This window comes from Gorilla gorilla, chromosome 12, assembly GCF_029281585.2.
Source record: "Gorilla gorilla gorilla isolate KB3781 chromosome 12, NHGRI_mGorGor1-v2.1_pri, whole genome shotgun sequence".
In the NCBI taxonomy this organism is placed as follows: domain Eukaryota; kingdom Metazoa; phylum Chordata; class Mammalia; order Primates; family Hominidae; genus Gorilla; species Gorilla gorilla.
Genome location: NC_073236.2, coordinates 97,410,221 through 97,698,578, shown reverse-complemented (window position 1 = coordinate 97,698,578; position 288,358 = coordinate 97,410,221). Strand labels below are relative to the sequence as shown.

The 288,358-nt window shown below is 40.7% G+C and overlaps 2 protein-coding genes and 1 long non-coding RNA gene across 6 annotated transcripts; 1 reads left to right on the top strand and 2 right to left on the bottom strand.

The window, feature by feature from the left end:
* Nucleotides 1-61,590: 61,590 nt before the first annotated feature.
* Nucleotides 61,591-89,489, bottom strand: LOC109025746 (uncharacterized). The gene is made up of 4 exons (XR_002004695.3): nt 89,102-89,489; nt 69,082-69,179; nt 66,805-66,994; nt 61,591-62,500 (listed from the first exon to the last, which is right to left on the bottom strand). It is a non-coding gene; the product is annotated as an uncharacterized lncRNA (long non-coding RNA).
* On the top strand, nt 88,470-256,246 carry EML4 (EMAP like 4). 4 transcript variants are annotated; one of them, XR_010129993.1, is made up of 24 exons: nt 88,472-88,768; nt 165,793-165,975; nt 178,642-178,771; nt 183,245-183,418; nt 185,303-185,431; nt 186,820-186,845; nt 202,956-203,079; nt 204,939-205,088; nt 206,747-206,816; nt 208,373-208,483; nt 210,331-210,426; nt 217,228-217,362; nt 217,484-217,619; nt 223,329-223,480; nt 225,207-225,332; nt 225,418-225,549; nt 226,590-226,657; nt 238,052-238,140; nt 239,519-239,616; nt 249,176-249,263; nt 249,848-249,946; nt 252,583-252,713; nt 253,431-255,045; nt 255,291-256,246. XR_010129993.1 is itself a non-coding variant. In XM_055377782.2 (24 exons), the coding sequence occupies exons 4-24, from the start codon at nt 178,671-178,673 to the stop codon at nt 253,902-253,904; spliced, it is 2,709 nt and encodes a 902-aa protein (XP_055233757.2). In that variant the 5' UTR covers nt 88,473-88,768; nt 106,384-106,477; nt 165,793-165,975; nt 178,642-178,670; the 3' UTR covers nt 253,905-256,246. The 4 variants fall into 4 exon arrangements, 3 of the variants coding, with proteins under 3 accessions (XP_030863073.2, XP_030863083.2, XP_055233757.2); XM_055377782.2 differs by adding an exon at nt 106,384-106,477 and having other exon boundaries at nt 88,473-88,768; nt 253,431-256,246; XM_031007213.3 differs by having other exon boundaries at nt 88,470-88,768; nt 253,431-256,246.
* Nucleotides 256,247-274,419: 18,173 nt separating this feature from the next.
* Nucleotides 274,420-285,817, bottom strand: COX7A2L (cytochrome c oxidase subunit 7A2 like). The gene is made up of 3 exons (XM_019021169.4): nt 285,059-285,817; nt 277,138-277,269; nt 274,420-275,286 (listed from the first exon to the last, which is right to left on the bottom strand). Exons 1-3 carry the CDS (start codon nt 285,128-285,130, stop codon nt 275,146-275,148), a joined length of 345 nt encoding a protein of 114 aa, XP_018876714.1. The 5' UTR covers nt 285,131-285,817; the 3' UTR covers nt 274,420-275,145.
* Between the last annotated feature and the right edge of the window lie 2,541 nt (nt 285,818-288,358).

Below are 288,358 nucleotides of genomic sequence, written 5' to 3'. Positions count from 1 at the left end.
GATAATTCTTGAATATGTTTTAAAAAAAATTCAACAATACCAAAGCATATACAGTCAAAAAACTAGTAGCTCCCTCTGGCTCCTAACCTAAGCATCTGACTCTGTTCTCCAGAGGCAGACACTGTCCCCTTGCCAGCATATATGGAGAGGCTGAGATGGGGTACACTCCACACCCTGTTCTCCTCCTTGCTTTTTTTTTTTTTTTTTTTTGAGACAATCTTGCTCTGTTGCCCAGACTGGAGTGCAATGGTATAATCTCGGCTCACTGCAACCTCCGCCTCCCAGGTTCAAGCGATTCTCCCACATCAGCCTCCCAAGTAACTGGGACTACAGGCATGTGCCAACATACCCAGTTAATTTTTGTATTTTTAGTGGAGATGGGGTTTCACCATGTTGGTCAGACTAGTCTCAAACTCCTGACCTCAAATGATTCACCCACCTCGGCCTCCCAAAGTGCTGGGATTACAGGCGTGAGCCACTGCGCCAAGCCTCCCTCCTTGCCTTTTTCACCTAACAATATATCTTAGAGGTTACTCATAGCATGCATACAGATCAGCCTTATTCTTCATATCAGCTTTAGGAACTGTAATCTGTACATCAGGTCCCCTAGTGATGGACACTTAGCTTGTTTCTAGTCTTTTGCTATTACAAACATGCTACAATAAATATATCTGTTAGAAATATAGATATTTTTGTACATCTGTTATAAAAATGTTAGAAATGAAATTTCTAGGTTAAAGCAAATTTGTATTTAAAATCTTGACCAGCCTGGGCAACATAGCGAGACATCCCAGGAGTTAGAGGATTCAGTGAGATATGATCATACCACAGGACTCCAGCCTGGGCAACAGAGCAAAACCCCGTCTCTTAGAATAAATAAAATAAAATCTTGATAAATATTGCCAAATTGCCCTACAAAATGGTGTTCCAGTTCACTTGTACCAACAATATGTGAGTCTTGGTTTCCTCAACAGTTTTATCAACATTCCACCAAACATTTTGCTTTTTGCCAATGTGATTTTTATAAAGAATGGTGTTTTGGTGTAGTTTTATTTTTAATTCTTTTCTTTCTTTCTTTGGGATTTTTGTTTTGTTTTGGATTTATGTTTGAGTCAGGGTTTCATTTTGTCACTGATGCTGGAGTTCAGCAGCGCAATCACTGCTCACTGCAGCTTCAGCTTCCTAAGTAGCTGGTACTACAGGCGTGCGCCACCACGCCCAGCTATTTTTTTTTATTTTTTGTAGAGACAAGATCTCCGTATGTTGCTCAAGCTAGTCTTGAACTACTGGCCTCAAGCAATCCTTGCCTCCCAAAGTGCTGGGATTACAGGCACGAGTCACCGCACCTGTCCTGGATGTCTTGTAGAATAGATGAGTGTGAACAGGAAGTGCTTGAGAGAACAAACTGGTTGGTCCCTGGGCTCAAATCCCTACCCAACTGCTTATTAGTTGAGTGACTTTGGGCAATGCACTTAACTTCTCTATGGTTTTGGTTCCTTATCAGTAAAATGATATCAGAAGAATAACATTTTTCATATAGTTATTGTGAAAATTAAATGTATAAACAAAAATAAAGCTCTATATAAGTGTTATTATTTTTTCATATGTTTAATGACCATTTGCATTTTTTCCTGTGAACTGTCTATTCATATCCTTTGACCATTTTTCCATTAGCTGTTATTTTTTCTTTCTGCAATATAAAAGCTCTTTATATATTTAGGAAATTAATCCTCTGTCATTTGTGTAGCAAATGTTTTCCCCAATCTGTCCTTGTCTTTTGACTTCATTTAAAGCACTTTGCCATGTAGAAATTTTTAATTCTTACGTAATTAAATATATCAAACTTTCCTTTTGTGACTTTTGAACTTTGTGCTTTAGAAACCTCACTTCTTGAGGTATGAATGAAGAGAAACCAGAACTACTTCCTGTTTTCACTCCCTGCCTTTCCTTCCCTGGCTTTCTCCCCATCCTGTGGATGAGTCAAGGTTACCTCCCAATCCCACCTCAGTGGTTTTTCCACACTGGATCTCTCCCCACCTCCATCTCAGGCCCCTCAAGAGTAGCACCAATGAGGCCACTTCCCTGCTCAAGAATGTTCAATAACTCCCCATCACCTACTGGACTAAGAACAAGCTTCTCATTAGAGGCATCTTCCTAGATGACACCAACTTACTTTGCAGGCTGGTGATTCCCCTAAATGTCCCCTGTCCTCCAGTCCAACTCTACTTTTCAATGTTCGCCTCATCTTTCCCACCTCCCTGACCTTCATCACACTGTTTCATCTACCTGCAAAGGCTCCTGCCCATGTCTGCCCATTAAAATTCTCATCTTTGAAGACTCATCCCAAATAGCCCTTTTCCATGAAGCATCCACTGGTCCCCACCAATCAGATATGAGCTCTTCTTTCCTTGCATCTTCAAAAAAACCTTGTTTGTTCTTTTCCCGAGACATGCAACTCAATCTGCCTTAAATAATAGGCTATGGTGTGTCCCCGCTGCTTACAAGAACTCCATGAAAAATGTGAGCTGTGTTTCAGTTACCTCTGCATCTGTCACAGCACCATATCCTTTTGGTGAAGTATAGTAGACACAGGCCATCAGTCAAATGGGAGAGGGGAATATGAGGGAGTTACTGTTCTTTTACTAAACCATCACATCCAGACAGCTGGGCTGGAGGCTGCAGGAGATGCCTACTGAGCCAGTTTCTTCTGCTATGTCAGACAGTGGATATTGGTTACCCTTCTTTCAGTTACAAGTGAAAGAATACCCAATCCTTAAATAAAGGAAGATTTGGGCGGATTCTGGGGCTCCAATGTTGTCACCTGGAGCTGGTCTCTCTCCAGCCTTTGGCTTCACTTCCTGTGTATTGGTATTGGTTTTGTTGTCAGACACGCTCTCCCACGCAGGCAGATGGCAGCAACAGCTCTAGCAGTCATTCATCCTTCCACATCATCCCCAATTCCAGTCCAGCGAGAAAGAACATTTCCCTCTCTCCCAGCAGCCCCAGCAAAGGTTTTTCCGCCTTTTGCAAGCTTTTATTGGGTTAGATATCCAACCTTTACTAAGATCACAGGAATGTACTGTTCTGATTGGTCAGGCCTGAGCCCAGATCCAAGAGTTGAGTAGACTCTGTAAGCACATGGGTGCAGTGTGCAACCTGGAATAATTCCACAAAAGGAAATTGATGTAATGTTAGCAAAAGAAGGAAGAACAGATGCTTGTTAACCAAAAACACCAAATATCTACCGCACAAAATGGAGAACATTGCTGCCCTCCTGAAAGACGGAGATGGGCCTGAAGCACCAACTCTGAGCTATATTGCTCCTTCCTGCTGCTCTCCTCTGCCCTGGAAGCAATGCTTCTAGCTTCCAAACACAACATGGTCCCCCAAGGTTTGTGGCTCAGCCACAGGACCAGTGGGAACAGATCCTAACCAAACCCCAGACCAGGCGATGGCTGGTGTGGTCCAGCTGACTCCAAGTTGTTAGAACCAGGAGTCCCAGCCCGAGTCCCAAGAGTTGCAGGATTGTTTATCTTTGTTGGGGAAAAACTGTAGCCAGAGCCATAAATCACTGCCCAGCTGGATGGCCTCACTGAAATGTTTGTTTAAACAATGAAATCTCCTGACGGACTGAAAATATAGGATGGATCACCCTGTCCTTCTCAGGCCCAGTCTTGCAGGCTGGAGCCCAGGGCATGGAGAGTGACTCAGAATTGGCTCCCCTCCCCCACTCTCCATCCCTCCCACCCCCAATATCAGCCCCAAAGAATGAAGCCACGGCATAGCTAATCCGAAACAGCAGATAATGTGAAAGCCATGTCTATCAATCTTTGAAATGCAGTCTCTGGAATGGTTCGCATTGGACGTGCCTTCCTGATGGAAGTAGCATTGCTTGGCTAATATGAACAAGAGGATGTGGAAGGGGCAGCCTCTGAAAGAACACTGCATGGAGCACCGTGGGGAGATCTGGCTCTGCCCTGACCACTGTCGGGTGTGGGCAAGTGACTTCCGCTCTCTGGGCCTTGGTTTCCTCCCTTGTTACATGAAGGAGTTAGACTTGGTCTTTGTGCTTCCTTTCAGCCCTTGCCTGCTAAGTGAGGTGGCTGTGCTTTTATATGCCCCAAAGAAAGACCAGATAAACAGGAGCAGGCAGGGGAAGAAGATGGGGAAGAAGAATAAGGAGGAGGGTTGTTGAATTAGATGAATTCCCACTTAGGGAGGCCAAGGCAGGCAGATCGCTTGAGGTTAGCAGTTTGAGACTAGCCTGGCCAACATGGTGAAACCTCGTCTCTACTAAAAATACAAAAATGAGCCAGGCATGGTGGCAGGCACCTGTAATCCCAGCTACTCGATAGGCTGAGGCTCGAGAATTCTCTTGAACGCAGGAAACAGAGGTTGCAGTGAGCTGAGATTGCGTCACTGCACTGCAGCCTGTGTGACAGAGTGAGACTCTGTCTAAAAAAACAAACAAACAAAAAAAGAATTAGATGATGCCCTTGCAGTCTCTTCCTGCCCTAGGATGTCTTCTTCTGAGTTCTCTGGCCCTTCAGAGAAGGAGAGAGGGGAAGCTGCTTACTAAAGGCCCCATTGGCAGGCCCATAATCAGAAGCCTGGTACACTCCAAGGAGGTCACAAAGAGTGACCACTGATTCTGGGATGGGGGTGACATGGACCAAGTCAGACCTCAGGACGGGCCACTGCCCAGGCAGGACCTAGCTTCTGGGAGCCTATCTAGGCTGATGGAGCTCGATGAGGGGAAAGGAGGATCCGGAGGTACCCAATCTTCTTCTCAGGAATTTCCTACAGGAAAAAGGGCAGCAGAGACCTGACCCTTTCCAGTGTGGGGGCTGTGACCTTGGCTGTGCCATAGGAGCCATGACAGGCCTGAGATAGAGTATGTGAGCTGGGGTATTGACAGGTCCTGTCATTGGTTTGCCAAGTATTTTCAAGAACATATGACCTGTCACGTACAGTGGGAGGCACTGGGAATGCAAAGGTGAATAAGACCAGGGTTCTGTGAGAGTTTGCAATGGGATATTCCAATGGGGCGAGCCATGGGATTTGCAACAGGGATTGCAGAGGAGATTGGGAAAGGATTGTAAAGGCATTTGTTAAAAGTTCCAGGAATGAGGTGTGAAGGATGGCATGTGGTCTTTAATTAAGACCTGCAGTGGAGTCTATGATGGGATTGCCTGTTGGGGATATAATGGGATGTTTTGGGGTTGGTCCAGCAGCCGTAAAATAGGAATATAATGGGAGTGTATTGGTAGATATAACAAAGTATGTGTGGGGTGGGGGTCTATAGGATAATCCACTGACAGGGCAGCCTTTCCTGACAGCTCAGATGAGATCAGATTCTTCCTGCTGATAGGGTCTCATAGTATCATATTTATCATCTATTACACTTCCCACAATTGAAATGAGTCCATTGTTTTGTACTTATTTGCTTAACATCTATCTCCTTTACTAGGCTGTAAAAGCTGTTGGGGTTGTTGCCATGGAGGGAGGCATGGGTGTTGCTCACTACTGTACCCCATTCTCCTCCCCGCCCCAACACACAGCCCAGGACTGGGCACATAGGAAGCTCTCAATAATCACTCATGGAAAGAATGGATGGAGACAGGATCTAGAACTAGCTTAGCTCCATGATCATCAAGGTGGTCAAGCCCCCTCCCCAAATCCAGACCCAAATCCTGCAGGGTTGCTCAATGTCCTCAGAATAAGTAACGGTTTTGTTATTGAATCTGGAGCCTTTGGTTTCATTTGAAGGGAGGTGTTGCCATCTGGTGCCAAATTGGAGAAATACACTGAGAGAAAGTTCCATCTGCTCCAGTTCTAGCAGCCTCCACTGACTACCCGCCCAGTGACCGTCAGCCAGCCTTCAGCCCCAGCTGCACAGAAATCAGTCCCATCTTCTCCCACTGCCTCGGGAAGTCAGGCAGCAAGAGTTCAGAAAACAGAGACCATGCAGGCCCTGTGCTGGACTACCCCTTCATCAGTCCCTCCAGTCGGCTCTCAGGTCCCTGCTCATTATGGGCACACCCTCACTCCTTCCTAACTTTGAACCCAAATGCTCATCCTGAAAAGCAGCAGCCCAGTGTGGGGGCAGGAGCCACAAATGAAGCTTTTGTGGCTTCATGGAAGCCACAAATGGAAGCTTTGATTCCACAATTAACATATGAGAAATTTCTCATCATCCGAGATTTTATTTTGGTCAATCCAGTTGACCCACTCTGGATGGTGGGCACTGATGGAGATTTTGGAGACAAAAGACTTGTTTCTATATCATATCCTGTCATTGGCAGATGAGTATATTCCCCAGAAGTTAACCTTTTCCTCCTCTTTCTCTCCTCTGTCCTTCCCTTGAAACCAAACACCGCTTGGCTCACTCGACAATGGGGCCCAGACTTTTTTCAAGTCCAACATTGAAATCAAGCTTACAAAACAGAGAAAATGGAGATTTAATCTGCAATATAAAAGGATGAATTGCTTTACAGTGTGAGTCACTACAGTTTCACTGATTCAAAACAAATATTTGTTATGCTCCTACTGTGTGCCAGGCATCTTTCTAGCCACAAGGAAATCAGCAGTGAATAAAACTCCAGCCCAGAGGGGTCTACATTCCAATGGAGCATCTCTCACCATGGAGCTCCTTATCCTGTGTCCTCTCCTGAAAGCAGTAGCAGCATCAGCACCCTCCTCACTACCTCACCTAGCAATATGCATATGACATCTTAACAAGAGGACTGAACATTGGAAGGACAGCTTCACAGGAACACGGCTGCTCTATAAATTGAGAGTATATTTAAATTGTCTTTATATTTTATGGAACATGTTTTATTTGCATTATGTCACTTGGGTGGGGGACAGTGGCAGTGCCCCAAGGCCATCCCATAGAAGCATGCCAGCTGAGTACAAACACTGCATTCACTAAGCAAACCCAGATGCATGGCAGCTGCCTTGTTACTCCCCAGTCAGACCCCTAACACATTTTTTTAACTTATTGTCAAAAGAAAAACTTTTGACAAATTAAATTTAACAGAACTTATTTTAGCAAAGAACAATTCATTAATCAGGCAGCACTCAGAACCAGAAGAGGTTCAGAGAGCTCCCTTTGTAATGTGGGCAGTGAGTACTTTAGAACAGGGAAGTAACTTAAAAAAATAGCTTGATTAATTACAGCTAGGCATTTGCCTTATTTGGACATGGTCTGGTCAGCTGTCAACCTATGATAGGCTGAAGTTCAGCTGCTTGTGACTCGCTGAAACCCAGCTATCTGTTAGAAAAAGTATAGTAGTTAGGTTTCAGTACATACTAAGTTAGGTCACAGATTATTACATAGAAACTCAATGTACAAAGACAGGGTCCAGGGCCGGGCACGTGGCTCACGCCTGTAATCCCAGCACTTTGGGAGGCCAATGTGGGCGGATCGCTTGAGGTCAGGAGTTAGAAACCAGCCTGGCCAACATAGCAAAACCCTGTCTCTACTAACAATACAAAAATTAGCCAAGCATGGTGGCACGCACCTGTAATTCCATAAAAATACAAAAATTAGCTGGGCATGGTGGTGTGCACCTGTAGTCTTGGCTACTTGGGAGGCTGAAGCGCGAGAATTGTTTGAACCCGGGAGACGGAGGTTGCAGTGAACTGAGATCGCGCCACTGCATACTACAGCCTGGGTGATGGAGTGAGACTCCGTCTCAAAAAAAAAAAGAAGAAAAAAAAAAGACAGGCTCTAGGCCAAACTTAATTTAACACTATCGAATTAGAAAATATGTTTTTGCCTATGATACTAGTCACAACCAGAGATATTAGGAGAGATCAGCACTCCTTATGTATTGCTGCTAGCACTGAAAATTGTTAGAACTACTAAAAATCAATCTGACAATATATTTTAAAAACCTTGAAAAATATTTATACATACGGATTTAGTAGTTCTGAAGACATCTACACTACAAAATAATCTTAAAGATTTATGCACAAAGATTTTCATTTTAGCATAATTTACAATAGCAAAAAAATGGAATCCACAAACATTCAACAGAGAATTATGTTATATTGGTATGATGTAAAAGTAGGCAGTCATTAATAATAATGTCACAGGCCGGGTGCGGTGGCTTATGCCTTGTAATCCAAGCGCTTTGGGAAGCCGAGGCGGGTGGATCACCTGAGGTCAGGAGTTCAAGACCAGCCTGGCCAACACAGTGAAACCCTGTCTCTACTAAAAATAAAAAAAATTAGCTGAGCATGGTGGCCCACACCTGTAGTCCCAGCTACTCAGGAGGCCGAGGCAGAAGAGTCGCTTGAACCCAGGAGGCAGAGGTTGCAGTGAGCCGAGATCATGCCACTGCACTCCAGCCTCAGCAGCAGAGTGAGATTCTGTCTCAAAGAAAAAAAAAAAGTCACAAATAATTTTTTGTGACATGGGGGAAAATATGTATCAAAAGTAGAACGCAAAATCTTATACATAATAAATTCATACCTATTTATTTAGAAAAAAAAAGGTAAAAAAAAAAAAACTAGAAGGAAATCACCAAAACATTGAAAGTAGTTAACTGTTGCTGGCCCCTAACCCATTCTATCTGGGAATTCTGAGGTAGTCATGGCCAGGGGGTATGTCATGGGCCATGTATGAGTTGTCATGGCCAGATGCTCCAGGGTGGAGCATCTCTGGGTGTTCTTCAGCAGAATGCTGCCCCCTAGTGGGCGGCCCACATCCTGGGCAGCTCAGGAGTCACTGGATTTCCTCGCGCTCCCGCGCCACCACTCTACTGTCACCCAGCGCGGCGCAAGTCAGCACTGCCACCAACGCCCGCCGCGGTCGGGAAAAGGCACCCCTTAGCATTTATGGCTCTATTAATTTTCCAAAGGGTGGCCCGATTCTTTTAATTTCACTAGAGCCCTTTCTCTTCAATGACTTTTAAAATCTTCCCCCCGGGGCAAAGTTGAAGGATATAGAATACTACCCACTCATTCCACCTTAAAAGCATCTTCTGGAGCACCTTCAACTGGTACCCAGCATCTTGATCCTTCCCTACCTCAGGGTTAACTGCTCCCCCACCGGAGCAGTTAATGCCAAGAGAGACTGTCCACAACGTCATTCTCCACCTTTCTCAGTCAATTGGGTCCTCACCATCGATCTCAAATTTTTGGTCACTGTTCCTCCCAGAAGACCTACAATATTTCATCCTTGTATCCCGCAATTCTTACCATGGGTGATAACAGTCAGCTTCCCTAGGGAACACTTACTGTAAATAGGCCAGATATGTGGAAAGATCTTAAGTTATTAATACCAATAAATAAAATAAATCACAGCAAAAGAAAAATTGGTCGATTAATAAAATAACTCTGCTGTGTTGAAACACACACATACTCACCGCCCTTTCTCTAATAAAAAACAACTAAAAACATAAAAGTGAATGTCACGTGTCTGTTTTAAGGTGACGAAGCTAATACCATTGACAGAGAAAGCACTTTAAGGACCAAAATAGAAGGGAAGAAGCTCATCAAACAATCCCAGCTGAAGGGCTGTGGGCGAGGAACCTTCAGGTCCGGCCATGGAGGCAGGCCTCAGGCACAGACATTCTCATATGTGTGCGTAACAGAAAGGAGATAACTGCATTTCTCAGCACTCCTTCCAAGGAGCAGAATGAGCCATGGAAAGAACACTCCGAGAAGCTGGTTGGGCAGAGGTATGGGTGGGTGGTTGAGGCACACTGCTGAGGATAACAACAGATGCTCAAGTGACACAGGATAGGGTCCAGCTATGCTCTAAGGAGAGAAGCTGTTGTTTAACTGGATGGAGGGCACATTTAGGGCCAGAGGATGACTGCTCAGAACTGTAGAGCGAGGAGGCTAAGATTACAAGGAGGAAGGCCAGGGAAGGAGGAGACACTGGGAGGAGTGCAGGAGAAAAGGGGAAAGGCCCAAGGTCTAGCAGGTAGAGACTTGAAGGAGAGCAGAAGTATCTAATGGAGATTAGCTCTTCCGCCTAGGATGTAGAAAACTGGGAAGAGCATTGTTCCAACCTTAATGACAAGAGAAAAATGGATAATCTACAAGATTCTTGACTTTTCTTGAGTCTATCAGGAGCTGAGGTTGCAATGCAACTGAACAGCCTGAAATCTAAGGAAAGACGGGAGCCTCCAGGGAGAGATGGGTGCAAGCATGAGCTCCCCTGTGGCAGAGCAAAGGAGGAAGAAACTCAAGCACCACAGAAGTGGGGTGTCAGGTCATTGAGCTACTTACAGAGAAGCTAAATGGTTGTGAGGCTTGTTTCTGTGCTTTGTTGGGGTGGTTCTAGAGCAGTGTTCTAAATTGGGTGTGATTTTGTCCCCACCTCAACCCTGGGGATATTGTCAATTTCTGGAGATATTTTTGGTTGTCACAATTAGGAGCATGCTACTGGTATCTAATGGATAGAAATCAGTGACGCTGTTAAACATTCTACAATGCACAGGAAAGCCCTCTACAACAAATAATTTTTCAAACACACACACACACACACAAATATAAATAGTACCAAGGTTGAGAAACCCTGATCTAGAGTACCTTCGCCCAGTTAGTTTTACTCTACCTTCACCCAGGCCAGTTTTACTCTATGTAATGGACTGAATGGTTGTGTCCTCCCAAAATTTACATGTTGACATCTTAACTCCCAAAGTGATGGTGTTAGGAAGTGGGGCTTTGGGGACATAATTAGGCTATGAAGGTGGAGCCCTGACGAATGGGATTAGTGCCCTTATAAAAGGGACCCCAGAGAGCTATTTTGCTGTCTTTCTGCAATATGAGGATACAAGAAGTTAGCTGTCTGCAGCCAGAATGGGCCCTCAGCGGAACCCAACCATGCTGGCACCCTGATCTCAGACTTCCACCCTCCAGAACTATGAGAAATAAATTTCTATTGCTTATAAGCCACAATTTCTATTGTTTATATCCCAGCTTGTGACACTTTGTTATAGCAGCCAAAACTAAGATATCTTACTACTAAGATCTCTACTAAATGCTCCAAATATGCAACAATGTCTCTCCACACTCCACTCTGGCTAGTTGAAACTTGCACATCTTCCAATCTGATGAGATGTGAGCTCTGGAAATTGTTCAGCTTATGGCTTCCCGGTAGCTGTGTTGCTAAAAGCTGTTCACCTGGCTTAGCGGAGTCTTATCCCACACACGCACAGCTTACTGTTTTGCCAAAATTCAAGGAAACCCCATGCAGATTGCTGGAGCTCCTTCTCTGCATACCTCCCTTCTCTCCAGTACTCTGTCCACAAATTCCAGCTGCCTCAGCCTAGCGGACCTCCAATCTCAACACATCAACTAAATGAGGACTCCCAACTCTGTTAGGTTCCCCTCTCCTGTGCTTGCTCTGAAAAGTGCCTCCAGGCAGAAAGCCTGAGTGATCAAAGGGTTCTCCACGTGTCTCTCCCATTTCTGCATATCTTACAAGCCAAGGCACTAACCACCTCTGTTCCTATCTTTTCAAGAATGTTTGTACAGTAAACAGCTGTGAAAGATAGAGATTATGTCTCCCTGTGGAGGGAAGGGTAGGTTTGTGTATTGTCCACTGCTAGAAAGATATTGTCTCCCCTCAGGACGAAGTTCAAGTAGGCAAAGTGCCCATTTTGAATGCTCGTGGTTCCCTAAGCTCAGGGTTCCTCTTCTGTAATGCAGCCCTCTACGTGGGCACATGCTACTCAGACTTCTTCATTACTCACAGAAACAGCAGTAGCCAAAGTACAAACATTTGCCCTGGTTCTTTGAGTCTCAGGAAGTTGCACAGGAACCAGGGCAAATGTTTGTACTCTGGCCGCTGCTGATGCTGTGAATAATAAAGCCCTTTGTCTCTGACCTAGAAGTCTTTTGTCTTCTGCCAGCATCCGTGAAATGGTAGCAAGCTAACTTGTTAACTTGCAAATACAGTAAATTTCAGACTCCTTCACAATTCTTGACATACCTACTATGTGTGAGGCTCTGATTGTAAGAGGGGTACCCTACAAAACATAGATTATAAACTGCTCTTCTGCAGACAACAATCTAGTATGAGACAAAGATTTTAAAAGACAAACATATCATTTTTAAGTGGCAGCAAGTATCAAGAAAGAAATTAGGAAATTGCAACAGAGAATGACATGGGGGACAATTTTAGATTAAGTAGTTAGGGGAGGCTTCTCTGGACAGGAGACATTTAAACTGAGTCTTAGAGATAAGAACAAGCAGACATACGGCAAGCAAAGGCAAGAGCCTTCCAGGCAGAAGGAATCACATCTACAAAGGTCCAGAGGCAGCAAAGAGCTTGGCACATTTTGAGGAATTAAGAAATCAACATGGTTAAAGCATGGTGACCGTGTGGGTGCTAGGTAAGCATGGAGTTAATAGGCAAGGTCTAAATCAGGGACCTCAATCCTGGCTGTACTTTAGAATCTACCACAGGAATATATCAAAAATATCAGTGCCCCAGGTCCATCCCAGAGTAATTAAATCAGAATGTTTAGGTGTGAAACTCAACCTCTGATAATCTTTGAAATAGTCCTAGGTGATTCTAATATGCAGCAAGGGTTGAAGACCACTGATCCTGAGGCCGCCAGAGCCTCGTAGGAGTCTGAGTTTTATTGAGGAGTTCAGATTTGAGTTAAAGTGTAATAAAAAGCCATTGAGGCCAGGTGCAGGTGGCTTCTGCCTGTAATCCCAGCACTCTGGGAGGCTGAGGCAGGTGGATCACCCAACGTCAGGAGTTCAAGACCAGCCTGACCAAACATAGTGAAACCCTATCTCTATTAAAAATACAAAATTAGCCAGGTGTGGTGGTGCATGCCTGTAATCCCAGCTACTTGGGAGGCTAAAGCAGGAGAATCGCTTCAACTCAGGAGGCAGAGGTTGCAGTGAGCTGAGATCGCACCATTGCACTCCAGCCTGGGCAACAAAAGCAAAACTCTATCTCGAAAAAAAAAAAAAAGCCATTGAAGGGATTTAAGCACAGAAGAGATACCATGTTTTAAAAGGATCTCTCTTGGCTGTTGTGAGCAGAATGGATTGGAGGAGTTCTGTGGTGGAAGCAAAGAGATGAGCTGGGAAGTTAATCAACTTGTCTAGACAACGGGTGACAATGGAGGCTTGGACTAGGGTGTGGCTATAAGAAGAATACTAGGAAACATGATTGGATGAGTAGAGCGGGGCCAGATCACAAATACTTCAGAATATCAGATTGAGGAAATTAGGCTTTGTCCTCTGGGTATCAGGAAAAGTGGGATATTTAAGTATCACGAGTTAGGATTACATCCAGATGCAAGTCATAGAAAACAACTTGCAGTGGCTTAAACAAAGGTTTATTTTTCTTACATAAACAAGGAATCTAGAAGTAGTATCATTTGTTCAGTTGCTCAAGGTCAAGAGCAGCATCTTGGTTATTTCCTGATGGTTGCAAAATGGCTGCTGCAGCTCCTCTGTAAACAAATACATGACAGTAAGGAAGGAGAACAGGTGGCACCAGCCACCTCATCAGATTGGAAGATACACAAGTTTCTTTTAACAGGCAATGGCACGTGTTTCTAGAGACCACATCCACCATTTTCACTGGTTGTGAATATGGCTCCCTTTCCTAAAGGGAGAGCAGACAAGAAAAGATTTAGCTTTTTCTAGACACTATCATGCAGGGCAGCAAAAACTGCTAGAATTCTGAGCTGAGGAATAACATCCTCAAAGAGGTGTTTTAGGAGGGTACAGCCCAGGGGATAATAGAAAAAGTGGAAAGAGAAGAACTAGCAACCAAGCACATTAAGAGGCAATTGATGAAGTAAATAGGATGAAGATCTGAATTGAAATGAAGACAGCAGAAATTAAAAAGGGCTTAGCTGAAGGGATGTGTCTACTCACAGCTATAGGCATAGAGATGTTTTTCTGTGCTTTCTTGTAAATGTGTATAACTTTTGCAAAGATAGAGAAATGTATATAAGTAGATGTGCATTTCTGTAAATTCATGTTCCTCTGTGTCCATAACTGTGTCATTTATTTAGCAAATATTTATTGAGCCCCTCCCTTTGTACAAGGCAGCATGCCAGGCACTATGGGGGAACACTAAAATGGGTCAACCACAAATTCTACCCTCAAGGAGATTACAGACCAGAAAAGGAGAAAACACGCATCCCCAAAGAGCCAAAATGCAAGTTAGTAAAATGACAAATATCATAAAGTTATGAAAGTTCAGAAGAGAAAGTCATTCCCTTAGCTGGTAGAAGGTTCATGTGAGTTGCTACAGGCTTGCACCTGCAGAAGGTGGCATCTGAGCTAGGTCTTCTTTTGTTTTGTTTTATTTTGTTTTTGAGAAGGAGTCTCGCTCTGTTGTCCAGACTGGAGTGCAATGGCGTAATCTCAGCTCACTGCAACCTCCGCCTCCCAGGTTCAAGTGATTTTCTCCTGCTTCAGCCTCCAGAGTAGCTGGGATTACAGGTCCCCGCCACCAGGCCCAGCTAATTTTTGTATTTTTAGTGGAGACAGGGTTTCACCATGTTGGTCAGGCGGATCTTGAGCTCCTGACCTCAGATGATCCACCCACCTCGGCCTCCCAAAGTGCTGGGATTACAGGTGTGAGCTACCGCGCCCAGCCTGAGCTAGGTCTTAAAGAATTAATAGGCCAGGTGCAGTGGCTCATGCCTGTAATCCCAGCATTTTAGGAGCCCGAGACAGGCAGATGGCTTGAGTCCAGGAGTTTGAGACCAGCCTGGGCAACATGGTGAAACTCCATGTCTACAAAAAAAAAATTAGCCAGGCATGCTGGCATGCACCTGTGGTCCCAGCTACTCAAGAGGCTGAGATGGGAGGATTACTTGAGCCTGGGAGGCGGAGATTGCAGTGAGCCTTGATCGCACCACTGCACTCCAGTCTGGGCGACAGAGTGAGACCCTGTCTCAAAATAAATAACTAAATAAAAATAAAAAGAATTAATAGAACGGAGGGGGGAGGAATGCAGGAAGGGGGCAAGTGACAACACAGCATTCTTGTCTAATTGGCTAGAAAGGGTGGTGAAAAATAAGCCTGGAAGAAGTAGATCCAAAGAACTGCATCTTCTTTTACAGACTAGCAAGTATTTATTGGACTCCTACTAAGGTGGAGGTACTATGCTGGAGCCTACATTTCTACATTTGTGTTTCTATGTTTTCACATATGTGTGCCTGTTTGTGAACAAGTATATGTTTCACTCTGTGTACACAGCTGTGTCTCCCTTTGTATGTTTTAGTTGGCATCTTAATGTGTACATTTACACAAAACTTTGTGTGTATGTGCCTACATATGCCCAGCAGGTGGCGCCCAAAATCATAACTAGCAAGGAAAACTTTACAATTGTATTCCCATACCCAGCACCATCTCTAACAAATTGAAGATAATAAATATGTATAGAATGAGTTGATGAAATGCTAACATGCCCCATGGAAGAAATGGGGGAAGGAGAGAAGTTCAGAGAGGCTGACCCGTCAGCAAAGACCCCCACAAGGGGTCTGTTGGATTCATGGTCACACTCATAGAAGTCACAGAGGGGTCAGCAGGGGGATGTATGATAAAACAATAAAACGTATTGTTTGCTATCACCCCTAAGGCTTCTCCTCCTCATAATGGGGCATCTAACCCTGATCCTTTCCTTCAGCTCACTTTTATTTAGTGCCTAGTGAGTACTAGGACCTATGGGAAACACCACCTCTGCCCTGTAGGAGTTTACAATCTACGAAGAGAAATAAAGCTTATTAAGAAAATAATAATAATAACAGAGCTGGGCACAGTGGCTCACACCTGTAATCCCAGCACTTTGGGAGGCCAAGGAAGGAGGATCACTTGAGCTTAGGAGTTCAAGGCCGGCCTGGGCAAATGGCAAAATCCCATCTCTATAAAAAATTTAAAAATTACCCGGGTGTGGTGGCACACGCCTGTAGTCCCAGCTACTAGGGAGGCTGAGGTGGGGGGATCACTTGAGCGTGGGAGGTAGACGCTGCAGTGAGCCATGAGCGAGCCACTGCACCCCAGCCTGGGCAACAGAGTGAGACCCTGTCTCAAATAAATAAATAACAACCAATACAACCCTCTCTGCCTACTGCTGAGGAAGTTCCATCGCACCCCGTATGAGAAGTGCTCTGTTAAGGACAGAGCCATGGAGCCAGAGGAGGGTCCAATTGGTCTTCTCAAGGACCTTTTGATCCAGAGGTCTCTGCCCAGTGCACATCTGGCCCTGGCACCTCCTCCCTAACCCTTTCCCACCCTGGCTCCTCCTCCCTAACCCTTCCCCACCCTGGCTCCTTCCTAACCCCTCCCCACCCTGGCACTCTTCCATAGCCTGTCCAGGAGCAAGAAGGCCTCTGATTGCCCATAGTGACTCCTGCTCTGGTCATTTCACACAGGAACATAGATACCACCATCAATATTCTTTTTGCTCACTTCATAGGGGAACTGAAACTTAGTTTTGTAGCAAAAACCTTGAACGAACAAAGAACTAGTAAATGGGACCAATTTCAGGTCGCTGCGCACTATGAGGGCTGGCAGTGCCAAACATGCTAAAAGGCTGAGTTGTCATCATGGCTGGGTTTGGCTGCTCAGTCCTCCCCATTGCCTCAGTCCTTTCTCCGAGCTTCCAGCAGCACTTGGTGACGGATATATGATGCCACTGCCGGTCAAGGCTTCCCCCATGAACCTCTGAGGAAATCCACATACCTCAGTCTGGCACTCAGGGCTCTCTGCAAAGTGGACCTCACCTCCTGCTCCAGCCACTTCTCCCATTATTCCTCTGTACCCACCTGCACCCCACACTCTCAGCTCCCCAGATATACTCACACTTTCTCTCCCCTGCACCTTTGCTGAGGCGGCTCCTTTTCCCTGGAAGGTCCTCCTTTCCCATCTCCACCTGACAAATGACCACCGCCTTTCAAGGCCCACTTCAAATGCCACCTCCTTCCTCATGCCTTTCATGCTCCACCCCAACCCAGTGTAGCCTCTCCCTCCTCTCTTGGCAATTGTCATCCTCAGCTTCATTATTTTAATGTTTATTATTCAAATACCAGATCCTTCTATTAGACGCTAAGCACTGCAAGGGAAAAATCTGTTTCTTATTCACCCAGCATCCAGCAACCCATCTGACATGGAGTAGATGCTCAAAACATGCAGAGCAGCCAGGCGCAGTGGCTCACGCCTGTAATCCCAGCACTTTGGGAGTCCAAAGCCAGCGGACCACCTGAGGTCAGGAGTTTGAGACCAGCCTGGCCAACATAGTGAAACCCTATCTTTACTGAAAATAAAAAAATTAGCCAGTCATGGTGGCAGGCACCTGTAATCCCAGCTACTCAGGAGGCTGAGGCAGGAGAATCGCATGAACCTGGGAGGCAGAGGTTACAGTGAGCTGAGATCACGCCACTTCACTCCAGCCTGGGTGACAGAATGAGACTCCATCTCAAAAAACAAAAAACAAAAATAAAAACAAAACAAAAACAACTTTCAGAGGTGCTACAGCTAAGTCTGCTGTGAATGTGGACAGCTGTACTTCAATGCTACAAGACACAGGAGCAATGAACCGTGAGCTTCAAAGGGTCCACACACTGATGCTCTTTCCATGACAAGATAAAAATAAGGCCACACTGAGACCTACCAGGTGCCAGGTACCTCCTGGCCCCAACTCCCCCCACCCCCACCAGGCTCCTGGCCTCCTCAGTCCTCAAGGACTGACCACCTAGAAAATCTCTCTCCTTCCCTTCCCTCTCCTCTGCCATGCCTTTCCTTCCCCTTCTCTTCTTTCCTCTGCTGTTCCTTAAAGCCCTGGGGCTTCTGCCCCCAGAACCCTAAGGGGAAAGTCAAAGGGCTGAGGGAGCCCACCCGCTTCTGAGCAGTGCAATGAGGAAGTGATGATCAGAGGTCACTGTCTTGGTCAGTTCCTGTTTCTGAAGCAAAGATGCCAAAATCCGTTCCTTTTTCTTGTGAAAAAATATTGGGGTTTTGACTTTCAAAATTCCTGGAACCAATGCTGTCACTGTGAGTTGGCTGCGTTTCTGTCTGCCTGTGTCTGTGTGAAAGGTCTGCCAGGGCCTCCTAGGCCTGCTCCTTGTGGAGGAGTGTCCAGAGGCAATGTTGGAAGTGACATCTCATTCCCTGACGCTCCTGAGTCCCACAGACGCCTACCAGGCCGGTCTGAGGAGGGGCGAGTGCATCAGGACAGACCTGGCTCGGGTCTCCTATTTCCTCCCAGGGCCTGGCAGAGGACTTGCTCTGAAGGGAGCCCCTCCCCAGGCCTAGATCGGGCTACTTGGAAGTCCCTGAAGTGATGGAAACTTCAGCAGGCCACTCGGGCTCAGGTGATGTGGGCTAAGTTGGGAAACTCCATCCCTGTTCTGCTTCCGAGCTTGAAGCCATCCTACCCTGGAGGCAGGCAGACAAAGCCACCACCATGCTTGCCCCCAGCCTTGGGCCAGGGCATACCTCCCAAGCCCTGGTTTGATTTGAAATGGCTGGACAACACCACTTCATGTAGAGATCATGGATCCATCCACCTTGTGGAGCCCTGAGAAATGAGGTGCACCAGCATGGGGAGCAGAGGTGGGGGGATGGTGGGCTACGGAAACAGGCGCAAAGCAACTAAGCCAAACTCAGAGCCTCAAGCCAGGGTAAGAAAGAGAGAGAGAGTGGGGGTTGGCATTGAAGTTAGTATCAAGGTATGCAGTTCAGAGTGGTCTTGGGGAAGTGGTGGTGCTAGACCCTCTGGACTGGGCCCACCTTGGAATGGCAGGTAAGAAAGGGCAGGGCAGGGTCTGGGTAGCAAGTTCTCTGTGTATGCAAGAAGCAAAGATGAGAGCTTTCTAGCAAGTTTCACATCTGGCCTGTGTTTCCTCTGGTCTCTGCTTTCATTTATACTGTCCCCACCCAATTCCTTCCTCTTTCTCTCATTCATTCAACAAACAGGTGGTGCATTTACTGTAAGGCAAGCATAATTCTAGACAGCAGGTTTGGATGTGTATCCCCTCTAAATCTCATAATGAATCGTAATCCCCATTGTTGGAGGTGGGAAGGTGTCTGGGTCATGGGGGTGGGTCCTGCATGGCTTGGTGCTCTCCTCACCATAGTGAGTTCTCACGAGATCTGGTCGTTTAAAAGTATGTGGCACCTCTCCCCCCATGCTCTCTCTTGCTCCTCCTCTGGCCATGTGAGATGACAGCTTCCTCCTTTGCCCTCCACCATGATTGAAAGCTCCCTGAGCCTTCACCAGAAGCTGAGCAGATGACAGCACCATGTTTCCTGTAAAGCCTGCAGAACCATGAGCCAATTAAACCTCTCTTCTTTATAAATTGCTTAGTCTCGGGTATTTCCTTATAGCAATGGGAAAATGGCCTAAGACAGTAGGTCCACAAAGTTAATATAAGATTTAGCCAATCTCTGCCCTTATAGAGCTATTGTCAAGCTGGGGAGATAAGTTTACAAGCAAATATTCATGATCCAGTGTGAAAAGTGCGATCACGTGGCCGTGGAAGCAGATGGAAGGAGTAGAAGTTGTGGGGGTCAAGGAATAATTCATAGAGAATAGACGCCATTGGAGCTGGAAACCAGAGAAGGGCAGGAGTGTGTCAGCACAGCAGTCTGCAGCGGGAAGGGTTTAGGGGTGCAGGGCAGATGGTAACGCCTCTCAAACGCCACTCTTGACTGGATCTGACATCCTAGTGGAGACCGATGGAGGAAAGAGATCATGGATCCATCAATCAGTCCCTGTTCCAAGTGCCAGGGGCCACCTTCCTAGCAGATGTTATAGGGGACCCAATCTAAGACCCTCAATTCACCTTCCCCTCTTCCAATTCCCCAGCCAAATCATGTTTTTGCTTGTGTCCGGGGGAAGCTGGGAGCTTTCTCAAGCTAACCCAATCCTCAGGTTTTCCATCTTCTCATGCCTCCACTCCCCAGTATAGTGTAAAGCAGCCTCCTCACTCAGGCCCAGGTCAAGACTGACCTCAGTGCCATCCTCCCGGCTCTGCCTCTAAACTTCACCCACCACAACGCAGGCAACAATCTCACGAGGGGCCGGCCTCTCTCTCACGGCAAGCCTCATCCCCTAGAAGCCGACTCCGCCTGGCCCACCATGCCTGCAGTAGAAAGGCCCGAGGCTGGGCCTAGAACACTGAGGACGTCAGTGGCCAGGACTTTCCAAGGCTGAAACTGGGACCTGCGGAGGCCTCACTGTCCGGAGCAGAGTCCAGGTCCTCAGCATCCTCTTCGCTGGGCCCCACGCGTGTCATGCGCCACCCCAGAAGGCAGGGCCTGATTCGGATCAGCAGGGGCTGTAGGGCCGCTCTGCAGGTGGGTGACTCAGGCTCCTCTTGAACCCTTAGGCCTGAGGCAGAGACTGGGCAGGAGGCTGGGCGTGGCCGGGGAGCCCCTTCACGTGCTCCCCTTCTCGAAGGTTCACGGGGCTCTGGAGGCCCAGATGCTGGCAAAGTGGCGGGAGCGCTCCAGGGACGAGGACCCAGGTCGGGGCGCCCCCGCCAGCGCCAGGATCCCCGCTCACCCTCCGCCGTGCCCCGCCCCCGCCCCGACACACTGGAGGAGCCCCGCCCTCCCCGAGGCCCGCGCGGCGCCGCAGGAGGAATCCCAGCCATTTCCTCCACGCCGCGCGGTATGTGGCCTGCCCGCCGCCGACCGCAGCGCGAGCCGGTCCCCAGCCGCGCCTGGCAGCTGCCCCGGCTCCGCCGTGCTGCTCGGGATTCCGGGAAGGCCGCCCCTCGTCCCGGGCCACCAGGCCGGCCTTTCCAGCAGCTCCAGGCCCGTGCAGTGCCCCCGGACGCCGGCTACACCACGCGCCGCTGCTGGAACCTCTCCCAGCCCCGCGTGTCCGCCCCCGGCCCAGGCACCCCCTCCCCAGAACGGCCCCGACGGCCCCTCGCGTCCGAGCTGGAAACTGAAGTTGACGCTTGCTCCGTCACCCTGGGGCAAATTGCTTTGCCTAAGCCTCAGTTTCTCCATCTGTGAAATGGGGACGTTGGCAGGAGTGCCTGTCTCGTTGTGCTGCCCGAGGGGTGAATGAGAAAAGGAAAGCGTTGGACTACTGTCAACGCGATTTTCATTTCCCTAGGTACCACGAGGGTCCTGGCTTTTCGCACAGGATCTTAGCGCCCACCCTGCCCTCGCCTCTCCTCCAGCCCACTTGCCGGTGGAGCAAGCAGGCCGGGCTTTGCGAGTGGGCAGAGGAGAGGGCTGGGGCCTGCCCAAGACTGCGCCCTGCACAGATTAAACAATGCCTGAAGGTCCCACGACACAGCCTTCCTCGAGATTCACCGTTGCCCTCTCCTCAATCACTAGGTTCTTGAAAGGCCCAGAGGACAGTTATTTACATTTTTTAAAAATGATATCATCGCAGTCTGAGAGCAGCCAGACACGTAGTGATCAGGGGAAGTCGAAAGTGCAGATGGGTTCGCAAACGTGGACTCTCTAGTTTTGGGTCTGCAGATGGGGCCGGCCACCACGTGCTCTCTGAGTTCTCTTTCCAAATACAGATCCCTCCGGAGACGGAACATTTTTCCGTCTTTAATTCTTCCCAGGAGCTGCGGAGGAAGGCGTGAGAGCCGGAGCCCCGGGTGACTTGCGGGGGAGGGGATCACTTCCCCGTCGCCCACACCTGCCTAACCCAGGCCCACGGCGGCCGCAAAGGCTACACCGCGTGAATCTGGAAAGCCCCGAGTTTCACCAGGCCCAACCATCGGCGGCTTTGCAGGCGCAGCACCAAGTGCTGCTCTGCCTGTGTTCCCCCAGACAGCCCCTGGTTGTGGTTTGTCGTTTCCAGTCCAGCTAGAGTCCCAAGGCCAAGAACTAGACCCTTGCAGCGAGATCCGCCCCCGCCTCCCCTCATTCTCCACAGGCGCCACAGCCACAGGCCGCATAAATAAATCCAGGTGGAGGCAGACCCAGAAACCCAGGTGCTATAAATATCCCAGCCCAGCCGGGAGACTGAGCTCCCAGGCAGCCCCTCGCCCCCACCCGCCCGAGACCAGCACTTCCGGCCACCACAGCGCTGAGGGCGGATCTCCCCGCGGTGGGAGGAGCGGGCTCCACCAGGATGCAGGCCTGGCTTCCCTTTCTTCTCCTCCGAGCCTCTGGCGGCCCAACCTGAGGGCTTGCCCTCTTCTCTGGAACCACCTCCCTAACTCCCAATCGCATACCTCTCCCTCCCTCCCCCTGGTATTTTTAGAGAGGCCTTCTCTCAGGGACCCCATACTGCGACCAGACTTCAAGAAATGCTGACTTCTCTTTCTAGATGAATAAGCATAGTTGGAAGGCAACAACCTCAATCAGAGTTTACAATTTAAAATTTGATTCTAAACTTGTTCTTTTTGAAACAGAGCCTTGCTCTGTCACCCAGGCTGGAGTGCAGTGGCGTGATCATGGCTCACTGCAGCTTTGACCTCCCAGGTTCAAGCGATCCTCCCATCTCAGCCTCCCTAGTAGTTGGGACTACAGGCGCCGTGCCACCATGCCCGCCTGGCTCATTTTGTGTTTGTTTGTTTGTTTGTTTGAGACGGGGTTTCACTATGTTGCCCAGGCTGGTCTCGAACTCCTGGGCTCAAGCGATCTGCCCACCTCAGCCTCCGAACGTGCTGGGATTACAGGTTTGAGCCACTCTGTCCAGCCCTTGATTCTACATTTTTAATAGCATTTTTTATGTGATTAAAACACAGGCTGGAGGCAGAGTAGACCTAAAAGAGGGGAAAGAAGAAGCTGAAGGCATATGCAAAGAAGAGATAGAGCCACACTAGAAAAGAAAGTTGCTCTACCAGAAGGCTGGTACCTAGGAACTCAGTGGGACTTTCTGAGCCCAGTCTCCTGGGTCTGGGACTTGGTGTGGTGCAGTTCAATAAATCCCTATTGTTGGGGGGGTAGAAAAGATGTGAGATACCTTTCCTCACCCTTCATAAGGGTCATTGCTATAGCAAAAGACTGATTAACAAGAGAAAAGCATAACAAATTTACCGAATCAAAGTTTTATGGGACACAGGAGCCTTCAGAAATGAAAACCCAGTGACCCAGGGAAAACTGTCTATTTTTATGCTTAGGTAGAAATACACACTGTCCATTCTTCGTTGAACCTAAGCATAAAAATAGACAAAAGGATACGATCTAATGGTAATAGACTGAGGGGAGAAACCCAGCAAGGCCTGTCTGTTCAGATTCTTCTTGGCCTCTCTGAGCAGCATTCCTTCCTCCTGGGTGTGGGGCAGGGGCTTTCTGGAGCACGGGTCTTATAACACAGTCAGAGGTAGATCAGAGAATCTCTTCATGGCCAGTGCCTACACAGAAAGGCAGGGGGAACTTAGAGTAACAGTTCTAGATTTTATGGCTTGCTTTGGGGGAAAGGGATTCTAGTTATTATGACCTGCCGTAGGGAAGAGGAATTCTAGTTTCTATGAATTCAGGGAGAAGAAGGGGTGGGAAATAGGGCAAGAGAAGTTCAGAGAGAGATTTTACTTCTGAGACTGCTTCTAAGGCCTTCCAATCTCCTTTAGTTCAAAGTACTCAGCATGCCAAGGCATTATACATTATCATTTTCTGAGCCCCAGCAAAATTTAAAACATAGTGAGTCTTCCAAACATGAAGTCACACCCCATTTCTGATGTAGAAGCTTACACTTTAGGAACTGCTACGGAAGCACTTTGCAAGCGCCATCTCACTGAATACTACTTAGAAGGAACTATTAACTCCCCGTTTTACAGATTAAAAAACTGAGGTTAGAGAGGCTAATTAACTTGCCCGAGGACACCCAGCTAATAGGGGAGAAGTTTGAACCCACGGATCTGATTCCAGAGGTCACGTGTTAAACCTGTGCCGTACAATAAACTCTGTCAGTGTCTCTGATCAGAGATGGAAAAGACTCTATTGCAGTCTTCAGCCATCCTTCACAGTGAGGAAGACCTTCCTGTTACACTCACCTGCCTTTAGTCGACCTGAGTGATTGCATTCACATTGAATTCGATGGCTTTCCTGAGGGACCCAGGCAACCTATACTGAGGAAGAAACTATCCATAGGAACCGGATTCCAAACGAACTAGATGCAAGTCACCAAGGCCAGAGTCAGTCCTGGGCCAGCCTTTCCAGTATGATTGCAGGACCACAGGGCAGCGCCACCAGCATTTTTGCCAAAAATCAACCATAAAAGAACCATTGTGCTTAACACCAAACACATTTAATCCAAAAATGTGCTTCCATTTATACATGTCACTGCTACCTCACCTTGGTCCATGGTCCAAGGTGACTCAAATATGTATTTTATCTGGTTCACCTAGCGTTTTTTTAAAAACTTGAATTAATTACCAAAAATTTTAAATTGGAAGATTATACCGAAATATCTGGATTTGTAAACAGTTTCCCCAAAACTAAAAATCTGGCCACACTGACCTGTATTCCGCAGTCTACCACAGGCTCCACCATCCCATCCTGTCTCTTTCTCCCACCAACTGCTTGGCCCACCCCTCCTCTCACACCAACATGCAAATATTCCCTAAAAAGGTAACTATTGAATCTAACTAGTCACATCCCAGCATGGAGATCTTATTCTGAGAGCTGGTTAAGGGAAATTAATTGAGGTAAATTACGGAGAGAAAGCATTGCTCCGCCAGACAGCGTCAGGCCATGGCCACAGCACAGCAGAAAAGATTTCTACAGTTCTATAAAACCACAAGACGAGAAGTTGGTGTTTAAACAGCTGTTATGAAACTAGGGTGTGTGACAGAAACATCACCTGTTTCCCAAGAGCTCATCCTCTCACTTAATTCAGCAAACACCAAGCTTTTCTTAGCATCCTGGGCCCCCTTCCCTGCAACTCTTCTTTGGCAGTGCCTTGGGTGATAGTCAGAGGCAAAGTCTGGAGGTGATTAGATGGCTGCCGACTTAGGCTATAAGCGAGTCCAAAGGAATGGATCTGGCTTTTGATCAGGACAAAGCTACGTCCAGAGGAGAAGCTGAGTGAAGAGGAGGCACCAGTGATAAACTTGGGTTTGAGCAGCCAGGATGGAAGCACGATCTCATTCACCAAGATGGTGAGCAGCTGTGTTCTCTGAAACACAGACCACGTGAGCAAAAATTGTCTTCCCCCAATTTGGAGGCTCCTCCTGCCAAAGCAGTTTAATGCGCAGGCAGAGAAGAGGCAGAGTGAGGGAAGGTTTTGTATGGAAATGTGGGAATGAATGAAAAGGCCTTACTTAAAAGGATCTATCTGATAGCCCTTGGGACAGCCCCAACCATCCCCAAATGCCTCTCTGGGGGGTGGGGAGGCGTTCAGCTCTGTGGATATTTGAACTCCGACTGTTTTTGAAAGTCGCCCATGTGACAAGTGTGTCAACAGAGCCCCGGATGTGCCCTCTGGGGTGGGGAGGAGGGTGGATGTGATCAAGTACATTTCAGGCTTTCAGAGAAACAGGAAATTCAGTAGTCAGAGAGCAAAAAATCTATTCAATCTCTTTTAAAGCCAGTGAATAATGTAGCAGAGTCAGAATTGTCACAACCGCTGGGTGCAGCTTTGGAAAAGATGAAAGATGAGAAAATAGGAGAGGAGGAGGAGAGGCCCCTGCAGCTGGGATCACTCAGAGACACTCCCCTAACCTTCCCCTTCTCCATCTGGTGGGAAGAAGGAGCCCCTGAAACTTCTCCTCGACCCCAACACTCACCGCCTCGCCACCATCATCTGCCTTGCATCCAAAGAAGCTCATCTCATCGTGCCTTTGCCCCTATTGACATCAGTCCTAAGAGCTGCTTGGTTCCCAGCTCACCTAATCTCAGCCCACGAATCCCCAGGAGGCTACGTATTTTCCCTATCCCGGGGCTTTCTTCCACCCTCCCCAACTCCTGAAACTCATCCTCCATGCCCTCTGGAGTCCATGATCCATGATTAGCAAAATCTGTTTTATCCTCAATCTATTCTCTCAACATCTGCCTCACTTCTTTCCCTAAGGGGCACCTAATTGTCCCCTGAGCTCACTGCTTTTTCCAACACCTTCTCAAGCAGGGGCTATTTTGTTCTCTCACAGCCTTCTCACTGAGAGGTGACATAGGTGTCCTTCTTACTCCTCATGGTCACTTTCAGAAATATCTCCCTGCTCCTCTGCAAACCCTTGCACCCCACATTGAATTTTATATCTTCAGATTACATAAATCACTACTGTCTTATCCTGATGCCCAGAGGTCATTTTTCAATTATTTTAGGGCCTGGTTAACTGTTTCTCTAATATGTACTGTCTTAATGCTTGGTGATTACAATGTACATGTAGATAACCCTTTCAACACCTGAGCCTCTCAGTGCCTTGAACTCCTTTCCTCCAATGATCTTTCCTCTACTCAACCCATAATTGTGATTACTTACAACTGCAACCTCTCCGTAATCTCAGTTTCATGCACTCCACTCTCTGACTGCAACCTCCTATCTTTCCAGTTCATCTCACGCATCCCAGCCATCCTTTGACCCCATCCGAGCCAATACACTGTTGCCTACCCTGTGATGTTCCTACTCCCCTCCTGACCCAGTGTCAATTTCATGGTTCAGCCATTATCATCATTGCCCCTTCTGTATACCTTCAGCTCTTTGCTTCTCTTTTCCTTTGTCACATTCACCTAGCCTGACGCAGACTTAGTCAAATCCAACTCTGCACCTACTTCATACCTCCACATCTGCTGCTGAACGTGGCTGGAGAACAACACATAGCCACACTGCTTGATTCACTTTAAATTCATAATGATGAAACTCCATGGGCCCTTAATGCTAATCAGGTCATCTTCCCTGATCCATTCATTCACTTTTCCTCCTAGACAGCAGTTTCATACCTTCTTTTCTCTTCTCAAACCCTTAGCATTTCCTTCCCACCCTTACTTTCAGCTGATAATTGTATTCTTTCTCCACTGGGAAAATAGAAGCAACCAGGAAAGAACTCTGCAGATTCCCACTACCACATTTATCCCCTGACCAGAAGTTGCATCTTCACACTTTCCACCTATTACCTGCCCATCAAAGCACATTCCTCGACTTGTGCACACAATCCTGTCCCTTTCACCTACTCAAGGACATTACTCCAGCAATGCTTCCCTTTCTCTCTTCCACCAAATTCTCTCTCTCTCTGTCTCTGTCTCTACTGGATCCTTTCCATCAGTACACAAGCATGCTATTATTTCTCATATCTTAAAAAACAACAAAGTCTTTTAATGACTACTTCCATCAGCAGCGTCTGCCCTATTTACTCCTCTTTAGAGCAAAAAAGAATCATTTATACTTGCTATGTCCAATTCCTCTCCTCCAGTTCTCTCTCAAATAAACTTCAAATCAGGCTTACGTCCCCATTAGCCTACAGAGATTGTTCCTGTCAAAGTTATCATGACTTTCATGTTACTAAATACAAGGGTCAATTCTCAGCTCTCATCTTATTGATTAATAGCATCTGATATAACTGACCACTTCCTCTTCCTTCATACAGTCTCTTCACTGAGGTTCACGCCAGGGCATCTTACTCGCTTGGTTTTTTCCTGGTACCTCACTCCTTCAAACCTTCTTCGTCTTTTTTCTTGGTTCCTCCTCTTTTCCCTGACCCCTAAATGTTGAAATGCCCAGGGCTCAGACCTCAGTTCTCTGCTTTTCCTTATCCACCTCTTTCGATGGTCTCATACAAATATTAATACATGATTTCCAATACTATCAATATGCCCATGATATCTATCAATATGCCCATATATCTCTAGCTCCAGATCTCTTCCCTGAACTCTGGACTCGCATATCCAACTGTCTGCTCCACATCTCCAAATTCAACATGTCCAAAACTGAACTCTTGATCTGCTCCCCCAAACTTGACCTACCCACAGCCTTCCCATCACAACTGATGGCAACTCTATTCTTCCAGTTGCTTAGGCCAGAAACTTAGAGTCATCCCTGACACCTGTTGTCCTTTCACACACACATCAGATCTGGCATCTGGCAACTATTAATACGACCTTCAAAATACATCCAGAATCCAACCACTTCTTGCCTCCTTTATTGCCTCCATCTAGTTGCGCCGCCATCATCTCTCACCTAGTAGATTCTCGCCTGAATCTACTCTTGCTCTCAACGCAGCAGCCACAGTGATCCCTTTTGAATGCACCCGAGAGGCCAGGCACAGTGGCTGATGCCTGTAACCCCTGATGCCTGCACTTTGAGAGACCAAGGAGGGAGGATCCCTTGAGCCCAGGAATTCAAGACCAGCCTGGGCAACATGGCGAAACCTTGTCTCTATAAAAAATACAAAAATGATCCAGGTGTGGTGGCATGTGCCTGTAAACCCAGCTGATCTGGAGGCTGAAGTGGGAGGATTGCTTGAGTCCAGGAAGCTGTGGTTGCAATAAGCTGAGACGGGGCCACTGAACTCCAGCCTGGGCTACAGAATGAGACCCTGTCTCAAAAACAAACAAAAAAAAAAGTAGTTTAGATCATATCCCTTCTCTAATCAAAATTCTTCAGTATCGCTGCCCCCCATTTCTCTTAAGGTAACACTTCAATAACTCCCATTTCTCTCAAAACTAAAGTCCTAGGTTGGGCACAGTGGCTCATGCCTGTAATCTCAGCCATTTGGGAGGCCAAGGAGGGAGGATCACTTTAGCCCAAGAGTTCAAGACCACCCTGACCCTATGAAAGAATCAAAAAATTAGCTGGGCATGGTGGTGCATGGCTGTAGTCCCAGCTTCTCAGGAGGCAGAGGTGGGAAGATATCTTGAGCCAGGGATGATCGTGCCACTGCACTCCAGCCTGGGCAATAGAGAAAGACCCTGTCTAAAAAAAAAAAAAAAGCTAAAAAAAGAAAGTGTTTACAAAGCCAAAATTGTTCTACATTATCTGCCTACTGCACCTCTCTATCTTCTTCTCTGACACTCTTCCTCACTCATTTTAGTCTCCTTGTTGTTCCTTAAACACATTAGGCATGCACTTACCTTTGTGTCCTTGCTCTAGCTGTAACCTCTACCTGAATACACTTGCCCCAGATATCTACTTGATGAACTTTCTCATTCCTGCAATGTTCAAATCTCACCCTCTCAGTGAGGCCCACCCTGACCACCTACCCTTCCCCCTACTCCCTGACACTCCTGATCACCCTTAACCTGTATAATCTTGTTCTTTTTTGTCCTCATGGACAAAAGTCTAACAAAAGTTAGACTTAAGAAGTCTAACATACTTTGTAATTTATATATTTGTTATGTGTATTGCTGATTATCTTTCTTCCCCCTCCCTGCAGGGATCTTTATCTATTTTGTTCACAAACCTATCCTAAATGACCAGAACAGTGTCTGGCGCATCATAGGCAGATAATAAAAACTTTTTGAATGAGTGAAAAGAATCCAGTCAGAGTGAGTTATTTCTTCAGTCATGGGAAGTGGCTGGGACAAGGGCAAAGGCGAAAACAGAACTAGAAAGAGCAACTAGAACCGATAATAAATGCATGGTTAGGGAGTAAAGTTAGGCAGAGTTGAAATGAACAACCGAATCAGGTATGTGTAATTAACCTGAGGGAGAGAGAGAGCGAGAGAGAGATGAGATGAGATTTCCCATATGGTAGGTAATAGAGCGACTTTATTTAGCACATATAAGGTAGATAAAGGCCTGGGCGAGTGACACTGGCTTACCCAGTTCCCATCACAGACAGTTGCTTTTTAGCTTCTCTACCAGCCTTTAGTGAGCTAATGACACAGTTCAACAGAGAGGCACCAGAGAGAACAAAGTCTAAAGAAGAAGACCCCAACAGTGAGTTCTTTGAAAAAGAAACTCCTCTCTTCTCCTATTCCCCCAAATGCCTTCTCAGTAGAAGATTCTGCAATAGCAGATATTTTGGGCAGCCCCCAGGCCCATTTCATCGGAGCCCTGTGATCACTGGACGCAGATGAGTTAACAGTGCTGCTTGCCTGGCCCCCAGCATAGCACTGTAACACCGGCCTGCCTTCATTTCTCACAGGGATTGCAACCTCCAGGCTGACTGCCAACATATCTTTCTTCCAAGATGCCAATGCTGTGCAAGGAGCCTCTGCACTCAGCACAAACCGAGTTAAAGGAGCTCCTAAAGCCCCCTAGACATTTTGGTTACAGACCTGCAGTGTTAGCTGTGTTGCTGCCCCGAGGGCTTGAGGCCAGAGCAGGGTCTGGGCCAGGAGGCCTTACTCGTCCTAGGGAAATAGAATCCCAGAGCCTTTTCAGTCTGGAGGCTTCACCTCACAACACACCCAACCAGCCCCAGGCATCTCTTAGTTGCCACAGGACTCCTGGCAGAAGTTCCAGCAGGTCCCTCTTGACTAGACCCCAGCTCATAAGAAGGACTCAAACCAAATCGCACTGCCTTTTGCCAAAACGGACTCAAACCAAATCAGCTATGCTTTTCATTTACGGTGTGCCTTTTCATTTAAAGCTGTGCCTTTCATTTCATGTAAGGAATATACGTGCATCACTGGCGATCACCTAGGGCTGAGAGAGCAGCCAATAAGCCTTGAACTGGGGTAAGCCCGTATCATTTTCTCCATAAAATGGATAAGTTGATTCATGAGAAAGGCATTCATATTTGTGCAAACCAGGCATGACAGAGAGCCCTATATGGTTCAGTGCAAGCAAAAAACACAGTAAAAGAAACAGCAGTCCTGCAGAAAAAATGTAATTTAAATCCATTAAGATATTTACCCAGTCTCGCGGGGCATGGTGGCTCACGCCTGTAATACCAACACTTTGGGAGGCTGAAGTGGACGGATCACAAGGTCAGGAGTTCGAGACCAGCCTGGCCAATATGGTGAAACCCCGTCTCTACTAAAATTACAAAAATTAGCTGGGCATGGTGGCGCTCACCTGTAATCCCAGCTACTCAGGAGGCTGAGGCAGGAGAATCGCTTGAACCTGGGAGGCAGAGGTTGCAGTGAGCCGAAATCTCACCACTGCACTCCAGCCTGGGCAACAGAGTGAGACACTGTCTCTCATATGTGTGTGTGTATATATAAGTGTGTGTGTGTGTGTGTGTGTGTGTATGTATATATGTGTGTGTGTATATATACGTATATATATGTGTATATATATACGTATATATATGTGTATATATATACGTATATATATGTGTATATATATACGTATATATATATGTGTGTGTGTGTATATATATATACGTATATATATTTACCCAGTTTCAAGAGAAAAAAGTCAAAGGGGTAAGAGTATTCTTCATACACAGTCTAACATCTCTTTCTTCCACTCACAGCTGTCTTATTTTGTTCCTCTTCACTCTCCCAAAACTCAGCCCATGTTCCCCAGCTCCCCTCTGCACCTGCATCTGCCACACACGTACATACATACACACACTTCACATACATGCACGCATATATACAAACACACACACATATGCGCACACACACACACACACACTCTCTCTCTCTCCAGCCATTGATGCTTTCCCCCTCTCTCTTCCTCCTGGACCTTTTCTTTGCTCTATTCCCAACACACAGATCCCTGGTCTGTCTCTGGCTCCTTCCAAGCCTTGGCTCTTCTTAGGTATTATCCCCAGCAGCACAGCAACAGACCAGCTGACCTGGACTATTTCTTAGGCAGTAGTCAGGTAAGCTGTACCTACTCATATGGAGATATTGTTTGATCCTGAGCCTCTCCTGATGTCTCTTTTTAGCCCCCAGGGGGAGGTTTTAATATCCACATCCACCAGCATCTTCTCCCTAGGGGAGAAGGGAGTGAGATGGGGAGAAGAAAGTGAGAGGAATCGAAACATGTCTAAGGAAACTAAGAAGCAGAGGTTATTTCGATCTGCTCTTTATAATCATCTCAGATGCCTGCCCTGGGCAATGTCTAGGATATTACTGAATTCTGGGGACATTCCCATATTAGCCCAATGACTAATCAAAAAAAGCAAGCTGACCATAGTCAACTAGAGGGTAAGGAACCAAGTGAAAATAGAGAGAGTTCTCCGGACCTCTGAATCTCGGTACAATCATTCAGTATGAAGATAGGAGCTAGGAGAAGAGAGAAAACATGGAATTGTATTTTGATTGACTTTTTTCTGATTACAAAAGTAATATATGTTCAGTGTAGAAAACCAGGAAGATACTGAAAAATACAAGAAGGTGTTAAAAAAAAAAAACACTTATGACCCCACCACCTAGATTTAATCAAGATTAACATGTTAGTTTACCTTTCCAGTGTGGTTTTCAATGCATATTATTTTTAAAATCAAGTTAGAAACATAGTGTATATGCTATTTTAGAAATTCTTTCTCAGCTGGGCGTGGTGGCTCATGCCTGTAATCCCAGCACTTTAGGAGGCCAAGGCAGGTGTATCACCTGAGGTCAGGAGTTCAAGACCAGCCTGGCCAACATGGTGAAACCCCATCTCTACCAAAAATACAAAAATTAGCTGGGCGTGATGGCACACACCTGTAAATCTCAGCTATTCTGGAGGCTGAGGCAGGAGAATTGCTTGAACTTGAGAGGTGGAGGTTGCAGTGAGCCAAGATCGCACCACTGCACTCCACTCCAGCCTGGGCAACAGAGAGAGACTCTGTCTCAAAAAATAAAAAAGAAAGAAAAGAAAGAAATTCTTTCTCATACATTACATCATAAATCTTTTCCCAAATCATTAAATATTCTTCTGCAATATGATTTGTTAAAGCTATATATGATTTTGTGCAATAGATATGCTATAATAGTCTTACCCAATTTTATATGGAAGAGCACTTAGGCTGTTTCCAGGCATAGAATTCTAAATATGGCAAGGTTATCTGCACAACTCCTGTTTTCAGGCATGCTGACCTCCATTCCTTACAAGCAGATAATGATCCCTTTAAAGTTCTCTGCTCAAGAGAACCGTGCCATAGCAGAAGTAATTCTTCCCCAAGCATTCAGCTGTCCTGTGTTCTCCAGGGAAAGCCTAGCATTGGGCATTGGGCATGCTTGCCTCTAAATGGGAAGGCCAGTTCATTCTTAAGCAAATGGAGAGAAAGCATTTGTCATTCTAAATCCGGGAAGTAGCTCAATTCAATTCAATTGCATAATTCTTAAAAACATATTTTGCGCCACTCCTGAAAATGGTATTACAGAAGAAAAGTATGGTTTCTACCTTTAAGAAGATTGCTGACCAGGCTGGGCGCAGTGGCTCATGCCTGTAATCCCAGAACTTTGGGAGGCCGAGGCAGGCAGATCCCCTGAGGTCAGGAGTTAGAGGCTAGCCCGACCAACATGGCAAAACCCCGTCTCTACTAAAAATATAAAAATTAGCTGGGCATGGTGGTGCACGCCTGTAGCCCCAGCTACTCAGGAGGCTCAGGCATGAAAATCACTTGAACCCGAGACACGGAGGTGGTGGTGAGCTGAAATTGCGCCACTGCATTCCAGCCTGGGCGACAGAGCAAGACTCTATCTCAAAAAAAAAAAAAAAAGAAGAAGAAGAAGATTGCTGGCGGGGTGTTGTGGCTCATACTTGTAATCCTAGCACTTTGGGAGGCCAAGGAAGGAGGATCACTTGAGCCAATGAAGTCAAGGCTGCAGTGAGCTGTGATCACACCACTCCATGCCAGCCTGGGTGACAGAGTGAAACCCTGTCTCAAAAAGAAAAAAGAAAAGATTGCCATCTTCCTGGGGTGACAAACATAATTTTAAAAGAGTCAGGTAGAAACATAGGACTGTATTTATGATGAAACAACTATGACTAAATGCTATGTTTTTCAGATTACACGTGCCTTAGGAAGTGAGAAAAGTATAAGTGCAATGTGGAATTGGGTGGTTGAGAAAACTCCAGAGAGGACCTGGTAGAGCTTGGAGGCAAGGTGGGCAAGGAATATTTCAAGAGGAGGGGACACTACAGCTGAGGCACAGAGGTGAGAAAGCACAGGAAGCAAGAAGGAGGCTCATCTGGCTGCAGCAGAGGGAGAAATAGTAAATTAGATCAGATAACTCATATATTGGGCACGTGTGCAGAGGGCCAAAAAGATGTTTGGCCTTAATTCTATAGGTATTCCCCTTTGCCATAGATGTTACACCAAGAAAGAACACATTGAATCAAGCAAATTTAAGCTGGGTTTTTGTTTTTGTTTTTTGGTGGTGGGGGGGGGATGATTTATAAGCAGGACTTCTCAAAGCTTTTAATATGCTTATATATGTGGCAGTGTTGAGAGGGGAAGATTTGATATTCCAAGTATTTTTGGCCACAGAACTCTTTTTATCATGGAACATTTCCAGTGTTCCATGAGACACAATTAGGGGCTAGTGAGCCACTGACTTCTGAGTTGGAAAGTGACACATGGGGAAAACAAAGTTTTGGAAGATTGATCTCACGGCAGAATATAAGGTGAACAGGAGAGAAAAGAGCCTGGATTCAGGCAACACAATCAGATGATTGGATAAAGGCTCAAGATTAGGGGGTGGGTTGCACTACACTGGAGCAGAGAATGGAGAGCAAAAGCATTGATTGAATGCACAGTCTTCTGTTGGATCCTGGGATGATACAGAAGTGTCAGAGTTCCTGGGTCTTGTAGGAGTTCAAATGAGCATCAATCAGAAGTTTGATTGTGAGGCACAGAAATCAACTTGGACCAGCTAAAGCAAAAAGACCATTTTTAGGGAAATAGGGATGTGTCACAAAGAACTGCATCTAGGTACTGGAAATCAACAAAAAGTTCCCCATCTGATCTCAGCTTCTCTGTGTGTCTACTACATACACTATCTTTCTCCTCTTTTCTTTCCTCTCTACCCCCTACCTCCCTCCTCTCTTTTTTTTTTTTTTTTTTGTTTTTTGGTTTTTTTATGTTTGTTTGTTTGTTTGTTTTTGGAGACAGAGTCTCCCTCTGTCACCCAGGCTGGAGTTCAGTGGCTTAATTACTGCAGCCTCAATCTCCTGGGCTCAAGTGACTCTCCCACCTCAGCCTCCTGAATAGTTGGGACCACAGGTGCAAGCCACAGTGCTCAGCTAATTAAAAAAAAAAATTGTTTTCAGAAATGGGGTCTCACTATGTTGTCCAGGCTGGTCTCAAACTCCTAGGCTCAAGCAGTCCTCCCGTTTCAGCCTCAAAAAGTGCTGGGATTACAGGTGTGAGCCATCGCACTCCACCTTCTCTATAGTTACTGAGTTTGCATGTTACACTGAGTTTACATCTTACATTTCTAGTCATATCAGAAACGACCTCTGCACCTCTCTTTCCCAATTTGAGATTTCTAATAGAAAGAATCTTGTTCACCCAGCTTGGGACTCATTGAGTTATGACCAGTGGGATAGATTTTAGAAGATAAACATGTCTATAGGGACTTACCCTGTGAATTAGTGGGGGAGCCGCTTACCAGGCAAAGGGGTCTGCTGTAAAGTGATACTGTGACTTTAAATTGAAAGTAAGCTTCTAGAAGAGTTGAAGAGGAGTGGATTATTGTTGAATGGATGTATAACTAATGAAGCTTTAAAGGAAGTTTATTAGAAGTCCATGTCCTTGTCTCTTTCCCAAACTCCTTTCGTTCCCAAGTCCTGAAAGAATCTATGGATAAGGGAAGCCGAATACTATAGTGGTTAAGAGCACATGCTCTGAGGTTAAACTGTCTGTATTTTGGATCCTGGCCTTGAGGACTTGGGCAAGTTACATGACCTGCCTGAGCCTCAGTTTCCTCCCCTGTAATATGGGTATCACAAGGAATAAATAAGGTAATATGTGTAAAGTGCTTGGCACAATGCTCTTGATAATGTTAGCAACATAATTTGGTAATGAAAATTAACTGATGGGGCTGAAATGTGCATCAGCAGATCCAAATATCCTTGATAAACTGGCCAAAAGAAAGATGAATTGGCATAGAGGCAAGTGTTCATCTCAGTTCTCCAGATATCCCTGCAAATGTGGCCTCTGGAGTAGAAGATTTAGGGAGAAAAATAAGCCATGAAGCTCTTCTGGCACCAACATGAACTTCAGGGATCATGGGACATTTGGGCCAGTAACATTCCTATTTGTTCCTAGAGATTTAATATCTACCTACCTACTAAATGGCCTTGATTTGGAGGAGAGAAGACAAGAAGAGGAATTGCTTTCAGCTGGTCCTTGCCTTTAACTAACCAGGGGTACAAAAATTTTAAAACACAAAGGAGACCATGTGTAAAACATTAGTTAAGTTCAGATATAAATCTAGTCTTTGACCAGTCCAGAGCTAATCAATATGCTTTTCTACTCTCTTTGAACTTTTGAGTTTTCTGGCAACAACAAAAATCCCAAACCTCATCCAAAACCGTAGTCCAGACAGCCCAGTTTCTGCACTCCCTTCCTTGTGTCACATATTGTTGACAGAACTACTCCCGTTACCACATTCATTCCAGTGGTGATTCAAATTCTTCTGCAGAAATGGACTTGAAAGACAGAAAACTGCTCCTGTAATCACTTAATAAGGAATCTTGGACGAGGAATACAGAGCTATGAATATGGATTTACTCTTAGCCTTTATGGATGCCTTTTTCTCAGTTATCTTCACTGAAAATCATGATGAACTAATTTAAATATCAAGGTAAACTGAGATGGAAAATTACCGATAATAAGAGTTTTCTGAAAATATAGATTGGCCTCTTTTAAGCACATCAAGTTTGTTTTGTTTAAATTACAAATTCACAAATATTTGAAATGTGTTTAAATGTGTCAGTTTTAGGCAAAACTAAACTATTTGATTCCTTTCCAAAAATCAGGAATTTGCTTTGGAAAAAAACCATGCAGTTTGATTTACAAAGCAGAGGGGGAAGTAAGTAGTGGGTGAGAAAGACCCACCCAAAGGCTGCGGCCAGCTTCCCCAGGAAGATTCATAACCATGCCACAATACTGTCCTTCAATTCGTTCCAACAGATTTTACTATAACTCTAAATCATTAGAAGCAACTGCTGCTATTACTAGTGCTATCTTTGCCTCAAAAAGGGGAAAAATCAGGACATACAATATAATCCCCTCAGGATCTAGGAGAGAAATCAGCCCATTTGTCATAAGAACTGAAAACCTCAGCTAAATAGTATATGAAACATTGGTATTTCATACCTTGATATTATATATTTTTGAAAATAAAGTAAGCATACACACAAGAAGTGGCTAGATGCAGCAGTTATAAAGTGGCTTAAGTTGGCTTAACTAAATATAACCTAGAAAAACCATCCTATCTATTGCAAATTATTTCCAGAAAAAGGTAAGAAAAATCCAACCAACACTTTTTAAACATCCTGAGCTATTCACAGCAAGTGAATCTTTACCCTTACCAGATGTATAAACATTTACATAAGGCAGGAGGTTCATCACTTGGAGAGTATAATCAAGGCAGTACTAACGCAGTGCTCCTCTCTTTGACTTGAATGACTTCCTCCCCATTAGGGTCATTATTGTTTTGCAGTGTCCCAGGGATGAAAGGACTTTGAAAAGTCATGTGTCTTGTGATCCAACTAGCAGCATCAGCATCACTGGGGAGAAACTCAAGCAGAAGCTTGAGTCTACTCCACTCTTGCTGACACCAAATCTGCATTTTGACAGGATCCTTGGGTGAGTCACACACATATTCAAGGTTAAAATATGCCACCCTAGGTCATTCTCCTGCTTCTGAGCAAAACGGCACAAGGGACAAACTAGTTTCCTTCAGCCACTTTCAAGTCCTTTATAGAGTGTACTGTGTGAGTCACTGAGAGCAAAGAGGAAATAATACTTATTTAGGGAAGTCTTGCATAACTTAACAAAGTTAGTAACTTCTTCAATACACTCAAGTACCTATTTTTGGAAGCCCTACAGGTTAGGTCAAAGTAAAGAGAAGCAAAAAATGGAGTGAGTTCAAGTAAAAAACTCTGACAAAATAAGGGAAGTGCAGAAGCTGAGTCTATGAGGGATGAGAGAAGCAATTTACCAAATTATCAGATCCAAAATCATCTCTGCACTGTAGATGATTTATAGCCCTGGAAGCTTAGAGGCTTGAGTCTGTTGCTGTATTTCATTTCAAATTAGTAATTTTTATCTAGGGCTTCCCTATGGCTTAAAGTGAAGGCCCTGGAATTTCTGAAGTGAAATTATCTGATGATTTGTATGTATGGTCATTCTGTAGTTATCCTGTAAGTTTCATATTTGTAACAAGACTGGAATCCGAACAATAGAAAACTCTGTGGCAGTAAGCCAAAATCTGATGGACTTAGGAGAGTTACGTATGTGTGTTTCAGCGGTCCTCAAATTTAGCTGCCCATTAGAATCACCTGGACTTTGAAAAAAAAAGCTTTCTTGAGGTATAACTGACAAATAATAAGACAAACATATTTTAGTATACAATTGGATGAGTTTTGACATGTTATATTCTTGTGAAACCATCACCACAATCAAGCTATTCACCCCCCAAACTTTTCGTGCCCCTTTGTTGTCCCACCCTTCTTTCTGCAACCACTGATCTGCTTTCTATCACTATGGATTAATTTGTATTTTCTAGAAGCTTAAATAAGTGAAACCATAGGGAGTGCATGTTTTGCAGGGAGAGGGCAGGGAGAGCTGGTTTCTTTCACTCGATGTAATTGTTCTGAGGGTCATCCGTGTTTGCATGTGATAATAGTTTATTCTTTTTATCGGTAAGTAGTATCCCATTGTGTGGATGTACCACATGTTGTCTAACCATTCACAACTAAAGGATACTTGGGTTGTTTCTCATTTGGGGCAATTGAAAATAAGCAGTATAAACTGCTATAAACAGTCATGTACAGATATAAGCAGGTATGTTTCCATTTTTCAAGGTAAATACCTAGAAGTGGGTATGGTAAGTGTATGTTTAACTTGAAAAGAAACTACCAAAATGTTTCCAAAGTGGTTGTACCATTTTGCTTACCTACCAGAAATGTGTAAGAGTTCTAGTTACTCCATATCCTTCCTAGCAGTTGATATTCTCAGTTTTTTTTTTTTATTTTAACCGTTCTAATAGCTGTGTAATGGTATTCCATTATGGTACTAATTTAAATTTCCCTAATAACTACTGAGGTTGAAAAAATCTTTCATGGGCATGTTTGCCATCCTTATATCTTCTCTGGTGATGAATCCTTCATGCCTTCTGCTTATATTTTAACCTGGGTTTGGTTTTGCTTTTTCTTAATTGTTGAGTTTTAAGAGTCTATATATACTGCAAACAACTCCTTGGTAAGATATATGATTGGCAAATCCTTTCTCCTAATCTTTTTATTTCCTTAACAATGGCTTTCAAGAACAGAAATTCTTAATTTGATGCAATGCAATTTATTAGTTTTCTTTTTTCTTTTTTTTTCTTTTTTGAGACAAAGTTTCACTCTGTCACCCAGGCTAGAGTGCAGTGGCGCAACCTCAGCTCACTGTAACCTCTGCCTCCCTGGTTCAAACGATTCTCCTGCCTCAGCCTCCTGAATAGCTGGGACTACAGGCGCACACCACCACGCCTGGCTAATTTTTGTATTTTTAGTAGAGATGGGGTTTCACCATGTTGGCCAGGCTGCTCTCAAACTCCTGACCTCAGGTGATCCACCCGCCTCAGCCTCCCAAAGTGCTGGGATTACAGGCGTGAGCCACCGTGCCCAGCCTATTAATTTTCTTGCATGGATGGTGCATTTGGTGATCTGAGAAATCTTTACCTAACCCAAGGTCACAGAGATTTTCTTCTGTTTGCTTCCAAAATTTTTATATGTTTAGATTTTATATTTAAGTCTATTTTGAGTTAATTTTTGTATATAATGCAAAGTTTAGAATGATGTTTAGTTTTTTGTCTATAATCTATGAATATCCAATAGTTCTAGCACCATTTATTGAAAAGACTGATCTTTATCTACTGAAGTGCCTTTGCACTTTTGTTGAAAGTCAATTGACAATTGACCATATATTTCTGGGTCTATTCTGGATTCTCTATTCTGTTACATTGATCTATTTTTCTATCTCAATACAAATATCAAATTGGGTATTTGTATTAAGACAAATATAATTTGTCTGGGTATTTGTCAAGACAAATAAAAATTGTCTTGATTACTGTAGCTTTATTGCAAGTCTTGAAATCCAACTTTATTCTTTTTCTAAGAAAAATATGAATTCTAGATTAAGCTTGAATTTTAGAATAAGTTTGCCAATTTCTGAGAGGGGAAAGCCTACTGGAATTTTGATGAGGATTGCATTGAATCTACAGATCTATTAGGGGAAAACTGACATCTTAACAATATTGAGTCTTTCAATCCATGAGCACAAAGTCTTTTTTCATTTTTCTCAGCAACATTTTCTTAGTTTACAGATCTTACAGCTCTTTTGTAAGGTTTTTATCTAAATATTTAATTATTTTGTACTATTATAAGTGTTATTATTTATATAATTTTAATTTCCAAGTATTTATTGAAACCATTTAGAAATAGTTGATTTTTTATATTGATCTTTTATCCTGCAGGCTTGTTAAACTCATTTATTAGTTCTGTAGCTTTTTTATAGAGTCCATCAAATTTTCTACATAGAGAGTCATGTTATCTGAGAATAAAAACAGTTTTGCTTCTTCTGCTCCAATCTTAATTCATTTTATATTTTTTTCTTGACTTATTGCACTGGCTACAACCAGTACAATGCTGAATAAATATAGTGACAGTGGACAGCCTTTCTTTGTTCATGGTCTTAAAGGAAAAGCATTCAGTCTTTCCCATTAAGTATGATGTTAGCTTTAGGTTTTTCATAGATGCCCTTTCTCAAATTGAAGAAGTTTCCTACTTTACTGAGAGTTGCTTTATTTAAAATCAGAAATGAGGCCAGTCACAGTGACTCACACCTGTAATCCCAGCACTTTGGGAGGCCAGGGTGGGAAGATTACCTGAAGTCAGGAGTTCGAGACCAGCCTGGATAACATGGTAAAACCCCGTCTCTACTAAAAATACAAAAATTAGCTGGGAGTAGTGGTGCATGCCTGTAGTCCCAGTTATTTGGGAGGCCGATACAGGAGAATTGCTTGAACCTGGGAGGCAGAGGTTGCAGTGAGCCAAGACTACACCACTGCACTCCAGCCTGGGCAACAGAATGAGAAAAAAAAAAGAGAGAGAGAGAGAGAAGGAAAGAAAGACAGAAAGGCCAAAAGAAAGAAAAAAAGAAAGAGAGAGAAAAAGAGAGAAAGAAAGAAAGAAAGAAAGAAAGAAAGAAAGAAAGAAAGAAAGAGAAAGAAAGAAAGAGAAAGAAAGAGATTGGATTTTGTCAGATTCTTTTTCTGCATCTATTGAGATATTCATATGGTTTTCCTTTTTGGCCTGTTACTGCGGTGAATTATACTGAGTGACTTTCAAATATTAAACTAACCTTGCATTCCTGGGCTATGGCTATAATGTAGTATCCTTTTATATATTGTTATATTCTATTTGCTATATTTTCCTAAAAATTTTTGCATTTATACTCATGAAGGATATTAGTCTGCAGTTCTGCTTTCTTGTTATATATTTGTCTGGGTTTGATATCAGAGATCAGAGTAATATCAGTATTGTAGGTACCAGTAAATATTTCCTTATAATGCTTTTTATTTTTATTTTTTAAATTTTTTTATTTTTGAGACAGTGTTTTGTTCTTGTTGCCTGGGCTGGAGTACAATGGCACGATCTCAGCTCATTGCAACCTCTGCCTCCTGGGTTCAAGCGATTCTCCTGCCTCAGCCTCCCAAGTAGCTGGGATTACAGACACACGCCACCACACCTAGCTAATTTTGTATTTTTAGTAGAGATGGGGTTTCACCATGTTGGTCAGGCTGGTCTTGAACTCCTGACCTCAGGTGATCTGCCTGCCTTGGCCTCCCAAAGTGCCGGGATTACAGGTGTGAGCCACCATGCCCAGCCTACAATGCTTTTTTTTTTTTGAGACAGAGTCTCACCCAGGCAGAAGTGCAGTGGCATGATCTTGGCTCACTGCAACCTTTGCCTCCTGGGTTCAAGCAATTCTCCTGCCTCAGCCTCCCCAGTAGCTTGGACTACAGGCACACGCCACCACACCCAGCTAATTTTTTGTATTTTTAGTAGAGATGGGGTTTCACCATGTTGGCCAGGCTAGTCTCGAACTCCTGACCTCAGGTAATCTGCCCACCTCAGCCTCCCAAAGTGCTGGGATTACAGGTGTGAGCCACTGCCCCCGACCATGGCTGGGATTTAAACCCAGGCTTCCTAAGTCAAAGTTTATTGCTATATATATATATATGGTTTTTTTTCTTTTTTCTTTTTTTTCTTTTTTTGAGGCAGAGTTTCGCTCTTTTTGCCCAGACTGGAATGCAATGGCATGATCTCGGCTCAACACAACCTCTGCCTCCTGGGTTCAAGTGATTCTCCTGCCTCAGCCTCCCAAGTAGCTGGGATTACAGGCATGCGCCACTGCACCCAGCTAATTTTGTATTTTTAGTAGAGATGGGGTTTCTTCATGTTGGTCAGTCTGGTCTCGAACTCCCGACCTCAGATGATCTGCCCGCCTCAGCCTCCCAAAGTGCTGGGATTACAGGCATGAGCCACTGCGCCTGGCCAGTTTATTGCTATTTTTTTAGCATATCATAGCTACTTATATTTTGTTCTGTGACATGTGTTTATTGACTTGGATTCTGTCTGCATTTCTCTTTTGTCCCCTGAATACACTGTTTTGGGTTGTGGGCAGGAGTCCCATCTAACCCAAACCTTATAATTTTCACTGGACCTACCGCACTGTCTGTACCCAGAAGACGATTCTAGGGTTTTTCTTTTTCCTTTTGAGAGATCTAAGTATCTGGATTTATCTGACCACATAGTATTCATCAGTCTGCCTTTTTCATGGTCCCTCCGCAATCTAAGATTTAAATCAGGCTGTAATTAACTCTAGCGCACAGGCTATTCTACAAAAACCTTCCCAGGCTGCACTGTCAGCCTGCTTCTCTCCATTAATGCATGCCATTGGCAGCCAGAAACCAGATTTTGCCCCGAGCTACCCACACAAGTTTGAGGCAAGATTATGGGTGAAGAAAAGCTTGGGGTGGATGCATCTCCTATATGTAAAGGCTGTTTTGTTTGAGTGATTCCAAGTGCTGGTACACTATGATTAATTAACTTGGCTAAGGATTAATTCTTAAAAATCAGGAATGATTTGAATCATTCCTCCAAGTGAGTTGCTCAGCTGCCTCCAGGGAGAGGATCAGTTGAAAAAAGTGGACAATTAATGTCTTAGAGATGACATTATCTCTTTGACATTCCAAAGAGATAAAGAGAAAGGCTAATGAGGCATCTTTTTGACACACACTTTCTCTCTCTGTTTTTATTTATTTATTTATTTTTGGTTCACAGGTATCCTCAGCCCTAACATAGACTAATAAATCTATGTAAGCCTGTAAGCCTGTGAGTTTGTTTCTTTTCATAAATATTCAACAATGCAAATCCTACCCCCAAAACTGCCTTCTTTGACCCATTTCCTGTATTCCTGTATCTGTTATCTTCAGATCTCTCCACCTGACTGTCCTCATTATTGAAACGTCATATTTTGACCTCAACACTTCATAGTTGCTGATGTGACTTCCTCTATGTTTGAAATGTTTTCTCAGTTACTGCCCTAAGTAAAAAGCAAACACAACAAGTTATGGCTTGGCTATCCTTTTCTTTTTTTTTTTTCCAAAAAAGAGCTATTTATTACTAAGACAAGTCTACAACAACACTAAAAGTATTCAAAAAGAAAAACATCAGTCATATTTCTGCCACTTACCACAACCACTTTCTTTTCTCCCAGATTTTCTTCCAGTCTTCAGTCAGATATAGAAATATTTTATGTAAGCATAATTATAATGTTCACGTAATTTTTGTGTTCCACTTTTTGTTTAACATCACTTAATAAACACTTTCTTGTCCTTACATAGTCTTCCTAATGATCTTTTTTTGTGGCCTCGTGGTTTCCCATGGATATGCTATAACTTGTTTAATCATTTCCCCTGCTGCTACGCATTAAGTTATTTCCAGTTTTTAACTATTATAAATGGTTCTTTTTTTATTTTTAATTTTTTGAGATGGAGTCTCACTCTGTCACCAGGCTGGAGTGCATGGCATGATCTCGGCTCACTGCAACCTCCATCTCCCTGGTTCAGGCGATTCTCCTGTCTCAGCCTCCCGAGTAGCTGGGACTACAGGCAGGCGCCACCCGACCCAGCTAATTTTTGTATTTTTAGTAGAGACAGGGTTTCACCATGTCGGCCAGGATGGTCTTAATCTCCTGACCTCATGATCTGCCCACCTTGGCCTCCCAAAGTTCTGGAATTATGGGCGTGAGCCGGCCATAACTATTATAAGTGGTTCTTCTATAAACATCTAGTGCATGCAAAGATTTCTTTTCTTCTTTTTAATTATTTCCTTTGTAGAGATGTCCAGGAGGGCTGTTGCCATGTTGAAGGGTTTGAATGATTTTCAGGGATGATGAGCTCTTAAAAAGGCAGTACCACAGAAGTTCATAACACATGTTATATCTTGATTTATAAAACTAATGGTGGGGCCTGGCACAGTGACTCACGCCTGTAATCCCAGCACTTTGGGAGGCTGAGGCGGGTAGATTGCTTGAGGTCAGGAGTTTCAGATCAGCCTGGCCAACATGGTGAAACCCCGTCTCTACTAAAAATACAAAAATTAGCCAGGCATGGTGGCAGGTGACTGTAATCTCAGCTACTCGGGAGGCTGAGGCAGAAGAATCACTTCAATCCAGGAGGCGGAGGTTGCAGTGAGCTGATATTGCGCCACTGCACTCCAGTTTGGGTGACAGAGCTAGACTCTGTCTCAAAAATAAATAAATAAATATGAATAAATAAATAAAAATAAAACTAATGATGATACAGAAGGGCCAAGAAACTTCATAAAGCATCACTAACTGTCCATTCTCATACTCCAGAGCAGTCCAAGCAATTCAAAATATATCTACATCGTCTTATTCTTTATTCTACTGAAGCCCATTAAAAGAAAATTAGCCAATTTTTTCCTGTATTTTAAGTGACGAGCTTTTGGAATAAGTTTCAAGAAACTCAAGAGCAAAGCCATGAGCTAACCAAAGATCCACTTTCTGAGATAAATCTTGTCTTAGAAAGGAAATGAAGGCATACAATGTGTGTGGCAGGAGGGGCCATGGGGAGGGGGCTCAGGTCAGATATGATCGGAACGCTAGTGTCACAGTTGTCTCCTGTAAACTGGTCTCTGGGAGCTGGGTCAAGGCAGAGGAGTTGAAAGCCAAACACAGACAGCAGCTGTTGAGGATGTAAAGTCTCTGGACAGAGTGGATAGGGAGCTGGGTGTGGTCACCCAGAAGCCAATTTCCACCCCACCCTTACAGACCTAGTGACTGGGGCTAAGAAGAACTTCCCGTGTTGCATTCCAGCCCTTCTGATTGGGCTTAGTAAGACTGCCAAAGACTGGCTGCAAGCTGCCTGATTGCACTGCATACACCTCCCTCAATGGTGTCCCGGCTGGAAAACACTGAGGCTTTTAAGCATACCATGTCCAGATGGCCAGGATGCAGGACTGACCTGCAATTGCCACACTGGGCACCAGGTACAAGTAGATCTCACTAAAGTCCTCGAGGGACTGAGTGAAACTGCAGCGGTATGCGGGTCTTTCCCATGTTGCACAAATCAGTGCTGAGCTGCATAGGTGACACTGATCACTTCCACAATTTCCCAGAACATTTGTCAAGAGCCTGAAAGGGCTGCATCACTGAGCAGGGAATCTTCATTATTCATTTCAACATCACTTTTCTTGGAAACCTTGACTACTCCGCTCTCCAGAAATAATCCATCAAACTTTTCTCTTCGTTGAAGTCATACTGCAAAAACTCCCATAATCAAATTCCCCACATTAGGATCCCTGTTTATTATGTAACAACAGAGTCAAGAGGGAAAAGAGTGGATCAGACATTGACATTTTTTTTTCTCTCTCTCTCTTTTAACTTTTTGTCATGAAAATTTTCAAACACACACAAAGTGAGAGAAACGTAAAAATGAACCCACATGTACCCACCATCCAGCTTGGATAATCTCAACATACACCAATCTTGTTTCATCTATTGCCCCTCACCCCCACAACTATGTACACTATTCTTTTTTTTTTTTTTTTTTTGCTGGAATTTTAAAAAGAGAATCCCAGACACAGCATCACTTCACTAATACATACTTCAGCACGCATCTCTAACTAATAAGGACTTTCCTTTTTTTTTTTTTTCTTGAGATGGAGTTTCATTCTTGCTGCCCAGGCTGGAGTGCAATGGCGCAATCTTGGCTCACTGCAAATTCTGCCTCCGGGGTTAAAGCGATCCTCCTGCCTCTGCCTCCTGAGTAGCTGCGATTACAGGCACCCGCCACCACGCCCGGCTAATTTTCTGTATTTTTAGTAGAGACGGGGTTTCACTGTGTTGACCAGGCTGGTCTCAAACTCCTGACCTCAGGCGATCTGCACACCTTGGCCTTCCAAAGTGCTGGGATTACAGGCATGAACCACCGAACCCGGCCAGGACTTTCGTTTTTAACATAAGCTCTGTAGACACTAGTATTTATTTATTTAGTATCTATTGGTATCTATTTAGCATTTAGTATTAGTGGGAGCCATTACAGTAAGACTCTTTACACTGTTTATTTCATAAAATCTCAGCTCAGCAAAGAGACACCCTGGAAATTCACAAACTCCCCAGGAGAAAGAAAGAAATGCCCGGGCCCTAACAACCTTGCTATTTGCATTTTACTCATGAGGAAAGGTGCTTAGCCAACTCGAGGTAAGCTGTGGAAAGGCTGCAGTCCAAGAGCCTTCAGAACTTGAAACAAGAGGCATGTCAGAGCCTGACTTTGCTCCATCCCCCCTGAGTAGTCAAGGTATTAAAAGAGCATTACTTCCTCATTTGAAAACCACCTTTTTTTTTTTTCAAAAAAACCACTTTACACCTATCATTTGAAGTTATATTGTCAAGATAGAAACACACTTCTCAGGCAGATAGTACCTTGAAAATAGAAACCATTCAGCAAAAAAGTTTTTGAAAAATCCAATGTACATTTCCACTAATCAGGCTTGTCTGTGAATGGAGCAGAGGGAAAATGCTGCTTCACACAAAAGCAATCTCAGTATAAATATTTCTGTTTGCTGTGCACTCTAACTTTGTCTTCTCTGTCCTTTATACATGAAAGCTCAGGAGATTTAGGCACAGCAGCTACGTTGGGTCGACTTACCGAATAAAGGTGGGGACTACACAAACATGGAAGTTGGAGTGAGCCTTTGCCTCAAGGACAGACTGATAAATCCATCCTGAGTCACAAAGATGCCACACAGGCTTTGGGCTGCTACCTTATGGCTGGACATTCTAACCCCAGGCTCCTAGATGCAAAACCCAAGTCAGCCCCCATACATAGTCACAACATGCTGTTGATTTTCCCTTCAAAAACTCTTATGCCTTCTTGCTGTTGCCCTCCTCCAGGTTCTCATCACTTTATGCAAGATTATGCCAGGGACTGGGATGTGTTACACCAAGGAGTTGCCAGGAGCTGCAGTGTGGGTGAGGGCTATGCCTAACAAGAGGAACGGATGTTGAGATCTGGGCCAGCACTGCACAGAGCACTCACTAAAACTGAGCTGTTGCATATGCTTTGGTGGATGTTCCCTCTGCCTGGAGCACTCTGTAGATGCCTGTTTGACTTGCCCCTCAGCCCTTTCTGCTTCTTTCAGGTCTCTGCACAAGTATCCCATTCTTGAGGGGGCCATCCCTGGCCACACTATGTCAGACAGCACACCCACTGCTACTCTTGAGCCCTTTATTCTGCCTTATTTGCCTCTATCCTCCTTATCACAACCAGATACAACAGATTTATTATTTGTTTTGTGTTTTGGTCACTACTGTATCCCCTGCATCTAGAACAGTGCCAGGCATATGGCAAGGATTCAACACATTTTTGCAGAATAAGTGATCTCCTTAAAAACGAGATCTTGTCCTCTTCTCCTACCACACATGACTGATCTAAGCAGGCGCTAATTATGGAATGCCCCAATTTGGAGGAGGGGCTCCTCAGGAAATTCACAGGGAGATACAAACGGGTTTTCCAGAGCCAGCACTCACCCCAAAAATCTAACTGTTCTAAAAGTAATGTAGATTTCTTAAATCTGCATCGTCTGTGACTGCTCCAGAGTTTGTGACTACCAGCTCCTAACCATGCATTCTGTTCCTATCCTTTGTTCCTGACCTTCAGGATCTTTGTGAAGCTTCCCGATGGCCTGATGCTAACAAACTCTCAAGCACATACACTTTAAGAATAATATATCCCTCTCAGAGCTACACCACTGAAAGGTGTTGCTTCAACAACAGAAAGATTTATTACTTTCTTCCCTCACAGAAAAACCGCAGGAATATTTCCTTCTTGACTGCAGCAGTGAGTTCCAAGTTTCATTAAAGAACCGGCCAGATGCTTCCTCCTAGCTTGCGTGGGAAGAAGTTAAGATAAAGAGCATTTGAAACTCTACCTCTGCACACCTGCCCCATACCTTATTCCCTTTTGACAGTTCTTCTTCCCGTTTCCCCAGGGTTGGGGATATAGAGCCATGTGACCCGCCTCCCCGGACAGCTGGGGCCCTGGAACCTCCCTGGCCCCTCACCCTCTGGTATTAATAATAGATGGCTCTTAGTGAGTTGCACATCTGCCATAAAGCAGGCACTACGCTTTTCAAATTGTCTCAAATTCTTAACACCCAAACCGGAAAAGAGCTGTAATCTGAGTGTCTGCTGCTTGGACAGCCCTTGTAGTCATAGCAGCAGAATCTATCCTTCTGCCTCTGTCACTGAAAAGCATCTTCCTCCAGTATATCTGCACCCAGGGAGTAAGTTTCTTATTCCCAAAGCCAGTCCACACGGCAGCCTGTCCCTCTGCTCTTACCTGTCCCTAAACTCCACACTCAGCTGGGACCTCTGCTCACAGCACTGTGGGTCCTGCCCCAGGACTCAGGGCTGCCCTCTTCCCTTGACATGACACTGATGGTGGCCTCAGGGGTGTAGTAGGCAGAATAATGATCCCCAAAAATGTCCACATTCTGGAACCTGTGAATATCTTACCTTACATGGACTTTGTAGGTGTGATTAAGTTAAAGACCTTGAGATGGAGAGATGATCCTGGCTTATCCAGGTAAGCATGATGTAATCACAAGGATCCTCATGAGGGACAGAAGGAGGCAGGAGAGTCAGAATCAGAGAAAATGAGAGGATGGAAGCATAGGTCAGAGTGATGTGAGGCGGGAACCGAGGAACGCAGGCAAACTTCAAAAACTGAAAAGGGCAAGAAAACTCCTTCTCCCCCAAAGCCTCGGGAATGAACGCAGCCCTGCCAACACCTGGATTTTAGGTCTTCTACCTCCAGATCAGGACAATAATGAATGTGTGGTTTTAAGTCACTAAATTTGTGGTAATTTGTTACACCAGCAATGAGGAACTGATACAAGAGGTGACACAGGGATGACACATTGTTCTAGGTGCTAGAATAGAGTGGTAAACACAAATGACAAAAATCCAAGCCCTCACAGTGCTTACATTTTAATGGAACCCTCTTTTATGATATTCCCACTCAAAAGGGTTCACAATCTCTACCCCTCTTCCCCAAATAGGCTAATCTGTAATATATGGATAATCCACAGCAATACATTTTTCACAGTCTGAGTTACTCAGATAGGAATCATGCCACATAGTTAGATGATTCCCAAAATAGTCCATAGTAGGCTTCATTTCTCAATCTTTTCAGGGTTCTTCCGCCAGCTTGAGGTCAAAATATTCCTCCTCACTCTTCCTATGGTTTTCTGATCTCCTATGAGTAACTCTTAGATCTCTCTCTCTCTCTCGTTCTGTCTCTCTCTCACACACACACACACACATGCACACACCCCAAAGACAATCATTCTCAACCTAATTCTGTATCAGTGAGGAGGTCTTTCTAAAGGCAACATATTCCGTCCAACTAAATTAAAATATGCCTTTGCTTTTGTTATTCAGAGTGGCTCCAGTCCCCTTTTTTTGGCCCCCCACCACCACTTGTAGACTATGCCCTGGGCCTACCTGGCACTGGAAATGCTGCCCATCACTGTGCCTTTTTTTTTTTTTTTTGAGACGGAGTTTCGCTCTTGTTGCCCAGGCTGGAGTGCAATGGCACCATCTCGGCTCACCGCAACCTCTGCCTCCCAGGTTCTCCTGCCTCAGCCTCCCGAGTAGCTGGGATTATAGGCATGCGCCACCACGTCTGGCTAATTTTGTATTTTTAATAGAGATGGGGTTTCTCCATGTTGGTCAGGCTGGTCTCAAACTCCCGACCTCAGGTGATCTGCCCGCCTCGCCTTCCAAAGTGCTGGGATTACAGGCGTGAGCCACTGGGCCCGGCCCATCACTGTGCCTTTCTAAACAGAAGGCCTCCACTTGTGAGCATCACCCTGGCTATCCAGAGAACTGATAGAAGCTGAGTGGATGTGCTTTTTCGATACACTGAGCCACAGCAAATTCCTACCCAGGGCTTCCTCTCTACTAACAGTCCCTGCTAGAAGTGAATGAGAACTCCCTTTTCCCCATCTATAGCAAGCCCTCTAGTGTCATGGGATTTTTCTTCTTTTAGTTACAGACAAGAATCCCCAAGTATAGGTAGCTCCTTTTAATCATTTATAAACGATCCTCTCCTCCTCCTCTCTCATGGTCTTTTCCTAACAAAAAATGAGGACAATTCCAATTAAGCACAGGCACTTCAAGTGAATACTTTTGATTAAAACAAACTTTAACTCGGGCACAGAGGAATTTCAGAAGGAAGAATTGTTGCTGTAGACTCTGATTAAATTTGCCAAAAATAATAATGCTTGTTGTAGAGTAATTATTGTGATATAAAGAATAATACATTTCTTATATGTTGCCTAAGTACTAGGGACATGTGCTGAATATTTTACTTGTATTAGCTCATTTAATCCTCACCAATGAACTTAGGACTATTATTATTCACATTTTACATATGAAAAGATTGAGCTGTGAAGAGCTAAGAAAATTACTCCAAGATGACACTACTATTTAGTGGCAGAGCCAGGACTCATTACCTGACAGCCAGACCCTAACCACCCTGCCATTCTGCTGTGGAATGCTTTTCCAGCTAGAAGCCTATCCAGGGTGGCACCTTCCATCTCTGTTTCCATTTTAAAGTGAAAATGCTGAAAGAGGAATGGAGGAAAAAAAGACAGGTTCATGACCAAAATTTGACCACTATAAGAATTATGGATAGATAAGAAGAAACCTGAAAAGCCATGAACAACAACAACAAACTTTAAAAATCACATCGAATTGAGCAATGGTAAATGCAGAAATTTGGGATTTATGGTCGAAATTGTGTAGGGACTGGTGGCAACATTTATTTGCAAAGCGTCAAGGACTGCCACCTCCATTTAGATGCATTTAATACATGAAAGTCTAAAATACTCTAAAGAGAATCCCAGGAGAGGCTACGAGCCAAGAATCTTTGGCTTACAAAATAGTGGGGGCTGCTTCTTCCCAAGTTACCATGCACAGAAGCAAAACTTGGCAGTATCTGAAACAGAGGATTTTGATCCTGTTCCTACCATTGCTTCCAGAGAAGGAAGCAAAACAAACCACTGAGTTCTATCTACTCCGGCTCCTGAGCACCAAGACCCTGCTTGGAAGAGAATCTCACCTTGCCGTCTGCTCAGGAAAATCAGCCCCTCTAGAGGAAGCACCAAAAGACCTAAGTGCAGGGCTGGAGTTTCCTACCCCTTCTTATTTTCTGCAGAGTTCTGTTTCTTGAGGAAACTTTCCCCAAATAATCTAGCTGCCACTCTGACACCATTTTCATTGAGTAATTCATGGTGATGTCACACCAACCAGGCACTAAGGGAAGCCCTGCTTTTATGGGTTGGCTCTTCATTTAGGAATTTTTATTTTTCTGACTTCCATCCCTTTTTCGCTGGACTCCACTTTTTTTGAGGCAAGATGCCTGAGTGGTGAAGTGTTGCTTGCTTTTGAGAAAAGGAATTCCTTCTGGTTGAGAGGCAAATGGTTGAGTGAAGGCAAGATGCATGTCCTGTAATAGTACATCTTAATTGGAGAGCTGGCAAGAGAGGAAGGAGGTGTGGGCCTGCTACGGGCTCTGTTATTCCTAATAGGGTTCATTGAGCTAAGCACAGAAGATGGGCTGGGGGCACTAGGACTAACAGCCACCCCCTGAAGACACAATCACGCATGCCTGGGGAGCTGACCACCTCCTTTTGACACCCGGACAGCCACATCTAACCCACATCCCCACATTCCCGCCTTGCCTCTCAGCTGCTCTGTGCAGCAAGACGGCAAAGGCAAGTTTGGCAAAGCTTGCCTGTAAAAGCCTAATCCAAACAGCATGTCCGCTGAGCTCAGCCGGGTGACTCATGTGCAGTGATGTGTGAGGCCAGCGAGCAGAGATTAGGATCTGGCCCGCCCGCCAGCCTACCCTGCACTTCCTTTGATCAACTCTGATGGTTTTTAATTCTGCAGAAGCAGCTTCCTGCCAGCAGCAAGCAGCTCTCAGTGGCGGCTGGAGCTGCGTCTGTGCTGACCTACTTGTCAGTGGGGAGGGAGGCATGTGCTAATGGCACTGGGACATCCCGGGCTCACAGGCTGCACGGAGCGAGAGGGCAGCCTCTTTTGCTGAGGTGCCCATGGTGACATCAGAAGCTTGCTCCTCAGCCAACACCAGCAAGGCCATGCGTGTGAGCAGCCTGGGCTCTGAACCTGCTGCTGGTATTGGTTAGAATCACTGGGTAATAAAGAAAAATGGGACTCTCCCTGGGGGACTTTTTTTTGGTAAACTGGGGCATCTCTAAGGACGCCATCTGGCACAAAATGAAGCACTCTCTGGGTTCTTCAGAAGTACTCTTTTACATCTGTTTTGCTTGAAATGGAACACATTCGGAGTATATTACTTTTTTGAACCGCTCTTTCCCTGCTTGGTTGGAATGCGTTTGCCTCTTGATTCTTCCAAATCCCCTCGATTACCACTGCCAAGCAGAGCACCTGAAATCTGGTCTCATGCTTTCTCATTCCCTCTCTTCCACGTCTCTCCTTTCTCTCTCTTTTCTCAGGAAGGATAGCAGTGATTCTAATCTTGGCTGCGTGTTAGCACCACCCTGGGAAGGGGGTGTGGTTAAAAAAAAATTCCCCAGTCCCAGGCTCTGCCCCAGATTAATTCAATCAGAGTCCTGAGGGTAGGACCAGGCATTAGTACTGCTTAAAGCTCCTATTGTGGCCAGGCGCGGTGGCTCATGCCTGTAATCCCAGCACTTTGGGAGGCTGTGGCGGGCGGATTGCCTGATCTCAGGAGTTCGTGACCAGCCTGGGCAACACCGTGAAACCCCATCTCTACTAAAATACAAAAAATTAGCGGGGCATGGCAGCACGCGCCTGTAGTCCCAGCTACTTGGGAGGCTGAGCCAGGAGAATCGCTTGAACCCGGGAGGCAGAAGTTGCAGTGAGCTAAGATTGCGCCATTGCACTCCAGCCTAGGCGACACAGAGCGAGACTCCGTCTCCGAAAAAAAAAAAAAAAGAAAAGAAAAAAGAAAAGCTCCCATTGTGCAGCCAAATTTAGAAGTCATTGGGATCTTGGGGTTGTAGGCCATCAGCCAAAAGCCCTAACAATGGTTCTTATCTGTCCTCCCACCACCATTCAGAAGGGTCTAAGAAGTGACGTGTACTTTAACCAGTTAAGGCAAAATATTATCTGGATGGGATAACTAGCCTACATATTAAGAAGAATTTCTTCTTCCGATTAAAAGTATTTACCGGCTAGGTGCAGTGGCTCATGCCTATAATCCCAGAATTTTGGGAGGCCAAGGCAGGAGGACCGCTTGAGCCTAGGAATTCAAGACCAGCCTGGGCAACATAGTGAGACCCTTGTCTCTACAAAAAATAAAATAAAAAATTAGCCCAAGCATGGTGATGTGTGCCTGTGGTCTCAGCTACTCAGGAGGCTGAGGTGGGAGGATAGGATCACTTGACTCTGGGAGGCGGAGGTTGCAGTGAGCCGAGATCACACCACTGCACTCCAGCCTGGGCCACAGAGGGACACTCCGTCTCAAAAAAAAAAAAAAAAAGTATTTACCATCCCACTGAGACTTAGCACAGACAATGAATATGCGTGACTGAAATACAAAATAGATGAGTCTTAATAGACTAGTAGCGAATGATTCAGTACACAGAGCATGATCAACTGAATGGAAATTTCTGGAAAGCAGGTTTGTCTGTGGTGATGAAGGGTTGTGGGTAGGGCAATGAATAAAATAAAGACCCCTAGTTAGATTTTAATTTCAGCTATAGAAAAATAATGCAATATTTGGGATATATTTATAATAAAAAAATTCATTGTCTGAAATTCAAATTTGACGGGATGATCTGTGTTTTGTTTTGTTTTGTGTTTTTGCTAAATCTGGAAATCCTAGTTTGGGTGGCAGGCTAGAGAGGAGAACCTCAGGCATTTGAGGGAGTGGTGGGTCTCATCTGTGTGGAACTGTCCCCCAGGGGCTGCAAGGAAAGCATACAGGCATTTGGGGTTGTCCCAAAAATTAGGGGTTGCTAGTGGCATTTGGCAGATGAGGATCAAGATGCTAAATATAGTACATTAGGTATAGTTCCAATGAAGTTTTGTTCTAATGAAGAATTGTCCCATCTAAAACACCAATAGCACCTAGACCAGTGCCACCTGCTGTACCATTTTACTGAGGACTGACTCTATCAGCCTCACATAGTTGATTCCCAGAAAGCAGTGCACCAGCTAGTCAGAGAGCTTCAGAACCTGCCCTCAAGGAAAGAGACAACCAACATCCCAGGTATTTGCCCCAAAGCCTCCTATGGTCCAAACCAAGGCATATAGCTGGTCCACTGAAATGAACCCCTGAAACAAACTCCAAGCCTTCAAAGCTTACTCTGAGTACCACCTCCTTCAGGAAGCTTTCTTTTGACTGCTCCAATTTTCACTAATCTGTCTGCTCAATCCCTAAAACTCTTTTTCTTCTAATTTAACATTTGAACATATTCTGCTAATAGTTCCCTGTGTGCTAGCCTGTGAGTTTTTCTCTCCAACTAGCCTGGGTACTCAGGAAAGTGAGATCAACTTCTGGGTGGCCTTGGGTGTAGCTGACATGTGCAAATAGGGGAGACAGTTGACATACAGATGAAAGGGGAGATGGGAAGCCATACAGAGGAAGGAGAAGATCAGGAACCAGAGATAAGATAATTCTGTAAATGGATACTAAATTGAAGTCTGGGCTTCCTGACAGCTCAATCAAAAAGTGAAACGCAATTGGTTACATCACTCTTACTGTCTGAAAAAAGGAAGCAATATCAGCTCATGAGGAAATGTAATCTTTTCCCTCATGCTAAATTGTAAGTGAAATTTATTACATAGATCCTAAAAGACAGGATTCTGAGAAACAGAATGAGCAATGTCTCCAATTGAGTTTTCAGAATATACAAAAAGGGTTTGTTTGTTTGTTTGTTTGTTTTTCTGTGATTACCCTCTAAGAAAGTCAGAACTGGTGGGAAGCGGTGGCTCACACCTGTAATCCCAGCACTTTGGGAGGCCAAGGTGCGCAAATGGCTTGAGCTCAGGAGTTCGAGACCAGCCTGGGCAACATGGTGAAACCCCGTCTCTACTAAAAATACAAAAAAAAAAAAAAAATTAGCCAGGCATCATTGTCATCCCAGCTACTCGGGAGGCTGAGGTAGGAGGATCACTTGTGCCCAGGAGGCAGAGGTGGAGGTTACAGTGAGCCGAGATGGCACCACTGCACTCCAGCCTAGGTGACAGAGCGAGAGACCCTGTCCCAAAAAAAAAAAAAAAAAAAGAAGTCAGAACTCCAGTATTGAACCTTGGCTCAAGGCAAAAATTTTTATAAGGAATTAAGCTAATGTATTCTAAATATATTGGTTTCTAGTGATTTTTATTAATAAACGGGTACTCAGAAGTTTTCAACAGCCCAGAGCTGTTATGAAGGCTTCATATGTGGCTCCCTCAGGAGCTTCTGACAGCCTTAAGGAAAGAGTGGGGGTGGAAGCTAAGTTTGTGGTTAGGAGTAGAGGAAAGAATGGGAACAGACACACTCTACTTGTCACCCTACCCTCCTCTCCCCAAGCTAGAATCAGACAGTGGGAATTATGCACCCTGCCAAGAAGGCACTTCCCAGCCACATCCCCAGTAAAGGAATAGAGGAAAACAGGATGTCACCAAGGGCCCACCCCAGGATAGGATCGTGAGAATGACTTGAGAGACTCCCTGATGGTATGGATCACCTTCTAATGAGGGCTACATTTTGGGTTAGTTTGCCTCTCTTCCAAAGGCAGGGAACAAATAATTAGATGACTCAAAACAGAGTTTCCATTTTTTTGTTTGTTTTATTTGAAGCCCAGGGGCTGTGGGTTGTTGATTAACACACATGTCCCTCTCCGTGCCCACCCATCCCCATCTCAGGTAACACCCCTAGGGCTTGGTGGCTAGCTGTGGCAAAATCATGATGAGTCTGTAGGTTATCAAAAATCTAAGCAGCAGGCCTGGGATGAGAGGTCAAGGCCAAAGGTACAAACCTCTGGCACGGGCTTTTGTGTTTTGTTTTTTCAATGGCAGTAGCTTCAATTTCCTTCCTGCTGGTGTGAAAAGGATGACTGGAGCAGGCAGGACTGATCCAGGTGCAGGTGGGGAGGATCAAACAGCCTGCCCACTGCTCCCTCTCCTCTCGTCACTGGGGCTGAGGGAGTCTCCTGTGGGAGAGAGGGGGCCATCTTTCCTTCGTCCCCGAGGAGAGGTCAACCTGATTGTGCTGCCCTTGCTTGCCTAGGGCAGTTGCTTCTCGGGTTGGTAGATACTGGGCTTAGCGCTGGAATGTGGATACTGGACTCGTTTCTGATTTTCTGACTCTTCAGCGATGTTGACCCAGGCCCTCCCCATCACATGGGGTTAGAGGAAGGAGGTTTAGGTAGAGTCATTTGTGGCTACTCAGCATCTGAACTCCCTTCACATGTTTAGGACATTTACCTTTTTATGAATCTTGGTGTCCTAAGAAAGAGCCCTAAGGACCAGATACTCTCTTATTTTATTTTATCTTATTTTATTTGAGACGGAGTCTTGCTTTGTCACCTAGGCTGGAGTACAGTGGGGTGATCTCAGCTCACTGCAACCTCCACCTCCTGGGTTCAAGCAATTCTCCTGTCTCAGCCTCCTGAGTAGCTAGGGCTACAGGTGCCCACCATCACATCTGACTGATTTTTATATTTTTGGTAGAGATATGGTTTCACCATATTGGTCAGGCTGGTCTCGAACTCCTGACTTTAGGTGATCCACCCACCTTGGCTTCCCAAAGTGCTGGGATTACAGGCGTGAGCCACCACGCCTGGCCCAGATACTCTCCTTTCTAGTCTCTTTTAAAGGTAGGATATGGACACACAACCGAGACTTGGCCAACAGGTGCAGCTGCTCCAGAAGGAATCAGAAATTACTGGCACCAACAAATACGGATCCCTTTTCACAGGAAACTGCAGGGCAGCAAAAATATACAAGCTCCCAGTGCAGTGGTGCTCATGGTGGTATCCAGTGTCTGCAGCTGAAGATGGTGACAATGTAAGTTGTGGTCCAGCACTGGGCAGTGGCAACTGTGGTATCATCATCTTAGGCCCTGTGCTGTGATTGTACCTATAGCCTTGGCTGTGATCCTGAATTTCTGGTTCCTGAGTTTTTTAAGCCTATTTCTCTAGGCTTCCCAGTTTTTCTATGAGTTGCCCAATAGCATTTCAACAAATTATTTTTCTGTTTAAATCAATCAGAGTTGGTTTCTGTTGCTTGCAACTGAGAACCCTGATTCTGTCTAACTACAACTGGCTTTGGTCAGTCATTTGCAGATGCTTTTTCTCTTTCGCTGCCTGCATTCTTCATGCCTCTGCTCTCCTGGCAATTCCTCAAGTAATCCAGAAAAGGAGGAAAGAGCATGCAGAGAATTTGACCACAGCTGGGAAGTGAGCCAAGAGAACACTGAAGAACTTGACTATTAGATCTCCTACTTTGTTAGGTGGGGTGAATGCAATATTAATGAGACAGAAGGCTGTGAGCTGTCTGTCATTTTATTTTTTTTATCTCTAACTTGGTTATACAATGATACAATTATTACCTATGGTACTTAAAGGCCTATGAAGGCATGGACCAAGTCTCCCTTGTTTGCCCCAGTATCTAGGTCATACTAGGTACTCAGTAAGTAGTAGTAGGGGATGATGATGGAAGTTTGAGAAACAGAATTCAGGGAAGAGAAGCTTAATATATCCTTAACGTCTTTAAAAAAAGAATTGTCTCATCTATGTGGGAGCTAAAGATTAAGGTCTGCGAGTCGAGCCAACACTGCAAATATGTGGTGGTGTTGATTGAGGAGCAAGAGCCTGGAGCTTTAGCCATCAGACATTCAAAAGTAGAGATGACATTCTCCCAGGCAGACAGAGCCTAACTTGGGTCTAGCCCAGACAGAATGCCGGTCCATTTCTTCTTGGAAGGGGGCCCCAAGAATGCCTGCAAGCTGAATTGAGATGGATCTCCAAAAAGCATTTTGAATCAGTTTCAAATGCATTGGCAGTCTGGGAGAGTCAATGTGAGTCTAGATAACCAAGGGCAGGGTTTCAGCTCTCTTAAGCCGAAAATAGCTTCAATGCATCTCTTTTTTTTTCTTTTTTTCTTTTTTTCTTTTTTTGTTTTTCAGACAGAGTCTCACTCTTTCTCCCAGGCTGGAGTGCAGTGGTGCAATCTCAGCTCACTGCAATCTCCGCCTCCCGGGTTCAAGCCATTCTCCTGCCTCAGCCTCCCAAGTAGGTGGGACTGCAGGCACCCGCCACCACGCCTGGCTAATTGCATCTCTTGTAGTAAGCTTAGTTTTGAGTAACACTCTCACCTGTCTCATCTGGATTTGGGTCCTTGAGGATGCATAGTTCCAAACTGACTCAGGTGCTAATTCTTGTTCATGGGATTAACTAATGAACCCTTACCTTAGGCAGGCCTCTTAATTAAGTTAAGTTCTCATTTCCCAATTTTAAAATCCCTGGTTTCAAAATATAGGGTTTGAATTACTGTGCTCACCAATTTCTTATCTAAAATGTGACAATTCCTATTACTTCCCTTAAGGACAAGAGTATAGGCATGAGCCACCGCACCCGGCCTAGCAGTGGTAAATTTAAAAAAGGGAAAATAGGTCGAGTGCAGTGGCTCATGCCTGTAATCCTACCATTTTGGGAAGCCAAGGTGGGCAGATCACTTGAGCCCAGGAGGTCGAGGCTGCCATGAGCCGAGATCACACCACTGCACTCCAGCCTAGGTGACAAAGTGAGATCCTGTCTCAAAAAAAAAAAAAAAAAAGACGGGAGGATGCCAACATCCTGTGACTTGTAAATACAATCTGACCTGGCACAATGGCTCACACCTCTAATCCCAGCACTTTGGGAGGCCGAGGCAGGCAGATCACATGAGGTCAGGAGTTCAAGACCAGCCTGCCAACATGGTGGAACCACGTCTCTACTAAAAATACAAAAACTAGCCAGGCATGCTGGTGTGTGCCTGTAGTCCCAGCTACTTGGGAGGCTGAGACATGAGAATCACTTGAACCCAAGAGGCAGAGGTTGCAGTGAGCCGAGACTGTGCCACTGCACTCCAGGCTGGGCAACAGAGCAAGACTCCATCTCAAAAAATAATAATTAAATTAAATAAACAAATAAATACAATCTATAACCAGTTGCAGAAACTGTAAACTGCTTTTTATGCTCAGCTTTCTTTGTTGCTGGAGCTGGATTGCCAGGGAAGCTACTTCTAGCCCAGGCTTATCTTTAGATTCATATTGAACAGGAGAATATGGTAAAGGGTAACATGCCTCATACTGCCTGAGGCTGTTGGAGCAGACAGCTGTGAGATGGAACACACAGGCATATATTTTATTTTAATTTTTTATGTATTTATTTATTTATTTTGAGATGGAGTCTCGCTGTGTCGCCAGGCTGGAGTGCAGTGGTGGGATCTCAGCTCACTGCAACCTCCACCTCCCCAGTTCGAGCAATTCTCCTGCCTCAGCCTCCCAAGTAACTGGGACTATAGGAGCACGCCACCACGCCCAGCTAATTTTTGTATTTTTAGTAGAGACGGGGTTTTACCATGTTGGCCAGGATGGTCTCAATCTCTTGACCTTGTGATCTGCTCGCCTTGGCCTCCCAAAGTGCTGGGATTACAGGCATGAGCCACCACGCCCAGCCACACAGGCATATATTTTAACTGTGCTGTCCAACTGGGTTTTAAGATGTAGAATCTATGGCAAGTTGCTTTTGCTCAGTAAGGGTGCTGTGACTCTTTTTGTCCTGGGATTCAAGTGATAAGCAGATATGAAGGTCATAAGTGACAGCAGACAGGATGGTCATCTTATTTCCTCCGCTTTCTCCCTGGAGAGGGGCCAGAGGACTCCAAAGAAAAGAGAGATGGGAATGGAAACAAACGAAACCCAGCAGGGGAGCAGGGAGGAGAGACGAAATGGCAGCCGACTTGAGAGCTCAGCTGCCAGCCAAAATCTGATGCCCTGCATTGCTCTGCATAAAGGAGCCCAGGCTTCCCAAATCCAGGCTCCCCAACATGATTGCAAAAGCCACACCCATCAGCCCACAGAAAGCCAACACTGCTGCAGAACCAGTGAGACACCTTGGGAGGCTGCCCGAGTTTCTGGAGATATCTCTGTAAAAGCTGCTTTTCTCCCTGGTGGATGCTTGAACCCCAGCAAGTGGTGGCGGACGGGACCCAGAGCTGCCATATCAAGATGGAAAAAAAATTTTTTAAGGAAAAGTTAATTTCAGGAATTATGTTCTCAGTTTTGTTGTAGGGCTAGTTGCCAATTCCTTTTCCCACTGGCAGCAGGCAGGGCTGACTGAGCCAGCACACAGAGGCTTCTCAATGAGCTTTGATGTCAACAAAGGTAGGCAGGGCAGGCCCCGGTGGAAAAATTGTGAAGTCAGCAGAGTTATCTCCGGCACTCCTCCCTTCCCCTTGCTTCCCCTTTCTCCACCCATTTCCCCCTCTCTCGGCTTCCAGCTTCTCATTTCCCAGGGGACCCTGTAATGTACGAAAACCCGCTGTCATAAGATACGAGGGGCCGGCTTGTGGCTCCAGCTATCAAAGTCTGCTTTTTCTTCCCAAGTCTAAAACAAACAAAGGCATGCATTCCATACATTTCCTAAGAAAAGAGAGGGCACACAGAAACGTTGTCCTTCATGTTCTCTCAGTTAAACCCCAAGAGTTTGGAGCCTCAAGTTTAAAGCTGTCCTCTTGCCTCCTGGGGTTTTAAGAAGATTCAAAAGTGCTTCAAACCAATAGAGCTGCTTGGTTTATGGCTCAAATTTAAACCACAAATTATAAAATGATAAATTGCTGCTCAAGTCTCTTCCAGGAAAGACTATGTTTTCAGATTAAGTTACAACCTCATGGACGTATGAGTGAGTCTAGCTGCTGACTAACTCTCACACTCATTTTCCCGCTGGAGATTTTTTTTTTTTTCTTCATGAACATTCACTGTTTCTAAATGCTTTAAGCAAAGAAAATGACCGAAGGCAGGAAAAACATCAGGGACTTCTTAACCCATGGAGCTTTGTGCTTTATTATGTAATGGCTATTTTTATTTTATGAGAATCAAAGGAAGTTTAAGAAATATCTTTGTTCTTGAGCACTTACAGTAAGAAAGGGCTTCATGGGGGCGGCTACAAGCACTTCAAACACTAGCTGGCATGTGAAGTGTGGAGTAAGTCAAAGATGTTTTAGGGAATTTGGATGTTAAAGGATCTGTTCAGTGATTTGGGCAGGATTGCAACATCAATTACTGCATTTTGTTCCCATAAAAATAAATTCTTTGGAATTCTCTTATAGGGTCTGGTCCAGCAACAGAGAAGTATGACAGGTAATTAGGGTGCATGCATGCTTTGTTGTAATGACTTCCCTGCCAGAGCTTTGGCAGGCAGGAGGTTAGGAGGAGAGATGAAATATGGACTTGTTTGAGGCAGCTATCTTGCCTCGCTGCAGGCTCTGTCACACAGATCTCATTTTGATCACCTGTGGCTGCAGGAAGCCGCTCCATGGTCCATCCTGCAGAGTACCTTGGTTATACAACTATGACCTGGTTTCCCCAAGGCCACTCCAGCCTTGAGGACCATGAGGCTGTGAGTCATAATCACCGTAGCATTTACTCCTAAAATCAACTCCTGCTTACTTTCCTCCTTGACTTTCCGTCCTCCCTTTCTTGGGCTACTCAGGTCCTTTTCTGATGTCATTTCACACCATAGAGGCCCCCTGTAGCCACTGCAGGCCCCGCCATGGCTGCTCCTCTCTGCTTGTCTTGAAGTCTGTCCTCATTGCTGCTGCTTTTTCTGGGATACTTCAAATTGTGGAGAGAGTTCTTTTCCTGTGATTATAGCTCTTTCTTCCAATTTTGACTAGTCTGGCGTCTCTGTGATTATAGCTCATTAGGACTCCCAAGGCTAGAGAGGGCACTTAAAAAAAGCAGTTGCCTTGTTTTTATTTTTTAAGATAACATTTATTATAATTTACTTTTGCAGAGCACTATGAAAGAGAAAGTAATAATGGTCATTAATCCCACAGTCCAGATAACCCCTAACAGTATTTTTAAAAATAAAAGTAATACATACACAGGGGAAGAAAATTAAAACAGTAAAAAAAGGTATAAAAGGAAAAATAAAAGCTCCCTCTTCTGCCCTGAGTTTCTCCCCTAAAATATAACCAGTGTTACTATTTTTTGTGTGTGCATCCTTATTATGACATATTTATGTATGTCCTTTAACAAAACTTTCCATGAGGGAGATCTTACTGTATTAATCATTCTGCAACTCATTATTTTCACCTTAAACGCCATCTCGGAGATCTTTCAAACACGAGCTGCAGATATACTGTCTCTTTTTTTTTTTTTTTTTTTGAGACAGTCTCTGTCGCCCAGGCTAGAGTGCAGTGGTGCGATCTCGGCTCTGCAACCTCTACCTCTCGGGTTCAAGCAGTTCTCTGCCTCAGCCTCCTGAGTAGCTGGGATTACAGGTGCCTGTCACCACGCCCAGCTAATTTTTGTATTTTTAGTAGAGACGGGGTTTCACCATCTTGGCCAGGCTCTTGAACTCCTGACCTCGTGATCCACCCACCTCAGCTTCCCAAAGTGCTGGGATTATAGGCGTGAGCCACAGTGCCCAGCCATACTCTCTACGTTTAATGTCTGCACAATCTTTGTTAGGAGAGAATGTGCCTTCCAAGTGAAAGGCACTCAGCTAACGTCATTCGTGGCCCCTTTCTGTCCCTTTACTTCCACCACCCCTTGAGTGCAGAGTGATTTATCTGATTATATAAATTGAACCTTTCAGGTTCAATTCTGCCCTTTTCTTCTTAGGATGGAGTTGCCTACCACTCCCCCAGAAGTGGGCAGAACTGGAGAATGTCTATCCAATTCGGGGTTTCCATAGTAGGAAGCCTATTTGTCTCTCAGTATGAGATAACACATGGTGCAGCATGTAAATTAGCCTTTATCAGAGAGATTTCTGCCTTCATCTGCCGTTTTCTCAGTTTGTTCACATTCTGAACAGGGAAGAAGGCTGCTATGTATTGGGCCTTTTCAGAGTCCTCACATGTTATTCCTTATTTGTATGTATCAAAATGTATTTAATCAGTTTCCTTTTTTTTTTTTTTTTTTTGAGGCAAGGTCTTGCTTTGTCGCCCAGGCTGGAGTGCAATGGCACAGTCTTGGCTCACTGCAGCCTCGACTTCCCAGGCTCAAATGATCCTCCCACCTCAGCCTCCCAAGTAGCTGGGACTACAGGCACATGTCACCCTACTCGGCTAATTTTTTTTTGCCCAGGCTGGTCTTGAACTCCTGGGCTCAAGTGATCTGCCTGTCTCATCCTCCCAAAGTGCTGAGACTACAGGAGTGAGCCACCACACCCAACCAATCAGTTTCCTAATGATGGATGTTTAGGTGGTTTCCAGTTCATTGCTAGAACAAATAACACCTCAGTGAATATCTTTAAACGTATATCTTGGTAAACTTTTTGCAATCACATCAAAAAGTAGATTCCTGACCCGGCACAGTGGCTTACGCCTGTAATCCCAGCACTGTGGGAGGCTGAGGCTGGTAGATCACAAGGTCAGGAGTTCAAGACCAGCCTGGCCTAAATGGTGAAACCCTGTCTCTACTAAAAATAAATAAATAAATAAAAAATAAAAAGTAGATTCCTTACAGATATTGCTAGACCAAAGATGTGTCTTAGTGTCCCAAATAAAGATGGGAGAAAAAGATTACCCTCAATCTTAATAAAAGTTGAAAAGGGGGTGCCTAGATAATACACTAATAATTATAATGGCAATAATTAACATTGATTTATTTCTTACTGTATGCCAGGTTCTGTGCTAAGCACTTTATGTATACTAATATTTTTAAATCCTCATAACAGCCTTATGAGAGTGACTATTATTATCTCAGGTGTTGTTTTTTTTTTTCTTTTTTTTTTTTTTTGAGACAGAGTCTTGCTCTGGCCCCCAGGCTAGAGTGCAGTGGTGCAATCTCGGCTCACTGCAAGCTCCACCTCCTGGGTTCATGCCATTCTCCTGTCTCAGCCTCCCGAGTAGCTGGGACTACAGGCGCCCGCCACCACGCCCAGCTAACTTTTTGTATTTTTAGTAGAGACGGGGTTTCACCGTGTTAGCCAGGATGGTCTCGATCCCCTGACCTCGTGATCCACTCGCCTCAGCCTCCCAAAGTGCTGGGATTACAGGCGTGAGCCGCTGCGCCTGGCCTATTATCTCAGTTTTTTATAGTTGAGGATGCAGAGATCAAAATTGTCAAATAACTAGCCCAAGATCACACAGCTAGTAACTAGCAGAGATGGAATTCAAGTCCATGTTTGTGTAATTTGAGAATTTATACCTCTAAGCACCAGACTAAAGGGTGTTCCCCATGGCACAGGGTGGTTGGTAGTCTGGTCTAGAATTTGAAAATGTGTGAAGACCATTGGCTCAGATCTCAGCTCCCACATGCGTGTGTGTGTGTTTGTGTGTGTGTGTGTGTGTGTGTCTGTGTGTGTGTAATCATGATTAAGAACACAGAATCTGCAGTCAGACTATATGGGTTCAAATCCCACCTTTGTCTCTTACCAACTGTGGAATGACTACCTTAGTTTCCTCATCTGCAAAATGGAGACTTTTAAGAAGATTAGGTTATTTAATATTTGTAAAACACTAAGGAACACTGCCTGACATCAAGTAAATTTTTCATAAGTGTTTGTTATTCATTTATTTTACAATTATTTTTAATTCTAAAAGCGATATACAAATTCATATTTGTATAATACTCAATAATTCAAACAATATTCAGATATATATAATAATAAATGAAAGTCCCCCTCACCTTAATCTTCTGCCACCACCTGACGCCACTGATTCCCGTTCTTCCCTTTATAGATTAATGGTTAGTGTCTATGCCTTCAGACCTTGTTGTTTTTAACATGCATTTTTCTTTATACATATGTAGTTTTATTTGTACACAACTGAGATTATTCTACTGGGAGAGTAGCTTAGCATAGTGATTAATAAATGGACACTGGAGCAACTTTGTCTGAATTCAAGTCCCAGCTCATCTATCTACCCACTGTGTGACCTTAGACAAGTACCCTAACCTCTGAGACTCAGTTTTCTCATTAATTTCCACAATGAGAAATGACAAGTACCTGACTTATTATGGAGATTAAATGAGTTAATATATGTAGAGCTCTTAAAACAGTGCCTGACACAAAAAATATTCAGTAAATGTTAGTTCTTATAATTACTCCTACATGTGCTGTACTGGGACTTGCTCTGTCTCTTTAACAATATATCTTACAGGTTATCCCACAACAGCATATATAAAAATGCCTCATTTAAAAGCGGCTATAGGACAGGCAGGGTGGCTCATGCCTGTAATCCCAGAACTTTGGGAGGCTGAGGTGGGTGGACTGCTTTGAGCTCAGGAGTTCAAGACCAGCCTAGGCAACATGGTGAAACCTTGTCTCTCAAAAAAAATAAATAAATAAACAAAGAAACAAAAAAATTAGCCAGGCATGGTGGCACACACTGTAATCCCAGCTACTTGGGAGGCTGAGGCTGGAGAATCACTTAAACCCGGGAGGTGGAGGTTGCAGTGAGCCAAGATGGTGCCATGCACTCCAGCCTGAGTGACCCAGTAAGACCCTGTCTCAAGATTTAAAAAAAAAAAAAAAGTGGCTGCATAGTGTTTCATAGTACAACCATATTGTAGTTTATTTAGATTTGCCCCAATTTGGGTTGTTTCTAGCATTTGTATTCTTTCTCATGCGAGAATGTAGAATTCTAGAGTGAATACCAGTCATCAGAATATTCCACTTTATTTAACAAACATATATGTCACTTACTACATGTCAATTTCCTAATCATCTTACTCATTTAATACTTATATTAACTCTATTAAAGTAGGGGCTATTTAATCCCTATATAACAGATGGGGAAATTGAGGCACCGGGTAGTTAAGTAACCTGCCCAGGATAGCATGGCCAGGAAGTTGGGGACTGGGATTCCAACCCAGGCAGTCTGGCTCCTGAGTCCATGCTCTTCACCACCACACTCAGAACCTCTCTTCTGTGTTCTAAAATCTGTGGCCTGCACTTCATTAGAACCCCGAGCCTCATCTCATCACAGTTTGCACCTATACTGTGGATGGGAATTCACTGTCTTTGGAATACACTTAGGAATATACAAGTAATGTAAGGATTAACATGATTGCTAAACCAACCCGACTCTTTGAACTACCAGAAGCGAGCCTGTCTAAGGACTGCTCCTGACAACAGCCAGCCAGCATTGAGAAAGCTCTTCAGCAATGATACCAGCACGTTCCTCCAGAGGCCCCGGGTCTGGTCTCTCAGCTATGCTTCTGTGCCACGCTGGCCCACTGAGCAAACTCACAATGCAGGGCAGCAGACAGCCTTAAAATAAACAAACATGTTTTTGTTGTGCCTGGTTAGGGAACAGTATCTATCCAATTAGGTAGTAGAAAACTCATGTAAATAATCTGTCCTTTTTTTTCAATTCCTGCTATGTGGGAGTCTTTCACAACTGACTTGGCCAACTCAAATTCCTAAAATGCTAAGGTTCAGAAAGTCTGGTCAAAATTTCCTAGTAAAATATGAAACTCTGTCTTCTCTGTCCTCTATCCCCCACCCCTACCCTCAAGCTACTTTAGCTTTCAAACATGTATGAAATGCTTTTTTCTCTAAAGATATGGGTGAGCTATTTCTTTTGGAGTACGTCCAGACCATCTGGCAAATGCACACTTGGCATTAGCCACAGGGAAGCACATTAAAAAAAAATATCAGAGGAGCAACAAATAAAATTAGGGCAGACTATGGGCCTACCCTTCTTACAAATCAGAATATCTTTCCAAATGGAAAACTTCATGAAACTCAGTGGGTTTAATTTCTTTTTTCTTTTGCTTTGTTAATGGAAAAATATACATTCACAGACACATGTAATTTAATATTCTGGAAAGTTCTGACATTAATGATGAGTTTACATTTTAATTTCAAATATTATTGCTCATTCTAACATATTAAAACCTGCATTTTTCCTTTTATAAATATACTTCTATCTCTGGGTTGTGTCCTTATGAAAAGAAGTACTGAAAGCCAGTCTTTCACTCATCCCAAAGCTTAACTTTTGGCTCAAGGAGCTTCCTATCCTGTTCCAGCTGTGACATGTTGAAAGTAGACCTGGAAATTGTGGACAATTTGCTATACTCTATGAATCTTTGCTGTGGTTCTACTCCTTTGCATTTTAGGAAATAAGGTAGGAGACAGGGAGTTGTATCAGGTCATTCTTGCATTGCTATAAAGAAATACCTGAGACTGGGTAACTTATAAAGAAAACAGGTTTAATTAGCTCATGGTTCTGCAGGCTTTAAAGGAAACATCATGCTGGCATCTGCTGGGCTTCTGGTAAAGTCTCAGGGAGCTTTCAATCATGGCAGAAGACAAAGCGAGAGCAGGCACTTCACATGGCAAAAGCAGGAGGAAGAGAGAAAGAGAGTGGGAGGGTGGTGCCACACACTTTTACATAACCAGATCTCACAAGAACTCACTATCAGGAAGACAGCATCAGGCTATGAGGGATCCACCCTCATGATCCAAACACCTCCCACCAGGTACTACCTCCAGCATTGGGGATTACAATTTAATATAAGATTTGGGTGGGACAAATATCCAAAACTGTATCAAGAGGGAATCATGGGGAGAGGCTCTGATAGGAACAGGGAATGGGTCCTGTTCAGGGACTCCTTTCTACTTTTACTGTTCACATCATCCAAAGGGACAAACTGCCTTTACAACATATGTTTAATCCAACTCCTCTCACAGAGAGATAGTTGAGCAAGGTGTAGACTGGTTTGGGATGGAACAATAGGCTAGTCTTACCCTTGATCACAGCACATAAAGCTGGATATCGAATACAGGAAAAGATATCGCAGCAGATTATTAAGACCAAAGACAGGCCAGGCATGGTGGCTCACACCTGTAATCCCAGCACTTTGGGAGGCGGAGACAGGCGGATCACCTGAGGTCAGGAGTTCAAGACCAGCCTGGACAACATGGTGAAACCGTCTCTACAAAAAATAAAAAAATTAGCCAGACGCAGTGGCACTTGCCTGTAGTCCCAGCTACTCGGGAGGCTGAGGCAGGAGAATCACTTGAACCTGGGAGGCAGAGGTTGCAGAGAGCCAAGATAGCGCCACAGCCTCGGCAACAGAGTAAGACTGTCCCCCACACCCTCCCCCCTACAAAAAAAACCCAAAGACCAAAGACAGAGGTTGATTGCAAAAGAGTTGATCCATTTTTTTTAAATTAAAATATCAATCAATCGGCCAAGCATGATGGCTCACGCCTGTAATCCCAGCACTTTGGGAGGCCGAGGCAGGTGGATCACCTGAGGTCAGGAGTTTGAGACCGGCCTGAAACAACATATAGTGAAACTCCATCTCTACTAAAAAATACAAAAATTACCTGAGTGTGGTGGCACATACCTGTAGTCCCAGCTATTTGGGACACTGAGGCAGGAGAATCGCTTGAACCCGGGAGGCAGAGGTTGCAGTAAGCCGAGATCACTCCACTCTACTCTAGCCTGAGCGACAGAGCAAAATTCCGTCTCTCAAAAATACAAAACAAAACAAAATATCAATCAATCACACACACAAAAAATCAATCACCATGCCCTCCTGGCCCCTGTTAAAGAAGTAGACTCAGCAGCCATGTTTTGTACCATGAGATCTAGCTCTCTGGACACATGAATGATTGGATCGGGGTAGGCACCTGATTTAAGAGCAAACAAACCATAGATTGGCTAGATTCCCATGACCTGTAATCAGATATGAAAAGATACATTGGACCCATAAGAGCTTCTCTCTCAGAAGAATGGCATGAAAGTAGAGAAATTACCAGTTCATAGCAGGACAGAAATGAGTATGGCTGAACTATAGCTATACTGATGAAATACAGTGAAGACTTACAAATTTGTAATTGGTAAAGTGTACAGCCACCTCAAATTGAGAACTAGCTTTTAGCACTAGTTTCTCTGAAGCTAGCCCTTTATGGTTTTTGTTCTTGGGTTTCCAAAAGCTTCCATTATCTTATCATGTATTTTTCTGAATGTTCTTATACTTGAGCTAACTGGAATGAGTATCTGATACTTGCAGCCAAAATAAAGCCAGACTAAAGCATTATCAAATAGGCAAGCAAAAATGGAGCCAAAATAAAGGAGACTGAGGAATCAGGAAAGTCTAAACCAGAAGTAATACAAGTGGGTGACTTTGTTAAGGCTCATGAGGTTGCAAATAATGTTACTGAAATCAATTCAAGTCGATGAAAGAAGAAGGAAAAAAGGAATTCATATATTCATGTGGAGGATACTGAAGTAGCTCAAGGACAGCCAGGACTCTTAAACATTAGTTCCATACAGTTCCTCAAACTGTTACTCATAAAGTTATTACCATATGACCCAGCAATTCCACTCGTATGAAAACATATGTGCACACAAAATGTACACCAATGTTCATGGCAGCATCACTCATGATAGGCAAAAGGTAGAAACAACGCAAATTCCCACAAAGTGATAACCAGATAAACAAAATGTGGTATGTCCATATGATGGAATATTATTTGGTTATAAAAAGAAATGAAGTTCTGATACATACTACAAAATGGGTTAACCTTGAAAAACTTAATGCTAAGTGAAAGAACCCAGACACAGAGGGCCACATATTGTATGATTGATTCCATTTATATGAAATGTCCAGAATAAACAAATCCGTATAGACAGAAAGTAGATTAATGATTGCCAGGGGCTGGGTAGAATGGGGAATGGTGGGCAGTGACTGCTAGTGAGCTCAGAGTTTCTTGTGGAGGGATGAAAATGTTCTAGAATTAGATCGTGGTGATGCATAACTCTATACTAAAACCCACGGAACTGTACACTTTGAAAGGTTGAATTTTATGTCATGTGAATTATATTTCAATAAAGCTGTTATTATAAAAATTAATATATATATAATTTTTATAATTATATATACATATATAACAAAACAAACAAAAAAAGAATGTCACAAAGTGGAAAGCCAGGAAGAAACCACACAAGACTTTCTCACACTCTCTCTCCTCTCTGTGTCCCTGTGGACACCTGTTTCATTCTTGTCACTCTACAAATCTTAGCTTTTACATGCACATGGTAGACAGATGATGGCTACCCCACCATTCAAAATTTACATGTTGTGATAGAGACTGACTAGATGGTCACCTACCCATTTTCTTTTCTTTCTGGGCATACAACTGGACTGTGTTTCCCAGCATCCCTTCCTGTCAGGTAGGGCCATGCGATGAACTGTGGCCAGTAGAATGGGGGCATGATGCATACTATTTCCAGGTCTAACCCATTTAAAAAATCTCCTGTGCACCTCTTCAGCCTCTCCCTCTTCCCTTGACTAAGGTCTTAGAAAATAGTGAAGCCACTAGATGGAAGGAACCTGGGCACTTAGTAAAATTTATGGAGCATAGCATTTCCCTCGTCTCCATCCTCCATTGGTCTACATTAAAGCATTATATGGTTGAGAAATAAACTGAAGCCGTTGAGATTTGGAGATTGTTTGTTATAGCAGTTAAATTTCTCTGACCAATACATATGTATCCTCTGTATAGGAGACTAACTCAGATTGACTGGGTTAATCTCAATTCTAATTTGAAATCCTCAAGTGAGAAAATCATATTATCTCAAACTGTGTCAGATGGTTTCCTAGTTCAGTCAACTGACATCAGGGAATGAGGTTACAGGGCATAGATACAGTCTCCTAGGGGCCTATCCATGTAAGTCAACAGCATTTCTTAGAGGAAAGATGTCTACTATAGTGGTCAAATATTAGGGGTCATTATGAATTAGAGAGATGAAGGTACAATGCCTAGTGCGCGCACACACACACACACACACACACACACACACACACACATGCTCTAGTTCCTAATTCTAAAGTTCCTTGTAGGCAATTTGAAAAATACAAAAAAAAATTGTCACCATTTGTTAGCACTTCCTTTCCTCCTTAATTCCCATTTTTTTCCTTCCTCCCATCTTTCGAGGCAATAAAGTGTAGTAGATAAGAGAGGCTAAATCCCTGGAATGACATGACCTGGTGTATGTTTGTTTCCACACTGCTATAAATAAATACCCAAGACTGGGTAAATTATAAAGGAAAGGGGTTTAATTAACATATAGTTCCACATGGCTGGGGAGGCCTCAGAAAACTTACAATCATGGTGAAAGGAGAAGGGGAAGCAAGGACCTTCTTCACTTGGAGGCAGGAGAGAGAAGTGTGAGGAGTGAAGGGGGAAGAACCCCTTATAAAACCATCAGATCTCATGAGAGCTCACTCACTATCATGAGAACAGCATGGGGAAACTGCCCCCATGATCCAATCACTTTCCACTGGGCCCCTCCCTTGACACATGTGGATTATGGGAATTACATTTCAAGAAGAGATTTGGGTGCGGACACTGCCAAACCACATTACCTGGATATAGCCTACCTTTACCATTTTTCTGGATCTGTGGCTTTGGGGAAAAGTACTGAATTGCTCTCTGTCTTAATTTTTTCATCCATATCGTTAATGATAGCACTTACCAGAGGGTTCTCATGAAGATTAAGTGAGTTAATACATGTCCAGGGCTTAGTATAGTGCCTGGTTCATAGTAAGTACTTACTTACTGTTAGCTGTTATTATGTATCTGAAACTGCATTCCAGTGTTTCTGCATCCTTTCTTGAATATTCTAAGAATGGAAGATTACTTTGTCTTTAGGGTAAACTCTTTTTATTTTATTAATTTTTTTTTTTTAGACAGTGTCTCGCTCTTTCGCCCAGGCTGGAGTGCAGTAGTGCCATCTCTGCTCACTGCAACCTCTGCCTCCCGGGTTCAAGCTATTCTCCTGCCTCAGCCTCCTGAGTAGCTGGGATTACAGGCGGGTGCCACCACACCCAGCTAATTTTTGTATTTTTAGTAGAGACAGGGTTTCACCATGCTGGTCAGGATGGTCTCGAACTCCTGACCTCATGATCTGCCCACCTCGGCCTCCCAAAGTGCTGGGATTACAGGTGTGAGCCACCGCGCCTGGCCTATTCTATTCTATTCTATTCTATTATTTATTTATTTTTGAGACACAGTCTCACTCTGTCACCCAGGCTGGAGTGCAGTGGTACAATCTTGGCTCACTGCAACCTCCGCCTCCTGGGCTTAAGTAATTCTCCTGTCTCAGCCTTCCTAGTAGCTGAGACTATAGGCACGTGTCACCATGCCTGGCTAATTTTTATATTTTTAGTAGAGACAGGGTTTCACCATGTTGGCCAAGTTGGTCTTGAACTCTTGTCCTCAAATGATCCACCATCCTAGGCCTCCCAAAGTGCCGGGATTACAGCTGTAAGCCACTGCTCCAGGCCAGGGGCAACTCTTTTTAAATTCTTGAGGACCCAAAGGAAATAACAAACAACTGTGCTTGGAATGCCCTGAACCAGTGGAGTAATCCAAATGCAAATGTTTTAGATGAAGACACTGAGGTTTCCGTTTAACAATGCAAAAAGCCATTTTTATGGGGAGCAGGTATAGCTGTCCAGACTATCGAGTTTCCTCTGCTGATGGTCAGAAACAAGAACTCCTATTGAGTCAATAGGAGGAGATGCCCTCTGGGAGGGTGAGGCAAACCTTTGCACAACTGTGGCAGGCTGAAAACAAAGGAGTGGACCTGTGGTGGAGAGTCCCTGGAAAGAGGCTTACGGGGAAATTTAGGAGCAAATGATATCTAATGTTCAGTGTTAAAGTTTTTTTCTGCACTGTAATTCTCTATGCAATCCTTGAGACTTTGTAAGGTTTGTTAAAATTGTAGCCAGATGATAAAGAATGACAGTCAGCTGGAAAAGCCATTTTGAGACATGTGAGAAGTGAGTGGGGAAGGAGGCTGGGGCAACGCTGTGGAGTGCATGGGGATCAGGTAACAGGATGAGTTGGGGAATATGCAGACATGTGTTGGAGGGTCTCAGAAATACCCAGAGAGGGGACTGGACTGCTGTGACCATAGAGAATGAAGAGAAGTTACAGCATATGAAAGTACATAAATCCAGTGAGGCTGGGAAAGCTGGAGGATCTCTCTCTCTCTCTCTCTCTCTCTCTCTCTCTCTCTCTCCATACATGAATTTTGTGTTTGTGTATATGTGTAGAATATATATCGACATTGGGTTTATAGGATATGTAGATAGTTTTTCACCTTGTTTTTCACTTAACTTTATATCACGAGCCTTTCTTAATTTTTTTTTTTTTTTTTTTTTTTTGAGACGCAGTCTGGCTCTGTCGCCCAGGCTGGAGGGCAGTGGCGCGATCTCAGCTCACTGCAACCTCCGCCTCCCGGGTTCACGCCATTCTCCTGCCTCAGCCTCCCGAGTAGCTGGGACTATAGGCACGCACTACCATGCCCAGCTAATTTTTGTATTTTTAGTAGAGACGGGGTTTCACCATGTTGGCCAGCATGGTCTCGATCTCTTGACCTTGTGATCTGCCTACCTCGGCTTCCCAAAGTGCTGGGATTACAGGCATGAGCCACCACGCCCGGCTCTTAATATTCTTTAATATTGTTCAAGTATATAATGAATAATGGCCTCAATAACCTATTGTATGATTATGCTATAATTTATTTAGCTGATGTCAATTATGGGACATTTAGATTTTTTGCAGTTTTTCACTTTTATAAATAATACTTGCAGTGAATATTCCTACCTATTCTTTGCATATTAAATAACTCATTTTTTGAGTTCTCAGAAGTGTATATTCTACGGCAAATGGTATGAACAATTTTAAGGCTTTTGGTAGATTAACAAATTGCTGGCTAGAAAGATCATACCTAGGGCCAGGCATACGCCTGTAATTCCAGCACTTTGGGAGGCTGAGGCCTGTGGATCACCTACGCTCAGGAGTTCAAGAGCAGCCTGGGCAACAACATGGTGAAACCCCATCTCTACCAAAAAAAAAAAAAATAGCCAGGAGTGGTGGTGTGCACCTGTGGTCCTTGCTGCTCTGGAGGATAAAGTGGGAGGATCGCTTGAGCCTGGGAGGCAGAGGTTGCAGTAAGCCGAGATTGTGCCACTGCACTCCAACCTGGATGACAGAGTGAGACCCCATATAAAAAAAAAAAAAAAAGAAAGATCATACCCTTGAAGGACTCCATAAGTACCCCCAGCCTCCCACCCTGAAATTATATAGGCATACATTTCATCATATCATGGGGTTACTTGCAGATTTTGGGGGATGAAGTGTGCTCATTTAAAGAAAATGAACATAGTCTGGCATGCTGGTGCCTGTCTGCAGTTCCAGCTACTCAAGAGGCTGAGGTGGGAGGATCGCTTGAGCCCAGGAATTCGAGGCTGCAGTGAGCCATGATCACACCACTGCACTTGAGCCTTGGTGATACGGGAGAGACCTTGTATCCAAAGAGAGAGGGAGAGAGAGAGAAAGGCTGAATATGATGGACACAGGAAGGCATTTGCTTAGTTACCAAGAGGTTTCACTAACAAAATATACCTCAGTTTTCATGTCAGAAGAACTGCTTTTATTTACTTGCACAATAGTCTCTCTTTAGCAGTTTTGGCAGCAGAGAAACATCAGTATTTCTTTTTTTTTTTTTTTTTGAAACGGAGTCTCGCTCTGTCGCCCAGGCTGGAGTGCAGTGGCGCGATCTCGGCTCACTGCCAGCTCCGCTTCCCGGGTTCACGCCATTCTCCTGCCTCAGCCTCCCAAGTAGCTAGGACTACAGGCGCCTGCCACCACGCCCAGCTAATTTTTTTGTACTTTTAGTAGAGACGGGGTTTCACCATGTTAGCCAGGATGGTCTCGATCTCCTGACCTCGTGATCCACCCGCCTTGGCCTCCCAAAGTGCTGGGATTACAGGCTTGAACCACCACGCCCGGCCATCAGTATTTCTTATAAAGAGAGCTCTCTAGCTTTCCTCACAGGGAGCTAATTCTTAATTCTACCTTTTCTACTTTGGAGGCGAGGTGAAATAATCCATTCTTTGGTGTCATGATTGAGGGAAAACCTTCTCTCCAACTCTCAAATTTACCCCTACAAGTAGGTATCCTGGCTCAAGCTAAATGCCTACTAGGCTTACATAACATATTATAGTGACCATGACCTTATGTTAAATGCAATGGAATTGAAACCCAGAACTAGTGTTCTCACTAATAGTTTCTACCTTAGAGTAAATGTCATCATGGAAATATCAAAGGGGAAATGTGATGGGGGCAGGGAGACCATTTATAGGACTGAGCTGACATGGAATGATGTCCACTAGAACATGAAGGGTTTCAAGGCCGAGTGGATGTCACAGCCATGAGATGAATGTTGCAAGTGATATGTTCATACTCACACCAGCTGTCCTGGCTCTCCCTTAAGTGCATATCTCAGTTCAGGGATAACCATGAGCAGCTCAGAACCCTCAGCACCCCAGGTGGGCAGGAATGTGTAGGGCACGGGCCACTTTGAAACTTCTACCCTGTTCCTGACCCTATTCCCACATGGGGAAAGTATAGGTCAGGGAAAGCATCTATGCAACCTGTTCAATGAGCATGATTTAGGTGTAGCAGTTTTTCTCTGACTTCATTAATTCATGGGAAGTAATTCTCTAGAAGTACATTAGAGCTCTTTTACTTGTTATAAACAACACTGTTGCTGACTACCAAAGTAATGCAGTACAGTGTAGAAATAGAAAAAGGAATAAAAGTCATCCACAATCCCAGAACCCAGAGATAACCACCATTAACATTTTAGTAAATGTTTTTATTCATTTATCCATAGATCTATAGACACATGGTCATCTCTTTTGTAATTCTGAGATCATACAGTAGTACTATTTTGTAATCTCCTCTTTTCATTTAACAAAATGTCAACATTTTCCCACATCATTAACCATTTTTACAATATGTGGTTTTTTTTTTTTGTTTGTTTGTTTTTTTGAGACGGAGTCTCTCTCTGTCACCCAGGCTGGAGTGCAGTGGTGCAGTCTCGACTCACTGCAACCTCCACCTGCCAGGTTTAAGTGATTCTTCTGCCTCAGCCTCCTAAGTAGCTGGGATTACAGGCATGAGCCACCACGCCCGGCCTACACTATGATTTTTACAGCTGCATAGTATACTAACCTATGGATGTAGCATTAATTATTTAATCATGACCATCTGAGTGTACCTGTAAGTTGTTTATGTTATTGCACCATTAAAAATAATATTGTAAGAAGACTTACTGTTAGACAAATCTTTGAATATAGCTCTGATTATTTCCTTTGGGCTAATTCCTTAGTGTGAAATTGCCTAGTTAAGAGTAGTCACATTTTGGAGCTTTCGATAAACAGTACTAACTTGCTCTCCAGAAATGTTGACTATTTCACACACCTGTATATGAGAGTACCTGTTTAACTGTCTTCTCATCTATGCTAAAGAATTTTTTCTTTGTTTGTTTGTTTCGAGACAAAATCTCGCTCTGTCGCCGAGGCTGGAGGGCAGTGGCACGATCTCGGTTCACTACAACCTCCGCCTCCTGGGTTCAAGCGATTCAGCTGCTTCAGCTTCCCGAGTAGCTGGGACTACAGGCACATGTCACCACGCTCAGCTAATTATTATTATTATTATTATTATTATTATTATTATTGGTATTTTTAGTACAGACGGGGTTTCACCATTTTACCCAGGATGGTCTCAATCTCCTGACCTCGTGATCTGCCCGCCTTGGCCTCCCAAAGCGCTAGGATTATAGGAGTGAGCCACCGTGCCTGGCCAAGAATTTTTTTAAAAAACACCTTTTACCAGGCACAAAAAGACAAACTGCATGTTCTCACTTATTTGTGGAATCTAAAAATAAAAACAATTGAACTCATGGAGATAGAGAGTAGAAGGATGGTTACCAGAGATTGGGAAGGGTAGTGGGAGAGGTAAGGGTGAGGTGCGGATGGTTAATGAGTACAAAAAAAAAAAAAACCAGAATGAATAAGACCTAGTATGTTATACCACAAGGTGACTATAGTGACTAATAACTTAATTGTACATTTTTATATAACTAAAAGATTACCGCCTGTAATCCCAGCACTTTGGGAGGCCGAGGCAGGCAGATCACGAGGTCAGGAGATTGAGACCATCCTGGCTAACACGGTGAAACCCCGTCTCTACTAAAAACACAAAAAATTAGCCGGGCGTGGTGGTGGGCGCCTATAATCCCAGCTACTTGGGAGGCTGAGGCAGGAGAATGGTGTGAACCCAGGAGGTGGAGCTCGCAGTGAGCCAAGATCGTGCCACTGCCCTCCAGCCTGGGTGACAGAGCGAGGTCTCAAAAAAAAAAAAAAGGATAATAATTGGATTGTTTATAACACTAAGGATGGATAACACACTAAGGATGGATACCCCATTTTACATGATATGATTATTGTGCATTGCATGCCTGTATCAAAGATCTCATGTACCCCATAAATATATACACCTACTATGTAGCCACAAAAATTAAAATTATAAGTTAGAAAAAGCCCAACTTTTCAAATTTGATTTCCATCAGATGTTATCTCCTCATTTTAGTTTTTACTGCTTTCTTTCTTTTTGAGACTTTATTCATTTAGAGACAGGGTCTCACTCTGTTGCCCAGGTTGGAGTTCAGTGGCACAATCAGGGCTCACTGAAGCCTCAACCTCCCAGGCTCAAGTGATCCTCCCACCTCAGCACCTCATCACCTGAGTAACAGGGACTACAGGCATGCGCCACCATGCCTGGCTAATTTAGACTTTGTTTTTTGAGACGGAGTCTCGCTCTGTCACCCAGGCTGGAGTGCAGTGGCACGATCTTGGCTCACTGCAACCTCCGCCTCCCAAGTTCGATACTACTGCCTCAAGCCTCCTGAGTAGCTGGGACTATAGGCACCCACAATGATGCCCGGCTAATTTTTGTATTTTTAGTAGAGACAGGGTGTTTTGGCCAGGCTGGTCTCAAACTCCTGACCTCACGTGATCCGCCCACCTCAGCCTCCCAAAGTGCTGGGATTATAGGCGTAAGCCAACACGCCTGGCCATAATATTTGTATTTTTAGTAGAGACAGGTTTCACCATGTTGTCCAGGATGGTCTTGAACTTCTGATCTCGGGTGATCCACTGGCCTCAGCCTCCCAAGGTGCTGGGATTACAGGCATGAGCCACAGTGCCCGGCCAAATTCAGACGTTTTTAGAGCAGTTTTAGGTTCACAGCAATATTGACAGGAAAGTACAGAGATATCTCATATGCCCTCTGCCCTACACATCCATAGACTCCCATTATCAACATCCTGCAACAGAGGGGTTCATTTGTTACAATCAATGAACGTACCTTGACACATCATTATCACCCAAAGTCCATAGTTTACATAAGGGTTCACTCTTAGTGTTGTGCATTCTATGGGTGTGGATAAATATGTAATGACATGTATCCACCATTATATCATCACAAAGAGTATTTTCACTGACCTAAAAAGCCTCTGTGCCTATTCATTCCCCCCTCCCCACTTACCTCTGGCAACCACTGACATTTTTACTGTCTTCTTAGCTTTGCCTTTTCCAGAGTGTCATATAGTGGAATTATACAATATGTAGCCTTAGTAATATGCATTTAAGTTTCCTCTGAGTCTCTTCATGGCTTGATAGCACATTTCTTTTTAGCACTGCATATTTCATTGTTTGGATACACCACAGCTTATTTACTCATTTACCTACTGAAGGACATCTCAGTTGCTTCCAAGTTTTATCAATTATGAACAAAGCTGCTATAAATATGTAGAGATTTTTGTGTGGATGTACTGATTTTTAAATATTCTTGTTCTTATATACACTTACCAGTGATTTGTATTTCTTCTTTTATGAAATGCCTGCTCACATCCTTTTTCAAGCCTACATTTTTTTTCTTTTTTTTGTTTTTGAGATGGAGTCTCGCTCTGTCGCCTAGGCTGGAGTGCAGTGGCACGATCTCAGCTCACTGCAAGCTCCACCTCCCCAGTTCAAGCCATTCTCCTGCCTCAGCCTCCCGAGTAGCTGCGATTACAGGCGCGTGCCACCACATCTGGCTAATTTTTTGTATTTTTAGTAGAGACGGGGTTTCACTGTGTTAGCCAAGATGGTCTCGAACTCCTGACCTCGGGTGATCCACCCACCTTGGCCTCCCAAAGTGCTGGGATTACAGGCGTGAGCCACCGTGCCCGGCCTTGCCTACATTTATTGACCTGCGGTCTGGCCAACTTGATAAGCCTGGTTGCATGCAGGATATTGGATAACTGAGACCAGCAACTGCTGGCAATAACGGGAAGATGCTTCCCCCACAATTTTGGCCCTGGGAGGAACTTGGGCTCTTCCACGGGAATGTCTTCTCACTTTTGGGTAAGGACAGCCCATTTCACATGAAGGACTCTCTGAACCTGGGTCATGGCTCACCTCATGGGCTGATGCAAAAATGCCACCATGGCTGGGCATGGTGGCTCACACTGGTAATACCAAAACTCTGGGATGCTGAGGTGGAAAGATTGCTTGAGGCCAGGGTTTGAGACCAGCCCTGGCAACATATCGAGACCCCATCTCTACAACAACAACAAAGTCACATTTTGGAATTGAATTCAGGTTTCAGTTCTGAGGTAACCTTGTACTCATTTTAGTTTTATAACAGATCCTCTAGAAACTTCAATCATCACAGTTTAAATGGAAGGGAAGCCTCATCTGAAAATGTCATTCAGCTAAGTGCAAGTCTCCCAGGTACTCAAGAAGGAAAAGTCCCTATTCTGACTGGGAGGACTTTGGTGATGAGCATCATTGGCTTTATGCAACTAGACATGCTCTGTTATTACAGACCATTCACATCTTGATCAAACACTCAGTTTGGGCCAAGCAAAGTTTTAGCCTAAGAAGAGAGAGAGGAATGATACAAAAAGCTTTTTGACCATGTATCTGGAGACACACTCATGTATGTGCACACATGTGCCTTCTGTTTGCACGTATAAGCACATATAATTATTCTAAAAGAAACTAAAGGGAATAATATGCACAAAAGCAATTATGCATTTTTTATTTTTTTTCCTATTTCTTTTCTCCCCAAAATTGCAGACTGCCTAGATGCAAATTAATACAGTAACACCAAAAGAACCCTAAAATCACAGCTGATTTCTCTGATGAACCTATGACAGGCACTAGAAGATTGCTTACTAAAGTCTGCAAGCAAAATAAAGAAACAATTTCTTACACCCATTGTAAAGGCTCTGTGTGCTTTAATTACATCCACCAAAGACCACAAACTCAGGGTGGGAAACTTCCAGGTCTTTAATCTTAATTGTTGTAGTCCAAGTATTTCATTGCACTTGAAAACCACTTATGACTTCTTACATTTCTAGTTAAAATTTATTTTTTAAATGCATGGTTTTTGTTTTTGTTTTTTTACTCACAGACTTCTAAGTAAAAGTCCATAGACTTGGAAACAGAAGGGTTTAAAGTAAAACAAAATAAATCTTAGGTTTTATTGTTATTATTACTTAAGTCAGAGGCAATTTTAACTTTTTGTCTTTATATAGCTTCTTTACAATGTTTTGATACTGCATTTGATCGTTTGGTTATCGGATATAAAGTTTGCGTTGTAAAGGACCGCAAACTAATGATATTTTTAAAATGTGCAATTGAGATGTCATCTAATGATACACCTGTTTCTGGTTAATCAGAATGTTTTATCAAATCCTTAAAAGCTTACTGAGGTTCAACTGTGGTTTGGGATAAAATATACATAGATGAGGAATATTTGACTTATTTTTGTGTGGAACATGAAGTAGTATAAGAAATAGACTTTTCAAAGAAGAATAAGACATGATGAATAAGAAACTGTTATCCAGGAAATTGGTACTATATTAGCCTACAGTACAGACAAACTGAATAATGGAGTAATGAGGATAGCATATGGGTGAGGAAAGAGCATCCAGTAGATAACTCAAGAAAAGCCTAGGAAATCAGGTTCTTTGGCCTATGGAGATGGGAGAGAGAACTTGGTAACCCTTGTTTGCAAGCATACTGAGGTACTCTCAATTCTAAAAATTTGCCTCTTTAGGCTGGGCATGGTGGCTCATGCCTGTAATCCAATCCCTTTGGAAGGCTGAGGCAGGAGGATTGCTTGAGCCCAGGAGTTCAAGACCAGCCAGGGCAACATGGCAAAATCCCATCTCTACCAAAAACAAAATAAAACAAAACCACACACACACACAAAAAAATTAGCCGTGTGTGGTGGTGTGCACCTGTAGTCCCAGCAACTCAGAAAGCTGAGGCATGAGGATCGCTTCAGCCCAGGAGGTTGAGGCTGCAGTGAGCCAAGATCATAATGCTGTACTCCATTCTGGGTGACAGAGTGAGACCCTGTCTCAAATAAAATAAAATAAAATAAAATAAAATAAAATAAAATAAAATAAAATAAAATATTCCTCTTCATCACACTTCAGCTCAATTTTCTGTTTCTGATCTTCTTTATTCATTCATTTAACAAATATTTATTGAACACCTACCATGTGCCAGGTGCTCTTCTAGGAGCTGGGAATTCAGCAGTGAACAAAACAGACAAAATCCTGCCAAATTCCTTTAAACTGTAGCCTGCATTTTTTCTTTCCACTTTCAGACCCCCCTTTCAGTCTTTAATCCCCTGCAACTTGATTTTTTCCTCCACCATCAAGATAAACAACTCTCTAAAGACCAGTGATCTCGTAATCACTAAATCTAGTATCTGTTTCTCACTTCTCATCTTCCTTGGACTCTGTAGCATTTAACAGCTTCCAACTTCCATCATTAAAAAAAAACAAAAACAAAAACAAAAACAAAAACAACCTTTTGGCTCCTTTTGGTTCTGTGATAGGGCACTAGCAGGATTTGCCTTCTATTGCTGTTATTGTTTCTTCTCTGACACCTTCTCTTGCCTCCTAAATATTGGAGGTCCCTCAAGTTCTACATTCTGCTCATTTCCATTTTTTCCCTTAAATCTTTTTCCTCTAAGATTTCTCATAGCTTAAACCATCGGCTCTATTGAGAAGTCTCCTGCGTGTATATTCCCAGACCCAACCCTCTCCTAAACCACAGTCCACATTTCAAACTGTGTGCTGGAGGCTTCCATCTGGACATCTGGTTATGACGCCAAGCACAATCTGTTTAAAACTGAACGCAGCACTTGTACCACTCAGAGTTCTCTATTGCAAACAACAGAAACCCACTCTGGCTGACTCAAGCAGAAAACAAATTCACTGGGAGGATATCAGGTAGCTCCTTCAGTCGATGGGAAGATCAGAGGGCCAGGCACAGAAAATGGGCAGAAACCCAGGCAGTGTAGGGCACAGAGAGCATGGGCAAGTTTACTCTTTAGGAGTCTAGTGAGGACGCTGCCCTGGAGTGGACTGCCCTACTTCCTACCTCTGCACACCATCACTGTTGCTCTTCAATTTCTCAACCATCTTCAAGCATGGTCTCTGACTGCTAGTTTTTGTATCACTGCCCCCCAACTCATCCCTGCCATTAAAAGACCTGGCTTGAGGCATTCACTTGGCCTAGGTCATGTGCCTGGGCCCCAGCTGTCAAAGATGACCTCTGATTCCCTTCAGCTTCCCACAAAGGTTAATTCATCACTGTATTTTCTTTTCTCCAGTCACATCATTTCTTTAAGTTCCCATTTTAATATAATGCTGCCATTATTCTCTCCATCACTGGGAGCTGAACCTGGATAACCTGTTTTACTCCCTCCTCTTCCTTAGCTTCTGAGGCAATCAGTCCACCCAGCTCTGCGAGGGTTTTGTTTGTTGTTAATTCATTTTCCTTCACACGATTTTTTTTTTCTTGGCGCTTTCTGCAGCTACTGCTTCACTGCAAGTCTCCTAATTGGATTCCCCACTTCCAGTGCCTCTTCCAATGTGTCCACCCGGTTTAATCTTCCTAAAGCAATGCTTTGATCATATCACTTTGCTGCTAAAACTGCATTGTTGATAGGCGTCTCAGTCTATGTTCAAGGATCTCCACAACAGAATCCCATTGAGACCAAAAGGCAAACTGGTGCAGCGAAGAGTTTGATTTTCAGATGTAGATGGATATGGGTTCAAAACTTGGTTTTCCCATTTTATAGTTTTATACTCTTGAGGCTCATTTTCCCTGTCTGAAAAATGGGGATAATGAAACCTACCACTTAAGGACATTCATAAGTCAGAACTTTGAAAGTTGAAATGGTATTATATGTTGTATTTAGGTTGCAACATCAACCCACAGATGCTTATAACAGGCAATATTCAATTTCAGACCTGTCTGGTTCAAAACCTTAAGTAAGGCTGTCATCAGTGTGGTTTAACGCAGGCAGGTTAGGATCAGCATGCTACATGTTTTTGGGGCTAAGTGGCAATCTAACCACCAATTATGGCACTGTTCCTAATTTCAAACTGCTGACTTACAAATGACCTTTTGGAAATATTTTATTTGCAAGTAGAGAACTTCCTGTGTTATTAATTTTGAGAATTGAATTTCCTTGATTGGCTGCTTTCCACTCTAATATTTCTATTTAAAAGTATTTCCCTGCAGAATATCAGTTTTGTAAGGGGTTGCTATGAACTCTTCATGGAGAAAAATTTTACATTTATGATGGACACATGAAAATTATTAGCTATTATCTCTAAGGCTTGCCCAACATCCAGTAAATGTAGTAAAGCTATAACACATAAAAAGAAACTTTAAAGTTGGTTCCACAATCTCAACAAGTTCAAATCTCATTTCATGGCATAAATTCTGAATTAGCATTGGGAAAACTTAGCTCTGCAGGCAAGGCTAGTTGTCTTCTTTCTGCTAGTCATGGATGGCACCATGAGAACTGCCAAAATTAACCTCAATAGGCATTCGTTCACTCACTCATGCATCTATGCAGCAGGTCCTCCAAGTGAGGTATGGCTTGTGATCCCCACAGGATAGATTTCAGTCTCATAAGTTCTCACCAAGAATTTACAGCACTACTAATTGCTTGATTCTTTTCTGAAGTCAGCAAGTCTGGAAAGTCTTACAAGAGAGATAACCATCATGCCAAGATTGGTAAAACAGTTATTTAATAAGTATGATATTTTAAACCAGTCTCTACAGACACAGTTTATGAGTGTCTGAATATGCAGTGAAATATATTTTTTGTTTTTGCATTTTAATGTTTTCAAAAAATGAACACTTCTATGATTAAAATAAAATAAAAGTGAAATCCCCCATATCTCTCCTCTACCCTTTCCTTCTTCCACTTAATTTCATTTCTCAGAGGCAGCTACTTTTGACACTTTGGGGTATCTCCTCTCAAACTCCTTTTATTTCTCTTGCAATAATTTTGAAGTTCTCCCTAGGCATTCTTTATGGTTAGAAGCTAGAACAACATTGCCATTTAGCTTCTTATAGATTTTGGAATTCTTTTACACACTGCTTACATTAAACATATCATAAAAATGAAGAATCCCTTTTTTCCCCCACTCAGGTATTAACTCTGATTTTTTTCTATCATATTTGTGCTTACATGGACTACAGGTTTATACAATCTATATAGTTCCATGACTATAGGGTTTCATTTTTTAAATAACATTCAAATAATGAAATAAAAGGAACTGAAGACCCGGCATACTTAAAAAAACCCCTTAATTTTCCTTGACATTTATTTTAAAATGTCTGCGGGAGAGAAAAGCAAGCAGACAAAAACAGTTTATAGTTACTTTTCAAGATCATCTAGCTAGTGAGAGTAAAACAAAGAAATTGAATAGGAATCGTATTTTTCTTCAAACGTTAGGTCAAGACTTTGACAATGTACCTTCACAAGTATTCTGAAACTCCTCCCACAACATACTTATCTTGACATAGAGGGGAAGGTAAGTATGCAGAGTCAAGATTCGATGTATAAAGAGAATGTTCTGGCCAGGCATGGTGGCTGAAGCCTGTAATCCCAGCACTTTAGGAGGCCAAGGCTAGGCGAATCACTTGAGGTGAGGAGTTCAAGACCAGCCTGGGCAACATGGCCAAACCCTGTCTCTACTAAAAATACAAAAATTAGCTGGGCGTGGTGGTGCACACCTGTAATCCCAGCTACTTGGGAGGCTGAGGCATGCTAATTGCTTGAACCCGGGAAGCGGAGGTTGCCGTGAGCTGAGATCGTGCCACTGCACTCCAGTCTGGGCAACAGAGTGAGACCCTGTTTCAAAAACCAAAACCATAAAGGGAATGTTCTAAGTTTTTATTATTTGATATGGCTATATTTAGCCTTTTCCAATAACTGGGATCCTGAAAAACGGCACATATTTTGCATTTGCCTGAATTAAGTTATACTTAAGGAGCTCAAAGGGGCAATGGAACTCCACATTGAAAATAATCTAAAGATAAATCCTTTGTTAAGGTGAATAACCAAAATAACCCTCCAGTAATTCGTAACTGTTTAGAACCTTTGTATTTGTGTGTGTGTTTGATGATAATGTTCAGCTATGGTTTCACTTTTGAAAGATGTATGTTAAATTTTATTTTATCATAGTAGTATTAGAGGCTTAGATTGCAAGATCTACTTTGATAAATATAAAACAAAAATTCTGGCTGCTTTAAAACACTCAGGCACTGGTTGTTGAAACAATGTATTCAGATTGACTAGTTTTCAGAATTCTTCTATGTTTGTTCATTATTCAATAAATATTTATCAAAAAGCTGTTCTGTAATATGCACTAAGTATATAATAGAGAGCAAAAACAGGTACAAAATAAGAGCAGCTAATACCTACTGAGCACTTATAACATATTGTGCCCTGTTTTAAGTGCTTTACATATATTACCTCATAACATCCTCTCAAAAACTCTAAGAAGTAGAAGTGTTATCATCTCCATTTTGCAGTCAATAAAATGGAGGCACAGAGAGGTTAGGTAATTTGTCCAGTGTTTCATAGCTAGTACATGATGAGTTGGGATGTGAATCTGGGCAGCATGATTCCAGAGTCTGCGCTCTTAACTGCTGGGATGTACTAACTCTCCTATATTTTAACAGCTTTCCTTGTAGTACACAGTATAATGAATGAGATGCTTATTGAATAAATCATTCAAGCGAATGAAAAATTTTAACTCTGATGAATGCCACGAAGGGGAGTGTGGCAGAAACCAGGGAGCTGTTACCAAAATATGTCTCTTTTCCTTCTGGATACACAGACTACATTCCTAGCCTCCCTTGCAGTCATGTGACCAAGTTCTGGCCAGTGGAATGTGGACAAAAGGGAGGTACACACTTCCAGGTCTGGACCATAAAACATATGTATACCAATATGCCAAGTTCTTATTCTTTTAATCGACCTAAGGCAGAGAGTGTGGCCTGAAGACACAAAGGAACAGCTGTCAGAATTGAGAACTTCTCAAACATTTACTTAGGCTTAATAGAAACTTACGCATATGAAAATGCCCATAGCAGAAGGAACATTGGGTAAATCATTTAAGCTTGAAGAGAAGGAAATTTTAGACACCGTTTAGTCTGTAACCTGAATTTATCTTGGCTGCATTATGGCCAGTCTCCATATAGTATGGTATTCAGAAGAAATACAGGTCTTATATCCAAATAAGAAATGCAAAGTAATTTACATTTTTAGGGAAGATTTTTAAAGAGGCAACAAAGGGAGACGTATACCCCAAGAAGGTTTAACAATCCTTTCAATCATTTAATTCCTCTAAGTCTCTCTCATCATTACATATTTCTTGTCTCCCTTCTTGTTTGTCCCTCTCTCCTGCAACTCTGTGTAGTAGGACTCTGTTTTCCCCTAACTCAGCTTTTTATTATGTATTTATCAATTTATTATGTATAGATCAATTCAGTTCTTCAGTACCTTACAGCTCTTCTCCCTCTTACTCTAATCTGCACAACTGAGCCCCGGGAGGGACTTGACAAACCATGAGAAAGTCTTTAGAAGTATGGGAAATCGTGTTGGGGAAGGGAGGAAGACTATGAACGCTATGTATATTTACATGTTTTGGTTACATGTCCAGACAACCAATTTGGAAATGAATAAAGTGAGGCCTAAATAAATTAGGTGATTTGACACTCTTGAGTCATACGGAGTTGGGCCTAGAACTCAGTGTTACTTCATTTGAAATAACTCTTATTATGGTTCCCTAGCAGGCCATCCTATAGCATGCCATATATGGTCGTTTTGCACCCCTAGAAGACAGAACGCTAGGGAGAGTAAGGAAGGCTGAGTATTTGCTTCTACTAGGTTCGATGACCTTGGGCAGGTTGTCCTCTCTAAGGCTCTGTGTTTTTCTTCATAAGAAGGGTTGGACAAGATGAACTTTTGGGTCATGTCCAGCACTAAAATTCCTTGCTTCTGATCTGTCCCGGGCCCTGCGGCTGTGGCAGTGGTGGTATCGAGCTAGTCAAGAAGCTTCGCCCCTATTTGTCCCCCACCCTATTGGGGGAGAGGGAGAACCTCTCCCTCTTGGTTGCTTCTTTAGTGTCCTTGTAGGACCCACGTGGTGGTCATCTCCCGTCAGGGGTGTCCAGACTTGGCTCTGCGGGCTTCCCAGGGGCCACATAGGGAGAGGATCCTTCATGCATCAGAGTATCGCAGGCCAGAGTCTATGCCTTATCCCCACCAGTTTGGAACCAGCTTCCAAACCGTGGTCCCCAGCCTTCAGCAGGCCTACCGCGCAGGCGCAACCACCAGCCTGGCGCGAGGCGGACAAACGCCGAGGCAGAGGCAAGGTGAGAGGGCGGGGCTGGCAAGACCCCGCCTCCGTGGCGTCACATGGGAGGCGGAGTCGGAAGTGTGACGGCGTGCGCGGGGCGGGGCTACTGCTGCGCGCGGGCGCGGGGGCGGGGCGCGGCGCGGCGCGGCGCTCGCGGCTGCTGCCTGGGAGGGAGGCCGGGCAGGCGGCTGAGCCGCGCGGCTCTCAACCTGACGGGGAAGTGGTTCGGGCGGCCGCGGCTTACTACCCCAGGGCGAACGGACGGACGACGGAGGCGGGAGCCGGTAGCCGAGCCGGGCGACCTAGAGAGCGAGCGGGTCAGGCTCAGCGTCGGCCACTCTGTCGGTCCGCTGAATGAAGTGCCCGCCCCTCTGAGCCCGGAGCCCGGCGCTTTCCCCGCAAGATGGACGGTTTCGCCGGCAGTCTCGGTGAGTACGGCTGGGGAGTCCTGCCTCTTCTGCGAAGGGTAGGAACTTTTTTCCTTCCGCACACAGCCCAGGCCCTGCCCTCCCGCCTGCCCCTCGGGGTGGCAGCGGCTCCACTGCACATGTTCCCTTCGAGGCTGCCGCCCCTCCGCGGACTCCGGTGGACTGAGGGCCCCTCCCCCATGTCCAACTCTCCTCTGTGCCAGACCCTCCTTTCCTCCCGGAGCCCCTTTCAGTGCGGGGCCCTCGTTCCCCCAAAGTGGGAACCCCTTCCTTCTCAGGCCCCCCAATAGCTGGCACACCCCTCCCCGTACACTCACGGCTCCCTCCACTTACCCCCCTTCAGAGTTGGGACACTTCTTCAAATCCAGGCTCCTCTTCAGGGTACAACGTTCCACCACCTTTCCACATACACGCCTCTCTTTCAGGGTGGGGATCGCCTTCACCCGAACAGAGGCTCCTTTTTAGGGGAGGGACCCTCATTCCCTCTTCAGGAAGGGGGCATCCCCCGCCCCCAAGTCTTCACTTTAGATTTGAAGGCGACTTTCCAGTATCCTTCAGAGTAGTAGGCAACTTCCTTTTCAATCCCTCCACTTCTCTGAGCGTTTTGCAGTGGTGGAGAGACCTAGAAGCATCGGAGCATCATTTGCTTAATGCAGGAAAGGAAGAGGTGCATCTGTGTTGGGGGACCCTCTTTAAGAGTGAAAGCAGAAGTGTTTTCTGGCTCTGCATACGTGCTGGGGAGAAGTGATTCTGCCCAATGAATCAATAGGAAAGGGGGCCTCTATCAGGGAAGGAAAGGATTCTCCATTTTTGGAAGATGTTGTCTTTGTGGAATGGAGAAAGGGAAGAGGTTATTAAATAGGCTGAAGTGCCTTTTCAGTGTTCCTTTCACCAGATGAAGGTAATCTTCTGGCTAGGAAAATCAAAACTCCAGGCTAGTATTCGCTGCCCTAGAAGCTGAATCTGGAATTACTATTCTTCGAGGCCATTTAAATCTAGTGAAAGATTAAGTTAAACTGTTAGAATGGTGAGAGAAACAGTTTCAGCTTTGGCTGATAACGCAGTTATGTGATACCTACTGCTGGAACTGTATTTTGAGTTTTTTTATGTGCAGGTAGCTTGTATTCAGACGCCTTTCTTTTACATTTCTTGATAATAAGTCTCTACTTGGTTAATGTTCACTGATCAGTGAGCAATCTGGCCATAGGCCGTACTATATCCAGATAATATCGAGATGAGATGGATTTTTAAAATCTAAAGTAAAAAAGTAAGTCAAAGAGCAATGGGCCTATTATAGATATTAAATAGTAAAACCTATAATTTTGGCCTTCCCTTTTTCTTGGGCAGAAAAAAATTGTCGTTATATTGCTTTCAGAGTGGAAATCCTAAAATAGGAGGCAATTGAGTGTTGTGTTACTCTTTCCTCTTCAAAGGCACCTGTTGTCCATTATCTAACCTTTGATGTCTTGTAATTCCTTACTTAGGTTGGGCTCTTTTTAGAGAGACATCCATTTTTCCCTGGTTCTTTTTTAGCTCCATGCGTTGGTTTATTCACAGTAAATGTTGGACCGAAAAACTTGTCCTATATGTCCGCTGAAGGGCTGATCATATACTAAAGTAAAAATTGAGTGTCTTTTTAGGGGATGTTGTGGAGAGCTGTGCTATCTTTATACTGTATTGGGTCCTCATCCTGTAGGAATGGTGAGATCACTTTAACTTCTTTCGTGTTGGCGCTAAAGATTTCTGGAGGGCTTGTTAAAGCTTCATCTTCTGTAAGTGTTTAGGAGGAGTCTTTCTCACCAGTTGGGGCACTTAATGTTTATTTTCAAACATTGATTATGCTTTGTAATAGCTTTCTTCTTTCTTAACCAGTTTATGAGGCAAGTGATACAAAAGACCGAGAGATGAAGATGAATTGCAGTTGGGGCTCACACTTTTCATAAAGAGCGTCATTGTTGACCCTAATGTTGGATTTAAAAAATTCATTTGATGCCATGCTTTGGGTGGTATGTGATGAGACTTTTCTTTAGATATGGTGTTAATCAGGAGCAGAGGAGATATGCCTATCAGAGGAACCTGCATCTGCAGAGAGGGAAGGAAATGGTTCCTGGCAGTATTTCTGGAGCTGCTCTTGATGAAGATACTTCTCAGTGGGAGCTCTGTGCTTTCTCTTTCTGTCCCCCTTGCAAGAGTAAAACTAGGCCCCATCTTAATTGAAACCTTAAAGGGGTGGGGGAGGAGTAGTGCTGGTATATTTTACTGGTAGTCTTTAAGCGGAGCTTTGCTCAGCTCTTGCCAAATTGCTTGTTTCTGTTCTCTGCAGTTAATTAGCCTAGAGCTTAGAGTTACATTGATCTTTATTTTATCATCAGGAGAGCCATGAATATAAAGGCAAGCACTTCTACTCTAGTAGATGTTTAAAAACTTTTTTTTTTTTTTAAACAAACGAAGTCAAAACGTGAAGTTCTTCTGGGGTTACAAGTATTGAAAGGATTTATTCTCAGAGAAGTATGTGTGTATTTCCTTTTACATATTAGATAGATTCTTGAAAAATGGTGAAAAAACTACATTTTTATAAGCAGAAAAATTGAGTACTTTATAAACAGAATAATTTTAGAGAAGAGATTATTTAAGAGAATCCTATAGTGACTCATTTTGTGAAGTGAAAACTTAAAATTCAAACTGTACCCTTGATTGTTGCATGTTTAGATAAGAAATCCACTGTGTTATGTGCATTTTATAAGATGTCTAATGGCAAATAAGACTAGGTAGTGGTTTTTTAAATCATAGGAATGATAGGTGATTGGCCATTTTATAAATGCCACATTGAAGTTACATGGTACTGGTTATATTATCTTTGTTTTACATAAAAAACAAGTGAAGAATTCTTTTAATCTCCGCAGCTGATGAATTTCAGGCAAGTTGGCTGGCAGGTGCTTGTACTCTGGAATTTCCCTTAGGTATTATTAATGTATCTTTTAATCCACGAATTATGGTAACTTAAGGCAGCACTTTAGAAACCTTTTTTTTTTTTTAAACTTAGGAGAGAAAAGTACTCAATTACCTTGATGTCTTGCCTCTAAATCACTGCATATAGATACCCATGTGCAAAATGTATATACTGTATATATTTTAAATCTCAGGTCTATGTGCGAAAGTGGGAAACTATTCATACAGCTTTTACCGATTTTTTATAAGGCAGGGATTGGGTGCATTTCATGCTTAATCTTTTTAGAATCTCTTTCATAATAGAGGTTTAATTTTAAGACTTTTATCTTGGAATTAACCTAGAGATTAGTCTGTTTTCACTTGAAAGAAACCTTATACCTAACCAGTCAGCTTTAAATTTTTCTGCCTCAAAAGTTGAACAACAAAACTTAAAATCTTCTTCCCCCTAAGAAAAATCATAGTGAATGAAATTGTTGGATTAGGATCTATAAGAAACAACATTCTGGGTACAGGTTGTAAATGTGAACAAGTCTAGCAGTATGCTTCAACTTACGGACTATTCAGAAATTAGTCTTTTTAACATCACATGGTTAGAACTGTGATTTCTCATCACAGATAATAGTCTTGCTTTCTTAAAGGAACAATGCTGTATATGATTTTCACATATTAATCTAAAGCATTCCTTATTTACATGAAAATGTTTTTCATGTAATATTTGGAGAGGTTTTTTTTTAAAACTTTTTTTATTGGTTGCCTCTTGAAGGGTTCAAGATAGACTTAAGTTGTGTAACCGGACATGAGTAGTAACTCTTAAATGGTTAGTAGAGCATCTTCAACATGAGTTAGCTAGAGTGTTTTTCAACATATGTATGGATTAACATCGAACATGGGCTAGCACTGTGCTTGGTGGTTCTTATGGGAAAGACAAGTAAAAGACATGCTTTTTGCCCTTTAGGAGCTTACTGCCTGGTTTTTAAGTAAGTACCATGACCAGGTGCAGTGGCTCAGGCCTGTAGTCCCAGCACTTTGGGAGGCTGAGGTGGAAGGATCGATTGAGCCCAGTAGTTTGAGACCAGCCTGGGCAACATAGCAAGACCCTGTCTCTGCAAAAAAACAAAAATAGGCATAGTGGCATGTGCCTGCAACCCCAGCTACTTGGGAGGCTGAGGCAGGAGGATCACTTGAGCACAGGAGTTCAAGGTTGCAGTGAGCTATGATTGTACCACTGCACTCCACTGGGCCACAGAGCAAGCCTCTGCCTCTAAAAAATAAATAAATAAATAATGTATGTACTGTATGTAGAGATATTTATTATTAAGCCTAAGTACCAGAAATGGGGATGAAGGGAGGAAGCACCATTTAGAATGCTGTGCTATGTTTCAAGCAAGTAACTTCTGAGAGAACATTTGTTGATTGCTAGATTTATTTCTGCAGAGCTTGGCTTTTTAAAACAATGAAATAATTTAGCAGTTTAAATTCTAGGGAGTCTTTTTCTGTCTTATGTGTGAGTTGGAATAACATGTAGCAAAATACTGTATTTTGTATGTGGGAGTCCATTTCTGTAACATGTAAAACTTAAATATTCATAAGAAATTTTAGAAAAATATTTTGATTTTTAAAATAGATTTTAATACTTGTAAAAAGTTTAGGGAAAGAATCTACTTCATCTAGTATTACCTCAGTGTGGAAGATTCCCACATCTATAGTATATTTCTTTTTGTGTGTGTGTCTGACAGAGTCTTGCTCTGTCTCCCAGGCTGGAGTACAATGGCACGATCTCAGCTCACTGCAACCTCTGCCTCGTGGGTTCAAGTGATTCTCCAGCCTCAGCCTCCTGAGTAGCTGGGATTACAGTTGTGTACCACCACACCTGGCTAATTTTTGTATTTTTAGTAGAGACAGGTTTTCACTATGTTGGCCAGGCTGGTCTCAAACCCCTGACCTCGGGTGATGGCCACTCACCTTGGCCTCCCCAAGTTCTGGGATTACAGGTGTGAGCCACTGTGCCTGACCCTATAGTATATTTGTATGTCTGTGTATGATCTCTTGTCCTTTAGCTGTCTTAGGCTTTTATAATGCCTTAGTTTTGCATGCTGTATATGATTTTTAAATATTATTTTAAAGCATTCCTTGTTTACAATTTACAAAGAGCTTTTATCTCATTTAATTTGCATACTAACCTTGGGAGATAAATTGTTATACTTTAATAGGTGAAAAAGGTCTAGAGAGTGGTTTTTTTTTTTTTTTTTTTTTTTTTTTGAGACAGAGTCTTGCTCTGTTGCCCAGGCTGGAGTGCAGTGGCGCAATCTCGGCTCACTGCAGCCTCTGCCTCCCGGATTTAGGCAGTTATCTGCCTCAGCCTCCCTAGTAGCTGGGATTACAGGTTCCCGCCAGCATGTCCGGCTAATTTTTGTATTTTTAGTAGAGACGGGGTTTCACCATCTTGGCCAGGTTGGTCTTGAACTCCTGATCTTGTGTGATCCACCCACCTTGGCCTCCCTTACAGGTGTGAGCCACCGTGCCTGGCCGTGTTTTTGTTTGTTTGTTTTTCTTTGTTTGTTTGTTTTTGAGACGGAGTCTTGCTCTATTGCCCAGGCTGGAGTGCAGTGGCACCATGTTGGCTCACTGCAGCCTCTGCCTCCCGTGTTCAAGCTATTCTCCTGCCTCAAGCCTCCCGAGTAGCTGGGACTACAGGCACCCGCCACCACACCTGGCTAATTTTTTGTATTTTTAGTAGAGATGGGGTTTCACTGTGTTAGCCAGGATGGTTGTGATTGCCTGACCTTGTTATTTGCCTGCCTCGGCCTTCCAAAGTGCTGGGATTACAGACGTGAGCCACCGCACCTGGCCAAGAGTGTGTTATTTTTTTAAAAGGTTAAGTCCAGGTTTTTTCTTTTTTTGTATGGTTGGGAGTGTTTGTATCTATATTATTTTTATTTTATTTTGTTTTGTTTTTTTGAGACAGTTTCTGTCGCCCCAGGCTGGAGTACAGTGGCACAGTCTTGGCTCACTGCAACTTCTGCCTCCTGGATTCAAGCGATTCTTGTGCCTCAGCCTCCCGAGTAGCTGAGATGACAGGTGTGCACCACCGCACCCAGCTAATTTTTGTATTTTTAATAGGGATGAGGTTTTGCCATATTGGCCAAGCTGGTCTTGAACTGCTGTCCTCAAGTGATCCATCCACCTCAGCCTCCCAAAGTGCTGGGATTAGAGGTGTGAGTCACCATGCCCAGCATCATATTATTTTTAAATAAAACACCATACAAAGGAAAAAAGAATAGAAAAATAAATTATCTTTAGCCCATTTGTATGCAGCTGATGTTAACATGTTGATGTACTTGTTCTTAGTCTTTTCCTATGCTTAGTTTTTTAATAGTTAAAATCATACTGCAGACATAATTTTGCATTCTGTTTTTTTCGTTGGATCCTAACCTTTTTTTTTTTTTTTTTCCACTTGAACTCAGATTTTTCTGATGGAGTCCAGTGGTCTTTTCTCTACTCCAATACTGACTCTTTATAACCGTCAGGTACATACCTGAATCTGAACTTCTCTCCTGAATCAGCTTCTTTTCCTTATTTCCCACTGACTGTATCACCCAGTTTGAAATTTCAGAATCATGTTTTGATTCTTTGCCATTTTTGCCTAGGGCATTAGAATCTCTTCTAAGACTTGTCAATTCTTGTCACCTTTTCTCATCCCTTTTCTTTTCCACCGCTATAGTTCAGGTACTTATTATTCGATGCATGGATTATTGCATGGCGTCGAGAATCTCCACCTGTCCAGTTTATTTTGTACAGGGCCCTCAGATTAATCTTCCTAAAGCCATGCTTTGATTGTGCCATTCACCCTCTCAGATTGCTTCATTGCTTTAATGACTACATTCAAACATCTTAGCCTCTTAACATCTTCTCAAGTCCTCTGTCATCTCTTTCTACTGTCTTACCATGTTCTGACCAAAATGACCTATTTCTTATTCCTCACATTTTCATCTTTTCATCCTGATGACTATTCTCAATACCCTTCAAGGCTCAACTCAAATATTATTTCCTTTCTAAAAACGTTTACTTCTTTTCATTCCCAGCCCAAAGTATTCTTCCTTGAACACTTGATAGGACCACTCTTGGGGTACTTATTGCAGAATGTTTATTCCAATAGTTATAAGGTGAAAGTAATTATTACAGATCTTAAAATTGTTATGTCTTATTTCCCTGAGCCAAATTGGTTTTATTTTTATTTATTTATTTTTTTATGAGACAGAGTTTTGCTTTGTCGCCCAGGCTGGAGTGCAGTGGTATGATCTCAGCTCACTGCAACCTCTGCCTCCTGGGTTCAAGGAATTCTCCTGCCTCAGCCTTCTGACTAGGTGATGTTACAGGTGTATGCCACCACACCCAGCTAATTTTTGTATTTTTAGTAGAGACGGGTTTCACCATGTTGGCCAGGCCTGTCTCGAACTCCTGACCTCAAGTGATCTGCCCGCTGAGGCCTCCCAGAGTGCTGGGGGATTGCAGGTACCATGCCTAAGCCAAATTATAAACCTCTTGAAGGCTGTGTTGAAGGTTTTATTGAAGGCTGAAACTCTCATGTGTCTTTGAAGTCTTGCAGTGGAGATTTCATGATCCAGTAAAATGTGGAGGAAATAAATTAGGGACTAGTATATAGTTGACAACTTAACAACCTTCACTTTCATACCTCTTTTTTTTTTTAAAAGAAATGACATTTGAAGACCAAAAGATTGTAATACACAATCTCAGAATAAAAAATTGTAAAATTACTTTAAAAATTAAATATGGCTCACGCCTGTAATCGCAACAGTTTGGGGGGCTGAGGTGGGCGGCTCACTTTAGCTCAGGAGTTTGAGACCAGCCTGGGCAACATGGTGAGACCCCGTCTCTACCAAAAGTACAAAAAAATTAGCCAGGCATGGTGGTGCACGACTGTGGTCCCAGATACTCGAGAGGCTGAGGTGGAAGGATTGCTGGAGCCTGGGAGGTGGAGGTTGCAGTGAGCTCAGATCACACTACTGGGCTCCAACCTGGGTGACACAGCGAGACCCCGTCTCAAACAAGCAAACAAACAAACAAAAACTCGTTATGTTCTTATTTCTCATTTCACCTGAAATAAGTGAAATGTTCTAGACTTTATTGGGAATGTGATAAAGAATTCTGTGCCAGATTCTAAGGTATTTTCAAGTACAAGTCATGTGCATGACCTATTAATGGTTTTTGAAATCAGTTTAGTAGTGGTCAGGACCAACATTAGAAAAATGAGGAGAAAAAGGAAGAGATAATGTAAAATATCGGTACTTCGTGTGATATTGCTTCATGGAACATTTAATTTCAGTTACATATATTTGTCTTAGATTTCAGTGTAAAATTTCTGTTGGTCACAATCAGATGAAAAATACATTTTTAGTGGCTAATCCCTATCTTTGAGAGAATAGGTGGAAAGGTTGACATACATGAAAAGGTGGATGAACAATCAGAAGTAATCATTGCGGGCTATGTCTTTGACAAGTTTTTAGAGTCTGAATATAATTAGAATATGTTTAACAGCAGCAGCAGCAGAAAGATATTTATTAGTTCTAGAATCAGTGTAATTCAGGCAAACTCAGTATGTAAAGAAGTGATTTTATAAAACTGGTAGGGCTAGGGTATGTTTACCTTGCAAATCAATTCTTTACTTTGAAAGAGAATTTTCAGGCCAGGTGGTATAGCTCACACCTATAATCCTAGCACTTTGGGAGGCCAGGGTAGGAATATCACTTGAGGCCTGGAGTTCAAGACCAGTCTGGGCCACATAGTGAGACCCTGTCTCTACCAAAAAAAAAAAAAACACAAAAATTAGCTGAACGTGGTGGTGCATGCCCAGCTCCTTGAGAGGCTGAGGTGAGAGGATCGCTTGAGCCCAGGAGGTGGAGGCTGCAGTGAGCTATGATCATGCCACTGCACTCCAGCCTGGGCAGCAGAGCGAGCAGCGAGACCCTGTCTCAAATAAGAAAGAGGATTTTCCTTGTTTGTAGTGTGGTGAGTATCCCCCGTGTGATGCCTGTCACGTGAGAGATCCCTGGGAGCCAAAAACAACAACTGCAAAAAAGAGGATTTACCATATTGCTATATTTTATTTTTAAGCTGATCTGATGGAGTTGTCTGTGTCTTGACTGGTTCCCCGCTTATTTGCTGAAATAGATTTTTTCCCCAGGAAGCTGTCCCTAATTGGTACACTCAAACCATTGCACTATAGCGCTTCTAAAGTGGAGGGGGCTGAGCACTTACACCTAAGGGATCTGGGAGTATAGGCAAAAGTTGAAATCTATTTAACTTTAAAATTTATATGATTGTTTTGCAGCCATTATAATAAAGATTTGTTTAGACAGGAATCATCAATAGGTGCTAAATCTAGGGGGATATTTTGGTGAGAAGCAGGATGTCTGCATGGTCTTAAATTTCTCCCCATATAATGCTTATTACTTGTAAGGGGGGGAAACAGTAACTCAATATGGTGGTGAAATCAGACAACACCTTGTGTGCATGATCAAAATAAATATCACCAATGGATTTGTGTGTCTCTGCATGTGATACCCTGAAAAGAGCACATCAGTTACAGTGTTTTTCAGCCATGAATTCATAGCCTGAATCTAATCATGAGGAAATTTTAAACTCCAGATGGGGAACATCCTATTTTTTAAAACGTCGGGGAGCTGGGTTTTTTTTTTTTTTTAATATTATAAAGACAAAGTCTGTGGAAACATTCCAGACTAAAGAAGACTTAAGAGATGTGGTAACTAAATGAACTACCTGATTTTAGACTGGATCTTGTATAGAGGGGAAAATACAATAAAGGATATTATTGGATCACTTGGCAAAATTGGAATGTGGATGGTGGTAAGTATTGCATTAATGTTTATTGAACTTGGTAACTGTCTTCAGGTTATGTAAGAGAATATTTTTATTCTTAGGAAATACATAACAAAGTTTTTATGGAGAATGGTCCATGATGTTTATAGCTTATATTCAAATGGTTTAGGAAACAAAGGTAATACATATATGGGGGTTTTTTGTTTTGTTTTGAGATGGGGTCTTGCTCTGTCGCCCAGGCTGGGGTGCGGTGGCATGATCTTGGCTCACTGCACCCTCTGCCTCCCGGGTTCAAGCAGTTATCCTGCCTCAGCCTCCCGAGTAACTGGGATTACAGGCACATGCCACCATGCCCGGCTAGTTTTGTATTTTTAGTAGAGATGGAGTTTCACTATGTTGGTCAGGCTGATCTGGAACTCTTGACCCCAAGTGATCTACCCACCTAGCCTCCCAAAGTGCTGGGATTACAGGCATGAGCCACCACACCCGGCCATATGTGTTTTATATATACACACAGATACGTGTACATATAGAGGGAGGGAGGGACAGAGCATGCATGTGTGCATGTGTGTAAATAAAGCCAACGGGTAAAATGTTAATAATAGGTTAATTTGGTGAAAGCTATGTGGATATTCTTTGTACTGTTTTTGTTCTTACAGCTTTTCTGTGAGTTTGGAATCATTTTCAAATGAAAAGTTTAAAAAAATTGTATGAACTTTGCATTATACTTCATAGTATAGCATTAAAAAAAATTGGAACTATCCTGTCTTCCAGAAAATTACAGGCAAACCCTTGAGATAAAACTGCGGCTCCAAGAATATGTTCCGTGTATATATCATGTGGCTTCCTTTTATCCCTAAGCCTCAGTTTGAGAAACATGTCTCTGGACCAGAGGTAGCTGTGGTTCAGATTTAGCCAACAGACATATTTTGTTTGGCCCTTTTGAGTGTTTTAAAAATAGGGAGATTTCACATAACAATGTGGATGTTTGGTTTCTATTGAAAAATAGGGTGATCTTGTCACTCTGGACTTGTATTCCATTCCAGATGGTCTGTATATTCGCTAAGTGGTGTGCCAGGTGCCCTCAGTCCCTACCTTACATGCAGCTTGTTTTAGTCATTTCTTTCCTGGCCTCTATAGACCTGTCTTTGCAACCTTTACCTAGCCCAAGAGGTGATGAAAGTGCCTGTCTTCTTTATACTATAACAATTTGAGAATTAAATTGCTAAATGGATGCCCTATCACCCTCTAACATTTTAGTGTTTATTTCCTGTAAGTAAGGCTTTCTCCTACACAACCGTATTACAACCAACAAAATCAGGAAGTGTTGATACATTACTAATTCTCAGACCTATTCTAGTTTCACTAATTGTCTCAATAATGTCTTTTATAGCAAAAAGGTCTAGTTCACAATTACATGTTGAATTTAGTTTTCATGTCTCTTTAGTCTCTTTGATATGGAACAGTTCCTTAGTCTTCCTTGGGTTTTGTCACCTTGACACTTTGGAAAGTTGCCCTCCAGTTGTTTTGTAGACTGTCCCTAAATTTGATGTTTCATCCTGATTAGATTCAAATTATGCAATTTTGGGAGAAATGCCACAGAAGTGAAGCTGTGTTTGTCTCATTGCATCCTATTAGGTGGCACACAATTTTTATTTATCCCATTACTGATGATGTCCATTCTGATCACTTGGTGTCTGCTAGACTTGCCCACAATTTTACAATTTTAATAATTGCAAAATTATTTTTCTTGTTTTACTTGTTTTAGCTGGTAGTTAATAGCTATTTCGTAAAATGTGCTTTGAAACTATGTAAATATTCAGTTCTTCATCAGATCTTCAGTTTATTGGTTTATATCTGTATGGACTCAGGTTTCTTATTTTTTTATTTTTATTTTATTTTGTATTTTAGACAGGGTCTCACTCTGTTGCCCAGACTGGAGTGCAGTGGTGCGATCACGGCTCACCGCATCCTCCACCTCCCGGACTCAAGCGATTCTCCTGCCTCAGCCTCCTGAGTAGCTGGGTTTACAGGCACACGCCACTACCACTTGGCTAATTTTTGTATTTTTAGTAGGGATGGGGTTTCACCATGTTGGCCTGGCTGGTCTCAAACTCCTGACCTCAAATGACCTACCTCAGCCTCCCAAAGTGCTGGGATTACAGGTGTGAGCCACCGTGCCTGGCCAGGTTTCATATTTTTTTGATGGGTTATAATCCATTACTATTTATTTTGATGCTTAAATTGACCCTGTTTTGGCAAGTAGATACCCCTGTAAACTGTCTTCTTTGTTCTTTTGCCATGTTCTCATCATTCTTTGAAGACTTTCTTGTTTTGTGACACAATAAGATGATCCAGGTTCATCTTGTGCTCTTTTTGCTCCAGCCCTAGAATCAGCCATTTTTGCCAAGGAGCCCTACTTCTTTTATGGAGAAAGGTATTTAGAAACCAAGCTCTATGTGCTAGTTGTGTTCAATGCTGCTGGAGTCCTCGTCACAGTAGTTAAAATTAAGGAATATATTTATGTACATATGTGTGTGGCAATATATAGATATAATTACAGCTATATTTTTACAACAGCGTAGGGTTAATTTTAGTTTCCTCCTTTTACATATAGTTACTTCCCCAACAGAAACCTGGCTTCCATTATGCTTAACGTATTTATTTATTTGATGAGTCCTCCCCTACATAATCAATCTCCTGTCTCCACTGGTTTCTTTTTTTTTTTTTTTTTATGTAGAAAAATTCTTCTTTTTTTTTTATTATACTTTAAGTTTTAGGGTACATGTGCACATTGTGCAGGTTAGTTACATATGTATACATGTGCCATGCTGGTGCGCTGCACCCACTAACTCATCATCTAGCATTAGGTGTATCTCCCAATGCTATCCCTCCCCCCTCCCCCCTCCACTGGTTTCTACTTCCTTGCTTGTTCAGGTTCTGATTGAACCTGTGCTGGGCTGCCCCCTCATCTTGTGCCGACATTGTCATCCCACCAGGGCTCCAGAATCCTGTGCCAGACTGCCTTTCTCATCCACCCGGTTGTGGATACCCTGCACTAAACTGACACCCCATACTGTGCTGCTCCTCTGCCAGAATGACCTCCTTACACACTTGCCTTGCACTGGCTGCCTTGATAGCTTTAGGACTGAACTATGGGGGAAGGGGAGATGCCTAATCATTTTTAGAGAAAACAATAGCTTTAATGAAAAAATTGAAAGCTATAGCTTTTCCACCAAATATCACAAATATTTATTTTATATCACTTCCCAAATCTTGTTTATATGTCTATTAGTCTGCTAGAGCTACCATACAAAATTACTACAGACTGGGTGGTTTAAACAACAGAAACATATTTTCTCACAGTTCTGGAAGCTAGAGGTCAGAAATCAATGTTTCATCAGGTTTGATTTCTTATAACACCTTCCTGCCTAGCTTGTAGGTTGCCATCTTCTGTGTCCTCATGTGGCCTTTTTGTGTGCACATATCACTGGTGTCTGTGTGTCCAGATTTCCTCTTCTTATAAGGATACCAGTTGTATTGGATGAGGCCCCCCCACACCCCACTGCCTGTCTCCACCAAAAGTACAAAAAATTAGCCAGGCATGGTGGTGCACGCCTGTGATACTAGGTACTCAGGAGGCTGAGGTGGGGAGATTGCTTGAGCCTGGGAGGTGGAGGTTGCAGTGAACTGAGATCACACCACTGTGCTCCAACGTGGGTGATGGAGTGGTGACTGAAACTAATTATAGCTCCCAGAATGGAAATCTAATGATTTAACTAATATTTATTAAGTAAATACTACATGCCAGGCATTGTTTTCATACTGGGAATATGTCAGTGAACAAAACAAAAATCCCTGCTCTCATGAAGCTTGTATTATTGTGAGGGAAGATAGACAATAAAGAGTTTTAATTAAATTATTCACTGTTAGGAGGTCAGTGGCTTCTGTATAAACAATTGATGTGTACATTGTCGGTTATAAGCACATGATCCTTTTTTCTTAGATGGTGGTGATATAACCTGTGTGGGATATGGTTATGTCAGATTATACAGAAAAGTAATCTTGGGGATACAAAACAGGTAGTTACAACATTGATAGCTGTCCTAGGACTACTTTGTTATCATACATCTTAGTCACTGTATCTGATTTTGATAGGTTTTTGGTATATGTATATGTATGTATAAAATACACATATGCTTTTTGCAGGCTTCCATTCTCAGTTCCTTTTTTTAAAATCGTTTATATTTAAGGTATAAATATAGTACTGTGTATACAAGTATAAATAATATACTATGCTACCTTTATGGTTGGACATATATTTCTTTCTATTTTTAGTATTTTTTTCTTATTAAATAATCTGGCTGTATTTCAATAACATCTTTTTTTTCAGGTTAATTATTATAGGTCACTGTTTATCAATCTGGATTCAGGACCTATATCCAGTCACTAGAGAATTCTCAGGATGCTGGGGAGGTCTTAAAACAGCTGTTTGTGGGTGGTTGTGTTGGTAGAGGCAAAATGTGGGTTGTACGACCAGGATGAGGTCACCTCTTTCACCTTCTGGCCCTCTTTCTTTCCGGACTTTAACACCTACTTTGGTACTTAAAGCAATTTGGGCTATTTGCTGTGCTCTGAAGAGTTGTTTAGTAGTAGCACCTATAAGATGGTGTTAAATGTTTTTTGAATGAGTCTATGTCACAGCAACAAAGAAAGAGTTGTTTTCAGTAGTTTGAAAACCACTGATACGGTTTTTATCTCACTCTATTCTTACTTAACCTGTATATGGCCACCAGGTTATTCATTCTAACACACTGTTTTCTTTATTATTATTATTATTATATTTTAAGTTTTAGGGTACATGTGCACAACGTGCAGGTTTGTTACATATGCATACATGTGCCATGTTTGTGTGCTGCACCCATTAGCTCGTCATTTAACATTAGGTATATCTCCTAATGCTATCCCTCCCCCCCTCCCCCCACCCCACAACAGGCCCCGGTGCTAACACACCATTTTCGTTGTCACTCCCTGGTTTAAGAACTTTCATCTCAAGTTTCTATGAGATAAACTCTAGTATGGTGTCCAAGTTGTCCTGCCACCTGGCTCTCACCTACTTTTCCAGCTTCACCCCTTACTGCGCCCCCTACATGGATTCCCTCTGTATCCCTTTTCTTGCTTAGTTTTTTGTGAACTGCTTTCTTCTTATACCGTTATTTATTTAATATCTCTCCTTTCTCTTACTAATTCCTGTTTATCCAAAGTAGTTTAAGTCCATCTCTTCTTTTGACCACTTTAATCCACAGGGATTTTCTGTCCTATTTTCTGAAATCTAGCACATTTGATTTTCCTTACAGAGATCAATCATATATTTGCCTTATGTTCTTAAGTCATATGTAGCCCTTTAAGTATTTCATGTTTATCTTGTCTCTTCAATTAGGAAATACATTTCTTAAGGACAAGAATGTGCCTTATACTAGGTTGAATGTATTGCCTTTTGAGTGGTAACTGCTCTCATATCCAGTGCCTAACCGCTTTGGCCGATGGGAAAACCATAGGATCAGTGGATTGATACAATTCTCTTTAACTTTTTGTTTTTATGTAATCTGATTTTCTCTCCTTTGTGCAATGATACATCTGTGACATATTGGCAAAATCATTGGTCCTGGAATAATATAATAGCTGAGCATATATTGATTTTTTTTTTTTCATTTTATAAAGAAACTGAGTTGAAGAGAGGGAAAATAATTTGCTCAGGATTAGGGGTTGACAGACTACCACCTTCTGGCCAGCCTGGTCTCTTTTTCTTTCTGTCTGAGAAAATGGTTTGTACGTTTTTAAGTAGTTGAAAAATAAAAATATTGGGACACGTGAAAATTATATGAAATTCAGATTTCAATATCCATAAATAAAATTGTATTGGAACACAGCCGTACTCATTTACTTAGGGATTGTCAGTAACTGCTGTCACGTGACACTGGCAGCATAGAGAGTAGTAGTAACAGAGACCAAATGGCCTGCAGAGCCTAAAAATCTCTGCTGTCTGGTTTTTTATAGAAAAAAGTTTTCAACCCTTGCTTAAGGTTGAAACTTGTTGAGCCATGATTTACTTCTAGGCAGTTAGAGAGACTTACTTAACTATACTCTCCTGAACATAGCATGGGGTCTTTGGGGAACTGCTAAGTAAATATTAATAATTGAGTATAGAGATGAGAGATGAAGGCAGGAGAGGACCATATCACTGATTATCTTCAGCGTCATGCTGAAGAGTTTGGCTTTGGGCCTGAAGGTGATGGGGGAAACCACTAAAGGACATGTAATCAAGTTTGGATTTTAGAAAGTTTAGTCTGCTGGTACTGGGGAGAATGAATTGGAGCAGACAATATTGAAAATAGGAATATCAGTGTGGAGTTTTTGCAGTAATCTAGGAGAGACATGAAGGGCCTGAAACAGGTCTTCCCTCTGGTTTTCTTCAGTAGTGGGATAGGAGATACAGACAGATTAAAAATTAGAGGAAAAATCTACAAGAGTCTGTTATGAATCAGGCACTTTATGCATATGATTTTAAGTGTTCATAGTAACTCTGAAATATCATTATTTTATAATACCAATTAAAAAGTCCCCAAAAAACTGTAAGTGGGATAACTGGAGTTTGATCTTTAAAAAGTCTATGCTTTTTTACTGAACTTTGTTGTGTCTGTTTTTACCTGGGAATAATGCTACCTACCTACTTTGGATTGAATCAGTTTTCCTATTTTCCAAATAGCTTATAATTGCCACAGAAAAATACATAGCCAAAATAAGGAGATCCTGAACTACGTTACTATGCACTTTTATTTCCCTGTGTTAAGCACAGGTTTGTTCGTTCTGGATCCACAATGAATTTGATTTTTGACTTTTTGAAAGTCTTTATACTTGAAAAAAAAATCTTTTTACTGTAAGGTAAATATTTTTAATGCCTTTAACTTGACAAACTTGCTGTATACCCTAGGGTAGATTATGGAATTTGAAAAACAACAGATAAGATAAAGACACATTCCTAAGAAATGTATGAGAAAGTGTTTTTAGAGCAAGCTTTTGAGAATCATTTTCTTTTCTTTGCTTATTAATCTCTTCCTACCTCACATCACTGACATTTTGTTTTAACCCTGGATAAGGCAGTTAGCTATTTGTGTCAGACTTCATTGGACTTATTTAAAACTGGGTATACTCTGCTCCTTTGGGGATTTGTCTGGCATTTTCATTATCAAATGCATTCTCGATAGCAAATTCTCACAGTCCTTTGTTTTAAAACAACATTAGAGCATTTCATATCTTGGTTTTAGTGAAAGAGTAGAACTATAGAGTAGTTTTCAGACTTCAAAATTTTTAAATCAGCTTTATTGAGCTGTCCTTTACATATAATAAAATGACAATTTTAGGAGTACAATGGGTCTTTAAAAAATTTATATCATTGTGTATTCACTACTACAATGAAGATACAGAACATTTTCATTACCAAAAAAATTCTCTCATGCCTCTTTGTAGTCAGTCCCTTCCCTCTACATAGACTCCAATTCTTGGCAACTGCTGATCTGCTTTTTTCCATTATATTTTGTCTTTTTTTTCTTCTTCTTTTTTTGGGGGGGCGGGGGGGACAGGGTCTTGCTCTGTTGCCCAGGCTGGAGTGCAGTGGCAGGATCTCATTTTACTGTAACGTCCAATTCCTGGGCTCAAGTGATCCTCTCACTTCAGCCTCCCAAGTAGCTGGGACTATAGGCACACACCACCGTGCCCGGCTAATTTTTTTTATTTTTTATTTTTTGTAGAAATGGGGTTTTGCCATGTTGCCCAGGCTGGTCTTGAACTCTGGGCTCAAGTGATCTGCCTGCTTCAGCTTCCCAAAATTCTGGGATTACAGGGGTAAGCCACCACATCCAGCGTATTTTGTCTTTTCTAGAATTTCACGTGACTGGGATCTTATAATCTGTGGTCTTTTTTGTGCTTTTTACGTAGCATATTGCTTTAGAGATTCATCCATGTTGTTTGTTTCACTAGTTCATTCCTTTTCATTGCTGAGTAATATTTTTTTGTATGAATATACCACACTTAGTTTATTGACTAGATGATGGACATTTCAGTTGCTATTAGTTTTGGCTGTTACGAATAAAGCTGCAGTGAACATTTGAGTATACATCTTCTTTCAGGCCCTAGCAACCATGAATCTGTTTTCTTTCTCTATGAATTTGCCGATTTGGTGCTCATTTTTTTTTAAAAAAATTGGTTGCCTTAAGTTTTGAGAGTATTTTATATGCTTTGGATACAAGTCCTATATAAAAAATGTGGTTTGCAAATATTTTCTCCCAGTCTGTGGCTTGCCTTTTCATAAACTAACAGTCTTTAGAAGAGTGAAAGTTTAGTTTGATGAAATCCATTTATCAGTTTATTTTGATGTTCAACTTATTTTTTTCTTTTGTAGTTTATACTTTTTGTGTCCTACTTAAGGAATTTTTGCCTAACCCAGGATCACAAAGATTCTTATTATTTCTTAGTTTTTGCTCTTATTTTTAGGTCGATGATCTCTTTAGAGTTAATTTTTGTATAGGGTACAAAGTCAAGTTTCGTTTATTTGCACACTGATGATTTTTGTTCCAGCACAATTGAACTAATCGGAAAGATTAGCCTTTTTCCATTGAATTACCTTGGCACCTTTGCTGAAAATCAACAGACCACATATGTGTAGATGGAGTTCTGCACTCTGTATTCTGTTATGTCAATCTCTGTTTGTCACTAAGCAAATACCACATTGTCTTAATTACGATAGCTGCATAGTAAAGGTTTCAATTAAAATTTTTATATATTTGAAAAATAATGTAGAGGAAATGAAAAATAATGTAGAGGACCTCCTGGGCTCAGGTGATCCTCCCACTCACCTCACGGAGTAGCTGGGACTACAGCTGCACACCACCATGCCTGGCTAATTTTTGTATTTTTTGTGTTGAGAAGGGTTTTTGCCATGTTGCCCAGGCTGGTCTCAAACTCCTGGGCTCAAGTGATCCGCCAGTCTCAGCCTCTCAAAGTGCTGGGATTACAGGCCGTGAACCACTGCTCCTGGGTACTTATATTTTAGAGTTTACTTTTAAAATTACTTTTTTTTTGAGACAGAGTCTTGCTTTGTCACCCAGGCTGGAGTGCAGTGGTGCGATCTTGGCTCACTGCAGCCTCTGCCTCCTGTGTTAGCCTCCCGAGTAGCAGGGATTACAGGCACCTGCACCATGCCTGGCTAATTTTTGTGTTTTTAGTAGAGATGGAGTTTCACCATGTTGGCCAGGTTGGTCTCGAACTACTGACCTCAGGTGATCTGCCCACCTTGGCTTCCCATAGGGCTGGGATTACAGGCGTGAACCGCCATGCCCAGCCTACTTTTAAAATTACTTTCAAGGGCCAAGCATGGTGGCTTACACCTGTAATCCCAGCGCTTTGGGAGTCCAAGGCAGGAGGATCGCTTGAGCCCAGGTAGGCAGCATTATTCCCAGGTAAAAATAGACATAGCAAAATCAGTAAAAAGAGCATAGACTTTTTAAAGTTCAAACTCCAGTTATCCCACTTACAGCTTTTCTGAGCCTTTTTGTTTAAGTTTTTTAAGAGGTGGGATTTCACTTTGTGGCCTAGGCTGGTCTCAAATTCCTGGGCTCAAGCAGTCCTCCCTACTCGGCTTCCCAAAGTGCTGGGATTACAGGCATGAGCCACCATGACCAACCATGAGCCTTATTTTTAAAACAGTGATAATATTTCAGAGTTACTGTGGGGAGCACCTGAAATTATATTCATGAAGTGCCTGATTCATAAGAGAGTCTTGTTGATTTTTCCTCTTTAATTTTAAATCTGTCCATGTCTTCTATCCCACTACCAAGAGAAAAGAGGAGGAGACCTGTTTCAGGCCCTTATCATGTCTCTCCTAGATTGAGTTCAAGACCAGCCTGGGCTACATAGCAAGACCATGTCTCTACTAGAGAGAAAATAAGTGAGCCAGGTGTGGTAGTGCGTATCTGCAGTCCCTGTTACTTGGGAGGCCAAGACAAGAGGATTGCATGAGACCCGGAGTTCAAGGTGGCAATGAGCTATGATCTTGCTACTGCACTCCAGGTTCTGTGACAGGGCGAGAACCTGTCTCAAATAAATGATAATAAAATTACTTTCAAAAACATGATCTCCTTAATTCACTAACAATCTTAGGAATTAGAACAGACATTAATATCCGTATTTTATAAAAGAGGAAACTATAAGGTTTAAGAGGGCTGGTTTGATATCATGCAGTTAGTGTGATAAAGCACTGAAGCCCAAGTCATGCCTTTCAAAATACGGTGCTTTCCACTATACGATACTTTTTTCGTTTGCTGTTGTTCTCTTGTGTTGAATATTGAAGAAAGAGTGTTTTATGAATAATTCAATCACAAAATTTTATTTAATTATATAGCTATATGAAGACAGCTAATCAATTTCCTTGGTTACTAACATCATGAGACATATTACGAAGTCAAAATTCCCAATCTGAAATGCAAAGAGGAAAAAAAAAGTCATCAAAATTGGGCTCTTTTTTTTTTAGGTGATGGTGTTTTACAAACAGAGGAGGTGCTTATAATTTGATTTTAAATTTAGAAATGCAGGGAAGAGGCAAGATTTGTTAAAATAAAGCAGAAATATTCCTTGAAAAAATTATTTTAAGAATTAAAGATGTTCTTGTCAGGATGATAGAACTTAAGCTTTAGACTATTTGAGTGTGTATGTGTTATCTATATTCTCTTTTGTTGCCAGACCTTCTATTCTTTGCAACCTTAAGTCTCTTCCCTCCCATTCCCTCCTCCTGCTGAGTCCCCCCACAATGTCAGGTCATAGTTAGGAGGTTCTTGCAGGAGTAGTGATGAAAGATAATGGTGACTAGAGTTTGAGTAGTGATGGCAAAAGAAACGGTAGGGTTTGGGATATATTTTGAGGGGCCTATGGATGTGCTTGATGAATGCATGTAAGGGATGAAGAAAACGAATGAATCACGGATAACTCCTAGTTTTTCAGCTTGAACAACTTGGTAGTACTATTTAGTGATGTGGGGAAGACTTAGATGAATTAGATGAGCTATACAGTGAATGATGGGAAATCAGATAGAAGCTTTTTTTTAAGTTTTGTTTTCATAAAAAGTAATATCACATCTCAGACATTGGAAAGGTAGAGACTAGATGAAATTACTTATGATCCTGACTTCCTGACACAATAATTTTAAGTGTTTTGGTGTGTATCTTTATAGTCTTGTATAGGGGTTGGCAACCTTTCTGTAAAGGCAGCTTCTTAACTCTGTTGTAGCATGAAAGCAGCCATAAACAATATGTAAACAAATGAGCGTGCTTGTGTTCCAGTGAAGCTTTATTTATGGACACTGAAATTTGAACTTAATGTAACTTTCACATATCGCAAAAAATTCTTTTACTCATTTTTTTCCCCAAACATTGAAAAATGCAAAAACCATTCTTTGTGTGCAGGCCACACAAAAACAGTTGACAGGCCAGATTTGGCTGTGTAGCCAGTTTGCAGGCCCCTGGTCTTGTGCATTTGTTTTATGGTTATAGTCATATCTTACATTGAATTTTATTACCTACCTTTTCTACTTTATATATGTGCATACCTTTAAAATTGAAAGACAAAGTGATTGCATTTGTTGAATAGTAAGCCCTGATAAACTTAGTTTACAAAGTGCCTTTATGTTCATTATTTTTTTTTAATTCTTAGAATAACCATGGGAAGTGTGTGTCATGCTTAATATAAAGTAAAATATGTATTATGTACATAATTGAGGGTAAGTTATACATTATCATTAGAACTCTGTCTCTTCCATTTCTCTCTATATGTTGGCTTTATTCTCTGAAATGATCTTCCCCCAGCAGCAGTGGTCATGGCTACCAGTAGCTCTGGAACAACATCCTCAAAGTTTCCCTCCCTCAACACTAGTTTGAGAAATTCTAAGGCAGGACTTTGGTCCTGTTACATCAAAATTTCATCCCCCTGTTAATCATTATGTGTTGAAAGGGCAGGGTCATGTAGGAAGATAAGAGTTCTCATTTACAACCAATGTTTAGAAAAATAGGAGGGAGAGTGGATAGTTTCTCAAATGAAGGATAGGGTAATGCAGACATGGCCACCTGGGGGAATTATGAATTAGCCACCCCAAATTGTGTCTGTTGACATTGTTTAATATTGATTTAAAATTACTTAATTTTATGCTCTTTTCATTTACCTATTTGTATTATGCTCAGTTCTCTTTGCCGTTGCCACTTTATGTTTTATCACCACCTCAAACTGAATTTTAAAAATCCCTAGTTTTGCCGGGCGTGGTGGCTCACGCCTATAGTCCCAACACTTTGGGAGGCCGAGGCCGGCAGATCACCTGAGGTCAATAAGAAACCTGGCCGGGCACGGTGGCTCACACCCATAATCCCAGCTCTTTGGGAGGCTGAGGTAGGTCATTTGAGGTCAGGAGTTTGAGACCAGCCAGGCCAACACGGTGAAACTCCATCCCTACTAAAAATACAAAATTAACCAGGCATGGTGGCACATGCCTGTAATCCCAGCTACTCGGGAGGCTGAGGCAGGAGAATCCCTTGAACCTGGGAGGCGAGGTTGCAGTGAGCCGAGATCAGGCCATTGCAATAAGAGGGAAACTGTCTCAAAAAAAAAAAATCCCTAGTTTTGAATGTCATTTCCCCAAGAGTCTGGGTCTTATACCTCAGTGAAAGTTACTCTTTTCTTTGCTTTTGTTTGTTTTTTTTGTTTTGTTTTGTTTTGTTTTTTGAGGTGTAGTCTTGCTCCTCTGTTGCCCGTGCTGGAGTACAGTGGCACAATCTCGGTGCTTAACTGCAACCTCTGCCTGCTGGCTTCAAGAGATTCTCCCGCCTCAGCCTCCTGAGTAGCTGGGATTGCAGGCACCCACCACCATGCCTGGGTAATTTTTATATTTTTAGTAAAGACAGGGTTTCACCACGTTGGCCGGACTGGTCTTAAACTCCTGACCTCAAGTGATCCACCTGCCTCAGCCTCCCGAAGTACTGGGATTACAGGCATCAGCCACCGTGCCCAGCCTACTGTTTTCTTTTTAAAAGACCATATTCTGACCACTCCAGTCCCTCAAATACTAGAGTCCTTTTATGAAAAAAATCTTGGTCATCTCTTGCCTCTTTGATTGCAATATGAAGAGTTAGATGAGAAATAGGTGAGCATCATTTGGAAACCCCAGACATTAAAGCATGAAGGATTTTGCTAGAATAACTGGCTCCCACTAGGATTCAAAAACCCAGAAAAACAGTGATAAATGAAGCAGTTGCTCTTCTCTGAGTCTTCAGAGCAACTGATTCCAGTATCATGATTTTCACTTTTCTGTGGTCCTTATCTAGAGACCCTGGGATTCTTGGTGCATCTGCAGAAAGCATTTAGGGTTTTGCTAATCTGGAGGAGTGATTGGTGAAACTCAACAGTCATGAAACTGCTTTGCAGACTCTGAGGTAGTATAGGGTATGTCAGGGAGGCGGTGGAAACTGACATGTTTGGCTGGTTGGCTCCGGTTAGCCAAACCTTAGTCTTTAGCTGCAGTACAATATGTTTCATAGTAAAGAACAGTCATATACCACATATGAGGGTATTTCCATAAGATTTTAATACTGTATTTTACTGTACCTTTTCTGTGCTTACATACCATTGTGTTACCATTGCCTACAGTATTCAGTGCAGTAGTATTCTGTACAAGTTTATAGCCTAGGAGCAATAGGTTATACCGTATAGCCTAGGTCTGTAGTAGGCTATACCATCTAGGTTTGTGTAAGTACATCCTGTGATTTTGCACAGTGAAATTGCCTGTGATGCGTTTCTCAGAACTGACACATGTCTGTACTGCAAAACGTGCATGCAGTTTATTCTGCTGAAGGAAAAATTAGTAGAAGCTGGTTTTCAGATGAACAATAAAAAGAGGAAAAGCATTTAGAATGGTGTCTGCTGTGTGATTGTTTAGACTGACAGTGGAAAATTTCTTAGCAAAGAAGTTGCTGTTGCAATTTTGTTTCTTAGGGCCAAACCCAATCTGATGCTATAATGAGAACTAAAATGATTTAAATTCCTTTAAGTTTTGACCTTTTTCATTTCTGAGATTTCTTAAAGGGACATTGTTGATATATTTTGCTTTTAAGTTTTCACTTTCATCATCTATCTATTGAGTCATTATAGGCGTTCTTTTTTTTTCCTTTTTTTAATGAAGTGGGGTCTTGGTATGTCACCTACGCTGTTGTGCAGCAGCACAATCATGGCTCACTGCAGCCTTGACCTCCTGGTCTCAAGCAGTCTTCCTGCTTCAGACTCCTGGGTAGCTGGGACTACAGGCATGCACCACCATACCCAGCTAGTATCTTTATGTTTTGTAGAGACAGGATCTCACTATGTTGCCTGTACTGTCTGGAACTCCTTGGCTCAAGTGATCCTCTCACTTTGGCCTCCCAGAGTGCTGGGATTACAGGCCTGAAACACTGTGCCTGACCTGCAGTCTTATTTTAAAATGTGTTAACATTACTTTATTGTGAAATAGTTGTAGAATTTCCCCTTTACCATTTTTAGGGTAATTCATGTTTGCTCATTTTAAATTTTATTAATCATTGTTTTTACAGCCTATATAAATATACTCAAAAAGATAGTCATCATAAATTTTTAATGTGTAATGTTAATGGCTTATTTGAAATGGGATATCCTGTGGTGTTTGGTTAAGGAAATCAAGTCCTTTTAAATAAGATTAGGCAAAGTATATTTGTGTATTTTTCAATTATTTTCTTTATATTTCTTTTTTTTGTATCTAGTCCTGAATCCTAATCCAGATCTGTATTTTTCACTTCTCTCTCTCTCTTTTTTTTTTTTTTTTTTTTTTGCACTGGATAATTTATATCATTGTTGACTTGTACTATGGAAACAAATTTTTTGTCAGAAAATATTTTGTGAATATTTTCCCCTACATTGTGGCTTGCCTGGTTACTTTTTTAGTGATATCTTTTGATTGAGTAGGACTTTTAAATTTACCTTTTTTATTTCTTTTTTTTTTTAGACAAGGTCTTGCCCTGTTGCCCAGGCTAGAGTGCAGTAGCTCATGTGATGCCCAACCTCCACCTCTTGGGCTCAAGCGATCCTCTCACCTCAGCCTCCCAAGTAGCTGGGACTACTGATGTGCACCACCATGTCCAGCTTATTTTTGTATTTTTTGTAGAGACGGTATTTTTACCATGTTGCCCAGTCTGGTCTCGAACTCCTGGGCTCAAGTGATCCACTTGTCTCAGCTCCTAAAGTGCTGGGATTACAGGAGTGAGCCACTGCTTGGCAGGGATCTTTAATCTTGATGGTCTGATTTATCATTTGTTCCTTAGGGCTTTGGCTTTTAGGTCTATGTTCTACCCTAGATGAATTTCTGTGTATGGTGTAAGATAAGAGTTAAAAGTTAATTTTTTTCTTACAAATATGCTTATAAACGCTAACAAACAACATTGTTTGGCAAAGACTTTGCTTTATTTCCAAATCAGGTAATCAGTATTATATTATAAAATTATTAGTTCTTTCAAAGTAGTTGCATGGTTAGCTAGCTCATTGATTACAGAAGCTGTATTTTTTAGGTCAGAATTATGGGTTTATACCTTCAGGATCCAGTTAACTTGGCCTTGTTTTGTGGCCATGGAATGTATTTCTCCTAACTTGCTTTAGTCATTTGTTAGATTTGTTTCATTGCAAGTAAGAGGGTATATGATAACTTCATCATGCTGCCAGATAAAACATTAGAGCATATGCCTTACACGACTATTAACTAATTTTATTTTGTGTGAAAGAGATTACATTATTACATTTTAAGGATACAGGATTCATAGTATTATAATGTTTAATGTATCATACTCAGTTTTTATGCCATACTAAAATAAGCAAAAATAAATTGATTTTAGTAAACATTAGAAGTAATTTTTCAGAGTTTTGTGTAGAATGGGAAATGTAGATCTGACACTGTGAAATCCGTTTGTTAGGTTTTGTGGGTAAATAATGCTAAGTATAAAAATACAAGACATAGAAAAATTTAAAATGTACGTTTGCATATGCTTGTGCCAATATATAGACCAGTCCATAAACCCAATCATTGGCTTGCATTTCTGAGATACCAGCATTAAACATGAGTTATCTTTTAAGGGGCTGAATTTGAATTATATTACTCTGTTAGGATTTGTGCCAGCTTTTGGTTAATCATTATCTTGTTGATTATATTTGGTTCAAGATGACTCATTTTTCAAGGAGCTTTATTGCAACACTACATATTTACTACAGGAAGCCTGGATGGAAATGGAGCATCAGGTTATTGGAGATTTTTTCCTCCAATCTTTATTGTACCAAGTGTTATTAAAGTTAATTATTTTTCAATAACTGAATTCCCTGTGGAACCTAGTACTTCATTAACCAACTGTAGGAGGATCAGTTACTCCTTTTTCATGGCAGACAAATATATCTTTGATGATTGTTTAAATATTGGTCATACTTCTATACTATACATTGACCAGACTTAGATGTAGTATTTTATTCTCATCAAATTGAGTATGGTCATTAACTGAGAATTTTGGAATCAGAGAGATTTGAGATTGAACCTTGTTTGTAAAATTTACTAGCTTTGGAAGCTTGTGCAAATACTTCTCTGAACCCTAGCATTCATTCAGTCATTAATGAGTGAACTAATATATTCAGTCATTAATGAGTGAATTAATACATTCATTTATTAATGAATTTGGATAAAAATATTTACCTTGCAAGATCAGATTAAAAGGACATATAAAAGTATTAGCACTTAATATGTGCTTAATGATGATCACCATCTGTTGACACTTGCTTATGGTATATATTGAGGTTAGGAGTGCCAATCATTTAGCCCTTCTGTCTCCAGGTTCTAAGAGATAAATAATGGACACAGCATCTGTTTCTAAAATTTAGACTGTCTGATAACAGCAGAATTTGAGACCATAACATGGATCTAAGGATAAATTGAGAGTCTGCTGCAATCACCAACAAATCTAGACTGTGAGACTATGGTAAGAGTTCAGTCTGCCATGTCTACTCTGACTACACTTAATCTGGCAGCTGGCGAGAAGATTAGAGGCTTACTTTATGTATCTAGTTATCAGCCTAACAAAGAGCTGGAGTGAGAAAGGGAAAGATGGCCTTGTTTTCTATGCAGTAACCTAATTTCCTTCTGTTAAAAATAAGGTCCAAGGAAAGCTAAATCTAACCCACCAAATTAGTAACTTCCATTCCCCCTCTGCCCATGCAGGAGTTTGTGGCTTGAGTTTGTGGAAGAGAGACTGGGAGAGTTTTCTGTAATACCTAATACAGTAACCACCCCTCTACTGTGGGAAAGAGAAGGGAAGTCTCATTCTTTATAATAGGAGATTAGTGTAAGAGTGCCCCCTACTTTGAAAAAGTAAATTTCACTTATGTTCAGTGTTTTTGTAGGCCCATAGAATAAATACAGTAGAAGAGCCCTGCAGAAATGAAAAGCCATGCTAGGAATCAAAGTAAATGTTGGTTTAAGGAAGTAAATTGTGTCTTTATTTATTTTTTGAGACAGGGTCGCACTCTGTCACCCAGGCTGAAGTGCAGTGGTGAGATCACTGCAGCCTTGACCTCCCAGGATCAGGTGATACCCCCATCTCAGATTCCCGAGTGGCTGGCACCACAGGCACGCACCACCACTCCTGGCTAATTTTCGTATTGTTTTGTAGAGATGGGGTTTTGCCATATTCCCAGGCTTGTCTCCAACTGTGAGGGCTCAAGTGATCCGCTTGCCTCAGCCTCCCAAAATACTGGGTTTACACGCATGAGCCACCACGCCCCATCTTTTAAACTTGTTAATAGAAAAATTGATGTTGGTAAAGAAAAAGAACCCCCCAAAAAGATAGATATAGGCAATAAAAATCACAAGTCATCTACTGGCAGGAGGTGATAAGAGTTCTGTTTGCAAAGATATATTTAAGACACCTGCTTAAATACTAGAATTTTTTTTTAAATGAAAATATCAGTAAATCCAAAACAATAGTCTTCGAAAAAAAAAACAAAATGGTGTAAACTCAACATAAATTGTGAATCTGTTCTACAAATGAGTAATTTTAAATATCTATGAAATATATATTGGTAGTGAATATTTTATCTTAAAAAGCAAAAATTTGAGAATGATCATTTATTGGCACTTCAGAAGAAACCAGTAAACGAGTAGCAAAATAGTGAATAAATGTCAGTTAAGCCAGTAAGTGTGTCATTAGCTATTGACAAAGATTACAGTTTTGGAAATAACTCCAGATGTGCTCCACCTCACACCTTGTGTACTCCTTTAGCCAGGATTTATAAAATAGAATTAGAAGCATAATATATATGTTTGTAATTTGAAGCATAGGGTGGTGGTTAAGAATCTGGGCTCCAGAGTCACAGTGCCTACGTGTACATCCTGGCACCTGCAATTACTAGTTTGTATCCTTGGGCAAGTTATTTAATCTTTCTGTGTGCCCCATGTGTAAAGTGGTACTAATACAAGTAGCTAGTTGATAGGGTTGCTTATCAGTGACTTTACTGGCATTATAGAGACCAGTTTGCTACAGGTTAGGTAGTAATGGAAAAAGAGAATGTCCAAACACCTGTAGCTTGCTCCTACCAGAACTTCTTAAGGGAGATAGAGGGAGTCTGACTTAAAATTGAATTTTTTTTTCTTTTTTGGTTGGTAGAGATGTGAATATATATTTATCCTGAGGGAAAATGACCAGTGGATAGATCAGATGTGAGAGAGAATGGGCATGTATGATTGACGTAATGTCTCTAAAGATGGTAATAGAGGAGACACTCTAAAGCACTGGGGGAAGGCTTGGTGTTTAACTCAAGAGGCACCTGTTTTAATGAGTTGGGAGGGGCTGGGTGTGGTGGCTAACACCTGTAATCCCAGCACTTTGGGAGGCCAAGGTGGGAGGATTGCTTGAGACCAGGAGTTCAAGCCTGGTGTTAGGGGCAACATAGTGAGACTTCCATCTCTACAAAAAAAGAAGAAAAATTTTAAAAGGAAAAGGTGGTAAGGATGCTAATTTGGGGAGGAATATTTCTACCTGAAGTCTGCTATTTTCTCTTTGAAAGAGGAAGTGAGGACACATTCTGAAAAGTATGAGGTGGAGGTGGTGGAATTGAAAGCTGGAAGAGAGTTGTGAGGATTTGGAATAGTTATTGAGGCAATGGGAGTTGGAGTTCACTTGGAAAATGTAGAGAGACCAAGATGGGTTTGATGACCATGGGTTTTTGTGGTGGTTTCTGTTGTGTGTATATATTCTCATTCCTTCCCTGTGTCTCTCTCTGCAGTACCCAGCAGCCATTGTGTAGAAACAGAAAAGCTGGGCAGTCAAAATGTTCTGGTATTGGTGGAGGCAGGACTTGACAAAGGAGAGTGGTTTGGGAAGACCCAGGGGCCAAAAGTTGAAAGTATTGCAGTGAGAGTGGTTGAAGTCATGTATCTTGGGGGTTTAGGCTGGAGAGGGAACACATTGAAGCCAAGACAAGGCTGATAGGTGGGGAGAAAGTGGAAGAACATTAACACCGAAAGTTTCCATGAAGCTAAAGGGTGAAGTGTGATGGGGAATAGGAGTGAAAGAGACAAAGGATAAGGGCTTGGGGTTATGGGCCAAGATAATGAGTTTTAAGATTTCAGATGAGTAATTGTTGTGGGTAATAAAGCAAGTGGTTATAGAGGTGGATTATTCAATTGGGTAGTGGCTATCTCTTCACTCCTTAAGGAGGAGAGCAGCTAGGATGTTCACATGGATCTGGAATTTGCCCAGGCTAATGGTGGCTGTAAAGGTAAATTAGATAGTAAGATCAAAACTTATATGTAATTTGGAGAGTGACTGAGAAGTTGATTGATGATAATGATGAATAATTAGGTTAGTTGTTAGATCCTAGTTATAAGTAAAGGAGGAAGGTTTTGCAGGAGACTTTTGGAGTAATCATATGTGTGCTGCAATAGAAAGAAGACAGGACAATGCTGTTATCTCCCTGTTTTCTGTTGAGAGGTATAAGAGAAAGAATAGTTGCCGTTTTGACTCAGCTGGAATGGAAGTGGTGTCGTGTGGGAAAGTTGGTTTCAATTAGAGCCAAAAGGTAGACTGAGGTTCTGTAAAGGATCTAGAGAAGTTTATTTGAAAATAAGAAGCATTGCAAATGGCAGTAGTGAAAAAGGTTGGAAAAGAGGATAACCTTTTGGGAGAGTGAACGGGTAAGCAAGAGAAGGAACCCAAGCGTCACAGAAATCCGAGGCCGTAATTTACTAGTCAGATGGTAAATGTATCAGGGAAGTGAAAGTCATCTGTGGGTTATTGTGGAATCATGGAAAGAGACCATTTGCTTTAAAGGATAAGTATATGGGGTATCATTTATGCCAGTCTTAAAAAACAATTTTGACATTGGATCATTCCTTAATGAGATGAACAGTGGCCGGGTAAATAAGGTTGCTGAGATTTAGAATAGAAATACCGGCCAGGCGTGGTGGCTGACGCTTGTAATCCCAGCACTTTGGGAGGCCAAGGCGGGCAGATCGCGAAGTCAGGAGATTGAGACCATCCTGACTAACATGGTGAAACCCCGTCTCTACTAAAAATACAAAAAAAAAAAAAAAAAAAAAATTAGCTGGGCATGGTGGTGGGCGCCCGTAGTCCCAGCTACTCGGGAGGCTGAGGCAGGAGAATGGTGTGAACCCGGGAGGCGGAGCTTGCAGTGAGCCGAGATTGGGCCACTGCACTCCAGCCTGGGCGACAGAACAAGACTACGCCTCAAAAAAAAAGGAATATCAGCACTGTGTAGACAAGGGGAAAAAGAAAGAATTTCAACAAAAATTATGGCCTTTGCTGTACATGTGACCTGTAAGCTGTAGAGAGCAGTCTTTTTTGAATTTGGCATAAATGCTTTTATGGATAAATGTTAATTTGAGGTTGTCAGGTATTGTGGTTGTCAGGCATATTTAATTCAACAAATGCTGATTTCTTATTTGCTGGTCACTGAGATCAAAAGCTCTCTTTTTGGCTTGAACTCCCTTTCTCCAGTTGAAAAGATAGTTTCAGAAATTCTGGCACTAATTCAGACTTACAGACTTTCTTTGTAGAGACAGTAATCCTCAAGTTCAGCAGTTTGACTCTAAATATCATAACAATTCTAAATTCATATCTAGAGGAATGTTTTAAATCTTTTTTGGCATTTTTAAAGAGTTTTTGCAGACACTCATAATCTTGGCATGCCTTCTATTGAATCTTTGGTGGGAGAAAGAATGTAAAGTAAAGGACTGAAATTTCCAGCGCTTTGCAGGGGACAGTAGGGGAAATGAGGGCCCACTTAGAATGCAGTTTATTCCAAGTCTTTTCCACTTCCCCTGTACTCCATGGGCTGCCTGCTGTATTCTCCTAAGGATGACCCTAAGGAATTAAGTGAATTGTATCCTCTAATTGTTGTCTATAGCAGTAATATGACAGAAGTATAGTACTTTTGAGTTCTTTTAAGTGAAGGATACCTGTATTCTAATTTCCATCAATCAAGTCGAATTTCTGAAGATTTTGTCAACTGTGCTAATTTTCAAAATGTTTTTGTTGGCTGCATGCTAGCTGGAAATTATAACTCTGAAAGCATTACCATCAAAATCTAGCTATTAAGTAAATATATAAAACTAATTTATCAGGCATCACTCTGTATCAGAATCTGTTTGATGTACTTTATGTGTATTGGCTCATTTAATCCTCATAGTAAGCTATGAAGGAGTTAGCATTATTATCCCCATTTTTCAGAGGTGGAAACTAAGGGATGAGTTAATTAACTTGCCCAAGAGCGCACAGCTAGGCTTAATGTATGCAGATTTTTAGCTTGATTTAGGAAGTTGAACATAAGTCTAATAGAACTTTAAAAAGTTAAAAGTATAACGCTTTCTGTGATGAAGCAGTCCCACTTCTGAGTATATATCCAAAGGAATTGAAACCATTATATTGAAGAGATGCCTGCACTCTCATGTTCATTGGAGCATTTTTCAAAATAGCAAGGATATGGAAACCATGGAAGTGCCCATCAATAGATGAACAGATAAGAAAAACGTACTCAGCCTTGGAAAGGGGGAAAGCCTGTCATTTGCACAACATGGATGAACCTAGAAGACATTCTGCTAAGTGAAATAAGCCAGGCACATAGAGACACATAACCAAATAACACATGATTTCACTTATATGTGGAAACTGAAAAAAATTCAAACTCAGAAAATAGGCCGGGCATGGTGGCTCAGGCCTGTAATCCCAGCACTTTAGGAGGCTGAGGTAGGCAGATCACTTGAGGCCAGGAGTTCAAGACCAGCCTGGCCAACATGGTGAAACCCCATCTCTACTAAAAATACAAAAAATTAGCCGGGTGTGGTGCTGCGCACCTGTAATCCCAGCTCCTCAGGAGGCTGAGGCAGGAGACTCGCTTGAACTCGGGAGGCAGAGGTTGCAGTCAGCTGAGATTGCACCACTGCACTCCAGCCTGGGTGACAGAGTGAGACTCTGTCTCAAAAAAAAAAAAAAAAGAAGAAGTAGAAAGTAGAATGACAGTTGCCGGGGGCTTGGAGGGGTGTAGACAGGGAAAGGAGAGGCGTTGGTCAAATAGTACAAAGTTTCATTTAGACAAGAGAAATAGATCCTGGTGATCTATTGCACAGTATGATGTCTGTAGTTAGTAATAAGGTATTGTAGGCCAGGTGCAGTGGCTCACACCTATAATCTCAGTGCTTTGGGAGGCCAAGGAATATTGACTCACATGATCACAAAGTGAGGTTTCACAATAGGCCATCTCCACACTGAGGAGCAAGGAAGCCAGTCTGAGTCCCAAAGCTGAAGAACTTGGAGTCTGATGTTTGAGGGCAGGAAACATCCAGCACAGGAGAAAGATGGAGGCCAGAAGACTATATCAGTCTAGTCTTTCCATGTTCTTTTGTCTGCTTTTATTCTGGCTATGCTGGCAGCTGATTAGATTGTGCCCACCCCTATTGAGGGTAGGTCTGCCTTTCCCAATCCATTGACTCAAATGTTAATCTCCTTTGGCAACACACTTCAATCCAATCAAGTTGACACTCAGCATTAACCATCACACCTGGGCAACGTAGCAAGACCCCATCTCTACAAAAAATAAAAAAATTAGCCTGGTGGGGTGGTGTATGCCTGTAGTCCTAGTTGCTTAGGAGGCTAAGGCCTGAGGATTCCTTGAGCCCAGAAGTTTGAGGCTGCATTGAGCCATGATTGTACCAGTGTACTCCAGCCTGGGTGACAAGAGTGGGACCCTAACTCTAATAATAATAAGAGGAAGAATATATTACATATTTCAAAATAGAATAGAATAGTGGATTTTAAATGTTCTCATCATAAAGAAGTAAGTATTTGAGGTTTGGTGGATATGTTAGTTGGCCTGATTTGGCCATTCTATAACGTATGCATATATTGAAACATCACATTGTGTCCCATAAATACATATAATTATTATTTACCAGTTAAAAGAAAACTTAACCTAACATTTTCCATAAGTGTATGAAGGTAAGTTTGGTTTTTTCCCCTCATGATCCAGTAGACATAGTTTATCTTTCCATCTGTGGTAGCCGTTTTTTGTTTATCAGAAGATCTGAAATAAAAACATTTTGAATCCATGTTGAATACACTATGATAGAGTTTTTCTGAACTTGAATAAATTTGGTTTGTCATTTTTAAGCAAAGTATATTGACATAGCTGTAATTAAAGTTATTAATATAACAAATTTCACATGAACTTTATATAGATTTTATTTGTAGTACAGTGGACGGCATCATTACCTATGGAAGCAGTTATACAAGATGGCTAGTCTGGAATCACAGATTAATACTAACAGCCGTTTATATACTTATTTTTTCAGACTTTAGAGCCACCCTTTTTTTTTTTTTGTAGAAGTTCCCTCCCCCCCGTGTTTTGGTGTGAATTGCAGTTGCCTGAACATAAAGAGGGGGAAAAAAAACAGAGAGGATTAATTGATAATATACTTTTATGCCACATGTATAGGCACAAAAAGGCCTGGACCTCAACAGTTTGATAGGGAAAGAGTCCCTTGTAACTATAGTAACTATAGTGGTAATAATAATGAAAATATAGTGCTTACTATAAGGTATAGTGCTAAGCACTCTGTATTTACTCCTTTATACGATACTATTATCTTTCTTTTTCCCCCAAAGAGATGGAGTCTCGCCCTTTTGCCCAGGCTGGGGTGCAGTGACACAATCATAGTGCACTGCACCTTGAACTCCTGGGTTCAAGGGATCCTCCCACCTCAGCCCTCCGAATAGCTAGGACTACAGCCAACATGCCACTACACCGGGCTAATTTTTAAATTTTTTAATAGAGATGGGTCTCACTTTGTTGCCCAGGCTGGTCTCAAACTCCTGGGCTCAAGTGATCCTCCTGCCTTGGCCTCCCAAAGTGCTGTAATTACAGGTATAAGCCACCATACCTGGCCTATCTTTCTTTAAAAAAAATTAGAAGTTTTAGTTTTAGAACCATTAGATGACTTTCGACAAGCTATATAAGCAGTTAGTGGCAAAGACAGGTTTTGAACCCAGGTTGGTCTGATTTCAGTACCTACAGCTTAATCTCTTGTCTGCTGTGGTTTATGGCAGGGGCTGGCAAACTTTTTCTGGAAAGGGCCAGATAATAAATATTTTAGGCTTTGTGGGCCACACATCTGCAGTGGAACTATTCCTCTCTGCTGTTTTTGTAAAATAGCCATTGACACTACCCAAAAGAATGTGCCAGGGCTATGTTCTAACAAAATTTTATTTATCAACACTGAATTTCATGTAATGTTTATGTGTCTCGAATAGCTGTTGTTCCTTGAATTGTTTTTCAGCTATTTAAAAATGTAAAAAATCATTCTTAGTTCTCTTACCATACAACTAAGGGATGGTGATGGGATCAGATTTGGCTTGTGGGCGGTAGTGTGCCAACGACTACTGAATGGCTTGCTGTATTTGTTTTTTCTCCCTACTAGGATAAACAGAAATGGATGATTCTTCTAACAGTTTTTCAGAATAAAGAAAAACTGTTACAGCTAGAGTTAGACCTAGTTAACTAGTTAACCTAGTTAGGTAGGTAGAGTTACAAGCTAGTAATGAATCTGTGTAAATGTTCTTTGCCTCAGATATTCATGAATGCTAAGATTATGGGGTCCCTTTAATATTACAGTTCTTCCTATTACTATACCATATGGTTTTAGAAATCATAAATATTCATCTCTTAATCATTTGCAATACATTGCCATTTTGTTCTATAATCATCCAAAGAACTTTGATTCGAGGTCTTTTTGTATATTAGGTGTTGAGGTAATTTGATTCTTTTATTAAGAGAAAAATTTATTGGAAATAAAATGAAGGGTTCTCAACAAAGATGATTCATGCAGACTTTACAAAGTTTGCCTCTTAGATTACAATTTGACATTTATAAACTTGACCTTGTAGAATTTTAGTATAAGTTGGCTTATGTGCAACAAAAAACACTTCCAGATGTGATCACTGATACAATTCTGAATTAAAATGCTTAATGAAAACTTCTAGTGTTGACAAATCAACACTAATCAAATAATCTGTCCTTACACATAGTGAAGTTTATCAGCAAAAGTTGACATTTTTATATTTGGTAGGGAAAAGAGATATACTCTAAAAGTAAACTAATTTCAGCTTGCCCAATAATAATAATAATAATAATAGGTGTAGGTGGTGTTGAATTAAATGCCCCTGCCCTCAGTCAGCTTCCCTGGCTTACGTAACTCACAGTAAGCAGTCAATAAATGTTTGCTCTTAGAAGTTGTGTGGTGTGGCCTGAATCAGTAGGCACTTAAATGAAGGAAGTGGAAGATCTGTTAGTGCAAAAGGAAAGGGTTTTTGTTGTTGTTGTTGTTGTTGTTTGTTTAAGGAAGTATCAACTTAGATTTTAGACAGAAATGGATAAATTGTTTGTTACACTAATACTATGTCAGAATTATTTAGTGGTTGGCTATAGCTTATGGTATGAAATCCTATTTTCTTTGGGTTAGAATTCCCTAATTTGGCCCCAGCCTTCCTTTCTAGTCTTATTTTTACTCTCCTGTGTTAACAGACGATATAGTCAGTTTCCATTACTCAGTCATTTATCCACAAATATTCTGCCACTTTGGAATTTTCTTCTTTCTCTCCTCTACCTAGCCGGTTTCTGCTTAGATTTCAAGACCCAATTTTTTTTCTTTCCCTAGGACCACTCTTGCTAATCATGATCATTTTTGCCTCTGAATTTCTAGCACTTACTGCATTTATCACTCATTTGACAATTACTCTTGTTGTGCTTTGTGACATTTCTTATAAAAGTAAGTAAACGTTTGTACGATATTTTTAAATCTGTAGACCTTATTCAAGTTTCACAAATTTGTTCCATATAGCATTCCCCCCCTCTGGTCCAATCCAGAATCAGGCATTACATTTAGTTTTTAATTTTAATTAATATATTTTTTAGAGACAGGGTCTCACTCTGTCACCCAGGATGGAGTGCAGTGGCATAATTGTAGCTTAGTGTAGCCTCACATTCCTGGGCTCAAGTGATCCTCCCACCTCAGCCTCCTAAGTAGCTGGGACTATAAGTGTACTCCACTGTATCCAGCTGAATTTTGAATTTCTGGGGGAGAAATGGGATTTCACTGTCTTGCCCAGGCAGGTCCCAAACTCCTGGCCTCAAGAGTCCTCCTGCCATGACCTCCCAAAGTGTTGGGATTATAGACGTGGGCACTGCACCCAGCCTGCATTTAGTTTTTATGCCTAGTTTTATGTCTAGTCGTCTTGCCTACTTTAATCTGGAACTGAACTGTTCGTGAGCCTTTTTTGTTCCTTTTGTGACATAGACAGTTTTGAAGATTACTAGCCATTTATTTTGTAGGCTGTCTCTCAATTTAGTTTTGTCTGATATTTCTTCATGATCAGATTTAGGGTATGCGTTTTTGGCACGTGTAATACATAAGTGATGTGTTCTCAGTGCATCATGTATATTATTTTTGGTAAATAGTAAAATTTAAATCATCACAGTGAATTACAATAATTGCTGGTTAGTTTGAATAACACAGTAATCAAGACAGTCCTGGGTTCAAATTCTGACCTTACCATTTGTTGATCATGTAATCTTGGGTGTTACCTCTCTTTAGCTAATTTCTACATCTGTAATTGTAGATAATTTAAATACCTTTTGGTTGGTCAAAAATAGTTGCATATTGGCAGTTTTATAGGGATCTATTTAATATTTATAGATTTGTGAGATGAAATGAGACAATGCAGCTGTCACTGAATATGTGTTCAGTACACTGTAGTAATAGATTACTTTTCAATATAGTTCTGTAGAAATATGTCAGCGTGATTATTGGTTACATTCTAAAATAAAGTTATTTTTAAGTTGGATGTATAACACCTCCTCTATTTGATATTATCAGTTATCATTTGTAGTTCTATAAAAGTAATTTTTAAATACAACCAAAACTTTTATAAATGTATATCTTTTACTAAAATATATCTATGTATACACATACAACCTTCAAATATATATTAATATAATACTAGATATAACTAGTTTTCACATAAGTAATTTAAAGAATGTAACTAGTACCTTAAGGGTAATTGAAGTGTCTTAGGGTTGTTTGCCTCTGCACTGTATGACCTAGGACCTTATACCTTTTCACTTATTGGTATCTTTTTAAAAATATGATTTTCTCATTGATGGATGAGTTGTCAGTTTCTTGCTTACCTTAGCAGCTCTACCTGAACCACTTTTTAATTTGTTGCTTTTTATTTGCTGTGAATTGGAAAGCCAGATTTTTTTGGTTCCTACCCAGTTCTAATAAATTTAGTTAACAGGCAACTTATGAGGGCCAGAGGAACTTTCCTGAACGTAAGTGGTCTTTATACTTATGGTTTTAGTTTGGATTGTTTGGGGGTCTTTTTCTGCTTACTTTTTGGTCTTCACTCAGTTCTGATTGGTTGAAGTTGAAAAATAAGTGACTTGTCTCTGAGTTTGGCATAATATAAAATGCGAATTTATAATATTAAATGCGAATTCACCTTTGCTTCACTGATGAATAATTGATTTCCTAATTGTTCTGTGTTTTAGACAATCATATTTGAGCTATAGTTACATTATCTTATTTATAGGAAGTTTTTCCTTAAATGTTGCAGTGAAGATTGGTAATTGAGAGTCCTGAAAATGGCAGTATTTGGATATGAGTACGCTACAGTATTGACACTTTCTGAAAGTCGGACATCAGTATGTGAGAGCGTACTTCGTGATAGCAGCTCACACTTTCTATTTCATCTCTTCTTTGGTGGACAGGTACAAATTACATTTGTTTACTACCTTTTCAACTCATGTTTCTGCATTTATTCGTTTATTCTTCCTGGCCACTCTGGGAGGGAGGTCTTATGTCTTCTGAATAGAGGACAGTGGCCATAAGGTGAGTAGATGCAGAGTGAGTATTCAAATTTTGAGATAAATTTTCATTCTCAAACCTACTTTGAATCTGAGTAATTTTGCCTTACATCATTTAGAACCAGATTTTTTTAAAGTTCTGATTTTGTATATGTAAGCAAAGAACTAAAATTTATATTTAAAAATTTTTATTTTATGTTAAATGTTTTCTTTACAATAGATTTATTTTGGAAACCTACTCCTTTAATTTTTTTTCTTTTCTTTTCTTTTTTTTTTTTTTTTTGAGACAGAATCTCTGTCGCCCAGGCTGGAGTGCAGTGGTGCAATCTTGGCTCATTGCAACCTCCGCCCTCTGAGTTCAAGCGATTCTCCTGCCTCAGCCTCCAAGTAGCTGAGATTACAGGCACCTGCCACCGCACCCGGCTAATTTTTTATGTTTTTAGTAGAGACGGGGTTTCACCATCTTGGCCAGGCTGGTCTTCAACTCCTGACCTCATGATCCACCCTCCTTGGCCTCCCAAAGTGCTAGGATTACAGGCGTGAGCCACTGCACCTGGCCCGGAAGCCTACTCCTTTTATTTATTTTTTTACTTTTTTGAGACAGGGTCTCGTTCTGTCTGGCGTTTTTTGTTTTTTGTTTTTTTTTTGTTTTGTTTTTTGTTTTTTTTCAGACACAGAAAGCCCCATAGAACAAATTTGAAGCTTGGTAAATTATTATGAAATGGACATCCTTGTAACCACAGTCTAGAACAAGAAATAGAAGTTAGTCAGTTCAGAAGTCCCTATAGGTACCCCTCCCATTTACAGTCTCTTTCCTCCCAAATTGTCTACTCCTAGCTTTTGTAGTAATCACTTCCTGTTTCCTTATGGTTTTATCCCCTAAGAGTCCATCGCTAGACACTAGAGTTTAGTCTTCCCTTTTTAAAATAAAGTATTTAGACTGCATCTTTATAATCTAATTGTAAAGGAATGAGAAATTACAGTATATTAAAAAATCACTAATATGATACTAAAAACAGTTATTTGGAAACTCAAGGCCCTACATAGCTAAAAACATGGTTTCAAAACATGAAATAATTTTTAGACAATTATGTTCACTTTTCTGGTTTTTTTCCTTTTATACAAATACCACAAAGCAGAAGGGTACTTTAACTTTCTTTCAATACCCATCTTTTTTCCAAGATAATATGTTGTATTTCTTCTTATGTCGATTATCATTTGTGAAGGGCTTTTTCAGTTTCTAAAACAGATATTCATGATCTGATTTAATCCTCACAGCAGTCTTGTAGGCATATTCTTCTTTCCATTTTATAGATGAGGAAATGATAATGTAACTAGTAGGTGGTGAAGCTTTGATTGGACCTTTGATTAAAAAGGATTTCCTCATAAATGTTTTTCAAACTTTAGTTATCTGAGTACTGCCTTCATGATTTTCCCAGTCCCTTAAAACTATTACTATTTTACTTAATAATTTTATTTAAAATGACTTTTAAAAAACTGATAAGATTGGCCAGACACGGTGGCTCACGCCTGCAATCCCAGTGGGAGGCTGAGGCCTGTTGATCACCTGAGGTCAGGAGTTCAAGACCAGCCTGACCAACACGGAGAAACCCGGTTTCTATTAAAAATACAAAATTAGCCGGGCATAGCAACGAGTGCCTGTAATCCCAGCTGCTTGGGAGGCTGAGGCAGGAGAATTGCTTGAACCCAGGAGGCGGAGATTGCAGGGAGCCAAGATCATGCCATTGCACTCCAGCCTGGGCAACAAGGGCAAAACTCCATCTCAAAACCAAAAAAAAAACCAAAAAAAAAAAAAACCCAATAGACTTCATTTAGAACAGTTTTACATTTGCAGAAAAATCGAGTAGATCATACAGAGTTTCCACACACACCCCCCATTCCCTTATTATTAATATCTTATATTAGTATGGTACGTTATAATTTAAAACCCAATAACACATTGTATTAACTAAAATCCATAGTTTATTAAGATTTACTTAGTTTTTACCTAGTGCCTGTTTTCTCTTCCAGGGTCCCATCCAGTTGTCATATCTCCTTAGGCTCTTGGCTATGACCATTTTTTCAGGTTTTTCTTGTTTTTGATACCTCGACAGTTTTAAGAGCAGTATTGGTATATTGTAGCAGCATTGGTATATCAGATATATTGTAGAATGTCCCTCTTTTGGAATTTGTCTGATGTTTTGGGGAGGAAGACCACAGAGGGAAAGTACCATCCTCATCACATCAAAAGAAGTATATGTGAGCAACATGACATCATTGATGTTGTTGAACTTGATCACTTGACTGAGGTACTGTTTGTTAGGTTTCTCCTTTGTAAAATTACTTTTCCCAACCCCTTTCTGTACTGTACTCTTTGGAAGGAAGTCACTATGCACAGCCCACACTTAAGAAGTGGGTGTGGAGTTATGCTTCACTTCTTGAAGACAGTATATTTACATTTATTTAGAATTCTTCTGTTCCCTTAGATAATTTTTTCAGTCATTTATTTATTTCAGTATGGACTCATGGATATTTTGTACTTTGGGTTAAGATCCAATACTATTTTATTTATTTTGTTATTCAAATTGTTCCAGCTTTGGCCATAGGTTGGCTCCTATGTTCCTTTGACATACTCCCACCTTTTTAAAAATAAAAACTTTTTTGAGAACTTCCTTACTTTCTGGCACTATAGAATAATTTAGTTTTTAGAGATTTATTTTAAGATTAATTTTATACCACTCAGTAGATAGAAAATCAGTTTATGGAAAATACTTGTGTTTACGTTAAAGATTGGTTATGTTTAAATACTAGCAAAATGTTAGAGAGGTATTAGGAACTGAGACTTTCTTCTCAAAGTAATCAGAAGGTCCATGTAATCTTCTGTCTCTTACACACTTCACTGGAGCATCCTGTCTCCTTTGCAACTATAACTCTTTTTAGTATTTGCTTTAACATTGATTGAAATACCTATAATGTGCTTGGGGTACCTACCACAGTAGATAGTGTGGAACATATAAAAGTATGAAATATGGTCTCCCATCATGAAGGGGCATACAGTTGGACTTTGTTAAGTCTGTAAGCATGGCTGAAAAAAATCACATACTCCTGTGTGTTGTACAAAATGGTATGGGTGTGAGGCTTATATGAGTTTATGAAAGGAAGGGTTCTGTGTTGAATAGAATAAAAGGAAGAACTTCTTAGAGGTTAAACCCATAGTAGATCCTGAAGGTAGGATATTGGGTAGAGGGGCGAAGTCATTTCTGATCAGAGACTGAATGAACATTATGTACAGAACAATGAATGAGGAAATTGGCTTGGGTGGAATCTTGTGTTGCTATAAACTGGAGTAGTCGGAAATTGTCTGAACCTGTGGATTAGTCCCCTCTGTAGTTAACAAGTGTGATATGCCTAAAGTGGTCAGTTCTAATTATGAAAGGACTTGGATGTTTTAAACCTGCAGATAAAATGTCGTTAGAGAGGTTGAAAACTTTATCCTTCCCGGAAGGTTTCATACTTTCTTATTGAAACAGTGACATTTAAGTTGGGTAACTTTGTTCCTGTTACTGCATCGTGAGTTGCCAATGTTCTCAGTAGGGTAAAATTTACCCCTTGTCTTGGTGGGTAATGTAAACTTAGCCTGGCAGCAAACGTAGTATTTTCTTCCCAGACACAAAATAACCCACTTTCTTTTTCTTTCTTTTTTTTTTTTCTTTCTTTTTTTATTTTTCGAGACAGTTTCACTCTGTCGCCCAGGTTGGAGTGCAGTTGCGCAATTTTGGCTCACTGCAACCTCTCCCTCCTGGGTTCAAACGATTCTCGTGCGTCAGCCTCCCAAGTAGCTAGGACTACAGGTTCATGCCACCACGCCCAGCTAATTATTTGTATTTTTAGTAGAGATGGGGTTTTGCCATGTTGACCAGGCTGGTCTTGAGCTCCTGACCTCAGGTGATCCGCCTGCCTCAGCCCTCTAAAGTGTTGGGATTACAGGTGTGAGCTACCGTGCCTGATCCCCGCTTTCAAATTGTATGTAAATATATGTAATGGCTTTCTTTAAGCCTTGTGGTACTCAGCTATTGTGGAGACTTTCTGATCATCTGTTAAGATAAAAATGTTTTTGTTGATGGTTTTTAATTTCCTAATGAAAAATTTCTAATTTACTTTGTATTTTACTTTCAAAGTAATGCATGCTATTTGAAATTTGAACTAGTGTATATTTAATATCACCTTTAATGAATTAAATATTATACTTCCATATTTTAATAGCCATTTAAAAGTTTTTACTTAATTCCTTCAGCGTTTTAAAGAAAAGGACAGGAAATACATTAAAAGCAAACTCGGCAGTAGATTTTTTTTTTTTAGCAATACATGTTTCATTGCATGAAATAGAATATTTTGTTAATGTTTGAGACCATTTAAAAAACCTTCCCTTCCTCAGCTAGTCGCTACTGAAATTCTTTCTTAATTTCTTTTAATTTAGATCTCTTTTCTATCCAATTAACAGATAAAATGGCATGACACCCACAGATACACTTACTGTGTGTCCACATTATTCACTGCTACAGTAAGGCAGATAGTCCCCTTCATGCATTTCTATATCTTTATCACATTTTCCAGTGTTTCTCCCAGGGCACCATAGTACCATTTATTGGGTAGGGCATGAGAATATAAAAGTATACCTGTGGATATTTTAAAAGTAACTACTGGAGAAAGAGGAATTGGCAGTATTGTGTAGTGATAAAGCACTTGACTAAGAGTCTGAAAACCTGCATTCCAGTCCTGGCTCTGCCCTGTGTTCTGTAATCTTGGAAGCCAGTTTTTGCATTCTCATTTGGCTTATGTGATCTCTAAGTCACTTTCCAAAATTATATCATTTGTGCCATGGTTCTGCAAACAAATGAGCATATTAGTGTAACATAGTATCAATAATGAAATATTGGAATACCTCTGCTTCAGTTGTAAAAATGTTAGAATCTTACAGCTTTGCCCCCACTTTTTAAAAATGTAAACTTTTAATTGAAGTCTACCTTAACGTGCAGAAAAAGTACACTCATGATAACATAAAACGCAGATCACAAAACATAACCAGAATCCCAGAAGCTGCTTGGTGATGCCTTCTGGTCACTACTACTCCCCCTCCCACATCTAAGGATGACCACTCTCTTGACTTCTAACACCATAGGTTAGTTTTGGCTGTTTTTGGAATCACACAGTATGGCTTCTTGTGTCTGGCTTCTTTTGCTCAGTATTATGTTTGTACGATTTGTGTAGTTACATTTCCATAGCTATGTGGAGTTTTGTGAATATATCATAGTCCATTTACCCAGTCTCCTGTTGGACTAACCATAAAGAAAAAATAAAATAAAATGAACTACATTAGGGTTAAGAAATTCTGGTAGTTTAAAAATACTTAATGATTGAATCTTTCCATTGCATACTTTTATGTACTATTTAAATAAGCATTCAGATTGCAGATGTATGCTTCAACTTTGTTAGTCTGTTTTCTCCCTTTTTCTTTTTCCCAGCAGCCATATGAATCTTTCCTTGCTTCCTTGACTAGAAAACAGAAATAATTTTCTAATGGTTTTAAAAGCATGGAAAAAAGGGCAATAATTTAATATTTAAAATTTTTAGGTCTAGGAAAGATACAAGAACAGTTTACATTTATATTTTACAACTGGTTAGAAAGTACTTTTGTGTTTTCTTAAAACATATAAAATTAAGGATATTGATGACTTGTTTAGATACATCAATTTAAGTTTCTTTTATGCAGTTATAATTTGTAAGCTGAATGTATAGGATTTTAAAATTAATGCCATCAACAGTTACTGAGTACCTATTATGTGTGTAGTCAGAGAACTTTGTCTTATTGTGTATATCAAATATTATGGTAAACGGTGGGTAACACATATGTTTTGTGATCCCCCGATTTTTCCTAACATGTCAATGAAAACCAAAATGTAGAAGTTTAAAACATTTTACTGTTTTAAATTCAGTCATTTCTCTGTTAACTCTTTATTAAAATAGACAACAGCTTGGGCGGGAGTCACAGATCACTGACAAGATGTCAGATAGTGATTTCGGTATGAACTTAAATAGAAAAAAATTTATGTCTAGTACATTTACTCATATAAATATCATCCAAAGTATAAAAAATTAATGGTTTTAAAAAATGGACTGTTATTTGATGCTTACCTGAGTTTTCATTATAAGGGGTTTGTATATTTGAATAGGCTAGGCAGTTATTCCCAACTATGTAGCTTTTTCCTTTACCTTGTTTTCCTCACCTACTTAGCCTAGAGTTTACAGCGGATTTTTTTTTTTTCCCATTTTTTAATTCATTGAAAATGAATGAATTGCTAAAAATGAAGGATTTGGGCTAAATATTTAGTGATTAATATACCGTTATTGATCTATTCTGGTTAAAAAAACAAGCACCTAATACTTAGTGGATTAAAACAACAATTTTGTTGTTATATCCAGCATTATTGTGGGTCAGGAATTTGGGCAGGGCTTGGCTAGGCAATTCTTTTCCACTAAGGTCACGTGGTGATATGCAGCTGGAGGGTCGTACCTTTTCCATGTCTGGTGCGTTAGCCGGGATGGCTGGAAGGCTAGGCTTAGCTGGGACTGTCAAACCAAGTATGTATCTATGGCCTCTGGTATGGTGGCTCAGAGTAGTTGGACTTCTTAAAGGGCAGCTCAGTTCTCCTGGAGAAAGTATTCCAGGAAAACAGTCTTAGATTCTGCAAGACTTATTCATATCTAGTCTTGGAAGTTACACAACTTCTGTTGGTAAAAAAGCAAGTCACAAGGCCAGCCTAGATTCAAAGGAGAGAACTACATAAGAGCATGACTACTGGTAGGCGTGTTTCATTGGGAGTTCATCTGTGGAGACTAGCTATACTACAAGATCTATAACTCTGCGTGGTAGATGTAAAACTTTTTTTTGAGACAGGGCCTCTTTGTGTCACCCAGGTTGGAATGCAGTGGCGTGATTGTGGCTCACTGCAGCTTCAACCTCTCAGTCTCAAGTGATCCTCACACTGCAGCCCCCTAAGTAGCTGGGACTACCGATGCACACCACCACGCCTGGCTAACTTTTATATTTTTTGTTGAGATGAGGTTTTGCCATATTGCTCAGGCTGGTCTTAAACTCCTGGGATCAAGCCTGCCTCAGCCTCCCAAAGTGCTGGGATTATAGGCATGTGCCACCATGCCCAGCCATAAAACCACTTTTTAACAGAATGGTATTCAAATCTTATAATCCAAGCTGATTTTCATAAAATCCAACTACTTTAATATTTTATGTACCTATAAAAGCTTCCAGGGTACTCTGCAAATTTATTTCATTTTCTCTTGAAGTGTGTTGGCCTCAGACTAGATTTTTTTTCTGTTTTATTATAAAAAATGTTTAAGAAGCAAAAAAAAAATTTTTTTTGCAGTGAATACCTAATTATCTACCACTTAGATTCTGTAATTAACATTTTGCTATACTTGGGTTACCATATATCTATCTATCTGTTATCAACCTGTTTTCTGGTGAATTTAAAAGTAAGTTGCGGGTACTCAGATACAGTTAAATTACTTTTTTCTTCCAATCCAAACCTTAAAGGACGGTTAGAAAATATAAAGAATCTTTATTGCTATACCTTCTCCCTTTGAGAACTTATTTCCTCAGAACTTTTAAATCTGCCTTATCGCATACCCAGCCAAACTTTGGTTTAGTTTTCCACAACTCTTGCTCCTGATAGTATCACTGAGATCTTTGGAAGAAAAGGAGAAACTCATTTATCTTTTTTTTTCTTTTTTTTTGAAACGGAGTCTAGCTCTGTCACCCAGGGTAGAGTGCAGTGGCACGATCTCAGTTCACTGCAACCTCCACCTTCTGGGTTGAAGCAATTCTGCTGTCTCAGCCTCTTAAGTAGCTGAGACTACAGGCACCCAACACCATGCCTAGCTAATTTTTGTATTTTTATTAGAGACACGGTTTCACCATATTGGTCAGGCTGGTCTCAAACTCCTGACCTCAGGTGATCTGCCTGCCTCGGCCTCCCAAACCAAAGTGCTGGGATTACAAGCGTGAGCTACCACACCCGGCCCACTTCTTTTTTTTTTTTTTTGAGATGGAGTCTTGCTCTGTCACCCAGGCTGGAGTGCAGTGGCGCGATCTTGGCTCACTGCAACCTCTGCTGCCCGGGTTCAAGCGATTCTCCTGCCTCAGCCTCCTGAGTAGCTGGGATTACAGGTGTGTGCCACCACACCTGGCTAATTTTTGTGTTTTTAGTAGAGACGGGGTTTCAGCATCTTGGCCAGGCTGGTCTTGAACTCCTGACGTCGTGATCCACCTATCTCGGCCTCCCAAAGTGCTGGGATTACAGGCGTGAGCCACCAGGCCCGGCCCATTTCTTTTTTAATTATAAAAACAATCATCCACAATCCTAGTATGAGTACAGCTACTCTCATTAATATGTTACCTGTTCTTTTTCCATTTCATACCTCTACAGTTGTTGCTAGTGTATGTAATTAAAACATGTTTTGAATGTGTGACATTTTAAAGATTATTATAGCCAAACAATTAGTGCTTGCTATTTCACTGAATGGCTGGACTACTATTTTTAACCATGCCACAACAATTGAGTTGATTTCTTTGCAATGGAGGAAAGCTGTTGAACCAAATTAAATACTGCTTATTGTCTAAAATTGGTTATATCCAAAGTTTATCCTACCCCTCTGACTCACACCCTTAAGTAAGAGTTGAAAGTGATGAAATGGCAGAGAAACAAAGTAGTTGGAAGGAATAAAGATCTACTTGGTTCCTGGTTGATTTTGAAACTGCAAAAGCAACAACCAAGGAAGTTAGAAAAAAAATATGCAATTTTCAACTGTAATAAAACATTTTTGTTAAGTAAATTTTCATTTTTTTAACCAATATTCTGACAGTTAATATTCTCACAGTTGGACTAAGTAAATTTTTTATTTAAAGTTTACCTGCAGATTTAAGCATATTAGCAACCTTTGGTGTCAAGCTCAAGAGCTATGAGATATGTATATTTACTGTGAATTTTATTTGTTTTTGTGGTGGAACTTATTTTTGAACTCTAGACAAACAAATTGTAATCTTAGGGATACAGTCCTCCTGTACTGAACAGGATTATACTTAACCCATCAAGGCAGTTGAGTCTCTTAAGTTTTTTTTCAGAGAAAGCAATTCTTGATTGTGAAGATTCGTTCTTCCCAGAATTAACCTTTACTGTAAAAAAAATTCTTACATAACCCACATTCTTCATGTTATAGATTCAGTACATTTCTTGTTTGGCCCTCTGTGGAAACAGATGGTTACTGTTTTTCATTTAGTAACTTTAGATACTTGAAACCTAATATTTGTCTTTTAGGCTTTGCTGTGTTTGAATTATGTTATTTACATAATGCAGACTTAAACGTAGAGTTTTCTTTGTGGAATACTGTACCCATGAAAAAGATGCTTTCTGAGGATTCTTAAAATATGCTTCTGGACTACATTTGGTCATGTTTGTGTGTCCACATATTCGTTGTCTTAATGGGTAGTTAGGTAATTTGAACTACATTGCTTGATTGCTGAACTGTAGTTTTTAGAGGATATGTCCAAATATCAGATCTGTCAACCAATATTATAACCAAACTCACTAGCAAAAATGGTCTGAATTTGATCTCCTTTTAAATATGTAGATTTACTTTGGGGAAGACATGGGGAATTTGATCTGGGTGCTGATCATCTCACTTCTGGAACATCCATAGGGTATTGGATTGATCCTGTGATTAATTTATGGGTCTCCGTCAGATATGGGGTGATCCTAGAAGTTTGTGTAGTCTGTAATGTAGTGGGCTGTAGAACAGAGGTCCCCAACCCCCTGGGCCACAGACTGGTAGGAACTGGGTCACACAGCAGGAGGTGAGCAGTGGGTGAGTGAGCAAAGCTTCATCTGTATTTGCAGCCGCTCCTCATCACTCTCATTACCACCTATGCTTTGCCTTCTGTCAGATCAGTGGCATTAGATTTTCATAGGAATGCAAACCCTGTTGGGAACTGTGCATGCAAGGGATCTCGGTTGCTCACTCCTTATGAGAATCTAATGCCTGATCTGTCACTGTTTTCCATCACTTCCAGATGGGACCATCTAGTTGGAGGAAAACAAGTTCAGGGCTCCCACTGATTCTACATTATAGTGAGCCATATAATTATTTTATTATATATTACAATGTAATAATAATATAAAGTGCATGATAAGTGTAATGTGTTTGAATGATCCCAGCCCTCCCCCGCTGCCCCTAGTCTGTGGAAACATTGCCTTCCACGAAACCTGTCCCTGGTATCAAAAAGTTGTACACTGCTGCCCTAGAGTATTCCAGATATTCTGTACTTGAGAATTACTACTTGGATCTCTCACATATATGCATCTTCCTGAGCCTGTCTGAAGAGAATACAGTAGTGGAGGAAAGGAGAATTAAATTTGCCCTATCATAGTTAGTTCAGTGTCAGCCTTTCCTACTCGATTCCTATCCATACAGCACAATACAATTCCATACTAAAGTACAAGAGTCCTCCTTTAAGTACTGAAGATGCTTTACTTTGGCCACAAGAATATTTGAATTTTGGATTTTAACCAGTAGTATGGTAGTGGCTTCTTTTCAAAATCAGTGAAATTTCTTTTTTTAATTTTAAAGAGAGGGGGTCTTGCTGTGTTGTCCAGCCTAGATGTGAACTCCTGGGCTCAAGCAATCTTCCCATCTCAGCCTCGCAAGCAGCTAGGACTACAAACATGCACTGCAGCACTTGACTTAGTAAAAACTTTTAATGTAAGGTATAATGCAGTTAACTAATGCTTGTTATGCGTTTACTCCAAAATTTAACTGAAACACATTTGCTTTTTTCATCAGTGACATCATTTACACACCAATGACTCTTGGCTATGAAGAACCCACAGTGAACATAGAAAGTTTAGTTGTAGACCTTTAATTGATTAATTGTAGCAGAAACGGCATCAAATAAGGAAGAGCCCCCTTCATAAGGAAATACAGTTGACCCTTGAACAACACCAGTTCGAACTGGGCAGGTCCACTGATAATGTGGATTTTTTCAACCAAACGTGGATTGAAAAATACAGTATTCCAGGGATGCCAAACCTGTGTATACAGAGGCCTGAGTTTTTGTATATGTGGGTTGTGCAGGGCTGACTATGGGACTTGAGTATGCCCGGACTTGGTATATGTAGGAGTACTGTAACCACCCTCCTGCATGTCTGAGGGATGACTGTAGATGTCTTTGAAAAGGTCTACCTGAAGTTCTGTAAATCTTAAGCTTGCTTTAGTTTCTACATTTAATTTTTCTTTTAGATTTTCATAGATTAGAAAATGACATTTTGTATTTAACAAAATTTTAAAAAATCGAAAGGTTTATGTATGTGGTTTTGTTTTGGTTTTGGTGCAGGACAATGCATTGAAAACCCCTTTCTGGCCGGGTGCGGTGGCTCACGCCTGTAATCCCAGGATTTTGGGAGGCCGAGGTGGGCAGATTACTTGACGTCAGGACTTCAAGACCAGCCTGGCCAACATGGTGAAACCCCATCTCTACTAAAAACACACAAAAAAATTATTAGCCGGGCGTAAGGGGCGCATGTCTGTAATCCCAGCTACTTGGGAGGCTGAGGCAGGAGAATCAATTGAACCTGGGAGGTGGGGGTTGCAGTGAGCCAAGATCGTGCTACTGCAATCCAGCCTGGGCGACAGAAGGAGACTCCATCTAAAAAAAAAAAGGAAAACTCTTTTTTGCCAGGAATAGCTGCTTTGAAAATTTCTGTATAGGAAGGGCTTAAGGGGTGGCAGTTTGGGTAGGGGAGTATGTCTTGAAGATTTATTTTGTTGCTGCACATTATTTTCACTCATAGTGTATGTCATAGATCATTGGAAACAGCAAAATTCTCAAAAAATTGTTTTACTTATCTATAATACGTGTATAACACATAATTGAAAAAATACCAATTATCCATATCAAATTCAGGCATACTTTGTTTTATTGTGCTTCATACTCTTGCACTTTGCAGATACTGTATTTTTTTTTTTTTTTTTTTTACAAATTGAAGGTTTTTGGCAACCCTGCATTGAGCAAGTGTATTGGCCCCGTTTTTCCAACAGCATGTGTACCCACTTCATCTGTGTCACGTTTTGGTAGTTCTCACAGTATTTCAAACTTTTTCACTATTATTATATCTCTTACGGTGACATGTGATCCGTTATCTTTGATGTTACTGTTGTAATTGTTTTGGAGTGCCATGAGTGACACCCATTTAAGATAGCCTACTTAATGAATGTTGTGTGTGTTCTGACTGCTCCACACACTGGCTGTTCCTCTGTCTCTCTCCCTCTCCTCAGGCCTCCCTATTCCCTGAGATAACAATATTGAAATGAGGCCAGTTAATAATCCTACAATGGTCCTTAAGTGTTCAAGTGAAAGGAAGAGTGCACGTTTCTCACTTTAAATCAAAAGCTAGAAATGATGAAGCTTAGATGAAGAAGGCATGTCAAAAGCTGAGATAGGCTGAAAGCTAGGCTTCTCATACCAAACAGCCAGTTGTGAATGCAGAGAAAAAGTTTTTGAAGAGTGCTACTCCAGTGAACATATGAATGATAAAGTTAAACAGCCTTATTGCGGATACGGAGAATGTTTGCATGTTCTGAATATAAAGTCAGACCAGACACAACATTCCCTTAAGCCAAAGCCTAATCCAGAGCAAGGCTCTAACTCTCTTCATTTCTATGAAAGCTGAGAGACGTGAGGAAGCTGCAGAAGTTTGAAGCTAGCAGAGATTAGTTCATGAGGTTTAAGGAAAGAAGCCATCTCCATACATAAAAGTGCAAGGTGAAGCAGCAGGTTCTGATGTGGCTGCAGCAGGTTATCTAGAAGATTTAGCTAAGATCATTGATGAAGGTGGCTGCACTAAACAACAGATTATCAGTGTAGACAACACTGTTTTATATTAGAAAAAGATGTTACCTAGTACTTTCATAGCTAGAGAAGAGAAGCCAATGCCTGGCTTCGAAGGACAAGCTGACTGTTGAGGGGGTATTGTAGCTGATGACTTTAAGTTGAAGCCAGTGCTCATTTACCATGCTGAAAATCCTAGGGCCTTGGGATTATTCTACCCTGCGCATGTGTATGCTCTAGAAATGGAACAACAAAGCGTAGATGACAGCACATTGTTTACAACGTGGTTTACTTTTTTTTTCTTTTTTTGAGACAGGACCTTGCTTTGTCACCCAGGCTAGAGCGCAGTAGTGCTATCATGGCTCACTGCAGCCTCAATGTCCCGGGCCCAAGCAGTCCTCCCACCTGAGCCTCCTGAGTAGCTGGGACTGTAAGCACACCCAACTATGCCTGACTGATTTTTGTGGTTTTTTTTGGGTTTGGTTTTGTTTTGTTTTGTTTTAGATGGAGTTTCACTCTTGTTGCCCAAGCTGGAATGCAGTGGCGTGATCTCGGCTCATCACAGCCTCCACCTCCTGGGTTCAAGGGATTCTCCTGCCTCAGCCTCCTCGGTAGCTGGGATTATAGGTGCCCGCTACCACACCCAGCTAATTTTTGTATTTTTGGTAGAGACAAGGTTTCGTCGTGTTGGCCAGGCTGGTCTTGAACTCCTGACCTCAGGTGATCCACCCACCTCGGCCTCCCAAAGTGCTGGGATTACAGGCATGAGCCACCACGCCAAGCCTAATAAATTTTTTGTAGAGACAGTGTTTCATCATGTTGCCCAGGGTGGTCTCGAACTCCTGGGCTCAAGCGACTTGCTTGCCTGGTCCCAAAGTGCTGGGATTACAGGTGTGAGCCTCTGCACCTGGCCTAAAGTTGTCTTCTTCTCTCCTTAGTCGTCTCTCTCTGTAGCCGTGGAGAAGGTGAGTCATGTTAATTAACACACCAGTGATTTCTGATTATGGAGAAGATAATTTCTCAGGCCTATTAATAAAAATTACATTTTCATTTGAGAGGAGATAGTTTTTAAAATTATTTTATATATTTTAAAATCAAATGGCATATTTGCTTATTTTAACAAATTTTTTGCAAGATAACCCCTGTTAACAGTTTAATTTGTGTCTTTCCATATCAGGTTGACAAACTTTAGCACTTTATGGCAAAATTCACTGTTTTGTATCCTGTGAGCCAAAAATGGTTTTTATATTTTTAAATGGTTGGAAAAAATCAAAAGAATATTTCGTGAGTCATTAAAGTTATATGAATTCTAATTTCATTGTCCATAAATAAAGCTTTACTGGAACATAGCCATACACATTTGTATAGTTAATGTCTATAGTTGCTTTTGTGCTGCCACAGCAGAGTCCAGTAATTGGGACAAAGACCTTTTGTCCTACAAAGCCTAAAATGTTTACTATCTGGTCCTTAACAGAAAAAGTTTGCCAACCCCTGTTCTTCATGTACACCTGTTTTCTTGTTTGCTTTTTCAAAAACAGGACATAAACTGTACTGTGTAAACAGTGAATATGCATTATCTTTTGCTTGCTGGAAACTAAGTTAAAATATATATCCATTGATCATGCATAGCCTTCCACATTGATATATAGAAATATAACGGTTTTTTTGTTTGTTTTGTTTTTGAGATGGAGTCTCGCTTTGTCGCCTAGGCTGGAGTGCAATGGTGCAATCTCGGCTCACTGCAAGCTCCGCCTCCCGGGTTCACGCCATTCTCCTGCCTCAGCCTCCTGAGTAGCTGGGACTGCAGGCATCTGCCACCACACCCGGTTAATTTTTTTGTATTTTTAGTAGAGATGGGGTGTCACTGTGTTAGTCAGGATGGTCTCGATCTCCTGACCTCGTGATCCGCCCTCCACCCCTTCGGCCTCCCAAAGTGCTGGGGTTACAGACATGAGCCACTGTGCCTGGCCAATATAATGTATTTTTAATAGCTGCACAGATTCCATATTTAGATAACATATTTCATTCACTTGATCCCATTTTGATAGGTCTGATAGGTTTATAGTTCCCTCTCTCCCTGCTACATACATTGTTGTGTCAAAGCATGTGTATTTTTCATTTTTGTAGTGATTACAGATTACCGTTCAGAACTGAGATTTGTAGCAGTTCACAAATGCACCAGTACAAATGTCCTAACTTCGTAGCCATTATTTGCTATCATTTTTTTGTTTGCTCATAAGATCAGTAAAAATTATTTTTATTTGCAAGACCCTGTCAAGTAATGAAGCTAAATCATTTGAACCTGTAAAGACATGCTTTGAAGTAGCTGAAGTTTAACGATTATCTCTGTTTTGTTTGGTTTCTTGTTTTTTAAGAGCTCTTAAATGTCAGTAGTTACAAATTACAAATTTTACTGTAGCAAGTCATATTTCTTCTCCTTGCTTACAAGGAAGTAACCATTTTTTAGTCTTTCCCCATCACAAGAGTACAATGTGAGAAATTTTGCTCTGCTTAGCCCAGATCTCTAATGTATATTGAAAACATCCCCATGAAAACACATCTAGATACTGTAAGAAACATCTTTGTTTACAAAGACCATTACATTTTCACTAATCTTTGGACAATTTGAATAAATATGCATAATAGTCTCTTAAGAAATGCTGGCTCTAGGCTATATTATGAAGAAGTTGAAGTTGCCCTTACTATTCCAGACTCTTTTTACCCCTTCATTTGTGCCCTCATGTAGGTGATTATTCTGGCCTTTTCACGTACTGATAATACCACTACGGGTTCTCCTTCCTTTACCCTTGGGAAAATTTAAATTCTATTTATACCTTCTGAGGGAATTTACAGTTTAAATTATGAAAGTTTTTCTTGCTTATTGAATGAGGGTTTTTTTATTGTTTTTGTAACAGCTGTTTTGAGATACAATTCACATGCCATATGAATCACCCATTTAAAACATATACTTCAGTGGTTTTTAATATATTCACAGAGTTGTGCACAATCCATTTTAGAATATTTTTACCACAATAAGAAGAAATCCTGTATCCTTTAGCAGTCACTTCCTGTTTCTCCCAATCCCTATAGTTTTTAGGCAGCTGCTAATCTACTTTATCTTACAGGTTTGCCTATTCAGGACATTATGTAAATTGAATCATACAGTATGTAGTCTTTTGTCACTAGCTTCTTTCACTAAGTATGTTTTCAAGATTTCATCCATGTTGCAGCATGTATCACTGTTTCGTTCTTTTTTATTGGAGTAATATTCTGTCATATGGGTATAACCGTGTGAGCAAATAACTTCAACATTTGATGGACATTTGCGTTATTTCTACTTTTTGGCTCTTATGAACAATGCTGCTATAAACAGTCATGGGCAAGTTTTTATGTGGTCATCTGTCTTTATTTCCCTTAGGTATATACTTTAGGAGTGGCATTGCTGGATTATATGGTGCCTCTGTTTAACCTTTTGAAGAACTGCCAGATTGTTTTCCAAAGTGGCTGTACTGTTTACATTCCCACTAGCAGTATATGAGGGTTTCAGTTTCCCCTTATCCTCACCAACACTTTATGTCATTTTGATTATAGCCATCCTGATGGTGTGAAGTGGCATCTCATTATCATTTTTTATTGTTATAAAATACACATAAAATTTATCATTTTAATCATTTTTAACTTTACAGTTCAGTGTTATTAAGCACATTCACAGTGTTGTGCAACCATCACCAGTATGTTTTCAGAACTTTTTCATCATATTGGTGACTCCTCATTGACCTCTTCTTTCAGTCCCCAGTAACCTCTATTCTCTCTTCTGTTTCAATGAATTTGCCTATTCTAGGTACCTGGTATAAGTGGAAACATACAACATTTGTCCTTCTGTGTCTGGTTTATTTTACTTAGCATAATGTTTTCAAAGGTCACTCATGTTGTAGCATGTGTCAGAGTATCATTTCTTTTTAAGGCTGAATAATATTCCATTTTATGTATATGCCACATTTTGTTTATCCATTAATGTGTTTATGGACATTTGGGTGCTTTCCACCCCTTGGCTGTTGTTAATAATACTGCTATGAACATTGGTGTATAAAAGTATCTGAGTCCACACTTTCAATTCTGTTGGATTATATCTGTAAGTGGAGTTGCTTTGTCATATGGTAATCCTGTTTAATTTTTTGAGGAACTGCCCGCTGTTTTCTTTGGTGGCTAAACAGGTTTACATTCCTACCAGCAATGCACAAGAGTTCTAATTTCTCCATGTATTTTCATGTGCTTATTGCTAATTTGTATATCTTCTTTAGAGAAATGCCTATTTAATTTTTTTGCCTACTTCTGGATTGCTAGATTGTAGGCCAAGTATATTTTCACATTTAGTAAGTCTTGCTGAATTATTCTCCAGAAGAGTTTGTCAATATATACTTCCCTTCAGAATGTATAAAAGTTCTGATGCTCTAAACCCAACTAACATTGCCAGACTTTATTTACATTTTTTGTTTATCCAAGGATGTGTGAAATAGTATTTTGTGATTTTAATTGGCATGTGCCTAATTACTAGTGAGCTTGATCCACCCTTCTTCCCTCCCTGCAGATAGAAGTTTGCCTAGTCATGTCTTTTTTGCATTTTTCTATTGGATTGATGTCTTTTTTTGTTGCATTATAGGCAATATTGACATATTTCTTACATATGTTAATTTTCTCAATTTTTCAGAAATTTAAAAACTTTTGTTTTTTGAAGTGAGAAGAAAGCAAGTTGAATTTATGTCCTTGGGATTTAACATAGTTCCTGGCAAATTAGTCACTCAATAAATATAAAATGTATAAATATTTTACAAACATCTAAAAATTTGTTTTATTTTTAAGGAAATAATGCTACCCAAATTAAATAACAAATGAGCTCTAATTGTGCAAAAAATGTGTTACTCATACCTTTATGGTAAAATAATGTATTGGATCTTCCATTGTTCATGCTGTAGACACATTTGTAAGTGGATTAGAAAAATAGTTACCAGTCTTTTCTTGGTATGATAGTCATTTATAGTAGATTGAATCTATTAGATCTTCCAGATACACTTAAATTCTGAGATAAAAATATACATACTCACGTAATTCTTAGCCATGACACTGAAGGGACAGGGATTGGGGAGATGTTGGCCAGAAGACACAAAATTTCAGTTAGATGGGAGGAATAAGTTGAAGAGATCTATTGTAAATCATAGTTTTTACAGTTAATAAAAAAATAAATTATGGGCCGGGCGTGGTGGCTCATGGCTGTAAACCCAGCACTTTGGGAGGCCGAGGCGGGCGGATCATGAGGTCAGGAGATCGAGACCATCCTGGCCAACATGGTGAAACCCTGTCTCTACTAAAAATACAAAATTACTTGGGTGTGATGGTGCATTCCCGTAATCCCAGCCACTCGGGAGCCTGAGGCAGGAGAATCACTTGAACCTGGGAGGCGGAAGTTGCTGTGAGCTGAGATCATGCCATTGCACTCCAGCCTGGGCAACAGAGTAAGACTCTGTCTCAAAACAAAATAAAATAAAATAAATAAAATAAATTACATACTTGAAAACTGCTAAGAGAGTAGATTTTTAAATGTTCTTTCTCCTCATAGAAAAATGCTACGTGAGATAATGCATATGTTAAGTAGTCTGACTTAGCCATTCCACAGTATTTACATGCATCACAGTATCATGTTATACACCATAAATATATACAACTTTTACTTGTCAATTAAAAAGTAAATTTAAAAATGTGAAATGAGGAGATTAAAAAAATAAAAGAACTGCTTACTTCTAGAAATATATATATAAATTTTGATTATAGTAGCAGTATCCCACAAAATTTCCATGAAATTCAACAAAGGGAATCCTCTCAAAAGGAAAGCAAGATTTTGTTGAGCCTTGTACTGAACTTGTTTAATCCAGACTTTTTTCCACTTTCAGTTTTATGTGCATGTGAAATGATGTTCATTCTTTTTCTTTTTTTTTCCCCTTGAGGTAAGATCTCGCTCTGTTGCCCAGCTGGAGTGCAGTGGCACAGTTGTGGCTCACTGCAGCCTTGACCTCCCAGATTCAAGAGATCCTTCCACCCCAGCCCCCACAGCCTGCCCCAAGTAGCTGGCTGAGACTACTGGCATACACCTGGTTTTTTTAATTTTTAATTTTGTACAGATGGGGTTCTCACTGTGTTGCTCATGCTGGTCTCAAGCAATGCTCCCACCTCAGCCCCACAAAGTGCTGGGATTACTGGCATGAACCACTGTGCCCAGCCTCCATTCTTATTTTTTTAAAGAATTACATCCTACCTGCTTTCAAAATTAATATGAGCCTGTTAAGGCTTTTTTTTTTTTTTTTTAAACCACTCCTCTTCCACAAAGAAAAACTTTAAATTTGCTTCTGGTCCAGCAACTCAATTTTGTGTGACATATTGCAATATATATGCCCTTCAAATACAGTTGACCCTTGAACAACACAGGTTTGAACTGTGTGGGTCCACTTATGTAAGGATTTTCTTCTGCCTCTGCCACCCCTAAGGCAGCAAGAACAACCCCGCCCACTTCCTCCTCTGCCTATGCAGCATGCAAACAGCAAAGCTGAAGACTTTTATGAACATCCATTTTCACTTAATGAATAGTGAATATATTTTCTCATGATTTTTTTAACATATCACTTTATAAAACTATAGTATATAATATATATAACATACAAAATATGTGTTAATCAACTGTTTGTTATCAGTAAGGCTTCCGGTCAACCGCAGGCTATTAATAGTTAAGTTTGTAGGGAGTCAAAAATTATACATAGGCCGGGGCACACCTGTAATCCCAACACTTTGGGAGGCCGAGGCGGGCGGATTACTTGAGGTCAGGAGTACAGAAGCAGCCTGGCCAACATGGTGAAACCCCATCTCTACAAAAAATACAAAAAATTAGCTGGACATGGTGTCACGCACCTATAATCCCAGCTACTCAGGAGGCTGAGGCATGAGAATTGCTTGAGCCTGGGAGGACAAAGTTGCAGTGAGCCAAGATTATGCCACTGCACTCCAGCCTGGGTGACAGGGAGAGACTCCGTCTCAAAAAAAAAAAAAAAAAAAAAAAGTATACATGGATTTATATACTTGAAAATTGCTAAGAGAGTAGAAAGAATTCTCCTCATAGAAAAATGAGTGGGTGGTCAGCACCCCTAACCCCTACATTGCTCAAGGATCGACATAGTTTTAGGAATGAAGTTGATGAGTTTTGCTGATACAGCTTGTGGTTGATTGATAGATTTCCTCTGGGTCTTTCTCTGCCTTCTTTTTTATTTGAAATAGGCTAAATCATCATGTTCTTAGAGCTTGTCATTTAAAATTTAGTATTCAATACTTATATCATTTGGAATATAGCTGTAGTCTTATAATTTAGAAGGTATAGCTTTGCTTATAATGTTTTATAGGCCTGCATAGTGAGCTCTTAAAATGGCACTGCTTTAAAAAATTTCTCATCAGTATTTTTCTTTTAACAGAGAAATAACTTGCTCCAGAGACCAGGCTTTCATTCTTTTCTCTTCTGGTAAAAATTGACTGACTTTCTGTGAGCTCTACAATTTTCTGTATATATCTGTCAGGACAAGTGTTGTATTGTACTTTATTTTATTTATTTATTTACCTTCTTCTCTCCCCCACAATGCTTGCTAGGGTTAGGAAACAGTCTTATTTAAATCCTAACAATGCGTGGTATGTATTAATAATTAGAAGGTCACTTAATGTTAAAAATGATTATCAAATAAATAACATATATCTTTGTGTTGTTTTCAGTGTCTCCTGCTAATTCCAATTTAGTCCATTTTTAATTTTCTGATGATTAAATGAAATTTAGTGAGTAAACAAATCAGTAAAATATAGTATCTCTTTCTGCTAATGTATTAGAAACTAAGTTTTAGTAAAACTTTGATTGTGTACCCTAGGTACCTGACTGCAAATGTTACTCATCCTTAAGGATTAAGGTGATCTAGGTGTGGGTTTAGCAGACCTTTGTATTGGAATCTTATGATGATTATAGTAGTAGCTAACATTTATAAAAAGGAAAATTTCACTATTTGTCATTTTTACATGCTGTTTAATTTATCTAATTTAATTTTCTATAACTTTATATGTTAGATGTTCTTAGCTTCATTTTAAAGATGGAGAATCTGAGGCATGAAGAAGTTAAGAAACTTGCCTGGGTATATAGTTACTAAATGATGAAGCCAGTTTTTAAATCCCAGACAGTCTAAATCCAGCACTGTGCTCTTAAGCACCATATGCATATTAAGTAAGTTTTTAGCTTACACATGAACTTTGTATTCCAGGAACAGTTATGTTAGTAAAATATCAAATGGTAGAGAATTTTTTCATAAAGCAAAAGAGTCACCCATTCACCACGAGAGAGAAAAATAAAAGAAATGTGAGTGAGTGAGTTTAGGGCTAAATACATGCAAATACTGAGTTTGTCAGAGGAATCAGGGAGGGAAGTAAAGTAGATTTTTTTTCTTGGATAAGAAGTAAAAGCATTTAGCTCATTTGCTTATAAAAAATAATAAGAGGAAAACTCTAGCAAAATAAATCTAGAGTCTTGGTTGAGGCCCACTAATGCGAGAACATCTAACCTCTTGGTTGGGCTAAATCTCTAAAACTGATAGGAATAACAAAAATATACTTCATTTTGGTCATATCCTGGCAGAGGGGAAAGGAGGGCAGGAAGATAGATAGCCTCAAAATCCAGGTACAAGAAACGAAAGGGGGATATTCAGAGAAAGAAAAAAACCATAAAAAGGAAGAAATACTAGATGGTGAGGGAAGAGGAGAGAGATAACGATCTTTTCTATCATGCAATTATTGGCTAAATTTGCTTCTTCCAGATTTCCCCTCAGCTACACGAAACTTCTAATAAAGGAGGTTCTTATCTTCTAAAGCAACCCCTAGTCCTATGCATGTCACGAAACTAATAAGTGTCTTTTTTTCATTCCCTGTTTTATCCTGTCTTTGCTGCTTATTCTGAAGTACAACCACAACAAATCAACCACTGTTTGGAGAGTTATTGCAATGTGTGATGCTTTGCAGGTGTAGAGGAAAATGAAAAATAGCTTCTTCCCCAGAGGGTTTTACAATCTAGTTAGGAATTTTAAATGTAACTTTATTAAAAGATAATTAACAATATCCTGCAATATTATGAGTTGTGTGGTATATACAATTCCACACTTACCTATTAGCTCAACCTCTTATTTTTTATTTTATTTATTTATTTTTTTGAGACAGAGTCTTTTACTGTTGCACAGGCTAGAGTACAGTGTTGCAATCTTGGCTCACTGTAACCTCCGCCTCCCAGGTTCAAGTGATTCTCCTGCCTCAGCCTCCCAAGTAGCTGGGATTACAGGTGAGTGCCACCATCCCCAGCTAATTTTTTATTTTTAGTAGAGATGGGGTTTTGTCATGTTGGCCAGGCTGGTCTCAAACTCCTGACCTCAGGCGATCCCTCCACCTCAGCCTCCGAAAGTGCTGGGATTACAGGCATGAGCCACCGTGCCCAGCCAGCTCAAGCTCTTTACCAGCTCTTCTCAGCAGGGCACTGTGTCTCCTGCTTTACAGAAAAGTTAGGTAGACAAATATCTTCCTCCTCTCATCATCTTCCCTTCATTCTTAGATAAAGGTATCTCTTCTCAGAAAAGGCTCATTCTTTGTCTTGTTTTTTCTATTTTAGCCCTTCACATCTCTAACGCTGGAGCTCTGCTGCATGTCCTTACGTGTTAGTATAAATAACTCTGTTGGTTCCTTCCCTCAACCCTGTAAATCTATTACTCTTACATTTAAATAAAAACACCACTGTCAGCTTTGCAGACACTCTCTTCACCCCCATCCGGTTAAACCCTTTCCATCTTCAATCAAATTCCTTAAAAGACTGCCTTACCTCCCAGCCTCACTTCAGTGCATTGCAGTTATGCTTCTGTTCCCATGACTCCACTGAAACTTCTCTGGTAAAGATTCCTTAATACTGGCCAAATCAGGTGGACCATTTTTAGTCATTGTCTTTTGATATCTTTGCAGTCTAACATTATGTCTCCTTTCCTGAACCTATGACTAGCTTTCTGACAGTTTTTATTCTGTCTTCTCTGCTGGATAACTTTGGCCCTATTCCTTTCTCACTCCAACTCATCAATTCTCACAACTCCAGTTATCAGATATGTCCTAATAAAGCTCTGAAATGTAATCTCTAATTCAGGCCTCAATCTTTTTTTTTTTTTTTATACTTTAAGTTTTAGGGTACATGTGCACATTGTGCAGGTTAGTTACATATGTATACATGTGCCATGCTGGTGCACTGCATCCACTAACTCGTCATCTAGCATTAGGTATATCTCCCAATGCTATCCCTCCCCCCACCCCACAACAGTCCCCAGAGTGTGATATTCCCCTTCCTGTGTCCATGTGATCTCATTGTTCAATTCCCACCTATGAGTGAGAATATGCGGTGTTTGGTTTTTTGTTCTTGCAATAGTTTACTGAGAATGATGATTTCCAATTTCATCCATGTCCCTACAAAGGACATGAACTCATCATTTTTTATGGCTGCATAGTATTCCATGGTGTATATGTGCCACATTTTCTTAATCCAGTCTATCATTGTTGGACATTTGGGTTGGTTCCAAGTCTTTGCTATTGTGAATAATGCCGCAATAAACATACGTGTGCATGTGTCTTTATAGCAGAATGATTTATAGTCCTTTGGGTATATACCCAGTAATGGGATGGCTGGGTCAAATGGTATTTCCAGTTCTAGATCCCTGAGGAATCGCCACACTGACTTCCACAATGGTTGAACTAGTTTACAGTCCCACCAACAGTGTAAAAGTGTTGCTATTTCTCCACATCCTCTCCAGCACCTGTTGTTTCCTGACTTTTTAATGATCGCCATTCTAACTGGTGTGAGATGGTATGTCATTGTGGTTTTGATTTGCATTTCTCTGATGGCCAGTGATGGTGCGCATTTTTTCATGTGTTTTTTTGGCTGCATAAATGTCTTCTTTTGAGAAGTGTCTGTTCGTGTCCTTTGCCCACTTTTTGATGGGGTTGTTTGTTTTTTTCTTGTAAATTTGTTTGAGTTCATTGTAGATTCTGGATATTAGCCCTTTGTCAGATGAGTAGGTTGCGAAAATTTTCTCCCATTTTGTAGGTTGCCTGTTCACTCCGATGGTAGTTTCTTTTGCTGTGCAGAAGCTCTTTAGTTTAATTAGATCCCATTTGTCAATTTTGTCTTTTGTTGCCATTGCTTTTGGTGTTTTAGACATGAAGTCCTTGCCCATGCCTATGTCCTGAATGGTAATGCCTAGGTTTTCTTCTAGGGTTTTTATGGTTTTAGGTCTAACGTTTAAGTCTTTAATCCATCTTGAATTGATTTTTGTATAAGGTGTAAGGAAGGGATCCAGTTTCAGCTTTCTACATATGGCTAGCCAGTTTTCCCAGCACCATTTATTAAATAGGGAATCCTTTCCCCATTGCTTGTTTTTCTCAGGTTTGTCAAAGATCAGATAGTTGTAGATATGCGGCGTTATTTGTGAGGGCTCTGTTCTGTTCCATTGATCTATATCTCTGTTTTGGTACCAGTACCATGCTGTTTTAGTTACTGTAGTCAGGCCTCTATCTTAAGCCCAAGACCTAGTTATACTTTTGTTATAATGACCTCAAACTCAGCAGATCCAAAACCACACATCTTTCTTCTCCCTCATTCCCCACCCTGTTTTTTTTTCCTTTGTTCTCTATCAGTGAATGTTATAGAACCATTTATTCAGTCATCCAAATAGAAAAACAGGGATCTTCCTGTACTTTTTATCCCCTTATGTAATCAATGACCATATTCCATCAATTCTGTCTTGAGTATCATCTGTTAAAATTATCCCTTTATGGCTGGGCACTGTGGCTCACACCTGTAGTCCCAGCACTTTGGGAGGCCAAGGTGGATGGATCACAAGGTCAGGAGATCGAGACCATCCTGGCTAATATGGTGAAACCCCGTCTCTACTAGATATACAGAAAATTAGCCAGGCGTCGTGGCGGGCACCTGTAGTCCCAGCTACTCAGGAGGCTGAGGTGGGAGAATGGCGTGAACCCGGGAGGCAGAGCTTGCAGTGAGCCGAGATCAAGCCACTGCATTCCAGCCTGGGCAACAGAGTGAGACTCCGTCTCAAAAAAAAAAAAATTATTTATTTCTAATTTCTGGTAGATAAATTTCTGGCAGTAATTTTTTTTTTAATTCTCAGCACTTTGAAAATTTTTTATATACAGTAGTACTCAAATATTTGGATGAATAGGAGTTTTGAAAAAGATTTGACTGTAACAGAAAAGAGAGAAGATGATTCTTAATCATAGAAACAGCTGAGACTGGGTCTCACAAGCTTTTTCCCTGAAATTAGGTTTCGATTTGAGAAGAAAGAAATGGCCAGGGTACATAATATTAGTAATGCACTGCACAAATGGGAGGTGGTGGGAAAAAAAGCCCTATATACTTTGATGTGCAAGAGGACCTTTTTTGTTATATGCTAATTAGAAAGCACTTTGTTACAGAACTTTTTGGCAGCCCTTCTAACCTTAGGAACCTCTAAGCAATCATTTAATTTGGGTCCATTTATTGTAAAGAAGAGTATGGTTGACACCTGAATTATAAAACTACAGCCTTACATTTGTCTGGTGATTAAAGTATAACGGCATACAATCTGCTTTCAAGCCTCTCACCAGTCAATAGCAAGAATTTGAATTCCTTCCTAGCCTGTAATGTTTCAAACACATTATATATTCCCCAACCCACCTCACTCCTGTTAATCTTTCAAGTAACTCCTATACTTTGATGAATCTGTACCAGGTATTAATCAAAAGAGAAGTGCTTTCCTGAGTCTTACTTGTAGAAACACTCTTTTGATGGCTTCTACTTTTCTGTAAAGGCCTTTTTGTTTTGTTTTTGTTTTTGTTTTTTTGAGACGGAGTCTGGCTGTGTCACCCAGGCTGGAGTGCAGTGGCACGATTTCGGCTCACTGCAAGCTCCGCCTACCGAGTTCACGCCATTCTCCTGCCTCAGCCTCCCTAGTAGCTGGGACTACAGGTGCCCGCCACCACGTGCGGCTAATTTTTTTTATTTTTTAGTAGAGATGGGATTTCACCGTGTTAGCCAGGATGGTCTCCATCTGACCTCGTGATCCCCCTGCCTCACCCTCCCAAAGTGCTGGGATTACAGGTGTGAGCCGCTGTGCCTGGCCTGTGAAGGCCTTTTGTAAGTATTAATCTGGATCATTTTGCCTCATTCCAATGTCTTTTATCAGCTTTTGCTGTTAGTTTATCCTTAGCTCAATCTCTTCATGTTCACAGCTCCTCACATTTAGTTTGGTTTAGGTTTCATCCTTTCACAGCAGTTTTTGGTGCATGTGTGTTTATAGCTGTTATGTTGTTAATGTTTTATTTTGAGTTAGTTTAAATTTATAAAGTGCAAATGTAAAGCTTAAAAACAACAAAAAGAGATAAATTGTTTGTTGTTATAGGTTTCTTTTTTTTTTTTTTTTTTTTAATGGAGTCTCACTCTGTCGCCCAGGCTGGAGTGCAGTGGCGCGATCTCAGCTCCCTGCAAGCTCTGCCTCCCAGGTTCACACCATTCTCCTGCCTCAGCCTCCCCAGTAGCTGGGACTATAGGCACCCGCCACCATGCCCAGCCAATTTTTTTTTTATTTTTAGTAGAGATGGGGTTTCACCGTGTTAGCCAGGATGGTCTCAATCTCCTGACCTCATGATCCGCCTGCCTCAGCCTCCCAAAGTGCTGAGATTACAGGCTTGAGCCACCACGCCCAGCCCCTATTATAGGTTTCTTAATACTAGTACTGCAGTTAATATTTTCAAACAACTTGGAAACTTAGTTAAGAAAAATGATTCTCATTGTTAATTATATTCATTAACTTAGCAAAATGTTTATAATAAATCTTAATATCTTAATATTTTGGTTTTAAAAATCAATGAAAGGTGATAATTCCTTTAGTTTTGTTACAATTCATGTGGATTTCATTGTATTTTAAATAAAACAAAAGGAAAAAGGAAATATGACTTGCTACTTTGTATACACATTGTTTATTTTATTTCCTACTAGGAAAAATACTTACTTTGGGGACTTTAAGCTCTAAGCAATAGCACCTTATTGTTAACCAGTTTAAAGAAGATCCGAAAAGTAGTGCCAAAGGGCAACCAAATAATTGTAGTGAATATTTGCGTAGTGCATTAATTCAAGCTTTTCTGCTGCCTAGGGTTTAGCCACTCCTCAAAGCAGCCCAGGTTTTTTGTCTGTATCCTGCCTGCTTTTGCCTGTGTGTTGTGTGCTCACTGTCCTTCAGTTTGTCCCCTTTTATAAAATAGAACACTTTCTTTAGTTCAGAGAGCAAAAGGGCAGGAGAAGAACTATCTTAAGTTTTGCTTGTGCCAACATAGAAGTAGTTTGTGTGGTAGGCCATCTGGACTGAGAGGATTTCCTCAGAATGTAAAGTATGTTGTGAGATTTAGAGAGCTGAGATTTGCTTTGGAACTATCTGGGAAGGTGGTAGGAAAGGTAGACAGAACTGGTTTATATTGCTTACAACATTGGTGGTGGGAATGGAAGACAGCTTGCCTGGTCTCGCTTCAGTGTGGGGTTCCTCTACACTTAAGAATTTCTGACCAGGTAACCTCTCTCTCCATTCTTGTGAGTTCAGACCTGTCTCACAAACTTGTGACAACAGAAGTCTGAGGACTTGGGAATGAATCTAGATTACTTGCTCCCTCCATTAGCCCCCTTCTCCCTGTAAATATGTGTGTCAGTAATGTGATAAACATTTGCCTACACACTTGTATAAAGTACTTAAAACTACTTACTTTATAAACAAATATATTCCTGTTGAGAGGACAGAGTGGGTTTTGCTCAGCTTGTTCTTGTTCTCCGTGAAAAAAGATGGTCATGTATATAAAACAGCAGCTTTTAATGGAAAATAATTTAAAAGTGCCTGTCTTAATAATACATCAGAAATTGTATAATTAAGCTTGACTTTGACTTTTGTGAACTCTAACCAAAAAACGTCATCAAAAACAATTATCTAGGCCGGGCACTGTGGCTCATGCCTTGTAATCCCAACACTTTGGGAGGCCAGGGCGGGTGGATCACTGGAGGCCAGGAGTTCAAGGCCAGCCTGGCCAACGTGGCGAAACCCCATCTCTACTAAAAATACAAAAATTGTGGGTCAGGCATGGTGGCTCATGCCTGTAATCCCAGCACTTTGGGAGGCTGAGGTGGGTGTATCACCTGAGGTCAGCAGTTTGAGACAAGCCTGGCCAACATGGTGAGATCCCGTCTCTATTAAAAGTACAGAAATTAGCCGGGTGTGCTTGCAGGTGCTTGTAATCCCAGCTACTCGGGAGGCTAATGCAGGAGAATTGCTTGAACCCGGGAGGCAGAGGTTGCAGTGAGCCGAGATCGCACCACCGCACTCAGTCTGGGTGACAAGAGCGAAACTCCATCTCAAAAAAAAAAAAAAAAAAGTAGCAGAGCATGGTGGCGTGCACCTGTAATCCCAGCTACTCAGGAGGCTGAGGCGCGAGAATTACTTGAGCCTGGGAGGCAGAGGTTGCAGTGAGCTGAGATCATGCCACCGTACTCCAGCCTGGGCAACAGAGCCAGACTGTGTCTCAAAACAAACAAAACAAAAACACTATACACAGTGTGTGGTATTGTTACTAGTTTCTCATGGTCTTCACTCAACGTTAGCTTCTCTAATCTAACCTAATCTTCTGCCATTACCATTCTAACCTATAAGGGCTGCCCAGTATCTCAGCATAAGTGCTTTAAGAAGGGGAGATCAGAGACTATTTCAAATTTTTTAACAACTTATTTGTTCTTGGGATGATATTATATCTCATATCATGTAACTTTTTGAAATGAAGGACTGTTTTTTTCCTTAGGTTTGTAGATAACTAATCTTAGAGTCATACTATTAGGCCTCAAAACTGTCATAAAGACCATCTAGTATAGTTGTTTTTATGCCACAAAACCCCAGGGTTCTTAGAAATACAACTTCATTTTTGTTTTGGAACTTAATTCACAAAAAATGGATTCATTGTTCTCCAAAGAATAAAGTGAATAAATCAGTTATGTAGACCAGTTATCATATCCCCCATCTACTTTTACAGAAGAGAAACATCACTGAACTTCCCTCCCCCTCCCTAAAAAGTTATACGTGTTTTAATCACGTAGATGTTCCATTATGTGTGAGTGTCTCCCTGTCCTATCCTCTGTCATACAACCATCAGAAGTAACTATTGTCATAAATTTTGTGTATATCATTCCCTTGGTTTTTCAGTAGTTTTATTCTAAACATTGTATTATTTACTTTTGTATGTTTTTGAACTTTATATAAATTTCACCTGACTTGCTCTTTACATTCATTATGTTCCTGAGATTCAAAATGATGTTGCACATCGCCATAGTTTACTTTTACTATTCTGGTATTCTGTTGATTGTTTACCCATTTTACAATTGATAGATATTTAGGTTGTTTCCAATTTGTTTTTATGATGAACTATGCTGCTGTGAATATTCTTGGACATGTCTTTTGATGTATGTATGTCTGCAGGAGTTTCTCTAGAACAGAGACTGGGAGACTGCCTGGGAGGCCACCTGTTTTATAAATGAAGTTTTATTGGAACATAGCCACACCCATTCATATACATATTTCTAGCTGTTTTTGTGTTACAGAGGCGCATCTGAGTAGTTTGCTGCACAGACTGTGTGGTCTGCAAAGCCTAAAATATTTAACTATTTTCCCCTTTACAGAAAAGTTTGTTGACTCCTACTTTAGGTTAGGGTAACACAGTGGAATTGCTGGGTCGTAGGATGTGTGTGTCTTCAGTTTTACTAGATATTGCCAAGGTTGTTTTTCCCCCTAAAGTCATTGAAACAGGTCACTTTCTACCAGTGATGTTTGAGAGCTTGTATCCCTCCATATCTTTGGGAACACTGTATGTTGTCACACTTTACGTTTTTGGCCAGTCTGGTACGCATAAGGTAGTATTTTGGATGGTTTCAATTTTCCTTTCCAAGATTATTAATGAGGTGCTTGAGTCTCATTTTATGTTTGTTGACCATTTATGTTTCCTTTTCTATGAGGTGTTTAGAAAGACTGGCAAAAGCTTTGACTAACTATAGAATTGTTTGTAGTCTCAACCTCCCTGGTCTCAGGTCTTCCTCCCACCTCAGCCTCCTAAGTAGCTGGGACTACAGGTGTGTGCCACCATGTCTGGCTAATTTTTGTATTTTTTGTAGAGACAGGGATGCCGTGTTGCCCAGGCTGGTCTCGAACTCCTGAACTCAAGCAGTCCTCCTCCCTCGGCCTCCTAAAGTGCTGGGATTGTGGGCATGAGCTACCATGCCCAGTCTGGATACTAATTTTTATCATTTATTATGTGTTACAGCTATCTTTTCCATGTTTATGGATTACTTTCTCTCTTTATTATGTCTTTTGGAGACCAAACATCTGAATTCCATTGTAGTTAAGTATCAGTATTTTATGGTTCTTTTTGTATCTTTTTTAGGACCTTCCTGTTTGTAGGATATGAAGACATTTGCAGTTATTTTCTAAAGATTTTATGATTTTGCCTTTAATTCTTTAATCTTCTTGGATTTTATTTTTGTGTGTGGTGGAGATATGGACTTTAATATATGGTTCACCCTTGAATAACATGGGGGTTTGGGGTGCCAACTCCCTCCCTCTCCCGCTCAGTCGAAAATCCACGTATACTTTTGCTTCCCCAAAAACCTGACTACTGGTAGCCTACTATTGACCAGAAGCTTTACTGGTAACAAGTTGATTCACATATTTTTGTGTATTACATATATTATATGCTGTACTCTTGTAATAAAGTAAGCTAGAGAAAAGAAAATGTTATTAAGAAAGTCATAAGGAAAATTCATTTACTATTCATTAAATCAAAATGGATCATCATAAGACCTTCCTCTTTGTCATCTCAGCTACTCAACATGAGTTGAGTAGGTTAAGGAGGAAGAGGAGAGGTTGGCTTGCATTTTCCTGTTAAGTACTTAAGTATGAATAAGTTTTAAAAAGTGATTACTTATTGGTAGCATATAAGTTCAGAGTCAGGAATGATGGTTGTGCCAAAAAACAACCAGTTGTCCACATGGGTGTCTGAGATAGTGACACCTTTGTTTTCTGATAGTTCAGTATACACTTTATTTCATGCACAAAATTATTTTTTAAATACTGTATAAAATTACCTTCGGGACATGTATGTAAGATGTAAGTGAAACATAAATGAATTTTGTAGTTAGACTTGGATCCCCTCCACAAGATATCTCATTATGTATATGCAGGTATTCCAAAATCTGAAAAATTTGAGACCTGAAACACTTCTGGTACCAAGCAATTCAGATAAGGGATACTCAACCTGTAATATGTTTTTAAAATAGAAGAGGTCCTCATTTTAGAGACTTCTCATATAAACAGTTCAAAAAGCTTAGTTATTCAATGTCCCATAATATAGGAAATTAGATTGGAAAGGGAGCATTGCTATGGATAGGCATAGCTAATCCCAACTGCAAAGAGGTAAGGAGAAAAGTAGAAAGAAAGATTAGAAAACCAAAAATGTGGTCTGGTGCAGTGGCTCATGCCTGTAATTCCAGCACTTTGGGAGGCTGAGAGGGGAGGATTGCTTGAGGATGGGAATTCAAGACCAGCTTGGGCAATATTGTGAAACCCATCTCTACAAAAAAGAAAATTAAAAATGTAATTTTTTTTTATTTTTTAATTTTTTATTTTTTGGCAATAGGGTCTTACTCTTTTGCCCAGGGTGGAGTGCAAGGATGCAGTTATAGCTCACTGCAGCCTTGAACTGGGCTCAGACAATTCTACTGCCTCAGCCCCTCAATTACAAGCATGTGCCACCACACCTGGCTAACTTTTAAAAAATTGTTATTTATTTATTTTAAAGACAGGGTCTTGCTCTGTCACGCAGACTTGAGTGCAGTGGCACAATCATGCCTTACTGCAGCCGTGACCTCTTAGGCTCAAGTGATCCTCCTGCCTCAGGACTGGGACTATAGGTGTGTGCTGCCACCCCCTGGCTAATTTTTTTTGTAGAGACAGGGTCACCCTAGGTTGCCCAGGCTGGTCTTGAACTCCTCGGCTCACGCAATCATCCTGCCTCAACGTCTCAAAAGTGCTGAATTATAGGCCTGAGCCATGGTTCTCAATTATTTAATTAGAAGTATAATAGCCTCTAGGGCATCATTTCACCACAGTGCTTGCAGCGTAGTAATTAATATTCTAAATGAAGACTGAGTCACCAAGAAGTGGTTACATTATGATTGTATACCCCCACTAAGAAAACAAGACAGTAAGTATTCTGTTTTAGAAAGATATAAAATCGGTAAAAATCCAAAGGTACTAGAATGTGTAGGCATGTCTTACTCTGATATGATACTGGATTGCCAACTTTTGGATATTTATAATGAAACACAATATACTTACCTTTGCAAAGGTGACACATTTCTCCACATTTCAGAAAAAAATTAACTGTGATTCAGTGTAATAAAAGCATAATGAATAGCTATCATTGTATTCCTTAAACTGTAATATTTCAAACTTGATAAAGTTTACGAAGTCACATGTAAATTTCCTTGTAATTCTAAAAAGAGACTGACTCATGCCGGTAAATAGATTAGACTGACAGTAAGAGGTTTGTGGATCTCCGTTTTCTCTTCATTCTTTACTTTTTTTCTTAACGAGTTCAAAAATGCTTGAGAATTCATTTGTATTTCATATTTTAACCTTCAAAGCTAGAAACTATTTTGAGAAGGGGCAACGATTTTTAAAAACCAGGGGGCAATTACCAAAAAATGTTTAAAGGGAGGGGATTACCATTTTTAGCTTATACTCCTAATCTATAAAAAGGCGGGGGGGTGGGGTGTAAGGAAAATGATCTGATCTACTTGATCAAGAAAAGGGAATGTTAATAGCCCTCAGAAAATATATTCATTTACTGAACAGTTATATCCCTTAGTTTATTGTGAATGAGAATGGGGGCATCTTAGAGATTGGGAGGGAAAAAAAATAAGAGCAAAGTTTTCAAAATGGAAAGAACAAGAGCAATGGATAATATAGTCATCAGAGGAAGGAACTCTGACTCGTTTGCTGTGTGGCCATGGGTAACTCACCTGATGTCTCAGAGTCTTAGTTTACTTATTTATAAAACGATGAGATGGGTTGTTGGACTTCAAGATAGTGTCTGTTCTTGTTTCAGTAATCTGTGATAGAAATTTAAGTTATTTGCGTTCTCCTTTGCTATGTTCCTTATAACACTGGAACACTGTAACTGGAGGAAACTTGTTTTAAGAAGTTAAGCTTCAGAAGCAATGCATTTTACCTTAAAGGGCATAAATTAATACACATTTTTATTGTGAAATTCGAATAATACAGGAATACATACACTAAAAAGCAAAAATTTCTCTGTATTTCCTCTTTTCTAATCTCACCTTCCTAGCCAGAGGTAACCCAGTTACCAGTTTGATGTGTGTACTTCACAACTTCTTTCTGTGTACATTATATATACATATGTGTGTGTGTATATATGTGTTTTTTGTGTTAATTTTTAAAAGTGTGTTTTGGTGTGTGTCTATAAATTATTCAGTACATATTGTTTTGCAGTTTGCTTATTCCACTTAAGTCATCTTGTAGATTTTTCAAATTTTTAGCTTATGCTCTTACTCTGTTATTTTAAATTATTCCATGATATTCTATGGTATGGACATATTACAGCTTATTTAACCTCATCCTTAGACTTTAGGTCATTTCTAATTTTGTGGCAATAATAAACAGTGCAATAAAGAACATCACTATAGGATAGTAACTTACTGAAACCACCCTGTGTTGCCATGCCATGCATTATTTCATCTAATCATCCCAAGCCTGATGTAAGTACCAGTTCACATGAGTAAATTACACTTGAAGAAAGCAGTCACAGAGTTGGTAAATAGCAAACAGATGGCCAGGCGTGGTGGCTCACACCTGTAATCCCAGCACTTTGGGAGGCCAAGGCAGGCAGATAGATCCCTTGAGGTCAGGAGTTTGAGACCAGCCTGACCAACATGGCAAAACTCCATATCTACAAAAAAATAATAATAAAAGTTAGCTGGATGTGGTGGCATGCGCCTCTGTAATCTCCCAGCTACTCCGAGCCTCGGCTAATAGAATCTGAGGCAGGAGAATCTCTTGAACCCATGAGGCGGAGGTTGCAGTGAGATTGCACCACTGCACTCCAGCCTGGTCGACAGAGTGAGTCTCAAAAAAGAAAAAAAAAAAGCAAACAGATAGATGTATTTAGTCAGTGTAATACCAGAGTTAATGCACTATTCTACCACAGCTTTTATTGAATTCTCAAAGAAATTCATGCCCCTGAAAGGGTTAAGAGCCAGGATTTTAGACAGGAAGGAATTAGAGCTATGAGGAACTCTGGTGATCAACTACTATGCTCTGTTACGTTGCCATTGCTTGTTGCCTTGGCTATAGTGACCCTGTAATTGATCATCCAAGTCAGGGAACTTGAGAGTGAAAGAGGGGGCATTATGATAATATTTATAGTGAGATAGGAGACATACTTGTTCTGGAGAAACTGAGATACTTGAACATCTTAACCCTAACATAGGCCATCATCACCTTTCACATGGGTTACTGCAATAGCCTCCTGTCTGTTCTTGTGTTTACTCTTACCCTGTTCCAATCTGTTTCCACACAGCGACCAAAATGATCTTCCTGAAACAAAAAACTGATTAAATCACTCAGTAGTTTAAGCCCCTTGCGTGGCTTTGTGAAAGGATGTATTTGTTTGGTCCTCATGTGATTATTGTTAGAATGCAGCATGGAATAAAATAAAAGGCACGTAAGGTGAGAGTCAAAAGACTTGTCTGTGAGTCTGAGATACCTAGATTAGTTTGGTGACCTTGAGCAAGTTATTTAGTTTGAGCTATTTCCTCCAGTATAAAATATAGATTGTGTGTGTATGTGTGTGTGTTGGGGGGGAGCTGAGGTAATAAATTTGAAAGGCACAATATAAATGCAGGCAATTGTTAACTGTGTATATGTTATGCCCTTTGAAAAATTGTTCTTGTGTCTCACAGTGTCTATCAGGGTTTGGTAGGAATTTTACAAGCTGAACCACCTTTCTTGTCACTATCCAAGTTTCACACAACTTAAACACCTTAGTCATTTTTTAAAAAATCAAAGTTTGTAAAAGTTTGCTGAAGGTAAAAGTTACCAAGCTGGTACTAAAACCTAGCACCCTAACCTTGGCATTATAGCCTGATGATGTAGTAGTTCAGCTGCCTTCCCAGAATAATTAAGCAGGTTATATGTTTACAAAAATCATATAAGCATTTTATCTGTGGTCATAATATAAAGATATAGCTCATCTTTCATGAATTGAGAACATTTTAGAAAAATATATCCATATAGTTTACTGACTTAATCACGGCCTTTGGTTTACAAATAATGGCTTGCAAAAAGTGAATTTATTAGGTTACGTAATTAGCTGGGAGGAATATTGGAGCAGCTCTCAGAATTGAAGGGCCAAGGCTTCAGAGACTATAACTGGAACACAAGGTAGTTAGAACCACCTTTATTTTTGACAGTCCTAGGGTGACATCCTGGTAGCTGGAGAACCCAGGTGGATGGGCTATAACTATCTCTGGGAAATTCAAGAGGGCTTCATTTGGCCTATCCGATATCTCATGACTACTACTCCTGTGGTAGTATTAGATTGAGCCATATTAACTAACTCACTTCCTTCCTCCCTCCCTCTCTCCTTTCCTCCCTCCCTTCCTTCCCTTTTTTCTCTTTTCTTTTCTTTCCTTTTCTTTTCTCTTCTCTTCTCGTCTTGTCTCTTCTCTTCTTTTTTTCTCTTTTCTTTTTTCTTTTCTTTCTGATAGGGTCTTCCGCTGTCACCCAGGTTTAAGTGCAGTGGTGTAATTAAAACTCACTGCATCCTTGAATTAAACCCATCTTTGACTGGGTTTAAGTGAGCCTCCCATTTCACTTTTCTGAGTAGCTGGGACTACAAACACATGCCACCATGCCCGGCTAATTTTTTCCATTTTTGTAGACATGGGTTCTCATTACGTTGCCCAGGCTGGTCTCGAACTCCTGGGATCAAGCGATCCGCCCACCTTTGCCTCCCTAAGTGCTAGGATTACAGTCGTGAGCTGCCTTGTCCAGCTGAAATTTCTAATAGTAATATTTATACAACTGAAAAGGTCATTTTATATGGTTCAGTCTCATAGTATGGGGCGCAGAGGGTAAAGTGAAGCATCATAGATTGACAGCTCTACTAGGACCAAGAAATATGGTGGAGTTTCACAAAAGACAAGAGTGGCTATTCTTCCTGTGAGAAGAAGGAGAATAGGAAAGAATTCTGGGTAGAAAGAATAGTGACCATAGTCTAACATACTTACAAAGAATATAGATCAGCTAGAATTCAGCTAGACCACCGTGGAAGTGAAAAATACTTAAAATATAAAAATTTCTAAGGCGAGAGACTGAATTGTTCTTATCATTCCTTAAGCATCTCAGAGTTGGACACATCTGCATTTAAGTAACAAATGTGCTCAAAGTTTTCAAATTCTAACTTCTGTACTTTGTACATATCCTAGGCACACCCTCCTTAAAACAATCCTATTTAAAGGTGAAGAAATTAATGCTCAAAGAACTTGCCTAAGATTATGTAACTAGTTAATATGGAACCAGAATTTGAAGTCTAGATTAAAGATGAAACCCAACTTTTCCTTCAATATCTACTTCTCAAAGATAAGACTGTCAGTGAAATACCAGTAAAGACAGAAGAGAGTACATGTGTATGCATGGGAGATCTGGTGGTGTATATGATCTTAAATATGAAATATGAATATTGTTTACTGTTCCATAATGTAATGGTGATAGCTTTGGTTTTTAAATGTTGTGGTGGTGGTTTTAAACTTTGAATTAAATTAAGTTCCATAGCATATTATCTCAGTATGGGAAAAAAACAGTACATTCTGCCTTATTGTCTGAATGACTGAAACAGTCATTTAAATGATCTCAGTGTGGTCCAAACAGCTCTTACATTAGAGTCTAAAACCTGCCCTCAGTGTAAGCCAAGGGTGTTTTTAACAGTTATTTCCCTGAATTTTCCTGCTTATACTGAATGAACCAATAGCAATTAATGTTTCTTTTTTTTTTTTTTTTTTTTTTTTTTGAGACGGGGTCTTGCTCTGTTGCCAGGCTGGAGTGCAGTGGCGTGATCTCGGCTCACTGCAACCTTTGCCTCCTGGGTTCAAGCAATTCTCCTGCCTCAGCCTCCCAAGTAGCTGGGACTACAGGCACACGCCACCATGCCCGGCTAATTTTTTGTATTTTAATAGAGACGGGGTTTCACCTTGTTGGCCAGGATGGTCTCGATCTCCTGACCTCATGATCTGCCCGCCTCAGCCTCCCAAAGTGCTGGGATTACAGGCATGAGCCACCGTGCCCAGCCAGCAATTGATGTTTCTATATGTTTGGATTCTTACTGACCCAACAAATACAGTAGTATAGTCTAAAGTTACATAACTTTGCAAGTCCTTTGTAATTGCTGTGGTATAGCTAAGCCTTATTTGAATAGTCTTTCTCTTGTTGCTGTTACATACCTAAGGCAAATATTAAGTATGTACTTCATAAAAACCTTTTTTTAAGAGAGGTTGTGGTGTTAGGTGGAGAGAAGGAGCAGCAAAAGGTCTTTTGTTAATTACATAGCAATACTGACTTCTGTGGGGTGTGGGAGAGTATGATAGTAAAAAGTAAAGTAGTAAAGATGCTTCCTCATCATTGTTGGTTAAGGTGACAGACTGCCTATCTGATACATAAAACCAAACAGGTGATTTATATGCCTTTTCTGTTTTCATAGAGAACTGTGATAATAATGTAATTAAGAAAGGTTAATGCTGTCTTGGAAGTTTCCTGATGTCTACAAGATGATGTATTTAGGGAGCCTTTTTGTGAGAAAACCAATTAAGATGATGTTGTAAAAATAGGGGAAATTTGACCATGGGGACAATTGTTACCATTTTAATGATTTGTGAAGTTTATTAACTTATTTTAAATTCAGATAGCTATAAAAGTCTTTATAGAAGTTAATATGTGTCAACATGATGAGATGTTATGGAGTTTTTTGTTTTGAAATTTTCTTTCTTTTTTTTTTTTTTTTTTTTTTTTTTGAGGCAGACTCTTGCTCTGTTGCCCAGACTAGAGTGCAGTGGTGCAATCTCAGCTCACTGCACCCTCCACCTCCGGGGTTCACGTGATTCTTGTGCCTCAGCCTCCCAGATAGCTGGAATTACAGGAGCGCATCATCATGCCTGGCTAATTTTTTGTGTTGTTAGTAGAGACGGGGTTTCACCATGTCGGCCATGCTGGTCTCCAACTCCTGACCTCAGGTGATCTGCCCGTCTTGGCCCCTCCAAGTGCTGGAAGTACAGGCACGAGCCACTTCACCTAGCCAGAATTTTTCTCATCTTTTGTTAAGTCTTATCTGGGATGGTTTTTCTTATCAGAAATTACTTCTCAAGCAGTTTACTTAAAAATATTCTATATTTTATTTTATTTTATAGATGATAGTATTTCTGCTGCAAGTACTTCTGATGTTCAAGATCGCCTGTCAGCTCTTGAGTCACGAGTTCAGCAACAAGAAGATGAAATCACTGTGCTAAAGGCGGCTTTGGCTGATGTTTTGAGGCGTCTTGCAATCTCTGAAGATCATGTGGCCTCAGTGAAAAAATCAGTCTCAAGTAAAGGTAATTGTGTTGTAAAGTTAAAAAGAGTCTTGCTTTTTACAATATTTTCTTTGAAAGTTGAAGTTGGAAATATAAAACTAGTTTCTTATGTGGATTACTTGTGATTATAGTTTGTTTTCCATTTCGTTTTTTTTAATTCCCAAAAAGTTCTGAAAGTTTATTCTTTATTATTTAAAATAAAGAATTTTTGTGTAATCCACTGATTATACTTACAGGTTTTTTATGTTACAGTATTTGTGTGAAGTTAGTATCTTCCAACTAGATGATAAGTTTACTGAGGGCAGGAACTGAATCATCGTTTTGTGTGTCTCATTTCATATTGAACATAGGTGATAGGCACTCATGTGTTCTTAAAATTCTGTTGTCAATACAGAAACATAATTAAAATCATCATAGTTTAAATAGCTTTATTCTGAACCCTCTGTGGTTGTTAGCAGAAACCTGAAAAAATTAATTTAAGCTCTGAAGCTTACGAGCCCAGTATAATGGGACTTCTAACTTTCCAGTATTGGGAGTTTTCAAGGTTGAGACAAACAGTCATCAAGACCCTGTTGTTCTGAGTTTGGAGCAGATGTAGTGTACCTTTTCCCTTACTTCAACCACCAAGAAAGAATTTATTATTCTTTCACATGAATCAAGATTTGAACATATCATTTGATGTCTCTTACTGATTTATTGGTAGAGTATATGGGGATAGGCATGATTATGCCCATTTTGGCAGTGGGAAAAGTGAGGACATTTATTGGCTTGCCTTCCTACTTCGATAAGTCAATGTAAATTATTAACCTAGGGAGGAGTTTTATATAACTCCCAAATTCTAGCTGAGTAGGAGATAGCCAACCAGCAAATGAGAAGCAGATATAGAAGAAAGATTGTGAATTCAGTTTCTGAATGTTGTTTAGGGTGTATATGGTATGTAGAGTTACATATTGGTAGCTGAATTACATGTGGATCTAGTGCTCATGTTAGTCTTGGCTAGCAGTAAGAATTTGGGAATGTTCCTCTTATGGATGATAGTTGAAGCCATAGAGGATGTAAAATGAGAAGGCAGTCCAGCATAGTTCCACTGGGAGCTCCAACATTTCAGCATAGCACAAAAAGTGATGCACATTGCCAGCTGCTTACAGAGATGTCAAATAAAACAAAGACTGAGAGATGACCATTGGATTTGGCATTTACAGCAATATTAGAAACCTCTCCAAAAGCAATTTTAAGGGAGTAATAGAACTGCAAATCAAATACCAGTATTTTGAGAAGCAGCAATTAAGAGGAATTGTAGAATTGAGAGCAACAAATATAGCCACTCTCAAAAAATTCACTTGAGTGGAAGACGGTGGTAATAGCTAGGAGAGGATGCTATGTTGAAGGCCAGTTTTAATTACTTTTTAAAATTTGTCAAAAATATGTGATAGACTTGAACACAAAGATAGGTTGAGGACAAAAAGGCAGCAGAGAGGAAGACCAATACGGGGAAATGGGGTGGTAATTGATGAGGCAAGTATCCTGAGAATTTGAGAAGGGATCTTTGAGAACCACAACTTCTAGCCCTGATAACTGTGAATATATATCGAGACAATGATAACCTTTAGGTGCAAAGATAGGTCATCAGTGGTAGAAAAAAAGAGAATGCATGTTTGAAATGGTTAAAGCAGAGAATGGAAGACCGTAGACATTTGAAAGAGATGCTGAGAGACCCTGAGGGTATGGAGGCGGGAAACTTATTGTGGAGGAAAGGTGAGTATCATTCTGCCCGGTTTTGTGATTCCCACTCTTTTCCCTCTGAGCCTCATGTACTCTGGGTCTGTGTATTTACAGTGGAGAGTTAGATGGAAGAAAGGATTGATCTTTTTCGTTAGTGACAGTGAGATAAATATGTCAATGACAAAGGATAAGGGACCTGAGGGTTTGGCAAAAGACTTGATAGAAACCACTTTGACTAATAAAGTGTTATATTATGCTTGCTTGCTTGCTTGATTTATTTATTTATTTATTTAGAGAGTCAACTTTGAGGACCGCCAAGATCAAGCCAGAAAAAAATTTTGTTTGGTTATGAATTGATTTTTATAGGAGGATTTTGGATTTTTAGAGTAGGATAAGGAGCTAGATCTGTTAATGTATGTGGGCTTTATAGGGAATATAAGCTTTGTATAGAGAGGGAAGAACAAATCTCCTATATATAATATACAGACTCAGAACCCGAGGGTACATATAAGTATTTTAAAACCTATAATAGAAAATGATAACGATGTTTGATTGCTATTCACATTTTTAAAAGCTTATTTTAAATAGTTTATATTAGTTTTTTTAAACTTTTTTAGGAGACACGGTCTTACTCTGTCACCCAGGCTCACTGTAACCTCAAACTGCTGGGCACAAGTGGTCCTCATTCCTCAGCCTCTGGAGTAGCTAGGACTACAGGTGTACACCACCATGCCCTGCTAAAACCTTTTCTTTTTTTTGTACAGGCGGAATCTCTCTATGTTGCCCAGGCTGGTCTCAAACTCCTGGGCTCAAGTGATCTACCTTGGTCTCCAAAGTCTTTTTAATATGCTGAAAAAACAGTACATTGTAATTTTATGTAAATTGAGAAAAATTTTAAAGATATTTTCTCTCATATTGTATCTACTAAGGTATTTCAGTAAAGAAAATTCTGAAATATTTTAAAGAAATTTAAAAATTGCTTTTTTCCCAGCATATACACAGTATTTTATATGACACATGAGTTATTTAGCACCTACTTGTCAATGTCATGAAATATAAATACAGTTAACTAGCTATAATTACTATTCCCCAGGAACTTATTTTCTGTAAGTTGTCCTTTCTGGTCCTTTTCTAATTATCCTTAGTCATAATTCCTATGTCTCTAAAGTGAGTCTAGGATCAGTTTTGTTAATGGCTCTTTTTCTGGAGCCACAGAACCATCTCTGTGGAACTTTTTCTTTTCACATAACACTAACTCTTAATTCTTTTTAATAACCTTATTAATTAGAGATTTTTTTCCAACTGATTTTTAAATTATACTTCATAATTAACTTTGCTATTTTATAATATGCTAAGATGGTTCATTCTTTGAGTTACTCTGTTACCTGGAACACAGGCAGTCTATGAAATGGATTGATGGGGGTATTGATTATATAATAATTTGAGAAAATAATTATTTCATAGATGAGCATAATTCATGTTAATTACTGTATTTTCCTTTAATGGAAAAATATGTCCAACTAATTATGTTTCCAATAGTGATATTAAGACACTGAGAGAAATACATATGTAAAGTTTCATAATGTTATTGGCAACTCTGAACAGCTTTATCTTGGAGTTTATGTATAGCATATCATTGAAAGCAATTGGAATTGAAGTGACTCTTCACTATTGACATTTGTGTACAGCCTAAAATAGATCATCTCAGTTTTGATATTAAACAGGATTAATAAATTAGTGGTAAGAAAATTTGGAATAAACATTTTAAGCAAAGTATTTTCAAATAAATGAAGTTTTTCATAACATTAAAAATGAAATTATCTTGTAGGGATTTGTATTTTTTCTTTAATTAAAAAGTAAAGTCATTTTTTATACTATAGACAGTTTTATGTGTGATTTTTTTTTTAGCCCCTGTGAAATTAGAATTTATAGTATCGAGTATCACATAATTTATTGACAGGAAAATGATCATTATCATCTTAAGGTGTTTACATTTTCTAGAGGGGTTTTCTTTTTTTTTTTTTCATGGGAGTGCCTTTAATTAATGTTGAATAAGTGGATAAAATAAGATTATAATATTCTACAGTATCATTTATTTTTCATTTTTTTTTATTCTTCCTTTTTTTTATTTTATTTTTATTTTTTATTGATCATTCTTGGGTGTTTCTCGCAGAGGGGGATTTGGCAGGGTCACAGGACAATAGTGGAGGGAAGGTCAGCAGATAAACAAGTGAACAAAGTTCTCTGGTTTTCCTAGGCAGAGGACCCTGCGGCCTTCCGCAGTGTTTGTGTCCCTGGGTACTTGAGATTAGGGAGTGGTGATGACTCTTAACGAGCATGCTGCCTTCAAGCATCTGTTTAACAAAGCACATCTTGCACCGCCCTTAATCCATTCAACCCTGAGTGGATACAGCACATGTTTCAGAGAGCACAGGGTTGGGGGTAAGGTCACAGATCAACAGGATCCCAAGGCAGAAGAATTTTTCTTAGTACAGAACAAAGTGAAAAGTCTCCCCTGTCTACCTCTTTCTACACAGACATGGCAACCATCCGATTTCTCAGTCTTTTCCCCACCTTTCCCCCCTTTCTATTCCACAAAACCGCCATTGTCATCATGGCCCGTTCTCAATGAGCTGTTGGGTACACCTCCCAGACGGGGTGGTGGCCAGGCAGAGGGGCTCCTCACTTCCCAGTAGGGGCAGCCGGGCAGAGGCGCCCCTCACCTCCCGGACGGGGCGGCTGGCCGGGCGGGGGGCTGACCCCCCCACCTCCCTCCCGGATGGGGCGGCTGGCCGGGCGGGGGGCTGACCCCCCCACCTCCCTCCCGGATGGGGCGGCTGGCCGGGCAGAGGGGCTCCTCACTTCCCAGTAGGGGCGGCCGGGCAGAGGCGCCCCTCACCTCCCGGACAGGGCGGCTGGCCGGGCGGGGGGCTGATCCCCCAACCTCCCTCCCGGATGGGGCGGCTGGCCGGGCGGGGGGCTGACCCCCCCACCTCCCTCCCAGACGAGGTGGCTGCCGGGCGGAGACGCTCCTCACTTCCCAGACGGGGTGGCTGCTGGGCAGAGGGGCTCCTCACTTCTCAGACGGGGCAGTTGCCAGGCAGAGGGTCTCCTCACTTCTCAGACGGGGCGGCCGGGCAGAGACGCTCCTCACATCCCGGACGGGGCGGCGGGGCAGAGGTGCTCCCCACATCTCAGACGATGGGCAGCCGGGCAGAGACGCTCCTCACTTCCCAGATGTGATGGCGGCTGGGAAGAGGCGCTCCTCACTTCCTAGATGGGATGGCGGCCGGGCAGAGGCGCTCCTCACTTCCCAGACTGGGCAGCCGGGCAGAGGGGCTCCTCACATCCCAGACGATGGGCGGCCAGGCGGAGACGCTCCTCACTTCCCAGACGGGGTGGCGGCCAGGCAAAGGCTGCAATCTTGGCACTTCGGGAGGCCAAGGCAGGCGGCTGGGAGGCGGAGGTTGTAGCAAGCCGAGATCACGCCACTGCACTCCAGCCTGGGCACCATTGAGCACTGAGTGAACGAGACTCCGTCTGCAATCCTGGCACCTCGGGAGGTCGAGGCTGGCAGATCACTCGCGGTTAGGAGCTGGAGACCAGCCCAGCCAACACAGCGAAACCCCGTCTCCACCAAAAAAATACGAAAATCAGTCGGGCGTGGCGGCGCGCGCCTGCAATCGCAGGCACTCGGCAGGCTGAGGCAGGAGAATCAGGCAGGGAGGTTGCAGTGAGCTGAGATGGCAGCAGTACCGTCCAGCTTCGGCTCGGCATCAGAGGGAGACCGTGGAAAGAGAGGGAGAGGGAGACCGTGGGGAGAGGGAGAGGGAGAGGCTTCATTCTTCAGGATTTTTCTTTAGAGGTCAAATTAAATTCCTATGGATAAATAGGGTAGAATCCTTTTATGAAGCTGTGGTTCAAAGGACAAGTCAACTTCCCTATTACTGAAGAGAGCTATTTTATGGTTTTGCTAGATGGTGGTGATATGGGAAGGACATAAGTTGTCATCAGATATGACCAAAAGTAAATGCTAATGATGTGTGTGCTAAGGGCTTAATGAAATTCTGCTACGTTGCTTCATAGTAGTATTGCCATTCAGTAAATACCAAAATCAGAAACACACCTAACCTTTAAATATATTTCGTTGTCTTAGTTTATCTTCTCCAGTGTGCCAGCAGTATTTAAAGCTAAGCCCCATTTTTTTCTTGAGTAAATTATGCAGGACACTTGACTGAGGTAGAAAATTTTCCCATGAGTTTTTAAGGTGGCCAGTCACTTAAATTTTTCATATACCTTCTCCTCTGTCAGAGAATTCTTTCCTTTTGACGGCATGTGTTCATAATATATGCACCAGTTGCAGCTGAATCCTTGCCAAAAGAAAAAAATATTACCTGTACTTCGGAGCAAAAGGGAAGGCCCAGAGAACACTGGAAGTTTTAGCTGCCAAGAAGATGAATTATGTCACAGCTGGTGCCTGGGAAACTCATTAGGACCTCTTGAGGTGACCAAATGAATGTAATTTGAGAATACAGCCCAGTGGCATTATGTGAAGACAAACTGTTAGTACACAATGATGCGGAAGTTAAAAAGTTAAATTTATCTGAAGTTGGCAGTCAGTCATGTAAACCAGGAAACTGCTGGTTAAGCCAAAGTGTGAAGCATTGTAATTGCCACTTGAGAAATGAAAGAACCCACAGGCAAAATTGAAATATAGGGGTCAGTTCTCCAAAAGAAACATTGCTAATTATGTAAAATCTGGGATACTTTAAAGGCACAGATTTGTATCATTCAGCTCCTGGTCCAAATAACATTTGGGAGGATTTGGGGATTATCATAGGTTTGCTGTAAATGTTATTGATAAGCACATTACCTCCATCAGCTTAGGAAGGTATGAATTGCCTTGGTGGGACCCTTACACTAAAATGACTAGTAATTGTGGAAGGGGATGATGGAGTGTCTCATTATTTTGTGTGTAGAAGTATAGTCATGCATCACTTAACAGGGATACTTTCTGAGAAATGCATCATTGGGCATTTTTTTCCTTGTTTGAGCATTATAGGCTGTACTTGCACAAACCTAGATGGTATAGCCTAGTATGCATCTAGGCTGTATGGCATAGCCCAGTGGTCACCAACTTTTTTGGCACTAGGGACTGGTTTCATGGAAGACCATTGTTCTTCAGACTGGGGTGGGTGGGGGGAGGTGTTGGGATCATTCAAACATACTACATTTGTTGTTCTATTCGTATTGCATAGTAATATATAATGAAATAATTACACAACTCACCGTAATGTAGAGTCGGTGGGAGCGCTGAGTTTGTTTTCCTGCAACTAGATGGTCCCATCTGGGGGTGTTGGGAGACAGTGACAGATCATCAGGCATTAGATTCTCATAGGAGTATGCAACCTAGATCCCTCACATGCACAGTTCACAATAGGATTTGTGCTCCTATGAGAATCTAATACTGCCACTAATCTGACAGGAGGCTGAGCTCAGGTGGTAATGCAAGTGATAGGGAGTGGTTGTAAATACAGATGAAGCTTCACTCTCTGGCTTCTCACCTCCTGCTGTCTGGCCTGGTTTCTAACAGGCCACAAAGGTACCAGTCTGTGGCCCAGGGGTTGGGGACCCCTGGTATAGTCTATTGCTCCTAGGTTACATAGGCAGTTGTAACACAATGGTAAGTATATGTATATCTAACAAACCTAAACATAGAAAAGATACGGTAAAAATAGGGTATTAGAATCTTCTTGGACCACTGTCGTATATGCAGTCCGTCGTGGAACAAGACATTATGCAGTGCATGACTGTATATTGGCAGGTGTTGCCTCAGACCAGGTAACAGTTACTGTTTACAGAGTGCCATTTCTATATGAGAGTCAAATGCTTCTTTGTCACTTCCACTCAAAATATACTTTTAAGTAGTGGCCCCAAGTGGAAAGGCCTAAGGGTACATCTTCCTGTGAGATAAGAGGAAGGTAGAAGTATACAGATAAAATTCCAAATGGAGAAGATAGAATTTGATGGAGTACATGTAGTCCTCAATCTTCTCAAAGAATGAAGCAAGAGTAATCAGCCAATTGAGAAAAGTGACGAAGAGCTTGAAAATGAGGAGTGGAAGAAGTATGTATACAGTTGGAGCCATGAGGCATGTGATGGAGAATTCAAGATAAATAGAAGATTTGGAATATCAACTAGACTGTCTCTACCCTTCTGATCAAAACTGTAACCATCTTAAAGGCCTCAGAAATTACTTCCTGAAAATGATCTATTTTTTGGCACGTTTTGGAATTATTTTAAATTTTTGTTTGTACATCTCTTTTGGCAATATATATTTGTTGCTCCCACTAGATGATACACTATTTGAAAGCAGGGACAGTCACTAACATAGTCATCCCAAGGCTAGCTGAGAAACAATTTCAATTTACAAATCAATAAATTGTTTGTAAATTGAATGCCAGAAGAAGTTAGTTATAGAAACAGGAAGTTGTGATAAAATTACAGTTTTAGAGAGACAGATTGGGATAGATGCAAGAATAAGAAGATAATACGTACCGGAGTAGCAAGAAGGATTTCAGATTTTGAGCTTTGGAATATGCAGCAGTTCTTAGTGATAACTTTACTGTGTTAGTCTACAGTACACTGAAATTTATTTGTATTTAGGAACTGTCAGGCTAAGATGTCAGTAAGGTCGTCTACTTGAGTCTGTCATTAAGGAGTGTAAACTATAGTGAATAGCATTCTTTTGTCATGATCAAGTGTAAAAGTTTTTATTGACCTTCATCCTGGCATTATGATGGTTTCCACCGTGATTCTTAAAACTTCCTTCACTTTTTCATTCACGCTACATAGCTCTTGGTCCCCACCATCTTATTCTCAGACCACTGACCTGAAGTCAGTTCTTCACATGGCTACTAGAGGGTATTCTCTAAAATGTAAATTGAACTCTGTTTTTCAGCTTAAAACCCTTTAGTGGTTCTTTATTCTGTATAGATAAAGTCTGCATCATCTGAATGCTACTTAACTGCTCTCTCTGAACTATCCCCTCTTTTGTTCTACGTGCTGGCCACATCAAGGAGCTTTTTGTCTCCCCACCACCACCCACTCAATGCCGCAAATACATACACTCTCTTTGCTGTTAGAGTGTTTCTGTTCCCTTACACATACTGCAATAGGATCCCAGTGTCTTATCACCGCCCTTTCAGCTGTCTATTTCTTTCTTATTCTTTAAGACCTTATTCTGTGTTTTTTCAAGGAAGCCTTTCTTGAGCTCTGTGTCCCTAATCCTTACAGAATTATGTGTCCTTTCTTTGCACTTCCATGATACTCCATTGATATCTCTCTGTTACTGTACTTACCACATGTTTTCATTGCCAGTGTGATTCTCCTTGAAGATTTTGAATTCCTTGATGTCAGTAACTGCCTTATATATGTTTGTAAACATAAGACTAGGATTATAATTGGTCCTGAGTAAATATTTGATTGGTGCATGGATGATGAATACATTACAGTTTAGGCAAGCAGAGGTGACTAGCATATGCTGGAGAGAAGGATCATCCAGGTGCAAAAGTGCAGAAGAGTAAAAAGTACTTAGTTTAGGAATTCAGAATAAACTGAAGCATAGGGTGTAAGATTGGGAGTTTCAAGAAATGAACCTAGACTGGTAGGGCCCATAGTAGAAGCTTTTCTTACACCTTGTTAAGGAATTTAGTTTTCATCCTGAAGGTAGTGGAGAGCCACTAAAGAATCTTAAGCTGAGGACTGACAGGCAGATTTATAGTAATTGGTCCAAGATGCCTATATTTTTGACATTTTAACGTCTCTGAAATTACGATGCATATTACAATTGATAGTGTCTTATAGTTCTAATAGGAAATACTTCTTTCTAATGGTACTTCAAATAATGGGGCATATTACAGTTAGTGGCATTAAATTTAAAGATACATAGCATGTGGTAGGTCATTCTGGCACAGTGTAGCGATGCCATAGTGTAGGGTAAAACTGCAAGAAGAGAGACTCGAGATAAACTCAACATAATCCAAAAGAGAAATTTGGTAGTGAAGATGCATCCATTTAGTTGTTTTGATATTAAGTACTTTTTGTGTGCTAGGCAGAGTGCTCAAGAGTTATTTCAACCCTAATTCGAGTTATTAAAGTCATATGCCGGGGAAGAAAAAGACAAAAAACAAAAATACCTTGACTCTCACCTCACGCCATAAACAAAAATTAAGCAAGATGGATCATAGACCTCAATGTAAGGGCTAAAACTTATGTAAGAAAGATCTTAGTGACCTTGAGTTTGACAAAGATTTCATAAGTAGCACACAAACAAGCACAAGCTATAAGAGAAAAATCAATTAATTGAATTTCATCAAAATTTAAAAATCTTGTTCTTTCAAAAACTGTTTTGAAAATAAAAGGGCAAGAAGCTATAGAATAAGAGAAAATATTTGCCAGACATGTATTTGTCAGAGGACTTTTATGTAGAATATTTGAAGAACTCATATGCCTCAGTTATTAAGAAGAAAGCCCATTCTTAAAGTGGGCAAAATGTTTGAGCAATTGAAGTTGTTATGCCATTTGAGGCATTGGTAAAAGAATGGTAAAAATGCCTGTAATTGGTGGTCGGGCACAGTGGCTCACGCTTATAATCTCAGCACTTTGGGAGGCAGAGGCAGGTGGATTGCTTGAACCTAAGAGTTAGAGACCAGCCTGGGCAATGTGGCAAAACCCTGTCTCTACGAAAAAAATATAAAAATTAGCCAGGCATGGTGGTGTGCACCTGTAGTCACAGCTGCTCAGGAGGCTGAGGTAGACAGATGGATTGAGCCCCGGGAGGCCGTGGCAGCAGTGAGCCATGATTGTGACATGGCACTCCAGCCTGGGCAACAGAGCAAGACCCTGTCTCAAAAAAAAAAAAAGACTAGGAAAGAAGAAAAAACTAAATCCAAGGCTTGGCAGAGGGAAGGAAATAAAGATTAGAGCAAAATAAAGGAAGTAGGGAATAGAAAAACAGTAGAATCAGTGAAACCAAAACTTATGAGGTAACACTTAATACCCTCTTGAGTTTTTTTTTTTTTTTAACCTGAAAATAACAAGTGTTGGCAAGAATATGGTGACATTGGAATCCTCGTACATTGCTAGTGAAATTGTAAAATGGCGCAGCCACTGTGTTTGGCAGTTCCTCAATAAGTTGAACATAAAACAACCGTGACTCAGCAGTTCTGCTCCTAGGTATATACTCAAAATAATTGAAAACAGGTGTTTATATGAAAAATTTTACACAAATGTTTATGGCAGCCCTTTTCCCATTAGCCAAAAGGTGGAAACAATCCAGATGATCATCAACAGATGAATGGAAAAACAAAATATATCTATACAGTGGAATATTTTTCTGTCATAAAGAATGAAATATACGTGCTACAACATGGTGAACCTTGAAAACATTGTACTATATAAAAGAAGCCAAACAAGGTATGGCTTCTTTGGAGGGTAGGGTACAGGGAGTGACTGCTTAATGGATACGCGGTTTTTGTTTTTTTTTTCTTTTCCTTTTTTTTTTTTTTTTTTTTGAGACGGAGTCTTGCTCTGTCGCCCAGGCTGGAGTGCAGTGGTGCGATCCCCACTAACTGCAAGCTCCGCCTCCCAAGTTCCTGCCATTCTCCTGCCTCAGCCTCCCAAGTAGCTGGGACTACAGGCGCCCGCCACCACGCCTGGCTAATTTTTTGTATTTTTAGTAGAGACAGGGTTTCAACATGTTAGCCAGGATGGTCTCGATCTCCTGACCTCGTGATCCGCCCACCTCAGCCTCCCAAAGTGCTGGGATTACAGGCTGAGCCACCGCGCCCAGCCAATGGATACATGGTTTCTATTTGGGGTGATGAAAATGTTTTGGAACTTGGTAGTGGTGATGGTTGCACAACATTGTGAATATACTAATTGTCACTGAATTCTACATTTTTAAATGGTTAAAATGATAAATTTTAGGACAGTTTTACCACAGTTTTTAAAAAGCTACTGATATAACAATAAGTAACTTGTTTGACGTACTAGAACTAAATCTGATGACCAGTGATATTTGCATAATTTGAGGATTAATGTAGCTTATATGTAAAAAAAAATTTGTTAAGAGGTTTCAAAAAATAAATGCAGCAGGTCTCCTGCTTCCTGTCTTCTAATTCATTCAATCTAATGTAGGACTTACGAATCTATATTAAGGAAGCAGGTTAGGTGATTATGACACAAATGACCTCCAACATCTTATTCTTGACAAAAATGCAGTGTTATACCACCATGTGTGGAACTTCCTAAGGTACTAGATATTACTTGTGTGCACGTGAGAAAACTGAGTCCAAAAATTAAAAAATAAAAATGTTCTCTATTCCCAAATCTTTACTTGACTCTTAGTATAGATAGGACTGTTTTATCTTGTGATGTTGTGTCTTCTGACCACACTAATATACCAGTCACACATTTATTCCACTCCTTGTACTGTGTAAGTTAAAGGAGAGGTTAACTTTATATACTTATGCTTTATTTATATGGAGTAACAGTCTAGAATTTAATATTTATGGTTTCTAGGATTTAAAATTTATGATTTTAACAAGCTGTTTTTGAAGACTGATGGCATGGGATTTATGGATTACTTGAGGCACACATTTGAATCATGTGTTATAAGGCTGCTGTGTGTGGTAAAGCAAACCATTTAGCTAAGAGAACTAGCCCAACTGTGTTTTAGTAAATTAGTATGGCTTTCCTATAGGTCTGTTTTGATGGGATTAAGTCTTGAGACAATATCATGTGCTGCATACCATGGGGGCATTCTGCTCAAGAGTTATTAACAATAATATACTTAATTTTTTTTCTACCACCCCCTCCTTCCAAATGGACTTAATTTTAAAATTTAGATCTTTAAGGAATATATTCAAATTTGATATAATTTTTTTCCTTAATTATCTTTAGGCCAACCAAGCCCTCGAGCAGCTATTCCCATGTCCTGTATAACCAATGGAAGTGGTGCAAACAGAAAACCAAGTCATACCAGTGCTCTCTCAATTGCAGGAAAAGAAACTCTTTCATCTGCTGCTAAAAGGTACCCATTTATGAAAGGGGGAAAAACTAACATTGCAGAATTGTCTGAATGTGGTAGAGGTCTGCCTTTAGAAAGAATATGAAATAGAGCTGTTTGAATTCAAGTGAGCATGTCCTTTGAATTCTTAAACTGTGAAAGTAGAGACATTTAGCCTGTGCTCACTCAGCTTGCACTCATCATGCCTGTCAAGTTGTGTGAGGAAGCTTTCCGTTCTCACTAAAGAAAGAAAGCAGTTTCATTTCCTGGTTTTGTTTTGTTTCTTTGTAACAAGTATTTATTGAAAGCATCACTATATTTAAAGAAATTATGTAAGTGAATTTTCCATAGCAAGTGATATATTTGATACAGCATTTTTAAAGGCAAAACAGAATCTTCGATATATCTATGTTAGTGGGAGGTCAAATGCTATTATAACTTTTATTTTTTAACCATAACTATAAAATTAAGGCTCATTTCAAAAATATAGTACTATCTGGGGTGTGTGGGGGTGTATGTGTGTGTGTGTTAGGGGATGGTGGGCAGGAGGGCTGTGGAATTACAGCAATATAAGTTTCAGTGGATTACAGATTTGCATTATGTTCTTTTCATCAGTTAACTAATTTACTCCAATAAAAGTGCTCACAGGATTTTCCCCCTTTTGTAATTTCTAGCAAATTATTCGATGTAGAGTTTGGAGAGACCATAGGTGATCAGCTACAAAATCTTAAAACCGTTTTCGTCAAAGAATGAGTGAGGAAAAATCTTAAGTAATAAGATCATGTGTAACAATGTACTGATGGAAAATGCTTACCTCAATAAACTAATGCTAGTGACCAAATTATTCATTGGTGTGGATTCATAGATACTTAACCAAACAGTTGATGACAAGAATGTTGAAGAAATACCAAGATCTTCAGCCCTTTTAAAAATTCCTTCTAGAGGCCGGGCGCGGTGGCTCATGCCTGTAATCCCAGCACTTTGGGAGGCTGAGGCGGGCGGATCACGAGGTCAGGAGATCGAGACCATCCTGGCTAACACGGTGAAACCCCGTCTCTACTAAAAAATACAAAAAAAATAGCCAGGCATGGTGGCGGGTGTCTGTAGTCACAGCTACTCAGGAGGCTGAGGCAGGAGAATGGCGTGAACCCGGGAGGGGGAGCTTGCAGTGAGCCAAGATTGCGCCACTGTATCCCAGCCTGGGTGACAGAGCCAGACTCCGTCTCAAAAAAAAAAAAAAAATTCCTTCTAGAACTCAATCTTTGTCGTCGTCATTACAGAATCTAGACTTTCCCCTACAAAGGATACTAAACTTTATTACCTGTACTCCACTTTGAGTAGAAAAAGGGAAACTAAGAAAGTGTTAGAAAATTTTAGTACAATTTTAAATAAATTTCCATGTTGTATCCAGTAATGGTTCAGATTCAGCCCATTTCTTACATAGCTATTGCACTGTTGCTTGTTGCTGTGTAGTGATCAGTATTATGCACATTAGTGATTCAACAATCTGAGGCCCCTGAGTTTGTTAGTTTATGATCCAGGGTCCCTGTATTTTGCTTTTAAATAACCCAGAAGGAAAATGGCTCTTTCAGGTTGTACTGGGCCCACATAAAACTAGTGACCTCTGTAATCTTGTTGAAGAATCGCAAGGAAGAAGTAACTTCTGTTTTTTGTTTTTGTTTTTGAGAGAGTTGGACATATTGGAACTCAGTTTTTTAATTTCAGAGTTAATCTGATATTCTTGAAGTATAATTGTGTTTCTTTTTTATTTTTTAAGATATATATATATTTTTTGAGATGTTGTTCTGCTCTTGTTGCCCAGGCTGGAGTGCAATGGCGCAATCTCGGCTCACCGCAACCTGCATCTCCCGTGTTCAAGAGATTCTCCTGCTGCAGCACCCGGAGTAGCTGGGATTACAGGCATGCGCCACCACACCCAGCTAATTTTGTATTTTTAGTAGAGACAGGGTTTCTCCATGTTGGTCAGGCTGGTCTCAAACTCCCAACCTCAGGTCATCCGCCCGCCTTAACCTCCCAAAGTGGTGGGATTACAGGTGTGAGCCACTGTGACTGGCCAAAATTGTATTTCTTAGCACCTGCTTTTAAAAAAATTGAGCACAAAGTAGATAGTCAAGGGCCAGTGTGAAGTCAGAAGTTATCAGAAGTGCATCAGGTTAAGAAATGTCACTTGACATTAAAATATCTATAACATTTTAAACTATTATAATGTGATAAATTGTATATACTATGTACATTTATTTAAAATGTTCTTGAACAAGCTTTCTTGTTGATTATAATCGAATTACAAAATGTCCTTTGATTAAGAAAGACATTTAGGACTGGGTGCAGTGGCTCACGCCTGTAATCCCAGCACTTTGGGAGGATGAGGCAGGCGAATCAGCTGAGGTCAGGAGTTTGAGACCAGTCTGGCCAACATGGTGTAACCCCATCTCTACTAAAAATGTAAAAATTAGCTGGGTGTGGTGGCGGGCGCCTGTAATCTCAGCTGCTGGGGAAGCTGAGGTGGGAGAATTGCTTGAACCTTGGAGACAGAGGTTGCAGTGAGCCAAGATCATACCACTGCACTCCAGCCTAGATGACAGAGCAAGACTTCATCTCAAAAAAAAAAAAGGGGGGAGGGGGGCGGCGGAGAAAAGAAATAGGCATTTAGTAGTTTCCTAGCTTTTCATCACTGGAATTCAAGTCTTGATTCCATCAGCTTTATAATATTGTCAAGAGTGTTTTCAGTATAAGTATGCTTATCCAGTCTGGTTAGGAATAGCAGGTGGTTTATTAACCAAGAGTCAAAGTACAGAATCAAAAGAATTTATACTTAAATATCTGAAATATTTTAACATAAGATATATTCACCTGTATTTATTCATCAGTTTTTAAATGAAAGACCAAACCTACCCTCTAAGTATATATCTCTAATCAAATTCCTTGTTGACTGTCTTTCATAAAATATATCCATAAATAACTTTCTAAAATTTTTAGTTTCATTTCTCAGAAATGAAATGAGTAAGAAATTTAAAACTCTGGCAGAAGAGTATGTTAGAACCCATCTCTCTTTCTATGATTTTGTTTCTTTTTTTTTTTTTTTTTTTTTTTTGAGACGGAGTCTCGCTCTGTCACCCAGGCTGGAGTGCAGTGGCGCAATCTCGGCTCACTGCAAGCTCCGCCTCCTGGGTTCACACCATTCTCCTGCCTCAACCTCCCAAGTAGCTGGGGCTACAGGCGCCCACCACCACGCCCAGCTAATTTTTTTGTATTTTTTAGTAGAGACAGGATTTCACCGTGTTAGGCAGGATGGTCTTGATCTCCTAACCTCGTGATCAACCCACCTCGGCCTCCCAGAGTGCTGGGATTACAGGCGTGAGCCACTGTGCCCGGCCAAATTTTTTTTTTTTTTTTTTTTTAAAAAAGAGACAGAGTCTCACTTTGTTGCCCAGGCTGGTCTCGAACTCCTGGGCTCAAGTAATCCTCCTGCCTTGGCCTCGCAAAGTACTGGGATTACAGGTGTGAGCCACCACACCCGGGCTCTGTGATTTGTTTGTTTTTTGAGATGGAGTCTCGCACTGTCATCCAGGCTGGAGTGCAATGGTGCAATCTCCGCTCACTGCAACCTCCGCCTCCCTGGCTCAAGTGATTCTCCTGCCTCAGCCTCCCGAGTAGCTGGGATTACAGGCACATGCCACTGCACCAAGCTAATTTTTGTATTTTTAGTAGAAACGGGGTTTCACCATGTTGCCTGGGCTGGTCTTGAATTCCTGACCTCAGGTGATACTTGCCTCGGCCTCCCAAAGTGCTTGGATTACAGGCGTGAGCCAGTGCACCCAGCTGCCTCTGTGATTTTTTAAATTGTGTCGCTCACACTAAATTTAACAGCAATTTTTTTGATAACTCATTTTTTTTGTAGTCTTTCCAGAACATTAAACTTAGTTTTCATAGAAATTGCAATTCTCTTTGTATTTAATTAACTTACATAATTAAAATAACAACTGGCATAAACAGACTTGGGGAAAACTTAAACTCTTGGTAAGTTTAAAACTCAATTGAGTGGAGTAGAAGTATACAGAAAAAAAACAGGAATTGGAGAATAACCTATTAAACATGAATATTTAGTGTTCTTTTGGCATCAGTCGGTATGCTTTACACAGATAGTCTTCTGATTTGGGTAACTTGAGGTCAGTTAAGAGACCTTCATTTGTCCCCCAAAATCTGCCAAGATGGCAAAGTTTATTAGAGACCATTTCTGTCTAAAGGGGCAATCTTCGTGGGATGTATCGCGTTAGAATTTTTATAAATTCTTTACTGAAGATGTTCATAGCTTCTGGAATTTTCAAAGAAATATTGTCCTTATTGAATGAAAACAGTGCAAATAGTATTAGCTGTATGACTTAGGGTTTTGAATTATATAATAATCACATTTCTATCGTTTGATTTTTTTTCATTTGTTTAAATGTGTATTGTTCCATGTTATACTTTATTTTACAGTGGTACAGAAAAAAAGAAAGAAAAACCACAAGGACAGAGAGAAAAAAAAGAGGAATCTCATTCTAATGATCAAAGTCCACAAATTCGAGCATCACCTTCTCCCCAGCCCTCTTCACAACCTCTCCAAATACACAGACAAACTCCAGAAAGCAAGAATGCTACTCCCACCAAAAGGTTTTAACTGTCCCCAAGTACAGAGCTAGGGAATGGTTGTAATGATACCTAAATTCTGTGACTTGGGAAAAAGTTAGCTATCCAGGGATTCTGAGAGAAAAGGCTGGTGGCTTTATTTTTCCCTTCTTCATTGCTTATAATTTATGCTTTATAGCCCATTGGGGAATAAAGAATTAAGGTCACAACTTCTCAGTTAAAACTGGAAAAAAAAAAAAAAACTAAGTTATAAACAATCTGATGAAAAGAAGGCAGGAATAACCTAGTCGAAAACCAAACAATATTTTCTTAACCAAATTTTTGAATACTTTTAAAATATGTATGTAACTATGCATAAATTTATAGCCATGGATAGAAAATGGCCATATGTAATTGTCCTCACTGTATTTTGGCATCATTACAACCTTCAACCTGCAAGGGCCCATCTCAAGTGGCTCTTCATTGTGGCTGCATCTCAGTTTCAGTTTTGGGTCTTGGGAGGATAAGTTCTTGCTTGAGTAGAGAAATGAATCCATTTCACCTGGTCTTTTCTATGCTAAAGGCTTGCTTGAGGGCTTCCGTGTCCGTAATAATTAATATTTTAAAGTTATGAGAAGGGGAAAAGGGAGAAATATTCTAACAATGTGTGTGAGCCTAAATTGAGAATCTAAACCTGCATGCTGGGAGTACAGTGCTACAGCTGCCTCCTAATCAAATATTGAGACCAATCTAATTAAATTTGCCTGTTTAGAAATGCTTATTCAAGCCTTGTGATTAGGAATAGTCATATTTTATCATCGTACTTCTGCTTGGAAATCTTAGGAAACTATTAAACCATTTCCAGAACTGGCTAGAATTTTAATAAAATAAATGACAACCATTCCTAAAAGATTTATATTTTTATTTGATCAATTTAATATTTTGCCTCAAATCGCTAATGGAAATTGGGAAAACCAAAATACCCTTCACTTGATCGATGCATGTTTACCACTTACAAAATGCTTTGTCTGTGTGTCTCATGCAGATTCTTACCCAATCTAAATGGTTTGTAGTTTTTCTGCCTGGTCTCCTGTGGAGTTTTTCTTGGATATAGCTTATTAATGTTACATAACTTTGGATTGTGTGTGGTTTAAGGTGGCTTTTTATAATCAGTCTCTTTAAGGTTCTGATTTCACTTGATATCTTCTTTGTCCCAGCATCTTTTTTTCAGCTTCTTGAGGTCTCCTGGAAATGTGCTTGCCCTCCTAAATTGCTCTTTGGATATACTGTTGCAAGAAGTATTGGAGACTGGATGAGTTTGAGGATAGTTAGCAATGCAATGAAAAAATCATTTGTAAAGAAACAAATTTCACTTATAAGTATAGGGAATCAGGATTGCCAATAACCACATTCTTATATAAAGTCTTGTTTATTTCTGATCATTGGTAAAATTGTCCCTAAAGATATAAACAAGAGTTTATACCTTGTTATATTTAGAAATTGTCATTTGTACCATATGTAATGTAATTACTTGAGGACATAATTGCACAAAAAATGAAAATGGCAGCCTTATAAAATTCAATGGCTATGAAAAAATACAGGTTTTTTTGTAACTACAAATTATAAGAAACATTACTCAGATGTAAGGAAATAATTTTTTTCTGTTAACAAAAGTGTTTTTTTTTTTTTAAAAATCAGGTAATATTTGTTCTAGTGAATCTTCTGAGTGATACAGAAAATTATAATAGAGATTTGGGAATTGCCTTGTTTAACTCCTTCACTCATCCAGGCAGTCTTTCAACTAATCCTTCTCTTTTCTGGATTAGCTTTAAGGAAATGTTAATTGCTGCTTTTGTGTTCTGTTTAAATTGTCAGTTACATGTCTTTGATACTCAGAATTTTTCTGTAAGAAATTAATGTTCCTTCTAGCATAAAACGACCATCACCAGCTGAAAAGTCACATAATTCTTGGGAAAATTCAGATGATAGCCGTAATAAATTGTCGAAAATACCTTCAACACCCAAATTAATACCAAAAGTTACCAAAACTACAGACAAGTAAGTATTGCACTTTCTTCATTATATCTGAAAAGTAATAATTATTTGGCTGTTATGTTTGCATGTACAGTTATGTATGTCTGGTTTGAATCTTTTTTTTGTGTGTGTGTGTGTGACAGAGTCTTGCTCTGTCGCCAGGCTGGAGTGCAGCGGCACCATCTTGGCTCACTGCAACCTCCACCTCCCAGGTTCAAGCAATTCTCCTGCCTCGGCCTCCCAAGTAGCTGGGACTATAGGCACGTGCCACCATGCCCAGCTAATTTTTGTGTTTTTAGTAGAGACGGGGTTTCACCATGTTGGCCAGGATGGTCTCGATCTCTTGACCTCGTGATCTGCCTGCCTCCGCCTCCCAAAGTGCTGGGATCACAGGCATGAGCCACCACGCCCGGCCTTGGTTTGAATCTTTTTAAAAACTCTGTATTATAATTTATACTTCTCTTATGGAGTCTCACTCTGTTGCCAGGCTGGAGTGCAGTGGCACAATCTTGGCTCACTGCAACCTCCGCCTCCCAGGTGCAAGCGATTCTCCTGCCTTAGCCTCCCGAGTAGCTGGGACTAGAGGTATGCACCACCACACCCAGCTAATTTTTGTATTTTTGGTAGAGACGGGGTTTCACCACGTTAGCCAGGATGATCTCGATCTCTTGACCTCGTGATCCGCCTGCCTTGGCCTGCCAAAGTGCTGGGATTACAGGCATAAGCCACCGTGCCAGCCTGGTGTATGTTTTCTTTCAAGTCTTCTACAAAAAGTTGTGTCTATCTTTTAAGGCTCCCAACTCAAATCATATGTCTTTTTTTTTTTTTTTTTTTTTTGAGACAGTGTCTCAGTCGCCCAGGCTGGAGTGCCATGGCACCATCACTATCATGTCTTACTGCAGCCTTCACCTTCCTGGGCTCAGGTGATTCTCCTACCCTAGCTTCCTGGGTAGTTGGGACTACAGACGCGTGCCACCATGCCCAACTAATGTTTTTGTATTTTTTGTAAAGACAGGGTTTTGCCATGTTGCCCAGACTGATCTTGAACTCCTGGGCTCAAACAATTCACCTGCTTCAGCCTCCCAAAGTGCTAGGATTACAGGTGTGAGCCACTGTGCCCAGCCAAATAATAAATCTTAATAATCATATAAGATTTGAGTATTTTTCATAAGTTATTTTTATGCTTTCACTGTTTAGATGCTCTTGTGGGATATTCATTGTTTTATAAAATAGTGTATATTAGTAGTTCATCAGTGAGAAACTTTAAAAAATGCTGATTTCTTACTTTCACTTCCAGAGATTTATCTAGTTTATAGCCTAAGCATTAAAACTTTTACAGTTTCTTGAGGTGATTTTAATGGTTAGCCATATAAACTTATAAAATAAATGTGTTTCTCAAATTTCTTTTCTAGGCACAAAGATGTCATCATCAACCAAGGTAAATTAAAAATCCGTTTAAAAATTTTATTTTGCCCTTCTTAGTTTAATTTTTGCTAATTGAAAAGAATATTTTCATCCAGTGCACTTTATCAGTTCATAGTAATCAAAGAAAAGTGCGTTACTATAGTCATTTAGGAAAAAACCCGGTTTTTATTGTAAGGTAATGTCATTTTTGTCTCAACCAGCAAAAATGTCAACTCGCGAAAAAAACAGCCAAGGTAAGAATAAGCTACGCAGTTGGTTGCCTTCTAAGTCAGTTTTTTCCTGGATCTCTTATTTGGCTTTTTATTATTTATGCTGCCTGACTTTCTTCCTAACAAAAGAAATACAGTGATTTGAGCTAGATGAATCCAGCTACATTTTACTTTTTTTTTTTTGAGACCTGGTCTCATTCTGTTGCCCAGGGTGGAATGCAGTGGCGCAATCTCGGCTTACTGCAATCTCCACCTCCTGGGGTCAAGCGATTCTTGTGCCTCCCAAGTAGCTGGGGACTATAGGCACCACCACACCCGGCTAATTTTTGGTGTTTTTTGTTTGTTTGTTTTGTATTTTTAGTAGAGACGGGGTTTCACCATGTTGGCCGGGCTGGCTTCAAACTCCTGACCTCAGGTGATCCACCCACCTCAGCCTCCCAAAGTGCAGGGATTACACGCATGAGCCATGGCGCCTGGCTAATTTTTGTATTTTTAGTAAAGATGGAGTTTCACCGTGTTGGCCAGGCTGGTCTCAAACTCCTGACTTCAAGCAGTCCTCCCGCCTCAGCCCCCCAAAATGCTGGGATTATAGGCATGAGCCACCACACTTGGCCCAGCTACATTTTTAAAAATCCATCTTATTTCTAAGAAATCTGAAGATTCAAGGTGAACAGTAAAAATACAGTATTACAAAAAGGGATAAAATACTAGAGGGATCTCCCTTAAAAAAAAGTTTTACCTAGAAAAGCCATTTAAAAGGTTGATAAATTTTAACTCAATTTCCTGTCTTGCCACCTTCATTGCAAATAATCACTCATTTCTTGATGCTAAGACTGAAAATATGATGAGTCTAGCAAATCCATTTCCTCTTAAGTTTTTCTTTTATATTGATTGTAACTTCTGGCTACTTGCTGCTGTTGGCTCGTTCAGACCAAAAAGAGCAGACTTTTGGCAAATGCGTATTTAATTTAATTGCACTGTAGGTAAGTTTTATACATCAGTTTTACATTCTCTTTAGATTGCCCGCAAATTTAATTGAAGCATGCTGTTCTTAATGAAAGCGTGTCCTTTCTGTGCATGGTTTTCACAGCTCATTTCTATGTGTCATAGTTAGCCTTATTTTCTGGTCTATTATAGTAACCAACTACAATGTGGTTAGAGTTTTTTTTTTAGAGATTTAACTTGATTTCTGTGGATTTTTACTTCTTTCGTTCCAAAAAGAAAAGAAAGAAATATTTGTAATAGTCTTTAGGTCATTTGTTTTTACATAGACATTCTAAATGAAGTTGAATTTTGCTGGCATTCTTCTTTAGTAGGTCTTACTTTCTCCCTTCTTTGTAATAAAACATAGATTAAGTAATGTTTGAGATACTTTAAAGGGAAAATTTATGAAATTTTATTTATGAAGATAATTCTTAATACATTATATATCAAAACTTTTAAGAGAGAGGGTCTTGCTCTGTTGCGCTGGCTGGAGTGCAGTCACTACCTTGGCTCACTGCAGCCTTGACCTCCTGGGCTCAAGCATTCCTCTCACTGAAGCCTCCCAAGTAGCTGGGACTACAGGCGCGCACCACATACCTGGCTGATTTTTGTATTTATCGTAGAGATGGGGTCTCACTTTGTTGCCTAGGTTGGTCTCAAACTCCTGGGCTCAAGCAGTCCTCCTGCCTCAGCCTCCCAAAGTGTTGGGATTACAGGCGTGAGCCACCACTTCTGGTCTGAAAACTTTTTTTTTTTTTTTTAAATAGAGGCGGCGGTATGTGATAGGAAGAGCAGTGAATGGGGAATAACTGTGTTTAGTGGTTGGTCCTGGCTCTTATGCATAATAGCCTTATGACCTAGGCTGAATGACAATGTCTCTGAGTGGTTTTCTACTCTAAATATAGTAACTATAAAGCTTATTTCACATGACTACTGAAGGATGAAATAACATATATGAAATATAAATTGAAATACAGTGGCATCTACTGAAATAGGGAACATTTGAGGAGAAGGAGATGTGTGGAAAAGGAGTTTGGCTTTGGACAAATGCATTTGAGTTCTCTATAAAACTTAACCTACATGTAGAGATGTATAGCAAACAATGTCATGTAGATGTTTAAACACATGGATTTTGGAGTCCAGAGAGTGGTTTTACCATTGACTTAGCTGTAGTGACCTTGAGCAGGTTACTTCAACCTCCCTAAGTCTTTGTTTTCTCATCTGTAATTGAGATAATAATAAGCCATTAAAGGGTTACTGTAAAAATTATAGTAATAAAGTGTACCCAGTACCTGACATATAATACCAAGTAAGTTTTAGTTATTAATATATGAATTTGGCAGTAAAACCTTGCACTCAGATTTGTACTATCAGATGAAAAGATAATTATTAAATAGGTGAGAGTCATTGACTGTAAGTTGTAAAGCTATTTTAGAAGTGTATTCATTTTGCATGGCATATTCACAGCACATTTTCTAGTATTTCAGCTATTAATGCTAATATTTGTCATTTTTTGACATTCTTTTTAAAATATGACATTAATTTAGCCTCTTTTTGACAATGATAGCTGTGGCTTGTTCCAAATCATCTGCTTTGATTTGAAAAGAAGCCTATTTACATATGGTACGTTTAGGTGAGTGGTAACAGAGAATACTTTACCTGAAAGGCCTGTGTCCTTCAGACAGAGCAGAGTATGAGAAAAGCTAGAAAGCTGCATATTCCAGTCACCACTTAGGCAGAAGTCAGGAAACTGGTTGTTGAAAGCAATAGAAGGTGAAATGGGATGTACACAGGGCAATCTCTGAGGTTAGGTGTGAGAGGAAGGGCAGGTTATGCCACTAAAAAGAGGCTCTTACTCTTACTGACCTATATGTTTATACCCTGAAACCTAAACTTTTTTTCATTACTGTCTTCCCTAGTTCTGCTGGGTTGTGCTCCAGATACAGCAGAGATAAAGTCCTAGCATGTCAACTTAAAATTTGAATAAGTTCCATGTAGGGCTATCTATTGTTAGAGGTAGCAGTTAGGTTCTAGTACAATAATATTCACTTTGGTGAGTTACTGATTTTAAAAAATTTTCCAAGCTAAGTTGGGGGACTTGAAGCACCATGTATAAAATTGCTTATTGTGGAAAATAGATAACAATTTGACAAATTTTCTAATAAACAAAATGATACTGCCATTAAGGTCATCCTTGAAATAGTTATCAAGTACAACTGGCCTTCCGTATCTGCGGATTTCACATTCCTGGATTCAACCGACCTGCATTCGAAATATTCAAGGAAAACAAAGTTCCATCTGTGGTGAACATGTATAAACTTTTTTTGGTCATAATTCCCTAAATAATACAATATAACAACTAATAAGTAATCTAAAGATGATTTAAAGTATACAGGAAGATAGTCATAGATTACATGGAAATACTATACCTTTTATATCAAGGACTTGAGCATCCACAGATTTTGCTCTCTGCAGGAGATCCTAGAACCAGTGTCCCATGGAAACCAAGGGACCAACTATTTATTACATTTTAAATTTATTATTTATTTATTTAGAGACAGAGTCTCACTCTGCCACCCAGGCTGGAGTTCAGTGCACGATCATAACTCACTGCAACCTTGAACTCCGAGCTCGAGTGACCCTCCTGCCTCAGCCTTCCAAGTAGCTGAGACTACAGGCACATACCACAACACCCAGCTAATTTTTGTATTACTTTATAGAGGCAGGGTGTCACTGTGTTTCCCAGGCTTGTCTCAAACTTTTAGCCTCAAGCAGTCCTCCCAACTCTACCTCCCAAAGCGTTAGGATTATAGCTGTGAGCCGCCGCACCTGGCCTACAGTTTTTAGAGATGGAAAATAAGTGTCACATGCTCTCATTATTTCTGGAGGAGAATCTGAATGTCCTCAAAATGTTTTTTTCAGACTTGAATAATCTTAAATTTAATTTTTCTCTTGTAGAACTTCAAACTAGGCCTGTTTAGATTTAACACATAATTACCTGGTCATGTTGAGAAACTGAATGACTCAGATCTCTACTGGAAAGAAATCTGCTTATTTTGAGGAAAAAGGAAGTCATCAGTCACTAAATCCAAGTCTTCCTCTTATTGTGCTGCCTCCCTGCTCTAGGATTAGATTCATTGTTATTTACCATTTCAGTACAGTAATATCCTAACTGTACATGTATATCAAAATGTAAGGACAGTTATCATATCTTAGAAAATTGAGAAGTAATTGACTGTTAGCTACCTGTCCAAAAATGGCTTCAGATTAAAAATACTTGAAAAGTCATTTTGAATTATATACTGTCTAAAATTCCTCAGTCATTTATTGTAGCCAAATGCTTTATCAAATAATTTAAAAATAAATAATACAAACTCATTTATAAAATTGGGGAAAGGAAAAAACCTGAATAATCTTGTCATTCTAACAGGTTACAGTTCTGATGTGTTTCTTTATTGTTCTTTATCAGATATACATTTTATACATTCATTCATTCATTTAACAGATATTTACTGAGTGCTTATTTTGTCAGACCCTATCCTAGGCATTCAGAGTTACAGTAGTTACAGTGTTGAACTGTGTGGAACTTACTTTCATGCTCCATAGACAAAACAGATAAATACTTCATATGTCAGGAAGGTGATATATATGAGGAAAGAATAAGGAGAGTAGAGAATTGCTATTTTATATAGAGTGGTTAGGGAAGACATTTCTGATACGGTGACCTGAAGGAAGTGAATGAAATATGAAGTATGTAGATAACTGTAAAAAGGATTTTATGAACAGAGGAAGCCGTTCATAAAAGTATATAAGTATATAAGCCTCTAGGCAGGAACTTTCTTGCTCTATTAAGGAATAGCAAGGAGGTCATTCATCATAGAGTACATACAATTTTGTATTATTTAGCAATTACATTTATAAAATACAGATTCATTCCAAGCAAGAGAAGTTTCATGAGGTACCTCATGTAGGAAAGGGAAGCAAAGTGATATAGCAGAAAGGGCAAATGAGTAGTAAACATGAGACCTAGTTAGGGGTAAAATGACCTGTATCACAGAAAATTAAAGAATCACAGTTCTACACTATGAGTTAGATAACTCATAACTTTGGGTGAAGCTGAAAATTCCATTTGCTGAAGGAAATGATTTTAGAAAACTAAACATTGTTGTCTGATAAAATTTTTCCTGTTACCCTGAGACTTTGGGTCTCAGTTTCCTTACATATATTTAGGCTTAGATTAGATATCACGAAGGTCTTTTTGGTAACTTTCTGAAAGCTTTTTCTTGCAGCAAACAGGAAATGAAGGACAGTTTCCTCCTGTCCCCACAATACCTTCACTAACTTGCTTGTAAACTACCTTTTGAAGAACTTAAAGGCTGGGTGAGGTGGCTCATGCCCATAATCCCAGCATTTTGGGAAGCCAAGGTGGGTGGATTGCTTGAGTTCAGGAGTTCAAGATCAGCCTGGGCAACATGGCAAAACCCCATCTCTACCAAAAATACAAAAAATTAACGAGGCGTGGTGGCACACATGTGTAGTCCCAGCTACTTGGGAGGCTGAGGTGGGAGGATGGCTTGAATGCAGGTGCTTTTGTTCAGAGCCTTGCATTATGTTTTCTGACCTTTTGGCTCCAGGCACGTTTAGTCCTAAAACCTGTTCACACCTGTGCAAACTGAGCATTGTATCTGAAAGAATAGCTAAAATTTATCGATAAAGATATATAATAGCAGTGTCCTGCTGACACTGTATATTGTGTCACCTATTGAGAGGGTGTATATTGTCATTTACTGAGAGAGTGTGCAGTTTGAAACAAATGAAAAAAGTCAAAAGCCTTTAATCGAACTACAGACAGATTCTTTCCTTTTTACCAAGATGGTATCCCAAACTTGGCAATTCCAGAATTTAGGAAGAAGTTTGTTGAGTGTGGATAAACAGAAAGGACGGAAGACCAATGCATTTCCAGTGGAGACACATACTTAATTCTAAAACTTATTTATTTTCTTTTTTATTTTTGAGATAGGGTCTCACTGTGTTGCCCAGGCTGGAATGCTGTGGAATGATCACAGCTCACTGCAGCCTTGACCTCCCGGGCTCAGTTGATCCTCCCATGTCAGCCCCCAGAGTAGCTGGCACATAGGAATGTGCCACTGTGCCCAGCTAGTTTTATATTTTTAGTAGAGACAAGGTTTCGCCATGTTGCCCAGGCTGTTCTTGAACTCCTGGGCTCGAGTGATCCGTCTGCTTCAGCCTTCCAGAGTGCTGGGATTACGGGCATGAGCCACTGTGCCTGGCTAGTTCTAAAATTTACATACTGTCCCTTTTAATAACCTGTATAACCATAACTTGGATCCCTACATCTGGGCTTTGTCCAAGTATTCTCTGTATTTTTATTTATTTTATTTAAGAGGGTAGAGAAGGCACTGCCAAGGACAGCAGGCCCGCCAGGCCGCTGGTCTCGCCATCTGTATTTTAAAAGGAGAACAAAAAAAGGGGACCTTTCCTCTGTTGGAGATTTTTTTTAAGCCCTATAAAGCAAAGATCTGATTTTGTAATGTTGTGGTTAGTAGCAGTCTTCCAGATTAAAATATGTTTGAAGGCTGTCCAATTTTTTAAAATAGAAACTATCCCAACTTCTAAGAACATGTTCTTGACATCCTCTTTCCTTATTTTCAGCGAAGAAAAAAGCCCCAACTGCCTTCTCTGGACATCAAGTATATGACTTCATTAGAGAACGTTCTAATCTTATACGTATTTATTGTGGTTAAAGTCTTTTCATTCAAATTATGTGTATTTTTGCTATACAAATACTTTTAAAAAAATCTAAACTAGAAAATGTAATTAACCAGAAATTTTTCAGTCTTCAACTCTGCCAGTTAACTGAGTGAAATATTTTCATAGTTAGAAATCTGTGCTGTCCAGGCCAGGCACAGTGGCTCGTGTCTGTAATCCCAGCACTTTGGGAGGCCAAGGTGGGCAGATCACCTGAGGTCAGGAGTTTGAGACCAGCCTGGCCAACATGGCAAAACCCCATCTCTACAAAAATACAAAAATTTGCCAGGCATGATGGCGCCTGTCTGTTGTCCCCACCTACTTGGGAAGCTGAGGCAGGAGAATCGCTTGAACCTGGGAGGCGGAGTTTGCAGTGAGCTGAGATCGCACCACTGCACTCCATCTCAAAAAAAAAAAAAAAACCCTGTCCAAAAATGGCGGTTATATTCTATATTGTATTTTTAACTCTAGTAATCGTTATTGTTTTCTAGAAGCACTTTGAAAAGAATGCTAAAATTTGTGATCACCTGTAGCCAGGAAGAGTTGCAGTTGATCAGTGGCATATACCAAGATTTCAAGGAAAAAGCATAGTAAATCATGTGCCACGTCCCTGAACTACACTCACAATTCTCCAAAGAACAGTTACACCAAAAATATTCTATTGTTTTCCTTTAATAATGCTTTTTAAACTTTGGTGAACTATTTTAATGTTTCTAAAAATATATTCAAATAATATAGTGAGCACCTATATACTGACCACCCAGATTTATCAGATCTTTACATTTTGCTTTATTTGATTCAGGGGTTTTTTTCATTTGTTTTGGTCTCAAACTCCTGACCTCGGGTGATCTGCCCACCTTGGCCTCCCAAAGTGCTGGGATTACAGACATGAGCCACTGTGCCTGGCCTGGACAGCACAGATTTCTAACTATGAAAATACTTCACTCAGTTAACTGGCAGACTTGAAGACTGAAAAATTTCTGGTTAATTACATTTTCTAGTTTAGATTTTTTTAAAAAGTATGTGTATAGCAAAAATACACATAATTTGAATGAAAAGACTTTAACCACAATAAATATGTACAAGATTAGAACGTTCTCTAATGAAGTCATATACTTGATGTCCAGAGAAGGCAGTTGGGGCTTTTTTCTTCGCTGAAAATAAGGAAAGAGGATGTCAAGAACATGTTCTTAGAAGTTGGGATAGTTTCTATTTTAAAAAATTGGACAGCCTTCAAACATATTTTAAGGAATAACATTATAGTTGAAACTTCTCATTAATCTTGTTTAATCAGAATTTTTATATACAGGTTTTTAATGTTCTGCTGAGGCCTCCTGATTGCCTCCCTGCTATAGTTAATTGAGAAAGCAGAGCCAGGGTGTTAAATATTTTGACATTTGAAGTTTCCTTTTCAAATTTCTTATTTTTAAAAAATTAAGTGCAACTTGGTATATTCATATAAAATGAAAAGCTTTTTCATTTATTTAGTGCTTTAAATAATTTTTCCTGAGGATATAAGTGAATGAGTTGGGAGAATTTTAAAAATAAAACCATATTTTGCCTACAGAAAAGTTTTAAGCAGTATAGTTAGTCTTTTAGCAGTTTTATGTGTCTCATATTGTTGAAATAGATTTCTTTTCCATCTTTTCCCAAAAACGTCTTTTCAAGCAGTAAAAATAATCTAAAATGCTTAAGCAAACTCATATCTGATATTTTCAAGTAATTTTATGACAGAGTTGTAAACAAAACATCAAGAGAAATCTAATTAAAGGAGTTTAGGTTCAAGAAGGTGGGTAACTGTAAGTTGGCTTACTACTGTAATTAGTATAAGAGTTGATTAACAGGTGCACAAGACATGGTTATGTCTCCGATCTAAGCTCTTAAGAGGTTAGGTTCATATCTTTTACACTGTGCATCCCCCACCCCACTGTGTAATTAAAAATTCAGGAAATTTTATCAGCCAATAGAAGAAAAAAATTAAAGTAGCATTTTGTACTTAGTCAGATTTTTCAGACCCAAGTTTTATGCCAGCTAATAAAGCTACTAATCTTTAGCAAGTACTGGAACTAAAAATTTTTTAAATCTGTGAAATGAGAAAGTTAGATTATACCCTTCTAAATTCCCTTTTAGTTTATTTGGTTATCTACATTTTATGATTTAACTGTTTTTACAGCTAGATCATTGAAAGGGGGCAAAATCCAAACATGCTTACAGATTCCATTGTTTCATTGGAATTTTAAAATATTGAATTATAACCAGAAAATAACTGGATCATTAACTGGGACTTGAAGTCTTTTGTTTGGATAAAGAACCTTTTTAAGAAAAGATTTTAGCCTTCCAAAAATGATCCTTGTCACTTTCTACTATAAAATTATAGTTAATATTTCTAGCATTTTGGTTGTCCTTTTGTTTAACTCTGTGTTTTTGGGAAGTAGAGACTGATAGTATCAGAAAAAAGGCTCAAATTAAGTAAAGATTCTTTAATTTTCTGTTTGCAGAAATTAAGTAGCATCATACTCTCCTACCTTTCAGTTAAATATAAAACTCAAATTCCAGTTTGGGGGAGGCTATTTAGTTCTAAAGATTGTAAAATACAGATTAAAAAATGGATTCCTAAAATGGAAACTTTCAGGAGAAAGATGCTTTAAGTTGTAAGCAATCTAGATGTTCAGAAGGCTTTCTACAGGTAGTACCCATTACACAAATAATTACAATCACAGTCCAAATCCCTGAAGTTCTGCTGTTGCCTTTGAAAGGCTTTTTTTTTCTTTTTAAACAATCTCTAAGTCCAGAAATAAAGCAAGCTTAAAAAGAAAATCACTGGAGGAACTGATCTTGGAATGGAGTATGCCCAGAGCCATCTCCCTTCTCCACTCTGCCTGAATTTTTCTTTTTCCTTTGTTACAATTTGTGAACGATTAATAAGTTTTTATAAGGATCTTAAGTTACTTTAAAAACCATTATTTATACGTGACTATGAACCATTTTGAAAATATGGCTTTGTTTAGAACACCTGAGATAACTGTCCCAAAAGAATGGGAGTTTTGATTAGGGGATATGATAACCACTTTGCAATTTGGGACACCTCGGAGTATCAGATGGCCTAAGGGAGAAACAAAAGTAGAAGAGCAAAACCCAAGGAAACTGAAGGGGAAGCATTAGGAGGAATGGGGGAAGGACACAGAAGGGAAAGTGCAACATCAAGTATTTCAATTTTTTGCCTAACAGTCACTCTTTCCAAAGATACTAGAGCAGAAACATCTTCCTCTTCTACTGTACTCCCTGATTTCCAGCTGTTGGGATTCAGAGCTCAAGCTAGTACTATTTGGATTAAAAGGAAGCTGTATTGTCACCTGGTAACTGGACTAGCCTGAGGCCCTTACCAGTATCTGAACAGCACTGCCTAATGGAAATACAATGTATAACGCATATGTAATTGAAATTTTTCTAGTCAAATTTTTAAAAAGTCACAAGTAATATTAAGTTTTAATAGCATATTTTTAACTCAATGTAGCCAAAATACTGTCATTTTGATGTGTGATCAGTATAAAAAAATTATTAGTGAGATATTTTACTTTTCTTTTCATACTAAGTCTTCAAAATCTGGTTTGTATATTTCCAGTATATCTCAATTCAGACTAGCCACATGGTAAGTGTTCAGTAATCAGTGTCTGTCATTTTAGACAGAGCAGGTCTAGATCATAGTTTTAGAGTGGAAATGTTTCCCAAGTTCTAAGTAATAGAATTTTGGAACAAAGTCTAAAAATTTATTTAACCTCTCTGAGCCTTGGTTTCCCCTTCTGTAAAAGGAGGTTAGACTAGGAGAGCTATAAGATTTCATCCAGCCCCAACATTATATGTGTCTGGGGAAATGAACAACAGCCTTTATGAACAATATCCTACAGAATTTCTTCTTTAATAATTAAACTACTCTATCACTGATCAAATTGACTTAAGAATATTTATTTTGTTTGAACATAAGCTAGTAAGTGCTAAAGCTGAGATTCAAACCAAGGTCTGTATCACAAAGCTTGTCTTCTCTTCACTCCCTCTCAGTCCCAGAAATTTTCACCATACCAAGGTTGGAGATAAAATGTTGAGTCTGCTTATATTTAAGTTAGCATCAGCTTCATTATTGAATACCTCATACTGTGTTTACTATCATGAGGCAGGTAGTTTTCCTCACTTTCCTTTTCTGGACCACCAGACTTTGTATTGTTACTGATCTCGTATTCTGCTTTGATCAGTCCCATCGCCCATCCCTTATTGAGTTTCCTGGTGGTTTATAGTGAAGACAGGCAGAAAGTAGCATTGGGATAATACATACTGACTATAAGTTTTATGATTGTAAGATCAAGAAGCCCGAGAATCTCAGGAAAAAGTTTGCAGTGAGAATTTGACAATGACTGGGGAGAAAAGAGGCTCTTCTTCATCTATATATTTTACCTAATACCCAAGGTAAAGAGTGTCTTCCTAAAAGAAGAGGTTGCAAACTGGTGTTGTGTGCAGGCCAAAGGTATGTTTTCATATGATGTTTCCCCTTTTTTGGTAGAGGAGTAAACATTTTTAAATTGGCAGGTTTCACAATAAATTATAGATTTTCTATTTCTTTTGAAAAATAAGAAGACCTGGTACCACTAGGTCCACATTCTTCATGGAGTGGCCTTGCTGCTCCCTCGCTGAGATGGGGTATGGGGTATTCGAATACAGTGTCCCCACCCTCAGTCATCATGTACTCTCCCACTTCTCTCATTTTCATTTCCTGCAAATGAATTTGTGTTGTTTTAAAGTGTACATAATAGACTCAGCAGAATTCTAGTTTGCTTACTTGCTGTTCTGCGGACAGTCACTTTGAAGCTTATGAAAAGATACTGTAGTGTACTAAATCATAAACAGTTGCTAAACAGTGTTTAGAGTGGTCATAAATCCCTTTCAAAGGCAAAAGGATAAATATGTCAAGAACCTCATATTATGCTTTACAGTGTGATGTCTTATTTAATCACTTATAATTCCAAACAGTAGGTAGTATTATCACTTTATTTATTGAGAAAACGAAGCCAGTCTTGCAGTTAACAAAGCGTGAAGCTAAGGTTCAAGTCGTAATCTTTTCCAAAGCTCATGCTGTTTTCACTATAATGTATTGCCAGAAATTGTTTGAAGTGCTTAGGTTATATACTTGATCTCCAACATATATGACCAATTTATGGATAGTGAAAGCATTGTCATCCTAATATGCATTGCCATTTTTATATCATATCAGAAAAGTTAGAAGCACTACATCATGCCTTTGCTTTTCTACTTGGTTTCTTAGGCTGCTTGACACTTGATACCCAATATGGTGTTCTGAGCTGTGCCTGTTCAAAAAGGAGAGCATTTTTTTTCTTCCCTGATACTATCACTAACCCTCCCCCTTTGCTGTACCTACACTCCTTTCTAAGTGGTGATAGAAGCATCTATTAAATGTCTTTTTTATTCAGAAATTATTTATGATGTACACCTCTGATCCTGGAATAAATTCCAAAGGATGAGATACCTGACTTCAGAAAGTTTGTAATCTTAAAAACTAGAGGAAAAATTATATAACAAGTTGACACTTAAAAGAGTAAACTATACAAATAAGGACAAGGAAATACAGATCAGGATGACTGCAGAAGTAGGGAATATTTACAGCTGGTCATTTTCTTATCAGATTTCAGCTATGCTAAAAATCATCAGGAAGCAGAGCCCACTCTTAGATTCAGAAGTAATGAAGACGTACATCATGTGATGTTAAAACCATAGTGTGGGAGGCCTTAGCCTGTTCTTAGATCAAACTCTGAGGCCAACTACACTGAGTAATAATAATAAAAATAACTTGAACTTCTCACCCATAACAAGCACAACCTTTTTTTTTTTTTTTTTTTTTTTTTTGAGACGGAGTCTCACTGTGTCGCCAGGCTGGAGTGCAGTGGCGTGATCTCGGCTCACTGCAACCCCCGCCTCCCAGGTTCAAGCGATTCTCCTGCCTCAGCCTTCCGAGTAGCTGGGATTACAGACATGTACCACCACACCCAGCTAATTTTTGTATTTTTAGTAGAGACGGGGTTTCACCGTGTTGGCCAGGCTGGTCTCAAACTCCTGACCTCGTGATCTGTCTGCCTCGGCCTCCCAAAGTGCTGGGATTACAGGCATGAGCCACCATGCCCAGCCCAAGCAAACCTTTTAATCTGACTGAAGAAATACTTGCAGACATTCAAGAAGTAATTAATCTTTCCTTCCTCTTAATGGTTTGCATCATATAAACTACTGCATTATTACATACTCTTCTCCTTAGGTCGTTTAAGTCATTATTAGAGATCCTAAGGTTGTATCAGCCTCTGGTTGATGATCACATTTTCAGTCTGGTTCTAATGCTATTTTCATATCATGCCAGACAAGTTGGCAAGTGCTAGACATTTCCCATGTATTTGTACTAAGTCTTTGTCTCTCCTTTAGCTCCTTTTGTAACCATTTCACAATCACCATCAATATTATTAAACCTGTTATATGTAGGTCACTGGGATGCTAGAGGCAGGGTTAAGTCGGGGTGGGGTTTTTTTGGTTTTTTGTTTTCAAAGGACTAAGAAGCAATTGCGGCCGCATGCGGTGGCTCACGCGGGTAATCCCAGCACTTTGGGAGGCTGAGGGGGCGCAGATCACGTGAAGTCGGAAGTTTGAGACCAATCTGGCCAACATGGTGAAACCACGTGTCTACTAAAAATGCAAAAATGAGCCAGTTGTGATGCATGCCTGTAATCCCAGCTACTTGGGAGGCTGAGTGGGGAGAATCACTTAAACCCGGGTGGCGGAGGTTGCGGTGAGCCGAGCTCATGCGACTGCACTCCAGCCTGGGTGACAGAGTGAGACTCCATCTCAAAAAAAAAAAAAAATTCCATCAGTTGAGTGAAGTATTTTCTTTTGTAAAAGATGTGTAATATTGCCCAGGCATGGTGGTTCACGCCTGTCATCTCAGCACTTTGAGAGGCTGAGGCAGGTAGATCACCTGAGGTCATGAGTTCAAGATCAGCCTGACCAACATGGTGAAACCCCATCTCTACTAAAAATACAAAAAAATTAGCAAGGCATGGTGGCACATGCCTATAATCCCAGCTACTCGGGAGGCTGAGGCAGGAGAATCACTTGAACCCGGGAGGTGGAAGTTACAGTGAGCCAAGATGGCGCCATTGCACTCTAGCCTGGGCAAAAAGAGCGAAACTCTCTTGGAAAAAAAAAATGTATAGTATTGATTTGACTCTAGACTTGTGTTTTTTAGCGTTTTAGTTTTAGACTGTCGCAGATCTTATAAACACCTATTGGTTTATGTAAATATAAGATACCTATGCTGCCAATAAGAAAACTGTTTCTTAGCACTGTCTTGAAAATCTCAGGGTATTATATTTGAAATCTTGAGGTCATGTTTTTGTTTTTTATTATTGCAAGATGTGTGTGTGTATATATATATGCATGCCACATTTTCCTTATTCAGTTGAGTTTAGGTTGTTTCCACATGTTGGCTATTGTGAATAGTGCTGCTGTGAACCTGAGAATACTGATATCTCCTCAAGATCCTAATTTCATTTCTTCTAGAAAATACCCTGTAGTGGGATTGCAGCATCATATGGTAGTTGTGTTTTTAACTTTTTGAGGAACCTTCATCCTGCTTTCCATAGCGACCATACCATTTTGCATTCCTACCAGCAGTGTACAAGGGTCCCAGTTTCTCCACATCCTGATCAACAGTTGCTGTCTTTTTTTTTTTTTTTTTTTTTTTGAGACGCAGTCTTGCTCTGTCGCCCAGGCTGGAGTGCAGTGGCGTGATCTTGGCTCACTGCAAGCTCCACCTCCCAGGTTCATGCCATTCTCCTGCCTCAGCCTCCCAAGTAGCTGGGACTACAGGTGCCCGCCATCATGCCTGGCTAATTATTTTTTATTTTTTATTTTTTCATATTTGTAGTAGAGACGGGGTTTCACTGTGTTAGCCACGATGGTCTCAATCTCCTGACCTCATGATCTGCCCACCTCGGCCTCCCAAAGTGCTGGGATTACAGGCGTGAGCCACCGCACCCGGCTGTCTTTTTTTATTATTATTATTATTATTAATAGCCATCCGACAGGTATAAGGTAATATTTCATTGTGATTGTGATCTGCATTTCTCTGATGATTAGTGATGTTGAACAGTTTTTTGTATACCTGTTGGCCATTTTTATGTCTTTGGAGAGAAGACAAAAGAAAAGATGTCCTTAGTCCATTTTAAAATCTGTTATTTAACTATTGAGTTCCTTATATTTTTTTGAGATTAACCCTTTATTAGATATATGGCTTGCAAATATTTTCTCCCGTTCTGTAGGTGGCCTTTTTATTGTTGATTGTTTCCTGGCATAAGAAAAAGTTATGCTGTTTAACATCTGTAGGTTCATCCAGTAGTGTGGTAGACATGGTTGTTGTCTATCCAAATAATCTCACTCTTCTTTTCAAGTGTTAGAAAAACTGCTGTCACAAAATTTTCTTCAGCGTTTTTCTACTCAGCCTTCCTGGACTTCTTGTAGAAATGTGTCAACTTAGATAAATTATATTTTAATTATGAAAAAATTATTCTCAGTTAAGAAAATGGCCATTGGTTTATTTTTCCCTACAATGTTTTAGACTAGGACTTTATAGTATCACTTTGTTTTCTGTATGCTGTGTAACGTAGTTGGCCCTCTGTATCCATGGGTTCTACATCCACAGATTCAGCCAACCATGGGTTGAAAATATTTGGGGAAAAAAATTGTCTATTATACTGAATATATGCAGACTTTTGTCATTATTTTCTAAACAATACAACAACTATTTACATAGCATTCACATCATATTATAAGTAATCTAGAGATGATTCAAAATATACAGGTTATATGTGAATACTATGCCATTTTGTATCAGGAAATTGAGCATCCATGGATTTGGGTATCTGAGGAAGGTGTTCCTAAAATTAGTCCCCCGTGGTTACAGGACAACTATATAACAAAAACAATTGTATATAATGAGACTAAAACTTTGAAGTAGTCATTTTTGTCTTGTTTTTATTGTATCACGTTAATAATCCACTTTTGTATGACTATACAGAAAATACGTATGACTTAACTTTTGTCTTGTGTTTCAACAGAAGGAGAATATATTAAAATGTTTATGCGCGGTCGGCCAATTACCATGTTCATTCCTTCCGATGTTGACAACTATGATGACATCAGAACGGAACTGCCTCCTGAGAAGCTCAAACTGGAGTGGGCGTATCCTTCTCTACCATGACAGCAAATTCATTTGCTTTGTCTCTAGTTAACAAATTAGTTAACGTATTCTCTGTCAAAATTGTCTTTATACAAAAAAAAAAGTAACAGCTACTTAAAAAATTAAAAAGGAAACATCAGGCCAGGCGCGCTGGTTCACGCTGGTAATCCTAGCACTTTGGGAGGCCGAGGCAGGCAGATCACAAAGTCAAGAGTTCAAGACCAGCCTAGTCAACATTGTGAAACCCCATCTCTACTAAAGATACAAAAAATTAGCCAGGTGTGGTGGCGCATGCCTGTAATCCCAGCTACTCGGGAGGCTGAGGCAGGAGAATCACTTGAACCCGGGAGGCAGAGGTTGCAGTGAGCCAAGATCACGCCATTGGACTCCAGCCTGGGCGACCAGGGAAAACTCTGTCTCAAAAGACAAAAAAAAAAAAAAAAGGAGACATTATCTCTAATTCTTTGCTGTTAGCAATTTAAAGCCATCAAAGTTTATATCTTTGGAAAGGATAAACAATATTTTGTGAACATCATGGCAAGTACTTGTGGTATGCTAGAAAAGGCACTAGACTGGAATTGGAAGACTAGTGTTTGAGTTTTGGCCCTGCCACTTACTCTCCGTGAACCTTAACTTTCTTTACTTATAAAAGGGGTTAATTAATAACCCATACCTCACAGGGGCTGTTGTAGGAATTAAATAAGAAAACATCAGTTAAGCATTTTGTAACCTCAAATTAACAAGGCTGATTCTAATTCAGAATTAACTTTTCAGCCAGACTTTTTTTTAAATGACTGTTAAAGGAGAGCTTTCCTAATTTCACCTAGAAATTTTCACTTCTCTTAGAACCTCCAAGAAACTCAGTGAAACAAAAGGAGTTGGTAGTTTGAACTCTGTTGTCTGCCTCCATTCTCATGCACTTCCTCCCACGTCCCTTGAATTATTCCCTTCTTAGGCAGATATCAGCTTGGACACACTCACCAATCCTTTCATTCTGTACAACATATTTTTAACAAACATTCTGCCTACCAAACTGTTCCTGGCTATTACTTATTTATCATTTAGGTCCAGCATAAATATCCCTTTTCCAGATAGGCCTTCTTTTGGTCCCTCCCTTCTCTCCCTTTTTCTCTCCATCTAAATTAGGTCCTCCATTTAGGCTTTCTCCTAGCAGCCTTTTTTTTTACCCCCCCACGATTTGTAATTTTATATTTGGTGATTTTTTTTTTTCTTTGCCAGAGGATAAGTTCTAGAGACATAGGGCCTACATTTTTTTTGTTCAGAACTGAATGTTCACCATTATGCCTGATACACATTAGGATTTCAATACATATTTGTCTGGTAAATGAGGAAACTAAGATCTTAACATACTAACAGAGTCAGGTTACGCTAGGGATAATGGCAGGATATGAGTTTTCCTTTTTTTTGGTGGAGGGGTGGGGGTGGGCGACAACAGGGTCTCTGTGGCCCAGGCTGGAGTGCAGTGGCACGATCATTGCACACTGCAGCCTTGACCTGACCTCCTGGGCTCAAGTGATTCTCCCACCTCAGACTCCCAGGTAGCTGGGACTACAGGCACAGGCCACCATGCCTGGCTAATTTTTTTTATTTTCTGTCGAGATGGGGTCTCACTATTGCCCACACTACTCTCAAACTCCTGGACTGAAGTGATCCTCCCACCTTGGCCTCCTGAAGGGCTAGGATTACAGGTGTGAGCACTCTGCCCGTCCAGGACATGAGTTTTCTATTTCTAGTTCAGTCTTCTTCATTGTACCTTCCTAATTCCTTAAGTATCCATGAAAAATCTGTTAACAACTTGAAAACTGTGTTTATTTAAAACCTTGACTCTTTTTCTTTTAAGATATGGTTATCGAGGAAAGGACTGTAGAGCTAATGTTTACCTTCTTCCGACTGGGGAAATAGTTTATTTCATTGCATCAGTAGTAGTACTATTTAATTATGAGGAGAGAACTCAACGACACTACCTGGGTCATACAGACTGTGTGAAATGGTTGGTATCATTTAACATTGGTTCATTTTTGTTCTTTCAGGCCCTCATTTTGTATTTTTTAAATTTGGGTTTTATTGAAAGTGATTTCTTGTGGAAAGCTCAGAATGTAAAAATATTATGGGTCATCTGTTGAATATATTTTAAAAAGAAAAAAAGGACTTTCGGCCTCCAAAATGGTGGTGTGGTATCAGCAACAAAACACATCCTCCATAAATCATGATTGGAACCTCTTCTGCTTTCTCATGTCGTACAGTCCTTCTCTTCTCTGGTCTGTAGTATGAAACATATATGGGACAGACTGGACATTTTCAGGTTTCTGAAAGTGATTATTGGTTATTCGATATTTATTGAGGATTTGTCCTATGTAGATAAATTTTATACTTGAAGCTTTATTCTTTTGGGAAGAAAGAAATCTAGCTGAATAAGGATCATAAGTATGCCATAGGATGTCAGACTACAAATGTGAGAACTCCTTTTAAATGCTTTTAAATTATTTTGTTACTTTTTAGTTAAATGCAATTATTTATTGTTTATTAATATTTTCCAACTTTTATTTTTTATTTATTACCCTTTTCCCCACTTAGATCCAAGGACTGACTGGATGTTTTCCAACATTTAAAAGCTTTTATGTCTGTACTATTCTGGCACCTGTATCTTTATCCAGAAAAAAATTAATAGATGACTATTAGAATATTATATAGATATTGAACTTTTGGAGTTGATTAAAATATTGCCTTTTATACTTGCAGAATAATGTATGTACAAAACTATTTACCGCAGCATTGTTTGTGATAAAGATTAGAAACAGCCTAAGTATTTTTCAGTTGGGGACTACTGGTGAGGTTGTAGTGTACCTATAGGTCACCATGTAGCTGTAAAGAATGAGGAAGCACTTTATGTATTAATATGTAAATATCCCTCTGATGTATTCTTAAGTACAAATATTTAAGAGGAAGAGAATGTTCACAGTGTACAACCGTTGTTGAAAGAGTCTAGATATGGACATAAAGATGTCTTTTTCAGAAATTTGCTAGTCACTCATATACGTGCTGTGAGTAATTTAGGCACATATGCTACGCTACTTCCCATTTCTATTTAAAAATTCCTTGCCTCAGTTTGACTTACAAGAATTTAGCGCTAAGAACTAATTAAAAGATTGAAAGCACTATGTGTGAAGATGCTCATTGCTGTTTTCTTTTGTTGAAAAGTAAGAAATGGCCTAAAAGATGGAAGAGTTGTCAAGTCAGCATGTATGAGGATTATGTAGCAAAAGGAAAAAATGCTTGTACTTTAATAGATTAAAATTACACAGCACAATATTGCATCTTCACTATAATAAAGTCGTGTGATTTGTATGCCAATGTGCATGGACTACAAAGGTACTTCAACAAATGAAAACAGTTCGTTAGCATGCCACAGTTATAAATATTTTCTTTGAACTTAGTGTTTCATCAATCTGTGCAGCTTAACAAGTAAAAAGTACAGCTGAAAATTCAGAAATCTTCAGATATTTGATGATTGTTTGATTTGCTGAAGAAAACAGATAAACGTATGTTTTTTAACGATTAAAAACTGCTTATGTGAAAAATGTCAGTACAAAGGTATTCTGTTGTTTCATGTTTCCTGTGTTTAAAATCATTCTTAATACTGCTTTTTAGCCTTGGTATACATCCTGACAAAATTAGGATTGCAACTGGACAGATAGCTGGCGTGGATAAAGATGGAAGGGTGAGTGGCATAGTGTTATGCCTTCTGTACCTAGAGACATTGCTGTTAGAGTGGAATCTATTGTAATTTTAACCACTACTCATTTGTTTTATTCTTTTAAAATTCAAGTACTGAGGAATTTCTAGTATAAGCATGGAAAAAACATTAGGATATAAGAACACTTTAAAAGACAGAGTCATACTAATAAATTTTGTTTCTAAAAAATAAGTGTTCTCCCTTAAGAAGCTATTTACTGTAAAAATGGGAAAACTGATACGCTCGTTACATTTTCTTTATATAAAATAACGTATAAAATAACCAGTGTCTGCGGGAAGGTACTGCAGTTTCCCTTAGTTGATGAACCTGTTGATTCTTATTTACTTTCTTAATTAATTAATTATAGGGGTGGAATCTCACTTCGTTGCCCAGGCTGGGCTCAAACTCCTGGGCTCAAGTGATCCTCCAGCCTTGGCCTCTTGAGTGAGTAGCTGGACTACAGGTGTGTGCCACCATGCCCGGCTAACTCTTGATTTTATGTGTGACTAGAACTGATACAACTTAAAGAGTTTCAGTTACTATTTAATATTATTCAGTTGGTTTGTATAACAAATACCTTATTTCTAAGGATCAACAGTGACTATTAATGGTGACTGAGTAACGTATGTATGACTATACTCATGACATTCTCAGGCTTCAGTTTCTTTAAAGAAAAGGAGTAGAAGGTTTCTACTGGATAACTTCTAAGACCCCTTCCAGTTTCAAATGCTATTTAAGGGCTGTTTAGCAGTTTATTGGACATTGATAAAAAGTGTTATTTTCTCAGGAATGAAGATTAGTAATGCTAAAAGCAAAGTATCCGGAGCAAATTTGCCTGGGTTAGAATCCTGACTCCACCTTTTTTTTTTCTTTTTTTTCTTTTTTTTTTGAGACGGAGTCTTGCTCTGTCTCCCAGGCTGGAGTGCAGTGGCACAATCTTGGCTCAGTGCAACCTCTGTCTCCCAGGTTCAAGCAATTCACCTGCCTCAGCCTCCTGAGTAGCTGGGACTACAGGCGTGTACTACCATGCCTGGCTAATTTTTTATATTTTTAATAGAGATGGGGTTTCACTCTGTTAGCCAGGATGGTCTTAATCTCCTGACCTCGTGATCCGCCCGCCTTGGCCTCCCAAAGTGCTAGGATTACAGGTGTGGGCCCCTGTGCCTGGCCGACTCAACCTTTTAATAGCGGTATCACTTTGGGCAAGTTATTTAAATCTCTGTATTCCAATTTCTTCATCTGTTAAATGATAATTATAATAGTGTACCTATAGTGCATAGGATTAAATGAATTAATATGTGTCATACTTAGAATAGTATGTGTAACAGTAAATACACAAGTTATTTGCTGCTCTTGTTTTCTTATTTTCACAGTATAAGAAAATACCTACTTAAGATTCATTTGGAGGCATGTCTAAATCTAGTAATTTATTAGAAGCTTATCCATCCCTATTACTTTTTTAAATGGCATTAGTTCTGTGTGCTATTGGTGTTTATTTGCATCCACCTGTCCAGTTGCCCTGCTGTCTTGTGTTTTTGCAGCCTCTACAACCCCACGTCAGAGTGTGGGATTCTGTTACTCTATCCACACTGCAGATTATTGGACTTGGCACTTTTGAGCGTGGAGTAGGATGCCTGGATTTTTCAAAAGCAGTAAGTAACAATTTTTAGAAAAGTAAGCAAGCTGAACAAAAAAGCAGGAAAGAAGTTAAGCTCAGTTTTGTGTTTATGTGGCCATGAAGTGATAATCCTGAATTGAAAAATGAGATGCTAGCTATTGCTAACATATTAGCTATTGCTAAATGGCTAGCATTTTGACCTAAGTGCTAAAGTACTTTGGTTTAGTTAGGATGCAAGATATTTTACTTTAATTATTCTTGGAATTATACTGCCTTGAGGTAGAGCTCCCATGTAGTAGCAGGAAGTGGTTAGAGGAATATATACAAAGCATAGTACAGTTTCAGACAAGCAATAGGATGCATTTTTGCCTTACCTTGAATCATAGAAAAGATCTATTTTATTTTAAAAATTCACAGGAAACTTGGCCAATTCTGTACAAATATTGGCCTTTCTTGATGTCATATTTGAGCAGCAGAAACAATCAGACCTTTGTATTTCCTGAAGTCCTGAATTATCTTGGTTTTGAGTTGATGACAACGTGGGTTTAAAATTTTCCCCAGCAGTCCTTTCTAAGTGTTGAGGCTTTATTCTAAGGGTAAAATAAGACAAGATCTTACTCATTTAAACATTCTGGTTTTTTCTTGAATTGTATGTAATTATGATTGTAAAGTATACAGGCAACCTTCTATGTTTTAGGATACATACTTTTTTAATTTCAAAGATAAATACCCCTGTAGATTTTATGTGACCTCAGTTATATATTCATATTATCTCTTCAGTTCTTAGCCATTGGCAGGTGTATTCTGGATTATGGGAGTTTTGTGGGACATGGAGGAAAGGACACTTTTAGAGCAGAAAGATAAATTTTAGTGAATTTAGGAACTTTGCTAGCTTGAAGGCACTGAATGTCAAGGGTCCAACAAGTCAGGAATTGGGAGAAGGACATTTAGAAAAGGAGATAAGAGGTCATAAAGGCAATACTTTTGCTACTTTATTTTCTCCCATAAATCTCTATAGCAGGAACTGTTGTCAGGTTGTTGATAACCATTGTTACGGTGTTAAGACCGTCTTGAATTGCCTCATAACTCTATCTTTTCTAATTCAGATAATATTCCAATTTAGGCTAAGAGATAAAGAGGAGAAGAGAGTAAGCTCTGCCCTTCCTCAGTGCCTCTCACTCTTCACTACAATGTTTCTCTGTTCCATAACATTGTAAAGCATATTTCACAAATGATACTATTTTTAAAAAGCATTTAATATCATCTATAGTTATTTTTCTTAAACTGGAATACTTAAAATACGTGAATGAGAATGGTTTCAGAAAAACAGGAAATTTCATTATAAAAAAGGAATTTCATTATAATTTTACTTAGGTTGTTTATTCAAGTTAATGTAAGTCAGGTATCTCACAGAAAACTGAAATCAGCAAACTCTAAAATAGCCATGAATTTTAGCTTATTCTGTCAAACTGTCAAAATTTAGTGAGGAACAAAGTTATGAAATTGTGTACCTTTCTTCTTACCTACCACAAGGAAAAATAGCTTAATACAGGCAGCAAGAAGGAAGCATAAGATGCAGAAGAGACTAGGATAGCCTCAAAATTAGTCACTATCTCTGAATAATAGGAGTGACTAGATGGCAAGTGGAAATAACCTGGAGGGATGAGGGGATTTAAATAGAATATTTTGTAAAAGAATCTTTATATTTTTGAGGAAAATACAATTGTAGTAAATAGTGTATTCATTATGTTTCAAAGAGCGATGAGTTTAAAGGATTTTGGGTTATCTTACTATTAGCAGTTTTAATAATAAGGTATTTCTTTCTTAGAATGTTAGCCCTATCAGTGAATTTTAAAATGCCTCTAATTGACTTTTCTTTAGGATTCAGGTGTTCATTTATGTGTTATTGATGACTCCAATGAGCATATGCTTACTGTATGGGACTGGCAGAAGAAAGCAAAAGGAGCAGAAATAAAGGTAAATTTTTAAAAAACCGAGTATTGTCTTTTAGAGTACGTTACTTGTTTTGCAGGTATTTGGAACTATATTGGTATTAGAACTATCTATTCTTAAGTCGCAAAAGCAGATCTACTAGCCAAATTCAGCAAATTTAGTGATTTGTCATAATCGTTAAGATATTAACACTATAGTTATACAAGATAAAATAGTCAAGCAACTTGAAGCAATTTCAATATTTCAGACATTACTATAGTCCTGAAATGCCAGAGTAGATGGATGTGTGATCTCATAATTAAGACTGAACACACTTCTTGGTTTTCTTCTTTAATAAAACATGTAATTTCATTCCATCTTCAAAGCTTTAGAAATCTAGAGGAAAAATTCAGTAGGAATATGACTGATGTAACTGAAGGGCTTATGTTAAGTTTTTTGGTCTTAATTGTGTTTGTAGGATTATTTTAGAAAATTCAATAGCATTTATAATTGCTATAATTGCATTATAACTCTTTACAGTACAAGGGTTGATCTCTGTGTAGATCAAGCTGTACGTTGTAAGAGAAGAATGTAAAATGCATTGAAGCTGGGTTTATATGAGCCAGAAATGGACTTCTCCCTCTGACAGGCATTTAAAAAGATTCAAAGTGATAGAATGGCTTTAAAAAGTCTGTGTAATATTTGCCATACTCTTAAATAACATCACATTTCTCTCCAACTCCTCTCTTAACAGTTTTGTTTTGAGTAAGCTTCAAGCTTTTAGCTTGTTGGGCAAAAAGATTATATGATGTTTAACTTAACATTTTGAAAGAAGTAGATTTGATTGTACTTAAAAGGAATATAAGTTGTCAGAAAACTTCAAACTTTAAAAAACATAAATGAAGATATAGATTGACTTCCAGTTATTCAGAGTAATTTAACATTGAAACATAGGGAAGTTGCATGAAAATGAAATATATCAATTTTGATTCTTCGTAGTAAGGTTTACCAGATGAAGTCTTGTGGTTTTACTCCTACTGGCGATTTCTCGATCTCCTTTCCAGGACTTTAAATGTTGGTGTTCTTCAGAGTTTTATTCCAGATGCTCCACTGATACTATATGCTGCTCCCATGGCCTCATTTTCTATCTGCTGAGTCCCGTATCAGTTATCTCCAGCCCAGATCTCTAACAGGTTTAACTCATATTTCTAGTTGCATCCTAGACATCTTTATTTGAATGTCCTCTACCACAAATGAAAATCAACATGTTCAAATCTGTACATAATCATCTTTCCTAGCCCCCAACCACCAGTTTCATCCCTTAGTGATTGACTCCGCGTTTCACCTAGCTACCTAAGCTAGAAACTTGGACATCATTCATGGCTCTTCTTACCTCACTTCTCACATCCAGGTAGTCAGGAAGTTCTCTAAACACCGTGTCCCAAATATCTGCATTATAGCACTTTCTAGTACAAGCGACTGCAAAACAATTGAAATTAACTTAATCTGGCCAGGGGTAGTCAATCACTCACACCTGTAATCTCAGCACTTTGGGAGACCAAAGTGGGTAGATCATTAGATGTCAGGAGTTCAAGACCACCCCGGCCAACATCGTGAAACCCCATCTCTACTAAAAATACCAAAAAAAAAAAAAAAAAAATAGCCGGGCATGGTGGCAGTTGCTTGTAACCCCAGCTACCCTGGAGGCTGAGGCAGGAGAATTGCTTGAACCCTGGAGGCAGAGGTTGCAGTGACCCGAGATCACGCCATTGCGCTCCAGCCTGGGCGACAGAGCAAGACTTCGTCTCAAAAAATAATAAAAATAAAGTTAACTTAATCAAAACAGAGGATGTATTGACTCCTGTTTAGGGAGGAAGAGAAAACCTCTAGTAAAGGTCAGAGGGAGATTTTGACTCAGAAATGACTTGATTCAGGGGCCGGATTACGGGTTGACTGTCTCTCCTCTTCTCCCTGTCTTGACCTTATTCTCTTCTACTATAGATGAGCTCCATCCTTGCTTAAGTCACAAGGATTTGGGGAGTTGATATATAATTTTTTAATTTATGTAAATTTAAAATTCAGTAAGGCGAGGGCAGCCTAGATGACCCGAGCTTGTGGGACCTTTCATGAAAAAAAATTAAAAATTAACATTAAAATTCAGTAAGGGCCTGGGTGCTGTGGCTCACGCCTATAATCCGAGTACTTTGGGAGGCCAAGGCAGGAGGATCACTTGAGTCCAGGAGTTCGAGACCAGCCTGGGCAAACATAATGAGACCTTGTCTCTACCAAAAAAAAAAAAAATAGCAGGGTATGGTGGTGCACATTTGTAGTTCCAGCTATGTGGGAGGCTGAGGTGGAAGGATCAATTGAGCCCAGGAGATTGAGGCTGCAGTGAGCTGAGATTGTGCCACTGCACTGCAGCCAGGGGAACAGAGCGAGACCCTGTCTCAAAAAATTTTTTTTTAATTTTCAAAATAAAAATAAAATTCAGTAAGGCCACTTAAAAACCTTAATGACAGAAATTAAAGGGGAGGGATGTTACATAATCATGGATAGGAGACGATAAAGATGTCACTTTTGCATATTGAGCTATACATTCAGCATAGTCAAAACTCAGCTTTCATAGGAGTTGACAAACTGAACATATGTGGAAATATGAAGGGGAAGGAATAGGGAATAGTCACAATTGTGAAGAAAAAGAATAAGGTCAAAGCACATAAAATATAAAATATCAAGACTTATGTAATTAAGACATTGTGATACAAACATAGATCAGTGGAAGAGAATATAGAAACAGGTTACACAAATCAGTTGCTTGACTTATGCCAAAGGTGGCGATGCAGTAGGCACAGAATAATGTTTTCAGTGAATGGTGCTGGCTTAATTGGATACTCATATGAAAAAAAAAATTACCTTGACCCCTACCTCACAGCATTCAGAAAAATCAGTTTTAGATGGATTATGCATCTTAGCATGAAAGGTAAAAAACAGTAAAGCTTTTAGAAGAAAATACAGAACACCTTTATAAGTAGATTTCTTAAGGCATATAAAGTACTAACCATAATGGGAGAAAAAGATAAATCATGTTAAAAACTTCTCTTTATCAAAACACCTTTTTTTTTTTTTTTTTTTTGAGACAGTCTCATTCTGTCACCCAGGCTGGAGTGCAGTGGCATGATCTTGGCTCAGTGCTGCAGCCTCCGCCTCCTGGGTTCAAATGATGCTCCCGCCTCAGCTTCCTGAGTAGTTGGGATTACAGGCGTGTGCCACCGTGCCCAGCTAATTTTTGTATTTTTTTAATAGAGTCAGAGTTTCACCATGTTGGCCAGGCTGGTCTCAAACTCCTGATCTCAAGTGATCCTCCCATCTCAGCCTCCCAAAGTGCTGGGATTACAGGTGTGAGCCACCACGCCCCGCCTATCAAGACACCTTTAAGAGTGTGAGAAAATATTTGTGATACATACTTCCAACAAAACACTCATATTCTGAATATATAAGCATCTATAGTTCAGTAAGAAAAAGACAGTTTTTTAAACAGCAAAAGACTTCCGGCACTACATAAAACAGGGTGTCCAGGTGATTAATAAGCATATGTAAAGGTACACAACCTCATTAATTATCAAAGAAATTCAAATTAAAACCCAAGTGCAATACCACTATGCACCTACCAAAATATCTTACGTGAAAAAGACAAAAATACTAAGGTTGCTGAGGAGGCAAAGTAACTGGAACTCTCACACAGTGCTGCTGGGCATGTAAGTTGATAATAGCCATATTGACTCTTCAGTTCTTAGGCGTTGGCAACTGTATTCTGAATTATAGGAGTTTTGTGGGACATGGAGGAAAGGACATTTTTAGAGCAGAAAGATAAATTTTAGTGTATTTAGGAACTTTGTGAATTGTTCCTTAGTGAATTTAGGAACAATTTAGTGAATTTCAGAAAACTATTTGACATAACCTAAAGTCGAACATATGCATGCTTTCTGGCCCAAATTGTTCATCTCGGCAGAAATATATACATGTGTTTGCTAGAAGGCAAATAGCAGTGCTGTTTATGGTAGCCAAAAACATGGAAACTACCCTGCCCATCAGCAGGAGAACAGTTAAGTCAATAATGTGATATTTTCATACAAAAGAACACAATAGAGCAAATAGAATGAACAAGGTACAACTATATGCACCAACACAAATGGATCTTACGAAATGTTAACAAAATAACCCAGACATGAAGGAATGCATTGTGTATAATTCCATTTGAATGAAACAGAGAAAAATAATCTTTGCTGCTAAGAGTCAGGATGATGGTTAAATAGAGGAAGGGGATAGTGACTGGAAAGGGGATCTAGGGTATTTATGGAAGGTTAGTAATGTTTTGTTTCTTGTTCTGAATGCTGAATAGCGATGTTTTCAATTTATAAAACTTTATTGAGCTATGTACTTAAAATCTGTGTGCATATATGTATATATATATAAAATATATATCAATAAAAAGTTAAAAGGATATATCCTGTAAGGCAATACTCATACGCAAAGTGATTTAAACTCATAGATTTCTGCAGTTTATATCTTGACTGTCTTATCACTAGCATGATGGGTATGCTGGGAATATTTGTAGTTAGTTTTACAACTCTTTGATTATCTTAATTTGGCCTAAGATTTAATTGTCATGTAGTTTTGATTTGTCTGAGTGAAAACTAGACTGTTCCATCAATCTTTAAACTTTACTTAGACTTGCTAAATATGTATAGTTCTATACTACTGAATCACTGTGGAAAATTATTTAACAAGCAAGATGTGCTGTACTTTATCTTCAACTTTTTTTTTTTTTTCTTTTTTTGGTCAGGGTCTCACGCTTCACCCAGGCTGGAGTGCAGTGGCTTAATCACAGCTCACTGCAACCTCAAACTCCTGGGCTCAAATGAATCCTCCAGCCTCAGCCTCCCAAGTAGCTAAAACTACAGCGCGCACCGCCACGCCGGCTAATTTACTTTTTGTAGAGACAGGTCTCACTATGTTGCACAGTTGATCTCTAACTCTTGGCCTCAGCAGTCCTCCCACCTTGGCCACCCAAAGCATTGAGATTACAGGCATAAGCCACAACACCTGGCCTAGATTAGATTTTATTAGTTGAATTTTATTTATGTGTTTATGCAAAGGCCCTTAAGCCCAAATGTTAAGTAACAGAAACGTAAAACTCATGGAAATATTGGAACTGTGGGGGAAAAAAAAGAATTTACAACAACCGTTTCAAGTGTCATTTTATTAGTATAACATAAAATTTATTATTTTTAACACGGTTCATAAGACTATCATCTTTATCTTGGTTTTGTTTCGTTTTGAGACAGAGTTTCACTCTGTCACCCAGGCTGGAGCGCAGTGGTGCAATCTCAGCTCACTGCAGTCTCTGCCTCCCGGGTTCAAGCAATTCTCTGCCTCAGCCTCCCAAGTAGCTGGCATAAAGGCGCCCACCACCACGCCCAGCTAATTTTTTGTATTTTTAGTAGAGACGGGGTTTCACCATCTTGGCCAGGCTGATCTTGAACTCCTGATGTCGTGATCCACCCGCCTCAGCCTCCCAAAATGTTGGGATTACAGGCGTGAGCCACCACGCCCGGCCCATGTTGTTTTGCCAAAAGGAAATGCTTCCGTACACGTAAAGTTCTTTGCTAAGTTAAAAAGTGGACATTAATGATCACCCTGTAAATAAACACTAGCTAGTAATAAGTAGCTTTACAGGCATGTAGTTAGGTTTCACCTCAGTGTTAAGTTTGAGTAGATGATTTTACTATAAAATATCAATTTAGTGAGAATTATGATTTACTGAAATTATAGAAATACACTGTTTTAGAATAATATCCTCAATTGAAATCATTTTAATGAAAAAACTAGTAATTTCTTCTTGAGTCTCATGCTTGTATTCTTCCTAGTCCACCATAAATCTTTTAAACTTAATGCCTGTCTTTGCTAGATTTTTTGAGGGAAAAGAGCATAAAAGCTCTCTGGGAATGTTTTTGTTTTAATTTCTGTAGGAATCAGTAGTGACCATTCTAAATCTACTTTTTAAGGGTTCAGCCTGAAGGACATATCTCTAAATTAGTCCTAATCTCTAAACATTTTGTTGAGGCTGGGCGCAATGGCTCATGCCTGTAATCCCAGCCCTTTGGGAGGCTGAGGTGGGCGGATGACTTAAGGTCAGGAGTTCGAGCCCAGCCTAGCCAACATGGTGAAACCATGTCTCTATTGAAAATACAAAACTTAGCTGGGCATGGTGGTGGGCGCCTGTGGTCCCAGCTACTGGGGAGGCTAAGGCAGGAGAACCACTTGAACTCCGGAGGCAGAGGTTGCCATGAGCCAAGATCACTCCATTTGCACTCTAGCCTGGGTGACAGAGCAAGACTGTATCTTAAAAAAAAAAAAAAAAAAAAAAAAAAAATTGTTGCGTGAATGAATGCTCCATAATAATAGTACAAAGAAAGATAAGACTTTCTTTTTTTCTTTCAATACAAATAGCAGTGTCTTTAAGAAAGAATGTACATTGCTCTTAAATTCGACAGTTTTAAGTGTACTTTTCTGGCATGTGCAAGAAGTTAGAGGTATTCATATAAGTGTCTTTCTAATGCAGCGTTTTTATAAATAGCATAAAAGGTGATACGATAATACAAGGACATCAAATTTAAATCATCCCAAAAAATACATTATCAAAATTTTTCAGGAAAATTGTCTTAGAAGAAGCAGCATTTTCTCAAAATCTTTCCCTATCGTTAATTGTAAGTAGCAGTAATTGAATTGATACTTGAAGGAGATAAGGATATACATTCATCTAAAGCTTTATTTCCCTTTTCATAGACAACAAATGAAGTTGTTTTGGCTGTGGAGTTTCACCCAACAGATGCAAATACCATAATTACATGCGGTAAATCTCATATTTTCTTCTGGACCTGGAGCGGCAATTCACTAACAAGAAAACAGGGAATTTTTGGGGTAAGAATCAGATTGTTTTAATGTCATTAGGTGTATAAAACTTTAATTTTTTTAATTGTTTAATAAGCATCAAGTTGTCATGGCAAAAAGAAAACTGAAAATTTTTATTGTTTCCTTGTAGAAATATGAAAAGCCAAAATTTGTGCAGTGTTTAGCATTCTTGGGGAATGGAGATGTTCTTACTGGAGACTCAGGTGGAGTCATGCTTATATGGAGCAAAACTACTGTAGAGCCCACACCTGGGAAAGGACCTAAAGGTACAGTATTCTTGTATTAAACTCATTTCTGGTAATTCTCACATAGTGCTCTTTCAGTCCCATCTCTTAGACCAGGAGAGAAAGAGCTGCAGTGTAACAATATGAGCAAGTCACCAACATACCTTTTGTTTTCAGCATTCTTCATAATCTTTTTTTAATGAAATTATTTATCCAGTTGTTTATTAAGCTTATATAACCCACATTTGACTATACTGAACCATTCCCTTTAGGAAGTTAATAATGAGAAAGAAATGATGTGGATATATGTTAGTTTAAAAAGTATAAAGGCTCACTTTCCCCTGAGCTGGTTCTGGGATATCTGTTAGGACAGAATGCATGGCCATGTGATAAAATGGAAGAGGGGAGAGAAAAGGAATAAACTCATAGTTCAATCCACTTCTCCTTTTTCTTTTCCTCACTGCAGCCCTTCTTCCCGACCTTAGTGTAGGGGTCCTTGGCATCTATTCAGCTTTACCTCAAATCAGTTTTCCTAAAAAACACAGATTTATTCTTAAGTTTTATTTGCACCCAAATATACAGGTCCTCTTTGCCCTTTTCTCTGGTAAATGAAAAAAATTAGAGGAAGGACATGGAAAATAACCTTTTTTAAACCCCGTTTTTCGTTACTATTTAAGAATAATCAAACTTTGAAAAAAATGTCCAGAGTACCATGTACTTCCTTCAGAGTAGGAGGTTCTAAGAGAAAAATTGGAGACCTGGTTCTAAAACCAGTGGTCCAGGAGAAGAGAGAGGTTCTTAGCAGCAACAGGTGGTAACAGTAGAAATAGAACTAGCTAGGTCAGCCAGTCCTCGATAATTCACCAAAAAAAAAGTAAGAAAGGAGGTAATGGGGAAATCACCCTGAGTTTTCTGAGACATTTACCCTGGGGATTGGCAGGGCAACATGTCCTTTCTCTTGTTCATTCGCCTCTCCTAAACACACTGGAACAACTCCTTACCTCTCTCTCTGGAGTCCTTGCATCAGACCATGAAAATCACCCTAAGTGATTTATGAATAAGGGAATCCCTGTTCGTGTGCTCAGACCCGATTTACATATTTGCCTTCCCCAATAAGCTTTCCCTGGGCTAGCACAGTGTCTGGCATTTGCTATTAGCTGTTTGAAAACTATTTGTTAAACATTAAGGAAATAACTTTCATCTTAACTTTAGGTGTCAATGTAGGAGTAAAAGTTGAGTAGTATTGATGAAAGCACTGTTTTCACCAAAATGTGGAATTTAAATTTCGCATTACTATTTTCTTATGACTGCACAGAGTTTTATACTGTATTTTTTAGGACAGATATTCAGATGCTCCTTGACTTCTGGATGGCATTATATCCCGATAAATCTATCATAATGTCAAAAAATAATAAATTGAACCAACATAAGTTAGGGACTATCTGTACGAAATTAATGTTTTAATTAAATGTTTTTCAAATCCATTCACCTGAATGTCTAAGCTTGGCAGTTGAATTAGACATATTAAGAAGTTTAAAACAAGAAGCCTTAAATTGTATTACCATTGACTCCTGTCTCAATCATTGGCCATATATTCTTAGCCTCTTTCGTTCAGTTTAGGTTCAAAATTTACATACGAGAAGAATGGCAGAGGGTTGAGGGTTCTTAAAAAATAGAGTTACAACAACAATATATTATCAACTACTTTTCCCATTTATTTCTCTTTTCTTTTTTTCTTATTTTTCTTTCCTGGGCACATCTACTTAGTATCAGAAATGCCAGGAACAGCATAGTCTATTAAAACAGTGACTTTTAAATTGTTCACGAATCTCCAACACTGAGCAGAATTTGCGTATAAATATACCCTTTTGTTAGCCTTAATATTTGTGTTCAGGTTGGGGACAGGAAGAAGAGGTTCAGAGGTTTTTATTTTGGTCTTTGAAAAATTTGTGGCTCAACCTCTCTACATATGCACAAACAGGAAACAGGAAATCCAATCTTGTAAATTGCTGGGCACATGAAATGGCCTGTGTTGTACTTTGCCACATGACTAACCCTATTATGGGCAAAGTTGCTAAGAATTTGAGGTTTTCAATTGGCTGGGAAGAATTTGGTGAGCGCAGTGAAATAAATGGAAGTCCAGACCAGAATAAGTGTCCACAGTTTCCATTTTTTAATTCTTGCCCCCAGATTTCAGTAGATCCAATTTACATATTCCCAACTATGACATTTCTGCACCTGTGGCAGTCTTACCAACCAAAATTTGAGTGTACTGTGACATCCTGTCTGATAAAAGGAGATTTTTGGATGGCAGAAGTATAATTTCACAACTAATCCTTTTACTTTTGTAATAGGAGACAAACCAAAACTGTATTTTATGTCTTAAAAGTGCTTTTATATATTTTTTCTTGTTTCCAAACCATTTCTTCCTTAAACATGAATTAATGTGAATCTTCAAAGTAATTAGTGTTTTCTGTTTCTTAAGTAGGTATGAGGTATTTGTTATTTATTTCCTACACATATGAAATAGATTGAAATTGTTCTTATGCAAAATAATTTGTAATCTTTTAAGTGGGTAAGTGGAAGTTGAGAGTATCTACAGAACCATTAAAATGTTCACCATTCTTAAGTCTTGCAAAGGAGCTAAGAAACACTGCCGTTTTATGTGTTCTCCAAATAATCAAATGGGACCAGTTGCTAAGAATACAACATAAATTTCAAAGTCTCCCTAATATTTGATTCTTTAAACAGGCACAGAAAGCCTTCCAAACATCTTTATTTGGCAGGCAGTGTAAACTTGCTTTTTATGGAAGCTTTGTGTCTGTTAGAGATGAGAAGAAAGGGTGAGGTTTGTGATTAAGTTTGGATGGACTTGACCATATGAGTAAGCCTGAAGGCAGAGTAGGTTTTTTTAATTCAAGGATAATTATTTTCCTTGGCAGGGATTTCAAACATTATTTGGCAACTGGAATATCAGAAATACAGGCCCATAAGAAAGACATCTTTGGCTATAAATTTGTTTTACAGGTAAATACTATATAAAGGAAACTTTGATAATTTGTTTAAATTAGAAACACTAAATTTTTTAAGCTAAGTCGATACTAGGTCCACCTCAGGAAATAACTTTCCTGGAGTGAGAAGGACTCACTGACTTGATCACTATATAGAGTATTTTTATTTCTGATGAAGCATTTTTTCTTCATATTTTTTTTTCCAGTTTTCCATCATTCTGGGAGGATTTTAAGTGTTTAACAAGGTTTTTGTCATGTTTAGAAATACGGAAAGCAGACTTAAGCATAGAAAAACTTTATTTTCTTACATTCTGATAGAGAACTATGAAACTCCCACACCTTTGCTTTTTGTGTTTTCTTACATGATACCTTCAGGCTACTCTTGTTAGTTTGACCATGCACAGGGAAATAAGCCTAGAATTTGCTTTTCTCTATTTTTATTATCCAAATAAAGCCAGTAGTACTCTCAGAAAATTCTCATCTCTCAGGTGTCCTCCCTCTCGTGGTAACATCAGAACAGAGATAGATACTTATCTACCTATCCCAATGAACACAGTTGTGTTGTTCAATTTTTAAGGTATTTTTAGATGATAAATGTTGATGTAAGTGGAGACAGTTGACCTGAACAGCAAGTTTGTTGGAGTTCTACTTCCAGCTCTGCTGAACTGGGCAAGTTCTCCTCCAAATCAAGCAAGCCCTTTCCTGTCTCCCTGCCATATACACCCATCTGTTAAGTATTTGTACCACTAGCATACTCAAACTGAGACATAATTTTTTTTAGGATACCAAAGCCTTAGAAATTTTAGTCAATTTGTTAAGTATAATAGCAGCTCAAATAGATGAGTAAAAAAGAACAATCTCAGTAACAGCTTCGATATATAATTCACATACCATGAAATCTACCCTGTTGAAGTATGCCTTTAAGTTCAGTGGTTTTTAGTATATTTACAAGGTTGTGCAGCCATCACCACTATCTGACCTAAGGACATTTTCATCACCCCAAAAAGAAAGCCTGTACCCATTAGTAGTCATTTTTCTATTTCTCCCTCCCCTCAGCCCCTAGGTAACCACCAATTTCCTTTAGGTCTCTATAGATTTACTTGTTCATGACATTTCATATAAATGGAGTCATACAATGTGTGGTCTTTTATGACTTGCTTCTTTCACTTAGTTTTTTTTGTTTTGTTTTGTTTGTTTGTTTTTTGAGATAGAGTTTCACTCTTGTTGCCCAGGCTGGAGTGCAGTGGTGCGATTTCGGCTCACTGAACCTCCGCCTCCCAGGTTCAAGCGATTCTCCTGCCTTAGCCTCCCAAGTAGCTGGGATTACAGGCATGTGCCATCATGCCTGGCTAATTTTGTGTTTTTAGTAGAGAGGGTTTTGCCATGTTGGCCAGGTTGGTTTCAAACACCTGACCTCAGGTGATTCACCCACCTCGGCCTCCCAAAGTGCTGGGATTACAGGTGTGAGCCACGGCGCCCAGCCTTCACTTAGCATTATGTTTTTAAGATTCATCCATGTGGTGGTAGCATGTGTCAATACCTCATTCCTTTTTATGGCTGAGTAATATCACACTGTATAGACATACTATGTTTTTAAAATCTATTCATCAGTTGAGGAACAGTTTTAGAAAATGAATAGTTGTTAAACCTGAATTTTTTCAAGAGGACTAAGGGCTATTTATTGACTTACTTTGGCCATATTTCAATAAGGTTCTACCTTCCCATTTTGAACCTGGTAACTAATTCTGTAGGACATCATCTTCCAAAAAGCTTTACTCTTGCTCTGCTAGCCTATCTAGCTAAAGAGCTTCTCTGAGTAAGGCATTTATGAATACCAAAGAAAAAGGTATGAGTACTATCATCTTATTCTCACCCTTAAAAGGGGGCAAAATATAATTTAAAAAACCACATGTGTTTGCCTAAAAGACCTTTTATGTACCCCCTTGGTCTCTCCCTGGGTACTTAACAAAGTGTGCTATGGGTATACAAGAAAACTGGGCTGTTATTTAGCCATCAATACATTGGTACAGCTGAATCAATTTTTAAAATACTGAAATTATTCTCTGCTAGTAGGTCAAAAGCCATCACTGCAGGTATCCATTGCCTACCTTTGTCCCAATAACTTCCGTAGTGCCCCCATATCTCAGCAAATAAAGGGGAGTAATCCTTGGCACAGCAGAAGGCCTCTGGGTTAACAATGGTTGTAAAACGTTAAACGTTGTGACTGTTACCTCAGAAGGTCAACAAAGATGTTTTTGCAGAGTTAAAGGAACATCAAGGTGGGAGACTTGAGCCTAGTCACAGCTTTGTTATTAGCTAACTATGTGGTATCCCCTAAGCTGCTCCTGTACCTCTTGTGTCTTGAGCTCTAATATCAGAAGAGTAACATCTACCCTAGCTACCATACAAGATGATTATGAGAGATAGTAAAGTTCTGAAACCTATACTATATCCCCTTTCGTCTGTGGAATTATCGCTACTTTTGCTTTGGTTTTTTGTAGGAAAATATTTTGAAATATTTTCAGAGTAAATAAATATTGACATAAATGCAAAAGATTGTATTATACCCTAAACTTTACTACCTGCTTTGCACAAAAGACTTGCTGAAAATAGGTTTTTGATTGAGTCATATGAACTTTCTGATTATTAACTCTAGTTCTACTGAAGTTTTCTTCCAAATAGACACTAAAATCTGAAGAAAAGTATTATCACTAGTGTTTTTATTTTTCCCTCATATTAGGTGTATATCAAATCAGCAAACAAATCAAAGCTCATGATGGCAGTGTGTTCACACTTTGTCAGATGAGAAATGGGATGTTATTAACTGGAGGAGGGAAAGACAGAAAAATAATTCTGTGGGATCATGATCTGAATCCTGAAAGAGAAATAGAGGTAAGGATGGAAATGAAATATAAAAATATTAAATACTCTAAACTCAGGTATTTTGTCCCACATTAAGATAACTTATACTTTTCTGGCAAACTTATTAAATTCTTATAATTTCATTTCCTTTCCTCAAGAAAGGAGTTTGTTGTTGCCTTTAAGATAACGTTTTTCAAAAAAAAAAAAAGACCATTAAAATACTTTGAAAGAATATTTTTAAAGATTAGGCAGAATAATTTGCCTGTTAAAACCAGAGTAAATGTCACAAAGTTTAATTTTTCTTCTCTTTTTTGGTGATTTATATTTTGGATTTATGTTTAGTGTTTTTTTTCTACATGTAGCATTCTTTCCAGAGAAAATCTTCTGGAAAATCCTCTTAAAAAGAGGATCCTGATAGTACTGCTCTTGGATTTTATTTCCAGGAAGATGGATAATAAAGAGTTGCTTAATCACAACCTTCAGTTCATACTGAAAATGCAACTTCCATCACTGTTTTCTTCACAGATAACTCATATCCTTTGTTAATAAAAGCTATACAATCTAGTTCACTCCTTCCTTTCCCATTTCTAATGTAAATTTGGATTCCTCTTAGAGTTCAGTTATTTGTATTTTTAGGAGTAATTTCAGATCCCACTTGATAAAGTGGGATTTATAATTCCATTATTTCAGAATCATTCTTTGAGATTATTATTAAATGTATTAACACAGCATTCACTGAGATTGTTCCATGTATTGCATTAAATGAAATTGCTCTCCCAAGGAATCCTATTATTATAATACTTTACAATATATTGTTTTTTAATTTACAGAGAACTTCCACATTACATTTTTTTAATTGACACATTGTAATTGAACATATTTATGGGATACAATCTGATGTTTTGATGCAGATATGCTGTATAGTAATCCAGTCAGGGTAGTTAGTATGTCTGTTGCCTCATGCATTTATCATTTTTTTGTGGTGAGAATATTTTTATATTTTGATCCTTACAACAATCAAGAGTAGGTAGGGCATGTATTATTATCCTTATATTACAGAAAATGTTTCTTAGGCTAAGTAACTTACCCAAAGTAATGTAACTAATATAACTAATAAGTAACAAAACCCGACCACATTCTTCATGTGATTTCATGTGATCTAATAGAACTTACTTCTTTTTGCCTTTTTTTTTTTTTTTTTTTTGAGACAGAGTCTTGCTCTGTCGCCCAGGCTGGAATACAGTGGCCCAGTCTTGGCTAACTGCAACCTCTGCCTCCCGGATTCAAGCAATTCTCCTGCCTCAGCCTCCTGAGTAGCTGGGATTATAGGCGCCCGCCACCGCACCTGGCTAATTTTTGTATTTTTAGTAGAGACGGGGTTTCACCATGTTGGCCAGGCTGGTCTCGAACTCCTGACCTCAGGTGATCCACCCGCATTGGCCTCCAAATGTGCTGGGATTACAGGTGTGAGCCGCCGTGCCCAGCCTTTTTTCCCTATTCTTAACCCTTAACTCCTAAAGTCATATAAAATATACATTTAAAATTAACTGAAGCAAAGAATGTTGATAATTATTATAACTTCTGTATAATAAAATGTAATGGGACAAATAAATTAGTAGTAGTATGAGATTACCATATTCAGATTTGGGCTTTCGTCATAATTACCTCATAATTGCTTACAGCTATAAATGCAGGCTTCGAGTAGTAATTAATGCATATTAGTATGTACATGGTGACTTTACACTTTTTTTTCTAGGTTCCTGATCAGTATGGCACAATCAGAGCTGTAGCAGAAGGAAAGGCAGATCAATTTTTAGTAGGCACATCACGAAACTTTATTTTACGAGGAACATTTAATGATGGCTTCCAAATAGAAGTACAGGTAAGCTGTGTGATATTAACCGTTAACTGAATATTTTTTATGATATTCTTTGGTTCTTATAACAATGAGTGTCTTTCATTTTCAGGGTCATACAGATGAGCTTTGGGGTCTTGCCACGCATCCCTTCAAAGATTTGCTCTTGACATGTGCTCAGGACAGGCAGGTGTGCCTGTGGAACTCAGTGGAACACAGGCTGGAATGGACCAGGCTGGTAGATGTGAGTGAAGCAGGATGTGATTATTAACCTCCCCACAGAAACTCCTCACACTGGCAGTTGAGAGCAGCAAAGTAAAAAGGACTAAGTGTTGATTCAAACCAAATGTAAACATATGGTTTAGTAATAGAGGGTGGAGATAAGAGGGTAGCGTTTAGTCTTAAAGTGTGAACATGAACCGATTTTAAAGAAGTAAGTTAGGCCGGGCAAGGTGGCTCACGCCTGTAATCCCAGCACTTTGGGAAGCCGAGGCAGGCGGATCACGAGGTCAGGAGATCGAGACCATCCTGGCTAACACGGTGAAACCCTGTCTCTAGTAAAAATACAAAAAATTAGCCAGGCGTGGTGGTGGGCGCCTGTAGTCCCAGCTACTCGGGAGGCTGAGGCAGGAGAATGGCATGAACCCGGGAGGCGGAGCTTGCAGTGAGCCGAGATCGTGCCACTGCACTCCAGCCTGGGCAACACGAGACTCTGTCTCAAAAAATAAAAAATAAAAGAAGTAAGTTAGCAGCGTAAAAGCTCAATTTGTCCATCAGCTTCAGTAGTAAAATCATAAAGATTTCACATATCTACATAGCATTAATTATTATGGAAACATTTGTGCCTCGGGTGGCATTGCAGTTGGATTCAGTAAGTGCTGCTCACTAACAGGCTCTACTGTCTTCTTTCTGGGTGGTCTCTTACTGTATTTTCTCTCTACCCAACCCAGATATCCACCTTCTCTAGCCCAAGAGGTGTATATAAGTTCTTTGTGGATGCTAAAGAACTGTACCAGTGTTTGTTGTTATTATCCTTATTACTGTTCCACTCCCTAGCCACAAGCTGGTTGTCCCTTTCCCTCACCGCTCTGCCAGCATATCCCCTTCATGCTCTGAAATTCTTTTTCTTCTCATATCTGTGTGGTATTTCTCATTAGCTACAAAGTTGATTGAAATTTTATGTTTGAACGAAACAGGTTATTTTCAGAAGTTTTTGCTACTGTCCCCATAGATCTAGGGAGACTTTCTCATATACTCCGCAACAGCTGTCTGTCTCTTTTCTAGGAACCAGGACACTGTGCAGATTTTCATCCAAGTGGCACAGTGGTGGCCATAGGAACGCACTCAGGCAGGTAGGGTCTTGAAGTGAACTGAGTAATCTCAAGTGGTGGGATGTTTAAATGCTATTCAGGAATGTTCTCAATCTGATCTGGAGAATTAATCTCTTAAGTGGCACACTAATATGCTTGTTGTTCTTATCCGTTTTGTATATTCATAGAATTCAATTATTTATTGAGCACCTGCCTTTTGCTACATGCTACATGCTATTGTGTGTATTCAGAATACATCAGAAAACAAAACAAAAATTCCTGTCCTGTGAAGCCCACATTTTAGCGTGTATGGGACAGAATAAAAAATAAACCCTGACGCAGCCAGGCACAGTAATCCCAGCACTTTGGGAGGCCAAGGTGGGCGGATCACCTGAAGTCAGGAGTTCGAAACCAGCCTGGCCAATGTGGCAAAACCCCGTCTCTACTAAAAATACAAAAATTAGCCAGGCGTAGTGGCACACACCTGTAATCCCAGCTCTTCTGGAGGCTGAGGCAGGAGAATCAGTTGAACCTGGGAGACAGTTGCAGTGAGCCGAGATTGTGCCACTGCACTCCAGCATGGGCAACAGAGCAAGACTCCATCTCAAAAAAAAAAATAATAATAAAATAAGGCGAGTTGCAGTAGCCCGCGCCAGTAATTCCAGTGCTTTGGGAGGCTGAGGCAGGAAGATTGCTTGAGGCCAGGAGTTTGAGACCAGCCTGGGTGAGACACCATCCCTACAAAAAATAAAAAATAAAAATAATAAACATTATCACGAATTATATTAGAAAATGTTAAGAACAATGTGAGGATAGGGAAAATGATGGGAGATTAAGAGGGAGTGCAGTTGCAAAATGATAGAGTGGTCATTATGGGCTTCATTGAAAAGGAGTTGCAGATTTGACTTTTCCTTTGTGAAATTAGAAGAATCAGAAAATTTCTCTCCTCATACTTTTATGCAGGGGAAGGATTTGAAGCTGATGTAACACCATTGAGCATTTATAAGTTGTTTGTGCTATACCTTTTGCCATCCTGTCTTTTTTAAATGCTACGCAGATATATAATAAAGATAACATTTTCTAAAATAATTTAAGACCTGTCTTGCAGACCTTGTATAGTACCTAAGGTTAACATGTTTATGATTTATATATCTTTAATTGACTCAACTTTATTGCCTCTGCTAGTAAGTAGTCCTTCTCACATTTTTTAAGGAGACAAAGAAAAACATGAAGTCAATTTTCCCAAAATTAAACTCATTAAAAAATGTGGAATGCTGATTTTTAATGGGGTGAGACTATTGTGAACATGCTTATGTAAATATTTTTGTTTCTATATAAGACTTAAATACTTTAAACCAACTAATTCATTTAATTCTAACTAAATTTAGTCATTTAGAGGGGTTTTTTTATAGCGATTTTTCCTTCTGGCTGTTAGATACAAATTAACACCTGAAATGTGAAAACATTCCAATTTCTTCTTACATATAGTGCTGCAGAATCTTTCAGAATAATGGAAAAATAGGTCTTTAAAGATAATTGAATTATGAATGTGAAACTAGAGATGTTATTGAGTGAAATCATTGAATTTTAGAATTAGGCTGCTTGAGAGAGCAGTTGGTGATACTTTGCAAATATAGAAGGCTAGCTCAGCTCTTCCCCAAAACACATGTTAGTAATAGATCATGATGAGGTTTAAAAGCACTTAGACTTGGACATTTGTCCATTTGGACCGAGTTTGGTCCATTCTCTTTGAGAAAGACACATGACAGGTCACTGTAGGATTTGGAGGAAATTATTTTCTTCAACCAAAAAAAATGGTTAAGCACATAGGAAACCATCTGAGGTGTAGTGCTGATCTAGTTTTCAGAAAACCACAAAGGAATTCACTTCACATCTTTATTTTTGGCAGCTAAACAGATATCACAAATGCTAAAGTCCTTGAAATAATAAAAGTAAGAGATATCATTTATTCAGTGTCTGATGACCTTGTGCTAAATCCTTTTTTTTTTTTTTGAGATAGAGTCTCGCTCTGTCACCCAAGCTGGAGTGCAATGGCATGATCTCGGCTCACAGCAAGTTCCGCCTCCTGGGTTCACGCCATTCTCCTGCCTCAGCCTCCAGAGTAGTTGGGACTACAGGTGCCCTGCCACCACGCCTGGCTAATTTTTTTTTTTTTTTTTTGTATTTTTAGTAGAGACAGAGTTTCACTGTGTTAGCCAGGATGGTCTCAATCTGACCTCGTGATCCTCCCGCCTCGGCCTCCCAAAGTGCTAGGATTACAGGTGTGAGCCACCGCACCTGGCCGCTAAATTCTTTTTATATGTTACTCTTCACAAGAATGTAACATAGTGTTTATTAATATCGTGATTGCACAAACAGGAAACCAAGACCCATAGAGTTCTGTTACCTGTGATTGAGCTCAGGTTCTGCATGGTTCCAAAGCTTGTCCTTTCCTCTAATCCAACAATACTCTTTGAGATATTTACAGCATTACTTAGAAATATTGTTAGGAAGGTTTATCTTTGACAATTAAATCACTGATTGACATTGTTAAAGCATACTATGTATACAAGGGAGTTAAACACTAAATGGGCGATTGTAAGGCTAGCGGGGTTTGAATCATGAAGATAAACTGCTTTGGTTGAAGCAAACACTGTGTGTTTACAAATATACATACACAGCCCCAATTTGTAGGGAAAATTGTTCTGAAAAACTCACTGAAATTACTTTCCAACATTTACATAGCTGTGAAGTCATCATTGACAAGCTTAAAATGGAAAGTCACTCAATTTTAGTGACTTAAACTAAAGGTAAGCCAATTGGTTTCTCTTGGAGTTGTAAGTAGAAAACACTTCATGAGAGTGATGTGATAACTAAATTGAAAGTGCTGGCAGTCCATTTGGGGATTGATTAGAATCTAGGGGAGATGTAGTTGTCAGTGTTCATTCTGTATGTAACTCCTGTCTTTGGTTTCAGATCTGGTTAGGTTCTGTTGATCCTTGGGGAACTTTCTCATTTGTTTTTATTTTTGCCTTGGATCTATGAATACCTGAATGTATTGTCTAAAATGGAAAAATCTTAATGTAGCCATTCTATTATTATCACTGACCCTAAGCCTGAAAAAAGTCACACCTAGGGTTAAGAAATTTTTATTTTATTTTATTTTATTTACTTATTTAGAGACAGTTTCCCTCTTTCACCCAGGCTGGAGTGCAGTGGCGTGATCCCAGTTCACTGTAACCTCTGCCTCCCAGGTTCAAGCGATTCTTTAGCCTCAAGCCTCCTGAGTAGCTGGGATTACAGGCGCCCACCACCATACCCAGCTAATTTTTGTATTTCTAGTAGAGACAGGGTTTCCCCATGTTGGCCAGGCTGGTCTGGAACCCCTGGCCTCAAGTGATCACCTTGCCTGGGCCTCCCAAAGTACTGGGATTACAGGCGTGAGCCACCACGCCCAGCCAAGGACATTTTTCTAGTAGAATGCAACACATCTCCAAGTTGTGCATGATCCAAAAAAAGTGACTAGTAAAAAAAAGTAATGATGTCTTCATGTCCAGATCTAGATATCTTCTACTTCATGTAACTAAAGAGTAAGCACAGTGTGAATAAAGCATCAAATAAGTACAATTATCGTTTTAAAATAATGTCTTATTAATGTAATTTTAAGAGAAAAAAATTAAACGTATAACCTTAAGTGGACATAGTACTTCCTTAACACGTTAATGCTGCTGGGCACAGTGGCTCATGCCTGTAATCCCAGCACTTTGGGAGGAGGCCAAGGCAGGTGGATTGCTTGAGCCCAGGAGTTTGAAACCAGCCTGGGCAACATGGCAAAACCCTGTCTTTACAAGAAAAATTTTAAAATTAGCCAGGCGTGGTGGTGTGTGCACCTGTAGACCCTGCTACTCGGGAGGCTGAGGCAGGAGGATTGCTTTATCCCAGGAGGCAGAGGTTGCAATGAACTGAGATCACGCCATTGCACACCAGCCTGGGCACTGTCTCAAAACAAAAAACAAAAGTTAATGCTCACATAGAAAGGATTCTTTTTAACAACTTTGTTGAGATATAATTCACATAACCCCCCAAAAAAAGAAATAAAAAATAATTCACATACTATAAAATTCACTGATCTAAGATATATAATTCAGTAAGTTCACAGGGTTATGCAGCTATCCTCACAGTCTAATTTCAGAACAATTTTTAACCCAGAAAGGAATCCTGTACCCATTAATAGTCATTCCCCATGACCCCACCCACCTCCCCCTTACTCTAGGCAACTGACCCACTTTCTGTTTTTATAGGTTGTCTGTTCTGGGCATTTTCTATAAATGGAATGAATCATATAATGTGAAGTTTTGTGATTAGCTTCTTTCACTTAATGTTTTCAAGGTTTATCCATGTTAAGTACTTCATATATAGCATGTATTATGGCCAAATAACATTCCATTGTATGGATATACCACCTTCATCAACTGATGGACATAGGGGTTATTTCCACTTTTTGGCTACTATGAATAATGCTGCTACATACATTCATACATGAGCTTTAGAGTAGATATATGTTTTCAGCTCTCTGGGATATAAAAGAGTAGAATTGTTGGGTTAAAACTCCATGTTTAACATTTTAAGACCAGGCACAATGGCTCACACCTGTAATCCCCACACTTTGGGAGGCTGAAGCAGGAGGATCACTAGAGCCTAGGAGTTCGAGACCAGCCTGGGCAATATAGCAAGACCTTGCCTCTACAAAAAAATTTAAAAAAAAATAGCCAGGCATGGTGGCACATGCCTGTGGTCCCAGCTACTCAGGAGCCTGAGGTGGGAGGATAATTTGAATCTGGGATGTCAAGGCTATCATAGTGAGCTATGATGGCACCACTGCACTCCAGCCTGGATGACAGAGCGAGACCCTTTCTCAAAACCAAAACAACCACAAAAAAAAAAATTGTTTTTTTTTTTTTAGGAACTACCAAACTTTTTCACAGCAGCCATATTGTCTTATGATTCTACCAGCAATGTATGAGGGTTTCAGTTTCTCCACATCCTTGCCAGTACATATTATCTGTGTTTTGAGTATAGCCATCCTAGTGGGTGTGAAGTAGTTTTTCATTATGCTTTTGATTTGCATTTCTCTGATGGCTAATGATGTTGAGCATTTCTTCAAGTACTTATTGGCCACTTGTATATCCTCTTTAGAGAAATGTATGTTGAAATCCTGTGCCCATCTTTGAATTGGGTTGTTTGTTCTTGTAAGAGTTTTTTATATATTCTGGATACAGTTCCTTATAGATCTTTTTCAAATATTTTTCTCATTCTGAGGGTGGTCTTTTCACTTTCTTGGTGTTGTTAATAGCACCAGAGTTTTAAGTTTTGATGTAGTTTAGTTTATCTGTTCTTTCTCTTGTTTCTTAGGCATAAATATTTACTTCTATGTTTTCTTCTAAGAGTTTTATAGTTTTAGCTCTTACCTTTAGGTCTCCAATTCGTCTTGAGTTAATCTTCATATATAGTATGGCCCAGTAGGTGTCCAACTTCATTCTTTTGTATGTGGATATTCAGTTACAGCACCATTTGTTGAAAAGACTTTTCTTTCTCCATTGAATAGTATTGGCACCGTTTTTGAAAATAAATTGACCAAAGATGTATGAGATTTTCTCTGGACTTTGAATTCTGTTCCATAAATATATATATATCTGTGCTTATGCCAGTACCATAGTTGTAATCATTATGGGATTCTGTAAGGCCTAATGGATCTTTCTTCCTTTCTCCCCTTCCCCTTTCCCTTCCCATTCCCCTTTCCCTTTCCCTTCCCCTTCTCCTTCCCCTTCCCCTTCCCTTTTCCCTTTTGCAGAGTCTTGCTGTGTCTCCCAGGCTGGAGTGCAGTGACATAATCTCAGCTCACTTGCAGCCTCTGCCTCCTGGGTTCAAGTGATTCTCATGACTCAGCCTCCCAGGTAGCTGGGACTACAAGCGTGCACCACTATGCCTGGCTAATTTTTGTATTTTCAGTAGAGACAGGGTTTCACCATGTTGGTCAAGCTGGTCTTGAACTCCTGACCTCAAGTGATCTGCTTGTCTCAGCCTCCCAAAGTGCTGGAATTACAGGCATGAGCCACCACACCCAGCCAGAAGCTTGGTTCTAATGTATATACTCTAGACTAGAATAAGAATACAATGAAATAGTAAAAACTTAAATATTTATTTGGCCATCATGGTGGCTCAGGCCCAAGGCCCAGGCCGGAAGATCTCTTGAAGCCAGGAGTGAAATTTAAAAAACATTTTTTTTTAATTTGTAGAAAATCCCCTTGGCTAGAGGATTTGTTGTTAGAGATAGAGCCTCTGAGCCCAAAAGTCTTTTCTGAAGGTAAAACAGTTCTTGCAATGAAAAGGGGTGGGAACTCCAAAATTATATATGGAAGTTGTATATCTTTAATAACAAACATTGAATTACTACTAAAAATGATTTACCAAAAGTAGAAGAATTAGTGTCTAATAATGTATTAATAATTAAAGAAACAGAAAACTTAGGCAAGGTTTTGGTGGGGGTTTTTTGGTTTCTTTTTTGATAGTCACTATCTCTAACCAGTAAATGACTTAAGAGTTTTAGGTTTCTACACATTTTACCAAAACAGACACTCTTGGGTTTCGTTACATTCTCAGGGAGTGTCCAAAGAGATAAAATTACATAGTTTTCCTAGGAAGATTAAACTGACTTTGAAACAGTCTTACAACAGTATTAGTTGGGGCTTCTCCAAAATAAAAATTGGGCTGGTGCGGTGCTCACACCTGTAATCCCAGCACTTTGGGAGGCCAAGGTGGGAGGATTGCTTTAGCCTCGGAGTTCGAGACCAGCAACATGGCAAAACCCCTCCTCTACAAAAAATTAGCCAGGCGTGGTAGCACATGCTTTTGGTCCCAGCTACTTGGGAGGCTAAGGTGGGAGGATCACCTGAGAGCCTGGGAGGTTGAGGCTGCAGTAAACTGCACTCCAGCCTGGGCAACAGAGCGAGACCCTGTCTCAAAAAAAAAAAAAAAAAAGGTAATAATTTTTAAATGCATGAGAGTGTCATAAAGTTTCCATAAACTCATTAAAAACTCACCTGATACAGAGCAGTTCTGTATCTTGTCGTTTTGGTGTGTCATTTCAGTCTGAATTGGGATATTATTTTGTTCCCTTTCTCTAAAAAGGCACTTGACATCAGCTTTGGCATTTCTAGGCCCAGAAGAATTTCAGAGGGATACTCATAAAAATTGGTTAATGAGTTACATTCTCAGAAGAAACATAACCTATGGGTACTGTCCAGTTGCAATAAAGTGTATGTCTTATGTGCTTTTTTTATTTTATATTTTACTTTTAATGTTATTTTAAAATAAAACAGAGATGAGGTCTCGCTACATTGACCAGTCTGGTTTTGAATTCCTGTGTTCAAGCAATCCTCCTGCCTCGGCCTCCGAAAGTGCTAGGATTGCAGACATGAGGCACCATGCCCGGCCTTCCTCTGCACTTTTTGAAATGAAAATAATTGGTAAACATGAAGCATGTGGCTTCTAAGTGCCAGTTTTCCTGCTTATTAGCATTTAAACTCAAGTATTCACATATGAAAGATATTTATCTTACCTGAGTAGATAACAAAATTCGGTTAGCTTCCTGGAAGTTTCAGCTCATAGCTCACAAAATTACTAAAATTTATGAATGTGTTTAGTTAGAGATTTCACTGATAGGTTATAAATCAAAAATAAAATTCTAAGCCCCCCCCACCATCGTCCCTGCCAGGGCATTCCAAAATTAACCTGAAAAACTGGTTCAGGCCATAACAGGAAGGGAAGGTCATGCCTTGTTACAACCTCTTAGAATTCAGGAAAAGCCAACCAACATTTAATATTAATACAGACCTTAAGTCTGATAAGAAACATTTACAGTCTGTTCTCTCTGAAGCCTACCTAAAGACTTCATCTGCACAATAAAACTTTGGTCTCCACAACCCCATATCATAACCCAGACAATTCCTTTCTACTGATAATAACCAATTGCCAATCAGAATTTTTTTTTTTTTTTAGACGGAGTCTTGCTCTGTTGCCCAGGCTGGAGTGCAGTGGCGCAATCTCGGCTCACTGCAACCTCCACCTCCCGGGTTCAAATGATTCTTCTGCCTCAGACTCCCAAGTAGCTGGGACTACAGGCGCGTGCCACCATGCCTGGCTAATTTTTTGTATTTTTACTAGAGATGGGGTTTCACCTTGTTAGCCAGGGTGGGCTCGATCTCCTGACCTCATGATCCACCCACCTCGGCCTCTGAAAGTGCTGGGATTACAGGCATGAGCCACTGCGCCCGGCCTGCCTGTCAGAAAACTTTTAAATCTACCTATAACCTGGAAGCCCCCACCTACCTTCAAGTTGTCCGGCCTTTCCCTACTGAACCAATGTATATCTTTTTTTTTTTTTGAGATGGAGTCTCGCTCTGTCACGCAGGCTGGAGTGCAGTGGTGCCATCTCAGCTCACGGCAAGCTCCACCGCCTGGGTTCACGCCATTCTCCTGCCTCAGCCTTCCAAGTAGCTGGGACTACAGGCGCCCGCTACCATGCCTGGCTAATTTTTTATATTCTTAGTAGAGACGGGGTTTCACCGGGTTAGCTAGGATGCCAGGATGGTCTCGATCTCCTGACCTCGTGATCCGCCTGCCTTGGCCTCCCAAAGTGCTGGGATTACAGGCATGAGCCACCGTGCCTGGCTGAACCAATGTATATCTTAACATGTATTTGATTGATGTCTCATATCACCCTAAAATGTATAAAACTAGGCTGTGCCTCGACCACCTTGGCCACATGTTCTCTGAGGGCTGTCTCACCATGGGCCATGGTCACTCATATTTGGCTCAGAATAAATCTCTTCAAATATTTTACAGAGTTTGACTCTTTGTAGACAAGGTAAAAAATTGGGATCTTTGAGTCTTCAATTCTACCTTGAATGCACTAAGCCACGTTAAACCATACCACTAAGCTTTAAAAAAAAAAATCCTTCAAGCCCTTTTCTCTCTTCTAAATATTTCTTTTAATTTAAGAGGGAAATGGTTCCTTTCCCAGATATTAGTTGTAGTGCTTTAAAATGAAAAGAAACTTATTGGCCGGATGCAGTGGCTCATGCCTGTAATCCCACCACGTTGGGAGGACAAGGCGAGGGGATCACCTGAGGTCAGGAGTTCAAGACCAGCCTGGTCAACATGGCGAAACCCTATCTCTACTAAAAATACAGAAAATTATCTGGGCGTGGTGGCACACGCCTGTAGTCCCAGCTACTTGGGAGGCTGAGACACGAGAATCGCTTGAACCTGGAAGCGGAGGTTGCAGTGAGCCGAGATAGTGCCACTCCACTCCATCCACTCCAGTCTGGGTGACAGAGTGAGACTCCGTCTCAAAAAAAAAAAAAAAGGCTACCATCACAATTCTTTTTATTGGCTTACATTAGTGGTGGAATTTTTTCCATCTGAATAATTAAAAATGAAACTTGACTCAGATGGTAGGAGCAGGTAAAAAATAAAGATTAACAATAAAAACTTGCCGGGCATGGTGGCTGATGCCTATAATCCCAGCACTTGGGAGCCTGAGGCGGGCAGATCACCTGAGGTCAGGAGTTCGAGACCAGCCTGGCCAACATGGTAAAACCCTGTCTCTACTAAAAATACAAAAATGAGCTGGGCGTGGTGGCGCCCACCTGTAATCCCAGCTACTCGAGAGACTGAGGCATGAGAATCGCTTGAACCCAGGAGGCGGAGGTTGCAGTGAGTCAAGATCGTGCCACTGCACTCCAGCCTGGGGGACGAAAGCAAGCTTCCGTCTAAAAAAAAAAAAAATTGCTGCTTTTTTTGCCCTGTTCAGTTCATGAATGAATTTTTAGTAACTTGTAAGCTATGGGCTGAAACTTTTAGGCAGCTAACCTAATTCTGTCATCTACTCAGGTAAGAGAAACAATTTATATGTGATTACTTGAGTTTAAAGGCCAATAAGTAGTGATTTTGTTTTTCTAGTCTTGTCCTGTTCTTTCCATCCCATCCATTTTCTTCCTGCACACTGCACTACTATTAAATACCTCTTGCTAAAATTTGGTTTTTGTCATGTTCAAGACTTACTTTTAATGTATTTGTTCACTTATTCATTCTGCAGATATTTAGTGCCTACTCTGATCTGGGCAGTGCTCAACTCTGAATTCTTCCAACCAGCTGTGCATGCTGCCATCCTCTCTCTTATGCAGCCTTAAGTTTGTCTGTCCATGGTTCCCATCTTTGCTTTATATCCCTGGTCTTACCACGCTCTTCTGAAGTACCCATCCTTTCCTTCAAATACTTTTAGGAAAAAGGTCTGATAATAGTGATTTATAATGTAGTTGGATTTAAGTCGTCGTTTTACCTCTCAAGAGGCATTTACATTTTGACCTTTCCTATAAATGTGAATGAAAAGATACCTCTTTCAAAAAATTTAGAGCTTCCCTGTGCAAGTGTTGGAGGTCTCAGGGAGGAGAGTTCTCCCTGCTGGTTCTTTTGAATCACACCAAATGAATGGCTTGCTACTGTTCCCTCCCACCTTCATATTGTCCGTGGTTTTTCCCACCTCCTTAGCTATACAGCTGCTGTTCCTCCTGCTAAAATGTCTGAACATTCCCTCAGTGTTCAGCTCAGCCCACATCTTACATCTTCCCTAAGGATGTTTTTCTGCTGCTATCATTCATTTTCCTCCTATGAGTTCCTCTGTTATATTGCGTCACCATCACTGAGGTTGGCATTTCTTCATTCTTTGTTTCAATTGACTCATTTCCTTTCTCCCAACTTAGTGTCTTCTTCAAGAACACTGATCCTGTATTTCTGTTTTCTATTTAAACAGTGCCTAGCAAAGAGACAGGAATGGCAGTCAATGAATACCCAAATAGACATGAGAATATGTCTAGGCCCATGTATATTTATGTATATTTTATCTAGCAGCATTTTGCTAAATGAATTTATCCTTCATTAGAAGAAGAAAACATATCATACTTAAGGACCATTATTAAAAATTCTTAAAATTAAAAAAATAGACCTGTCTGGGCACAGTGGCACATGCCTGTAATCTCATTACTTTGGGAGGCTGAGGTGGGAGGACCGCTTGAGGCCAGGAGTTTAAGGCCAGCCCGGATAACATAGTAAGACCCCATCTCTAAAAACAAAAAAGAAATTAAAAATCAGCCAGGCATGGTGGTATGCACCTGTAGTCCCAGCAACTCAGGAGGCTGAGGTGTGGGAGGATGGTGTGAGCCCAGAAGTTCAAGGCTGTGGTGAGCTAGGATCACTCCATGCACACCAGCATTATGACAAAGCAAGACTCCATCTCAAAAAAAAAGAAAAAGAACAACTTTTTTTTTCTATAAATGCTAATATCTGAAGAAAATTTTGATTTTTACTTCCTAACAGGTGGTTTGTTCTGGATGCAGAAACCAGAGATCTAGTTTCTATCCACACAGACGGGAATGAACAGCTATCTGTGATGCGCTACTCAATAGGTAGGCAAATTTACTCCCACCTCCCAAGCCTGGCATTCACAGCACTTCACTGCAATTGCATAGTTTTACTTCTGATAAGGCTGACTACTTTTTTCTCTCTTTAGAGTTGTTAAGTATTAAATCTGTTTCCCCCAACATCAAATTAAATTCTGCTGCCAGAAACTGCAAAAGATCTGCTAAAGTTTAAACAACATTCTGAATCATCAAATTTAAAATGGACAGCTGCATTTGCAATTGAAAGCAGAATAAAGTGCAGTCAGATCCCCTTTTTCCGGAACTACGCATACTTAGAATTTTGAATAGGTATTAGGCTAAATGTCACATCTGGTTAGCAAGCTTTTCTTTATTTATAAGAGAATGTAAAAGAAATTACAGCGAAATTCAAAATACGCAAATTGTATAGGCCCTTCAAGTCCTTTAGAATCTAGTGCATTGTTTCGGTTACATAGTAATGATTGGTTTGTTAATTAAATACTTAGCAATTCTCTATAAGAATTTGATATATTCCTTTAGCCTGCTTGAGAATAATTATTTGTACTTTATTCACAATATTAAGTTTCTGTGATAATACTCCAGTTACCTTTTCTTGTTATTAATGTAGCTTTGATTCACACCACTCTTCCCTGGAGTTAGTCTGACATTGTCTTTATTTGAAAATACATGCCAATAGTTGTTGCATTAGCACGGGATCCAGAGAATCTTTTTGATTGCTTCTCAGTTGTTTCAAAGGAAGCACAGAGAGTAGTATTCTTTAAATTGAACAAGGAAGGAAAAGTATGTTCTTTAAGCTATAAGCCTTTTGAGTCCTCATGAAGCACAAAAATTTTAACATTTTTCTGGGGTTTGTTTTGTTTTATTATTTTTTAGTGTTGTAGTAGCAAATAACCACTACAAATATAGCTGTCGAATTCCAGAGATGACGTGGACTTTATTGACCATTTGTTACATGCTTAGCACTGTGGTGGGTACAGGGAAGGACACCACAAAAGAAAGGAATATGGTCTCTTCCCAAGAGCACCTGTTCTGTAATTGGACAGATCATATATGCTAGCTGAACTAAGCCCCTGTCCACTCAGCCTGCCATGTAAACACTGTACCCTTCCACCCAAGAAGGCAGGATAACCTCTCTGGAGCCGGTTTTCAACTAACTAGAAGATGAGGCCTAGAGTCCAAGGCCTGTAAGCATCTCTAAGAAGGGATTGTGTGTTAGATTGGATGACCATTTATTTTTCAAATGTACTTAGTGGATAGGATTCATTCATTAATTGCCAAATAGTTAAATTGATGAGATTTAACAGCATTTGTAAAATCAGTAAAATAACAGTAAATAAATTTATCAGTATATTTCTCTAGTCAACACTGACCTATTTTATTCTAGATGGTACCTTCCTGGCTGTAGGATCTCATGACAACTTTATTTACCTCTATGTAGTCTCTGAAAATGGAAGAAAATATAGCAGATATGGAAGGTGCACTGTAAGTAGTGAAGTAGAACAAGTTGTAAAATTATTGGGAAATTCTACTTCTGTTAAAAACAAATTTTTACATCGATGTATGTGTTGTTTCCTGTCGTTAGCTGCTTTCATCTCTGTCTTTGAAAACTGGAACTGGTAATACATGATAGCAGAACATTAGAGTTCCTGTGTGCTCTAAAAAGACATCTCCTTTTGATGGGGATGTAATATTTGTCACTCTGTGACTAGTTTTAAAACAGTTTCTTAAAGCTATTTCCATAGGAAACCTTTAGAATAACACTTTTTGAAAACTGAATGAGTCAGAAATAACATCTCATGTTTAATCTTAACTCCTATGATTCTGCCCACCTCAACACCCTACAACATCCTATATCACTTCTCTGCCACTTAAAATAAAAGAATGCATATGGATATTTGTCTGCATTTAAGAGAGTTAACAGAAAGGATGTTTCCTGTAATTTATTGCCTACTTCTGCCTTAATTGGGTTATAATTATAGAATGAAAATTGGATTAAATTTCTGTAAGCATGACAAGTACTGAATGTACAGCAGGTATTCCCCTAGCAAACAAAATGGCTTAGGCACCAGGAATATGTACAACATGTGTTCCTTTGTCCTCAAGAAGTACAGTCCAGCTCAGGCCAGGAAGAGAAAGGTAGGCAGTGTAGCATAGTGGTTAAGAGCACAGACTCTGAGCCAGACTACCTGAATTTGAATTCTTTAACAGTCTTTACCACAAAACAGTTCATTTTAGGGAAACAGATAAAAGAATTAGTTTTTAGAAGCATATACATCTTGTAATAAGCAAAATAAACTTCAATATGGGTCTGAAATTTATTTTGCTTACTATATTTAAGCAAAAACTAGGCCATGTACTATTTGAGGAAGCAGACTTATTTGCCTTTTTGCATATTTTATACCATATATTAAAACCAGAGTCCATTTGTAAACTAGTCTACAAACAACTTCAGAGTTTAGAATTTGTCCAAAATATTTTTGTTTGCCTTGACAATAATGAATCATTATCCATTAATTTATTTAAATCTATTTTTTAATTTATCAACTTAATGTTTGTCTTATGGAATAGTACACAACATGATTAAATGAGATATTCCACCAAAAGAAGTTTTCAGATCACTGAAGTTTACCCTACCAGACCCCCAATTTTTTTTGTTTTGTTTTGTTTTCTGTTTTTTTAATCTTGTTTTCACTTTTGAGACAGGGTCTTACTCTGTCACCCAGGCTGGAGTGCAGTGCCTCAAACTCCTGGGCTGAAGCAATTCTCCTGCCTCAGCCTCCTGACTAGCTGGCACCATAGGTGTGTGCCACCTTGCCCGGCTCACTTTTTTTATTTTTCATAGAGATGAGGTCTCCCTATGTTGTCCAGGCTGGTCTCAAACTCCTGGCCTCAAGCAGTCCTCCCACCTCAGCCTCCCAAAGTGATAAGATTAGGCATGAGCCACTGCACCTGTCCGGTTTTTAATCTCAACCTTTTTTAAAAAAAAGTCCACACCTTAATAAACAGTATATCAAATATGACTTAATCTTGTAGAATCAAGATTTTACAGGTAGCCCTGTAGCACTTAGCCCACTTTTCAGAGAAGATTAATGACTTGGCATTGGTGTCATCTTGTGACGTAATGGCAGATCAAGGATTTGAACACAATTCTACTAACTCTTAGTAGAGCAGACTTTCCAATGTACAGTAATGCCTCAGGTTTTTCATTACGTGTCTTATTTTACTGTACAGCTGATCCAGAAGAGAGAGCAATGTGTGACATGGAATAATCAGAATGACTTGGAAGTATTGAGAAATGGCAAGTTTGTCAAATGCATGAGACTTGTCCTAATCCAGTTAGGCAGTTGTTTGAAGCGTTTGAAGAAAGTATTAATTTGAGATACCCATAGGAACTGTTAAAAGTTTGCAGCACCGTTTGAGGTTGTAATGAAAGGTTCAACTATTCTGCGTTCCTAATTGTCTTCGGTTTTGTGCTTTGCTTCTAGCTGTCAGTTCTTGCTGCCTATTTCCACCGGCTGGTCTTATAGTCAGTCCCCTGCTTTTATCTATTGTCTGCTGTTATATAGGACAGGCAAAACTGTATCAACACTGTCTCTGCTGCTTACTAGTTTGTGACTTTAGGCAAGTTAACTTCTCAGAGTTTTAATTTTATTATCTTAAAACTGGAGTTTATAGTAGTTCGTACTTTATAGCATTGTTGTAAAGATGAGGTCTTTTTAAAACATAACAACTAGAACTACTCTCAAAGTTCCAAATACAAATGCTATTTTCTGTTTCTAGTAATTTTCCTGTTAACTACTCAACATTTAGGTGACTGTTACAGCTGCAGAAGTACAGTAGGCTTAGAGCTTTGGGAAGTGTCACTAATAAACTATGATATCTCTAATTAAATGTCTATAAATTATAAATGTCTTTAATAAAAATAATAAAGTAAATCTTATAACTTACAGTCTAACAAATTATAAGTTATATGCATTTGGAGTCTCTCTTCACAGTAGCTCTCTTTATGTGGAAATGTCAGTTGAAAAGATGGCTGGTACCCAAAGATGTGAAACAGCACTTCTTGGTAGAGGGCAGCTAGCTGATGCATGGGTCCCTTAATGAATGATGACATCATTATAGTCCAGGGCCTTGCTCTCAACTTCATAAGCTAAGAAACAAGACAAGATCCATTTTAGAGATATGGACTTACATCAACCAAGTTTTCTAAAGCTAGTTTATAAAATGTCAGTTTACAATAGGAACTAGAACTGGTAAGGACACTAAATCCTAGTTTCCCCTGGCCAACAAGTTGTCTCTCTATAAGCAAGCAAGCCTCAGGAAAGCATCTTTTAATCAGAATGCTAGTTTAGGCCAGGCATGGTAGCGCATGCCTGTAACCCAGCACTTCGGGAGGCTGAAGAGGCAGATCGCTTGAGCCCAGGAGTTCACATCCAGCCTGGGCAATAACATAATGAGACTGTGTCTTTACACATACACGTAAGCTGGGTGTGGTGGCATGCATTGTAGTCCCAGCTACTCGGAATGCTGAGACAGGAGGATCGCTAGAGCCGTGGAGGTCAAGGTTGCAGTGAGCCATGATGATGCCATTGCACTCTAGCCTGGGTGTGAGAGCCAGACCCTGACAAAAAAAAAAAAAAATGCTAGTTTATTCATAAAATATATAAATGCCAGGAGGACAGGACATGAGCATCCTCCAGCCAATGCATTCCTTTCCTTTAGGGAAAGTACATGTGAAGCAACAGTAGAATCAGAAAGTGAGCAAATCCAGTGCTTACATCCACAGTAGAGCAGGGATCGCCGCTGGACCTGATCTCAATTCAGGTCTCTGTACCCTAAACATAGGGCACATTTGTCTCTGTGACTCCTCTTGCATTGCTGACCACACTAGTGCCAACTCAGTGAAATAACACTTTCTTTGGATAGATTTATACCTATAATCAGCTTATACTCTAGGCTTGCCAAGCTTAGAGCCATTATGACTCTTCTTTGCCTCTTTCTGCTTTGATTTATTTTATGTTAATTCTAAAGTTTAATGTTCATAGGTTCCAAACTAGAGGACAGCCACTGGAGTTTCCACAAACTCACAGAACTTTACTCTTCCAATCATTGAAACTTATTTCCATTTTCTACTGTCTCCAAATACCTTTTACAATCTTTCTGAAGTTGATGTGCTTAAAATTTTGGTATTTCAAAAAACTTCAGATAAACTGTAAATTTGGAGATTTATCCTGTATTCCTTCTTCTGTGTGTTCTTTTAAAATATTAAGTCTGATCACAAAAGGACTATAAAATTTATAGTTAGAATCATTTTTCCCATTTTAGAAGGAGACCATTATCTAGTCGCTGCCTTCATTTGATGAATGAGAAAGTAAGGCAACTGTACCAAAAGCTCATTTATCGCTTACCCTTTGTTTTGTATTCTAACCCCTGTGATCAAGCTAATCTTGATTAATCTAGTTACCTCACAGTATAAACATATGAGTAAACTAGTCTCCAAGGATGATAAAGACTGAGTTCAAAATTTGATGTGTCTCGTCAAACCTTAGGAACCTGGAAAACCTCAACATTATATAAGAAGAGCCTAGCCAAGATCACTTTTGGCTTCATCTTTTTTCACATACCCTGTCACTTCTTTTTTCTCTCCCATTTCTAATGCTTGCATTTACTTTTAATGTTACACAGCCTCTGTCACTTCAAAAGCAGTACAAAAATAGGTGCAGTACAAGTAAACATGTTAATTCTTAATGAGTAAAAGATAAGCCTGACTTAAGTGCTGTGCTTAGGCCAGGTGAGGTGACTCACACCTGTAATCCCAGCACTTTGGGAGGCCAAGGTGGGAGGATCACTGGAGTCCAGGAGTTTGACACCAGCCTGGGCAACTAACCAAGACCCTGTCTGTATTTAAAAAAAAAAAAAAAAAGCTGTGCTTAATTTGCTCCAGAATCATCTGACCTAGTTTTGAACCCTGAGTACACCAATTTTTTGTTAAGTAACTTCAGAAAAGTTACTTAACCTATCTATGCATCCTAACCATCTCACCTACTAAGTGGACATCCTCATTAAGGTTGCCATGAGATTTAGAGGTGATGATGTATGCAAGGTACTTAGTAAATATTAGGTATTATTATTAGCATTATTTTCCATGACTAGATGAGCCTGGGTTGTACCTATGGGTATTTTTCAGCATTTAACAGTAATGTATTAAAATTCAAAAATAGTTTTACAGTGATGAGCATTGTGTACTTTCCTTGAAAGATTTTAAGTGTCCTGATTGACTTAAAGTTTCTATTCAGTTTTCAGTGGAATACTAAGGTTGTTTTATTATGTACCTGAGTGTCAACATAATGGCTTTCTGCTTGACTCAAATTCCTGTGTACCTTTTAACACTGTTACTCGAAGATCTTAGCCCAGGAGACAGTATATTTAAGTTGCAGTGATATCCTAAAAAGCATTACAAAATCTCTTGGAGTAGGCAAGAAGTGCTGGTAAAAGTAAGTTTGCTTTTTGCCAGGATTTTGTTAATTGGAAATACACATCAAAAAGAGGGGGGAAAAAAGAGTAAACACTTTATCTACCTAGAAATCGCCAAGAAAATAAATCCTGAAGTTAATGCAGGATTTCAGTAAGGTAACAGAATTCAGTATCACTGTGACGGTTAAGAATTATGTGTAGTACCAGGCCGGGCGCCGTGGCTCACACTTGTAATCTCAGCACATTGGGAGGCCAAGGCGGGTGGATCACAAGGTCAAGAGAGCTACACCATCCTGGCTAACACGGTGAAACCCCATCTCTACTAAAAATACAAAAAATTAGCCAGGCATGGTGGCGGGTGCCTGTAGTCCCAGCTACTTGGGAGGCTGAGGCAGGAGAATGGCATGAACCCGGGAGGCGGAGCTTGCAGTGAGACAAGATGGCGCCACTGCACTCCAGCCTGGGCGACAGCGAGACTCCCATCTGAAAAAAAAAAAAAAAAAAAGTAGTACCTATTCACTTGAACACATCAGGGATATGGTCTCATTTAAAAGAGGCCATCAAGAACTGGGATCCTTTCTTTCTAAGCCATCTTATTAGTATGTTGCTTCCATCCTCAGCATCATAACATGCTGCTGGAACTCCAGCCATCATCACCTAGTTCCAAGCAGAAGGGATTAGCGCAAGTGACAAAAGAGCACTCCTTCCACTAAGTCAGTTCTCAGAGTTTTCCTGGAAGCCCCACACAATGATTTCTGCCACCCCAACTTCAAAGGAGCTGGGAAATAATAGTGTTCTAGCTGAGCACTCAACAGAAGGGGAATAATTTGGATTGGAGAGGCAACTAGTGGGCTACACTCTAGTCACTAGGTAAAGACCACTTTTCCTCAAACCAGCAAAAGCATATCAAAAATGTGGGAGAAAAAATGCATTCACAATAGCAACAAAAACTAGATGCTTTGAGAATAAACATAGCAACAAAAGCACAGGAAGCTGTGTGAAACATTGCTGAAAGACATAACTAAGATCTGAAAGAATTAGACATAGCATGTTTCTAGATAACCTGATAAAGATATGTTTTCTACAAACTTCTCTAAGTTTGATATGATCTTCAGATTTTCAACATATTTATGGGATTAATAAAATAGTTCTAGTTCATCTGAAATTTTCCACGTATCACAGAACTATCATGGTTGGGAATAAGCAGATAGACTGATGGAACAGAAAAGCATCCAGGAACAGATTTATGTTTTTATGAAGTTTACTAAGTAATAAAAAGGGTATTTCAAATCAGTAGAGAAAGAATAGACTTCTCTACCTGTATTTTCCAATATGGCAATTACTAGCCACAACTTTCTGTTCATATCATTAAATGCAATTCAGTTCCCTGAGAGTGCAGCAACGTTTCAGTTACTTAGAAACCACAGGGGACTAGTTGCTACTGCATTGGACTGCACTGATACAGATATTTTTTTATCACTGCAGAAAGTTCCACTGAACAGCATAGCTCTAAATGGACAAAAGTTAGGTCCTAAATTGAGACCTTGGTTGCTTGGTTGTTTTTTAACTCCCCAGGTAATTTTAAACCAGTTGCAAACCACTGATTCAGGTGATAATCATCATGCAGTTGACAAAGATTTAACTCAAATATTTCTGAATTTTTTCTTCATAGCCATGTTCTTTCACTTTGTCACTTGGGATTATTTTTGTGGTAACGCCATATGGCTATTTAATGACAATAATGAAAGGGCCAGCTTAGAATACTTTTTTGTCTTCAAGGAGATATACTAGAATTTGCTCCTGTGTTTGTGCCCATGGAGTAAAGTTTGAGGCTTTTTTCTAAGCTGTGCATACACTTTGCATTAGCCTGTGAGTTGGGTAGAGGAAGGACACTGAGGTGATTTGTGGGGAGGGTAATATAGACCCCAACAGCTGCATTTCATCTTTTCTTTGCTTATTTATTGGAATTGATGCCAGGCAGAAAATACTCACTTTCATTTCTAAATATGAGTTAATAACTTTCCTAAGATCTTTTCTAAATTTGGGGACTTCTCCTACTCAAGAGTCCTTTTTGAGAATACTTTATGTTGATTTACCTTCTGAAAATAATCTGTGTCCAACATAGATGTTTTTTGCATGAATATTATGTATATATACAATGCTTTTGATGCTCTTCTAATTGAGCTATTGAAAGCTTTGCACAAAGCTTTGCACAAAGATGCAGATAGTATTTTTAAATACTATTCCATTAGGGTGAAATTCTCAGAGGCCTGTACTTTGCCATGACCAATCTTGTTAAATCTTCATCCATGTAGCAAGTTTTAATTTCAGAAGCATGGCTTCCCCAGACGCCAGAGCCAGGCTCATGTGCACTATGAAAAGGATGTATGAACCCTGCCATACTCAGAAAATAGCCAACATCCATGTGCATCTTCCTGTCTCTGAAAATTGATTTCTTAAGTTAGTAGGTCCCCTGTATGCCTAGCAAGTGATTCCCAACGTGTTTTCCAATATACTGCTTAATTCTAGTGATTTCAGAAAGCTTCACTTCTCAGATTCATATAATTTAAATTGGTTTAAATACGTTTTTTTCCCATACAGCACTATGGTGGAGATTATGGCTCCAGAAAGGTTTGGGGATACATCGGTAGACTTCAGAAGGGTACTAAAAGAATTAGAGTCATTGTTCTAATGTAAATCATTAAAAACTATCCCTAAGGTGCACTGAATTTGTTAACTTACAAAATAAAATCCTGGTCAGGTGCAGTGGCTCACTATAATCCCAGCACTTTGGGAGGCTGGGGCAAGTGGATAACTTCAGGTCAGGAATTCGAGACCAGCCTGGCTAATGTGGTGAAACCCCGTCTCTACCAAAAAAAAAAAAACAAAAATTAGCGGGGTGTGGTGGTGCGCACCTGTAGTCCCAGCTACTTGGGAGGCTGAGGTGGGAGGATCACTTGAACCCAGGAGGCGGAGGTTGCAGTGAGCCAAGATTATGCCACTGCACTCCTCCAGCCTGGGTGAACGAGTGAGACTCTGTCTCAATTAAAAAAAAAAAAGAAAAGAAAAAGAAAAAGTCTTAGAGGAAGAAAAGAATAGGTGAAAAAAAATAAAGGCCGGGTGCAGTGGCTCACACCTGTAATCCCAGCACTTTGGGAGGCTGAGGTGGGCATATCACTTGAGGCCAGGAGTTCGAGACCAGCCTGGCCAACACAGTGAAACCCCGTCTGTACTAAAAATAGAAAAAATTAGCTGGGATGGTGGTGCACACCTGTATTCCCAGCTACTCAGGAGGCTGAGGCATGAGAATCATTTGAACCTGAGAGGTGGAGATTGCAGTGAGCTGAGATTGTGCCACTGTACTCCAGACTGGGCAACAGACTCTGTCTCAAAATAAAAAGAATAAAATCATGTGACCAGAAAGCTAGTAATTGACCGGATACAGTGGCTCATGCCAGTAGTCCCAGCACTTTGGGAGGCTGGGGCTGGAGGATCGCTTGAGCCCGGGAGTTCAAGACCAGTCTCGGCGATGTGGTGAAACCTTGTCTCTGCAGAAAATACAAAAATTAGCTGGGAGTGATGGCATGTGCCTATAGTCCCAGCTATCCAGGAGGCTGAGAAGTGGAAGGATCACCTGAGCCCAGGGGGGTCAAGGCTGCAGTGAGCCATGATAGCACCATTGTACTCCAGCCTTGGCAACAGAGTGAGACCCTGTCTCAAAAAAAAAGTTAGTAATTGAAAAAGCACAGTAGAAATTAAATGTGTTTCACCACAGACTGTAGGAGGTAAAAGCAAATTCAAGTCTCTGTCAGCTTTGGTGAACCATAAGATCTGTGTAATTTATCTGAAATAGTTTATTGGAAATGCTTAAGTGCTTATACGTGAAGCCAACAAAAATTAGTGTTTCGTAGTTTTTTTTGTTTTAATTCCCACAGTGTTAAAACCTAAGCAGAAAAAGATCGTTGTTTCCTGCTTAAGGAATGTTTTAAGGAATCATGATTATATTGAGACCTACTGTTCTGATGGAGTACAGCGTTGGGTGAATTTTCCCCAAAACATTCTTTAGAGATAGTCTTTCTAGGATACCTCCATAGACCATATACGGGTGCTGTATTCCTCAGCTTCTGAGTTGTACCATGGATAGTTCAGAAGTAGCCCAGGAAAACTATATTCCTTATGCCTTATGCACAACTTATAACCAACACTTCATTCTCAAAAATGGAGTCACTCTCATGGGGACACCAGTGACGTGAAATAAGTCCAGAGGGTGTGGTATGTGTTGCAGTGTCCTGTAACATACAAGTTTAAGAGACTGTCTTTCTTGGAAGTGTCTAATACAGATAGTAGGTACTGGTTTCTGGTATCTAGATAGGCCAGAAAGTTTCTCCCAGGTTTCAAGTGCTGAGGATTTGCTGTGAGCCTGCTTAGTTCTAGAGGGTGTGACACTGCTTCCTCTCCTTTAGAAATTCCAACAAATGTGTATTCAGAAACAGTATTGGCTAGCTGTTGAACTGTTTATCATTCAGAACTCTAAATGCTTTCTAACAATTTATCTGTTATTTTCTAGGGACATTCCAGCTACATCACACACCTTGACTGGTCCCCAGACAACAAGTATATAATGTCTAACTCGGGAGACTATGAAATATTGTACTGTAAGTATGAATGATTATATATATATATATATATATGCTATGATTATATATATATATATATATATATATATATGCTAAGATGTGTCTGTCAGGGGCGCTAATGAACAGGCTGCATGGAATCTGAATTGTGCAGAGAATGCTTGCCAACCTCTTTAACCTGACAAAGCATATGTTATGCTGAGCTAAGGTAATGAGAATCTCAAATGTGATTCACTTCTCCAAGAGTAATGAATTAATAGTGTAGAACAGAAGGCACATGTAGTAATAAGAAATTACTCTGTCAAATTGATGCTGCTCTGAATGGTTTTTCATTTAATTACTTCTCCTGGAGGCAGGGAGGAATATAATAGATGGGCATTTATGCTTTTTAGAGGAAAAAAAAAAAAACTTCCATGGGAAACAGTTTGTAGTTTTATAAACCCTGTTAAAATGAACACTTTCTTTTCCTTTTTAAATGTGTCTTAATGTTTTTCAGTGTATGGATTATAAATACAAGTAAACGTGGCTAGTTTGAATCAAGATGCACTTTCAAATACATTTGTACACAAGCACTATGATTATACTTCCTGTTTCTAAATTTAAAGGGGACATTCCAAATGGCTGCAAACTAATCAGGAATCGATCGGATTGTAAGGACATTGATTGGACGACATATACCTGTGTGCTAGGATTTCAAGTATTTGGTAAGAACATGACACCTGATGTAAAGAAGTGGTTTGTGGGTTTTTTATATATAATATTTACTTGCTTAAATTTATAAATGAAAAATAGTCTGTGTATTCTTTAGCTTTATCACTATTAATGTCAGCCTCAGAGAAATTAAATGTATTAGGATTGAACCAACATGGGATTTGTATTTTGCAGAATCCAGCACTTTTGGTCCTCAATATGAAAGACAAGGAATTTACATAGTAGTACAGATTACCTTCCCGTTTTTCTTTAAGTGAAAATTGAAGTTATTAAATTTGGAAAGGCATTTTTAAATAGCTTGAGATACATGCCATACAATTCACCTATTTAAAGTGTAAGATTCAGGCTGGGCGCGGTGGCTCACACCTGTAATTCCAGCACTTTGGGAGGCCGAGGTGGGCAAATCACCTGAGTTCAGGAGTTTGACACCAGCCTGGCCAACATGGTGAAACCCTGTCTCTGCTAAAAATACAAAAATTAGCTGGGCGTGGTGACGTGCACCTGTAATCCCAGTTACGTGGGAGGCTGAGGCAGGAGAATTGCTTGAACCTGGGAGGCAGAGGCTGCAGTGAGCTGAGATTGTGCCACTGCACTCCAACCTGGGTGACAGTGAGACTCCAGCTCATAAATAAATAAAGTGTAAAATTCAGTGGTTTTTGAATACTTAGTTGTGTGACCATCAAGGTCTAATTTTAGAACATTTTCATTACCCCACAAAGAAACTCTGTACCCATTAACAGTTACCCCATCTCTCTTATCCTCTACCCCACCCCCCAGCAACTACTTATCTGTTTTATTGATTTGCCTTTTCTGTATAGTTTATATAAGGGGAATCATACAATATTTGATCCACTGAGACTAGCTTCTGTGATTTAGCATAACGTTTTCAAGGTTTATCCATGTTGTAGCATACATCAGTACTTTACTCTTTTTATGGCTGAGTAATATCCCATTGTATGGATAGATGACATTTTGTTAATTCATTCATCAGTTGATGGACACTTGGGCTGTTTCTACTTTTCAGCTATTATGAATACCACTGCCGTGAACAGTCATGTGCAGGTTTTTGTGTAGACATGTTTTCATTTCTCTTGGGTATTTACCTAGGAGTAGAATTGCTGAGTCAAATGGTAACTGTATGTTTACTCTTTTGAGCAACTGCCAGACTGTTTTCCACAGTGACTACATTTACATTTCCACCAGCAGTGTACGAGGGTTCCGGTTCCTCCATGTCCTTGTCAGTGTATTTTATTATTATTTTGTGTGTGGATGTCTAGTTGCCTTACACCACTTGTTGAAATACAAAGGCATTTTTAGGAGAATTATATAAAGATAACTACGTGGGGCTTCTTCCTAATCTGACGTTTTGTAACTTTCTGGAAATCTGACCTCTATGACTGTTTTCTAAGCCTTCCTCAGTATTTAGGTATCCTTCTGAAAGGGTTAGAAGATAGATGGAAAAGTTAAAATAATAAAGCGTTATTTGCAAAGAATTAAAAAGAAGTGTTATGCTCAGGTAATTAAAATACTGGATATGGATGTGGCACCAATACCTAAAGCAATACACAAAAATTAATATTTTCTCTTTAACAGTATATCTCTGCCTTCTGAAAATTGGGTTCTCCAGCCTGATCATAGATCTGAACATTTCTTTATGCTATGTGCATTAGGAAAATAATCCATTATAGGTGGTTGTTCTAAACAGAAGTGCTATCAAGAGAGAGAAGCCTAATAGGCCAGGAAGAAATTAAAAACAAAATAATTCTGTCCATAAACAATTTCATTTTTCTAGGTGAAAATGAAGCAGTGACCCATAGCTGGTAGCTTCTGTGGTTATTTTAATGAAGACATTATTTATTAAATTATTAAGAGAGACCAATTTTAAAGTATTTTGACTTGTTTTTCGCAAATTTACCAAAAACATATTTGTGCTCTAGAGTAGCATTCAACCACAAGTGGCCAACATCTCAACCCTTTAATCTTCCAGAGTTTCAATCTAGCCTAATAGAGGTTTGTGAAAATTATGTTCGACATGATCATTAGTGCTGCATAATGATTCAGAATAATTAAATTTGATGTGTCTTATCTTGGGACATAATCTTTCCAGGAAAATTATATGGGATAGCATGCTAAACTAGTGGATGGCCTGTGCTTTCTATAAGAAATAATCTCTCTGAGGTTTTCTTGGAGGTGCTTGCCTGAAAGAAAACCTAGACTCCACTTTGAAGACTTGGTGTTATGGCTTTGTTTTTGAACTTTGTCTATGCAAGTAACTGATTCCCTCCATCCAGAAACTTTAAAAACGAAGAGCTTATTGCTGAGGTGTAAGTCAAGCTGAAAGTAAAATAAATTATTAGCACCACCTGCTGGTTACCATTGAGTACCATTGAGTCTTTAAGTTTTCCATTTTGGGGCTATTTTGGTTTTTTATTAGTTAGATTTTGGACAGGACTTGATTTGAATGAAGAACAGTGTGAGCCACTGAGAAATTTGTAAAGGAAATGTTAACAGCTAAGAGTTTGAACACAGATAAAAGCTAAACAGATTCTAAAATAAAATAAACATATGTAGCATCACAGTTATATTTCTTCAGCTAATTTTTCTGCATCCCTGTGTTTCCATATCAAAGGTGTCTGGCCAGAAGGATCTGATGGGACAGATATCAATGCACTGGTGCGATCCCACAATAGAAAGGTGATAGCTGTTGCCGATGACTTTTGTAAAGTCCATCTGTTTCAGTATCCCTGCTCCAAAGCAAAGGTAAACTCACTTTAATAGAAACTAATGTTATAAGGCCTTCTGTCCAGGGATGATTTTGCATCCATGGCAAGAAAATATAGGTTACTGATTCCTCTCCGTGATACTCCAGTGCACAGAGGGAGATAAGGGCCATCGGTGAGCATCCAGCCAGGCAGTGCTTGTCTTCTCCCCCTTCCTAAGGCTAAGGAGAAGTGAGCTGTAAAAATGACGACTGATGATGTTATTCCTGTTTCTTTATTGTCCGGTTGCTTTTTATTTTGATTTGTTGGCAATTTAAAATCTCTCCTAAATATTTTAAAATATTTTATTTGATGGAGACATATGCAACGTTATAAAACTAACGGAACTGTTTCCCGAATGTCCTGTAATCCTGCCAACATAGTAAGTGTTCCCCTAACCATTTCAGAAGAATAATTACTAAGCTCTGGCAAGTATACGACCAACATCTAGAAGAGACAGACTTTTAGCTATTTTTTTAAACATATAGTGTGAAAATACAGAGTTGTCCAATTCTTCTGTTTTGTTTTTCCTATGTAAAGTGATAATAAAAGGAAATAACGGCTAGCCTTATTCCTGAGATTTGATGACTTCTGGCTTTAAATTGGATTGCCCATTTCACAAGCTGAGTTTACCCCCCTTACGTATCACCTCCATTTCTGAAACAGGCATGTCAAGAATGAGTTTAATTTTCCTGTCTGTCTGATTTATTTCATATAGGCTCCCAGTCACAAGTACAGTGCCCACAGCAGCCATGTCACCAATGTCAGTTTTACTCACAATGACAGTCACCTGATATCAACTGGTGGAAAAGACATGAGCATCATTCAGTGGAAACTTGTGGAAAAGTTATCTTTGCCTCAGAATGAGACTGTAGCGGATACTACTCTAACCAAAGCCCCCGTCTCTTCCACTGAAAGTGTCATCCAATCTAATACTCCCACACCGCCTCCTTCTCAGCCCTTAAATGAGACAGCTGAAGAGGAAAGTAGAATAAGCAGTTCTCCCACACTTCTGGAGAACAGCCTGGAACAAACTGTGGAGCCAAGTGAAGACCACAGCGAGGAGGAGAGTGAAGGGGGCAGCGGAGACCTTGGTGAGCCTCTTTATGAAGAGCCATGCAACGAGATAAGCAAGGAGCAGGCCAAAGCCACCCTTCTGGAGGACCAGCAAGACCCTTCGCCCTCGTCCTAACACCCTGGCTTCAGTGCAACTCTTTTCCTTCAGCTGCATGTGATTTTATGATAAAGTTCAGGTAACAGGATGGGCAGTGATGGAGAATCACTGTTGATTGAGATTTTGGTTTCCATGTGATTTGTTTTCTTCAATAGTCTTATTTTCAGTCTCTCAAATGCAGCCAACTTAAAGTTTTAGTTTGGTGTTTATTGAAAATTAGCCAAACTTAATACTAGGAGAAGACTGAAACATTAATGATGTCTCACAAATTACTGTGTACCTAAGTGGTGTGATGTAAATACTGGAAACAAAAACAGCAGTTGCATTGATTTTGAAAACAAACCCCCTTGTTATCTGAACATGTTTTCTTCAGGAACAACCAGAGGTATCACAAACACTGTTACTCATCTACTGGCTCAGACTGTACTACTTTTTTTTTTTTTTTCCTGAAAAAGAAACCAGAAAAAAATGTACTCTTACTGAGATACCCTCTCACCCCAAATGTGTAATGGAAAATTTTTAATTAAGAAAAACTTCAGTTTTGCCAAGTGCAATGGTGTTGCCTTCTTTAAAAAATGCCGTTTTCTTACACTACCAGTGGATGTCCAGACATGCTCTTAGTCTACTAGAGAGGTGCTGCCTTTTCTAAGTCATAATGAGGAACAGTCCCTTAATTTCTTGTGTGCAACTCTGTTTTATCCTAGAACTAAGAGAGCATTGGTTTGTTAAAGAGCTTTCAATGTATATTAAAACCTTCAATACTCAGAAATGATGGATTCCTCCAAGGAGTCCTTTACTAGCCTAAACATTCTCAAATGTTTGAGATTCAAGTGAATGGAAGGAAAACCACATGCCTTTAAAACTAAACTGTAATAATTACCTGGCTAATTTCAGCTAAGCCTTCATCATAATTTGTTCCCTCAATAATAGGAGAAATATAAATACAGTAAGTTTAGATTATTGAATTGGTGCTTGAAATTTATTGGTTTTGTTGTAATTTTATACAGATTATATGAGGGATAAGATACTCATCAAATTGCAAATTCTTTTTTTTTACAGAAGTGTGGATAACAGTCACAGCAGTTTTTTTTTTACCAACAGCATACTTAACAGACTTGCTGTGTAGCAGTTTTTTTCTGGTGGAGTTGCTGTAAGTCTTGTAAGTCTAATGTGGCTGTCCTACTCTTTTGGGCAATGCATGTATTATGCATTGGAAAGGTATTTTTTTTAAGTTCTGTTGGCTAGCTATGGTTTTCAGTACGTTTCCTACTTTAAGAGTAATTACTGACAAATATGTATTTCCTATATGTTTATACTTTGATTATAAAAAAGTATTTTGTTTTGATTTTTTAACTTGCTGCATTGTTTTGATACTTTTTATTTTTTTGGTCAAATCATGTTTAGAAACTTTGGATGAGTTAAGAAGTCTTAAGTATGCAGGCGTTTACGTGATTGTGCCATTCCAAAGTGCATCAGAACTGTCATTCCCTTCTAATATCTTCTCAGGAGTAATACAAATCAGGTATTTCATCATCATTTGGTAATATGAAAACTCCAGTGAACTCCCAAGGACTTTACAACATTTATATTCACACGCTGTATGGAAGGGTGTGGGTGTGTGTGAAGGGGCGAGTGGAGACAGTGTGTGTATCTCTAGATAAGAAGATATGCACCACGTTGAAAATACTCAGTGTAGATCTCTATGTGTATAGGTATCTGTATATCTTTCCTTTTGTTTACAACTGTTAAAAAACCTCAAAATAGTTCTCTTCAAAAGAAGAGAGATTCCAAGCAACCCATCTTTTTTCAATATGTTCTGTACATAGTTATCGGAGCGTGCCAGTAAGTATCAGGCATATATATCTATCTGTCTGTTAGCAGTGATTATTACATCATCAGATCAGCATGTGCTATACTCCCTGCAAGAAATATACTGACATGAACAGGCAGTTCTTGGAGAAGAAAGAGCATTTCTTTAAGTACCTGGGGAATACAGCTCTCGGTGATCAGCAGGGAGTTTATTTGAGGACATCAGTCACCTTTGGGGTTGCCATGTACAATGAGATTTATAATCATGATACTCTTCGGTGGTAGTTTCAAAAGACACTACTAATACGCAGGAAGCGTTCCAGCTATTTAATGCTGGCAACTACTGTTTAATGGTCAGTTAAATCTGTGATAATGGTTGGAAGTGGGTGGGGTTATGAAATTGTAGATGTTTTTAGAAAAACTTGTGAATGAAAATGAATCCAAGTGTTTCATGTGAAGATGTTGAGCCATTGCTATCATGCATTCCTGTCTCATGGCAGAAAATTTTGAAGATTAAAAAATAAAATAATCAAAATGTTTCCTCTTTCTAAGTGCGTCTTAACTCTTCCTTTCTTCATTTATACTGCAAGTTTCCATGACTATCCAGTTATCAGAAGGCATGACAATTCAGAAGACAACATTTATCAGTGGGCTACTGCTGCTGCTGTGGATAAAATCATTCTGGTAGTAACAAACTCCCATCTCATAATGTTAGAGGAAATTACTTCTGATTTATGCTCCCACTGAATATGGGGATAGCTTTGTTTTCACTTATTTCATGTCAGCACTTTCTCTAATGATGTTTAATATTGGATAATCCTGATAATCTTGGTTACCCATCCGACTAGGCTGCCTCGCAGTGTTAGCCTTTGTGAAGTACTTGAACTCAGTAGGCCATGGCATTCTCTGCTTTCTCCCATCTCTCCCATGTTGCTTAGTAACGCAGATCTTCTGTATACCACAATCACAAATTGGCTACTACAAATGTTTCTTTATGAAGAATAGGTTGATAGTATTCCAAACATTCCCCAGTTTTACAATCAATCATAGAAATGATGGGGTTTTCATTATTGCCTTACTCGTCCCTGGTGACTGAATATTCACAGCCACTTACATATACTAATCCATGAGAGGCTATCCTGGGGTAGGAGTTCCATTTTCACTGATTCTGAGACAGAATGGCTAGTGGGCACCAAAACAAACCCACTAAACAATGTGATTTTTCTTTACAAGTAAGAAAATCCAAAACTACTTTTATGGAGAAATGATGAATTAGATTTTGGGCACATTGAGGTGTTGTATTAGTGTAACTTCTAGAAGGAACTAGTTTTCCAGCTTAAAGCTGGAAATAAAGGATAAGTACATGTTTTTAGGACCACAAAGGCTGAAGAGCAGATGGGCAGGATATGGACCAAGAAGAGCTGCCCCTGGAGGAGCACCTACTGTGGGCCCAACATCTCCCAATACCCAGGTGTTCAGGGATACAGGGAGGTGACCGTAGATGAAGAAATGAGTTTGGGAGATTTAGTAACCACCCTATGTTCGTTTAGATCATGGCCATGCTGAGACTTTATGTTCTAGAACTTCAAAATTTGTACTTCCTCCACTACACTAGGAGAAAGACATTCATTAGACATAGAAGGAAAGGACCAGGGTAGATTCACAGACTTTGGAAAGGAGATAAGGGAAACAGAAGAGAGTCTGTGTCAGTCTTGGTCCTCAGTATGGGACGAGGTGAGTCCACGACACAGCAGTGCTGCACATCTGTATCACCATCACTGAAGCCCACCCTGCTGGAAAAGTCCCTTTGTCCAAGATGCCCACGACTGGAGTCTCCAGCAGCCACAGAAACAGAATGGTCTGTAGGTATGTTTCCTAAAAATAAACAGGTGCATCTCCTTGTGAAGGGGCAGCTCCTGCTCTCCTCACAGGGACTCATGTAATGTTAGTCATTTTGTGCTGATTGGTTCACCTTTTCCAAAAGAAACTTGAATTTCTGCTCTACCTTCCCTTCATTAATAGATCCTGATAATAGCCTTAAAAGCTTTGATGTAAAGAAGACATTTCCGGCTGGGCGCGGTAGCTGACACCTGTAATCCCAGCACTTTGGGAGGCTGAGGCAGGTGATCACTGGAGCCCAGGAGTTCAAGACCAGCCTGGGCAACATGGTGAAACCCCATCTCTACCAAAAATACAGAAAAAAAAAAATTCAGGTGTGGTGGCACGCACCTGTAGTCCCAGCTACTAGGGAGGCTGAGGTGGGAGAATCGCTTGAACCCAGGTGAGGTTGCAGTGAGCTGAGATTGCACCACTGCACTCCAGCCTGGGCAACAGAGGAGACCCTATCTCAAAAATAAACATTTCCCAGACAAAGGAAAAGGAAGAAGAACAAATAGAAAAGTTTGTCTCCTGGGAACGTCAGCCTGTTTCATTTCTTTATCCACTATCTCTTCATGGGTGATGTCCTCAAGAGACCATGGCTTATTGAACTGACCACTTTTAAAGAATCTGCCAATCCAAACAGGACCACATTCATTACCAGATGCTGATGTATGCTTTTATTTATATTTATTTAAATTTAGAGACAGAGTCTCGCTCTGTCACCCAGGCTGGAGTGCAGTGGCGTGATCTTAGCTCACTGCAACCTCCACCTCCTGGGTTCAAGCAATTCTCCTGCCTCAGCCTCCCAAGTAGCTAGCTGGGATTACAGGCATGCGCCACCATGCCCAGATAATATTTTTTGTATTTTTAGTAGAGACAGGGTTTCACTTTATTGGCCAAGCTAGTCTTGAACTCCCAACCTCAGGTGATCCGCCTGCCTCGGCCTCCCAAAGTGGTGAATTACAGGCCTGATGTATGCTCTTAAAGGCCAAACAGTTGTTCCCACATCCTCTCCCCTGTGTATCACAAAGCATCAGTATTTAAACATCCACCATGAGCCGTGTTGGATTCTGATTCAAACAAATGGTAGAAAACATTGAGACAATTGGGGAATTGTGAACACTGGATAGTTCATAAGCAATTATTTTAAGTGTGACAATAGGCCAGGTGCCGTGGCTCATGCCTGTAATCCCAGCACTTTGGGAGGCCGAGGCAGGCAGATCACTTCACATCGGGAGTTCTAGACCAGGCTGGCCAAAATGGTGAAACCTTGTCTCTACTAAAAATACAAAAATTAGCTAGATCTCGTGGCGCACACCTATAGTCCCAGCTACTTGGGAGGCTGAGGCATGAGAATCACTTGAACCTGGGAGGCGGAGGTTGCAGTGAGCCAAGATCACGCCACTGCACCTCAGCCTGGGCAACATAGCAAGACTGTGTCTCAAAAAAAAAAATAAGTAAAAAAATTTAAAATGTGATAATAGAATGCAGTTTTTTAAAAAGCATCCTTAACTTGAAAATAAATAACAATTCAGAAATCTGGTAGAAAACCTAAAGGGCACCACTTCTATGTCTCAAAGGACAAAAACATGAAAAAATAGGCTGAAATAAAACCAAGGTGTTCAATGTTTAAAATATGGCCCAGCCCCATGACTAGATGCTACTCAATGAAAACAGTTAACACTTCATGTGTTTAACATGTTGTATTAACTCAATCTTTTCAAAATACTAAATTCGATTATCTCCGTTTCACAGATGAAGAAACTTGAGGTACAGAGAAGCCGACTGGCTGAGCTACGAGTTGAAGCCCAGTACTCCCGCCTCCGGAGTCCGCACAGCCAGCTGCCATGCTCGCTTGCTGTAGGTTATATGCACTATAAAATAACAATGGTTGTTAATAAGAATGAAATCGGTTAAACTTCCAGTAGAAGAATTTAAGACTGGCAGACGAGAAGGTGATGATGAGGCTTTGGACTTTGAATCGTGTCAGAGGTGACGGGGGGATTATGCACAAATCCTTCCCTACTATCCCTACAACCACAGCATGGGGCAGAGGAACCGCCAGGCTGGTTCACTGTGGCACCTGCTGCCGGCAAATGCCTGCTCTTCCTGCCTTCTCTGACCATGGGCACAGAAGTCCTCAGTCCCTAATGTTCAATTTAAACCTATTGGTGTGAAGACACCACTCCCTTATTATCCAGGCTTTGGGCAATTTCCATTTCACTGAGCTCAGCGTGGCAGCTTCTCTCCGTCATTGGCCACGTGCTTTTTCCACTTGGTCCTCATTCCCCATCCCTCACTTCCCGTGGCCAGTGTTGGGAGGTTGGGCCAACTCCATGCTCAGCCATAGAATTTTGATCTTCCGTCCCTTCTCCCTGTTAGCAATATAATCCTGTAGTCCTGAAAATAGATTTTCCTGAGGAGCCATCCATTTGACCAACAGATGAATATGGACCACTGCTGATGATGACTAAGTATCTCAGTGGGATTCAACAAAATCAATTCCAGAGGCCGACATCAACTCCTGACAGGGTGTCCTTTCACCAGATCTCATTGAAGGCACTGAGAAGAAAGTGAGTGCCCGAAGAAAGGGCCTCAGGGAGGAAAAGGAATTTCTTAATATGCAAAGCCCTCAGCCTGGTCATCCCATCTCATGCTTGACTGATCACAGTAACCAAGCCCTTGTGCCTCCTAGGAAAGGTCTCAGGAGACTCCGGAGCCTGCCACTGTCAACAGTGATGCCCGTTTGGCTGACACTGGGTTGGAATGATTTGATAACCTGGTTAGAAGCAGGGAAACCAGAAGCTGGAGCCGTCACCGTAGAGCTGTTTCAATTGACAAATGCAAGTCAGATGCCTTACAGCAGCTCCTCTTTTACGGACTTCAGTCTCTCTACAAGAAACATGCATTGTGTTGCCACCACCTTCAAAGTGGCAGCCAGTGTGAATCCTGGGGAGTTTATGTGGGACTCAGGATCCAAAGGAGGCACCCATTCATCAGATATATATTAAGAACCTGCCTAGTGCAAGGAACTGTGTGGGGCTCAGCAAGGAATCCCAAAATGAGAAAGATTAGCCCCTGCCCTCATGGAGCATACACTCTAGAAAGGTTGTAAAAACAAACTTTGTATATTTTAGAATTGGATTAGAGCAAAGTCAGGTTCCCTCAAAATTAGAAAATTGTAACTAGATGCTATAATGTATAATGGATGTACAAAGTAAATGTACAAAGTAAATTATTCCTAAGGAATCTTGCATTACTCATGCACTGAAACCATCCACCCATTGCTTAAATTCTAGAATCAACCTCCAAAAGGCTGAATCTCAATATTTAAAAAGTGATGTTGCTACTTCTGGAATCTTCACAGAAAAACCAAGGTGATGTGCAACCCACACAGTGGAATATTACTTAGCAAGAAAAAGGGCTGTGAGCACATGCACATGTGATGGTGCTCACAGGCATGAGCAACAGTGAAAAACAGGCCATCTCAAAACTCTACAAACTGCATCCCATTGATACACCATTCTTGAAATGACAAAACTACAGAGACAGAGAAAAGACTAGTGACTTCAGGGGACACGGATGGAAGGGAGGGGAGGCAACTACAAAGGGGTGGCACAAGGGGATTCCTCTGCAGTGACGATGAGTAGGATGGCGGCCACCATGAATCTACACGTGGGGTCAAATTCCATAGAGTGCACGCTGAACTGCTGAAAACCAAGGAAGCCTGTGGTCTGGATTACTGTGTCCTTCCAATGTTACTTTCCTGGTCTCATATAGTTAACGTAAGATGTCACCACTGGGGGAAGCAGAGGGAAGGGTTCATGGGACTCTATTTTTGCAACTTCCTGAGAGTCTCAAAATAAAAAATGTACATACTGACATAGAAACTTTACCTTCTTTTTATGCTTTTGAAGGGAATATGGAGAAGAAAATGAGCCTTACTACCACGAAGCCTTTTGAAACTCTCCCTGCACGTGTGCACCTGCAGTGCTCCACTGACCAGTCAGAGGAGGCAGTGCGGACCGTGGGACCAAGCGGTGCCCACTGGCTTTCTAGCGCCCGCTCTGCTATCATGGGTCCCTGTGGGAGAACCCCTAGCATGGCGTGGCCATGAGGGAAGCCTAGGCGAGGGAGGGTGTCAGTCTGGGATATGACTGTGAAGCTCAGCATCTGGGACCATAGGGACAAGAGACGACCCGGGAGCACTAAGAATTTATCTTCTGGTCCGCCCCTCCGATGATGGTTGGTTGGTCCATAACCCTACTCCCCATGCTCCTGGCCCACATGCAAGGCAGAGACAGCCGTTCCGTGTTTCTCCCCCAGCCGCAGCGGCCAGGGCGTTCCCTTCTCCCTCCTCGTCTTGCTTCTGGTTGATGTGTCGTTGGTACTCACTCCTCCTCGGATGCCCTCTCCTGAAGCCATCCAGCCTCTGCCTTTCCTTGGGTGTCTGGGCTGAATCAGCTTCCCTTATTCAGAATTAATCAAATGGAAAGGAAGAGCAGAATTTCACTCTCTAGCAGAGCCCTCCCAAGACTGCCGCAGAACTGAGATGAGGTGACCAGGCTTTCTCCGAGAGCGACAGGCCCCAGCTCTGTTGGCAAGATCTGTGTTGATGTGGCCTGCCATGTGCTGCCCGTGAACATCTCCTCACCAGAATCATTAGCAGAAACGTTTGCCAGGCTTGGACATTTCCACGGAGAAGATGATTAATTATGAACCAAGAATCCCCCGGATAGGACTCAGCCCTCACCAAGACCGTAGAGCCTTAGTGTGATTCAACTCCATCCCCACCTGGCGGTCAGCCTGTCGAGGGGCCAGTGAGGAATCTGACAGCAGGACTCTAACCATTGGCTACGGTGGAAAAGGCCTCAGGAAACAGTTTTCACTCACAGGGAGAATTACTGCTTCCCATGAAAGCATTTTCCAGTGAGTGGAGGTGGGTTTAGGGGTTATCTGTGCGGCAGAGGTACCATCTCCCATGTCTAGAAAGGAAAAAGAGAAGATGAAGGCCTTGCCCACATCCAATCCAAAGGGGAGAGACATCCTGGCGAGCTCAGCACATAAGAGAACGAGAGATTAGCTGTCCCTGCATCAGAGCGCCAGGAAGGCCGTCCCCTCTGATCACTGGCTGGAGCCTGCATCACAGTCACCCGTGTCTGCACTGGAAGCCATGGGCAACGCAACAGATTGTGAGGAAACCCTGCAGATGGCTCCGTTAATAAAGCTGCCGTTCACCATGCCAAAGCTGAAGTGGTTTCTATGGGAAACTCTCACATTAAAATAGAAGGAAGTTTTTTTTAATCAAATTTTAGTAGTTAATTACTTTTTTTATTAACCATTATCAAGTTTAAACACAAGGATTTGCCAGGGAGGGCACTCAGGAAACCACAGACGCGGCCGTTGGCACCACCAGGAGCTGAGGGGTTTCTCGGGCACAGGATCCCCCCAGCGGCTCTTGCTCCTCCATGTCCTGATTCAACGCTAGGCTCTGTTCCACACCACTCACTCGAAGCATGAGGGACACACACTAATGGTGAACCAAGAGGACTGCGGGGCAGCCTCCAAGGCCACAGGCGTTACTCCTGCCTCTACAGAGCTGGCGCGGTGGCTTGAGCTCCAGGCATGTGAGCGACACTGGCCGTCATCCTCCTTGAAACCCCCTCCTCTCCTGCCACCATTCCTCCTGGTTTCTTTCTTCCCTTCTGCCCTTCCTCCCTCCCTTTATCCCTCCTTCCTTGCTTTCCTCCTTTCTTATTTTTAACACTTTTTAAATTTATTACTTCCAATAAAGTGCAAAATCTCAGCGCATTGTGCACACATATACACCCACACAGCCACCCCTGGAGGAAGACCTGGGATGCTGCCAGCACTCAGAAGTCGGCCTGTGACCCGCTCCTGTCAGGGACTCCCACAGGGCGGCCTCGACTCTGACCTCCTGTCGCCACTGAAGACTTTGGTTTGGTTTTGGCTTTTACATGAATGGAACCCGAAGTGTGCTCTCTGTCGTGTCCACCTTCCTCTGTTCACACACCCCGTGAACCTCGCTGCTCTCTTCCTCTCCACCCACCTTGTTCAGTCTTGGTTATCCCCCATTCTATTTCCTCACTCCCACACGACCCTCTGAACAGTGTCGCAGACACCCCTGGTTTCTGCAGCCGCCTGTATATTCGGTCTCCAGTTTTAACTCCAGTCCAGATCCCTCGCCTTCTCCTGAGACCGAATGCTTATGGGATTCCTCACCTAGAAGACCTACAGGCAACCCACATTCTCCAAAGAAACACGCCCTGCCTTGTTTACCCCCAGGTTCTGTACTCCACTCCCCACTCACCCAGAAGCCAAGCTGCACCATCCTGGGGGTACCCCAGAGACGACCTCCCCTCTCCAGGGACGGGCAGTTGTCACACAGTTCACTCTGCCTTCCTCGCGCCCCTGGGATCCATTCTTTTCTCTCGTGCCCTCGGCTGTCACTCCCAGGCCCCCATCAGCTCTCATAACAACTCTTAATTATCAATTGTTGTAAGTCTTTTTCCTCTCCATTCTGTCCTCCACACTGCCACTGTGGGTTCAAAAGAAGCAAACCAAAACAAAAACATCCTTGCTGGATCGGGTGGTTAGTCCCGACACACACCCTGCTCACCAGCCAGAGTCCAGCTCTCGGGCCTGGCCCCAGGAATGTGCTCCGTAAGGCCTGAGCCTCTTCCTCTCATCCTGGATCCTGCCTTTCCTCTCTTCTCCCCGACCCCCCAGGCGCACCCGAGATGCCCTCACACCTCGGTGCATGCCTTCCCCATGTCCTCTGGTGGAAACCACCTACTCACATGAGGTGCAAGTTCAACAGCGCCCCAGTGGGAGCTTCCCTGCCATTCCTCCTCTCACCTTCCCGGGGCCTGGCCCTGCACTGGGCCGCTCCACTGCGCTCTGACTGTGCTCATCATTCTGCAAGCATGGGAGGCCAGGAGCAGTGTCGCCTTTCTCCATGTCTCCACTGCGCAGCACACTGCAGAAGGAATGATTTGTGCTTCAAGGGCTACTGATGGCAAAGGTGGGGCAAATGGTCGGCACCTCTAACCTCTGTTCAGACCTGGAGCCAAAGAAAGCGAGCTCACCTCTGGCATCCTGGGTTTGAAGGGCCTCAAGCGCCCCAGCCTGCAGAATCCCCGCGCTGGCTTAGAGATTCTGTCTTGGTTATAACGTGTCACATCCATAATCAATGGAGAAAACAAACAGAAAAAATATACTGGATGACAACTTATGGGTGAGTCCCGCAGGGGGACACAGTGGTTTATTTCAGTCCTCCCTCACCCCTCCTGCTGCGGCCACTAGACAGGAGCGTGGAATGCTGGCCCTCAGGAGACTGAGGCTGCAGACAGGCCCTGATGAGGACTCAGATCTACCCCTTGGCAGGAGCAAGGCCACCCACACCTAAGGCATAAAGGCTCAGAATAAGCCAGGTCATGGCATCGCAGGGGGCAGCACACTTCCCTCCCGACCTGCCCAAGTCCCACCTGGGCAGACCATGCCTCACTTGGTACCCCAAGGCCTGCCCAAGCTTGCCTGGGCTGGGCGGCCTACCTTAAACACTCCTTAACTTCCTTTCCCACAGCCATGGGATTGCTTTTTGCAAGTCACGTGGTTCAATCTAGCCAGCAGTGCTCCCCCAGCCCTCCTGCTGCCGTGGGCACCCACATCCTTCAGCTCAAGGAACAGGTCCTGACTCAAGAGTGATGGGTGGGGGGACACAAAGTTATAAAACCAACTTTCCAAATGACAATTTGCTCAAGAGTACTTAGTTCCAGAGGCGGCAAGGGAACAGCTACCAAGTATAAACAAAGGCTGCTCTGTGTAACTCAACTTTAATTAGAATGACAACTAATTGAAAGTAATTTAATGCTAGTTCATGAAAGATTAATGGAATTCATGTTTTGGAGATGCTGAATGCAACACAGATTTGGCCTGAAACACAAATCTAACCTTTATTCACTTTAATTATTCGGTGAGAATCATTTCCTGGGAGCAAGTCTAGTCTCTGGACGGCTCTAATCAAACACCACTGAACTTTGAAGACATCAACTCATTCAGCTGCAACTCAATTTTCAAATTAATCTGCCACATAACATGGAGGCTTTGTGGCCTAAGCAGGGGGCAGGTGGGAGGGGAAGATGGGGTTAAAGCCCTCCCAGGTATGAACTGATTCTAGAGCATCTGACCTTCCCCACCCTCTCTAGTGGCGAGGCACTTCCGGAACTGGTGCCAGGCAGCTGAGCAACCACGCTGCCTCCATGCTTGAGCTCAGGGCTCCACACTCACAACTGAAGCCTAAGCCTGGTACAGCTGGAACCCTGAAGGGGGCCCTGGACCAGCAGAGCCTGCCTCTTCCACCCTAGCCTAGCTGCCCTTCCCTGCTCTCTCCCTCTCCCTAGGAAAGCTGAGACGAGGGACTTGAGCTCTCTGCTTGGCAAGATGCCCTCAGAAACCACCCCAATTTCTGCACCCACTTATTCCTTGGCCCTTCAGGCAGGCACCAGGTACAGCCCACACAGACTCAGCCTCTCCTTCCCTGCCTTGGAAAACCCAGGTCCCTAACTCCATCTGCTTTGCTTTACAGCCCTTCCAAGGCTTCTTCCTAAAACCTTCTCTGCCAAATGGGAGGCAACGCCACCATTTCTCACAGCCTGGGGCAGCTTGGAATGTGATATTTGGAGTCAGCAAAGATTCCAATCTGGCTAATACACATTAGGCAGTGTAGAGACCTGTGCTTTGGCCCTGAGGCACAGCCATGTGACCATGACTAATCTATGTCATAGACGAGGTCAGAACAGGAGAAGGCAGGATGTCCCAGGAGGGCTGTGTCAGAACTCAAGGAAAAAAATATCACCTAAAGAATGCTCTTCCTGGCCATTCAGCGCCCCCCGTTTCGGGTTTTGCAGCAGACTTCCCCTGGGAAGTCAGCTCCAGCAGTCTTGGGACCCTGGGCAAGCAGCATCTATCTGGGCCCCCCCACCTGCCCATCCCAACATATCCTGCAGCAGTGCCGCACCCGGGCACCGTGGAGCCACAGAGGTCAGGAGGCCTGATTCCAGCTTATGCAAGTGACAGTGGCTGATGGCAGAGGAGACTGCAAGTGATCGTCCCACTCCCCTCCTACCTCAGGAGGTGCTGAGCCACCCTCACTGCTCTTGTTCACGTCATGAGAGCAAGAGTCAGCTGCTGCTGCCCTCCAGGCTACCAGGCCTGACCTGCTACCACCAAGGCATGATATGGGTTCCCAGAACAGCAGCCACAGCCAGATTTCCCTCCACCACACCCACCCGGGCAGCCTCCTCTAAAGCCACCAAACCCCGCCAGTCACACAGAGCTCCCAGATCAGAACAGGTGAAGGATAACTGCAGAATTCCTCAATAACAAGGCCGTTTGCTAGCCATGTGGTCTATCAACCCTAAGAGGTGGAGAGACACCCTGAAAATGACCCTAAGCATGACTCATCTCTGAGGCTCCAGCACCTAATAGTGTGTGCTTCTGCGCACTAATTAAATGTCTAGAATAACAGAGAATTAATGCAACTCCTTGAAGACTGTGGGTTAGGGAGTCCCTGAGGAGCCAAAGATACCGGCCAATGATCCCGACAAGAGGAGCTCTAGGGACAGGGCCCCACTTCTCAGCCAACCCGACATGGGCAGTCTGTGGTACTAAATAGTGACCCAGCCTAGGAGGTGTGGAGGTAAAATGTCAAATATATGTATTAAATCACTGGGAACAGGCAGTATCAGAATTTCTCAGCAACCAATTTTTACAGCCCCAGGTATAACCTCTAGCTATTGAAGATGAATGGGACAGAAAGTGAGAGGTTTACCAAGCTTTTGACCATGAGGAAAATCAGAAGGAAGACGTGGGGATGAACAGACCTCAGTGTCAGACAAGCCAGGGGAGCCTGCCCAAGGCCACACACATGAAGAGAAGAAAAAAGCAGATAAATAAACGAAAGCTGGCCACACCAACCTTCACCTTACCTGACAGCTTCACAGCAAAGTCACACTGGATGAAGGGGCCGAGAAGGAGAGGGAAAGCTAGTCAGATCCTGAAAGGGAATCTGGCTGACAGAAAGAGCAAAGCCAGGGATAAGTGGGCACTGCTTTACAAGGACAAGTGTAAAGTAGCCATTTTCAACCTTTCTTACCCTTGTGTACCCTAAAAAAAAATTTACATCTATGCATATCTAAGCTTAATACCTAAAATTCTTCATTTTAAATTTAAATAGTTGCAAAAAGTATGTTTCTATTGTTATAAATATTAGCTAAATTATTAAATCAGTTCTAAATGTATCTCCACTGCAATTGGACACCCACCTTCATCTGGTTAAAAATACACATCTATACAACAGTCAGAAACCTCTGCTTACACGTGTGTTTCCATTCCACTCCCATACCTACAACTTTGTCCCAAAACATTTACCCTACTACAACTTTAGGAATGAAAGTCTCCTTTTGCTCATACATAGTTCTCTGTAACACTCTAAAATTGAAATTTGTTTAAATTTCCTGTGACCATAAACTCTAAGTGTTAGAAATACTTTTGTTCTAGATTGAATTATTACAATTACTATTAGTACATATTTGACCAAAACAAAGTATGAGAAAATCTGTCTTAGAATGCGTCGCAGGCCCGGCGTGGTGGCTCATGCCTGTAGTCCCAGCAGTTTGGGAGGCTGAGGTGGGCAGATCCCGAGGTCAGGAAATGGAGACCATCCTGGCTAAGGCAGTGAAACCCCATCTCTACTAAAAATACAAAAAATTAGCCCGCGTGGTGGCAAGCGCCTGTAGTCCCAGCTACTCAGGAGGCTGAGGCAGGAGAATGGCGTGAACCCAGGAGGCAGAGCTTGCAGTGAGCTGAGATTGCGCCACTGCACTCCAGCCTGGGCGACAGAGCAAGACTCCGCCTCCAAAAAAAAAAAAAAAAGGCATCGCAATTAGAGGGAGGGAGCTGGTTCCGGTTTCCATGGATAAATCTTGCTTACTGTTAAAATAAGGTAATTTCAGCATCAATTCCATTCCCATTTTTATTTTTACAGATATAAGCACTGAAAAACCTTGTTTTCATAAACAGAAGGGAATGAAGTTTCGTGATAGCAAAATCACAATTCTTTGAACTCCTGAGTTATAACTGAAAGTCATGTGTGATCTATTATCAAAATTATTTTTAGGCCAGGTACGGTGGCTCACACCTGTAATCCCAGCACTTTGGGAGGCTGAGGCGGGCAGATCACCTGAGGTCAGGAGTTCGAGACCAGCCTGACCAACATGGAGAAACCCCGTCTCTACTAAAAATACAAAAATTAGCCAGGTCTGGTGGCACACACCTGTAATCCCAGCTACTCAGGAGGCTGAGGCAGGAGAATCACTTGAACCCGGGAGGCAGAGGTTGCAGTGAGCCGAGAATGTACCATTGCACTCCAGCCTGGGTGACAAAAGCGAAGCTCTGTCTCAAAACAAAAACAAAAACAAAATTATTTTTAATGATCAAGTGACAACTTAGCTGGCTCCTCCTTCAATTTTGTTAAAAACCTCTAAATTGCAAAGAAAAATTGTCAGTCATTAGAGACACACACTTCCTCAATGTTACCAATATTTGCACTTATTCCCACATTGCCCCAGGGATGGTTTTCACTCTCCAGGGCAACACCCCTTGGTGGGACAAGAATGGCTAAGGGTCTGCCTTCCTTTCAGAGTGAAAGACCATCATACAGGACCCCCTTAAGCCAGGTGTGCTCTGCAGCAGCTTAATTTTAGGAGGTATAATGGAGGATGACTTAAAATAATTCCCTTAAACTATCCTTGTGTGGGTACCCCATGAAGTCTTCATACCCCCGGGGTCATGTGAACCCAGAGCACTGTTGTGAAGAGTAGGACCGCACTTACTCAGCACCGTGGCCTAACTGCATGGCCTGGAGGAGGTGAGCAGAGGGGAGGACCCTGTATTAACATCATCTCATCCAGACAGCACTGAGAAGAGACGAGCCGGTGAGAGGGAGGAGGGTCTTCCTCTGAGTAAACAAACCAACCTGGCAAGGGTTCAGAGTAACGTGCTTAGAAGGCATAATCCTAACTCTGAGAATAAAGCGAAAGATTCTGCACCGTCAATTAACACCCAAGAATAGGACAGCCTGCACTCCTTCCCTGCATCTGCCCCCACAGCCTGGCACCAAACAGCTGACTGGCCCAGTGGAGGACACCTCACCCAAATGGGACAATAACATTCTCTCTCTCCTGGAATTAAGGGCATGTTGCCAGCAGCTGCACAACAATTTCTTTCCAAATCCAATGAGAAATAGAGAAAGCTGGTCTGCAGAGACAGAATTAAACAGCTGCATAATCAAGAGAGTGACAGAAAGGACAGGTACCTTGGACTCGAAGGCAGTCCTTGTGAGGCCCAGCTTCGCTCAGGTTCTGAAAAATCTCCCTTTGTGTATCAGCTGGATTTAATGAATTTCTGGAGCTTGCAATCAGAAGAGGTTTGGCTCAGGAGTCACTAGAGACTATTCCTGAGGAAGTCAGCCCAATAGACCAATACATTTAGCATTATCAATAAGTACTCTGGGCCAGGCAAGTGGCTCACATCTGTAATCCCAACACTTTGGGAGGCTACAGCAGGAGGATTGCTTGAGGCCAGGAGTTCAAGACCAGCCTGGGCAACACAGCAGCAAGACCTCGTCTCTCCCAAAAGCTTACTGCAGCAGCACCTATTGTCCCACTACTTAGGAGGGTGAGGTGGATCACTTGAGCCCAGGAGGTCAAGACTACAGTGAGCCAGTATCGAGCCACTGCACTCCAGTCTCGGCGACGGAGTGAGACCCTGTCTCAAAAAAAAAAAAGGAAATTAGCTTTTTATTATAATTAGTGATGTTGAATATCTTTTTTAAAAAAATGTTTTATTCTTTTTAAAGGTAAATTATATTTCCTTTTTTTATGAGATATCTATTCATGTACTTTGCCCATTTATCTCCAGAGCACTTTTTTTTTTTAATTCTTTAGAGATTGGCTCTTGCTCTGTCACCCAGGCTGAAATGCAGTGGCGCAATCTCAGCTCATTGCAGCCTTGACCTCCTGGGCTCAAGCAATTCTCCTGCCTCAGCCCTTTTTGTATTTTTGTAGAGACAAGGTTTCACCATGTTACCCAGGCTGGTCTTGAACTCCTAAGCTGAAGTGATCTGCCACCTCAGCCTCCCAACATGCTGGGATTATAGGCGTGAGCCATGGCGCCCGGCCTAGTAAGGCAATTTAAACCACAAAGAAATGTTATCACTTAGAGGATTGGCAAAGATCAAAAAGTTTGGTAATATTTTATGTAGACAAAGGTAAAAAGAAACAGGCACTCTCAACACTGCTAGATAGGAATGTAAACCAGCACCATTTTTTTTTTTTTTTTTAGTAATTAGCGCTATTGAAATTGGAAATGCACATCCCCCTCACCTCCTAAATCTCACGTCTAGAAATGATCCTAGAAATATATCCAACATTGTATTAAATGACAGCTAAAGATTATGCATTAAAGTCATACTTATAAAAGCAAAAAATTTGAAACTGAATACCCTTCAAAAAGAGACTAAACTATGGTACATTCATAAAATAAAATCCAATATAGAAAAATGAGACAGAACAATCTCTAAGCTACAAGTGAGATTTGGAAGGTATACTAACTACCATTTAGGCAAAAATAAAACAGGCAAAAAAAAATGCGTTGGCCGGGTGTGGTGGCTCACACCTGTAATCCCAACACTTTGGGAGGCCAAGGCACGTGGATCACCTGAGGTCAGGAGTTCAAGACCAGCCTGACCAACCCAGAGAAACCCCGTCTCTACTAAAAATACAAAATTAGCCGGGTATGGTGGCGCATGCCAGTAATTCCAGCTACTCGGGAGGCTGAGGCAGGAGAACTGCTTGAACCCGGAAAGCAGAGGCTGCGGTGAGCCAAGATGGCACCACTGCACTCCAGCCTGGGCAACAAGAGCGAAACTCCATCTCAAAAAAAAAGAAAATGCATCTATATATGTTCATAGAATATATCATAATAAACAGAGGAAACTGAGATAAGGAAAACACAAGGTCAGCATGGAAGCCATCTTGTCTGTCACAAAGTAGGGAGGTGATCAAAGACTGATAGGAGATGCTCACAGAACACAGAAGCCACATTTCAGCATCGAAATCAATAATGGCAGAAATGCTTACTATACATCAAATCAGGAAATTCCATCAAATTTCTTTAAAGGCTCATCTTCACAGAAGAAATATCAAAAATGTAGAAGGAATGACAATAGAAAAAATCAGTTTACAACTACCTTAGTAATAATTCAGTCAAGAATGACCAATGAACAGAGTGCAAACTGCTGAGGACACGATATTCCTAGTCTCAAATATCGCCCCTCAGGCTACTTATTAACTGCAAAGGGGAAAGGGTATCAACTTGACAACGGAGAAATCCGGCAGACACAACTTCAAATCACCAATAATGGGACAAACTGGTATCAAGTGCCACCTGACATAACGAGGACACCATATCACCTATAAAAAATTCCTGACAAAAATGTTTAACCTGAAACCACCAGTGAGACAATCAGACAAATCCAAGTTAAGGAATGTCCTACAAAACAACTTGCCTGGACTCTTCAAATAGGTCACTATCAGGAAGGGCACTGGGGACTGACTATTCTGGATAAAAAGAGACTAAACAGTCACAACATGCTGGGCACGGTGACTCACGCCTGTAATCCCAGCACTTTAGGAGGCTGAGGTGGGCAGATCATGAGGTCAGAAAATCGAGACCATACCAACATGGTGAAACCCCATCTCTACTAAAATTACAAACAATTAGCCGGGCATGGTGGCGTGCACCTGTAGTCCTAGTTACTCGGGAGGCTGACTCAAAAGAATCGCTTGAACGTGAGAGGCGGAGATTGCAGTGAGCCAAGATCACGTCAGTGCTCTCCAGCCTGGAGACACAGCAAGACTCCATCTCAAAAGAAAAAAAAAAAGTGACAACAACTAAATGCAATGTATGATCCTTTGCTGGATTCTGGACCCAAAACAAAAACAAAAAGGAACTGCATGTGCTGGTGAGAATGTTAAATGGTACAACTGAGTTGGAAACAGTCTGGCAGTTCCTCAAAATGTTAAACAGAGTTACCATATGACCCAGGAATTCCACTCCTAGGTAGATACCCAAGAGAAATGAAAACATATGTCCATGTAAACATATGTTCACTATTGCTCATAGCAGCATTATTCGTAACAGCCCCAAAGTGGAAAGAACCCAAATGTCCAACCATAGATAAACAAAATGTGGTATATCCATTCGATTGAATACTATTCAGATAATAGAGTATCGATTCATGCCACAACATGGATGAGCCTTAAAAACATGACACTGAGAGAAGCCAGTCACATACATCACACATCATATGATTATATTTATATGAAATGTCCAGGAAAGACAAATCCATAGAGACTGAAAGTAGATGAGTGCTTGCTTTGGGCTAGGAGGTGGGAGTTGGGATGGTGGGAGGGAAGGCAAGTGATTGCTAATGGGTATGGGGTTTCTTTTTAGGGTGATATAAGTGTTCTAAAATTGATTCTCATGGTGGCTGTACAACTCCAAATACAGTAAAAACCAATGAATTGTACACTTGAGGTGAACTGTACAGTATGTAAATTATATCCCAATAAAGCTGTTATTTTTTAAAAACACAACTATGAAGAACGCATTATTAGAACACCTGGGGAAATCTGAAAGTAAACTATGTATTAGATGGTAGTATTGTTATAAATGTTAACTTTATTGAGTCTGACAACTGCATTATGGTTATAAAGGAACACATGTCCTTACTCAGAAGATACCTGCTAAAGTATTATGGCTGATTTATCATAATTCCATAACAATCTTAAATGACTCAACAAAAAACAGATCTATCTGTGTGTGCATATATGCATTGTGTGTGCCTGTGTGAGAGAACAAGAAAAAGCAAAGGTGCCAATATATTGATAACTGGTGATCTAAGTGAAGGATATACAAGTGTATATTGTACTATGCTTAGTCCTTCTGTAGTCTGAAAATTTTCAAAATAAAAACTTGGGGGAAATACCAGAGAATAAAATTTAGATTTGCAGAGAGAGAGAGGAGAGAGAGGAGAGAGAGGAGAGAGGAGAGAGAGGAGAGAGAGAGAGGAGAGAGAGAGAGAGAGAGGAGAGAGAGAGAGGGAGAGAGAGAGAGAGAGAGGGAGAGAGAGAGAGAGAGAGGGAGAGAGAGAGAGGGAGAGGGAGAGAGAGAGAGGGAGAGAGAGAGAGAGAGAGGGAGAGAGAGAGAGAGAGAGAGAGAGAGAGAGAGAGAGAGAGAGAGAGAGAGAGAGAGAGAGAGAGAGAGAGAGAGAGAGAGAATCACTGCAAGGCTACTATTGAGTATTTTCAAATCACCACATCTTATCCTGAGCAAGAGGTCACTGTTCTGTGCTATGGTAAGATACAAACTATTCCTTCATATATAATAAAATTCCACCTTTTTTCAAAATTAATATAGGGTAAGTGAAGTCTACCAATCATGACAGCAAAGGAAATTAGTGTCTAAATGAACTGTGAGTTACAGGTACATTTCACTAAGGGGCAGGCAGGTTTTTATAAAAAACCATGTGGTAATCATCAATATGCCATTAAGACTCCTATTACTAGACTTTTAAGAACCATTTTATAAAGATTATCTGGTGCCTAATTAACAAGAAAGAAATTAGACTCAGGTTTAAGATGCTGCTGGTGTTCTGAAATTACTCTGAAAGGTCATTCAAAGAACTTCAAACTTAAAATTTTTCATTCATGTATTTATTCCACGGTCAAAATAAATCAAAATTTAAAGCGATAACATTTTTAAAAGATAAAGGAGAATTTGTGACACAGCTGCATTAACAAAACAGACACCAGTCTAAAGTGCAACACTAAACAGGTGTTCTCTGTTCCCACGGTGGAATAAATACACACAGTTACACATAAGATTTCACTAAAGATAGGAGATGAGGCAAATAACCCTTTGAAATTACCTGCCCAACAAATAGAGGCAGGCTACATTAATTTAACATTTTACTGCAAAATGGAAAAAATCCCCGAGGTGACTAACTCAAACTCCTCATTTCATGCACATGACCTTGGCTTCTGTGTTCTTTCCATAGCCACATCCAAATCCAGAAAGGCTTCTGCACCCCATGCTCAAAAATGCAACCTCAAGTCCCTGAGGTCCTCAGCACAGACTGACATTAACAAGCCTGTGTTCAGCCTTCATCCAGAACCTCCAGGGAAATCAGGAGCACAAACACAGAGCAAAGCACCATTTCTTTAAACAATGGCTTTAACTGTCGAATGAGCTCTGACAAGCCATATGCATTTCATAAACAAACCAAAACATCATCTTCATATCTTCCTATTTTTCTTGCAAAAATGTTAAGCCATCCAAGTAAAAAAAAATTTTTAATTTAACAATGAAAAAGGAACTTCAAAGGGTTTATGCCAAAAAACAAACCAGTCCTCTGCAGCCTAACTCATTTGTTTTTGGGCTGCGAAGCCATGTAGAGGGCGATCAGGCAGTAGATGGTCCCTCCCACAGTCAGCGCCATGGTGGTCCGGTAAAGCATTTGGTCAGGCAGGCCTCGTTTCAGGTAGACGGGCACACCATCAGCTTTCTTGAAAGCAAGAATTAACAAGGGCATGGTTGAGAAGAAAAATATTTTACAGTTTTACTCTTAAATAAAAACAAATTTGTCTACTCGGTAAGCAATTCATCAACACATGACAGTGGGAAAAGCCCTAATCCATGGAATGCTAGTAGATGTTCCTATAAATGTAGCTAAAGCTTGTAAATCCAAAGTCATTCTCCAAAATGCTGCCTCAGGAAGCATGCATGCAAAAGATTCCAAATGTCTTAAGACATTTATCACATATTGCTTAACTGGAGCATTGGTGCATTTTTTAAAAGGCAAAGGTAATCAGTAGCTAAAAGAAGTGCAGGCAGGAGAGGCTGGGCACGGTGACTCACACCTGTAATCCCAGCACTTTGGGAGGCCGAGACAGGCAGATGGCTTGAGCCCAGGAGTTCAAGACCAGCCTGGGCAACATGGCAAAACCCTGTCTCTACAGAATAACTAAAATTAGCCAGGTGTGGTGGTATGCACCTGTAGTCCCATTAGGGACTTCCTATTAGGGAAGCTGAGGTGGGAGGATCGCTTGAGCCCAAGAGGTCAAGGATGCAGTGGGCCATGAGTGTGCCACTACACTCCGGCCTGGGTGACAGAGTAAGGCTCTGTCTTAAAAAAGATAAAAAGAGGTGCTGGCACGAGAAACGTTCTCCATTTAGTTTGGCTTCTGATCATAAATGGATGGGGTCGGAGTACATCATGTCAATAGGTTCAAGTCTATTTGGCATTCAACTGCCTTCTTTCCGTCACACTGTTAAACCCATTTAATAATCAAATTCCATGATATTTAAATCATCATCTTCATCATCATTTTAGAGACTGGGTCTCACTCTGTTACCCAGGCTAGAATGCAGTGGCTCAATCATAGCTCACTGCAGCCTCAAAATCCTGGGCTAAAGTGATCCTCCCGCCTCGGCCTCTGGAGTAGCTGGGGTTACAGACGCATGCCTACACACTCAGCTAAGTTTTTTTGTAGAGGCAGGGTCTCGTTATGCTGCCCAGGCTGATCAAGCAATCCTCCTACCTTGGCCTCCCAAAGTGTTGGGGCTGCACAAGTGAGCCACCACACCTGGCCTGTTTAACTCATATTTTGCAGTGTCCAAAATCCTTCCCCACCGCACCTTGAGATTCTAAACGCTCTCTCAAACCTTACTTATCAGATAAAAAGAGATTAAACTGATCAAAACAAAAGTGCTCTATCCTCAACATGGGTCTGGATCTGGACTACTTTTGAGGAGGGGGAAGCTACCTTACAGCAATAGCAGTAGCAAGCACTGCCACTCCCATGGCACCTAAGATTTGGTCAGGTCACTAATTTCTCAATAATTTGCAGGTAGATTCACTTTAAAAACATTTTCAATTCTGATTCTGGATTCTCTACTGATGTGCAAACCCATAAGCACCGCCTCTACTTTCAGCAATAGCTCAGTGAATTTTAATATCAAGCAAGCAAAAAACAATGAGAAAAAAACCCACTGCCAAGTCACTACATGTGTCACAAAGTCAAATATATATATTGGGTCGTTCAGTTATACAGGCTACTCAGTTATAGAGGCTATTGCTTCTTCCATGCAATAAATGATCAAGAGCTATTCATGCCATTTCAAAACCCTCACACCCTTAAATACTAATGAGGAAATTAACCACCCTCCCCTCTTTTATCAGTATCTACCTATATAAAGTTCTATTCGTTTATGGCTCAAACTAAAATCAAGAGAATACTACTTAAAGAAAAAGAAGGAGGTTGGGTAGTAAACTAAATTAAGATTTAGTTTCATAAGGGATTTTTTAAGCCTATTTATTTCACAGGCTTCTCTGTTGTAGAGTATTTTCCCTCACCTGGAAAAACTTTTGTAGCTCTGGAACTTTGTTTTTCCCAGCATAATCATACACTGTGGAATCGGAGGTCAGTTTAGTTGGTGTGGCAAATATGATAGGTGGTGCTTCTGTGGAAACCACAGGCTTTAATCCCTGTAGAGAAAAAAAGGAAAATGGCAAGTTGAAAGTATGTCTGAGGAGGCTGTCTGGAATAGTGCAGGCAGCCATTCAACTACGAGAGAGAAAGAAAGTCTCTCCAACTTTCCCAGAGCAAACCCTGTCAAGAACCCCTTGCCATTACGATTGCAGGGGGCGGGTGAGGGTCAGGGGGATGCCAACAAAGGCCCAATCTGAGCTTCCAGAAATACCTGGTGTGTCTATCTTCTTAGCAACCAGTAAAACATTTATAATCTGTTATGAACTTGTCATTAGCTTTCATGAGGGATCTGTCTGCCATTTTTTTCTTCTAAATGAGCTGATCTAGTAATATGGAATGTCTAACCCCAGAGCAGACTTCAGAAACTTTTCCAGACACACAATAAAGAAATATTCAATGTGGAACAGGCTTACTGGTTTAAAATAAAACTAAACAAACAAACAACACTTGCCTTCCAGGATCAGAAAACAAAATCAAAACAAAAAACTTTTTGAAATGAACTTTTCAGCATAAATAAACACATAAATTGAAAACATATACAGTAAAAATTTAAACAAGGTGAAGGGGGAGGAAGTACTGACACATGCTACAACACGGATAAGCCTCTAAAACATTACGCTGAGTCAAAGAAACCAGTCCCAAAGACCACATACTTTATGATGCCATTCACAGGAAAGTCTAGAAGAGGGAACCGCAGAGACAGAAGGTAGGTTAATGGTTGCTTCAGGTGGGGGCTTGGGGGCTAGGGAGGTAACAGTTAAAAGGTACATAGGTATTCATTTGAGGTGATTAAAAAAACGCTCTAAAATTAACTGTGGTGGTAGTTGCATATATCTGTGAATACACTAAAAACCCCTAAATTGTACCCTTTAAATGGGCAACTTGTATGCTATGCAAATTATATCTCAATAAAGCTGCTTTAAAAAAAGGTGGGGGGGATCTCTGGTTTTTTATCTGAAAGGAGTAAACCTACAGTGACAAATATAGAGTAATCCAAAACAACCTGTAAATTAAAATAAGGAGCTAAGAGTTATAAGCCAATAAAAATCATCCTTTTATGTTAAATTCTAACTAAGAAAAATAAAAATTTAAAGTCAGAAAGCAGAATTCAAACCCAGCCTTTTCCCTTTACAGACAAAGAAGGAAACCTCTTGCCCAAATACAGTCATCAGTCCGCTGATTCTTGTCTCAAAGAAATCTAAATTTACCTATAATTGACAGGGCATATTATAAAGATTAGATATTGAAAACCTCAATGCTACTCCCACCAGGCAAGCACTAGATGAACAGGTCAATAAAAAGAAGCATTAAAGTAAACTTGGCTTCTATTTCTTCTGACACAGTACAGTAAATGGGAATGAACCATGGCCTGTTTTCTGTAACGTATTCATTCATTCAACATTTATTACTGATCACTTGCTCTACACTAGAAATACACAATGAATAACATTGCCACAGTCTCAGCCACCATGGATATTAATGTTATAAACCAACAGCAGCTAATATCTATTTAACCCTTGTGAAGTGTCAGTATCATGTCAAACATTTCACATGCATTACTTCACTTAATTCTGACAGCAACCCTATGAAGACATTACTATTCCCATTTTTCAGAGGAAAACACTGGAGAGAGAATAACTTGCCTTAGATCAAATAGTGAAAAGCAAGTCAAGTTTTCAAACTCAGGCCTTTCTCAAGTCCAGAGCCCTGGCTTTTAAGTATTCCACAACTCACACCCCACCCTCCCAATCAACAATTGCTTAAAAACAACAGCCCATTTAAAGAGAAAGTTTGGTCAGTAAGATGTTGGCCTACATTTAGAAATACAATACACTCAAGACAGAGACTCAGAGGAGTCAGAGAGGCAAACAGGGGCTCTACTATCAAGATCAAAAGGCTAACAAGGATCGTGGTTTGAACTGGATGGAGAATGTTAGATACTCCTTTATATCATTCTGTGAGCTCACCATATTTTCTCCTTGAAATGCAAAAATTTCTTCTTGAATGCAAAAATGTAAAAACTCTTTCTACCAAGGATCTCCAAAAATGGCTTGAAAGTAAATTCATGTTTCGACAGGACTAATGTGAGAGTATTTTTGAAGGGATTGTATTTGTTTGTCCAAGCATGCAGTGATTCAAAACTACAGCAAAGTTTTTGAACAGTATCATCTGAAAACAGGAATATCAACCATCTTAATTTTAAATTAATTCCGTATTTCCCTTTATAATATTGTAAAAGTTTATAGAATTGAAGTTACCTATAATCTCATTATCTTATCCCATTAATTGTTATAAATTGTAACTTTTCCTCCAATGTTTATTCAGGTTTAATAATTTAACAGTCACAGTGTAAAATCCTACGTTCTTTTTTTTTTTTTTTTTTTTTTGAGACAGAGTCTCGCTCTGTTGCCCTGGCTGGAGTGCAGTGGTGCAATCTCGGCTCACTGCAACCTCTGCCTCTCAGGTTCAAGCCATTCTCCTGTCTCAGCCTCCTGAGTAGTTGGGACTACAGGTGCGCGCCACCATGCCCAGCTAATTTTTGTATTTTTCGTAGAGACTGGGTTTTGCCATGTTGGCCAGGCTGGTCTCGAATTCCTGACCTCAGGTGATCCACCAACCTTGGCCTCCCAAAGTGCTGGGATTACAGGCGTGAGCCACCACACCCGGCCCATTCTGTTTTTTTTCCTTTTTGAGCTAGGCTCTTGCTTTGTCACTCAGGCTGGAGTGCAGTGGCGTGATCCTGGCTCAGGAGCTATCCTGAAACCTCCCAGGCACAGCCATGTTCCCTCTGCCTAGAATGATCTTCTCCAGGTGTCCACGTGGCTTATACCCTCACCTTCTTCAGGTCTTTACCCAACCCCATAAGTCACCTTCTCAGAGAGATCTTTCTGACCACCCTTTTAAAAACTGCATGTCCTCCCCCTTGCCCTACTAACAACTTACCCTCTTAATTTTTCTCCACAGCACTTATCACCACCTAACATACTATGTTTTACTTTGCTTACTGTGTCTCCCCCCACTATAATGGAAGCTCCACAAGCACAGGATTTTGGCACATCTTGTTCACTGCTCCTATATTCCAAGACTTAGAAAAGCAACTGGCAGAGTAAGCGCATTCAGTAAATATAGGCAGAATGTTCAAATAAACTAAAGAAGGCTACAGCTTCACAATGTAGGTTTGAGTATCTCAGAAACAAAGTCTGATCAATTGGCATTTGATGGCAGGGCATCCACAATTCCCATAGCAATAAGAAAACAACTGAAAGCTGTTCTTATAAAAAGTGGACAGGCTGGGCGTAATGGCTCATGCCTGTGGTCCCACCACTTTGGGAGGCTGAGGTGGGAGAATCACTTGACTCAGGAGTTTGAGATCAGCCTGGGCAACGTAGTGAGACCTTGTTTCTACAAAATATCAAAAAATTAGCCAGGTACAGTGGTGCACACCTGTGGTCCCAGCTACTTAGGAGGCTGAGGTGGGAAGATGACTTGAGCCCAGGTGGTCGAGGCTGTAGTGAGCTGTGATCATGCCACTGTACTCCAGCCTGGGTGACAGAGACTCTGTCTCAAAATAAAATTAAAAATAAGTGGACCATAGATCAAGAAAAATCACATACTTTACTTTTTAATACTGAATCTCTTAGCTGCTTAAATAAGCCCCACCTCCAAAATTAATTACGAGCCATTCAACCTTAACCACGTTTAGTAATTAAGTTCTTCCTAGTTTATTTCAACTGCTCCAAATTTTTAAAGAGAAAAGTAAACATGATTTTCCCTCTAAAAGTTGGTTGTAACATTTTCCTTTTCTTCTACCTCTTAGGTTTGGGGAAGAGGGTGGAGAGAAAAGAGGATCCCCATAATTTTAATTTTTAAATGATAGAAATGTATGAACTTTTCCACTGTGATTTAGGACTGGAGACCAGTTTCAATCTGCAGTGACTCAATACATTTGGCTTTTTGTTTTGTTTTGTTTATAGATAGGATCTCACACTGTCACCCACGCTGGAGTGCAATGCGTTGATCACAGCTTACTGCAGCCTCAAACTCCTAGGCTCAAGTGATCCTTCCGCCTCAGCCTCCTGAGTAGCTAGGACTACAAGTATGCGTCACCATACCCAGCTAATTTTTCTTATTTTTTTTTTAGAGATGGGGGTCTCACTTTGCTGCCCAGGGTGGTCTCAAACTCCTGGCCTCAAGCAATTCTCCTGCCCTGGCCTCCCGAAACACTGGGATTACCAGTGTGAGCCACCGCACCTGACCTCTATTTATTTCTAACGGTAAGCTAGACATCACCACCCACCTCCATGTCCTTCTGACACCTCACACTCATCATGTCCAAAATTCACTCCTAAGCCCATTCAGGAATACCCTGTCACTGTGAAAAGCACCAATTCACCAATCATGCTGAAGCCCTCCCTCCTCATCCCCAACATCTGTCTCAGCTGAAAGGACAAACTACCACAACTCTGCATCAAGTTGCTCTGCAACTTCCTACTCGTGCCTCACAAAATTAAGTCCTTACATCCTAGGCCCTTCATGATTTACCTCCATCCTCCACAGTCAAACTTACCTACTCAATGCTTCTCCTCCAGACCCCCTCCCTTCCTTCACTCTCACAGTTCCCTTTACTTAGAATACCATTCTGCCATCTTAATTGGGAGAGGAATTCCTAGATCACACAGTAAAATTACTTTTCCTTTTTTAACAAACTGCCAAACTGTTTTCCAAAGTGGCTGCGTCATTTTACCATTTCCACCACAAATGTAACATGTTTCATTTCTCTACATCCTCTCTACATCATTTCTCTACATCATTCTCTACATCCAGATGATACTTGTTATCATCTGTCTTTGATTCTAGGCATTCTGGTGGATACTAAATGGTACCTCATTGTGGTTGTGATTTGCTCTTCTCTAATAACTGAAAATGTTAAACATCTTCATGTGCTTATTGGCCTCAATTTATTTTTGACGCAATTCAGAGAAAGATAAGGAAGATGCTTTTCAACCAATGGAAAATGCCATCCCACCAACTGCTTGCTGTCAAGCTGACTTACAAATCTCTACCTGTGCGATTGTTACAGAACCACCTTTTCCATATTATGTTATTTAGTGCATAGTAAATTATTCACTTTACTTACTACTACAAGTTACAAACATCTTCATCGTATGTTTCCAGGAAAGGAAAAAGCTGAAGTACTCCTAATTACCAAAGTCAGAGCACCTAGTTGGGAGGGCACCTGTCACAATCACTCAGAAATTTACAATTCATATAAAGCCTACACAGTATCACTTCTTTTCAGCAAAGTTTAAGAAATCTTTAAGTAACTAAGAAGTTCAAATTCTCAAGAGAAACACGATTCAAGAGGAGAGGTACTAGAAATCTGAAAGCCCTATCTATATCAAACTCATCGCAAGGTAATCTCTGCTGAGTGCCCATTTTATTACAATATGCCAGTTTTTAGTCGAAAAATTTACTTTTTTCTTACTAAGCAACAAAACCTAGATTATGCTGAAGATATATTAAAAGAACATAAACCAAGTGTGGTGGTACACATCTGTAACCCCAGCCACTCAGGGGGCTGAGGTGACAGGACTGCCTGAGCCGGGGAGTTCGAGATCAGACTGTGCAACACAGCAAGAACCTGTCTCAAAAAATATTTTAAAAAAATAAATAAAAGAACATCTATTACCACCAACAGAATAAACTGTGATATATTTATAAAATGAAATCCCACAGAAGAATAAGAGGATAAAAGGAATTAACTACTGATACGTACAACACGGACTAACCTCAAAAATATTTTTTGAGCAGCCAGACACGGTGGCTCACATCTGTAATTCCAGCATTTTCAGAGGCAAAAGCAGGATTACTTGAGCTCAGGAGTGAAAGTCTACAGTGAACTGTGACTGTGCCATTGCACTCCAGCCTGGGTCAGAGCTGGTTCCATTTACATGAAGTTCAAAAAAAGGCAAAACTATCTATTTATGATGATAAAAGTCAGAATAGGAAGGTGGCAGGGATTGACAGAGGGTACAAGGGAACTTCCTAGGATGATGTAACATCTTGCATATTGAGGGAGGCGTGGTTATACAGTACATGGGTTTGTCCAAACTCATCAAACTGTAACATTTAATATCCATACACTGGAGAATACATTTCATAGAAGCAGATGATAGAAATGGCCATTTTCTCACATAATCTGTAAAAGAAGTGCAACACTGCTGACTATTCCTTCCTTACAAGTCATTACCAATTCGGTTTCAGTGACACCACACTGGTTTCCCTTCTCATCCGGACTATTCTTTAAACACATTCTCCTTCTCCACCCTCCCTTCATGTTTCTATACTCTAACTATAATCCAACCTTTCTTCCCTACAAATTACCACCTATAGGCTGAAGACACCCAAGTTTATTAAACTCCATATTCAAAAATCTAGCTGCTACCAAGCATGAATATCACAAGCTCAACATTTATAAACCCTAAACTCTTCCTTCCCGTTCCCACCGCAACTCCCCGACTAACCCCCGCAAAAAAAAAAAAAAAAAAAAAAAAAACTTGCCCTTCTTATCTGAGATTAGAATCATCTGTTTTTGTTTTTAGAGACAGGGTCTCACTATGTTGCCCCAGGCTGATCTCAAACTCCTGGGCTCAAGCGACCCTCGGCCTCGGCCTCCCAAAGTGCTGTGATTTACAGGCGTGAGCCACGGTACCAGACCCGAAATCTTTCTTAAACATCTGCCCCTCCTGGGCAAGCTGCAGTGTCCCACAGAAAAAGGAAATGAAGCAACAGTAATGGAGTATCCTTTACAGCTCATCTGGGCCCCTCACTACTGCAGTCTAACTGCGTATCTCACCGACACTTCCCACACTTCTCTAGAGGATTAGGAGGGAATATACCACCTCAGACAGCTTCTGGTGAACAGTTAACACTTATCCAGAACCAACCACCTGCCCAAACTGCTGGTCACTTGACACACTTCATTTAATGTGTACTAACGCCGCCCTGGATGAAACTGAGCTCACAATAAATTAAGTAACTTGGCCAAGGTCACACAATTAAAGAGGAAAACGCCATGATTTGAAAAGGCATGTCTGGGGCTCTAAAATCCCTCATGTTTACCCCCAACACATGCTGGAGACTCAAACTCCAATTGGTACAATCTGCGTGAAATGGAATACTTTTCAGACAACCCAAACAACGAGCACCCGTCAAATATTTTACAATCAGGAAAGTGTAACCTCGCTGCATGCAACTTCCCTCCCTGGACGTGTTAAGTAACCTGTTAAATTTCCCAATCCAGATCATAGCCCCCCAACCCCCTGCACCATGGTTTCTCTAAATGCCTTTATCCCCGCGCTCTCTAATCTCGAGCTCAAGTGAGGCTGCCTATGGGGCTCTGGCAGATGACAAAGAAACGACAAGGAGGCCGAAAGCCAGAGGTCTTCGAAGAGAGGGAGAAGGACGGACCTCTGACTCGGGTCACACTGGGGACCCCCACAAACCATCCCTTTTAGACAAGTGACTCCGGGGGTCACCTTGACCCCTGCAGTGAGCCAGACCAAACTTCCACGCCAGGCCAGCCCCGCCAGGTGAGCAGGTACACAAAAAGAAGCCTCAGTGACCACCGTACGCTGGTGTGGAGAGGCCCCAGAAGGTGCAAGGAGAACAGAGACGAACTCGACCGCGGGCAGAAGCCTCCCCTGGCTCCAACGCCGCGACTGCCTGTCGCCGAGGCTAGGGCCGCCACTTCTCATGTCCGAGCTGGCCAGGCGCCACTCGTACCTGCGGGCTATAGGCCTCCGAAGCCCATGCTCCTGCCAACTTCTGCGTGAAGCCACTAAACTTGTAGTACATGACGCCCAGAGTCCGGCTTCCCGCATCCGCTGCCAACGCGACCGCCCCAGAGAAGGACCCCGCCTCCCCCGCTGTGGTCCCCAGACTCAGCGCAAGGACCCAGTGCTGGGACTAGGGCTGCCCGAAGATCGCCTAACTTAAAACCTGCACACTTAAGCCGCATTGGGGAACCAAAAGCCAGGGTTGTCAGGAGCACGAAAGGCAAAACCAGCTCTAAGAGAGCACGAAAAGTCGCTGTGGCGGAGTCTGTAGGAAATATGAAGTTCCCTCTTTCCCCCATTCAGATTTGGGCAGTGCCACGACAACTCAAGAAATGCGCAAGCGCCCCACGGACTAAGCCCGGCGGACTAAGCCCGGCAGTGTCGGAGTCAGGTGGAGCGTGCTCTAGGAGGGGCAGGCTCTAGGCGGGGCCTGGGGGGGAGAGGGCGGTGATTGGTGGGCGTGGTATGGGTAGGGGCGGGGCTACATCGAAGCCGGTTGGGAATTCCACCATCCGAGAGAGACTGTGCTGCGGAGCCACCGTCTGGTCGTCGGGGTGAAGGTGTCTCTTGCTTTACCGAACTTTAACTGATCGTAGTCTCATTTATTTCCTTCCGACCTAGAGCACCTCTTATCCAGAAGCAACCACCTGCTGTTGCTCAGTCTGCCCAGGAGTATAGACTTGTCGGCCAAGCTTCCCCTGGCAACCTGGGAGTTGAAGCAAATAAGAAAATTTGGAAGCACCTGCTGAAGGCTGTTTAGTACCGAGGGCTGTTGGGAGATTTGCCCCAATAATATAAAAGTAGCCTCCTGGGCTTTGTGCAGAGGAAACACACATGCAGAGTGATCTAAAGCTCAGGTACCAGGATGTAAATGTCACACGGTTTCTCAGAACTGGTTTTTATTCTCACCTGAGTTTTAAGGTCATTGATTATTCATCCTTTTCCTGGCCTCTGCTCTTTGCGATAAATGAGGTAGGGGGAGGGTGATCAGAAACACTTGTAAAATCTAGACCTTGAGCCTGAAAGATCTGGAACTACCACTTTCAGTTCTGGTAGTATTCGCTTCAGTTCAATTTAAATATGTCTGTTAAGCCTGTGCTGTGTGCAAGATACTGTGTAAAAGGAGTATACTAGTTTCTTACTCTCCAGGGATGGACTCAGGCTTTTCTTAGCTTCATCATCTAACCATAGGTTTACACAAGCATATTCTAGATGCACTTATGAAATCATGTTGCAAATTGATGGATGATACTAACCTATATATAGCATTTCCCTAAACTCATTTAATCTTCACAACAATCCTATAAGGTAAGTGCTATTATCATCTCCATTTTAGAATACAGGAAAATGACGCCTGGAGAAGCTAAGTAACTTGCTCAGGTCAGGGATAAGTGGCAGAGCTAGGCATTTGGCTCAAGACTTCCTACTGTTAAGCACTATGTTACAAATAAATAGATATGAAGCCATTCTGAAAAGAGGAGGATCAAGGCTGAGCATTCCAGGGTGAGGGTGTACACCAGCATCCTGGTTGCAGGCCTATGTTCAAGAGCCCCAAGTATTCAGCACCGCCAATATGTTGTAAAGGTTTCAGCGAATTCATGTAAGCCAGCCCAAAGTTGCCACTTTTAAAAAGAGACATTGTGATTTAATGGAAAGAACACGCAATTTGGGTTTATGTCCATATTTCTCCAAGGATAAGTGGTTTAGGACTAGTGATTTCTTTTTTTTTTTTTTTTTTAATTCTTTTTGAAACAGGGTCTCACTCTGTCCCAGGCTGGAGTACAGTGGTGTGATCTCGGCTCATTGCAGCCTTGACTTCCCAGGCTGAGGTGATTCTCCTACCTCAGTCTCCCGGGTAGCTGGAACCACAGATGCGTGCCACCACGCCTGGCTAATTTTTTGTATTTTTAGTAGAGACGGGGTTTCACCATGTTTCCCAGGCTAGTCTCAAACTCCTGGGCTCAAGTGATCTGCCAAACTCAAGACTCCCAAAATGCTGGGATTACAGGCATGAGCCACCGTGCCAGGCCCACCCCATGTTTTGATACTGAATAGATTCAAGAAGATTTTTCTACAGACAAAAAGTTCAACTACCTCAAAAGAAAATGATCCATTGACATTAGCCTTCTTGAGTCCCAGGCGCTAGCAAATATTGAGTGAAAGAAAAAGCCTTTCATAGAGTTTAGATTGAAAAGAGAAATTAAATGATTTGGGACAGCTACTGTCTCCATCCCACTGACTTCTGGACATATTTTGGAAGAAGAAACTAAAGAATATTCTCTAACTTTTAGCAGCACTAAGGTGTACCAGCTTCTTTTATAAGGTGCCTGTCAACACTGGTTATTTTCTTAAAGTTCCTGCCATCTGATTTTAGATCCTGCAAGACATAAATTAAGAATCCTGAAAATGTTACAACAGCCAGGCTGTTCAGTGGGAGATAAAATGTCAGTAGCAGAGTGTGGGTTGGGATGTCACATGGAATGGCTGATCATGGGAAGATTTTGTCTCATTTCCCAAATAAAACACAGCACACTCTGACAGTACTAAGGCACCCTATTCTCATTCGTATTTGCATATCCCATCCAACATCAAAGACAATCTTTTTTTATCACGATCCCTTCAGGTTGTTCCCCACATTCTATTCTGAAGGGAAGTGACCACGACTCAGAGTACAGAGAAGCTTGCCAATCACCAGGTGAACTGAGTGAGTGCAAATGCCAGTCCAGCTCCTGGTGAATCTGAATGCCGCTGCTTCTCCATTTGTGAGGGGTGTGTGCTAATGGCCTCTGGCAGGCCGCTCTGTGAAAGCGCTTGGGGAATGGATGGAAAACCAACATAAAATTTAAATTGGGTAATACTGAGTAGAGATAGGAACCAACTGTGAAATAGTTGTTAATTTTTTTAAATTCTCTCATTTTTTCCAAGCTGACTTTTAAAAAATTGACAGTGGGTCTGGCAGAGTTAAAAAAACAAGTAGGCCTGCAGGAGTTGAGGTCATTGTGGGCTCCTGTTTCTGAAGGATTTTGCCCATTCTACAGTCGTTTCCCTGAGGGAAAATGGAACATACATAGTGCAATGTTACAGTGAAGTGTTACCTTTTCCATTGTTGTTTATGTCTACTCTCTCTTTTTACATTTTCCCAACATTTAAAACTGCTAGTGATAACCCCAAGAAAAGCATCCCCAGTATGGAAAGCAAAATGGAGTGCTGAACTCACTTTATGATATTCAGAATGATGACACCTGCC

Coding starts and splice junctions, on each gene's coding strand:
- EML4 (XM_031007213.3), top strand. CDS start 88,744: ATGGACGGTTTCGCCGGCAGTCTCG. Junction 203,080..204,938: donor AAGCTCAAACTGGAGTGGGC/GTATCCTTCTCT, acceptor TTTTCTTTTAAG/ATATGGTTATCGAGGAAAGG. Junction 206,817..208,372: donor GCGTGGATAAAGATGGAAGG/GTGAGTGGCATA, acceptor GTGTTTTTGCAG/CCTCTACAACCCCACGTCAG.
- COX7A2L (XM_019021169.4), bottom strand. CDS start 285,130: ATGTACTACAAGTTTAGTGGCTTCACGCAGAAGTTGGCAGGAGCATGG. Junction 277,270..285,058: donor CGGAGGCCTATAGCCCGCAG/GTACGAGTGGCG, acceptor TTTTCTCTACAG/GGATTAAAGCCTGTGGTTTC. Junction 275,287..277,137: donor AGCTACAAAAGTTTTTCCAG/GTGAGGGAAAAT, acceptor CTTGCTTTCAAG/AAAGCTGATGGTGTGCCCGT.